Genomic DNA, 209,481 nt, shown 5'->3' on the forward strand with positions numbered 1-209,481 from the left:
ATAAATTTAACGACTTCCTACTGAGGTAACCCTCTATGGGAATAATTATGAAATCACAGCTAGAAAAAAAAGATTTTATATTTAAGATTAAAATCATTTTCCAAAATTAGTTTTCTACATCTGGAATTTGACCTTTTTTATGCCATCATTTATACATGACCTTTTCCTATTAGTTAAATTATTTTTGGTAAATTGTCTGAAACTTCACACACATTCAAATACATCTGAAAAGTGGTGAAAAGCCAATGTCTTAGTGTTTCAAAAAAGAAAAAAAAAAACTAAACATTAAAAAAGCTTTATTAACATTCCATTTCATCTTGTGCTATTGACTCACATGTCAAAAACTTGACACAAATTCAGATGCAACTTCGCTGCCTGTGAAACCACAGTGTAAGTGTTTAAAAAAAACATTGTTTCTTTCTTGGAATTCCAAATGATTGTAGCACAAGTGAAAATCAACAAGACTCTTCTTTTTCTGTGTAGCCCACACTTTCCACGCATAACTCGATTTTGACCAATAGGTAGTGGCATCTTTCCTGACCTCTGGTTGTAGTGTGAATCACATCTTCCAAACCGGCATAGTATGTACCAAAATGCCTGACGTCCACAACAATCTATGACTATTATTCTTTATCTCTGTCATCACCCTCACTGCTTCTATCCTCCTTGATCTTTAACTTCTTCCTTTATTACTACTCCATTTTTTGATGCACTGCCATCACTATCATAAGTACTTTCTGTAAAAAGTACAGCTTTTCCTCTCTGTCTTCTATAAACTTACTAACATCAACCTAAAACACATGCAAAAAGGCTATTATACTGACTGCCAGTGCTGAGCAATAGTGAAGCTACATAGAAACAAATTTATAACCTAAAAGGACTTTGTCATTTATTTTTTTATTTTTTTTGGTTTTTGAGTTATTGTTTTTACAAAATGTGCATTAAAAATGACACTTTTTTTTTTTTTTATTAGCTGAAGGGGGTCATATGATACTAATTTCTTTTTTCTTTTCTTTTTGGTTGAACATTATTATTGTATTTTAAATGCAATTTTCTTGGTTTCTTAGCTTAACTCCCCATTGAGGGTAAAAGTATCGATTTCTTTCAAATAAATCTTACTGACCCCAAATTTTGTGTGTTATATGCCACTTTTTCTTTGTAGATAGTGTAATAGGCTACATGCTAGGCCACTGCAATGACATCAATTACATGATGCAATGCAACTAGAGCAGACCTGCAACAGAGCACAGACTTATAAATGCAGGGGTGAGAAAATCTATCTGTCCAAGTCTATCAAGACTTGGAATCAATCCCACTCAACTACTGGTGGGGGGTACCAGACTCCATCAGTCCAGAGAATAGAATGACTACGGCAGTGCATAACAACATTAAAAACTCAAAGTGATGGGAGAACCCGTTGACTGAAATGGTCACGTCATTGTGCACAGATCTGAAGAATCCTCTCTCAATAATACAGCACACAGGAAACACATACAGTACTAATGAGCAAACAGAAATTTTATATCCAGCATGCACTCATGTATGTCAAACAGACATACTGTATATCTGGGGATATAAGGAGAGAGAGACATGAACAAATACAAGGTATCCCGTAGAGAGAGAGAAAGGGAGAAGACTTTCATGTCTGAACTTAGAAAAAAAAAAGAACTAAAATGCACGTTCAGTCTTAAGTCCTTAAATGCAGACCATCTAATAACACAGAGCTGATCTTATTAGATATGCGCTCTACTTGAAATCATTAGAGAAGAATTAGACCATTACCCCTGGGCTGGCATCATTTGCAGAAAGTAAACAGTCATTTATTTCATTGTCAGAATGTGGTGGTGGGGTTCATTCAGTTTGAGGGGAGCTGTTGTTGTTAATCTTCATGCAAACAGTGCAGCACAGCAGTCAGAGAGCTAGACTGAGAGACATCCATAGAATCCAGCTAATTAATCCAAGCTAACCCAAGGCAACAAAACATCATCTGGCTTACAAACGCATAACTGTGAAAAGCAGACCTTTTCTTTGAGCTTAAAATTAGGTTTTCTTAAATTAAAATATTTGGATTCCCACTGTAAAATTTGAAAGTAAGCTTTAGAAACACCTAAATGAAGGTGACTGAATGATTGTGTTCGGTCCATCTTTTGAAATTGACTCAACATATTAAAATAATATTACATTGAGGTGCCATTTGCATCCTTCTTGGTGTTATTCAAATATATTAATTACCAGAAGTTATGACTTCTATGACGTATGCCTATTTACTCAATACTGTGCTGTAGTGAGTTGCTAGCCCATCATGACATTTCTGCACAGCTGAAGCCTGTGTGTTTGTGGCAGGGCTGTTTTCCATTCAGAATTAATTTTTGAGAATGCCAGTTTTAAATTCCTGAATATAAATTCATGTTTTAATATAAAGAAGCACTTTTAATTTATTTGGCCAATTCAATTCAAAGTCCAACTTTTGAAGTGCAAGCAACCCGGTTTCATAACTATCATTGGCCTCATTGCAAAACACTTGAATAGTGTTTTGCCCCGCTCTTGATTATTCCATGAAAAATTGTAATATACAGGAACTAAAATGATACATAGGCATTTGCTACAATAACAGATGTGGACTTTTTCCAGGTGCTTAAATTCAGAATTTTGCTCAACCTTGGTTAATATCACAAAAAGCAAAGATTTACTAAAAGTTTTAAATTCTTGAAAATGTTGTTTAAGAGGATGTCTACAAGACATGACTCATTCAGCACTAATTACAGTAATTTTACAAACTAATGCTCTTGTCACTGGTCACATTCATTTTAGTGATCAGCCATGTGCATGCACAATATTCTTCCACTTAAACATTCATTTATGTTCATGAAATGTTCAGCATAAAACTTTCCGGTAACACTTTACAAAAAGGTTTTGTTCGTTAACATTAGTTAATGCATTAACTAACATGAATTAACAATGAGCAATATGTTGTTGTTGTTTTTGTTGTTGTTATTTTACAGAATGTCCGTTAATACTAATACAATTGTTCATTGTTTGTTTGTGTTAGTGCACAGTGCATTAACTAATGTTACCAGATAAAACGTATATAATATATAAAAGTATATTAATAAATGTTGAGATTAATATTATCTACACTAAAAAAATGCTGGGTTGTTTCAACCCATGTTTGGTCAAATATGGACAAACTCAACAGTTGGTTTAAATTAACCTATAGGTTTAAACTGTTTAATTTAAACCAATGGTTGGGTTTGTGTAAGATTAATAAATGCTATTGTTGGCTTGGCTCAGCTGCTGTAATTATCACACAAATTACTCTGAAAAAAAAGCAGTATTCAATATAAAAATCCATCTCAGGCAAGCTCAGGAGAAAATACAACCAACAAAAGACATTGTGGAACAAAGAACAGAATGAACTCAGGGCTTGTATACATAGATAATTAACGTAGAAACAGGACAGGTGTGATGAACTAATTAACTGCTTAGGGAACATGGGCAAACCAAAACTGAACAAAACACTGAATCTAATCAAAACAGAAGCATAACCCTGACAATTGTTCATAGTTAGTTCATGTTAACTAATACTGGAGGAACCATTGATATGCTTTAAGTTTCTTGCGAGAACATACTGGCTCAATTTTTCCATGAAGTTCTTTAGAGAACTGACATATTTAAAAAAAAAAAAAAAAAAAATGTCTCGAGTATCTTTTTATTTTTACAGAGAAATCTGACTCTGAAACTTGCCATAGAGGTTGAATTCCACGTCCTCACTTTAAAAGCAGTGTGTATTTATTTTTCTGTTAAAATACTGCTTCCTATCCAAGTCTGACATGCGAAGACCACTTTTCACACCTGTTCAAAAAGCTATAATTTTTCCATTTTGTGATGCTAGTGAACGAAATTACACAGTTCACCTCTAAATCTTATCCAAACAGACATGTTCCAGAGTGATCAAACAAAAAAACAAAAAAACAAAAAAACAAAAAAAAAAACAGCGTATATCATCTAGGGATATCTTCTAAAGGGGCAGACAGACTATGAATCACAATATGGTTTGGAAGTTATCAAGCATCACCAATAGATCAACAGCAGAAGGGAAATAGTGTTTTAATTGTTGTTTGTTTACCCTGAACACAAATAAGTCAATGATGATGATGAAATACTATTGTGAATATGGAGGAAAGTTCCTTGAAGATCACTCATGAGCAAAAAATCTCTCCAAACAGATTGGAGTTTCTCTTAAGAGTATGACAGCCTTCCCAAGGCATAAAACATTATGCCCTGAAAAGATTTAGAGCCCACCAAGATAAATAGTGAACTAACATTTCTCGTTTAATGTCCAGCAGCGATAGGCTCAGACATATCATTGTATGTTGTATTTTGAGGGTGGGTGGTTTCAGGTAAATTGCCCAGATTAGAACATTGACTTTGGAATTAGCATGACACTAATAAATGCAGTACAGCCAATAAAAGCCTTGGCCGTGGAATTATTTAACAACACATTCAGTCAATTTCACAACTTGTGAGGACTCCATAATTGCCCTCTCTATCTTGTTAAGCCTATAGTGTTTTTTTCTTTCCATAGACTGAATATTCACAGCGTGAGCAGAGCTCTGTAGTGCAGAGACATGGCGGGGTTTAAATACTCAAGAGAGGCCAGCTGTGGTTGAGTCAGATCATTAAAAAAGGAAGAAAAAAGGGAATGGAGACCAAACACTCCTCCACAAAGCTCAATCAACCCAATCACGAGGGCAACAAAACCTCTAGCGCTGCTTCATTTACAATTCACAAGTTAGTTTGTCAGTGTTATTACAGATGAATCATAATCCTTTAGTTGTGTTAATTGCTATTGCGTAAAAGTCATTGGCGAAGAAATTAGAAAATGCATTTTCAACAAATATTTTTAAAGTGGATGGCCTCTCATACAACAATGAAAGGCATACATCAGGAGAATAAAAAAGAAATTACATGAAGCCTCAAATATTGTGACTACTGTAGCTGTCTACTGTATGGTGTGAGTCTTATTTACCCTCCTTTGAAAATTCTTATTTTAGGTTTGACTGTAGTTTTCCAGGAAAATTGGGAAAAATATTAAGGTAGTTCATCTGGTCTGCATATTTATATGGTGATTAGGGTTACCATAGGAAAATAAGTGATAGTCTCAGTTTCTTAGAAAAGGGCCACACACTTTTTTTTACACCACATATTCAGTTTGGGTTTTAAGTATTCCACTGGTGGCAGGTGACAGTTGACCACATTTAAAATAAAACCAAAATGCTAAACAGTCATAGTGTATGTCAGCAGTTATATGCATATAAGAAAATATGTTCAAATGTATTTAAGATGCAATCACTTTGATTTTTGCACAAAAACATCCTTCTTTTGCACTAGTTCCTATTCTAATTCTATTCCTATTCTAAAGACCACAAGAACCAGACAAGTCCTCCACACAGACCTATGACCAGCTCCGTCTCCATACTAGCGTGATGAATCTGATCTCCAAACAAAAGGAACTTGATGAAATATTTGAATGCTTCCGATCCACAATCTTTGTTTGTTCGTTGGCCAGAGAAGAACTGGCTCCCCGACTGGACTTGGTTTCTGAGCCTGGACGTGTCAGGGTTCTGCCCTGACAGCCTTGTCTGTGTTGTCTTTGTTTCATGTTTCTATGTTTGTCTTGTGTTTGAGCACATTGTGTTTGAGTCTTGGTCTGTGTTTGCCATGTGCTCCTCATGTCCCGCCCTCTTGTTTAGTCCACGTCTTGTCCGGTTTCACTAATTGTGCTCACCTGATCCTCATGTGCTCTGGTCCCTTTATATTGTGTCTCTTTCCCTCATGTCTTTGCTGGTTCGTTTTATGTTTGTACTTTGTGGTGTTTTCCAGTTTGTGTTTTAGAAATTATCTTAGAGCATAATCTAGTTTTTTTTAATATATATATATATATATATATATATATATATATATATATATATATATATATATATATATCTTTCCCAGTATCAGAGTATTCCTGTTGCTATTGTATTTTGTTTTTCTCCACTTCTGTTTTGCTCAGCTTTTGCTCTCGTTCTTTATAATCTAGTTTGAGTCCTCTTTTGCTTTAGAATTTTAATTTTAGTTACTTTCTTCAGTTCTTATTTCCTTGTCTAGTGGAAGACTTGCTTTTCTTTTGCATTTCCAGTTGTTTTTTCTCATTAGTTTGCTTTTGATATATTTATTTCTCTACTTTAGTTTCTCTAGTCTAGGGGTTTGTAAGGGGCTTGCTTTTTCCAGTTGAAACAATTATATTGATAGAAGGTGATGTGAGTTAAGACATGAGTTAGTCATGATGATCTTTTTTGTTGTGTCTGTCTTTTATCCTATAAAACCTGATGTATTTTTCTTTTTGGGTGAGATTCTTTGAGAAACTGCTCGAGAACTCTCCTGGCCGTGATTAAAGCATTTAAAGGACATTTGCTGAAGTCTGTCTGTTAATTATTGCTGCGCAGCAAGTTAGGGTAAGGAACTCAAAGCCAGTTGTCGACTGTAGACGCAGAGCCAGAGTTAAGTGTCAACTGTAGATGCCCCAGGTAAATTTATTGAGTGTCGATCGGAGACACCACAGGTATAGGTTTAGGGAAAATCTACAACATCACCCATCCTGCGTGTCGCCTGCCCTGCCCTACTGTTTGAACTGTGGTTCACGCTTCACTCTCCCTGTTGTCTCAAGTCTTCAGTCATTTGCGTCTGGGTCCTATCTCTTGCAGAATTGTGACAGGACAATGGCATCACCGTTTTCTGCAGAACTGCTTTATACTTGAAATTAACTAATTTAATAATCTTTACAAAGGAACTGAATCAACACTGAACTGACTTCGGCTCAACATCAACAATGACACTATTTTCTTTTAGAGCTGCTGTACAGCTGCAACATTGAATCATTTATCACTGTAAAGCTACTTTGAAACAATCTGCTTTGTATAAAGCTCTATAGAAATAAAGGTGACTTGACTTCAGAGTTTTTTGTATTGATGCCTATTCAAAAATTATTCAAATGCATTCAATTCTGAATAGTTTCAGTCTATACGGGACTATGTGATATTATACTGTGCGATTTGGCAACCAAAAAGCACAAAGGCTGCATCTGTAAAAAGTCTGCATCTGTAAAAAATAAAATAATACTAAATTATCACACATATCAGTTTAGCTTCAACCACAGCAAATTACAACAAAAAAAGTACATAAATATTTATGGTAAGACTGTCACAAGTATATTTTCAGATATTTAATTAGGACAACAAATTCAGTGAAAAAAGTGCACCACTGCAAGGTTTTTGTCTTTGTATTTATATATCTGATATTATTTTATAAAATGATTTTATAGTAGCCTATATAATTGCCTGGTGCTGGTAGGTCACACGCATGAAAATACTTTAAATCGTTAAAAATACTTTAAAATACTAAATATACTAAAAAAATACTTAAAAAAAATGTCTTTAATAAACAAAACAAAGAGTCCACAGGAGAAAGCTAGTGTACAAACACAAGAAAAACAGGATAAACAGTTGTCACATAAGAAACATCTATCAAAACACTATACATTGACGAGAATCGACCAGGGACAACAGAAACTCAGTGCTGTATATATTTGAGTTTACGCCATGTCGTAATTACCGTAAATATTGTGTAGACTACTGTAAAAACCCTTCACATGCTTGTAGAACTTGTAATTACGTGTAAACTTGTAATTTTCTGAGAGCTACGACTGTACCACCTGACCACTGCTGTGCAGAGCGATCGGTGAACGACATCAAAATACCGCGAGAGCGATTCGAAAGCCGGTATGAGCTTTATTTACTGTAATTACGACATGGCGTTAATGCACCAATACACGAGAAAATCTAAACTAGACACAGGTGAAAAATCAGGCACACAATCAATATAAGAGGAAACACAGAGAACAAAGCAAACAGAACACAGGGACACAACATGATAAAATAAAAGTCCATGAAAACAGAACATAACCCTGACAATATCATCCATTATTACATTCTATAATAAAGTCTTTCCAAAAAAAGAAAAAAAGAAGACAGCCAACCAAACAAGGCCATACAACCAAAAGTTAACATTCAACCAAATAAAAGTGCAAATTGAATAAAAATGCCAAATATACCTCTCACAGCAATAAAAACATGTTAGTCTTAAGGTACAGTTTAGTAAAACTTACATCACGATGTATTGAAGACTTTGCAGGACATTTGTTCCATGATACACTCGATTTGTTTCTCATGATGGAGTGATGGAATTCTGAGGATGTATGTGACTATAGGCAGCATGAAGCCCTTCATCCTTTCAGCTCGTATAACAGCTGGCCTGCCTTGATCTTCCTTCCTTGGCACCAGTGTAACCTAGCAACTGCCAGTGTTCAATCTTATACAGCACATGCCAAAGATGTCCCATTCTTATTCCATTTATATGTTTATAGATTTTTAAGTGTGGCTTAAGAGTCCAAATGATTTTGACCCAGAATATTCACTGGCTCTGAAGGACTGAAGGCACTAGTGAAAATGCTGTTTTTGGCATTGTTACTATTCTATTACATATAATTATTATGATAAATCATCACCAAAGAAATAATAAATTTAAGTCATAAATTTCATTTTTTCCCTTTAAAAATAAAATAAAAAATACTACACTCCCAGGTTTAAAAACAAAACAAAAAAACATACAGTAACACTAGTGGTGTCTTTGTTACATTACATGAAATAACAGTAACTTATCCATAATTGCAAGCAACTAACACCAAAACAAACCCTTCTCAAAGCCCTTGAGTAGTTTTAGTTAGTTAAAATGACTCAGTACTTAATTATATTATTACACTGTAACAAGGACATCTTAAAATAAAGCGTAACAAAAAATATAATATTTTCAATGCTATATATATATATAGGCCTACTGGCGACAATGTCTTTTTTAGTCACATTTGTGATTATAAACCTAGTCCACCTCATGTAGATTAGGCCCTGTTTGCAGATGCACTCAAATACTGATTACATTTTTTTTTTTAGCATTCTATTAAAATGTATCTCCTATTTTGTGGTGTTAGCATCAAACACCTTGCCAAGTCTGTGAAAATGAACTGTATAGTCTCATGTGCAGCAATAATAATTCAAAAGCACTGCAGAGATCTCAACCTCACTCAGGCGTTGTGTTTGTCCACTTGGGAATCTTGATGACACCCATTGCATTTTAAGAAGGGTTAAACAGCTTTTAATATTCCTCACTGATTCAGGCTCAATTAAAGGGAAAGTAATATTACAAATCCCTTGCTTTTTACATCAAAATCCATGCCATGGCAACATCCACAGAACATTATGTATTCCCATTTAAGGCAAAAAAAACAAACAAAACAACAACAACAGAGGAATGGAAAGTCAGCAAATTGCTTTTGAAAAATACGCCATTGAAAGACTCCACTTGAAGCAAAGTCTGCTTAATGCTTTTTTTAAAAGAAACACCAACACTGCACTTCACAGCTCTCTGCACTTGATTTTGTGTCCAACCGTTTATTTTTTTATATTTATGAAGTACTCTCCTCAAAACCAGATCAATACAGTGCAATATGATGCCAGTTCTTCTCTATTCCTCTCTCTCTCTGTGCTTTACAGAGTAAAGGATATCTTTTAAAAGAAAAAGGCTCATGAAACATGTCTTGCTGGAATAAACAAGAGTTTTTAACAGCATAGCTTTCTTTTTGTAGTGGTAATGAGGATGTGCTCTTTTAAAAGGCTTCAATATTTATGATTCAGTGAGATTACACTATTATGCATCAAACATCTTAATGTGGCAGGCATAGCATCCATGCATAGTTGGCATATACTGTACAGAAAAAACAGGACTATTTTATTTAAATTAAATAATTAAACACATTACACCTCAGAAATGCTTTAAAAATGGTTAACCTCATAACGCGCAACTGAGAGTATGAAAGGTCACTTTGGAAAACTTTTCACGAATGACCCGTAATAATAATTTCTTGCCCCGAATGCACATTTGTCAGGTTTCCCGCAGCACTTTAGAGACACAGGTCGAGGCTCAGCACAATCAGAGGGATTTAAAGCCGTCATCGAAAAACACTCCATCCTTTTGATTCGCTCTCTTCCGCTGCCCACACATATAAACGCTCACCGGCACACTTAGAAATAGCCTTTTATCCAGGGTGTTCAAAGTGCGTACGTGTGTATTAAATGTGGAAAGTGAGGTGGAAGCAGTCATGCTGCTGCTGAACAGCTTAGGGAACATTAATGCTGTATGTATAGAAGTGTAGGTGGAAACATAACTTGCAGTCCTTACTTCAAGAGGCGTTCTTGATGTGGCCGTGTTGGTTGCCATCTCCTGTGCTAATTGATGGGAACCAACAGGAAGACACTATAACTATCAATGTATCTACACAAAATGCACTCACAGCTGCATCAACAGGGCAGTGTTTGCTGTGCATCTCTGTGCCTTACACTGTTTAGGACACTGAAATGAGCTTTTGAAGAGAGAACAATCCTATCTCAGAGGCTGTAGGGGAACAACGCAAACTCTTTATTGCTTAAAGAACTCTGTGTATCTGGTCTCTAGCACACACATCTAACTGTTTCCTGTGCAAGTAACTGTATATTGGAATCAATGATACTGATGTAGATGCACTTTGTTCGCCAGATGAGAATGTTCAACCTGCTTACTTGATAGTGAATATTATCTGGTTTTATTCAACGACCAAATTTGACAAAAAAGGACACAATGGACCATCAGGATCGCTGAGCGGATTGTTGGTGCCTCCTTAACCATAGTCCATGTTTTGTACACTTCTAAAGAGAGGTAAAAGAAAAGAACAACTGCTGTTTCATTGTCATCAAATAATTGAATGTGGGGTTAAAAGTACATTCTCCCAAAACACGTTGGCCACAATTATTGGCACCCCTAGAATTTTTTTGAGAGTAAAATTATATTACCATTAATGTTTACATTTTTTTAGCACACCAGGGTGACTACAGTAAGAACATGAATTTGTCCAGCTATGACTTCTTTGTTTCACATGAGCATAAATATGAGGAAACACTAAGGCCAAATTCCCTTAATCCTCCATCACAATAGGTAAAACCAAAGAATATACAACCCCAAATCAGAAAAAGTTGGGACACTGCACAAATTGTGAGTAAAAAAGGAATGGAATAATTTACAAATCTCATAAACTTATATTTTATTCACAATAGAATATAGATAACATATCAAATGTTGAAAGTGAGACATTTTGAAATATCATGCCAAATATTGGCTCATTTTGGATTTCATGAGAGCTACACATTCCAAAAAAGTTGGGACAGGTAGCAATAAGAGGCCGGAAAAGTTAAATGTACATATAAGGAACAGCTGGAGGACCAATTTGCAACTTATTAGGTCAATTGGCAACATGATTGGGTATAAAAAGAGCCTCTCAGAGTGGCAGTGTCTCTCAGAAGTCAAGATGGACAGAGGATCACCAATTCCCCCAATGCTGTGGCGAAAAATAGTGGAGCAATATCAGAAAGGAGTTTCTCAGAGAAAAATTGCAAAGAGTTTGAAGTTATCATCATCTACAGTGCATAATATCATCCAAAGATTCAGAGAATCTGGAACAATCTCTGTGCGTAAGGGTCAAGGCCGGAAAACCATACTGGATGCCCGTGATCTTCGGGCCCTTAGACGGCACTGCATCACATACAGGAATGCTACTGTAATGGAAATCACAACATGGGCTCAGGAATACTTCCAGAAAACATTGTCGGTGAACACAATCCACCGTGCCATTCGCCGTTGCCAGCTAAAACTCTATAGGTCAAAAAAGAAGCCATATCTAAACAGGATCTAGAAGCGCAGGCATTTTCTCTGGGCCAAGGCTCATTAAAAATGGACTGTGGCAAAGTGGAAAACTGTTCTGTGGTCAGACGAATCAAAATTTGAAGTTCTTTTTGGAAAACTGGGACGCCATGTCATCCAGACTAAAGAGGACAAGGACAACCCAAGTTGTTATCAGCGCTCAGTTCAGAAGCCTGCATCTCTGATGGTATGGGGTTGCATGAGTGCGTGTGGCATGGGCAGCTTACACATCTGGAAAGGCACCATCAATGCTGAAAGGTATATCCAAGTTCTAGAACAACATATGCTCCCATCCAGATGTCGTCTCTTTCAGGGAAGACCTTGCATTTTCCAACATGACAATGCCAGACCACATACTGCATCAATTACAATATCATGGCTGCGTAGAAGAAGGATCCGGGTACTGAAATGGCCAGCCTGCAGTCCAGATCTTTCACCCATAGAAAACATTTGGTGCATCATAAAGAGGAAGATGCAACAAAGAAGACCTAAGACAGTTGAGCAACTAGAAGCCTGTATTAGACAAGAATGGGACAACATTCCTATTCCTAAACTTGAGCAACTTGTCTCCTCAGTCCCCAGACGTTTGCAGACTGTTATAAAAAGAAGAGGGGATGCCACACAGTGGGAAACATGGCCTTGTCCCAACTATTTTGAGATGTGTTGATGCCATGAAATTTAAAATCAACTTATTTTACCCTTAAAATGATACATTTTCTCAGTTTAAACATTTGATATGTCATCTATGTTGTATTCTGAATAAAATATTGAAATTTGAAACTTCCACATCATTGCATTCTGTTTTTATTCACAATTTGTACAGTGTCCCAACTTTTTCTGATTTGGGGTTGTAGTTCTGATGTTCAGCAAAAGATTGTTGAGCTTCACAAAATAGAAAGTGGCTGTAAGAAAATAGCTAAAGCATTGAACATTCCCATTTTGACCATCAGGGCAATAATTAAGAAGTTCCAATCAACTAAAGATGTTACGAATCTGCCAGGAAGAGGACGTGTGTCTATATTGTCTTAATGCACAGTGAGGAGGAAAGTTTGAGTGGCCAAAGACTCTCCAATAATCACAGATGGAGAATTGCAGAGTTTAGTTGAATCTTGGGGTCAGAAAGCCTACAAAGTTTTATCAAACAGCACCTACATTGTTTGGAAGGGTTTCAAGAAAAATCCTCCTCGCTCATCCAAAAACAAACTGCAGCATATTTAGTAGTCAGACACGACTGGAACTTCAGAAGGGACCTGACTATGGACAGATGAAACAAACAACAACGAAAAAAGCTTTTTGGCAGCAAACCCACAAGATGGGTTTGGTGCAAACAGGGATAAAAAATACCCCATGCCCACGGTTAATATACTGCTGGATCTTTAATGTTGTGGGTCTATTTTTTTGCTGGAGGTCCTGGACATCTTATTCAGATACATGGTATCATGGATTCTAGCAAATACCAACAGATTTACTTTAGTATATTACAGATGTGGTGTCACATTTTTATTATTCAATAAAATAATTTTATTATTCATTTTTATTATTTTTATTATGATATTAATTTATATCATCTAATTTGACACTGCAAGAACTTGAGAAGTGTAGTGTCATTGCTAAGCATTTGCTAGTTTGTTAAAACATAAAATCACAAACATGAGTTCTGTACAGACATGGTAGTGCTTTATTAAGGTTTGTAACAGTGGGCGGAGTCATCTACTCTTCCACCAGTGGTGGTGGAGAAAGCTTTAACTGGAAGTTCTCGCTGTGATAAATACTTCCTGTTCCTGGAGGGGCAGGATTCGACAGACCGGCCCTCTCATTGCCATGAGAATGGGTGAGTTCTGTCAGAACGGCAAGCTGAAAAACAAAGAAAACGGAAATGAAAAGTGTGGCAGGGCAAAGGTAGAAAAACAATTAATAATAATTCAAATAATAGTTCAAATAGTAATTAATTACAATAACAACAAAAATCAACAACAATAATAATAATGATATTTTATATTTTAAATGTATACAATATTAATATATAGTAATTAATACAATAATATTAATATTAATTATTATTATTATCAAAACATTTTCCTTAATATTGAGTAAGACAGCACAGTCAGTGCATAGAAACATTTGGAGAAAAAAAAGACCTGAGCAAATCTTGCATTATGCTGCCATAGCCACATTGAAGCCATAAAAGCCACATGATCACATTTTAACAAATGAAGTGTGTTAAAAGCTTTTTACTGTGTCTCAATGTGCTTTCCCTTTTAGAGATAAACGAGTGAGAGTTATTCTGCGGCCCTCTAATAAAAACATTTATTTATTTATTTACTATTTTTTTAACACAATATATCTGCACACGACTGCTAAGGTTTGGTCATTTTTTGATTTTGTTTGCGGAGTACAAGGTCAACATCTTAAAATGTAGGGTTTATTGCCCCATTACACCCGGCATTCACCCAAAAAGGAACATTTTGTCACCTTCATGTCATTCCAAAGCTGTTTTAAATTCTTAGAATTTAATATTTCATTGTAAATGTTCACCAAATCAACATTCTTTAAAATATCTTCATGTTCCACAGAAGAAAGAAAGTCATACAGATTTGGAATGACATGAGGATGAGTAAATGCATTTTTGGTTGAAGTATCCCTTTACCACGAATTTCATACAGCACTTCATGCCAATTAACCTTTTATTTATCTATTGACAACTGAATCAATCTGTTGGTGTTGGTGATATGTTTAGTTGAAGTTATGAAGTAAAATGGGTTCCACCACACAGTGAGAAATACAGAACAGTGTAAAAGACCTAAATGCAGACTCCCACCACCAAACCCCCCACTCATTAGCAGTACAGGCCATGTGTATTTTCAGCAGGGACCTCGTTATGGCCAGAGCAATCAATGAGCATTTAACCAAACTGCATGAATCAAACGGCATAATCTATCCCTCTCTCTCCAGCTTCACTTTGAAGACCTCCTTTGCAACTTTACCTTCTCCTTCCCTCTCTGATCTCACTCATATTTCCCTTTCCTCACTCCCATCCACTCCCACTCGAATCATTCCTTTTCTTTTCATGTGGACAAACCAACTTTTCAGCCATAAACTAATTTCATTTCACTCTTTTACTGTCTTTCTTCTGCTGTTTATTAGCAGTCTTTAAAACAGACTACCATTTATAAGCCCTAGTTCTATTTCTTTTTTCTTTCGTTTCCCTATCTCAACCGGACACCTGCTAAGCGAAGGCCTCGGAGAGTGACAGGGATAAAAGCAAACACAGACACAGAAAGCATGTCAGTGGCTAATCACAACCCCCATACTGTTAGCAAACAGGCTAATCACAGAGTATGAAGTCTGGACACATCTAATTCCAGCAACAGTCTCTCTCTCTCGATCATACCTTACTATGAGCAATTTTCCACTCTGTGGAAGAGCCTAGCATTAGATACTTCATTTTCAGTTTTTACTACAGCTATCCACCTTATTCCTACGTCCCATGACGCTTTGCGTGAATTATGGGTGTAACTTCCGTTAAGCTGTAAACTATCAGTGAAAAGGCTCGCTCTATGAACGTAATATGTTAAAAAAGAGTCACAATGAGATGACATTAACTCACCCTTCAACCATTGAACATTAAAAGGAAATTTAAAAGTGTAAAAGCATCAACAAGGTATTTCAACAGACCAAATAACCCCAAAAGCGCGAGTCTTTCCACAGCAATAACGGACGGGTTAACTATCACTGTAGTAATATACTGTATATCTGGATTATGTAACTTATATTGCCTTAATCAAAAATGTTCATTAACTTTAGCATTACGTGATACTATTTGTCATTTTCTGTCATTTTGACAGAATATAAATTGCATTTACCTGTGAAAACAAACCTGGGAAGAGATGTGAGGATTTGAGGAGAATAACGAGAGATTCTTTGTGCATTCCAGTGAATTATTAATAAAAATAATAATTTATATTAATAATATATCATAAATTAAATTCGGGAGACCACAATGTGCAGTATATGTTGTCCTTTTTCATACTTTTACAGCGGATTGCAAAGGGAAAAAAGAAAATAATCACGAGGAAAAGAAAGCAGCGACTGAAAAGAGCTCTTGTCATATATATTCTTGTTATAACATGTCACGTAAAAATACCAAGTATAACGTTATTCTCATGATGTCTGAAAATGAATCATGAAGGAAAATTGACAGCTCATCCAGTCAAACTGACGGATCAGCTTTATTTGTAGGGCAACCTTATGATTTGAAATGATTCGTTTCAGCCTTTTTGAATAGAAGTTCCAAAAAACCGGAAGTGCCACCCATAATTCAAAACGCAGTAAGGTCGTCAGGAATAAGGTGGATAGGATAAACATATAGACATGTTTGTTTGTCTGTTTGTTTAAGGAGGAAATAGTTGCTTCTATAAGAAAGAGACACCACAACATATCTGTATGTGTATTCATGTGTTGTACTTCTGAATGCGCTAGCTTGTGATGGCGTTTCAGGTTGAGTCATATATGGAGGCGCTGTATGAAAAGTACGCCTTTGTGAGAAAACTATGGTGTATTATTTTATAACAGTGGTGGAGAGCTCTCAAAGTGTTGAATATGAAAAAGGACAAATACAATGCTGTGTGTGCCTACTGTAAATTCCATACATGGATAAGGGTGAAGTGTGACAAAGCAAGCAATTTTCCAGAACCGGCATTTCACATAGATATCGAGCTGTTGATATTACTGGAGGCCGAGTACAAAGGAAATAAAAAAAAAATAAAAAAACTTGCAAGGGGTCTGAAATATAGCAATTCATATTTCTTTGAAAATTCTTTGTTGTACAACATTTTCTAACAATAAATCTGTGACAGACAGACAGAGACAGGTGGACAAGACAGAAATAAATAAATAAAATAAATAATCAATCAATCAATCACACTTGTGAAGTATTCTAGAATTTTGTATTCTAGTGTGAGGGAGATCATTTGTAATCTTTGTGTGTTCATAATGATTATTATTATGCTGCAGGACAGGTAGACTTTCTCTCTCATCAAGTGTCTGGTTTGACGAGACATCATATTTGGCCCTGGGATGAAGGCATGAGAGAAAACAAAAAAACAAAATCACTATGCTCCCTCATGTGCCCTCACTTCTACAGAAATGTAAGGGTGATGCTTGATTTAGGGGGACCATGGGATGATTTTAAATGAGAAAATAACAACAGTTCAGATAATTCACTCAAAATTGAAAATCTGACATAATTTACATCAAATAGAAATTAAGATATTTTTAATGAAACCTGAGAAATTTCAGTTTCATTGAAAGTACATTCAACCAAAATGTTTGTAACGACTGAGACAAGTCAGACACAAGTATTTGTTATAGTTTAAAGGGATACTCCACCGTTTTTTCATATTAAACTATGTTATTCCCTTAACTAAGACGAGTTGATACATACCTCTCTCATCTCAGTGCGTGCACTTAATCGCTCTAGCGCGTGGTTATACGACCAAGTATGGTGACACAAAATAAAACGTGGCGGGATAACTATAATGTATGGCGGAATAGCACTTTTGGAAGTACTTCGACTCGGCGCAGTAAAAAGTCACGCCTGATCCTCTTCCTAGTGGGTTAGTAGTGGGAAGAAGATCAGGCGTGACTTTTTACTGCGCCGAGTCGAAGTACTTCCAAAAGTGCTATTCCGCCATACATTATAGTTATCCTTTTTAACCCGCTTAGAAAAGCGCCACGTTTTATTTTGTGTCATCATACTTGGTCGTATAACTACTCGTGTAACTGTTTTTAAATAGGGAAAACGTTGATGTGTTTGGTAACTTCTAAATTCATTGCTGCTAGATACCATTGAATATACTGGGGTAGGGGTGTGCAAAGCAGCCGGTATTTGTATCTGTATTTGTATTTGTTGAGGGGGGAAAAGTATTTGTATTTGTATTCGAGTAAAATTCTAAATAGGTGTAAAAATCCATTTTTTTGCGTTACACTTCTAATTTACGTTATAGTGTAAGTATTCTTTAATTATATCCATTATAATAATTATGGATATGCAATATTGGTTGATGTTTTTCCTTAAATCCAGCAATGAACATGTAACAAGGAACGTCATTGAAAAGAAAAAAAAAAACATAACAGCCATTACCTATGTTAACGTTACTCTGTCAACAGCCTTGTCTAAATTACCGAGCTAACAGAGCTACTAGTGTTGTCACGGTGCCAAAATTTCAGTATTCGGTACCAATAGCCTACCAGTGAAAATCCACGGTTCTCGGTACCAATTTCCGTACCAAAGCTTAATTTAGATTAAGTTTACATATATTAAAGTGTATATCACGGTTACAAAGATGGAAACTGTAGTATTAAAAACACTTTACAATAAGATTCCATTTGTTAGATAAAATGACCTAACAATAAACAGTAGTTATACTGTCGCAATTATTCTCCTTGGGGTTAATTTAAAAATACATTTTTAAAATCAAAAGTTAACATTATTTACGTTAACATTATTTAATGCACAATGAATGAAGTGAACAAACATGACCAATCAAGTGTTTGTATTAAATAACATTCACAAACATTAATTAATGTTGTAAAAATATATTGTTCACTCAATGTGTTGATGTTAGATGCGCATTAAGTAATGTTAATGCATGGTATCTTATTGTAGCGTTACCAAACTATACAGGAGATAAAACGTGTTTTATTTGAATTGACTGTACTTTTATTTAATCCAAAACTGCATTCATATTTAATTTTAAAAGGGCTTTTTAAACCTGCTAAGAGTTATCCAGCCAAGAATAAGCCTAGAACTGCTTTTCTGACGGACTGATATTAATAACATAATGACGGCTTTTTATTTCATTTCTCATCTCCATAAATATAAAGCTAATGCAAGGGCTAGAAATCAATAAATTCTTTGCTGATACTTCCTCGTCATCATGGAGAGCGCAGTTCGCACCGCTTTCCACAAGCGCTTGCTCTCTGGTGGCGTCTGTCGTTGCTATGCAATCGCGCCGCTCATTTGAAATCTGCATGCGCAAAACGCGCTATGTGAACGGCCCAAGCGTGCCGCACAAGCCCTGAAAAGTGAAGCCAAAACGTCTCGATCGCCCCCCGGTGACTGGTCCTAGTATAAGCCCCGCCTCCCTGTGTTATTCAATGGGACGTGAGACCAACTAAACAATTACATTACACTTCAAATATCTTTTTTTCCAAAGGTGGTTTCTTTAATTTGCTGTCGTTTTTATCACGCTGATGTAAGTTCAAGTGTCTGTTTCAAAAATAAGTTGTTTTTTAGTTAGTTACGTGATGCGGTGGTGTAACGTCATGATTGACAGCTGTGATTGACAGGTTCTCTGAGCGAAGTAGTCACTGAAGCACCAACGGACATTTTTTCGGGATCTTCGGAGGACTGAGGAGATTGTATTTACTTTATTTTAACAAGCCTCTTGTCGTACTGCAATCAATTTTTAAAAAAGTGTGCAGAATCCATTCTCTCTGAGTGCGTTCTGCGAGAGTGAGGGCGGAGCGTTGATTTCGCGGCTTTATTTCCTGCTCACTACTGCGCAGGTCTGGTCCCGAGATCGCTACTGCGCAGACTCAAGTTCCAATATGTCAGCGCCATATCGGGACACTGGCGGCTTCAGTTCTCATCAATGGAAGAGAGCGAAGGGGCGTCGTCCATCTTTTTTTACAGTCTATGGAACGGCCCCGTGTGACGTGACATTAGCCTAATCCAAAATATTTCCATTTGTGGCTCTTTCCTCCTTTCTTATCAACAAGTGGATTTACAGCCACCACATCAGCAGCACCGCCGGTCAGGAAACGCAGCTTTTTGAAATAAAGTTTTTCTTGTTCCCGAATACAAATATTTTTGAAGTATTTGTTCGAAATAAGTATTCGTAAAAAACACATTATTTGTGCCTTTCCGAATACCGTATTCGGGTTCGGCTCCACCCCTATACTGGGGTAAGTTAAGTGCTTTCAAAGTGTCACCGCGTGCTAGAGCGATTAAGTGCACGCACTGAGATGAGAGAGGTATGTATCAACTCGTCTTAGTTAAGGGAATAACAGTTTAATATGAAAAAACGGTGGAGTATCCCTTTAAAGCCTCTGTTATACTCCAGTTTGGACGCGTACACGACAGCTGCGCACAGCTCGGACGCGGACTACTTGTATTTATACTTTCTGCTGAGGTCCGCTCGGTGAACGCGTTCAACGCATGCGCAGTAGATCGGTCTGGACAGTATAATCGATAATATTTTTTATATTTATAGTTTATATTTGCATTTATGTCAAAACCTAGACACTTTAAAACATCAAAATGACATTTATTAATATGTATTCGTGTCAAAATTACATACAAACATCTTTTCCTATTCTATTTTGCCTGGAAACGCCTCCAACAGGCTTGCGTGAAAAAGGCATTGGTTCTATTTCTAGCATGCACGCGTTTTCCGTTTTTTCAAATTCGGCGTCCATGTTATTTCCATCTCTTTCCTAATGAACGCGCGCCCTTTTGTCCGCGCGGTCACAAAAAATGGGAGGCACGCGGCTGTCCGCAACGAGCCTCCGCGCGCACCCCTGATGACGATTTTTACGTCACGCGGACCCTCTCGCCCTCGCGGTCGCGGAAAGTATAACAGAGGCTTCACAAATGATATTTAAAACTCACTCTGGGATCTGTGGCCCCATCCCCCCAAACAGGGCAAGAAGGTCTTTGTTTTTATGACTTTTAGCAATGTGAACAGGGCCCCTGCCACAAGACATTAGAACAGACTCTCCTGCATTAATTTATCGATGAACTGATTAACATGAAATTAACATGCATTCCAGAACATTTTGTGAATGATTTACTGTCTTGTGTTGTGTCTTTTAATACTATTATCTGTTGATACTATTATCTCTTTGATACTATGTATTTTATTATAGAACCAACGGTCAATGTAACCTCACCTATACCATGTTTGGTCTCTATAAATTGGTGCTTTGAAGATCGGAATGATTGTGTACATGATATGCCGATAGCTGTGCAACATATTAGTATTACAATAATCTTTGACCACCGCCTGCTATCCTTTCACTCTCCCAAAGGAGTCAGACTGTCTTTTCTTCAATCCAACCAAGAAGAAAACTGTAACCTTACCATCACTCTTGCAACGATCAACTCTTGGCTTCTCATAACGTTCAGAGTGCCGTGCTGTCCAGCGTGGCCTCAGCAGGCCCCAGGGCTGCAGGCTTCGACTAACAACCAGGCATGTGCTCACTCAGGAGAGAGAGGACTCTCTCAACCACAACAGCATCAAGGACACCCTCAGGAGTTCAACGTCTTCATTCAATGCAGAAGAAGTCCATCGCAACTCCCATCATTTGCCCTGCGTGCTCTCTCCGGCCCAGGATCTGCACAATCTGCACTTCAGCTATGAGAACAGCGTCAAAATAACCATGCAAGTTCATCATATCTTCTCCATCCAGCGGAGAAGAAAACGATTGCAACTTGTACAGTAACATTTGACACTCACGGACCCATCAACGACTTCAATTTTCAACCGCTTCAAGAATTGTGTCCAATGCACAGACCATGCAAGTATCAATTTTAAAGGAGAACTCCTCATTTTTTTGTCAATTTGGAGTGCTGTCAATACAGAGAACAACGACAAAAATCGATGTTGCCTACACCGTGTTATCCTCTTTTTAAAATTTGCACCCTGTTGACTTCAATGGGGCAATAGTTAAACCTGCTTTTAGCCTCTTAACATCCTTGATGTGTCATTACAAGTGCACAGGTCATGTGAGTGATTCCTTCAGAGTGAACATGAGTGAATCTGACTGCAGTAGATGTGAAAGATATGTATAAAAATGATGTTATTTAAGCCAGCGCAAATACCTGTGTTTACATCCTGTTTTCGATTACCGAAAAGTAGTCGATTGCCGAGTTCTCGCGCATAGGTTTAGTTACCTATGATCACGCGCGTGAACTCGGCAATCGACTACTTTGGACTTCAACCGAAAACAGGATGTAAACAATGTTAAAATTGACCGGAGTTCTCCTTTAATGAAGTGCTCTGAAAATGATAAGCTGATGGTTCTTTTCATAGTTAAATGGATCTTTTCCATAGTTCCATTTCCTGCTTCCAGTTCCATTCTATCACTCAACATTTTACCTATGCATGTATGTATGTATGTTTGTTTAGTTTAGTTATGTTTGTGATTTAGTTAATAAAACTTGTGCACAATATGTATTTGGTTCTGATTCTCTGCTTGCAACAAAGTCCATTTTATTATCTTGATCTTGTTACATGCTCTAAGTGCTGTACATGCTAAGAAATAATTATTTTTCGGTGGCCATGAAAGATACGCTTTTCTTAGAATAAATGAATAATCAAAAGAGTTCGTTGGAACTGATTAATTGATTGTAATATTAATTTAGCTACATCAAATTAATCCAATTAACTGACCCAAATATTAATAATTAATCATAATTGATAATTATGAGTTATTATTAATATTTCCCCTTTGAGCTAATTTGTTACATGTTCAAGCTTCAAAAAGTTTTTAAAGACATAAATAATAAAAAATAATCCATATTAATCAGGTGGTTTAATCTAAGTCTTCTGCAGAAACATGATTGCTTTATATGATGAACAGATTTAATTTCAGCTACAAACACAACATAAAAATCTACTTGGAGGTTTAAAGGCCAAGATCAGATCTTGTAGGCCATGTAAAAAACATTTATTTTAACAAAGATGAAACATTTTCAAACATGTTTAAGTAGTCAAAAGTGCCCCTAAAACACACACCCATATAGTCTATCAAATGCCTTTCTCCATCCTCATTCTGTCCTTTCACCTCTCTTCAATCTTGTCCTCCTCATTCATTTACTCCGAACACCCTCCACCAATTCATTGCTTCTGATATTTCATTACCCTCCCATCCTTCCCTCTCAACACAATCCCTCTCCTTTAGCTGTATTTCTCTCTATCACACGCTTGTCTCATCCCTCTCCATACACCTCCTTTTCCAGCCTTCATCTGTCTTCTTCCTGGAACTGCTGCATTGAAGGAAAATGGACCGACTGGGACCTCAAAGAGAGCAATCAAAGCTCAGCCCTGACAAAGCATCAGAGACACCCTGACAACCTCCCACACATAGAGATTTCAGAGAGACTCTTAAACAAGGCACACACAAACATGAACATAAGGCATGCACATCTTTCATTACCTGGTCAAAATCAAATGTTCCAGTAAGCTTAATCAGCAGGTCCAGAATGTTCAGACAGCACTTCAAAAACCACACACACACACACACACACACACACACACACACACACACACACACACACACACACACACACACACACACACACACACACACACACACACACACACACACACACACACACACACACACACACACACACACACACACACACACACACACACACACACTCTCTCTCTCTCTCTCTCTCTCTCTCTCTCTCTCTCTCTCTCTCTCTCTACTGCTGACATAATCACAACTAGAGTTTTATTGCCAGCACCTGCCTGGCAGCCTTCTCATTAATGATATAAAGGAACACACAAACACACACACATTTGTATTCTCAGGAGTTGGGAGTGGCTCTTTAAAAACATCAACACTCTATCTGTTTTTCACTTCTCATTTTAATTAATCTCTCTCTCAAATACACACACACACATTCAATCTGTTCAGCTCAGTTTCTTAATGCAAATCCAAATTTCATAATCTCCACACAGACAATGGAACAACAGGAGACACTAACCACACATGCACAAACGCACACCTTGTCTGACGCTCTGGTCTTTTTTCCTATCCACTCATCCTCTGAAACCATTTACGGTTTAATTAAAGAGCTCAGAACGGGGCTGTGCAGTTCTGCTGTGTTAATTATGGGAAGTCTATTGGGAATGTGTATGTGTGTGTGCTGACCAAACAGTTCTAATAAAACTCTTGAGGACGCTTGTGTGAGTAACTGAGGGATTGGCACAAAAGACTGATGTGTTTACCCGACTCTCGGCCTCATGGGAGATGGCCATGTCAATTCATGTCCCACCCTAAAGCTCTGCAGGAAAAACATCCACTGTTCAAGTTTGTGGTCGGTAGGATTTTTTTGTTTTTTGAACTCTCTTATGTACGGAGCCCCTAAAGGGACGTGGTGGTGGAAAAAATTTTAGGTTGGGAGAATATATATTTTTTTCAAATCTTTTGCGTTCCCTCGGAAAACTTTTGCGTTCCCCCGAGAAACTTTGCGTTCCCTCGCAAAACTTTTGCGTTCCCTCGCAAAGATATTTGCGTTCTCTCGCAAATATATTTGTGTTCCCACGCAAAGTTTTGTGTTCCCTCGCAAAGATATTTGCGTTCCCACGCAAAACCTGTTTTGAGCTCGGACAGACACTTCCTGTTTAATGTCCCGCTGGCAGTGTTTCAGAGCTCCGTACGTTAATGGAGCGTTTCATAGTGTTTGAACTTGGACTCAGATATAAAGATGCGGTCAGTGCTTAACTCAAGGAGTTCAGTGAAGCTGGCAATATTCACATAGGCTATTCGAACGTCCCTATTCTTGAGCTAAACATTGTTAAAGCACAAACGACACCTATTTACAATCACAGTAACCTAGACAACGAGCTACAACCCAATTATCATCAAAACAAGCTTTTATAATATAGGCTAAATGGATCTCTATGAGCATGCGGCAGAGACAAGTTCAAAGGGACCGTCTGCAAAGTGCAATATAACCCCAAAACGACTACAGCATCAACTCATAGTCAAAAATAGTCATTGACTTCAATGTTACAAACTGTAGTGCCACCCAATTCAGTTTACATATCAATGGTGACCCACTGATCATACTACACTGCTTTTGCACATTTTATATTAGGAAAAATATTCAATAACTTCACTGTAACACACCAAATTTAGTTCACACATCACCGCTCTAATGTTGGTTATAGGCCTACAACACTTAGTTTGGGAAGTAATTGCACATAAAAAATAAGTAGGCCTATTCTTTACACAAATTATATTGGTACTGTATGGAGATTTTGCATTATATTTGCATACTGAATTTGATGGCATCACTGTATAACAGTGTGAAGTTATTTATAATATATTTTCTAAAAAGGGTGAAGTTATTGATTTTATTTCATAATAAATAATTATAAAAATTATGCATTATTTTTAATCAAACTATGTAATATAACCAGCAGGAGAGCAGTGATGTGTGAACTGAGTTTGGTGACAGTACAGTGTGGCATCACAGTGAAGCTATTGAATATGTTCAATAATATAAAATGTGCAGAAGGGTTGTGGGATTTGCACTTTACAGACGGCCCCTTATTTGGACTTGTCTCTCATTCGTCTGGTTAGAGACAAATTAATATTATAAAGCTCGTTTTAATGAGAATTGGGTTGTAGCTCGTTGTCTAGGTTACTGTGATTGTAAATAGGTGTCGTTTGTGCTTTAACAATGTTTAGCTCAAGAATAGGGACGTTCGAATAGCCTATGTGAATATTGCCAGCTTCACTGAACTCCTTGAGTTAAACACTGACCGCATCTTTATATCTGAGTCCAAGTTCAAACACTATGAATCGCTCCATTAACGTATGGAGCTCTGAAACACTGCCAGTGGGACATTAAAGTCAGTGGGAAATTGTGGGAAATTGTCTGTCCGAGCTCAAAACAGTTTTGCGTGGGAACGCAAATATCTTTGCGAAGGAACGCAAAACTTTGCGTGGGAACGCAAATATCTTTGCGAGGGAACGCAAAAGTTTTGCGTGGGAACGCAAAAGTTTTGCGAGGGAACGCAAATAACTTTGCGAGGGAACGCAAAAGATTTGAAAAAAAAATTTCTCCCAACCTAAAAAAAATTCCACCACCACGTCCCTTTAGGGGCTCCGTACTTATGCACATCAAGGCTGCATTTATATGGTCAAAAGTACAATAAATACTGTAATATTCTGAAATATTACTTCTGTATTTTAAAATATTTTAAATTGCAATTTATTCCTGTGATAGTAAAGCTGAATTTTCAACAGCCATTAGCAAGAACATTAGTCTTCAGTGTCATATGATCCTTCAGAAATTATCCTAATATGCCGATTTAGTGCTCAAGAAACATTTATTATATGATCTATGTTGAAAAAGTTGTGCTGCTTAAAATATAAGGTGGCCTATATTTTTCAGATATTTTTGGATGGAGTGAGATGGGGCGAGATGGGGCAGAGGGTGCTTGTGGAACACAGGGACAGTAAGGAGAAAGTCAAGCAGGTCAAACGTACACTACAAAAAGTCACATATTTAAAGGCAAATGTCTGGATTTTAATTACCAGAACTACAAGAGTCAAAGACAGTGAGGCAAACAGCTCAGTAGAGGAAGCTACAGTACATAGAGAAGACATTCAAACAGGAAAAACAAAACAAAATAAAAAAAACAATAAATTTAATCACAAAAATAAAAGGGTTGTGCTATGAAATATGACAAATTGTTCCTCAGTGTTTTGAGGAGGGATGCCTGAAGATCTAAAGTGGTCAGTTATTTGGGTTATTCCAAATCTGGCTCTTCAAACACATATTTTTCTTTATCTCACGTATTTTTCTTTATCTTTATCTCTTTATCTCACTATATTTAATTTATTCTTCCAGCTTTGATCAAACTCAGAGTCTATGATGGTTGGTGTTTGTTTAGACCTTCCAGCCTTTGTTTAGACTGGAAGGAAGCGTATATAAAATAAAGCATACATACATACATACATACATACATACATACACACACACACACACACACACACACACACACACACACACACACACACACACACACACACACACACACACATATATATACACATACATACATTTAAATGAAACTACTGAACTTAAATATACGAGCTTGATAAAAATAATCATTCTAGAAGAAAATTTCAGATGGCACTTAGAGGCTTTTGCATCTGAACTCTTCATATATATATATTGTATATACACATATAGACTTTGTTATAACAAGGGAGAATGGTCAAGTAAAACTATGATATACTGTATATGGGGGGCCAAACAGGAAATAATTCTATGTAAATCCGAATATATAGTTTAAACTCTGAATACATAATTGTAAATCCTGAATATATAAATGTAACCGTGAATATATAGTTATAACTCTGAATATATAAATGTAAATCTGAATATATAAATGTAAATCCCGAATATATAGTTATAACTCTGAATATATAAATGTAACTCTGAATATATAGTTATAACTCTGAATATATAAATGTAACTCTGAATATATAGTTATAACTCTGAATATATAAATGTAAATCCTGAATATATAGTTATAACTCTGAATATATAAATGTAAATCTGAATATATAAATGTAAATCCCGAATATATAGTTCAAACTCTGAATATATAAATGTAATTCTGAATATATAGTTATAACTCTGAATATATAAATGTAAATCCTGAATATATAGTTATAACTCTGAATATATAAATGTAAATCTGAATATATAAATGTAAATCCCGAATATATAGTTAAAACTCTGAATATATAAATGTAATTCTGTATAGTTATAACTCTGAATATATAAATGTAAATCCCGAATATATAGTTATAACTCTGAATATATAAATGTAACTCTGAATATATAGTTATAACTCTGAATATATAAATGTAAATCCTGAATATATAGTTATAACTCTGAAAGCATGTGAGCTCCGCTTAATATTCCGCTCTATGCCAATGCGCTCCACTCAATCGCTCACGGCCCAAGCGCTCAAATCCCGCTCCGACATGAAATCTCAGTGTAACGTAGGCTACTGTACTATAGCCTTTGTTGATTATTTTTAAGGCATTGTTGGGGGCATTTACCATTTTGCATAGGTGGCCTCAGCACATTGTTTGTGTGATAATAGGTCATTCTTTAAACTTTATTAGTTTCAGAAAGATTCTCGCGGATACAGAGACAGTTGAAACAAAGGCAGATCTTTATTTTACAAAAGCACAAGGTTTTGGTGTTATTGTGAATGTACACAAATAAAAGTAGACCCTATGTAGTTGTCTTACACACTAATCTGTATGGCCAAAAATTGACGGAGTTTCTTCCGCTGTCATTAAAGAAAAATCCATCAGAACGCGCTGGCGTGTTCGTTGTACAGGGTTAGAGAAAAGCTTATTTAGTTTCATATTTATGTTTAAATAATATGCTGGGCTGCATTTCCCGAAAACCTTCTTTACGCTATCATTCTTAAGTTATAACTCAGGCTTTACCTTAACGTTAATAAGTGTTTCCCTAAACGTTCTTAGTTAAGAATACCTTCTGTAAGTCATTCGTCTGTATGGTTGGTCTGGAGCACTCTTAGCTTTACCTCATCACTATTGACAGTTAATTACGATAGTGGCCACCACTGTTTCTTTACATCTCAGTCTATACAAATATAATTCTGCTAATTGAAGTGTTTTCATGCAAAGAACATTGTCATTACACTGATGTGATTTTATGTTGTTATTAATTATATTATCCAAAGTTTTATCAACTGGCAAACCGTTAGGCAGTAGATTAGCTATAGGAGTATGTTTAACCTCTTAAACTCTGAGACCATTTTGAGGGATTTCCGTCTGGATTTGGCCTACCCAAATTGAAAAGCTTCCCATACCCACATACAGTGGTCTAAATACACAATTTTGGTGTCATTTTAAAGAAAAACCCTTTGAAGTTTCATGAACCACTGCTAATAGTGATAAACATGCAAGCAGGGCCGGCGCGCGGCATGCCTATAGGCGAACTAGGCAGCCGCCTAGGGCGGCAAGAACATTTATACAGTGCCCTCCACAATTAATGGCACCCCTGGTAAATATGATCAAAACTGGCTGTAAAAAATAAATCTGCATCGTTTATCCTTTTGATCTTTCATTCAAAAAATATGCAAAATTCTAACCTTTCATTGAAGTAAAAGAATTGAAAGTGGGGGGGAAATCACATTATGAAATAAATGTTTTTCTCCAAAACACGTTGGCCACAATTATTGGCACCCCTAGAATTTTTACGAGTAAAATATCTCTGAAGTATATTCCCATTAATATTTACCTTTTTTAGTACACCAGGGTGACTAGGAACATGAAACTGTCCAGCTATGACTTTGTGTTTCACAGGAGTTTAAATATGAGGAAACACAAAGGCCAAATCCCCTTAATCATCCATCACAATGAGTAAAACCACAGAATATAGTTCTGATGCGTAGCAAAAGATTGTTGACCATCACAAAATAGAAAGTGGCTGTAAGGAAATAGCTAAAGAATTGAAAATCCCCATTTTGACCATCAGGGCAATAATTAAGAAGTTATAATCAACTAAAGATGTTATGAATCTGCCAGGAAGAGGACATGTGTCTATACTGTCTTAATGCACGGCGAGGATGAAAGTTTGAGTGGCCAAAGACTCTTCAAGGATCACAGATGGAGAATTGCAGAGATTAGTTGAGTCTTGGGGTCAGAAAGCCAAAAAAAAAAAAAAAAACTAAAAAAACCCTACATCCCCACATGTTGTTTGGGAGGGTTTCAAGAAAAATCCTCCTCGCTCCTCCAGAAACAAACTCCAGCAAATTTAATTGTCAGACATGACTGGAACTTCAAGCGGCACAGGGTTCTGTGGTCAGATGAGACTTAAAAAAGAGCTTTTTGGCAGCAAACACACTAGATGGGTTTGGTGAACACAAGGATAAAAAGTACCCTATGTGTACAATTTAATATACCTTTGGATCTTTAATGTTGTGGGCATATTTTTCTGCTGGAGGTCCTGGACTTCTTGTTCAGATACATGGCATCGTGGATTCTATCAAATATCAACAGATAAAAAATCAAAACCTGATGTCTTCTGCTAGAAATCTTATAATGGGCCATGGTTGGATCTTCCATCAGGACAACGATCCAAAACAAACATCAAAATCAACACAAAAATTTGTGCCGGACCACAAAATGAAGCTTCTGCCATGACCGTCCCAGTCCCCTGACCTGATGAGTGGAGTGAACTGAAGAGAAGAAGCACAAACATGGATCTGGGAATCTGAAGGATCTGGAGAGATTCTGTGTGGAGGAATGGTCTCTGATCTCTTGTCAGTTATTCTCCAAACTCATCAGGCATTATAGGAGAAGACTCAGAGCTGGTATCTTGTCAAAAGGAGATTGCAAAAAGTATTTAATAAAAGGGTGCCAATAATTGTGGCCAACGTGTTTTGGAGAAAAACATTTATTTTATAATGTGATTTCCCCCCCACATTCAATTCTTTTACTTAAATGAAAGGTTAGAATTTTGCAAATTTTTGGAATGAAAGATCAAAAGGATAAACGATGCAGATTTATTTTTTTACAGCCAGTTTTGATCATATTTACCAGGGGTGCCATTAATTGTGGAGGGCACTGTATATTCAGAGTTATAACTATATATTCAGGATTTACATTTATATACTGTATTCAGAGTAATAACTATATATTCAGGATTTACATTTATATATTCAGAGTTATAACTATATATTCAGAATTACATTTATATATTCAGAGTTTTAACTATATATTCGGGATTTACATTTATTTATACTACAGGGCTGTTGAATGCTTGAATCTGATTGGTTGAAGAACGTTCTAAGGTGTGCATTATTTTCAGGGAAACGCACAGCTAAAGTAGTTCCAGGCAGGTCTTGACCGCATTACAGTTCCATATCACTTCGCGTAGTTAACTGTAATAACGGAAAATAGGATACAATTCATAACAAGAAAAAACATGCAGCCCCATGCGCTTGATCTGCAGTTTTCAATGTCTAGCTTCACAATCAATGGAAACATGCAGTTTAATTTAAATAAATAAAGTATATAGTCCTAGGCTATCTATAATCAATAGAAAATTAAACTGAATATAGGCTAAATAAATGGATAGTCCAGCAGCACGGATTTTTATTGCAGATAATATATAACAAATAAATAATTATTGATAGGCCTACTTGTTAAAATGGCTTTGTGTTTCATTTATTTGGCTAGTCTACTGTCATCTGTCAATAATATAAAAAAGAATGAACAAATTAATTATAACGAATTGAATTAATAAATAAATAATAATATTGACGCACATGCTTTTCTGTCTCATTATTGCAACATCTCTCTATAATAACTGCATTAATAACTGCATAAAGCCGGGGACACACTTTAAGGCCGGTTATGAATGTAATTTGATACTTATGAGTTATGACTGATCATGCCCAAACGCGTGTTCGGCGCGTTCAGTCTGTGTTCAAAGTCGGTGTTTAAAATCTGCTGCGATGAAAACAGTCAGAGAATGTGTCAGCTAGTCGTGTGTCCCAGCATTAGTCTGCTATCAGTGGCTCAAACCTCCGTTACTAACTCTAAAATGACGTTTTGGAATTAGCAACGGAGGCATTGAACTAGATGCGTAAGAAATTAGTCCTACATACAAGAGCGTTTTAATGACAACAACTTTACAAACGTCTTGAAATACATAATCTGAACAATGTTTCGAGGTGTGGTAACTGTAGTATAAGCGGAATAATTGACTTCAGGCCGTTGAATTATTAGAAAAATAATATACATATATATATATACAGTGAGGAAAATAAGTATTTGAACACCCTGCTATTTTGCAAGTTCTTCCACTTGGAAATCATGGAGGGGTCTGAAATTGTCATCGTAGGTGCATGTCCACTGTGAGAGACATAATCTAAAAAAAAAAAAAAATCCCGAAATCACCATATATGATTTTTTAACTATTTATTTGTATGATACAGCTGCAAATAAGTATTTGAACACCTGTCTATCAGCTAGAATTCTGACCCTCAAAGACCTGTTAGTCTGCCTTTAAAATGTCCACCTCCACTCCATTTATTATCCTAAATTAGATGCACCTGTTTGAGATCGTTAGCTGCATAAAGACACCTGTCCACCCCATACAATCAGTAAGAATCCAACTACTAACATGGCCAAGACCAAAGAGCTGTCCAAAGACACTAGAGACAAAATTGTACACCTCCACAAGGCTGGAAAGGGCTATGGGGAAATTGCCAAGCAGCTTGGTGAAAAAAGGTCCACTGTTGGAGCAATCATTAGAAAATGGAAGAAGCTAAACATGACTGTCAATCTCCCTCGGACTGGGGCTCCATGCAAGATCTCACCTCGTGGGGTCTCAATGATCCTAAGAAAGGTGAGAAATCAGCCCAGAACTACACGGGAGGAGCTGGTCAATGACCTGAAAAGAGCTGGGACCACCGTTTCCAAGGTTACTGTTGGTAATACACTAAGACGTCATGGTTTGAAATCATGCATGGCACGGAAGGTTCCCCTGCTTAAACCAGCACATGTCAAGGCCCGTCTTAAGTTTGCCGATGACCATTTGAATGATCCAGAGGAGTCATGGGAGAAAGTCATGTGGTCAGATGAGACCAAAATAGAACTTTTTGGTCATAATTCCACTAAACGTGTTTGGAGGAAGAAGAATGATGAGTACCATCCCAAGAACACCATCCCTACTGTGAAGCATGGGGGTGGTAGCATCATGCTTTGGGGGTGTTTTTCTCCTTTTGCCAAGATAACTGCTCTGAGTCTTCTTCTATAATGCCTGATGAGTTTGGAGAACACCTGACCAGAGATCAGAGACTACCTCCATACAGAATCTCTCCAGATCCTTCAGATTCCCAGATCCATGTTGGTGCTGCTTCTCTTCAGTTCACTCCACTCATCAGGTCAGGGGACTGGGACGGTCATGGCAGAAGCTTCTTTTTGTGCTCATTAACACATTTTTGTGTTGATTTTGATGTTTGTTTTGGATCGTTGTCCTGATGGAAGATCCAACCATGGCCCATTATAAGATTTCTAGCAGAGGCCGTCAGGTTTTGATTTTTTATCTGTTGATATTTGATAGAATCCACGATGCCATGTATCTGAATAAGAAGTCCAGGACCTCCAGCAGAAAAATATGCCCACAACATTAAAGATCAAATGGTATATTAAATTGTACACATGGGGTACTTTTTATCCTTGTGTGCACCAAACCCATCTAGTGTGTTTGCTGCCAAAAAGCTATTTTTTTAGTTTCATCTGACCACAGAACCCTGTGCCGCTTGAAGTTCCAGTCGTGTCTGACAACTGAATATGCTGGAGTTTGTTTTTGGATGAGCGAGGAGCATTTTTCTTGAAAACCTCCCAAACAACATTTTTTAATAGGCTTTCTGACCCCAAGACTCAACTAATCTCTGCAATTCTCCATCTGTGATTATTGGAGAGTCTTTGGCCACTCAAACTTTCATCCTCGCCGTGCATTAAGACAGTATAGACACATGTCCTCTTCCTGGCAGATTCGTAACATCTTTAGTTGATTATAACTTCTTAATTATTGCCCTGATGGTCAAAATGGGGATTTTCAATTCTTTAGCTATTTTCTTACAGCCACTTTCTATTTTGTGATGCTCAACAATCTTTTGCTGCGCATCAGAACTATATTCTTTGGTTTTACTCATTGTGATGGATGATTCAGGGAATTTGGCCTTTGTGCTTCCTCATATTTAAACTCCTGTGAAACAAGAAGTCATAGCTGGACAATTTCATGTTCCTAGTCAGCCTGGTGTGCTAAAAAAGGTAAATATTAATGGGAATATACTTCAGAGATATTTTATTCCTAAAAAATTCTAGGGGTATGAATAATTGTAGCCAACGTGTTTTAGAGAAAAACATTTATTTCATAATGTGATTTCCCCCCCACTTCCAATTCTTTTACTTCAATGAAAGGTTAGATTTTTGCCAATTTTTTGAATGAAAGATCAAAAGGATAAATGATGCAGATATATTTTTTACAGACATTTTTGATCATATTTACCAGGGGTATGATTAATTCTGAGCACGACTGTATATATACCCTTTAACAGAGTCCTTTCAAACATTGAGTTACACTTTTATTTAGCACTATGCTTAGGGGAAACTTCTTGGACCTATAAAAAGTTGTAACCCCCTTTTGCCTTGTGCATTAGATCTAAAATGTCTTGAGGACTAAAATGTCTTGGTCTCATGACACCTTCCTCCAGATTGATGAATCTCTCATCACTGTGCGAAAAGTTGTGATGACACCCTTCTGTACAACCCAGATTGATGCACTGTGAATGTTTCCATCCACCGGTTTTAAATGGCAAGATGCGCATAAATTCTAAAAATGCTCATTAAACTTTATACTCATTTGAGTCAGATACATTTTTTATCTGATTAGAAAAAATGTGCATAAATAACGATGGAAACACATTTACGAATAAATTCCTCGATGTGCATCAAAAAAAAAGAAAAGAAAAATTGTGACTTTACACGAATTCGGGACAACATGAATGTACCAACCAGCAGATCTTTCTGCACAGCATCTGAAATGCTGTTTCTGACGTTTGTCGTCCGTGGTTCGGTATAATTAACTTCCAGAACTGTCTTACACGATTGCATTCCGAAATCTGCCTCCGAAAGCAAGATAATGAGTTTATTGTGTTTTGTGCACTCTAACTACTGTAATTATTATATATGGAGAAATTTTTATATACAGCGCCTTCTCCTACTTTTCTTAGTGATATTTAGTGCAAGCATATCAGGAAGTGACGATTTTGTTCTCTGTTTTGGAGGTCTCCTACAACAGCTTTAGATGCATCAAAGGTCAAAAAACACTTTCATTTTCTCATAACATACATTGCACATCACAACATTTTTCCACGATTCGTCCGAGGATTTGGTCTCTCCAAATCCCTACTTTCCGCGAGTCTACTCTGCTCTGATTGGCCAGATGGCTCAGTCTCTGTTGTGACTGGTCTACCGCTTACAGCGTGTTTGGGAAACAACAACTGAATTTCAGCTCCGGAGGCTTCCTAAAGCTCAAAGATTGTACACACCATTTTACCATATCAATTGAGAGCGAGTCCGATGATGAAAGAACTAGTTATTTAACCCGGACCTCCATCGCAAGGATGACTTGAACAGGACGTTTCTCAGTGATACACTACTCCGTTTGAGGTACATTATGAGACGTTGCAACTGTAATTCCTCACCATCAGCATTAACAAGTGTATGTCCATCAACAAACTGATGTGTATATTTATAATTTATTGCAGTGCACATGTGGGAACTGTATCAAAAACAGCACATACGTTACACGAGTACTAACGTGAATTACTGATGAAACATTAAAGTTTGTAAAACAAATCTAGCTCCATCCTTTATCATTACTCAAGGTAGTAAGAACAACAGACAATTTGCATTAATGGACACAATTTTAGGTTATAGTGGGCCCACAGCTGATTAGCAGTTAGCCGGAGAACTACACAATATAAAAACAAAACTGCATATTTTGATCACCCGGAAGAAATACAATAATTAATCATACTTGATTCTGATTCTGAGGAGCAAGTTGGTCCAAATAAAGTGGGTACCATCTTTAATGGATAAGCGTTTTATAAATCCCATTTGGACCTCACAGAGATTTGAGAAGCAACCATTAAAAGCTTATACTGCTTTTGTATCGCTGTGGTAATTTGAACCACTGACCCTTCACATCCTCATCCTTTGGAAGTGTTTACATAGAGAATTTGCTTTTGCAGAGCAGTGTACTTGACATGTACACAACACAAACCAGCAGCAGTGTTTGAGGGTGGGTCAAAGTAGACGTTGTTTGTGGGCAGCCAATGAAGACCATAGGTAGGCATTATGCAGATGTGCTACAGTATACGTATGCAGGTAACGTAATTGATACTGGAATTCATGACGACTCCTTTAGGCGTTCAGAGTCGATTCTTTCTTTTGGGTGACAATAACTTCGTGCACTTTCGAATTTACAACTTTGCAGACCATTCTGCAATTCACGGACAGCTATATCATACACTGCATGAAAGGGAATATTCGAAAAAGCATAATAGGGACACTAAAATATATAAAAATGGAAAACAGATATTAAATTGTACAAAATATTTCATAATATTACCGTTTTTTACTGTGTTTTTGATCAAATAAGTGCAGCCTTACTGAGCATAAAATATAATTATTTCAAATATATTGAAAATATCTGACTTCAAACTTCAAAGATATTGTAAATATTAAATGGAAAATATGGAACCACTATGAATAACCAGAGCTGGCAACCATTCATGGATGAGTAGCCATAGGAAGGGATGTGAGGGAGTTTTTAAGCGGTGTATACTGCAATAAACGCACCATCCACACATACACATGCTATGTGTGTATTCATACTCATACTTAGTGTGCACATGAGTTTGTTTGTTCATCTCGCTGAAGCTCACTTTGGCAGGAACATCAAGCCTAGTGTAGTTTGATTCTCAATAATGAGAGTGTGATACACAAACAGCACACACACAAACAGACTTCAGCATGTCACATACAGCTGACAAAGAGAAACAGCATGGACTAACGGATCTGACAACAAATGGTCTCTCGGCCTCTTTTTCAGGATGTCTATCTGCTTTGCTCTTAAGGCTGAGGACAGATGTTAAGATTGAGAGTGTGATACGGTGATACTGGATTACCACAGTGACTTCCTATTTCTTCAGAGGATTAGGGTTTTAGATTGCAACTGCAACATCACATGATCAAACTGATTGAATAGGTTTGGGCTGATTGGTAATATAATATTTAACTGGAAAAGAGCATCAACAGCAAGTGGAGTCTTCAGTAGGCCACAATGGTTTCCTTTACAGCTACAGATAAAGATCTGACTGCACTTACATGTGCAAAATGCAAACTGTCAAATAACACAAAAAGTTGCATAAATAAAAATAACTGAAGAATTTCCAAAACATGTAGTGGTGTTGCAATATCTGTTTTGAAAATAACAATGTTTAAAAAATGTAATATTGATGGGAAGACTAGACTACACAGTACACATATTATAAATAATACAGTTGGACACTCTGGTTGACACTCTAACACAGGGGTGCCCAATCCTGCTCCTGCCGATCGACTGTCCTGCACAGTTCATCTCCAACCCTAATCAAACACACCTGCCTTTAATTTTCAAGTGATCCTGAAGACCTTAATTGGTTGCTTCAGGTGTGTTTGATTAGGGTTGGAGATGAACTGTGCAGGAGCACCCCTGCTCTAACATAATAGGCAGAGGCAGTGTGTAGCTACTACACTTAATATTCAGGAATATTATAGTTTTGACTGCACAGACACTAGTGAACAAAACTTTAAGTGAATTGAGCTGGTCGATTAAAGCATTATTTTCTGCAGAGCTGCTGTATAGCTGATTCGACTTTGTTTCATAATTGATGAATTTGCATCATAGGCACTGTTACTGAACTGAATTGAATTAACATTGAACTGACTCAACTTGAATGATGGCACTATTGTCTTCTGTACAGCTGCTTACAGTTAAATTAAACTAATTTCATAATTGAACTTAAAGTTATTTAACTGAAACAAATTAAAGTCCCCATGAACCGGAAGTTGCAAACGACTTTTCTCCAGTGATGTGACGTATTTCCAAGTGAAACGGAATATTGAACAGAGGGCAGGGTTTTACTCTAGCGCTCCTCCTCTCCATCTCTGCTCTAGCAGACCAAAGGTTTGAGGGGAGTGGTTAAGCATTTTCAACCCAAGCCGTCAAACTGACGTCATCAGAAAAGGAACGCCATTCCAGACCGGAAGTAACTTTTCAGATTTTTATTAAAGATTACCACGGCAAACAATTTTTTTCTGTGTATCAACTTGCACGGGTTAACTAGTAATATGCGCTAACAAAGTAAATAGGGTCAATTTTGATTTCATGACGACTTCAACACTGAACTGAATTGAGCTGAACAATGGTACTATTATCTTTTTTTAGAGCTGCTTTATAGCAGCACTGAATTCAGTTTGCATCATTTATCATTATTTTCCTGTTTATCACTGTAAAGCTGCTTTGAAACAATCAATTTTGTATAAAGTTCTATATAAATAAAGGTGCCTTGACTCGACTTGCCACACAAAATCATGACGAAAGACATAAAAGCAAATAAGATGCTCAACCTGCACCCGAAAAAAGTCAGCTCGCTAGTGTGGGACAAGACTATTGTGACAGACTAGGGTAATCCAGAAAATAATATGAAAATAATTGGTAAATAATAATCCAGAAACATAATTTGGTAAATAACTGTACATTGTTGATTAAATCGAGTGAGCAAATTGCACAAGTGCAATGTCTGTCGTCTTTTTTAACACCATGTGAGCACAAGGAAAAGAAAATTCACAAAAGAATTTGCAACACAGTGCTTTGCAGCAGCCATATCACCATGTAGCCCAAGACTGGTTGCCCACTGAAGCTAAGCAGGGTTGAGCCTGGTCAGTACCTGGATGGGAGACCTCCTGGGAAAACTAGGTTGCTGCTGGAAGAGGTGTTAGTGAGGCCAGCAGGGGATGCTCACCCTGTGGTCTGTGTGGGTCCTAACGTCCCAGTGTAGTGACGGGGACACTATACTGTAACAAGCACCGTCTTTAGGATGAGATGTTAAACTGAGGTCCTGACTCTATGTGGTCATTAAAAATCCCAGGAAAAGATATCCTGATTGGCTTCATCACTCTGTCTCCTCTCCACCAGTAAGCTGGTGTGTGGTGGGCGTTCTGGCGCAATATGGCTGCCGTCGCATCATCCAGGTGGATACTGCACATTGGTTGAGGAGATTTCCCCCTTCCATATGTAAAGCGTTTTGAGTGCAGAAAAAAAGCACTATATTTCTTTCTTTCTTTCTTTTTATTTGTATAGCACAATTTAATACAACAGGTGTTGCAAAGTGCTTCACAATTACAAGATCAAACACTTAAGGCCCCAACAGTGTTGGGGGTAACGAGTTACAAAGTAATGGATTACAGTAACGATATTACTTTTTAGCGCAATTTTCCACCGGACAAATTGCGATTGTTAACTCATGATTTCTGTTCTGTGCGTCTGTGTGCACCAATCTTGCACTTCTATCTACTCCTCAACCAGACCACCTAGAGACTTCGGGTTTTCGGGAATTATGTTAAGGAAGGTCTAATCTCGGGAACGCACAAAAAAAAAGATGAGAAAGTGTAGAGCCTGCGGTAAGCAGAACTAACAGTTACTTTCAAAACACATAGCTAGGCTATGTCATGAGTGTAGGAACCCATTACCCAGTTACGCATTATTTCCACATCTGCATAGTTGACGATTACTGTAATGTACTATAAATTTAATGAGACGTGTTTGTAAACCATGTTTTCCGCCAAAATAAAAGCTCGATGCAGTTTCCGTCAAAATAAAAGAAAACTAGTTATGAAAGTTTCCTTTATTTTTCAGTGCATTTGTTTTACAATATATGTCTATTAGTGTGCTATTATTATTATGGCCAAAATGCCAGGGCCGATTTTTTTGTCCCAGTCCAGCCCTGATTATGTGTCTACCACCGCGGACATTTGTCCTTTATCCAGTTGTTTGTGGATTTTACAGTGAGGCATATTTGTGCAGACATGGATATTGTTCTTTCATATGGTTTTACATGCCATTTTGTATAGGCTACATTTATAAACACTATGCGGACAGGCTAAGTGATGATAGGGCTATGATGTTTGTCCATGTATCTACACGTAAATTAAGAAACGGGAAAGTAAAGTAATAAGTAGTGAAGTTACTTTTCAAATGCAGTAACTAGTAAAGTAATCTCATTACAATTTACAGAAGTAACTAGTAACTAATTACTTTTTTTGAGTAACTACCCCAACACTGGGCCCCAATATACTTCAAGCGAAATCGAAGAACGAACTGATGTGATGTAATTTCGAACAAAATCAGACCAAAACGAACTTAGTTTGGAGCTTTCCGGAAAAGTTCGCTCTGGCTGGTAAACACCTTTGTACTACCATTGGTCGGTAGCGATTATGAAATAGGTAGGTGTGCGCGGAGGCTCCGCCTTCTTTCCATTGAAATCTTTTCTGGTTCATTTCCTCTGTTGAGTCTGTAGAGGTCAGACGTCCGCAAGTGAAAACATGAACACACTGGAGATATGCCTTATAGTAGAAAATGAAGTTGTACTTCTGATGAAAGGAGACACTGACACGGTTTTTCATGTTTAATGCAGTAAAGCTGCTTGATTTTAAGCAATCTATTGCATAAAGTGCTATATAAATAAACATCCCGTGACTGTTGCAGAGTGCCGAATTGCAGATCTTGTGCAAACATATCCACATTGCTATGATCAGATGCATTTCTTATGCTTTATTAAAAAAATCTTGCTGTTTTCTCAATTTTGTTGTGTGTTTATTTTGTTATTGAGAAGATAGCGTGCAGCACATATTTACATCTTCATCTAAACGTTGCTCTCAGCAGTATGGGCGTCGGATGTTCACCAACAGTATATACAGTAACTGATCACGTATTTTGAACTTAGTTCATATTTTGAACTATTTTGAAGAATGAAAAAGAAATTTGGTTTGGTCGCAAACCTATTAGATATTCTATAATTAAATCAACTAATCAAATATTCAAAAATCGTGAATCATGCTTTTAATTAGGCCTATTATTTTCATATTCTTTACTGTGGTAAAGTAGAAAAAACGCTGTAGGACAGATAGCCTACATTTTTACTTGTACATCAAATTCTTTTTAACACAGTTTCTGCTTGTTATTAGACATATGGTAATTGGTAAGGCGTGTCAAGTTTATTTGTAAAGCGTGTGTTATTTGTTCACACGTGCGGGTGATTTTAGTTTGGCTTTTTCTGGCAGCCCAATATCAAACATAGCCTAAATGCCTTGCCCTTGTGGAAGATATAATTCGCTCTTCATACCTTTTACAACAAGTAGAAAACATGAAGATATCAGAAAAGAGATCGATGGTCTCTTTCCTGCTCGTGACCCACATCCCTCTCAAAGTGCAGAGCGGTAGGCTATATCACGCGTCTTTGTGTGGAAATATTAAACAAAAGTTTTTTGTTTTTTTTAAATAGATTCAACTTTATTGTATTATTTAAGTTACCAGTATTTACCGATATTTATTTCAATGCTTTACAGGCTTTAGTGTGTTGTTTCTTTGTTTTTTTTCATTTCAAAACAACCTCCCAACCACCGCCGGTAGTGCCAACTGCCACCGCACCGTCACAGCCCTATGCTCAGCCATCAAATTGCAGTAGTCCATTCACGTGAACCACTTTGATCCATCAAAGTGAAATAAACGATTATTTACAGATTAACCTTATTACATACATAACTGAAAGTAGATAGCGAAAATGTATTTATATAATTAAATGTGTCACAATCCTTGTCAGACCACCTCCAAATGCGTTTTCAGTGATCATATCACCGATGAATCCAATCATAATGAGTCTTGGATACATTTATGCCTTTAATGTGTTCAAGTGTTATCTGATCACAGTAAACAAATATTAATTACGGGTGTAAATCGGGGCAATGTGGCCTCTCTTAATAAAGGGCACATTTAACTTAAATGCTGTATGACACTAAGGAAACTTAGATTTAGCCACCGGCATTTAGATGACATAAACCTTCATTTGATTCTGCTGAGTGTATGTAGGTGTGTACATGTGGGTGAGAGTATATTTGAGTGCATCTGGGTGTATGTGATGGATAGAGAGCTATGAGTGGAAATAAAGGCAATATGAATATGGTTCAATCCTACAGCTCTCTAATCGGGAAAAAGTAAATATAAATATAGAGCTAAGGGGGAGGAGAATGGCCTTCCACACACACACACACACACACACACACACACACACACACACAAACACGCACGCACGCGCACGCACGCACACACACACACACACACACACACACACACACACACACACACACACACACACACACACACACACACACACACACACACACACACACACACACACACACACACACACACACACACACACACAGTATGTGCACAGCTGCCTTTAATACTGAGCAGCTAAAATGTGGAGTACATAGAGATGAGCAGTGTGTGTGTGTATGTGTATGTGTGTGTCACTGACAGTAAAACACTTACATGAAGTCATTCAGATTTTCTTTGTCTGATAAGTGCTGACCCATCAACAGTAAGACTCAATGACTCCAGTACACAAAGGCAACACATACACACACATTGCATTGCGTAACACTCTGCTCTTATGCAATAATCTTGTAAAACACTGACACATTTATTCTGAAAAAAAGACCAAGGCTACACTGAAAATCCCACAAAATCTGCAACATAGCTACAGCTCAAGAGTTTACATATCCCTTAGAGAATCTGTTAAGCACTGTTCAACATCAGCACAACAACTGGATCTTCATTTATTTATGCTGTACTTGATTTAATTTAATTCAATTCAACAAGACAATTAAATTAAATATAAATTAAATAATGAAAATAAAAGTCTTGGTTATTAGTATCATGTACTGCCTCCTTGATTATCAATGACTGCTTGCAGCTTTTTGCAATAGTGTACAAGTCCTTCAATTGTCCTGAAGCTGGATCTCAACATCATTGAGCCACTGTGGGGAGTAACCTGAACAGCATGCAAGAACTTAAAGTACCTGGGGGCTTTTATCCAAGAACAGCAGGCAACTTCAATGCTCAGGACAAACCAGGGCTGCAATCAGTCATTGATGCTCGAGGTGGCAACACTAGATGATAACCAAAGGTGTATGTATTCAATAGGACATTGTGTGTAAAGTTGTTATATTGCCTCGTGGAATATACTACCAAAAGTTCAAAAGTTTGGGGACAGTAAAGATGTCTTTTTGAAAGAATTTAATATTTTTATTTTGCAAGGATGCATTAAATCGATCCAAAGTGAGAGTAAAGACTTTTATTATGTTACATAAGATTTCTAATTCAAGTAAATGTCGTTGAACTTCTAGTCTAGATGGAAATAGGGGTCCACGCGCACCCCCTGGCTTTTTTTATGCCACCTGATTTTTTTAAATCTTTAAAGTGTCTATTTTCAGAATCTGCCAGGTACCAAGCTGAAATAATGTCCCAAAGGCTTCATTTTTAACCCTTTGCAGAACCCGACCGGAACCCGAAAAATAAAAAAATTATATAGAAAGTGGCTTAACATTTGAAGTAAACAACATACAGAGACAAATGAACACATTTTCCCATACAATTCTGACCCCAGGAATTTAATGGAATGGTTATTTTTAACATTTGATAACATATTGACCCTATTTCTGGACAAAAATAGCAAAAAATGGCCAAAAATGTGTAGAGGATCAACTATATTTTCATTTTCTGAAGCGCATAGGGTGATTTTTTTTTCACAAACTGTTATTTCTTTATCATTCAAGTGTCTGTTTTAAAATTAAATTGGGTACCAAGCTGAAATAATGTCCAAAATGCTTTATTTTTAACCCTTTGCACCAAACCCGAAAAATCGAATGTGATTTAAAGTGCCATAACTTTTGATGTAAACAACTCACAGAGACAAATGGACACATTTTTCCATACAATTCTGACCCAGGGAAATTGTTATTTGTTATATTTTACAACATCTTGAACATCTATGGTCAAAAACAGCAAAAAAAAAAGCTAATTTGACACCATTTTTATTATACTAATAGCAGGCTGAAATGGGGTTTATTTGTACCTTTTACTGCACCTATCCTGAACCTGAAGAAATTGAAAATAGCTTTACTTGTGAAGTAAACAAAACAAAACAAAGCAAATTAACTTAAAAAAAAAAAAAAAAAATCCAAAAAGGTCCAAAAAGTTGACTAACTGCCAGTTTGGGAATGTTGGGGCTTTGCAGTTGGCAGATGTGGCCGTTGGTTGGTACCTACAGATCGCCATCTCACACTGCTCTCTCTTTTGGAACAATTTCAGTACGTATTTGAAACTATAATTAAGATATACCTTTGTATATCTCATAACTAAGTCATAACTAAGTCATAAGTCATTTTTCAACAGTTTTTACTATAATCACAGGCTTTCGGAAAGCGAGAAGCTATCATATCTGCACAGTATCCGAGATATGAGACTCTGTTAAGCAGCCAGTTCACCATACCGCATGATGGATATTTGTGAACAGATTCCATTTACATTAGAGGACTTGCCTTTGGATACAATTGGCTATCACCGATACTGCTATAAAAGCTTTACAGGGAAAATAGATTGTTTACAAGTGTCAAAGGCTTCTACATCTGGTGAATCATCATTGAAAAAGGACTCTCCATGTCAAATCTCTGTAAATTCAATCTGAAGAAGCTCCAAGAAGGTGTTCCTTCTTGTTTCCCAATCAGTGACAAAGCAAAATCCAAGTTTTGTTATGTAATCCAAGCATATTATAATGATTTCTGAAGGATAATGTGAAACTGAAGTATGGAGTAATGATGCTGAAAATTGCCATCAAAAGAATACGTTTTAAAGTACGTTATAAAATATCTAAAAATAGAAAAGTTATTTTAAATTGGAAGAACATTTTCACACTATTATTGTTTTACTGTATTTTTTATCAAATAAATGCAAATTTTATGACAGTACTAAAATGCTATACAAAAACAGACAAATTCTGCAAGTGGTATGTAAACATTTGAGCACAGCTGTATATATAGAGCAAGAATGGAAAGAAAAGATGCGTTTGAGGTGAGCCATACCCTAGATGGTCCTCTGTAGATAGCGCGGAACTGATCCCAGGCCAGTGTCTGCTGGGTATCCAGAGTGGCTTCAGTCAACATCTGCAGAGAAAAACACACCAACACGACAGATCAACACACTCGCAGAACCATAACAGCTCTGACACTAGTAGTCACTACTTCTAGCTGAACCACTTTAGAATGGTCACAGATAATCCTAAAAGCAATTAAGGATAACATTGTGGTAAAAATAAATTAGCAACATATATAAAAACATCAGAATGTCAGTATGAAATATGAAGGGGCAAATGCTGTTGCCAGATATGGGCTTGATAAATAGAAAACTGCGCAACTTCTAAATAAACCCTTCAAGAATCAGAGGAGGAGTGCTAATCACATAAAATGTGACATTTTCATACACAAGCCTAAGATGTGCGCAAGACAAGTGATTAAAGCCTGATGGATGTGACATTTAAAAAAACGACATTTTAAAAGATAGCAATATCCAGCAGGAAGAAAACAAGTAGAAATACTGAAATACTTTGACGCTGAGTTTGCTTGCCAATGAATTGTTTATGTGGTCAAATACTGTAAGAATTTACATGGGAAATATACATTATTTAATCTATAATAATCAATTTTTAATCATAATTGGCCCATATTTACAGCAGCATACTGTGGTTAGGATGCTAAAATGATAGACAGGCACATCTTACATAGTGACACATTTACTTATTTAAAGACACGTTGCAATGTCCTTCACACCAATCAGATTCATTTCATCACTTGGTTTGGCTCAAATCAGCCTCAAGTGATCCAAAACCTCTCAGTCTCTGTCATCCTTCAATGACTTCTCTAGTCCCAAAGGCATGAAGGCAAGCACACACCCTAAAGATATGCCAAACTCCACCCAGAACTGAGAGTGTTTTCAACAGAATGTTCCAGAAAAAAAAGAAAAGAAAAAAAAATCACGTGTATCCTCACTTTACCTCACTGAGCCTCTATATATAATCAGAGTCTGTTTTGAGTGGCACAAAGGACAAATGCTACTGTCACTGCAGAAGAATAAATGCAATTATTGTGCCCACCCTTCAGCAGAAAGAAGGAGATGAACATTGTCACGCTGTTTCAGCTGTCTCTGTACGCGGGGCGCTGAGCTGTAGGACATCGATTTTGCGTGACAGAGTAGTGGAAAGGTAGGATAATTTGGTGGAGCGTTCATTAAATCCGCTATTTATGCATTACTTATTTAAATAAACCGATTACACAGTTTTTGACAGGCCAATGGCTTTTTTTTTTTTTTGCTTAAAGAAACCAACAGTAAAAAGCCAATTTTCTGCAACTTGAGACATCAAGAGGAGCCTTTGCAGCCAACAAGACAAGGGGCCCTATCATACACCCGGCGCAATGCAGCAAGTGTTTTTTTTGCTAGTTTCAGCCCGACGCAGTTATTATTTTCACGTCCTGCGCCATGTTGTTTAAATAGCAAATGCATTTGCGCCCAATTTGTGCACCCGTGGGCGTGCTAGTCTGAAAACGAGGTGTGTTCAGGCACATTGTTGGCGCATTGCTATTTTGAGGACTGAACTGAAATAGACTCTAAAGTCAATGGGGTAATATTTTGGCATTAATCTAAAGGGCACATTAATATTATGTGCCTATAGGCGGGTGCACAACACGCGTGCACTCTGCTTATTAAACACACAGGGACGAACACAAACATGCCAAAAATTTGAAATAAAAGGATTACAATGTAAAAAATTATTATTGTGTACATAAAGATATGATGGAATCCGGCTTGTCCCTTAGATGGTCTGCTTTCGAGACTTAACCTCGCGCTCGAGCAGATCCATTTCCTCTCTGGAGAAGCGTTCAGTCTTTCCCCTTGCAAATTTCGCAATGTAAATAGTGAATCCGCCATGGCGCGAGCGCAACTGGCTTTTTAAAGTGAATGGGAGATGAGTCTCTGAGTGGTTTATTGCACGTTACACCCAAAACACACCCATTACTCATTAAGTGAATATAGACAACCCTTTTATACCATGCGCACCAACCATTTTTCCCGTCGTTAAACTCTACAGTAAGTGCACTTACGCTGTGCGCTTTAGACCATGCGCTTAGATCATTAAAATAGGGCCCATTGTGTTCAAAATCATTTATAGAACGTCTAAACTATTTCTAAAGATCTGCCGTTTTCTCTTTCTTCTCATGGCACTTACACTCAGCTCATTCTAGACCTGAAGTAGTATGTGTTTTGTTTAGATTAAACAGAAAGTCTCTTGTAGCAAAGGAAGAGACCAAAAGAAAAACAAAACAAAACAGCAAGAGTACCATGACTGAGAGTTGAGTCCCCATCATGTTTCCATCAGTGACATAAACAAACACGCCTGCTTCTCATGTACAGGTACCTATGTCATACAACAAGTACCTATGTCATACAACAAAAGTAAGAAAACATTGTACTGTACCTCATTTAAGGGTCAGGGAAGCTGAGAATTCTTTGGTGGCAATACTAAATATAAATCAATTTTACTCATTAGTTTAGGAACATAGGCTCATTGGAAAAATGTGTCTCTACCTACATTTTTGAAAAGCTTCAAAAAATACAATAAACACACAATTCACTGCCGCTTCCAGCTGGAAAAAAAAAAATCACTGGCAGTAAAACACCAACAACTTTTATTTATTTTCGCACAAATTGATTACAGAGGCAGATTAACAGTTAATAAAGATTTATTTTTGTGCAGTTCCTTACACAATACTATAATATGGCCTTAAAACATTTGGTACATACTCATATGTACTCAAAATTAAAATGAAATCGTGCCTCAAAAACCTTACATCAATAATTATATCCTATTTTATCCTAATTATAATTATTCCTATTACAATAAAGGTTGAGCTTTAGGGTTAGGGTTTTGCCATCTTGTACAAATTATTATGACTTTTCATGAGACTGGGTTGGAATTAAAAAGCAGTATGAAGGAGCACAACAAACTGGAACAGAATACAGGTACTGAGACACGCTATTCAAAATTTGACTACTTTTAACTTTAGATAAAGTCTTAAAAATATGGTGCTAATGATTCAACAATTAAAAATGGGCAGTCTGCCTTGGAAAAATTGACAAACCAGGCTGAAAGCATTGCTGTGGGCTGCTTTTTATAATGACAGGCTTACAGTAGGTTAAATAATACATATATAAAACAAACAATATATATTGACTTCTAAAGGCACTGTTTTGTTTGCGTAAAAAAAAAACTTTGAATTATCTTTATTTGGGGGATATTTCTCAGCAAATTAATTGATTCAACTAATTAATTCATCTGCAAATCATGTAATTCATTTAATTATTATTTTTTATATATATATTTGTATGTTTGAAATTTTCATATGGGTAGGAGTAAATTCTTGCATTCAAATTTTTATCTATGCATTTAAAAAGCAATTTCTGCTGCAGTAGGACTGCATTCAAACATGAAAAGGAGAGAAAAAAAATGCAGTTACTATGTGTCTTCCTGTCAGCCTTGCTATCATTAGCATGCAGGAGCTCTGAAGCGCTATGTGTTAATTAAAGCGAAAGTCTCCACAGGTATAATTCCGTGCGTTAGAAGCTTCCTGAAACCTTAGAAGTGAAGAAAAGTGCTGAATTTTGCCTGTTACAGATAACAGAGTGCTTAGTGATGCTAATGACTGAGGGTTTATTGGAGGATGGAGATGACGAAGGGATGCTGGAGAAGGGGAATAGGTCAAAAGGTTCATGTCACTTCCTGTCTTGTCTTTAAGGCTCACAGTCACATTGCATAACATTCCAAGTCCCTTGACAGACAAACAATGAATGCTCAATGGGGAGAGAGAGAGAGAGAGAGAGAGAGAGAGAGAGAGAGAGAGAGAGAGAGACAGAGAGAGAGAGAGAGAGAGACAGAGAGAGAGAGAGAGAGAGACAGAGAGAGAGAGAGAGAGAGAGACAGAGAGAGAGAGAGAGAGAGAGAGAGAGAGAGAGACAGAAACAGAGACAGAAAGAAAGAAAAAGACAGACAGATAGCTGGGCAGGACTTCAGTTTCATCTCTCCATTCCCACCAGTAAACAAAAGCATGAAAGAAGGGAACGAGTTTAATGTAATCATAAGCAAGCTAATTTGCTTTGAACCAGCAGGGAAAAAGCCATTTACGTTTCATGGATGAATGAACACACAAAAGGCAGAGTGGAAGAGAGCTATGATTCTCCTTCTAGCTAAAGTAGAGCAAAGGTGCACTCTAAAAGTGCAGAATTTTGACAAGTTACAGAAAAACGAAAATGCATCACGACATTAAAACACGGTTTATTGTAAATGTGTAACACCAATTAACTCTTTCCCCGCCACTGACAGAATGTTCTGTCATTTATGACACAACGCTTCCATGTTCTCTTACGAGAGGTCTCTCGTACTGCGTAATATCTTACGCTAGGGGAAAATCTCTTTTCCGCAAGATATTGAAGCCAAAAATTATTCTTAATTTTGAAATAATGTAAAACGCGTTGCGGCAGCATGCAGACATAGGCAAGACGGCTCGCGCGCCTATTGGCTGCCCTGCGGCAACTGCAACAGCCTATTGAGAGAGGCCCTTCGTGACGTCAGATCCAATGAAGGCGCTTCGCGCCCACTGCGTCACGTCCCGCCGAAACGGGCGTGGCATGGGCCTATAAATACAGCTCGACAGGCTGATAGAATCTGATTTTTCAGATCCGCATCGCTGGATCCCGAGAGGAAGAAGCCGCACCGTCTGATAAAGCCTTCTGCGGGACGAGCCGATTTGCATCTGAAGCCGCTGGCCGACAACTCGCCGCCTTCAGTCGCTGTTCCTACTACGCCATCTGGCGTGTTATATCCTTTCTCTGCTAAGTGTGTGTTCGCCGCCGTGACTCACACTCTCTTTTCTAAAAGACCCCTTCTCAGCCAGAATGCGTACCTCTGCCTCAGCAGCATTCTCCGTGGTGGACGGTGCTAAGGACAGGGGTTACCATTCTCTTCCTCCTGTGGAAGAAGCCGTAGCGGCCCATCTTTGCCCGCCCTCCGCTGGACGGCGTGCCAAGATAGCGCTACCATCCAAAGCTTGCCGCACGACCTCAGCCATGCACAGCCACGCTTACACCGCCGCTGGACAGGCTGCGTCTGCGTTGCACTCAATGGCCATCCTGCAAATCTTCCAGGCCGACCTTCTCCGTAAACTGGATGAGGAAGGACCGGGAGCTATCAGCGTGCCGGACTTAAGAAGCGCCACGGACCTAGCTCTTCACGCCACTAAGTCCGCTGCAAAGGCCATAGGGCGGAGCATGGTATCTCTCACTGTAGCGGAGAGGCATTTATGGTTGACGCTCTCAGAGATGTCGGACTCAGAGCGCACCGCGTTCCTCGATGCCCCCATCTCTTCTGCCGGCCTCTTTGGATCATCCGTCAAGGATTTTGCGGATAGATTCGCTGAGGTGCAGAAAACATCACAGGCCATGAAACATTTTCTGCCTAAGCACTCCAGCTCCGCAGCAGAACACTCAAAACAGCCGTCTGCTCGAAGCTCCCAGCCGCAGCCGCAGCCTCCGCCCACCGCCGCTTCGCAGAAGCGTCGACAGGCCCGGGACCGAGACCACGCTCTTGCTCTGCCGGCCACCGCCCCCCTCCACGTGGGCCCCGGCCTAAGATCGAGATAAAGCCCGAGGCATCAAAGTCTTCCTAGCCCGCCTAGGAAAACGACGGTGTAAAAGTCCCGCTGCGGCCAGACTTCCACCAAAACTTCTCGCTCGTTCAGTTCCAGAAAATGTGACTGTTCCAGTGTATTTTGCAGAAAACAAGCCGGTACCACAGCCCGTTTGCCTGCACACAAACGCCGTTTTTACGGCGACCCAGATGAATCTCATAAAAATTGTAATTTCTGGTATTCCGGGCACGGCCGACGGTGTTATGAGTGTAGTAAAAATGCCCACGGCCCAGTGCTCATTCCTACACACAAGCACAGCCCGCCACACAGGGCTCGCACACATAAAATCGTCTCATGTCGATTGTGCATTAAATGTAGTGAATGTGCCCATGACCCAGTGCCCACAAACACTACACACTGCATGTCTCACGGTTTCTGTAAAAACGAAACCAACACACATACAGATGGTGGACAACCAGAATGCCAGCTGCCGCGGCGAAATCACCGCGGCGAAAATAAACCAGCCGCATTTCAAAGTCGTTCCCGAAATGACCGCCAGGTGGCGCAAAGGGACATTGTGCAAAACAGCAGCAACTGCCGTATTTTAACAACAGAATAGAACCAAAGATAGAATAAATTTTAGAACTGAAAAAATAGAATCAAAAGTTAAAAATAGAGACGATATTAGGAGCAATGACGCTGAATATTTTTACTATTCTATTGAGGAATTAGATAAATGAAGAGCTCTCGTGAGCGATACAATTGCATAGTAATTTATAGTGATTTCAAAAGCAGTCTTTAAAAAAAATATATATATACATGGAGTAGTGTGGCATAATTTTTGAGAGATTACGCGGAACGCGTTTTAGTTAAGATCCTGGTTTCAATGCCCTTAATGTATATATAGGCTACTGCTTTAAAAAAATGTCACAACGCGTTTTGAGATTGTTTTGAATTAAACATTGAAGTTTAAAATGTAGTGTTTTGGCACACCAGGCCGAGTGGCGTTATGCATTGTTCAAAAGTCAGGTTTTATTCTGGCATGTTGAATTGGCGTTAGAATTTTTTTTTAGATTTATTAGATTTAGATTTTAGATTTCGTTAGATTTATTTTTCTCATAACAGCTAAAATAACTTAATATATGCCTTGTCTTAATATGACCTACTTAATATAGGCAATAGGCATATAATAGCCTATATAATAAATTAGCAAAACTTGGCCACTAAATATTTAATTTTCAATTATTTTAATTATCACAATTAAAGTTTTAATTTTTATTAAATTAAACAAGCGCAACAATCAGCATTTTATCAAATATTCTAAAAGATGTATTATTAATAATAATGTTATTTCAACATAATATTTCGGTTTTTTCGACATAATATGTGTGCGTGCAACAAGCAAGATGTGTATTTGTAAATCCGGTGACGCGTGCATTGATTTTTATCAATAAACTAGTGTTTTCTGACAGTGTCGACTGCAAAGATGAAGTTGACGATCGCCATATTTGTAGTGAACGCACCTAGAGAGAAATGCACATAAAGACATAATCAGAGAGTAGCCTTTTTCTTTTCGTTTTGAATTATTTCGTTTGAAGACATTTCAAGCTTTGTGTATTTGATGTATTTATCATGTCTGTGTGAGGCATACGCTGAATTTCGTTAAGTTAGGAGGATGAGATGCGCTCCAGCTGACGTGCAATGCAAGTGACCGCGCGGGCGCCTCCATGATTAGTGTCTGTTATAACTACTGAAATTACATCCCTACAAATTTATTAGGCCCTACTGAAAATAAATGTATCGAATTTAAGCAAAGTAGCCTAAATGTTAAGACTGTAAGCCCTTTGCTTTGCGTAGCCTATAAAGGACTCTTATAGCCGACTTTGTGTTAATTTAATTTGTAGAGGATTTTTTTTAACTCAAACAGTAACACTGAAATAAATTAAACTAAATTATTGTAAATTTTTTGGCACACCACGACGAGTGGCGCTATGCATTGTTCTAAAGCCAGGTTTTATTCTGGCATGTTGAATTAGTGTTCGACAAACGCGGCGGCGCGTTCATTTGAATGAAGAGCGCTTCTCGCTCGTGCAAGCGAACACACACTGGAACGTTAGGCCATGTCGCAACGAGTGAATCGTGGCCGAGTGGTTGAACTTACGTTGCGATCATTTAGATGACACGGGTTCGAATCCCGAACTAACTTGGACTACTGATATTTTTATATTAGCCTATTAATGCATTTTATAGTCTATTGTTGATGCAGAGAGATTTGTCTAGTTCTAAAACATAGTTTTTTGCTTATAGCCTATTTACAAAATAAAATCACCATGCATTTCCATTTTACACTAAGGAACAAATATTATTGCAATGACTTTACTTCTGTAGCATATAATAATTCCAATCGTAATTTCAAAAGCAGTTCTGTTAAAAAAATGTGTGTATATATATATATATATATATATGACGTTTAAACGACAAACAATAAAATCAGAACCAGTATTCTGTTGCGTTCATGGTTCCAGTGGCAGTAATGCATCCACGGCTTTTCAAAATGTCACAAAGCGTTTTGAGATTGTTTTGAATGAAATATTGAAGTTTATAATTAAGTGTTTTGGCACACCACGACGAGTGGCAAACTCTTTGTTTTGTTTTGCAAACTCAGCTAGCCTGTGGGGGGTTTGGAGAAGGCAATAGTTGCTTTATCGTGGGGGTGCAGGACAGAGGTGTTAATGTTCCGTCTTTCATATGGAGAGTGTCGGAGCCAGCCTGATGAGCAGGCAAAGGCAAAATTATTTTAAGGATTAATCTCAAAATCTCCAAAAGTCCATAGCCTATGTACAGTAGGCCCAATATCTTATTAAATTATATATTGTAGTTTTATTGATTGTATTTAAAGGTTTTCCACACACAATTTCAATTTAGCAGATACAGAGCTCTTTAATTCGCGACCCACCTCGTTTTATTGTGAGGTGAATTCAGCAAGGCATGTTGTATCTTTGAAGGAACAAAAGCTATTTGTTACAGTTTTTTCTTTCGTGATTTGTGTGGATGACACAGCGACATATAGGCTACAGTATTATCAGCTGTATGGTGTTTTTTTTACGCTGAAATCATAGACTGTAAAAAAAGAATTTCGAGAAAGACCCGCCGCGCGCAGTGAGGGAGACCAAACTTACTAAAAAAATATCCAGCGCGAGAGAGGCAAAGAAAAACGCCTGTTCTTAATTTATGTTGCTTTGAACTTTTTTCGTTTTGTACCGTTTTAATTTTTTAATTTAGCTGCAATTTCTTTGACAATAGAAATTTAAAATGTTGCAAGAATAAGATTCTGTGTTTCTTATTTTGCATCACAAAGGGAATAAACTCTATCGATGCAACCCTGTTTAAATAAATAAACTGTCCCGACACTTTATTCATACCTTGAAATGTGCGATGGGTTTTCAAACTTAATTAATTTTCTTTTACATTTTCATTGTTTATTTTTTAATTGAAAGCAATAGGCCTACTGTATTGAAAGTATTTTTCTGATTTGTTCGATCTGTTTTGAAAAATGTCTTCCGTTGCTATGGCCGGGTATTACTGTCAGTCATCTCAATCTCACACACAAAAAATAATTTAGCAGATTAAAGACGAGCTTCATCATCTTCATTTTCTGGTGCGATCGACTTCATCAGATGTGTCGTCGCGCCAGCGGCTCAACTGGAATGTAGCAAATTTATGTTGTAATGCATATTTAAGCATCAAGAACGGAAAAACATAAACACTGTCGTCAGCTACACTGAGATTCGATCTCAGATTGTTTGAAGCTCCGAGAGGCTATTTTTAATGCATTGACCACAGAGCTATCGTCTGATTAGCCTACTATTTTCTCTGTTTTAAAAGTTTGTTATATTCTTTTTATTTTTTTAACATTGGCAATTAACTGTCTCGAAATTATGTGTCGAAAAAAAAAAAGAGTGTTTTTACAAGACCTTGTGCTGTTTATTTATTTATTTATTTATTATTATTATTATTATGCAGATGTTAATTCAGCCATTCTGTTGGATAAAAATTGTCCCTGATGTAAAATGGAAATGAATGGTAATTTTATTTTATAAATATAAAATATTTAATATAGGCTATAGGAGAAAAAAACAATATGGTGTAGCAATATTTTAGAACTATCAAATCTCTCTGCATTAATAATAAAAAAGTAGCCCATGTTTGTTCGGGATTTGAACCTGTGTCATCTGAATTATTGAAACGTAAGTTATAGCCTACCACTCGGCCACGAATTTGTTTTGTTTTATTTTGTTTGAAATGTATTTTTACATATTTTGCTTTCGTTAATGTTAACCAATTGTTGTAGCATAATAGGCCTATATTTTTTCCCTACAACTTTGTTTTATTCTCTGCTTTGTTTGTTTATATTTTTACATATTCAATCAGTCTCATTTTTGTTCAAATAATGAAAAAAAGTTTTATTTTTATTTTTATTTTTTTAAATAAACAGATAGGAAACTTACCTTTTAAAATGCCACAGTTGCTGCTGTTTTGCCCTGTCACTTGCGCCACCCCGTATAGCCTAGTCATTTCACGAACGACTTTGAAATTCGACTGGTTTATTTTTGCTGCGGCAGTAATAGGCATTGTGGTTGATTATTTATAAAAGAATTCAATTGATAATCATAACAACATGTAAGCCTATTTAATTCTGAATATAACAAAGAATGCTTAAACCGACTAACATCGGTTAGTAACTGCAAGTCCTGAAAATGTTTTAATTTTACGGTAAATTATTTTAATTTATTTCACTGTTATGTTTCAGTTAATAAATCTACAAACACATTAAAATAACACGAAATAAATGACAAGTAACCTATTGACATAGCCTTTCTAAATTATAGAAAAACTGGGCACACAATGTTAACGTGTGTCTACTTCGTTTAAATTTAATGAATTTGAATTCGTTTAACCACAATATTTATCTTGAATTTATCTGTGACCTCAGCTCAGATTACTGCCGCGGCAGATTACGTCATAAAGAGAATAAACTGACACTTTTCAAAGTCTGTGATTACAGCGCCACTCAGCGGTAAAAGGCAGCAAATACAAATCCCAATTTTGCCGCCGCGGGAACGGCGGCGGTAAAAGTCTCATTCTGGTTGTCCACCATCTGTACAGTCAGCTCAAGCCGACGGTGTTTTCAGTGTAAATGTGCCCGCTGTCCTGCGCCCACATTCACTCACAGACATGACAAGCCCCACGGGGCTCGCCCCGCTCGCTCTATCTCAGCAAGCCGCCATAAGAGAGCCGAGCGCGGGCAGGCTGCCTGCTGTGATCAGCGCGTCCCCCGCCTCGAACGCTGCAAGCACGGCGTCTATGTTACAGCATACCGGTGCTCTCCGGTCGCCACCATGTCGCGGCCAGAGCCCAGATCTCATTCAACCCCTAGCTATTCATGCAAGTGCATGGGCAAAGCTTCCCGGGGTATCAGAATGGGTGCTGAACATTAATAAAGAGAGGCTATTCGCTACAGGTCGCTCGATGTCCCCGCCGTTACACGGCGTGAATCGAAACTACGGTAGAAAAGGAAGTAGCACATCTACTTCGAGCCGAAATAGCGAAACTGTTGAACAAAGGGGCCATAGAGCCTTTATCTCAAGCTCAGTGCGAAGGGGGTCTATACAGCAGATATTTTCTGGTACCGAAAAAAGACGGGGGTCTCAGACCCATTCTAGATCTAAGACAGCTGAACAAAGTGCTTTCGAAACACCGGTTCAGAATGCTCACAACCAGGAAAATCCTCACGCAAATTCGCCAAGGGGACTGGTTTATGTCAATAGATCTGAAGGACGCGTATTTCCAAATACAAGTAGCGTCACGTCACAGGCGATTTTTGAGATTCGCCTTCGAGGGCCAGGCATATCAATACACAGTCGTGCCGTTCGGCTTGTCCCTAGCACCCCGTACATTCACGATGTGCATGGACACGGCGCTTGCACCCCTGAAACTTCGGGGCATGCGAGTTTTGAACTACTTGGACGATTGGCTGATTCTAGCTCGATCACACTCAGAGCTCATAGAACACATTACCATATTACTCGAACATCTCGAGAATCTAGGTCTCAAAGTCAATTGGGCGAAGAGTTCACTGTCTCCCAGTCAGAGAATATATTTTCTAGGCACAGAACTGGACTCATTGTCTATGACAGCACAACTATCGCCACAGCGCAGACTGAATATTCAGCGCATGACGAAATCCTTCCACTGCGGCACTATAGTCCCGCTCAGAAAGTTTCAGAGAATGCTGGGTCTCATGGCCTCAGCATCATCAGTACTCCAGTTGGGTCTGCTTTGCATGCGCCCACTCCAGTTCTGGCTAAAAGCGCGAGTACCGCGTCGAGCGTGGACCTCCGGTCTTTTTCGCCTCAAGGTCGATCAGAAGTGCGTCTCAGCTCTGAAACCTTGGAGAGCAACCGACTGGTACCGGTCAGGTGTAAGCCTGGGGACTTCCTTGAGTGTGAAGATGGTGTCCACGGACGCCTCCACCTCGGGATGGGGAGCGCTGCTCGAGGGCAGACCGTTCTTCCGCCAGTGGTCAGAACGGGAAAAGCTCCTACACATAAACTGCCTGGAGATGTTGGCAGTCGACAACGCGCTGAAGCGTTTTTGTCCCCAGATAAAAGGACACCACGTCTTGGTCCGTTCGGACAACATGTCAGTGGTGGCCTATATAAATCGCCAAGGAGGTATCAGGTCCCGAAACCTATACAGGCTGACGGAGCACCTCCTGGTCTGGGCTCAGCACAATCTGCGCTCGCTGAGAGCAGTGCACGTGCCAGGCCACCTGAATGTGGGACCAGACAGACTGTCCAGAAACAATGTTCCGTCAGGAGAATGGTCTCTACACCCGCACCTGTTTGCGTCTCAGGAAAACGCTCACTGTCCGGAGTTTTTCTCCAAGAGCAGGGATGCACTGGCCCACGTCTGGCCCCGCTGCCCGCTCTATGCTTTTCCCCCCGTCACACTCCTGCCTCAGGTATTAGAGAGAATCAGGGAAAATGGATGCTCAGTGCTACTTGTGGCTCCGTTCTGGAAGAACCAGGCTTGGTTCCCAGTTCTGATGCAGCTGACAAGCACTGCCCCATGGCTGATACCAGTGAGGAGGGACCTCCTCTCTCAGGCCAAGGACTCGATCTGGCATCCTCGCCCAGAGCTTTGGTCCCTACATGCGTGGGCCATCAACGGGTACCCGCTAACCTCCCGGTGGGAGTGTTAAACACGATCACGCAGGCTAGGGCTCCGTCTACTAGACGGCTCTATTCCTCGAAGTGGTTTGTGTTCTCTAGCTGGTGCACAGCCTGTGGCATATCACCCTCAAACTGTGGGGTGACGGAGGTTCTCTCCTTCCTGCAAGAGCTACTGGATAAGGGCAGAACCCCATCCACGCTCAAGGTTTACGTGGCGGCCATAGCAGCGTTTACTAAACCGGAGCTTCAGTCCCCATGTGGGACCTTTCTACGGTTTTGGAAGCCATGAAAGGTGCCCCATTCGAGCCAATCCAATCAATAAATATCAAACATTTGTCTTTCAAGACAGTGTTTCTTCTGGCTCTCGCTTTGGTAAAGCGTGTAGGGGACTTGCAAGCGCTCTCAGTGAGCGCGACGTGTATGGAATTTGGGCCAAATGACTCGAGAGTCATACTCAAACCAAGGCATGGGTACGTTCCTAAATCCCTCAACACACCGTTTAGGGCACAGGTGATTTCCCTGTCGGCTCTGCCGGTCTCTAATGAGGAAGAAGACGCGGGCTTCCTTTGCCCGGTCAGGGCATTAAGGGCTTATGTGTCTCACTCATCTGTCTTCAGACAGACAGAGCAGCTCTTTGTTTCGTTCAGAGGACGTTCTAAGGGACTAGCTGCGTCGAAACAAAGTCTATCCAGGTGGATAGTTGATGCTATAGCGCTGGCTTACACTTCTAAGGGCCTGCAGTGCCCGTTAGGTGTCAGAGCGCATTCCACAAGAGGCATGGCCTCGTCGTGGGCTTGGTCCAGTGGGATTGCCTTGCAAGATATCTGTATGGCGGCATGCTGGGCCTCCCCGTCTACATTTATAAGGTTTTATAACCTAGAGGTTCCCGCTTTGCAGGCTAAGCTGCTTTCGGTCTAATAAATCAGTATTGTCTGCCCTCATGCTATCGGCTCAGAATACTGAAACTGCTTGAGCGCCGCTCGCTGATCATTTAAATAACTCTATGGGCAGTGTGTAAGACCCATAATATTCATTGTCAGGCCGAGTTTTTTCGCCCTGAATGTGTGGAACACTATTGATATAATTTGCTCCTTATAGGACGCTACTTATTACGGGAATGACGCTGTTCTAGCCCCTCTTTCCCGGACTCTCTACGAGTCCCTGGTGATCATGCACTATATGAGCCCCGGGCACCTGCCCTTGGGACTTTGGTGTTGGATCTCAGCACGCACAGCGTTTTACACTGTGTTCCCCTAGCGTAAGATATTACGCAGTACGAGAGACCTCTCGTAAGAGAACGTACTCGGTTACTAACGTAACCTCGGTTCTCTCTAGAAGAGGGAACGAGTACTGCGTATCTTTGCCGTGCCTGCAACACGCTCTGGTTCGCTTTGGCGATGAAAAACCAGATTCTATCAGCCTGTCGAGCTGTATTTATAGGCCCCAAGCCACGCCCGTTTCGGCGGGACGTGACGCAGTGGGCGCGAAGCGCCTTCATTGGATCTGACGTCACGAAGGGCCTCTCTCGATAGGCTGCTGCAGTTGCCGCAGGGCAGCCAATAGGCGCGCGAGCCGTCTTGCCTATGTCTGCATGCTGCCGCAACGCGTTTTACATTATTTCAAAATTAAGGATAATTTTTGGCTTCAATATCTCGCGGAAAAGAGATTTTCCCCTAGCGTAAGATATTACACAGTACTCGTTCCTTCTTCTAGAGAGAACCGAGGTTACATTAGTAACCGAGTACGTTTTCAATGTTTCATTGTAGGGAGTGCTATTATGCATCTTCTGAATTAGTACAGAATCTCCGGATCCAAATACAAATGAAGAAGCAGAAACAAGCTTACTTACATGTGAGCTAATGCAATCATCAAACATTAAACAGCATATATTATAAATCAAAACTGCCTAACGTTACCGCATGAAATGCTAAACCCACGAAGTGGTAAAGACTGTGTAAGCTTTGAGGCTGTTGATGGACTCGATCTACTCCATCTACTGTATGTTTCGATGATCGTTCGGAATCCAATCTGTGCATAGTCTTTGACAAAAACGCAATTTTCGTAGCTTTTTTTTTAATTTTATACGTGCATTTTATGAAACTTACCCACATTCATGTGTAGATAAAAAAGAATATGCATGGAGTTAAAATAACATGTTTTTTATTTTTGTTTAAAACAAGAGGCTCTGTTCTTTCTTTTGATATATTATATGTTCAGATATTCATTATTCATATAACAAAATATTCTGGGGGCCATGAACGTTTTGTGAAAATGATAAAAAATGCTGGAGCTGGCAGGCAACAAAAAAAAAAAAAAAAAAAAAAAACAATGGCAGGGAAAGAGTTGTAGATCTGTAGAAAAATGTAGATCTACATCTAAAATCTAAATTCAATTAAACTGAAATTAAGTTTGTGGCTAAATGAGTTGACAATACAAATATAAAACATTTAAAGTAGCACATTTCTTTCACCTCACATAAGATTAAATCATCATTAATCAAATCTATTCTAGTTGTAGAAAGTAATTCCACTCACTAACCTTTCTCCCATGAGTCTCTGCCACATTCCCACGATGAGCAGATGTCACTTTGTTCTGAAACACACAAGGTAACAGTTGAAATGGGTTTGACAAAATATGACCCTTTCATGAGGGTCTGCAGGGGTCTTCTCTATGATAAAATGTGCTAAACATTATTTTTTTTTTTGCCCTCATGTGTCTGCAATGTTGGTCGCACACCATATGACTTTGATTTTCCAGACAAACATTTTTCAAATATTAAAGGGTTAGTTCACCCAAAAATTGTGTCAGTAATTACTCACCCTCATGTTGTTCCAACCCCGTAAGACCTTCGTTCATCTTCGGAACACAAATTAAGATATTTTTGATTAAATCTGAGAGCTGGATCACTCCTCCATAGGCTTTTAAGTGTTTGAAACTTGCTGGCCCAGAAAAGTTATTATACACATCGTTAATATAGTCCAAGTGACTACTGTGGCTCAATCTTAAGTTTATAAAGCGACGAGAATACTTTTTGTGCGCAAAAACCCCTAAAAATAACGGCTTTATTCCACTATGCATTTCCTTCTCTCTGGGCCTCGAGTCTTTTCACGTAGTATAACTACGCAGCGCATCTGTGTTGTACGTCACACGTAGGCTCACTATTGGCCGACGCTGGTCATGTGTGTGATGCGTGTGACGTACAACACAGAAGTACGTCATTTATTGTTGATTAAATACAGATTTAATCAAAAATATCTCAATTTGTGTTCCGAAGATGAACAAAAGTCTTACGGGGTTGGAACAACATGAGGGTGAGTAATTACTGACAGAATTTTCATTTTTGGGTGAACTAACCCTTTAACCAGCAGTGAATCAGCTTTTGTTAAAACTATATATTATTCTAACACCGGGTCTACACCGGATGCAACAATTGTCGTGTCGCACAGCAACAGCTTGAGGCTGTCAAAGCGATTGTTGCAAATCCATTTGTTCTTTGTGTCAGAAGTAGCACGAGCACTTGAAGTACGTCAGAAATAGAAAAGGCATTGGTTTGCTGTCAGAAATATATGGCACTGCGCCACATCCAGTGTAGACAGCATCACTGATTATAATGGCTTCTAAATGCTTTTGTTGCGTCTGGGGTAGATTATACCACAATAAACTACTCTTTTCAAAAATTTTATTATTTTCATCTCTTAATTGTGATATTAAGACAATATCATCCTGATTTTTTTACATTCTTCTGAATATAATAATAATCATAATAACGGTTTTAACAGAAATTAAAACAATATGCTCATTCAGTCATTGTATGTCTGAATTACATTGTTAATTAATTATTGAATAAATTACTGTTATGTTATCGTGTCATTGACCAAGTAATCTTGCACTTTTAGCTTACATTCACCTTTATGCTTTCATTTAAGTTACAGAAGTATAACAGTTCTCTGTTGAGGTGCAGTGCAGAATCAATCAACATGTGTCCAGGGTAAAGGAAGCCTTGTTGTTGCAGTTGCGCTAATACTCTAATCACGGTTGGGCATATTTTTTTGTCTTCCAAAAGAATCTCCGTGGCAACACCTCTGTGATTAGGGATACTAACATAGCTCTCTTTTGTGCCTGCAGCCGTCAGCCTCCTGTGGTTACGACTAATACAGCCGCATGCTGAGAAACCCATTTGCATGCCATTTACATACACCACAGCCACACAAGAGAGTTCCAATTAACGTGGATAATACATACACCCGGTACGCATATAAAAGTACTAAAAAAACATATCACCTTGGATGTGAACTCACTGTAGTCCCAAAGAGTGTATGACAGAAAGATACAATGGTGAATAGAAACATGATTGAAAGACCCATCTTCAAACTTAAAGGAGGTTGTTCTATGCTGATATTATTATGATGGGCTCATGATAGATTGAGAGATACATTGACAGATAAAAAGAGACATGAACAAACTGTTCAAATGAACAAACAGATCAAATGAAGTGTAGAAAAAATTGTTCACCTAAACCAATTTTTAATATAGTATGGATTCAGACAAAATTTGTATGGAGTACTTTCTTCCAACTTAATGGTGGTTTTCCATAGAAACAATGGCATTGGAAGGACATGAGGGTGAGTAAAATATGACAGAAGTTTTATATTTGGGTGAAGACTGACTGTGACTGACCTGTGCCAGAGAAGCGGAGCGTGATCGGGAGCTCTCTGCGCTGGGTCTGTCGGCTGGCCTCGAGCCCTGGCTGGATGTGCATTTGTAGCAGCTCCATGAGTACTGCCTCTCGCTCAAAACACCAGCCTCTTTACGCTGAAGACACTGGCAGTGGTACAGATGCCCACAGCTACACATGAAACAAGAGTTCAGGATGACAGTACTCCAGGTCTGTTTATATTGTATGTTTGGGCAGAGTGCAACAACAGCTTGCTTAGGCTAGAAATATAAGGAAATAAATTAGAAATAAATAAGGCATTAGCGCATATCACAGCAAATATCTTTACTATAGTTTCTTTACTATTGATTTTGAAACAATCTACTGTCAAATGCTCCAAACAAACATAATCATCTGATGCAATCCAGGACGCCATTAAAATCATGCTTTAAATCATCCACTTTTTTCCAACGATGGTATCCTTCTGAAGTCTGTACAGAGATGCAAATGAGCTGTGTAAACTAGACATGTTCTAATTTATATGTAATTAATAATTACAGTATTTAAAATTTTATCAAAATGACTGAATTAACATTTGTTTTATAAAAACAATAAAGCAAAACAGCAAAAAATAAAGTGTGTAAAATGTTTTGTTTTGTTATACCAAAAGGCATTGTACTGACTTCCCGCAGAGTGCAGATGATATGTGTGTGTGTACCTGAAGATGATGATCTCTTCCTCGCTCTCCTGACGTCTTTTGTACTGCTGTAAGCAGATGTTGCAGTGGTCCTGTCTTGGGTGGAGCCCTCTACTGACTGCCTTACGCAGATGTGACAGAGACCAGTGAAGATCAGAGTTCAACAGATTGGTGGTTGTCTCCAACAACGTCTGATGGAAACAAAGGAAAAAGTAAACCATTGAAAAGGTCTTCAAAAAATGTCATGGAGCAGAGGTCAGCACACGTGCTCCAGACACATTGAGCGGTCCTGCACATTCAGATGATGCAGGTTTGAGTCCAGTCTGTGATGGAATTAGAAGAATGGAAAACAGAATCAGAGAATATACATAAGGGGAAAAGAGAAAAGTGACAGCATAAATGCGTAGCACACTGTACACTGCAATGAATGTCACATGCTTTATTTCACCTAAAATATTAACATTTTTCTAATTATAGTACAATCATTGCATATTATAGATCCATTTGAATCAAGCCGTTTAACCCAAGTTTTCTGAAGAGACAATTATTTTGTATGATGAACAGATTTCTTTTAGGCTTTTATTCACAAATGTTGGTAAACAAACACGCATACATCAAGCCATTGCACATCAGATATGACAGACACGGTAATCTTATGAGTTTGAAATAACAAGAGAGTAAGGGAATGAGGACAAAAATTTAACTTTTAGGTAAACTATCCCTTTATTAACTTAAGTAAACACAAAAGCTAGAGTACCTACATATAAGCACACTCAGACCTTTGCAGAATCTTTAGTATATTTCTGCAGAATTGGAACATGTATCAAAGTTCTACACATCCCTCACACTTTTTCGTATTTGTTTATTAAATATTTTGCCATATTGGTTATGCTTTCAGCTTCTGATACTGATAAGTCTCTAATATTAAAAAATATCAATTTAACACATTAAAGTTCAAGTATTGTTCAAGTTATGTGTCAACCACCCTGTTTCAGTATATTGAGAGGAGGGAACCCATTTCATCTCATAACCACAGGCAATGGAAGAATTTTCCCATAATGTATGAAGTTATTGCCACTGAAACCAATGGGGTATGTACAACGACTCAGAATATAAAGGGAAGCAAATGCCTTTTCAACTCTGTTAAATATTTATTTTCTATCACAACCAAATAACATGAAATTTGTGCAATGGATTAACATTTGAGCTTGTGCTGACATTAAAATTGGTTCAGTTTATTTCTAAGAGAGGAAGAATTTCCTCTAATTTACACAGTCTCTTTACCAGAGGCAATATGTTTTAGCAAAGTCATATAAAAGACTAAGAAGTGGGAGAGAAGGGGGGGGGGGGGTTTGATGTATGTTATTTCATTTTGATGTTAGAGCACCATTTTGATGAGAGTATTACGTGCACACACACCAACAGAAAATATACTAGCCTGCAAATACAGTACACACATAAGGAAGCACATTTAACCCCCACAGACATTTCTGAGGATTGGAGAACACACATTTCAAAATATTTCATCAGCTATGTGGGCAATTCACAAAGTGAGCATATTGAAATGTATGCCAGGACAAGCATTCCTAAGGGATTGTTGAATGAGTGCATTTATGTGTGTAATTTATGTCTCAATTTTGTGAGGGGAAAAGGGGAAAATTTGTGTGTGAGGGGGGAATCAGGTGTTATTCTCACCCCTTCCTCGCTTTTTCCTTTGAATGACAAGCTGTAAACTCCCATTGGTCATGGAAGGGAGAGTGCAAACACATGCTGACACAGTTACTTTCACAGACAAACTGAAAGACCACATAACCATATACCATATCTAGTGACAGTTTAAACAGACAGAGAAAGTAAAATAAAGAGAGAAAATTACACAAAATGCCTTAAATTTGTAACATAACGTAAATTAGTTGATTGGAAGTAAAACTAAGTTTTGCTGGTGTAATTTAAACTATTTGCTTAATATCAAATGACAATTGTGCATTCTGTGCAAGCCATTTGACACTGACGTCATCAAGGTTTGGTTTCATTTTTCAAATACAGTTGACATATATTTGTATATGATATATTAAAGTTGAAGTTAACTGACAAACACGTGTTTTATCGAATATTTGTTTTATTTTTAAAGGCAGCTCGGAGACATCAGGACCTGATGGATAAAGTCATTAATGGATGCCTTACTTTTAAAATTTGTAGTCTTTCAAATACTTTCAAATACTAAATATTTATATAAATATTACAATAAAGACTTTGTTCATGTTGTAAATCGTTGCAACAAGATAGAGTGTCAATGGACATTTTGAAATATTGTTTATATTGCAGCATGTACTGTAAATATATCTACGCACCGTTCAGTGGGTGGATTGCTTAAAGTTGTTGACACGTTAGAGTGATGAAGTATGGATGCATGGAAAAAATAAAGAGCGGGATGTGCTTAAAGGACAAGTTCGGTATTTTACACTTAAAGTCCTGTTTACAGATCGTTTCTGATGAAATAGAACGGTTAAGATTAAATTTTGGACAAATGCTGCTGTCCCGAGAATTTTAGGTTTCTTTCGCTTTCCCCCCCACCAGTAGACTGGTTGTATAGGTGCACTGGAACAATCCTTCATAAAACGCATTAAACTTTCGTTTACAAAGACGTGAAACTCACCGAGTGGTCAGGGGTGTTCACTGATATGCTCACACAAAAATCGCTGCAAAAGATGCTTTCCAACAGGTGTTTTACCATTCGTTGTAAAACTGTGGATCTATTTTTCCAAACGTCTCACACCCGTAGATTCTTCCGTTGAGAGCTTGAATAATAGACACTCCAGCCCAGTTGGTGGCGATAATGCACCTTTGCAAGCAAACCACTGGCATTTCATTGTTTGCGATCCGCCGTAAAAAAAAAACACGAAGAAGAAGAAGAAAACAACCCCACTTCAGTTTCCGGCGGCAGAGTAATACCGTACCTCACAGCACATCCAATGCAAGTCAATGGAGTTGGACAAAAACTACGATAAAACCTGTTGGAAAGCATCTTTTGCAGTGATTTTTGTGTGAGCATATCAGTGAACACCCCTGACCACTCGGTGAGTTTCACGTCTTTGTAAACGAAAGTTTAATGCGTTTTAGGAAGGACTGTTCCAGTGCACCCTATACAACCAGTCTACTGGTGGGGGGGAAAGCGAAAGAAACCTAAAATTCTCGGGACAGCAGCATTTGTCCAAATTTTAATCTTAACCGTTCTATTTCATCAGAAACGATCTGTAAACAGGGCTTTAAGTGTAAAATACCGAACTTGTCCTTTAATACTTCTGAACACAGTAAAATGAAAATTGAAAATACCCATCTTGCCAAGTATTCGCATAAACATGTTGGAGAAAATCAGACGTGTATCAGTATATTAGATCTGTGCATTAGGCCTTAAAGTGACAGCAGCCTAATAATGAATACTTACAACTGTCTGTGCCCTTAATCAAACAAAAGAAAAATTGAAAATCACTCACTGCTCTTGATTTTATAACATTTGTAGCGAGTCAGCACATGCTTAAATCAAAGTAAAGAGATTTATTTTTACATTTGATGAGTTTAATTTCTGTACTATTTCTCACAACTCTTAGACCCATTTGTTTCTTTGTTCTATTTCCTATTTATTGGTCCTGTTGTCTGCTTGCTTTGTTTTTATTATTATTATTGACTGTTTACTTGTCTATGCATTTATTTTCCTTTAATCCAGTTTGTAATAGCTATGACTGTCTTTTTTTTTTTAGAAAAGAGATTTCAATAAAAAAATTTTTTAAAAAACGTTGACGTTTTGACAAGTCCATTGTAGGCAGCCTGTTGCACTGCACTGCCATGTAAACAGTTGCACATCCTGTATAGACACCTTCCAGCAAATTGTGCGACAAACTAAAACACTTAAAAGCCTGAGGTAGGGAATTAACTGCTGAAAATAAATACTCAATGACTCATGGACACTATGCCCACAGAAAATACCATGAGAAATTGCACTCCAGATTCCACTTATAAAGTTCAGGTCTCAAAAGTAGCAAGATTTAGCATTTATGCTGTCAAAAATAGAATAGAAAGGAATAAAAGGGAATGTATTGAAGTCTGATGCATTTTTATGGATGCTATTATCCTACAAGTGACCTCAAGTGAGAAGTGAGTACTGAAAGACAACTAGCTAAGGTGAAGAAAGCAACTCCACACAAAATCTATCAAATAAATTAGTATTGCAAAAAGATTAGTAAAGTTTAGTAAAGGCAAGTTTAGTAAAATTTCAGACAACACATTCTAGCAAAGCCTTTTTCAATTAAGCCAAAACCAGGGAGGAATTTAAACCAGTTCTTTAGGATTGGTTTGGAGATGGCCATGGTTTGCAGAAAACCACAAAGTAACGCCAAGGATTGTTTGATCCCCAAGATAGAGACTTAAAATAGACCTTCTTCCTTCATCATGCTTTATGATAGAACCAACAGTTAATGTAACCTCACCTATACCATGTTTAGTGTCTACAAATGTGTATTTTGATGATCTAAATGATTGTGTTTATTGTATGTCGATATGTATACAACATATTAGTATTGCAAGAATCTTTAATAGTTTCTGCATCAACACTTAATCCACTTACATATGCAAATTACCATGCTCGAAGACAAAAAAATCCTACATTTTCCCTCCGAAAGCTTAAGTTACCATTGGCTCACTGACCCCTGGGAGGAGAGACCATCCTCAGAGGTTAAAGAGCACAGATTCCACTGCCTCTTCTCTGTGTCTTCTGATTGCTGTTCTGGTGGTGGTTGAGGAGAGATCCCCTGATATGATTGTAAAAGCGCTTTGGGTGTACAGTAGTACATATGAAAGCACTATATAAATGCCTCATTCTATTCTATTCTATTCTATTCTATTCTATTCTATTCTATTCTATTCTATTCTATTCTATTCTATTCTATTCTATTCTATTCTATTCTATTCTGTGTAGCCTCACCCGGCCTTAGGGACGGCCGGCGCTGTCGCTTCGACAGGCCTCGACTACAGACAGCTATGTTTAAACAGAGTCAGACTAACCTGGCAAGTTCATCAGAATTTCTTCATTCAACACAGAAGAAATCGATTGTAACTTCAACATCATGGACTTACGGAACCATCAAGACTTTCTTCTGAGACTGCATCTGGATGCTCTTTCAACAGCTAAGTCAATGCAAGTATCGTACATTTGAACGTTAAACAGCGTTTTAGTATAAGCGGCAGACCCCTTGCTAACAAGGTGTTTAAAACTAAGAAACTGGTTTTGTTCAGGTGGTTAAATTACTCAGTTCCCTGTTTCTGTGTCCGGTTCCATTTAGTTTCACATTTTCTATTTTACCCATGTAAGAGTGATTGTGTGTATGTGGGTGTTTAGTAGGGGTGGGGGAAAAAATCGATACAGCATAGTATCGCGATATTTTCTGTGGCAATACTGTATCGATACACGGGCGCCAAGTATCGATGTTTTATTATTTAAATTACACATGAGAATTTAACTTTGGTAGTAGAATGCTACAAATGAATGTGGCGGTGCGCCACAGAATCAACACCGGCCGTCACATATTGTGTTTTGTTATAAAACCTTTTTTTACGCAATTTAAAACACGCAGCGTATTCATTCAGCTGCATTTCCTTTCCCTGCTCTCCCTCCGTCTCTCTGTCACTCACGCGTCTCTCTCACAAGCAATTTTTTGTCTCGCCAAAGCCTTATTTGATCGGTGAGTGATGTACATGACTGCTGCGCTTGCGATAGGTGCATATTACTGATTACTTATTATTGAAGTCAACAGGGTGCATTACTGAAAGAACGAGCAGAGAGAGAGAGCCGCGATCGCGCGCGCACCCTCGCCGTCTTCTGTCTTGCTCTCTCTCGCTCCCTCGCGCATATTAATCAAAATCAATTGAGAATTGACACGATGGTAAAAGATCGGAAGACCGAAGTTTCACGTGCAGCATTCGGGTATTTTTTTCCTGAATTACTGCTGGGTGTTATCTTCTCTGAAAAGCGTTCCGCACATTCAGCTGACATGAAAAACACTTTCAATAAACAAAACAAAATCCAATGATGAAATGTTTTCTGTGTTGACAAATCTTGTGCGATGTCCACTGCCGGGATAATCACACGCGTTGTACAAGTCCGCTAATGACACGTCCGATTCGCGAACTAATGACTCCTTTGAACCGATTCAACCAAAACAATATTTTAGTTTAGACTGTTTGGGTAAATGCAGTTGGGTTGTCGAGGTCAAAACTCTAAATAAGATGTGAATCAAATAAACTTACTATAAATAATGTTATGTCATTTTTTTACTCTTACACTGAATGTTTGGATTTTGTGAAGGTGTGAATCTTGATGAATATTTAATATAATAAGTTCTGTGTAACAGATTATTAATGCAGATTATTAACGGAGATTATTAAAATTGATGTGACATGAACAAACAGATGTTGACAGTTTTCCTTTGCGGACATAATTTGAAGTTGGAAAAAGGTAATAAATTGCAATATATTGCAGAATATCGCAATATGTTTAAAATCGCAATAATATCGTATCGTGACCTAAGTATCGGGATAATATCGTATCGTGGTGCCTCTGGTGATTCCCACCCCTAGTGTTTAGATTAGTTGTGTTCATGATTTGGTAAAATAAAGCTTTTGAGCACATTCGTGCGAGTTGATTTTGATTTGCTTGTAAAACAACGTCAATTTAACGATTGTGATCACAGCTACATGCTAAGAAAGAGTTATTTTTCTGTGGCCACGAAAAATATCTTTTCTGAGAGTTAATTGACAATCAATACTGAGTGTTTGCTGGACACACAGATTAATTGATTGTAATAATAATTCAGCTACAACAAGTTAATTTTATTAACTGATCCAAATATTTATAATTAATTATAACGAGTTATAATTATTCTTTTGAGCTAATTTGCTACACTGTTAAACAGAAATGAAATCTTTAAAAACCACAGAGACTGCCTTTTACATATCAAAATGCATCAGATCATTCTAAAACAATGCTAGACGGACTTATAATCAAACATCGTTCAACTGCATAATTCTACATCATGTTTACAACTTATATATGTGACTAATAATATGCTTAGAGATACCACATAATTTGTGTAATTGTTATAACTATTGAATGGTTTAATGGATGTATGGAGTGTTTGATATTAGCGTGAATGTCTTCTCTCCTTAATTTTTGTGTGAATTAAATCTGTGTAAAATGTATCATATTATTATTATAGAAATTATGTCTTAATTGTACTCCACTAAGAGCGGGAAATGGGACTTATCAGATAACATGTAATTTATGGTGAGAGGAGGAGAAACATTTACACCCTGAACTAAAGACAGTGTCTAATTGGTCAGAACCCCTCCGGGAGTCTGTACAAACGTTACAGTTTAAAAACTCAAGACAGAGAGACAACGACATATTTGGGAGATGAAAATGGGATAAGTCCGAGCAGCTTTATTCAAGTCATCCAATCTCATCTCATTTACTTTTCTTTTCTTTCTTTTACTTAGTTTCTTGTCTTTTACATTGAGAGTCTCAAGTTCTAAGTTAAGTTTTGCAGCAAATCCCGCCTCAAACTTTAAACTTCAGCCATGGGAGAGACTCCGATTCAATTCATCCGCCAACACACCAGAATGTGATTGGCTTCCCAAGACATCACTCCAGACATGAATCAATGAACCTGGGAAATCCCCTTTCCAGCAATGAAGGGAATCCCGACAAATGCAAGTAGCGCCTCCAGATTCTAGCTGAACTGGTGCATTGATATAAAACTTAATAACCCTGCCTAAGAAACGATAGAAGGGTTAAATTAATGATTGATGTTTTGTTCAGGTCAGGTCTTATAAAGTGAATATACTGCTAGAAACTTGGGATTTCGTCATTTCACTCTCTTAAAAATCATTCTTTCCTCACTTTCTTTTATTCTGCAACTTGTGTGAATGTGTGTGTGTTTGTGTTAGATATTAGTTTTATGTGTTAGAATAATTTATAATGTCTTGATTGCATTTAAAGAGAAGTGTCTTGTGTTATGTGCTTACAAATGCAATGTCTTAAACTGCTGATCGGACGATTCATTTGTTCGGCTGTAAAATAAGTGAATCTTTCAAAAATTCCCAATACATTATTTAATAATTCCATTTGAGCTAAATTGACCTGTTTCCCTAACACAATAATTGTTTTTCTCCAATACACATTAGCCACAATTAATGGCACCCTTTTATTCAATACTTATTACAACCTCATTTTGCCAAGATAACAGCTCTGAGTTTTCTCCTATAAAGCCTGATGAGTTTGGAGAACACGAACACCTGACAAGAGATTAGACACCATTCCTCCATACAGATTCTGTCCAGATCCTTCAACTCCTAAGTCGAAAACTGATACACTCTCCTCATCAGTTTTCTGTATAGGTTTCAGGTCAGGGGACTGGAATGGCCATGACAGAACCTTAATTTTGTGCTCAGTGACCTATTTTTGTGTTGATTTTGATGTTTGTTCTGGATCATTGTCCTGATGGAAAATCCATTATAAGATTTCTAGCATGGGATTTCTTAGAATCTATGATGCCATATATCTGAACAAGATCTCCAGGACCTCCAGCAGAAAAATAGGACCACAACATTAAAGATCCAGCAGTATATTTAATCCTACACATGGGGTACTTGTTTTATAAGCTATTTAGCTATTTTTTCAGTTCTGAAAAATGTATTTTATCTATTTTTTAATCTGACCAAAGAACTGCATCCTGTTGAAGTTCCAGTCGTGTCTGGCAACTGAATATGCTGGAGTTTGTTTTTTGGGTAGGAGCAAAGGATTTTTCTTGAAACCTCTTCAAACTATCCTCTTGGATGTACATTAAAACGTTTCGGTTACTAACGTAACCTCTGTTCTCTCTAGAAGAGGGAACGAGTATTGCGTAGTTACTACGCTACGGGAAAGCCTTTCTTTCTCGAGATACTGAAGCCAAAAATTATCCTTAATTTTTATAATCTTGTCAACGCAGTGCGGCAGCCTGCAGACCTAGGGCAGGCTTACTAGCGTGCCCATTGGCTGCCCTGCGGCAACTGCAGCAGCCTACCGCTGAGCCCTTGGCGTGACGTCACGACCAATGAGCGCGCTTGGCGCGCTTAATGCGTCACAGCCCGCGAAAAGGGGTGTGGCTTAGCGTATAAAAGCGGGGCTCGGAGGCTGCTTCTCTGGTTTCTGTCGCATGAAGCGAATGAGCTCGTGGCGCGAGCACGGCGGGCTACGCAATACTCGTTCCCTCTTCTAGAGAGAACAGAGGTTACGTTAGTAACCGAAACGTTCTCTTACGAGAGGTTCTCTCGTATTGCGTAGTTACTACGCTACGGGAACACCCTTGTCAACGCCGTGCGCGCCCAGCATCCACTGAATGAGTCCCAGGGAGAGCCCGGGGAACGTGATAGCAGAGAGCCGGGCGGCCCACAGAGGGCTAGCGCCGTACATAAGCACACACTAGGGGGTTAGGAGCGGCACGGCCGGTCCGAACTGACAATTCCCTGTATAGTGCAGCTCAACCAGTAGAGCTAAATCACACAACGTAGCCCGCGCACAGATAGTGGGCTGGCATACGCGAGACTTAGACTGATAACACTTTCGCCTGCAAGGCGGGAACATCCAGGTTGTAAAACCTAACAAATGTGGAGGGGGAGGCCCAGCCTGCCGCTGCACAAATGTCATGAATGGGAATCCCGCTGGACCACGCCCACGACGAGGCCATGCCTCTGGTGGAGTGAGCTTGAATGCCCAATGGGCACTGCAGGTCTTTAGACGCATAAGCAGCAGCAATAGCGTCCACTATCCATCTGGACAGGCTGTGTTTCGAGGCGGCGAGACCCTTGGTGCGCCCGCCAAACGAAACAAAGAGCTGTTCCACCACTCGTTTGACTGAAGACAGTGCTATCAGAAAAACGGTTTTGAGCGTGAGGTATTTCATATCCACAGTTTCCAAGGGTTCGAAGGGATGCGCTTTCAGGGCCTCCAAGACCAGTGAAAGATCCCACATAGGAACCGAGGGGGGTCGCGGGGGGTTCATCCTCCTGGCTCCTCTAAGGAAGCGGATGACGAACTCGTTCCTTCCTAATGCGCGGCCCAGCTCTGAACAGAGAGCGCTGAAATGGCCGTGACATAGACTTTGAGCGTGGAGGGGGACCTGCCCGCGTCCAGTAACTCTTGAAGGAAACACAGTACTCGCGATACCCCACATGTCTGTGGATCGAGCCCCTTAGCAGTGCACCATCTGTTAAACACTGACCATTTCGACATGTAGAGCCGCCTCGTAGAGGGGGCTCTAGATTGTATGATCGTGTTCATGACCCCGTCTGGCAGATCAGCGTGTAATCGTTGAGGCTCCACGCATGCAGAGACAGCGCTCTGGATGGGGATGCCATATCGAGCCGCGGGCTTGAGAGAGAAGGTCTCTCTTCACCGGTATCGGCCAGGGGGCTGAGTCTGCCAGCTGTATTAGATCCGGGAACCAAGCTTGGTTCTCCCAGTATGGGGCTAAGAGGAGCACTGTGTGGCGCGCTTCCCTGATTCTCTTGATGACCTGAGGCAGCAGAGAGACCGGGGGAAAAGCATACAGCGGGCCGCTGGGCCAGGTCTGGGCCAGCGCGTCCTCGTTCTTCGAGAAGAACTCTGGGCAATGAGCGTTGTCTTTTGACGCAAAAAGGTCGACTTTCGCTTTGCCGAAACGGCGCCACAGTGACTGGACTGTTTGGGGGTGTAGAGACCACTCCCCAGGGGGAACGTTGTCCCTGGACAGTCTGTCGGGGCCCTCGTTCAGGTGGCCAGGCACATGCGCGGCTCTCAGCGAGCGCAGAGTGCTGAGCCCACACGAGGAGGCGTTCCGCCAGGGTGCAGAGCGTCTTTGATCTGACACCGCCCTGGCGATTCACATAGGCCACTACCGATGTATTGTCCGTGCGGACTAGAACATGGTGACCGTGGAGGAATGGGAGGAAGTGTTTGAGCGCTTTCTCGACCGCGAGCATCTCTAGACAGTTTATGTGTAGGAGATTCTCCTGGTCTGACCAGCGGCCATAGACCGGTCTGCCTTCGAAGAGCGCTCCCCAACCTAGGTTGGAAGCGTCTGTCGAGACAACTTTCCGGTGTGAAATCACTCCCATAGACACTCCTGTGTGATACCATACGGCTGCCAGCCAGGGCTGCAGGGCTGAAATGCAGCTCTGATTCACTTTGACTCGCAAGCCGCCGGCCGCCCAGGCTCGGTGGGGCACGCGCGCTTTCAGCCAGCGTTGAAGCGGGCGCATGCGCAGTAAGCCCAGCTGGAGCGCTGCTGCAGCTGAGGCAATATGCCCCAGGATACGCTGGAATGTCCTCAGCGGAACCCGGCTGCCTATTTGGAGGGATGCGGCGAGGAGGCGGATGCGGCGCGCGCGCTGCTCCGACAGTCTGGCCGTCATAGCCACCGAGTCCAGTTCTATTCCAAGAAGGAAATTGACTGACGGGGCGATAGCGAGCTCTTGGTCCAGTGACCGAGAGACCCAGATCCTCCAGATGGCTGAGAAGCGCTGTTCTGTGAGACACAAGTTCCGTCTCTGACAGCGCTAGAATAAGCCAATCATCCAGATAATTCAGTATTCGCATTCCCTGTTTTCTCAGGGGAGCGAGAGCCGTGTCCATGCATTTCGTAATGTACGGGGTGCCAAAGACAGGCCGAAGGGCAGGATTGTGTACTGATATACTCAACCGTTGAAGGCGAATCTCAAGAATGGCCTGTGACGGGGAGTTATCTGGATCTGAAAATATGCGTCTTTTAGATCGAGAGAGATAAACCAGTCTCCTGGGCGAATCTGCGCGAGGATTTTTCTGGTTGTGATCATTTTGAACGGCCGTCTCATGAGGGCTTTGTTCAGATGTCTCAGATCTAAAATAGGTCTTAACGCTCCGTCCTTCTTGGGTACGAGGAAGTAGCGGCTGTAAAAGCTCGACTCGCTCAGAGAAGGATGAACCTGTTCTATAGCCCTTTTGCGCAGCAGCTTCGCTATTTCAGCTTGAAGCAGGTGCGCAGCTTCTGAACTCACTTTCGTCTCCGTCTGTGCTTGAAAGCGCGGAGGGCGACGAGCGAATTGAAGCGAATAGCCGTGTTTTATAGTACTCAGCACCCATTCTGACGCGCCCTGAATAGCTTCCCATGCTTCCGCATGCATAGCTAGGGGTCGAATGGTCTCTGGGTTCAGATCGCCGCGCTGCGCGGGATTGGGGAACCTGTATCAGAGAGGATGGAGCGGCGTGCGCGCCGCTGGTGCTCGAACACGGGGGCTGGTAAACAGTATTGGCCGGCTGTACAGCGTTCGGTAGCTCGGTCCCAGAGGATGGAGCGCGATTTGCTGACAAACACCCCTGGCGCGAAAGCGGCGTGGGGATTGTAATGTCTAAAAGTGAGTGCGCGTGCACGTGAGCGGGCGCAGAGTTTACACTTATGACACGGCCAGTGTTTGGGAGCTTAGAGGGTGTGCGACCCGAGGTAACTGAATGGCAGAGCGAGCAGCGGGTAGGTGTGAGCACAAAGTTGTGGGCACATTTACTACACTTAGTACTCGAGCGGCTTGTGTCCGCTTTATGAGAGAGCGCTCTATGCGCGTTACCATGGGGACCATGTTTGTGTGAAGCAGTGAGCACATGGGAGTGGGCACATTTTCTACATTTATGACACCTTCGGCCAGAGCCGGAATGTTTGTGAGCTTTAGAGGATCTGCAACCCGGGTAACTGTGTGATAGAGCGGGCAGCAGCTAGGTGTGAGCACAGAGTTGTGGGCACATTTACTACACTTAGTACTCAAGCGGCATGTGTCCGCTTTATGAGAGTGCGCTCTGTGAGCGTTACCGGGGAGACCGTGTTTTGTGTGTAGCAGTGAGCACATGGGAGTGGGCACATTTTCTACACTTGTAACACCATCGGCGTTATAGAGCAAATGCTTTGATGGCTCATATGTTTAGACGCTCATAAATACTCAAGCACCATCCTGTGAGATGCGGGTTCGCTTTCTGAATGTAAGAAAGCTGGCCGCGAGCTCGGAGAAGCCAGCAGAAAAAAATATTTTTCTGCCGCCAGAGCCGGATTTGAACACGGTTCTCCAGTGCAGAAGCGTAATATTCTGCCACTGAGCCACAGGGGCACACATGAGCTTCCAGTTGGTGCGAGCATATGACCGAGCGTCGTGTTTCGGCGTTTGTTTGCAGGCGCGCGTGTATTAAAACAGGCCCGTTTACTGCAGCATTAGTATTTCCAGCCGCCTGAACTTAGAGGGGACTGAGAAATATTTAACCCGTGAGACGCGGGTTTGCTTTCTGTATGTAAGAAAGCTGGCCGCGAGCTCGGAGAAGCAAGCAGAAAAAAAGTTTTTCTGCTGCCAGAGCCGGATTCGAACACGGATCTCTGGTGCGGAAGCCTAATGTTCTGCCACTGAGCCACAGGGGCACACATGAGCTTCCAGTCAGTGCGAGCATATGACCGAGCGTTTGTTTGCAGGCGCGCGTGTATTAAAACAGGCTCGTTTACTGCAGTATTAGTATTTCCAGCCGCCTGAGCTTAGAGGGGACTGAGAAATATATATCCCGTGAGATGCGGGTTTGCTTTCTGTATGTAAGAAAGCTGGCCGCGAACTCGGAGAAGCAAGCAGAAAAAAGTTTTTCTGCTGCCAGAGCCGGATTCGAACACGGATCTCTGGTGCGGAAGCCTAATGTTCTGCCACTGAGCCACAGGGGCACACATGAGCTTCCAGTCAGTGCGAGCATATGACCGAGCGTTTGTTTGCAGGCGCGCGTGTATTAAAACAGGCTCGTTTACTGCAGTATTAGTATTTCCAGCCGCCTGAACTTAGAGGGGACTGAGAAATATGCGAGGATTGGAGGAAGTCCGGCCTAAGCGGGACGAAATCACTCTCTCTTCCTCCTTTCGCCGGTGCTCGTGACGTCCGCTCTGATATCCCTTGAGAACGGCGCAGTTGCGCGGCTCGAACAAAGGGAGAGAGAGCGGGAAGATGTCATTATGTGCTGTGACATCGTTTGTTTGCAGGCGTGCGTGTATAACAACAGGCTCGTTTACTGCAATATAGATATTTCTAGTCGCCTGAGCTAGGAGGGGACTGAGAAATGTGTGAGAAACGGAGGTGGCCGGAGAGTGACGCGCGCGACCGAGACGCGGGGTAGCTTTCTTATAACGTAAAGGAAGCCAGCCCGTGACCGTCTACTTCTGACATCCCTTGTGAGCGGCGCCTTGCGCGGCTCGAACAGAGGGGGAGAGGGCGTGCGTCATCCGGGGGGGGGGTAGCTTCCTTGTAACGTAAAGGAAGCTATAGCCCGTGACCGTCCGTTCTGACATCCCTTGTGAGCGGCGCCGTTTGCGCGGCTTGACAGAGGGGAGTAACCAGCTGGTCTGCTTCACCCCCTGATGCGACGGCAGTGCGGGCAGAGGCCGGCCGCTGCGCGTCGGTGAAGGGCGGGGGAGAAGGAGAGAGCGAGGCTCGCGGGAGGGGCTCCGGCGAGCGCTCAGCTATAACCACCGGCTCGGAAGGTCTTTGAGAGCGGCGTTTTTTCTTACGCGGCCCGGAAGAGGCAGCCGGAGAAGGTGGAGGATCGTGAAACATGGCGAGTCGAGCCCGCAGGGTCGACATCGGCAAGTCCTCACACTGTTCGCAGCCGCCCGTGAAGGGCGCGGGCTGCGTGGTCGAAACCCAGGCAGAGAGCGCAGATCACGTGGCGGTCTCCGTCGCTGAGCGCGGCTCTGCACGAGCCACAGGATGAGCGAGGCATTTGCAACAACGCCTCGCGCTCTTTTAGATGCAAAGTGTGTCGCGGGGCGAACACACAAACACATACAACACAGAGCAGTAAAAGGATATATTCGCCGGATAGCGAAGCAGGCAGGGAAAGCTGAAGGCGGCGAAGGCGGCCGGCGTCCTCAGGCTGAGATCCTCGGCGTGCTGGTCGCTTGTTTCGACGGCGGCTTCCTCAGAGAGCAGCGATGCGTAGAGCTTCGCTGAAAAGACAGAAATCAGAGAAGCAGCCTCCGAGCCCCGCTTTTATACGCTAAGCCACACCCCTTTTCGCGGGCTGTGACGCATTAAGCGCGCCAAGCGCGCTCATTGGTCGTGACGTCACGCCAAGGGCTCAGCGGTAGGCTGCTGCAGTTGCCGCAGGGCAGCCAATGGGCACGCTAGTAAGCCTGCCCTAGGTCTGCAGGCTGCCGCACTGCGTTGACAAGATTATAAAAATTAAGGATAATTTTTGGCTTCAGTATCTCGAGAAAGAAAGGCTTTCCCGTAGCGTAGTAACTACGCAATACGAGAGAACCTCTCGTAAGAGAACAATATAGACACATGTCATCTTCTATGCAGATTCGTAACATTTTTAGTTGGTTGGAACTTCTTAATTATTGCCCTGATGGGAGGAAATGGGAATTTTCAATCGTTTAGCTATTTTCTTACAGCCACTTTCTATTTTGTGAAGCTCAACAATCTTTTGCTGCACATCAGAAATGTATTCTTTGTTTTTACTCATTGTGATGGATGATTAAGGGAATTTGGCCTTCATGTTACCTCATATTTATACTCCTAAGAAACAGGAAGTCATGGCTTGACAATTTTATGTTCCTAGTCACCCTGGTGTGCAAAAAAATAAAAATTTGAAGGGAAATATACTTCAGAGATATTTTACTCAAAAGAATTCCAAAGGGTACCAATAACTGTGGCCAACGTGTATTGGAGAAAAATATTTATTTCATAATGTGATTTCATTATTGTGACATTCATTCGTTTTACTTCAATGCAAGGTTAGATTTGTGTGATTTTAATGAAAGATCAAAAGGATTAAAAATGCAGATTTATTTTCACAGCATTCTTTGAGCATATTTACCAGGGGTGCCAATAATTCTGACCACGACTGTATGTGTGCGTGCCACTGATAACCATAATGGGACCTGAGAAATCCAGGGAGCCTCTTCAATTGTGCACTTGTTAATTAATGAAGAAACAGCCATTAATGAGTTCTCATAACACTCTACCCTTAACTGACCCGATTAAAGCAGCTGTGAGGATAAGATGGAATTCGTTAAGTTTGATAGTTCTTCTGAAGCACGTCACTCTCTAAAACTTAATTACGAGGGATTGAGAAAGTATTTAGGTATGCGTGTGCGACGGATCAATGTGTTGTTTTTATAAATATTGCTAAAACATTTCCTGGTCCCTATTTTCTTATTAATTGTGTGTAGAGATGCACAGATTAAGTAGGTACATTTATTGCTATTGTATCAGCTTTTTTTGTGATACCAACCCAATTTATTGAAATTTGCCCCACTGTCATAACTTGCAATATTATCAGCATTTCGGATTACGACCATCTTATTTTTTCTATTTTTTTAACTGACGTAAGTGATGAGAATAATTCAAACGAAAGGTAAAGTAAATAAAGGGAAATTTTGATACTAAAAGAACTTCTGTCTGCTTTTAAAGAGGTAGAACATAAATAATTTTGCACATAGGACAAAATATATATTTTGAAATAATATAATCCCAATTTTAGTGTCATTAAATATTCTCTACACTTGCTATTGGCAGGTGTGGTGTGAAGGTTTTCACTTTTTTAAGGATCTCACCTCACATTTCATTTCCAATTATCACATAAAACACTGTGAATTTAGCTGCAGTGGTTTGAGCCGTGTGAGCAGCACTAAAATAACTTATAATTTAACAGAGGTAAATGACATATCTGTTGACTGAAACCAGCAAGAGTGCAATTAATAGGAGAGCAAGACATCAATGATGCACTATGGGTAGCTCTACTGTATGAACACATTTAATAATTTATCTAAGTCATATCTAATAATTAATAATAAGTCAGGCTGTGTAACAACACCTCACAAAGCCTGCACTACACCTTAACAAAAAACAAAAAAATTAAAATAATAAAATAAAATGTTGTGATACCATGGTACAGAAAAATGATCTGACTGAATCTGAAATAACATGAAGTGTTTGTTTACAGATGGTGTTGTAGAAATGTGCTATTCACAGCAGACAATGATTGATTTATTGCAAGTGTCCAATTACAGAGCAGTTACTGAGAGAAATCGAGTGGTATTCAGCTGGCCATCACGATCTTGATGATCATGACATGGCAGCCCCCCATGATGCGACCCGCTATATCTAAAATTAAACGGCTTCAACTTATATAAGTCTACGTGATTTTAATAATATATGTCAAAATATCATTATAAAATAAATGAATACTTTTATTCAGCAAGGATGCATTTAATTGATTAAAAGTGATAGTAAACATTTTCACTCTGTTACAAAAAGCTGTTCTTTTGAACTTTCTATTCATTAAAGAATCCTGAAAAAAATATATTTCCGTTTCAAGTGTTTTCAACATTAATAATGATAAGAAACATAAATTGAGCACAAAATCAGCATATTAGAATGATTTCTGAAGGATCATGTGACACTGAAGACTGTGTCATCACAGGAATAAATTACATTTTAAAATATAATTAAATAGAAAACAGTTAGTTTAAATTAAAATAATAAATATTGTCAACACATTCAGCACACACATTACCTGTTCGTAGTTAAAGGTCTCTAGCATCCCTAAAATTAGCCCCTGGATCTCAGCCAGCTTTCCTTTCCCATATACAGGGTCCTAGAAGAGAGAACACATACACAGAGATAAATGAATTTATTATAGCTTTGATCATACTAGTAGAAACCTGTGTCTGTCTGCAGGTTTCTACCAGTGAGAAACGATTCTAGAAATGAATTGCAGCAAACTGCAGTCAACACAAATCAGGGAGTAAACACAGTGCGTTCTGTCAGACTGCATTCACAATGACAGCTGATAACTCTCATATGATGAAGGAGTGCGGCCTCAGTAACATCACACACACTCGCCATCACTAGCTGTTATCACAGGACTGCACACACATGGGTAATTCTGGGGTTCAAACTGAAGCAGTAACAAAGATCAAGACCTGGAAGATTCTCTCTCTCTCTCTCTCTCTCTCTCTCTCTCTCTCTCACACACACACACACAAAATAAATTTTCATTCTGAGGGGTGGAAAGGTACAGAAATACTGTTGTCATGCAGGTCACACAATGGCAAACAACACTCTATTTCTCTCTTATTAGCAGACAAACACTTGTTTGTTCATTTCATTATAACCATAACACACTCATATCCTTAAATGGTAACTCTCACCAAAATGCAACCTAGGGTCTTCAATCTTTCCATCTTTACTCTCCTCCCTGTTACGTTGCATTCGGAGATTGACTATTTTTGACTGTCAAAATGCCGGGGGACACAGCCACAGTGAGTTGTTCAAAATCTTTCTTTTTAGTAAACTCTGTGTACACAAACGATGTTCTCAATGCTCGAGTTCATGTGTAGAGCCCCTGGTGATACTTCGAGCAAAGTTTCATGTTGTGTCGAGCCTTCTTAGTGTTTTAAAAATAGCGATTTTTGATGCTATCATAGTAGTGCCCAAAGCACTCCCATTCAAAAGGCAATTTGACTGAAAACGAAAATACGGTCAAACTTAAAAGTGGAGTTTCCATTCTAATTATGCTTTTAAACAAAAGTTTGCCTCGGGTAGATTAACAAAAAGACCATAGGTTGCATTTTGGCGTGAGAATTAATTTCAATTAATTATGTAATATTTTAAAATATGTGACGTGGATTTTTAATTGAATCGACACACAACCTTTAATTACTGAAAAAAAAAAAAGTTAAAAAATTGTTTTGTTTTTTTCCTGCCGTCGAGCCATATACAGTACTTCCTGAAAGAACCATATTTGGCTCGAGACCATTGGTTCCCGAGCAGGCTGTGGGATGGCTACATTTACACTAATGCGCATTTTCATTTTACAACATAACTTTTACTACGGTTATGCCTGCCGTCCACACACTACTCCGGTGTTTTAGGCCCTCGAAAACGGAGACTGACCCCGTCAGTCAAGACCGAAGCAAGCGAGACACACACAATTTGACGCAACCCATAGCAACACGTTATAGCAACAACACCTCAGACTGACAGAAACATAAAAATAAATGTGAATTTAGGCTACTTTAGTTTTGTACACATTGTCATGTTAATTATAATCAAATGCATTTTGTTTTATTGACCACAATATTATCATTGATATTTGTTTGAGAAGGGCACTTTTGATTAATTTTGAAATAGGGCAGGGGCTCGAGCACCCAAAGGCTATGAATATTTTGATCAAAGACTTGAAGATAGTTAACTCCACATCAGCAACATAAATTCATCAACTAACCATGCAGAAATGTCCTCTTGCATTCTACATGTTGTCGCTTCTTCTTGAGTCTCTCCATCATTGTCCGACTCCAGTTTAAACATAAAAGGCAGAACAGTTTCTGACATTTTAGTGCTTGTCTGCAAGAGGTAATCAGAGCTGCTAACACACAAGCTCTTAAAGCTCCGCCCTCTGTGCCGGGAGCAGCAGCTCATTTGCATTTTATAATAATAATAATAATAATAATAATTTGTTACATTTATATAGTGCTTTTCTGGGTCCTCAAAGCGCTTCACATATGGAAGGGGGAATCTCCTCACCCACCACCAATGTGCAGCATCCACCTGGATGATGCGACGGCAGCCATATTGCGCCAGAACGCCCACCACACACCAGCTTACTGGTGGAGAAGAGACAGTGATGAAGCCAATCAGTATATGAGGATGATTAGGAGGCCATGATGGACAGGGGCCAATGGGGAAATTTGGCCAGGATGCCGGGGTTACACCCCTACTCTTTTTCGAAGGACATCCTGGGATTTTTAATGACCACAGAGAGTCAGGACCTCGGTTTGACATCTCATCTGAAGGACGGTGCTCTTTTGACAGTATAGTGTCCCCGTCAGTGCACTGGGGCGTTAGGACCCACAAAGACAACAGGGTGAGTACCCCCTGCTGGCCTCACTAACACCTCTTTAAAGGGACACACACGAAATGACGCGTTTTTACTGACCCTCAAAAAGGGACAATTTTAACATGCCGTAAAAATGCAAATGCTGATTTGTTTGTATGTTCTTTGTGTTACAGCAAGATACTTGATTGATCTCGATAAGGTACTATATTGATCTTGTATGGAGAGAATGAGGAACAAAACTTTGTAATGTAAACATTAAACTTTGTAGTTATATTCTACTTTCTCCACATGCAAAAAGATAAATGCAGCACACTGCCCAAGGCCAAAACTGCTCTCCTTCAGGAGAGATCATCACTCACACAAACATCTGGAATATCAGATCCCTGGAGCTCAGGTCTCTCCCAAGCCTAAATCAAACACATGTTTTAGTGGAAGAATGAAAACACAACTCAATAAACTTCACTCTTTACTATATAACACAAACACTTAAATTAGCTATCACTGCTGCTATAGAACTACCACCTGCGTATATGGTGCATCTCTCTAATCGGTATATGGTACTATGAGCCAGCCGCGGCGCTACCATTGGGCCCGGGTGGGCCTGGGCCCACCCATTTTAGGTCCGGGCCCACCCATTTTCTACTATGGTTTTGTACGTTTCTTCATTCGGATCTATTTGCGATCCATTCCATTCTAAACAAACAACGCAGTTTAGCCTACATGCTTCGTCCTTGTTACATTATTCATTAAGATAATAATTAATAAATGCACGCATAATTATCAGTGGACTTGATAAATGTTGCAGATATGTTTTACTATGCATGCACAAACAAATGCCTTTTAACTTATGTGTGCAAAATTCAGAATAAAATTAATGTGCAGCAATTTGTACAAATAGAGAGTCTGTAGGCCTACTATATGTGTTGTAGCCATCAAGCTCATTTAGTTTCATATTTGTTCAAATATTATAATGTTATTTTTTCATCTAAGTTGATTATGAAAAGTGAACCGCACGAGTAAGATAGGATATACAATATCGAGAGACATGGAGCGGGTCAGACATGATTTTGACCACTTAATTAAGTTAGAAAGCCCTTTTTTAAGTGAATTTCGTTTTGTATAAATTGTATCTTAATTTTAATTTTTTTTTTTTATCAACCAATTGCCTGTATTTAATGAAGCAAATAGGAGACAATATAAGAGGCGCGCCCGCGCGGTCACTTGCATTGCTCGTGAACAGGAGCGCATCTCATCCTAACTTAACGAAACTCAGCATATGCCTCACAGACATGAAATCTATCTTAAAGCTTGAAATGTCTTTTTAACAATTTAAAACGAAAAGAAAAAGGCTAGGCCTACTCTCTGATTATGCAATCCATGATGTGCATTTCTCTCTATAGGCGCGTTCACGGAGTTGACGATCGACAACTTCATCTTTACAGCTGTTGCTGCTGTTAATAAACTAAAAATAATAGGCCTATAATTTTATTAAACAATACATTAAATGAAATTGTAATTTTTTTTTTTAAAAGCAACAAAAAATTCCTGTTTAAGTTTTTCTTTTCTTTTTTACCTGTGCTAATTACGCATTAAATTCAGGTAATGAGTCGCTGTCCTCAGTGCCGCAGAAAAGCGCTGAAACGGAGATGAAGGGAAACCCGTTTTTTTTTTTTTTTTTTTTTTTGGCTTATTTTAACTGGCCCATCCAGTTTTCTGGAGGCCCACCTACAATCAAAATCCTGGCGCCGCTAGTGCTATGAGCTACTATTTATAGTTATATATACTATTTTTTATTGTTAAATCTAGTGCAACATTACTCTGCATAGACAGTGCATAAAAAAGTATACCATGAGTTTAGACTTTTTAACGCTGTACAGAGCAGTCTAAATGCATTTTCATTTAGTTTCATTCATGCAGTCTCTTAAAACACAATTTTTACACTCACTAGTTTATTGAATTTGTCAAGGTATATACATAAGGTAAGGTATATTTAGTGCTGTCAATCGATTAATGTCCAAAATAATGTAGAAACATCAAAAAATAAATAAATATTTGTTTAATGGCATCTTTTTACTAAGCACTATGAATGAAGGCCAGTATCACTGATACCAGTACTGATACTGATGTCTCTTTTACATGCGTTTTCTTTTTTTGCGTCTTATCGCGCTTTAATGGTTTAATAGCACTTAGCTCTAAAGCACTAAAGAATAATAGCGTGATCGTATACTTTATTACATGGCTCTGTGGAATACTTGATTCTGATTGATCAATCGCGCCATCCAGCTGTATGTTATCCCTCGAAAACAACCGCTAAAAACTAATAACACGGGCTTATCTGGGTTACTGAAGTTTAAAGAGCTAATAAAATAGCTCTTTTAAATTTTCGACTCAGAATAATATTTCATGTCTAATTATTTACTTATGTGGCAAGTAGCTGTGTAATAAGCGGGATAGTGTACATCCAGCCGGTTGTTATCGCAGAATAAACCCCTTCAGGCTGATGCAAGACCCCGACGCAACTGATCACCCTGTCGGGTTTTATTTTGTGATAACAGCTGGCTGGATGTACATTATCCCTTACTTATTACACGGATCTGTGGAATACTTGATTCTGATTTGCCAATCACACCATCCAGCAGTATGTTATTCCTCAATAACAACCGCTGAAAACATATAACACAGGCTCATTTGGGTAACTGAAGTCAGCAGTGCTATACTCTTGCTATAAACGTTTTTTTTACTTGGAAGTTTTGCGTTTGGTGAGCTAATAAAATATTAAAACTCAGTCAAATCAATATTTTGTGTACAGTTATTTACTTATGCCATCCAGTATCGTGGACTCGCTCTCTCTCATTTCATACAAACGAAGCTGATGCCATTTTGCAACTATTGTTTTGTACACTGTTGGATTATAAGATATAAAAGATTTTAAAACATATCAAATCAACATTTCATATCAAACCAATATCTTTTAACCCCATAATTATTTATGTGGTGAAATGCTGTGTAATAAGTGGCAAGTGGTAAGACTTTACCGTATCCCTTAAATGTACTTCTATTTTGAACTTGTCGTGCTAGCAACTGCTCTCTCCGCAGAGGCCTTGCGTTTAAGGACATAATAAAATATTTCGACTCAGATCAATATTTTGTGTCTAATTATTTACTTATGTGGCAAGTAGCTGTGTAATAAGCGGGATAATCTACATCCAGCCGGATGTTATCTCAGAATAAACCCCTTAAGCCTGATCACCCTGTCAGTGTTTATTCTGAGAGAACAACCGGCTGGATGTACATTATCCCTTACGTAACGCAGCCAAAGGATGACAGAAAAAAAAACAGATGCTGCGTTAATTGCGTTTAATATTTTTAACGAGTTAAAATGAAAAAAATTAATTGCATGCGTTAACGTGTTAATTTTGACAAGACTAGAAGTTACACATAATAATAAACATTCTCTTCACATGACATGTTTCAAACTTTATCCTAAGCATGCTCTTCACTGAAAAAAAAAAAAAACTTTATATTTTAAAATGTACCTTATTCCTGTGATAAAATGTTTTGAATTTTCAGTGGTACAAATTCCTTCAGAAACAGTTATCATCATCACAGTTGAAACCATTTTTTGCTGCTTATTACTGCAGCATAACGACCACTTCTCGTCCTCTCACTGGGGCAACATTTATTGCTGCAATCTCCCTATTTCTTTATAGGTCCGGTATTCTGAAACATTTTGGATTGAATGACGATGAAGGATCAAAAGATCAAATTGTAATGTATTCATCAAACTCAGATAAAGCACAAAGACAAACAATACCGGACAATGAGTGAAACAAACTGAGGGACTTAAATACACAATGATAATGAACTAAATGTAGACAAGCTGGGCTCGTTAAATGAATCTCCATGAAAACATTAGTGAACATTACTAGAACAAAATAAAAGTCCATGAAAATGAAAACAAACAGAGAATAATGGACAACAGTATTGTGTGCTAACAAAGAAAATATGGTCAATTTTGATTTCATGTGGACTTTAATTTAATCTCAGAAGTTTTTACTCCACCTCCTGCTTGACATCATTAATGGCGGTTCTATATTGCTGAACCAATGTTGTTTGAACACTGGATGAGCAACTAAGTTACTACAGTTTCGGGAAACAGTGGAAAAATTAAAAGCCAATATTTATGAGTTACCATAACTCATTGGGTCTACTCAGTTTTATTTGTCATGGTACCATGGTTATTTTTTTTTAACTTACATTAACATAATTTCATAAGGTATAATTAATTGATTTCAATGTACTCATTCTTAAGTGTAAAAATGTTTCATGAAAAGAATTTAGTACATCATTGTTGACATTTTTAGAGTGTAGTTAACAACTTAAACCAGCCTGGACTAGCTGATGATCAGCTTTGAGCAGACTGGAACTGTGACATGTCACACGTGTCCTGTATAGACCACCACCCCATGACCCCCTTTCTTGTATTTCTATTGTGGAGTGCAAACAAATTGGAAATCAAATGTACGCCATGAACTACATCATAATGAAAACAATAATACATCAATAAGCAAGCGTTCACAGCATGCACAGTGCATACAGCTGCATGTGCCCAGATGTAAGTGCACATTCAAGACAACACCTGTTGATTATGTAATATATTGATTGCGATCATCTGTTAGTATAACTTGATAGGGTTCCTTATAACCTTTCCTGTTCCCTGTCAGAGTTGCATTTGCATTCACAGCAGTGTACTAATGATTACACACTGTGAGCAAATGCCATCAAATGTCACCATCAGCAGCCAGGCTGAACCAGAGCTTCTCAGATAGATGCTGAGGCAGGGAGATTAATGAATCAACATGGGCCACAAAAAGAGACTATCCCTGAATCAAAATGAACATGAACATGTCCTGTATAATAACAAAAAACTGTAGTGACAGCAAATATTTATTTTCAGTAAATGTGTGTTTCTCTGTGATGTACAGTACCATTCAAAAGTTTAGGGTCAGTAAGTTTCTTACTGTTCTTACTGTACTGATAGTTCACCCAAAAATGAAAATTCTGTCATTAATTACTCACCTTCATGTCATTCCAAATCCGTAAGACCATCGTTCATCTTCGGAACACAGATTAAGATATTTTTGATGAAATCTGATGGCTCAGGGGGGGCTCCATTGACAGCTATTTAATTAACACTTTGAAGGCCCAGAAAGGTAGAAAAGAAATCGTTAAAATAGTCCATGTGACTACAGTGGTTCAACCTTAATTGTATGAAGCGACAATAATACTTTTTGTGCGCCAAAAAAACCCTGACTTTATTCAATTTCTTCTCTTCCGTATCAGTCGTGAGCACCATGACGCATGTGCGTGTGGTGATGATGCAGGAGCTGGCGTTCAGACATATGTCCTGGAAACTGTGTTTACAAGCAGAGGAAGACGCACGCTCAACATAAAACAGTTCATAACTATGTCTGCAGATTTCGACACAGAACATGAATTGCATTTTTTGCACAACCTTACTTATTCGAACCAGAATATACAGAGAACAAACTAAAAGAGATAGAAGAGGCTGCAACACAACCACAAGCTTCTGAAAGACAGAGAGCAATGGAGAGCTGGTAGTGTAGATGTCATCATTGCCAAGTGATGCCTACTGAACAGGAGAGTGTGTGCTGCATCGATTGTGATATTGTCATGCCACATCTTGAAAGTTTGGATAATTCAGACGATGAGACGACACGACACATGTATCTCGCTGTATAACAGAGGATCCCGTCTTTCCACACGCATGCGTTGTGGTGTTCTTGTGAACGCACGTTGTTGAATAAAGTCGTTATTTTAGTTGTTTTGGCGCACAAAAAGTATTCTCGTTGCTTAATAAAATTAAGGTTGAACTACTGTAGTCACATGGACTATTTTAACAATGTCTTTCCTACCTTTCTGGGCCTTCAAAGTGTTAATTAAATTGCTGTCAATGGAGCCCCTCCTGAGCCATCGGATTTCATCAAAAATATCTTAATTTGTGTTCCGAAGATGAACGAAGGTCTTACGGATTTGGAATGACATGAGGGTGAGTAATTAATGACATCATTTTCATTTTTAGGTGAACTATCCCTTTAAGTGTTAATCAAGAAGTCTCTTATGCTCACCAAGACTGCATTTATTTGAACAAAACAGTAATACAGTCAAATATTAATACAATTTAAATTAACAGTTCTATTTTTATTTATTTTAAAATATATATTTTTTCATGTAATGATGGGATTTTTTCTGCAGCCATTACTACAGTCTTCAGTCTTATATAATTTAAAAAATCAATCAATAATCTGATTTGGTGCTCCAAAAATATTTCTTATTATTATCAATTTTGTGCCGTCTAATATTTTTGTGGAAACCATGACACATTTTGAGGATTATTTGATGAATAGAAACTTATGTTAGTATCACAGGCGATACGTCCACGATAATTAATGCGATATGGCTCAGCTTGTCCGTTAACGACGGCTCTGTGTTGTAAATGCCGCTCCATCTGAAAGCAGGTGATGGCGATTTACTACTAATCAAGGACCCGGCTTTACTGACGAGATGCGCCTAACAATGTCATGCGATATATCGCCCAGCCCTACTTGAAAGGTTCTGCAAAGAAGAATGGGAGAAATTCCCCAAAAATAGGTGTGTACCATTATGGGGTATAGTTTGTAGAATTTTGAGGAACATAATGAATTGAATCCATTTTGGAATAAGGCTGTAACATAACAAAATGTGGAAAAAGTGAAACGCTGTGAATACTTTCCGGATTATATTAAGGATCATATAGGACCAATACACGGTCCCAGTAGGGTAAGGATGGGCATTTAAAAAAAATATTATAAATATGAATATTTGGGCTCATAAAAAAATAATATTAAAATATTTGTTTATTTAACTGAAGTTTAACGAAAAAGACTTTTTTTATTTTTTTATTATGCTTGTCACCATTTCTGTACAAGCTTATGATTTGGCAATACACACAACAAGCTTACATTATATCTTAAAGGAACACTCCACTGTTTTTTGAAATAGGGCTTATTCACATTCTTTCCTACATTTAGATAGGTGGGTAAATGCATTTTTGTCTCAGTGCATGCATTGTTTTAGTTTGACAGGGTCAGCGCTAGCTTAGCTTAGCACAATGAATGGAATCCTTTGTTGCCAGCTAGCATGTCCTGATTAAAGGTGATAAAAATAAAAAAAATAAAAAAACACGTAATTACTTCTTGCGGCCTGCGTATTCACAACGAGTACAAATAGCGATGCAGATTAACACTAGGTGATTTCCTAGGCAGATATTGACTTGGGACTATATTAGGGGGAAGCACAGGCGAAGCACAGCTACTTAGGCGAAGCACTGCTACTTGGGCGCAAAGATATCACGCAACACATGAAATCCCACGACTTCCGTCAACATACCAGCGTGAATAGTAGCTGCATGGCTATTTTGGCTATTGTGGGAATATGCCGACTGAAATAGAGTGTCCGTGCTGTGGCGAGTGGGACAAGTTGCTTCCATCGATGACCAGGCTCAACGCGTCAGATCAAGATGAGCGTGCCCGCGGTTGTGTAACAGCTACAGAACTGGAAAAAATGCCCCATGCCAAATGGACCAAATGGACAGCTGTCCACAGAGTAAGTGATTATTTTAAACATGACACATGTATAGTAAACTGCTTGTAGCCTTCTCCTCTCTAGTAGTTACTGTATACTAAAACTCCTGAGTCAAAAGAACCAGGCTAACTCGGTGAGAGAAATATAGATAACTTAGCCCTCAGTCATTTCATTTTACAGGTAACGATAACAGTGATTTTTATTTTAGTTTGGTTGTTCATGCTAAACAGGTTGAATTCAACAAGAGGTTATACTAGAGGAGGCTAACGTTATTTGAACCGTAGTCTATACAGCTCAGCATCTATCTTACAACCGAATAAGGACACAGATTAACATAAGGAAGAGTAATAAAAGACAACTTACATGTGCACTTGTTCTGCCTGTGCTTTGAAAATAGATGGGATGGGACGGCCGTATGTTTCAGACGTAGTACCGTCTTTCTGGACCCATATTCCATTTTTTCAAAGTAACTTAGTCCTCCGGTGCAAAATGCTCTTCGCAAACACGAAACTGTTTGATTTTGTAGAGAGGCGTTGAAGTATAGATCTCCAGAGCAGCTAGCCATTTATTTCTCAGTTCCACATTCGATGGAATTCTGTGAAACACTACATTCGTGTATGTCCTTTGCTTGTTCTCGCAACCTTTTGCTACGCAGGTAATTACCATGTTTGCTGTAACTGTAGCTGTAACTTCTCAAAATAAACAATCCAAAAGCGAAGACACTCGGTGCAGGTCACGCTTGTTGTTGTTCTTCTTCTGTGGTTTGACTCGTTGCACGCCGGTATGTTGACGGAAGTCGTGGGATTTCATGTGTTGCGTGATATCTTTGCGCCCAAGTAGCAGTGCTTCGCCTAAGTAGCTGTGCTTCGCCTGTGCTTCCCCCTAATATAGTCCCAAGTCAATATCTGCCCAGGAAATCACCTAGTGTTAATCTGCATCGCTATTTGTACTCGTTGTGAATACGCAGGCCACAAGAAGTAATTACGTAGGTTTTTTTTCTTTTTTTGGATCACTTTTACTCAGGACATGCTAGCTGGCAACAAAGGATTCCATTCATTGTGTTATGCTAAGCTAGCGCCGACCCTGTCAAACTAAAACAATGCATGCACTGAGACAAAAATGCATTTACCCACCAATCTAAATGTATGAAAGAATGTGAATAAGCCCTATTTCAAAAAACGGTGGAGTGTTCCTTTAAAGGGGTCATATAATGCCATTTTTGTACAAGCTAATATGATTCTTTAGGGTCTAAATTAAAAGTTTGTAATATACTTTAATTAAAAATTCTCATTAGTATTGTAAGAAAACACTCATTTTACCTGGTCAAAAACAGCTCTGTTTTCAGCACGCCGTTTAAGTGCATGTGTCTTTAAATGATAATGAGCTTTGCTCACCCCGCCCCTCTGTTCTGTGCATACACCGTTTGTAACACAATAAGGGGCCGATCACACCTGACGCATTTTTTGCAGAGAGAGGCACCTATTTTCAATTGGTTTCCTATGGCAGCGAGTGTTCTGCACGCTGCTTATGCGCCTGCTGCGCCTCGCGTTTTTGAAGTTGAAAAAAAAGCAACTCCGAGCGGAAAAAGCGCCCAACGTCATCGCGTTTTTTTTCCACTGTCCAATCGAATGAATGGAGAGGTGGGCCTTCCGTTTTAGTGATGAAAGCTACAGTTGCTTGAACGCCCGGAGAGTGCGATGATGGAGGATAAACTTGTGGTGCTCTCTCGCGGGTTACCAGGAGCTTAACGACTTCACGAACCGTAACTACTAAAATGTTAACAGAAAGTAAATAAAGTTAATAAAAGGCTGATTTGACGTTTACTTGACTGACAGGACAGCTGTTTCAGTGGTTACCTAGCAACATAAAAAACGCAACGCACTGCTCGTTCTGTGTGCACCTCGCGTTTTCGAACCTTCTCATTAGTATTGCAAGAAAACACTCATTTTACCTGGTCAAAAACAGCTCTGTTTTCAGCACGCCATGCATGTTTTGTCGTCTCTCTCTCAGTGAAGTCCATTCTGAAACGCATCTGAAAATGAACTGTAACTCAGCTAATAAAGACATGAGAGATATGTCTTTAGAAAAGCTTGAAGTGTCTACTTTTAAATGAAGTAATTTATATCAAAAACTAATATTCTCTGTTTATGTAATCTGTATGAAACCTAAACAAGGTTCAGTTTCTCAAGTCTTGCTCATTATCTCTAACGTAACCACACCCATGCACTACGCAGCCTGTTGTTTTTTTTACAGGGACCAGATGCCACTGATCAGTCCTGCTGACTTAAACATTTACACGAGTCTCTTCAAACTGTTTTTCTTTGAGAGCGCTGTACCAGCATCAGCAAGCATCTACATGAACATAGTAAAATGAAAAAGCAAACACCTTGGAAATGACAGGTATGTTGAACAGGAACTGTTTTCAGGAATGGCACAAAGGTGTGTGACTTTTCATGTCTCTGTTTAGATCAGTGTGCTCAATAATGTGTCTTTTTGTCCTTCATTATGTATATTTGGATTGTATTGTGTTGTAAATAATATCCAAACAATCAAAAAGCCATTATTTTATTCTCCTTACATTCTTTGTTCTAGTCCCCTCAGTCTCATTCAGCTGATAGGGCCATTAAGGGTCTTTGTCTTCCAGGTATGAAATACATCAATATTCATGATCGTTCACGCCCTCCCTGCATAAGCCTTCCTGACACAAAACGTGACTTACAAATTTTAAATTAATATACTTTTTATGTGAATGAGTGGGCATGATGTTTTTCCACGTTTTGAAGCAAAAATTCAAGTCTAGTGAACAAATAGTCAGTATGGGTTTTATGGTCTTATTTCAGTGACCTACTTTTTTCTTTTTCACAAACCAGGCATAAACAATTTTCTGAAAACTACAAACTTTTACATACATGCTGCTCACATATTATTCTAGCAGAGTTTGTGCTGAATAAATACGGTGTAATCAGACTTTAGCCATGAATGTTACAAGTAACAGAAATAAGCACAAATTTCAGGGCATGTCAAAACACCTCCAGTGCACAGAAAACACCTCAGACCCCAGAGGGTTAATGATGTATAGTTTATCAAGTTGATTAAATTTTTTTTTTACATTAAAACTAAGAATAACTTAACTAGTGTAAACAAAGAAAACTTCATTGTGCCAGCGTCCTCCTGCTGGTTAACAGGTTAAATCTCTGATGACTCATTAAGAGCAATTCACCTTTAATCCTCAAGCTGGCAATTGTCTGATGTCTGACAAAAAATGATGATGCGATGTTTCACTCATAATTACCACAGCCATAAAACAAACAAATACATAAGAATCATCAGCAACACTTGAAATGTCTTAGCGATTTACTGTAGAGCAAATACTGCAAATAAAATATTAGTGTCACTGTCACTTGATGGTAGATCTGGAGAAGAAGCTGTCAGCGATCAAAATATTAATTTTAAACATATTAAAAATTATGTTTGAGAATATGGTTGAGATTGCAAATTTGAGCCAGATGTTAAATGTCCTTGGGAAATTAGCTTTGACGATGATAGGCAATGATGATAAAAAAAAAACATTTGCTTAAATGGAACTCTTCCAAGTTCAAAAAAGTAATGAAATATGCTTTAGCCTTTTTCATTTTTTTTTAATTGTTATAAAAAAAATAAAAAAAAAATCAAGAAAGTTTTATACTATAGCAGCAATTAGAGAGCCATCCGTGTTCGATATAGATCCGGGTTGCAAAAGACCCGAATATGTAATAACGACTGTCGAAACATTCATGCATTTAAGGGTTAAAACACTTAATTGTTGGCAATTTAGTATTTACCATGACCTATCTAGAGTTTAATCGTAATAACAAATCCTTTATTACCGGTAAGTAATAAGGAGTTAATTAAGCAAAAATAATTTGTCAATTAAGGTGGAAAATGAATGAAGAACTCACTATTTGTATATCACGCAATAGTTAATAGTTTGAAAATGAATAAGTGCTTTCTTACTGTTTATCAAGTGTTACTACCTATTATCAAGTGATACCAAAAATCCTTACTGACCCCAAAACGTTGAACTGAACAGTATCTTTGCAAACCACTAAATAATAAATACAAAATAATAATAAGCACGGGTTCAAAAGAAATCCTAGAAGTTCTAAAGACAGCAGTTTGAAGCAGAACAGCAGAGTGCTGATGTAATCGCACTGATAAGGAGAGGGGAGACCAGAAGATCGATGGGGGAAAGCTGACAGGACTGAATATGTGCAGATGAAAACAGATAAAGGTCTTCCACTGCCCAAAGCCTCAACCTATTCTTGAGCTGTGGCATCGAACTCATGGAAAGAAAAATGTGTGTGTGTGTGTGTGTGTGTGTGTGTGTCAGATATGCTCACAAGTCTCTGAGCTAGAGTCCAAGTCAAGTCTCAAGTCTTTGAGCTAGAGTCCAAGTCAAGTCTCAAGTCTTTGAGCTAGAGTCCAAGTCAAGTCTCAAGTCTCTGAGCTAGAGTCCAAGTCAAGTCTCAAGTCTTTGAGCTAGAGTCCAAGTCAAGTCTCAAGTCTCTGAGCTAGAGTCCAAGTCAAGTCTCATGTCTCTGAGCTAGAGTCCAAGTCAAGTCTCAAGTCTTTGAGCTAGAGTCCAAGTCAAGTCTCAAGTCTTTGAGCTAGAGTCCAAGTCAAGTCTCTGAGCTAGAGTCCAAGTCAAGTCTCAAGTCTTTGAGCTAGAGTCCAAGTCAAGTCTCAGAGCTAGAGTCCAAGTCAAGTCTCATGTCTCTGAGCTAGAGTCCAAGTCAAGTCTCAAGTCTTTGAGCTAGAGTCCAAGTCAAGTCTCAAGTCTCTGAGCTAGAGTCCAAGTCAAGTCTCAAGTCTCTGAGCTAGAGTCCAAGTCAAGTCTCAAGTCTCTGAGCTAGAGTCCAAGTCAAGTCTCAAGTCTTTGAGCTAGAGTCCAAGTTAAGTCTCAAGTCTTTGAGCTAGAGTCCAAGTCAAGTCTCAAGTCTCTGAGCTAGAGTCCAAGTCAAGTCTCAAGTCTTTGAGCTAGAGTCCAAGTCAAGTCTCAAGTCTCTGAGCTAGAGTCCAAGTCAAGTCTCAAGTCTTTGAGCTAGAGTCCACGTCAAGTCTCAAGTCTCTGAGCTAGAGTCCAAGTCAAGTCTCAAGTCTCTGAGCTAGAGTCCAAGTCAAGTCTCAAGTCTTTGAGCTAGAGTCCAAGTCAAGTCTCAAGTCTCTGAGCTAGAGTCCAAGTCAAGTCTCAAGTCTCTGATCTAGAGTCCAAGTCAAGTCTCAAGTCTTTGAGCTAGAGTCCAAGTCAAGTCTCAAGTCTCTGAGCTAGAGTCCAAGTCAAGTCTCAAGTCTCTTGTGGTTATAATAAGTGTTGCATCATGTACAGCGACCCATCCAGGCTGCTTAGAACACTGCATAGCTATATATAAGAAATTCAAAGCATGTAATATGTTATTATGACTCCTTTATCTATCAGCATACAGTATCAGCTTTGATTTTGGTATATAATCAGTGTAAACAGGCTATTGCAACATGACAAAAACACCAAGAATGCTTTACCTTTAAGTTAATATCTGTATTTTGTATATCTGTATTCTTGTAGCATGAACATACAGTACAGTACAGACCAAAAATTGAGGTTCTGAAGAAAAAGGACTCCCTTGTCTGTCGCTGAATTATAATGAAAGGCCTTGGCTCCTATTGTACTGGCTCTGTGGGGCCATAAGACCAAATATAGAAAATGTTATACCTTACAGTACTAAAATTGACATACTCCTATTTAGTGCAAAACTGCAAAACATCACATTGTAGCTAAATGCAAAACACTATTGCAACTAACCAAATTATGTGAAATATACGATCCACAAAAATGTATATTTCATAAGGAAGACAGTCGGAGTTAACCTCCCGTAACGTTAGGTCGTAGCTAAAGCAAGAAGCAAGCTAACGGTAGATGGTCAATGCTGAGCTAAACATGTTTACTGACCTATAGGGTGCGTTTTCAGATGCCTGATAAAATTAGATGTGGTTGAGCCAGAATCTTTTATCTTGATACTGCTTATTTTGCATTGAGCGCTTCTTTGTTTGGGCCGTCTTGTTTGAAGTTTTTAAACCCAAAGCTTACGATGAATGGCACAGCAGCGGCCGGTGCAGTCGACATGTTTGTTGTCCTCTCATGTGTGGCCGCACGCAGCAGATACGTAGTACGTCATGTGTTACGTAGGCAGCTTATAGGTAACGGAGGGAGGGGAATAACAGCGAGCTCATCAGACGTTTCCTAAAAATAAACATTGTTCACGAGTCCTGCAGCTCGAGTCCGAGTCGAGTCTGAAGTCTTTCGAGGACGAGTCTCAAGTCGAGTCTAAAGTCACTGTGTGTGTGTGTGTGTGTGTGTGTTTGAAACAGCTACACAAGACTCTGAGCTGGAAGAGCCATTGGAAAGCAAATTTGCTGTTCAGCTTCTGCAGTTTTTCCATCAATCTAAATATAAGGATCAAGAGTGGATTGTGTGAAAGTGCATGACAAAAACTAATTTTAAAACATTCCAAGATGACTGATCTGTTGATATATCTGGATCAGTCGAATGCAGAGTCTGTGCAAATGTTTTTGCACAAATAAGAACCATGGGATTTTGAGCTTGAGCCTGCAATCCTATTGTCAAGTCAGAAGGTTTCAAGTCTTTCCAAACAAATCCCACATACCCAACAGAACAATAATATCTCAATCTCATACATGCCACAATTACTGGAACACAGTGATGCATGCCTGAATGTGCACACAATGGCTGCCATTTAGTAACAGGCACACATTAAACAGCCCAGTTGTATCTGCTTACCTGTAGGATGCGCTGAATGATGGCAGGTGGAGCAATAAAACTGGACATGCTGTTTAAGACTTTCATAGTAAGCTCTTTTAGTGCTGAGGAAAGAAAGAAACAATTGGGATTGACTGAGCCCTTTTAATTTATTTTCTCTTTTTATCACTTATAAATGCACAGTTTGCAAATACATCTAGGATTTGGAATTTACTACTAGTAAATACGAATTCACTTGGTAATTTATGTGCTTGGAAATTGTAAACGCAATATATCCGACTCAACTTGACGGCCGGCTGCATAAATCTTATTTAATCTATAGACAACTATAGTTTCTTAAAAATTCTTTGGGGCCTTGGAGTTACAGAGGTTGAGGACCACTTGTGTGTTTGTGTCTCACCGTCTGAAGTGTGTTTGGCATCAGCACCTTTGAGTAGTTTCTGTGGTGACATCATCGCCTCGAGGAGAGGAAACCACAGAGCCTGAGAGTGACAGGAGATTGATGTACACACACACAAAGCGAGAGAGAGACATGTAAAACCGTGAATAAGAAGATCAATGCATCCTGTTCATGAAAAACAACACAGGTTGTTGGGACTGCACACACACCTCTCTCTGCTGTTGGTTGAGACCGTGCGAGCTCCTCTGACACAAAGCAATGATGTCATGCAGAGCTTCATCCACTATTTGTAACAGACTCTGCACTTCATTGCCTGTCTCCTTCTCCTCATCGTCGTCGGGCTTGTCTGCCTCTGAGCCTTTTAGGGCAAGTTTGTGCAGTTTGCCCTTCAGGGTCTGAGAAGCAGAGATCAACAGATCAATAGTGCATTTCCAACTGCCCTTTCTGTCTCACCAGGGATATTTAAGACACTGTTCTCTGAAACAACATCTAAATGAACTTTATGAGTAAATCCATTCTGCAGACTTCCAGATTTTGTTGCAAAATCTAAATCAGTGCTTAAAAAAAAGGATTCATGCCGATTCTGCCATGGCTAGCATTACATTAGTACAGTAACAATATTCCAAACATTTTCAGTTAAACTGAAAGCTGATATCATACTTTTAAGGTGTTGTCACATTTACTGTTGTTCTGCCCTTTTTACAGGCGAAATCCAGTCATATCAATAGGAATCTGCATAATCTGGAATTTCGTGTGAGGGCAAAAATCTTCCCAGGATTCCCAGCAAGCAGATTTTGCAGGATTCACCACATAGCTACTTGGTTTGATAAATAATTTTTGTGTGAGCTAGGATTCATACATCATTACACTATTGACAATAGACAATGGACCTTTTATGCTTGTGAAATTTTACCAAAATTTGCAAATGTGACCGCACCTTAACGCTATGAATCCAACAGAAGATGAAACAACTTTCATTTACATTTACTTAAGACAAACTGTTTACTTCAATACCTCGCCAAGACGGGCATTTTGAACAAGAAGAGCATTTGATTGTTTTATCTTGTGAACACATTACCACGAAGCGAGAGAACTCGTCGCAGAGTGTGCATGCACATACACACTGCGTTCAAAAGCAGTTGGCGAAGTAGTGGTACTTTAGACATTAGTCTATGGTCGTACATTATTATGGTGATTCCCAATGGATACATTGAGACTGGTGACTACATGATGGTGACATCTGTTACAAAGTATTTTACTGTAATTAGATGCTCTGATAGCATTTTCCAGTAGCAGCAGTGAAATTATGCAACACAACATAATTAAGGATAGTCTTGGTCTTCATTAAACATCTATTTGTAAACATCCTGTCCTTAATGTTTAAGGTCCAGTAATAAGATCTACTGACTGCACCACTCTCTTGAGTACTTTATACTTCGGGGCAGTGCAGTTCCCACACTATGTTCTGATATGCCTCAGGATACTTATAATAGTGCACTTGCAGATGCTGACCAGGATGTGATGGCATGCCAAACAACTCTAATCTGTGGAGAAAATCCGCTGACATGCTTTTTATTCTTATTTTTTTACCTCAGTGTTGGTGTGACAAGATCAGACTAACTTCTCTGTGATAGTTATTCTCAGAAACTGCTGACCCTCTTTCCATCGTTTCCACCGATGCAAAGGTGTATGGTCACCACTCTGAAGCAGTGGTGGATGAAGTACACAAATCAAGTACTTGAGTAAAAGTACAGATACTCAATTCAAAATTTTACTCCAGTAAAAGTATTAAGTACACCTTTTTAATTTAAAGTAAAAGTAAAAAAAAAAAAACAGCTCCTAAAATCTGTGGAAAGTTAGGGGTAGTCACACCAAATCATAAACAATCCTAAAATGGCTGTTGCAGGCAATCCGCCCAAAGACACTGCACACCATTTAGGGCATTAGGTGATAATATAGATCTTCATAATATAGATATTTTAATTTACAGATTTTAATCTGCGATGACATAACATAAAGTTATGTTATATAAGTGCCTCATTAATTAATTAATTGATCAATTCATAAAGGTTAGCTTATGTATAGGCAAAATGTATTGAATGATGGAGAATAAAACATCAAGTTGAAAATAATGTCCTGTCGTCTGCGCTGATAGCCTTGCAATCTATGGAGGGACAGAAAGCTCTCGGATTTCATCAAAAATATCGTCATTTGTGTTCCGAAGATGAACGAAGGTCCTACGGGTTTGAAACAACATGATGAGGGTGAGTAATTAATGACAGAAATTTCATTTTTTGGGTGAACTAACCCTTTAACGGAGTTCACGTCAACAAAAGCAACAGATATGAGCTGCATTTTATTTATCATCAGCTAATTTCAAGATGAAATGCCGCAAAGAGAGAGAGGCGGCATAAGCACTGGTTAGATCATTTAGTCTCATTACTTTTAATGAAGATGATTGTGTTTTAAGCATCTGCGACTTCTTAGTTTCATTTGCGTCAGTTTGCACGTTGGCTTGCTGAAGAGATACTCAGCAGCTCATCTGCGGCGAAGCGTGTTGCAGTAGCGCTGTTATATCTGGCTTTAATGTCATATAGCCTATAACACGCTCTCGCACGTTTATTTTTTTTACATTGTGGGAGGAGTAAAATCTACATTTGTGGTTTCAACAATCAGGTGCATTACCACTAGTTTAGTCTGAAATACAAGGTTACTCCCATTGTTTACATGTAAATAAATTTAATCTGTTCATCTTATAAAGAAATAATATCTCTTCACAAGACCATTAAACCGCTCAACTCATATGAATTAGTTTTACGATGCCTTAACCATAACCTTTTTTGGATCTTTTAAGTTTTAGTGACCTGGATATTAAATGGAGGTCTAATTAAAAATATATTCTGTTTTGAAAAGTCTTAAGGGGTTGGAACGACATGTGGGTGAGTAAATGATGACAGAATTTACATTTTTTGAGGGTCACACATCTCTTTGAGGGTTAAATGCAGGAATGCATCATATGTAAAAGACCTGTTCAATGTAATCCTGATAAAATGTGGTGCATTTGTCAGACACAGAGTCCCAGAGGATGCGCTGACTGCCTGTGCTCACAGTGTTATAGCAAATTTCCAAGTAAAAATAATTTACATGGATTTATAATAATATAATTGTAAAATTATAATCATCATCATCATCCATATTCTAAAAAAATATTTAAAGCAGAAAATTGCTGGTCTTAACAAATCAATTAAATAATATATTTTGGAAAATGTTACTGAAAGACAATGAGTTTGCAGCTTTGCAGGCAAAATAATTACTGCTATTTACTCCATTATGATTAAAATGTGAAAAACAACAACAACAACAACAACAAAAAACATCTAGTTGTTAAAAATTCAAATGTATTTTATGTGTTATTGTATTTCAGTCATAATGGAGCAAATGCCATTCAAAGCAGCCAATAAGCATTTTAAGCTAACATGGATCCACTTGCTGCAGGCTTGTGTGGTGTGAGGAACTCAAACCTGTAGCAGCACTTCAAAAGCTCCCTGTACATCTCCCTTCCTCTCCAGCAGGAAGGCTGTGGCCTCATGCAGGTTGTGTTTCTCTGTGATCTGTGATTAGACAAGACAGAGATAAGACAGTCAATTGTGTTGCAGTCAAATTGTCAAGATTATCAAGACAAATGATCCACTCCGAGGCGCCCACATGACGAACAGACTCGGATTGAGAAAGTGTGTTTAGGTGAGACTGCTTGTTACCGAAAACAATGAAACATTCAAAAACATTTTGGAACCAAAGGGGGTTATGCAGAAGGCAGAGAAACACAACAACAGGAATCCATGAATACGAAAACAGGGCAGGTATGAGAGTGCACAGAGAAAAACGACAATACAGACTGACAGAAACACAGTAGCAAGCAGATGGGTCTAGATATGGAGACATATACAAAGAGCAGAGAAACAAGTATAAGGCGAGATGGCAGGATTTTAGAGATGCTTTATATGTATGCGCGTGTGCAAAATGTCTGTTCAAATATTTAGCAGGTGCCACTCAGCCTCTGTAACGGTATTGATTCTTTCTTCTGCCTCTGTCTGTCTGTGTGTCTCAGCGCTTAAGCACGGCAGATATCTTCCCTCCCTCCATTATTCATTCATTCGTTCCTCCAGGCATCTTTCTGCCTGAGCCTGTCAGCTGGCACCCTAATTACATCAGATTGGCAAGCAACCTTTGCACACTGTATCAGTGGTTTCATGTTGATTGATTAGATAGTGTGTGGTCTACTAATCCCAACCTGCCCTGGCAAACCTGTAATTTGAGCTGTGAATTCAGTAATCATCTGTATTTCTGTGCAAAAACGGTCTTATTTACTAATCACTCGTAATCCAGTTTAAACAGCCGCTAAATGTGGTAAACTCACACTGAAGTCACTCTCAAATTTTTCTGCGTAAACATGCTTTCTTTTTATGTAAATTTGGCTCATTATAGATTGTGCCTTGTTCACAAACTACCTACCTGCTGGCAATTAGCATCACACTACTTAAATTGCAAACTCTCACTCTTTTTGACTAAAGAACTTTATTGCATGGACAAAAATAGCTGAAATATTTTGCAAATGTCTTCTTTTGGTTAAAGAGATTTGAATTGACTTTCTGAGACTTGCAAAGAATAACCAGGATTTACATTCATTATAAAAAAGATTTTGTAAACATTTTTATTGCTCATTGCAGTTGTTCATGTTATGACTGGACATATATTCAGATTCCTGCAGTAGTCAAACATATTTTGCACGATTTTACTGAGCCAATCCAGGAGTCTGGATCACAGGAGTGCAGTACAATCAGAGTAATGTATGCCAGATTGCAGTAGCCTGTTACATCCTCGATAGCCTGGTACTCAGAAGAAGTGTTCAAAATGTGTTCAACATAGATTTGCTGGCCGCATTTGAGTCATTATTTGAATTCCTTTAGCGAATTGGGTTGTCTAAATAATCAAATAAATGGTCAGGAAGCACAATATGTCAGCATCTGTATGCAAAATATACTTTTCAATATGTGCTGACAAAACTCATGTGAGCTTCTCTAAAACACAACATTTGTGAGTCCTCATATTAGCTGCATTCAAAAAATGTGCAAAGCTGCCCCTGGAGAGTACTGAAAAGTATTGATGGAAAAATACCACACCTATTTTATCCAATGAATGTGTGTGCTATGTATCATTTGTGCTTATCAACTTGGCCTTTAGCTTATCATGAGCTTTAGCTAATGTAGAGCTTGTTTTGTATTTAACTAAAGGATAAAAATAGAGAAAGGGGGTAGGACCTGAAAAGTTTGTTATGAACTTCTTCCTACTCCTTTTTGAAAATGGGAATTTCTAATTTGAATTACTTACAATAATTTTGGAAGATTGTGCTGAGAAGTACTCACTTTATTTAGCTGCTATTTTAATTTTATTTTATATATGCATGCATGTCTGTATATATATATTTTTATTTACATGTTCAAAATAAACTACTAAACAAAAAAAATCAATAAGTTAAAATTCTGGGAATCAACTCTCTAAAGTCTCACTTCACTTGAGGATTGCTAATTGTGTGGGGCACGTGTGTGTCTGGTTATTAATAGAGTGCTGCCCATAAAGAGCATTTCAAATCTGTCACTATCTGTAGAACCATATGCTATTTACTGAATTTGTCTGATTTTAGTGGAGAATGTTACATTGGGGTGAAAGTACTTTTTGGTAGCTGAAAGCATTAACAAATTACCCCAAATATATAATAAACAAGTACAAGTGGTTTGGAAAATGAATGGATGAAAACATTCAAGGTAAAGGGGAATTGTAGAGCTTTGAGAATTATGGGCTTTCGAATTCTCTGGAAATATGCAGCCTCTGCATACTACAACCTCATTTCCAGAAAAGCTGGGACATTTTGTTAAATGCAATATAATCAAGAATCAGTGATTTGTTAATTCTCTTTAACTGACAAAAGTACAAATAAAAGATTTCCAATGTTTTCACTGACCAACTAGATTGTATTTTGTGAATATTAATACATTTCGATTTTGATGGTAGAAAAACACTCCAAAAAAGTTGAGACAGAGGAAAAATAAAAGTGACAAGATTATAGAATATCCAAGTTAAACTGTTCTGAAATTCACAAAGCAAGATTGCAAATAATTTAGGTCTTTCGCCACCTACCATACATAATATTGTGAAAAGATTTGTGCTACACCCATCAAAATCTAATTTGTTAATGTTTACGAAATACAATTAAGTTGGTCAGTGAAAACATTGAAAAACATTCTTTTGTCAGTTAAATAAAGTTTAAACGGAATTAATAAATGTAATCACAGATTCTGCTTTTCTGTAAATGGGGTTGTACTTATGAAGCTGCTTTACATTTAGGATGCTGACTTAAAATATAGCTGCATACATTAGGGCAGGAGACTACTAGGCAGCTCACCAGTCTTTGTAACAGTCCATTTTGTATGTATGAGATTGATGTATTTATACCTGGATGGCCTCCTCCAGTCTGTAGTCCTGAGAGGTCTTAAGGAAGGCGATGACATGCTGAGGACTGAACTGGCACAGTAGATCCACTAAGAGCTCGTGAAGATCTGAGCCCAATCTTAGAACAGTCTGAAGATTCAGACCCTCTCTGGAGCTGTTACAGAAAAAGAAAATCACATATTCACCTGAAAAGAACCAATATTAGAGGAAACCATCACAAAACACTATGAGAAAAAAAGGGATTTTTAATTATCATATGTTGCAAAATGGTCATTTATTTGATTTAACAGACTACAGTTGTGAGCATACACAGCATTTAAGAGCAGTCTACTCAAGGCAATGGCTCTCATAAAAACCTTCAACAGTCCTTCAAAGCCAACTTCTGGTTATTGATGTTCAAGTCTAATGGCTTAAATGTGCCGAGAACAAGATCAACAGCCAGACCAAACCAAGGACAAACAGACCTTAAATAAGACTAGAGCATGAACATACCAACTACAGTATCCTCAATAGTTTTATGATAGCACCAGTGTAATTACCTAACTCAGTAACAGAGAAAAGATTTTCTGTTGTTGTTTATGAAATAAAAAGTGTTGATTGTGCATTTAACACTTAAAATCTGCTCACGTTGTGAGCGATTCAGCGATTCTCTGACCCAGTTGCCTTGCCATTACAATTTGGCCCTTGTCTCAAATCTTTATTCCTGTCACATCCAACACATTGATTAGGAGAACTGATTGTTTTCTTACTATCTAATCTACCCAGACCTTCAAATGTGGCATTATTAGGAGATGATCAAAGATATTCGCATTGTTAAGAGAAAAGAAGCCCAAAAGTAAATCATGCGTCCTTTGTGCATCTCCTTCTTGCTCCCTCCCTCCCTCCATTTCTCCTTCTCTCCCAATCAAGTTATCATGTAGTGTGGGTTTTCTCAGAGCTCAATCATAGAAAAGCTCTCAAATCAAAGCTCAATCAGCCACCATCAGCTCCTGCTGTATGAGGCATGTGACAGAACACATCCTCATCACATGTGAGATGTACTGTTCTACTCTGGTATGGCCCTGTCTTAAAACTTAAAAAGGCATGTGAGAATGAAGGATGATGTTTTTGAAGTGTATGAAGCAGTAAAAATCACAAAGAACATAAAAATAACGGATTCTGAAAGTACACTGAATCATTACATAACATTTCTGGCAGGTGTTTTCTTATCAAAGTGATAATAGATGCAGTTTGTTTTTTGTAAATAATAGAGCACTTATCTGTAGTATACATTAAATAGATAGTTCACCAAAAAATATAATAATAAATTCTGTAATTGTTCAATCATCCTCATGTTGTTCCAAATATGCACAACTTTCTTTGTACTGTGGAACATAACAGAAGTTATTTTTAAAAATGTTTGCGCCCATATAGTACAAGTTAATGGGGTCCAACACAACATTAGATCCCACTGACTTTCATTGTAAGGACAAAAAACACTAAGCAAATTTTTTCAAATTATCAAATTAAATTTTTTATCAAATTACATTTTTTTTTTTGTAGTTGTTGCATGCCAACGTAAATTAATTGTACATGGCCAATAAAATATTTTTCTCCATGTATAATAATACATAAGCTAATTTTGGTAAATTGCCAATGAATAAAACTGACATGAAATATTAAATAATTTTTTTAACCATTTTAAAATGTCAATCATTTACATATTGCCCTATATTTAACAACCATTTCTGAGAAGTCATATTTCTAAGGTTGTATGTTATAGATGCTTTCTTCAAAATACAATTGGTAGATTACGGTATTCGTTATATCTCAATTTAATTTTGCCTTGCCAAGTGGAAGTAAAAAATGGCACAGCTTATGCCGTTCTCCTGGTAGTGTTACATTTAAAGTTTCTGTATGGGATGGGATAGGGCTATGGGATTTTTCTACACATTTTATCATCCACCAGGTGAAAAATACAAGTCTGATGACTGAAATTATCTCTTCAAATTAAAAATAACGTATTAATCCGATTTTTCCACCTTTCATCCAATCAGAAAATCTCATAGCAGAATACATACCACCATTATCTGCCTGTAAATGACAGTTCAGCAGTGAAAAGACTACTGTAGTGTGCCCTTATCATTCATGTGACTGATTTCATCACTACAAGTGTCCCTGAGTGCCTACATCAGGAAAGGAGGTCTTTATTTATTCAAACTACCCTGAATGAACTCAGCTCTGTTGTCCAAGATGAGACTCTGTGACAAATTGAGATGGGAGGTTTCTAAGGACGGGAAGATCGTGAGGAGAAACATGCTTTGAGGCCTGGCCTGAGAGGAGACAGTTAACTCAGATTTTTTATCACAGATGAGTTTTGTCCCCGAGGTGCCATATGTCCTTTAAAGGTCATTGTGGGTCAGCTACAGCAAAAACAGAGTTGTAGTTCTGAGGGTCTGCCATGATGCAGAAATGAGCAAGCATTGATTTGTGGCAGTGTCTGAAACTAAAGCAGCTGTAAATTGGAGCAAATGTGAATGTGTAACAATACAAATCTAGATTTATACATTTTCAGCAATAACACGCAAAACACAACTGGTGCTGTTAGGGTGTTAAGGTTAATATTAGATGCAATTGAGGCTGGTGTTCATGGGGTTCTGGGTGATTGCTAGCAGTGCTTCCCACACATAGACCTGGATGGGCAAAATACAAATACAAATACTAATTCATATATTTATACACACACACACACACATACATATACACACACATATATATATACACATATATATATATATATATATATATATATATATATATGGGGTGAAAAAGGGCTTAGTCAATCCCAATTGTTTCTTTCTTTCTGCGTAGTGAATTACTCCAACTCTGAGTGAGCTCTCTGCTCCTCACCACAGGGCTTCTCTGGTGCTGTGAGTAAATCACTCCGCCCAAGTAGCAGTGCTTCGCTTCAGAGAATATAGTTCCCAGTATGTATACGGTTAGAAGATGGCTGTGTCTCATGTGACCTTGTTGTTTTTACACGCTGTGACTATACAAATCACAACATGTAAATAGGAAAATGTTGGTGTTATTTTTTCACTTATTGGGAGCAGTATGCTAGCCGGAGCCGTTTACCTCCAGTCTTTGTGCTAAATTTGGCTAGCGTTGGGTGCGTCAGACAGAGTTACGGCATGCACGGAGATGAAAAGGGTATGTATGGACTTATCTAACTCTGGGGGATACAGTGAATAAGCTAAAGTCCCAAAAAGTTGGCGTGTTCCTTTAAGGTGGACTGTGATGCTATTTTATTCTGGAAACAAACTTTGTTACATTATTTTCCTGTTATCTCTGTAAAGCTGCTTTGAAACGATCTGCATTGTAAAAAGCGCTATACAAATAAATGTGACTTGACTTAGATGCGATTAATTGATTTGACAGCACTAGTACCAATAAAGTAAATGGTGTCAATTTTGATTTCATGATGACTTTAAGAGGACCAAGTGATAGTAGAAGTCTGGCATTTGTCACCAGAGAGAAGTCTGTTGTTTCACCGGAAGATTGAATAACGAAAAAAAAAAAAATTGAAATAAACCAAAAAATATATAAAGAAATTGAAATCAAATAAATAATTTGTATTATTATAATAATAAAAAATTAAACATGCTTGGATGAATCCTTCACAATAAGGTCAATAACATGCATTTAGACGCTTGATTGGCTCCCTATTAAACATCGCATAAATTTTAAAATATTGCTGATCACTTACAAAGCACTAAATGGTTTAGCTCCGCAGTACTTGAGCGAGCTCTTAACGCTTTATAGTCCTTCACGTCTATTGCGATCTCAAAATTCCGGCCAGTTAATAATACCTAGAATATCAAAATCGACTGCTGGCGGTAGATCCTTTTCCTATTTAGCACCAAAACTTTGGAACAGTCTTCCTACCATTGTCCGGGAAGCAGACACACTCTGTCAATTCAAAGCCAGATTAAAGACACATCTCTTTGACATAGCATTCACATAATACATTATAGACTTCTATAATTCAATGTTAGGCTGCATAGATTAGGTCAGCCCGAACCGGGAACACTTCCCATAAATCCTGATGTACTCGTTACATCATGAGAAGAACGGCATCTACGCTAATTTTAGTGTCTGTGTTTATCCCGAGGTTTTCCCACAGCCTGCCGGATCCAGGCCGTATCCAGATCTGACGAAGGACCTTCGCCTGGACCCGATAACAACGCAGTGCTGAAGTGCCAACTAGTCTCTCCCTATGGAGGATCCCTTTACCACTCTACAGATAAAGCGTTGTCGGGAAAATTCATTTCGCGTTCCTACCCCGAAGTGATAAAATAAAATAAAATTCTGTATCAAAATTTATAAGGAAAGACCAGTACATTGTTTAGGCTTGGTTTGTAGGGAATTACAAACCTGTGCACATATATTCAAACGCACATAACTATAGAACCAATTCTTAATGCGCATGTGAACGCCATCAGCGTTTATCACATTTAAAGTCTGTGTAGAGAGAATGGTGTCGTCTTAGCGGCCCCTAATTTAATAACAAATGATCGTTGCGACGGAAGCGAATCAATCAAAACTAACTTTAGCTGGAAAATAACTTTATTAAAGAACCGCTATAAAGCCAAAACAATCTCTGTTACCTTAAATTATACGTTTATCTCTGTAAAGCTCCTTTGAAACAATCTACATTGTTAAAAGCGCTATATAAATGAAGATGACTTGACTTGACTTAAAAATATAAAGGCTGAAATTTTATTTCATGCTGACTTAAACTTAAACCATCTTCCAGTATCATACTCGGTAGGGATGAACTGTTACAATTGGTCATTGTTTTCATGTTATATAACCTGTTATAATCTATAAAGTAAAAACATTACAATAACATGTTATTTAAAATAATAAAAAAATACATTCAGTTGCTTACAACGCTACAAATAAATTTAGGCATAGTACAGTTTAAAAAAAAATATATTCAGCAAAATCTACAAAATATGGGACATGAGCATGTATAATTAACTCCCTAATATTGGTCGCTTTGGTACTGATATATTGTGCGTAAGGATATATCTTTAATATTGTGGTTTCCATGTACAGTATGGGATAGGGCTATGGGATTTTTCTACACATTTTATCGTCCACCAGGTGAAAATTACAAGTCTGATGACTGAAATTATCTCTTCAAATTAAAACGTATTAATCCAATTTTTCCACCTTTCATCCAATCAGAAAATCTCATAGCAGAATACATACCACCATTATCTGCCTGTAAATGACAGTTCAGCAGTGAAAGACTACTGTAGTGTCAGTTTGTCCTCCACTCTGTTTTTTAACTACAGGCTGTCAACAGCAGCATGTACAAAACTCACTACAGATAACAATCTTAATCCTTGAGTCCTGTTTGTCACAGGCAGAAGAAGAACGACACAAGCTAAAATGTGGGGGCCGAGCGTAACGGACTCCAGGACAATAAAAAGGGTGAAAAAGTAAATGAAATACTAGGTCAAGATAAATGGATGTGTGGCAGAGGTCATTTGAGAGAAGAGATGAAGGAACGATGTTTGAGACGGAGACAGATGATGACAGAGATGGCTGTTAATTTTTACAGAGACTCCAGCTAAAAGATCTGCAGCTGTTCACCAATAAATGGATTTACTTGTGCAATAGCGTAGTCGGATAATAGGCAGTCGAGGTTTATTAATCTATTTTTTTTTTACACTGCAAGGACTTATGTACCGATCCTATATTTTGAATCGTTATTGCAGGGCACATGCAGTATTTTTGACATCCCTAGTGCTCTGAAAATTTGTGGAAAGAGGTATTTTCAGTAAGTATGTTTAAACGCAACACAGAGAGCAGGTATGTAAAAATGAAACAAAACTGTTGGGGAGGGTACTGCTATTATTACCTGGGGTCCAGGAGGCACTTCAGAAACTGGAACACCAAATAGCCATCCTGCAGACACAGAGAGCTCAACATCAAAATATGATTCACTTTCAAACAGATTGCAGTCATGTAGAAGTACAACGCTGGGATATTTTATCAATATTCTGCCAATATTGGTTATTTGCTTCAAATACTACACAAGAGGGGTTAATAGAGTATAGCCAGATGAAGCCAGATATGTGTCTAACAGATGAAATGTTTGAAATGAGATATCATGTACATCAGACATTTTATGCACTACAAGAATCCAGAATGTGACCTTTGATATTTTAGCCTTCAAGACAGTGCGTCTTTGTTCCAGACATTGTTGTCGTGTGGGCACTTGTAAGACTCTAGTTACAGTGGGCACTTGTAAGATTAGTTATAAGTTGCATAAACCCGGGCAGACCTAGTCTGATCAACTTGCAGTTAGTCAATAGGTATCTAGTAGAGGTCGACTGATTGATCAGTTTTGCAGATTAATCGCGACCAAATAACCGATTGCTAGAACAATTGGTTATCGGCAAAAGTCTATACCGATAGTTTTTCTGGGTTGCGTCCATTGCTGGAGTGGCTGAGAAGGGTCGGCTGTCATTATACAGTACGAGAGCGTCCTCTAGAGGTGAAATAAAAACTAAAATAAAAACATGACGCCTCATGGAGTTTGTTTTGACACATGAGACTCATGAGTGCATCACTGCATGATCGACAAGCTGTGAGGATAATTAAAGATTAGAGGGGTTATCTTACTCATTGTAAATGTTTAAAAAACATTTAGGTCTATTTAAGCAATAAGCTTATGTTTTACAGTGGATTTAGAACAGCTAAGGGGCGTTGTTAGGCACGACGCGGAGCCGAGCCCATATCATGTCCCATACTTTTATAAAACGGTTACTCCATAAAAATATTCATTTTAATAGAGATGCACCAATTGATCGGCTGGTGACCGGAATTGGCCGATTTTCACGTGATCGTCCATGACCGGCGACCGGCCAGTTAGTCTGACATATGTCGATTTTATGCCGGTCAAATGAACCCGGGCACCGCATGATTAACATCGCGCAACATCAGCATCACACATGCAAACGGAACGCAATAGGAAACGTGAATTACGTGAACCATGTTGAATTTCAGACCACAAAAATGCAAGCCCTAAAAATACTATGTATTAAAATGCAAGCATGGTTAATGCAATGACTATTTTTTTCAAGTAGTGCAATTCAACAGGCTTTTTTGTTTCAAAAAACGTTTGGCATTATTTTACTTCAATAGTGGTCCAAACTTATCGTTATCTGTAAAATCCAATATCAACCGACCTCTAATACTGTATCTAGACTTACTTTTCAGACTAAAATTAGTCCAATCTATCTTTCTCATGTAGCTGTCTTAAATTATGATCTAAGCAGTTAATGCAACTGGCCACAGATTCCAGATTTAAATCGATTTAAAAGTGGTTTCCAAACTAAAAGAAAGAAAGAAAGAAAGAAAGAAAGAAAGAAAGAAAGAAAGAAAGAAAGAAAGAAAGAAAGAAAGAAAGAAAGAAAGAAAGAAAGAAATGGTGTTAAAACAACCACCAATCCTTTCTTTATGTACTTTGATGACAAGAACAAACTCTCACATTGCTATGTGAAGGGTTGTCACGATAACAAAATTCCAGTAGTTGGTACCAATACAAAAAACTTTTGGAACTATTTTATTGAACCATTTGAAAATAAAAATATTAATTAAAATAAATTAGTTTATTATTTAAGATGATAATAATTATAAGTAAACATTGTTTATAAAAAAGAGTGGAAGTGGGAGGGGGGGAAATAAAAATAAAGTAAAGGGCAAAGAAACTTTCAGACATTACATAGAACAAGTGGCAGGTCTATTAGTTTGCATTTACTTAATTCACATCTATTTTGATATTCATTATCAGATTGTTTTGTACCTTTATGCTTACGCTATGACTATATCACCATCAATCATTGCAGTTTTGGATTCAATCACACAATTAAATACATTTGTAAATCCAGAAACTTTGCAGTGTAGTGAGCAGCATGGAAAACAAAACTTTTATTCAAATTATATGGTTATATAGAAAAGCGAGCAAAGAGCGCTCCCTTTATAAACATTGAAGCTATCAATTCAGCGCCTGCTTACTGAGATCTACACTCCTGCAAATAATAATAATAAAAAAAGATATAAAATGGTTAACCCTGAGCATGTCATGGGTCTGGCCTATGAGAGTAAAAATCTGCTCAGTTTGATCATTATTATTCTTGTCCTCATCATTTTCATCACTTTATAAAATGCTCCATACTTTAATGAACTACAAATCATTTAAACAGCATTAATGTTATTCTCACACCAGTCTTTGACTGTGAAAAAAACCCTTAAAACTTGTTATTTTCCCCTCATTCCCCTTGTATCTTCTTATCGGCACATATGTTTGCACAAGCAGGCTTTTCAATTAGCACCTTCCTGACAGTGTGCGAAAGATAACGCAAACCCAATTACACACAGCACTGCAGATAGAGCCTAATCCATTTACTGACACACACACGTGGGCCTCAGGGGGGCCTCTTCCCTCTCACAGACATTCACTGACACTATCTTAAGATGAGTGAATAGGAGAAGAGACAATGCACAAACACATTAACACACACCAAAGGGGAATCAAATACACAATACAACACTGACAGGCTCCTTCAGAAGTGCTTTTCTTAACAGTCCAGCCTGTCGAAAGATAAAACTGTGTGTGTGCGCAACAGAGTGCATTAAATTGAAGTCTCTCTGTATTTTTCAGCGAAGGTAATAATTGTTCTGATGTCATGTAACTGAATGTAATGTAGAATGCCATCAGAAAACAGTATAGGGAGGATTTGAACCTTCATTTCAACGTGTCTGGAACATGTGCTAATGGGATAGCAGAGCTTTTTAACACTCCCATGAAGCCAACGTCAAGTCATAAAGTTAACAATGTTGCATACCTGCAGAGATGTGATGATAGACTGCACCTCATCTGCAAAGTGCACCGCCACCAGCTCAGCTGTCTTAGCCGAGTTTAAGACGACCAAATCCTACAACAGAAAAACAATGAGAAGAACTGATGAGATTTGAAAAAAATCAGGAAATTTGAAACTGATTAAAAAATCAGTTTCAAATACATGCATTTTTTATAAACTCTTTTTTTTTTTTATTACAAATGTCATTGGCATAATCATTTCTTATTTGTATTTTTGTTGTTGCTTTAACCCTGCAAAGCCTGACATATGAAATAATTGTCCAAAATATTTTATTGAACATTTAGTTTACTGAACATTGACAAACTAAAAATAAAAAGTAAAATAAAAAAAGTTTGTATGTTTGTTTTTGTTGAGTTTTGATACACCCAAATTTTAAGGCTCATATAGTATGATATAGTAGAATATGGAGCTCATACTTGGAAAAAAAATAATATTTTTTTTATGCCCAAACTGAGCAAAAATATGCAATTTGGTGCAGTTGCTAATATTTATATGGCCAAAAAGTAAGATGAAATTCTGCTAGCTTGAAATGTAAATCAATGAGATCTTTCTAACAGTGAAGCAGAAAATGCATTTAAAGGGGTCATATAATGGTACATGCACTTTTACAAGTTGGTTGTACTGAAATGTGTGTTGGCAGTGCCTGTACACAACTATCATAAAATGATAAAAATCCATCCAGTGTTTTTTTTTTTAATCTCCTTATATATATTTTCCCCCATCTCAAATCAACCCGTTCGACCTTGTGACGTCACACGGTCGGACGCCCCTCCCATGATTGTTGATTGACAGCAGCGTTTCAACACAGACCCGTGAGCGAGCTGTCAATCATAGTCCGCATTGTTGATACGCTGGAGCACTGTCTATGAGCAGAATGGCGTCTAAGCGATTGTGGTGTTCTGTTCTTGGGTGTAATAAGGAACACAGCAGTCATTTTGATGTTCCTAAATCCGAACCGCTGAAGACGCAGTGGCTGAGTTTTGTTTTCAAAGGGAATATTCCCCATGATCAACGTCAATGCTTTCATGTTTGCGCGAATCATTTCACCAGACTGCTTAATAAACGAGAACATTGAAAAAGGTATTAGCTCCTGTCTGAGTATGTGTTGTTTATGTGCCTAATGACTGTCATAGTCTCACAGACTGCTTATTTTTTAAACAGATCAGTAAATTTTAGTGCTTCAGCCCTGACAGTACCTAACACTGCATAGATAACGTTACGCATCACGGACAAGCCTACATTTACCGAAAAAAAGTTTTTCATGACCATTAGCTGTAACATCAATCTGTCAATGAACTAACGTAAGTTATACATCAGTAAACACATAGCGTTCGTATCTCACTACTCTACCCAGCCAGTACACACAAAGATAGATCAAAGTGACATTACGTTTACCAACCATTCAGAAACGTCCTGTTTTCCGACTCCGGTTCAAATTGATTCGGTTGCACAGATGTGTCCTCAGAGACTCCCGCTGCCATTCTTCAAAATATACACTCTGTTATCAAGGCAACACTCCACGTGTGTTGTTGTGGCAAAACGCCCCACAGAAGCACAGAGGGGCGGGGTGAGCAAAGCTCATTATCATTTAAAGACACATGCACTTAAACGGCGTGCTGAAAACAGAGCTGTTTTTGACCAGGTAAAATGAGTGTTTTCTTACAATACTAATGAGAATTTTTAATTAAAGTATATTACAAACTTTTAATTTAGACCCTAAAGAATCATATTAGCTTGTACAAAAATGGCATTATATGACCCCTTTAAATATCAGTTGTCAGTTGTCACTCCATCTCTTCATAATGTGTGTTAGAAATTATATTAAAATACTTAATTCAATGATCAAAGCTTGGTAGTTTTTATTGTGGGGGTAAAAAAATACAATGCAGTGCAATACTGAAAGTTCCGATCCAATTTCTGAATGTTCCGATCCAATCTGACTTCTGACCTGTAACGTTGCCTGAATCATAATCATACACTGTTCGTTCGTTGGCCAGAGGAGAACTAGTTCCCCGACTGAGCCTGGTTTCTCCCAAGGTTTTTTTGTTTCCTCCATTCTGTCACCTGATGGAGTTTGGGTTCCTTGCCACTGTCGCCTTTGTCGCCTTTAGCTTTTGGCTTGCTTAGTTGGGGACACTTAATATTCAACAATATTATTGATCTGCCTGCATTGACACCATTATATGAGAACTGAACTGAGCTGGACGATGACATCACTGTTTTCTCCAGAGCTGGACTATGACTATTTTCTTCTAGACACAAACTTTGTTGCATTATTTTCCTGTTATTACTGTAAAGCTGCTTTGAAACAATCTGTATTGTAAAATAATATTTCCTCAAAAGCCTGTTGTATCATATTTGATTCTCACATTTTAACATGATTTTTCTAAAACATGATGTATGGATCATTAAGTGAACCTAATTTGCTTCAGTCCAGTGTTCATCTTGAAATATATTACTAACAATATAAAATCTATTCTTTCAGTTTACGAATTATACTAAAAGGCCTTTTACTTACTAAAAAAGTATAAATTATCAATCAGAAGGCATGCTGAAATTTGTGTACCGCAGGTCTCTCAGCAAAGTTTTGATCATGTACGTAATATACAGGCCTGTATCAAATATGTTACAGTAGGCTCGAACTGACAAGGACTCCACAAGTTTGATCAAAATGATGATCATTGTAGTTCAGCATGTTCAAAGAGCATCTTTTGTACTTCAACTGAAGCAACAACATATTTTGTGCAAAATAGCTGACATGTTCAGTCACAATTTTGCTAATCATCATTTTCATTTATCCTTTATTTTATGTTTCATGTTTCTATTTCTAAAAAAAAAAAAAATTTCAAAGTTGAAACCCTGATTTTCGATGTGGACTCAACCAAAAGACAGTCAAACGATGCGGTGGCATCAACTGATTTTAGTGTTCTCAATTTGAACAATCAGAATCAGAGGAAGTCATTTGCACAAAGACCATTGACTGAACAAGATGAGAGAGAGTGGGGCCTGATGAGAATAGGGCTTAAAATTAGCTTTCTGAAGCCTGAGCTCTCTCTACCTGGAGTGTACTAGAGGAACAATTATTTGAAGCCTTGTTAGACTCACCTTGATGTGTTGAAGGGCTTTGACCCACACCAAATGTTTCTCCTCTGAGCTGTAGCCCGGCATGGACAGAATGTTATGGATGTAGTTGAAGAGCTCCTCCTGGAGTTAGAGATAAAGATTAAGTAAAGGAATAACAGGAATGACAGGAAAGTAAAGAGTGAAAAGGGAGGGATTGAGGTTGAGTACCTTTCTCAAAGGGTCTTTCAGGTAGCAGTCCACTATTTTGTCGTAAAGGTGTTTTTTTTCATACATGAACTCACAGATTTGATAACTGAAAGAGAGAGAACAAAAAGAGAGACAACAATAGAAAGGTTTGATCTTCAGTATAAATATCACAATTTCAATGTCTTCACCTTGAGGAAATCAATATGATACATTCAACTGCATTCATTAGATTTATTATGATTTAACGGCAACCTTGTGGCTTTTGAAATCTAGCTTAGAGTGGATCACATACGCTTACTGTAACTATTTTTCCAGGTAGTAATTTCCATGCGACTACTTTTAGGGCAATTGCTGTAACTTTTTTTATTTTTGCATTGAGACATTTCAACACAATTAAGCACATTTTCCCCCTCATTATCCTTAAAGGTGATTATCATTACATTCTCATTACTGTAATGCAAGAACAAATACTGAAAAACAAAGTTAGTTTACTTTAAATCAGCATAAAGTCAGTGCAACAAATACTATCATGATATACTTGAACTACTGTTCAAAAGTTTAGGATTAGTAAGATATTTTCACGTTTAAAAAAAAAAAGAAATAGTATTCATTTGGTCAGAAATACAGTAAAACAGTAATATTGTGAATTATTACAATTTAAAAATCAGTTTCTTATTGTTAGCAATTAATTGGTTATACTTTTTTCAGGATTCTATGATGAATACATTAAGCTAAAAAGAACAGCATTTATTTGAATTGATTTTGTTTTTGTAACCAATGTAATATGCTTAAATAGTCTTTTAATTAATGCTTAAAATATTTTTTTTTCCTAAAATATAATATAATTTCTCATTTCTTTCTTTTGATTTCAGGGTGAAATATGATCTGGACATAGTCTTGTCTCACCCATGTGTACTTAAGTTATTCTGGCAAGAAAATATATAACTAACATTTATGTATCTGTAACAGAAATGTTCTATTACACAGTCCCTCCAGGATTTCACTATTTTTTGTGTGATTTTTGCGATCAAAATGACTGATTTTGTGGTGGTAATTTCCAGAAATTTGTGAAAAAATTTGCGATTTTTATATTTTATAATTAGGACATCACATTTACCATACAAGTATTATGTCAGATGCACAATAGTCATACATGACACAAATCACAAACAAAATGCATAAAGCTTGTTTATTTTGGTCTAATCAAATTCTCATCAAATTAACTTTTAAAACAACCTATGGGCACAACCAGGAACATCCAAGAAATGATTTAAATAATCAAGTAAACACTCAGTAATGAAATAAGAACAAAGGAACAAATAACAAAAAGAAACAAGACAGGACAAATAAATACAAGGATACAGTTACAAACAGTGGATAATTTACGTTTTTTTAAAAATTGTGCTGTAGCTATTGTTGTTGCTTGATTAACATTAACAACACTGACAACAGCAGGTAAATTAGGTTACTGTCACTTTAAGACCTACTACAGTAATGACAAACGTCCCAATCAGTTATTACTGATAGTTTTACGTAAATACTCGCCAAGATTAATATTTTGAAGTAATTGTTGCTATGTGTATTTGTTCAAGCGCTATAAAGAGAATTTACGCTGACAGGCGGTGACACGCAGTCAGTCACACACACGCACACGCACGCACACACACACACACACACACACACTGCAGTCAGGCAGTCACTCGGTCAAAACAAAACAATTTACCCCCACTCTCGTGCAATATATCAGAATATTGCTTAGCCCGCTCCTTGGCGCTTATGTGAGAGGGCAGGTGAGACTAATTTTCTTTCGCCATGTTTCTGACAGACCGCTCACAGACATAACGTTGCGTGCGCAACATCTGTATCCACATAAAATGCATTGAAACTTTAATTAAACTAGAGATATTTCAATTGGGTGATTATAATTTAATGTTTTGTGAGGTCTTTTTCATTTTTGTGATTATTTTGCGGTTAAATTAGGAATTATGCAGGATCGCAAAAAAATGCGACAATTTGTTGATTTTGCGTTGTATTCAGCGATCGCGGAATCGCGAAAAACTGGAGGGACTGATTACAGTAACCTAATTAAGGTGCATATTAGTGAGCTGATTCTATGAGGTAAATTTAATTAAATCAACCACATTTCCATAGAATATGGAAATATGTGTCACCTTGAATCATATGCCGGACCCTTAAAAATGATGATTCGTTTTGATTCAGATTCATTTTATTTAAACAGGGACAATGCACAATTTAACATTAACCTTGTATCAAAACAAGGAGAGATGCATTGTGCCAGGTTGAAGCACAAGTGCTATTTTCCGCCCGATCTACGAATGGCTTATGTTGTACTGTAGTAGATGGATGATCTCATCATTCAAAAAAAAAAGGGGGGCAAACTCATTTTGACTATGAAGTCGAAACACTTCAGCTGTTTATTTGTTTGGTGGATGAAGCTAAACTGTTCTGCTTTCTGATTGGAAGATTTCTTACAACTCTGCCTTCTCTGCGAGCTCAAGGAGACGGCACTCATCAAACTGGACCACACCACCGACCTGCAGCAGCTCCAGCAGAACCTGACACAACCAAAATCAACACATCATGTGAAGATCAATCAATCTTTTAACTAATCTTGAGTCAAATTAAGCAGCGTTTTAAGATGGGTGTTGTGTTTATACCTGCTGTCTTTCAGTATGTCTAGAGTCATCATCTGGACTGCATAGAAACTCTAAAACCTGCAAAAGACAATGAGCAACAGATAAAAGACACTTCAACAAAACATCTTCCCATGTAGGAAAGGTAGAATAATACTGAAATCACAAGTGTCAACTTTCCTGACAATTTTAAACTGATGCGATCTAATTTAGATCAGGCCCCAGTGCAGGGTGCAAAATCATGAAATATTTAACATGCAGAAAAACAAGCATAACGCTTCTAATGCGGGTGAGCTATTTTTACAGAAGCTGCTAATTGTCTTTACCAAAACTAACACCTTCTTAGAAATCTTTTGCCGTTACCATTACAGCTATGATAAAACATTTAAAAAAGCCAGAATACTGTAGATGGAAAAGGTGAGACACTAAAAAAAAATGGACTGTGAAAAAAGCATAGAGACACTTCACCTGGTCAAACAGCTTCCGGTTAACAAAGAGGGTATTATCTGGTTTGGCAAGTTGTCGTGCCAAGAAGGTGAAAAGACAGCCGACCTGAGATGGGGTGAAGTCGGAATTGTCCACCATAACCTGGAAAGTGTGCACACACACAGAATTTGTTAATGTGTGTATAGACACTGTAAACATGTTTTTTCTGAAGTTGTAAATAAAACAAAGATTAGAGTATATTTAGCAAGAAAATACTATTGCAGTTGTTCAATTTCAGAGTCATATTTAATTCAATGTGTCTTGTCCAATGGAAGTTTTTCTTTGCATTTCAAGTTGTTTCATTGCATTTCAGAAGATTTCACTCAAGGAAGGAGATTAAACCACGGTAAGTGGTACAATTTTAAACTATTAAGCCATTTAGAAACATCTAAGTTTTTAACTTTGCAGTCATGGTGCAGAATCTTTTTACTGAGTTATTGATAATGTTGGTGTGCACGGTCTCCTGAATGTTAACAGGATTTTGGATAACGTCTGTAATTTTAGTTCTGTTTTATTATGCACATGGATAACCAAGTTAACATGTTGCCGAGTTAAACAATTAATACAGCTAACCAAGTTGAGTTTACATCCTAACAATGAATGAACAAATGATTACAGATGGGGAGAGAGAGAGAGAGAGAGAGAGAGAGAGAGAGAGATATGATTGATGATGATCTGAGTTGCTGAGGACTCTTGAATGAGCTGTGATGAGGAAAGGGAGGAAGACTGCAGGACTGAGCCGGTTATCCAGCAGATAAAATAATCCATTCACATGATTTGCATTCCAATGACTAAAGCTTTTTACACAAATAGAGGGAAAGTGTGTGTGTGTGTGTGTGTGTGACAAAGGGGGGCAAAAAAGAGTGTGAAATATGTTTAAGTCACCTTGAGTAAAATGTCCACAATCCTTTGCTGATACTCCAAAGCCTGTTTGTCATTTTTGAAGTCCTCAAATGTCTGTGAAGCAAGGATATATTAACATTCAGATCTGAAAGGGCAAATTAACTACAGTACACCCTGACTAGAACATATAACACAATACTAGAGCACTCAGGCATTGAGTAATACTTATTGAGTTATGGATTAACTGATGCACACCAGCGCCAGGACATTGAGGAACTCTCGAGTGTCGAAGTGCAGGAGAGTTCGGATGTAGGGATACACTTCCTCTTCCTGTGCAGCCTCCACCGAGTGCAGACGAATGAGGAACTCAAACACCTGGAATGGATTCAGAACACTGCTTTTTAATGAATCCTGTAAGTACTGTATAAATTGATAATAAAGATATTTTTTAACTATAATTAAGGATGAATGATATGTCACTATCATGTTGCTTATAGGCAGATATTGGAGGGTTTTTTTAACTAAGAGGTAGAGTATTGGTCGATACTGGATATTTAATTGTGCATACTGCTGTTTTTTTTTAGTTTTTTTTTTACATTTAGATTACCTTTGCTGTAATCTACCACTTAAAGTTAATCTTTAAAAACACTAATTAAACACTGCTGAATGTAATTTTAAGCAAATCTCAAAATGAATATCCATTTTTATACTTAATATTATAATGTTGTGATGCATAAATTAATTTATTCACTGTTCAAAATGTTGGGGATAGTAAGATTTGGAAGAAGTCTCCACAAAGGCTGCATTTATTAAAAAAGAACAAAAAATTGTAAACCAGTAATATTGTGAGATATCACTACGATTTAAAATAGCTTACAATATTAATATGTTTTAGTGTAATTAATTCCTGTGATGTCAAAGCTGAATTTTCAGCATCATTACTCCAGTCTTGAGTGTCACATGATCTTTCAGAAATCAGTCTAATATGATGATTTGGTGCTAAAGAAATATTTCTTATTATAATCACAGAGAGTTGACAGTAGCGCTGCTTAATATTTTTGTGGAAACAGTGATACTTTTTTCAGTATTCTTTAAGAAATATATATTAACAGGAAAAAAAAAAATCTACCAATGTAAAAGCCTTTAATGCCTTGCCTTGCCTTGCCTTGCCTATTATACCCCCAGTTTCACAGACAAGGCTTAAGCCTAGTCCCGGACTAAAATGCATGTTTGAGCTGTTTTAACGGAAAGCAACTTGCACTGACATATCTTAAAATATATTTGTGCCATTGTTTTGTCTCAAGATGCACATCAGTAATGTTTTTTTCAAAGGTACGTTTATAAAAGCCACTTAAATGCCCTAATTGAACTAAGGCCTAATCCTGGCTTAATCTAAACCCTGTCTGTGAAACCGGGCCAAAACGTATTAACTAGAGGTGGGCATAGATTAATTTTTTTAATCTAGATTAATCTAGATTAATTTTGAAATTAATCTAGATTAATCTAGATTAAAATGGCTCATTTGAATTCTGCCGAAGGCATTCAGAATATGTGTGCTACCCAAATAATGACTATAAAAGAACGGGTTTCTCAAGCCAGGTGGCGCATTACACCAGGGGCTCATCTCCTGTTTCCAAAATGCATCACAAACTGCTTGAGAAAGCTGTTCTACTCATAGACTGTAAAAGGTTACTACTGTACTGTTACCGTCCGTAGGCAACATTAGGTAGGCCTATGTTATCATCAACTACTATAGGCTATCAATTAGGGATGGGCGATATGGCCTAAAATCTATATTGTGATATACATTGCAGCCTCTTGCGATAACGATATACAGTATATTATAATAAAACCATTTCAGAACAGGTTACACAGACCCTGCTAAACAACTGCTAAATGTATTTTTTTTAAGGGTATATGTAGTTTTGAGAACATATATTGTGCAAAACTGTGAGTATACAACATAATTTTGCAGATAAATAAAATTTAAGTACACTAGCTGCAGAGACTTAAGTAGGTCTAATGTTTATTATAGCTTTGAGCTTATGAAACCCCAAATTTAAAGTGATAATATTGTCTAACTGATGTCTTTTCAGTTAAAAAGAAACACAACAACGATTCTTAAAATCGGGCGTAGACAGAGATTATGTGTTGACGTTACACCACTAAGATATATTGGAATGAGAATAATACGCGCGCGCTGGTATTCAGTGATATCATGTTTCGTTTTGAATTTGAGGTGGTAGAACGGATTAGTCGTGTGTTAACTTACCGAATCGTTACCCCACACACTCTGTCTATAGTTTGCTGCTGTTTGTCGGACGGCTTAAATCCGAACCAAGTCCAAATAATGGATGTTGCAGCTTTCACTTTCAGCCGTGTTTACTTAAGATGACGACGAATATGCGTTGCAGCCGGGTTTACCTCGCGGCCGCGGGTAGATTGCGTCATCATCTCCCAACCCAATTTGGGGAATAGATTAACGGCGATATTTTTTTTATCGCGCGATAAGAGTCTCGCGTTAACGCAGCGCGTTAACGCCGATAACGGCCCACCACTAGTATTAACTGAGGTTGTAATTATTGCTTGAAGACTAAAAATGTACTGTTTAATGTTATTTTTTAGTATTATTTTTCTTTAATCATTTTCATAATAATTTCAAATTTCATAAAAATAAATTCATAATAAATTTTGTGTCAGAGTATGAGTATGTTGAGTATGTCATGTGTATGTGTACATGTGTGCTGATGAGCTATATTTTGCTTAGAGGCATGTGTGCAATGTAACGTTCACTGAGCAGAGATGTTCCATAATGACGATACTTCAGTTGGCATGTTCTTTACAAGGATAGGAATGTTACAACTGATGCAAATGTACCACAAATGTATACACCGAGGAATAGTTTCTTAATATGGAAAGTGGATTGTACCATGTGCAAGCATGAGGTATACGTTCCATTTTCAAACATAAGCAACATGTTTTTCTACCTTACAAATTAGTTGTAAGTCCCAGAGTGGTGTATCTAAGCTCAATCCTTACTGTACTGACTCACAGAAACATAAAGGCAAGACGGGGTGAGAGGAAGGAGAAATAGAGGCATGAGGGGGAGGAGAAACACCTATAAACCATTTACAGCTGGCATGATGGGGTGAGGGAATAGAGAAATGGGGAACAGAGAAATCTGGAATGAAGACCTCCTCACCTGTAAGCCTTATTCTGCTATGCCTGTTTCTCTCTGTCTGACACATGTATACAAATAATAATCTGGTATCCAAAATATCTGGTGTGGCTTCTGTGATTCAACAATAAACAACACTGTAATATTCAAATCTCTCTCATTTGTTCTGCATATATACTCGGGGGCCAATCCCTCTACACAATAACTAAATTGAAATTCAACCCATTCTCATCGGAGTACAGTACAGGGCTGACTAGTTGCCATGGTGACCAGGTGGTACAGTTTCCCAATAGTGTGTGTGTTTGTGTGAGAGCAGCACGTACCAAAAGGTTAGTCATTATCTCCCATTCACACACACATAAAAAGATGTAATTGGGCATCATTTGGAGGTGCTCATCTTTGAGACGCCAATGTTGTGTTTTACAGCAGGGAGGAGGGTGGGCTCAAGGACATGGACCTGCAGATATGACACTGTGTGTGTGTGTGTGTGTGTGTGTGTGTGTGTGTGTGTGTGTGTGTGTGTGTGTGTGTGTGTGTGTGTGTGTGTGTGTGTGTGTGAGAGAGAGAGAGAGAGAGAGAGAGAGAGAGAGAGAGAGAGAGAGAGAGAGAGAGAGAGACTGACTGTAGGGGAATGTGTGCATGCGTGTCAGTGTGTTGAAGGATCAAAGAGGATCAGGAGTCTCTCTGGGCACATGTGTCTCTTTGAACATGATCCCTTAGGGCCCAAAAGATGATATGCCAAATTCACACACAAGGTCACAAATCCCTCTCTCATTTTAATACTGGCATTACATATATTGTATTGTACTTTGTACACTACTGTGTTTTACATGTATTATATACTGTAAATACACACACACACACACACATATATACATATATGTATAATGATATAATATAATATAATATAATATAATAATATATCATATTATATCATATACATATATACATACATACATACATACATACATACATATACATACATACATACACACATATATTATATATATATATATATGAGGGGCCGTATAAGCCAAAATCCATTCTTCTACTCTCACACACATACATTCTCCTTTCACATACATACATTTCTGCTCTCACACACATTCTCCTTTCATATATATATACATATATATATATATATATATATATATATATATATATATATATATATATATATATATATATATATATATATATATATATATATATACACTCTCAGACCCGGAAATACATATGCAAGACTTGCTCAGCTCTTCATCGCAACTTTACAATGATGCTAATGCTATTCAAAGTAATCCAGTGTTTTCTTTTCAGTTACAGTTTTTACTTTTTGGAGTAAGTAGCAATGAACATAAAATCAGACATTTTTTAATAATGTGCTGACCTTTTTACAGTCTATGGTGCTGACCAATGTATTGACCAAATGCAAAGAGAAACAGATTATTTTGTGCATGATAGGCTGCATTGAGATCTCTGTGATCACATTCAAACCCTATGTGGATTTCTGTCAGTCTCAAGATTTGAGGATTCAAGAAATAGAGCAGCAGTAAATACATTAGAGTCATTATATGGATGTCTAAATGTAGTGCGGACTGCTTATGAATCCAGACAAAGAATCAGGTCTGAGAACAGTTATGTCCTGATGCACACACAGAAGAGGCTGCTTTTCTGGTGGCACATATAGCCTATAATTTTTTATTTCTGTCACACACTGTACAATCTGCAAATTCAACAAAGACAACAATAAATTCGTTTTTGTTTCACAGCGTTGAAATAGCTGGCAGTGTGACTTCTTGTCAAAAAGTGAAACGCTCTTTCAGTAAACTCACATTACACATTTATCTGAACTGTAACGTTATGGTCACAGAAAATGAAACCGTATTTCAGCAAATAAAACAATACTGACATTAACATTTCAGTAATCAGATAAAGCCCAATTAACATACACCAACTCTATACAAGCACTTAACGTAGCTATTTAACTTTATAACTGTAAACTCTCTTTGCAAAAACATTGAGTGCACTTAAAATTAATCTCTTTTAAACATTGTCAAGTCGCGATCTCCCGCACGACATCCGACAGCGCGGCCGCGGACATCCGCCTGTGAGTAGCTAACGTAGTCGGATGAAAAAAAAAGTTATCTTGCTGCAGTTCCTGAATTTACCGTAATCATAGTAAAGCCGCCTTTCCACTGCACAAGACGCTCGCATATGATCGGAACTCCACGCAGCTCCCGTACGACTCTCCATTGGAAATGAATGACTTCCGGTCAGAGGGCTATCGTTTGTCGTGTGCAGTGGAAAGGCGGCTTAATAGGCCCACACCCATTTTTTGGCGGCTGGCTTGACCGTGTATTTTCAAACCGCGGCTCGCTTGACCATAGTCCGGTGACCCCGATCGCGCCAGACCTGCCTTCCGTTTCCACTATACTTTCTCTCACACATACATACATTATTCTCTTACATACACACATTTTTTTCAGACATACATTATTTTCTTCTTACATACATTTATTATTTGTAATAATAAATGCATACTTTGAATACATTTGCATAAGAGTAAAATGTATATATGTGAAAGGAGAATGTTTGTGTGTGAGAGTAGAAATGTATGTATGTGAAAGGAGAATGTATGTGTGTGTGTGTGAAAGGAGAATGTATGTGTGTGTGTGTGAAAGGAGAATGTATGTGTGAGAGTAGAAGAATGGATTTTGGCTTGTACGGCCCCTCATACATATATATATATATATATATATATATATATATATATATATATATATATATATATATATATATATATATATATATATACACACACATACATATATAATATAATATAATATAATATATATAATTAGGGCTGTCAAAAGATTAATCGCGATTAATCGCATCCAAAATAAAAGTTTGTGTTTACATAATATATGTGTGTGTACTGTGTATAATTATTTTGTATATATAAATACACACACATGCATGTATATATTTAAGAAATATTTGCATACATATACTGTATATATATTTATATAGTTTATATTATATATAAATATAATTTTTTATATATATAAAAAACACATTTTTCTTAAATATATACATGCAAGTGTGTGTATTTATATATACAAATTTAATTATACACAGTACACACACATATATTATTAAAAACAAACTTTTATTTTGGATGCGATTAATCGCGATTAATCTTTTGACAGCCCTAAATATAATATAATATAATATAATATAATATAATATAATATAATATAATATAATATATCAATCATATATATATATCAATCATATATACAGTACCAGTCAAAAGTTTGGAAACATTACTATTTTTAATGTTTTTGAAAGAAGTCTCTTATGCTCATCAAGCCTGCAGTTTAAAAAAAAAAAAAAAAAAAAAAAACCCAGTAATATTATGAAATATTATTACAATTTAAAATAATGGTTCTCTTTTTTAATATACTTTAAAATGTAATTTATTTTTGTGATGCAAAGCTGAATTTTCATCAGCAAGTACTCCAGTCTTTGGTGTCTTATGATCCTTCAGAAATCATTCTAATATGCTGATTTATGATCAATGTTGGAAACAGTTGTGCTGCTTAATATTTTTTTTTATAACCTGAGATACTTTTTTCAGGATTATTTGATGAATAAAAAGTTAAAAAGAACTGTATTTATTTAGAATAGAAATCTTTTGTAACAATATACACTACCGTTCAAAAGTTTGGGAACAATAACTATTTTTTTTTTAAAGAAATTAGTACTTTAATTCAACAAGGATGCGTTAAATTGATAAAAGGTGATGGTAACGATTTATATTGTTAGAAATGTTTTTATTTTGAATAAATGCTGTTTTTATGAATAAATGCTGTTAACGTTTTACTCATCAATGAATCCTGAAAAAAGTATTCCAAAAAAATATATTAAACAGCACAACTGTTTCCATCATTGATGATAACTGAGTATCAAATCATCATATTAGAATGATTTCTGAAGGATCATAAGACACCAAAGACTGGAGTACTTGCTGATGAAAATTCAGCTTTGCATCACAAAAATAAATTACATTTTAAAATATATTAAAAAAGAGAACCATTATTTTAAATTATAATAATATTTCATAATATTACTGGGTTTTTTTTGTTTTTTGTTTTTTTAACTGCAGGCTTGATGAGCATAAGAGACTTCTTTCAAAAACATAAAAAATAGTAATGTTTCCAAACTTTTGACTGGTACTGTATATATATATATATATATATATATATATATATATATGATATGCTGCACTCTAAGAAAAGCCTGTAAAAATGGGACCCAATGTACTGTAACTATTTTACATAATAATTTTACATAATTATTTTTACAAGTGTGTGTTTACTAGGGATGTTCTGATACCACTTTTTCACTTCCGATACGATACCGATGCCGCAGCTTTGGCTATTTGCCGATACCGATATCAATCCGATATTTTTATTTTATTCTTGAACTAATACTAATAATAATAAAATATATGGAAGCACTTTGCTCAATTAGCCACATAAAAACATCTCATTCAAATGGAGAACAAATACTTCTCCAGTATATAGTCCACAACAACAGCTGATAATGAAAGACTGCCAGCCTTTATTCAAAAGACCTTGAGATATGTTTGGTAATTGTACCTGAATGAATATAAAATTAATTTGCTATATTTCAGATCAATATATTTGTTTCCTTAAAATTTTAATTAACTTTAACTTTATTCTCATCGGAATTATAAATATTTTATTTCTGTATAAAATAATACTACCATTAAAAACACATTTGATTTTCTTTTTTAATCAATGTAGAATGTGTAACTTAAAAATAAACAGATTAGTGTTCTGTTTTAGGACAAGAAATGAAAACCAATGCAATATAATGAATGTCCAAAAGATGAGATAATTTTTGCTTCTAAACAGCGTGTGTGTGTGATTTTGGTTGGGTGACAGTTACAGTTTGACAAAAGCACAATGTTGTGTTTTACACAAATATAAGTAGGCTAAACACTTTGCAGTTTTAATGATGTCCTGTATGAACAAAATGACGGAGTATGTTTTTATGTTTTCACAGTTTGATCGTGCCCGTGCCTCTCTCTCTCTCTGACACACACACACATACACACACACACACACACATTCCAGCACTGCAATCTTGACATCGCAGCCTGTTCATTATACTACCTTCACACCAAACGCGAATAGAGCGTCAAATTCGCATCTATTGCATCTAGTTCGACGCTTGAACATTTTGAATCCATTCGCGCGTCCAAAGCGAATAGGACGCGCGTATAAAGCGAGCGTTTGAAGCGAAATAGACGCGCGTACAGAGCTAAGGCGGGGCTACAGATTAGGTGTCCCTAAAGAACCTGCATATGTCTATGAGCGTATCTAACGGTAGTTCCGCATTACATTAAAGCAGCACTATGCAGTTTTTTTAGCTTAATTTGAACAGCTTCGGAGTCATTGGAATGGTTATATGACATTTTTCGGGTTGAATGGTGGTCGTCTCGCACCCCCTGAGCGCCTGTGAGCCGAAAAACCACACTTGCAACTTTGGGCCGGCGGGTCGCGATGTAACGAATTGCTTTACGGCACTGCACACATACACTATCTAAACATTTATTTGCTAGCCTTCTGTGTATCATACATACCTCAGTGGACATGGCTCCGTGCGTTCACCGGGGTCTTTGAAAACAAATGCACATGACCAGCGGGAGAAGATGGGAGGGGGGAGAGTCGCCAACGAGTTTTGACGACAGTGTTGTCAAATATCTATTCCGAAACTGTAGGGGGAGCTCTATAGAGAAATCCGCGAGCAAAAAGCGAGAAAACAGCGAAGAAATCGGCAAAGCTGCATAGTGCTGCTTTAATTAATGTGCACGCGAGTTTTATTTATTTTTATACCGTGCATTCTCTGTGTAAATCCATGCACCGACCCGTGACGCACGTACCGTTTCGGTTCAATACGAATACATGTACTGTTCCACCCCTAATAGGTATCGGATCATATTTTTTTCTCCCCTCCGATCTCCGATCTAGCGTTCTGGGCCAGTATCGGCACAATACCGATGACGTGGATCGGATCGGGACATCCCTAGTGTTTACATAAGTGTTTTGGGTTTAGGGTTTTAAATGTCTGTAAACTTAACCGATAATGTCCTGAAAGAAAATTTCTATAAATAATTTTTCTTACAGTGTGTATCCTGCAGCCCATCTTGAAACCCAAAGCTTTTTTCCCAGAACATTCAGTCTTGTCTGAGTACAGATCATTTCTACACATCATCGAGGTAAACAACCCAGTCTGTCACGCTTTTCACTCAAACCTACAGAGTTTGACAGCACTCTATGTGTCTGTATGAGTGAGAGAGAGAGAGAGAGAGAGAGAGAGAGAGAGAGAGAGAGAGACTAGCTTTAGGTTGAGATCCATGTCTGTATTTAAGTTCCTTTGGAGGTCGTCCATCCCAGAACGAATCGCTTGAGCACTTTGGATGGGCAACAAAGAGGAAAAAGCCCTGCTGAGAGCAAACTGCTGAGAATACTGAACACGCACGCGCTTGTGTTTTCTATGAGATCTGTGCTGTATATAACTGAGGCAGAAAAAGTGGTGTGACTCATACAAACCCCATACAAACAGAACAGACATGAGTGTTGTGGTGTTCAACTGTATGAAACATGAGTGTGTGACTGCAGAAATGAGCAGTACACTTGCTAACCAAACAATACACTTTCGCTCAATGCTATCTGGGTTTAATCAAACTACTTACCTGGTTTTTCACCTGAGGCACCAGATCTTCAGGAATGTCACCTAACGGATAGGCACGTCCAGCCAAACAACAGCTGGCAGAGGAGAAAGAGCAGATGTGTTATGGCCTGCAACTGTGCATTATTGCAGTACTTGCGTACAAAGTCACCTCACCTGATGTACACCAGCAGTTTATTTCCCATCACAACATGTTCATCTGTGACAGGAAACAAATGGAAAATGTGATTATGTACACTGCAGTTTAGCATTAGCTGACCAGATTTCAGAAATATATATATATTTTTTACTTTGTTATTACACTGTTATTACACTTTTAATCATCTATTAACATCAGTGTTCTTGGCAGATTTTGTACATTTTGACCATAGTACGTGATACTTTTACAGCATTTATTAATCTTGGTTAATGTTACATAAATATTTATATAAAAATAATGTACAGTGAGGAAAATAAGTATTTGAACACCCTGCTATTTTGCAAGTTCTCCCACTTGGAAATCATGGAGGGGTCTGAAATTGTCATCGTAGGTGCATGTCCACTGTGAGAGACATAATCTAAAAAAAAAAAAAAATCCAGAAATCACAATATATGATTTTTTAACTATTTATTTGTATGATACAGCTGCAAATAAGCATTTGAACACCTGTCTATCAGCTAGAATTCTGACCTTCAAAGACCTGTTAGTCTGCCTTTAAAATGTCCACCTCCACTCCATTTATTATCCTAAATTAGATGCACCTGTTTGAGGTCGTTAGCTGCATAAAGACACCTGTCCACCCCATACAATCAGTAAGAATCCAACTACTAACATGGCCAAGACCAAAGAGCTGTCCAAAGACACTAGAGACAAAATTGTACACCTCCACAAGGCTGGAAAGGGCTACGGGGAAATTACCAAGCAGCTTGGTGAAAAAAGGTCCACTGTTGGAGCAATCATTAGAAAATGGAAGAAGCTAAACATGACTGTCAATCTCCCTCGGACTGGGGCTCCATGCAAGATCTCACCTCGTGGGGTCTCAATGATCCTAAGAAAGGGGAGAAATCAGCCCAGAACTACACGGGAGGAGCTGGTCAATGACCTGAAAAGAGCTGGGACCACCGTTTCCAAGGTTACTGTTGGTAATACACTAAGACGTCATGGTTTGAAATCATGCATGGCACGGAAGGTTCCCCTGCTTAAACCAGCACATGTCAAGGCCCGTCTTAAGTTTGCCAATGACCATTTGGATGATCCAGAGGAGTCATGGGAGAAAGTCATGTGGTCAGATGAGACCAAAATAGAACTTTTTGGTCATAATTCCACTAAAAGTGTTTGGAGGAAGAAGAATGATGAGTACCATCCCAAGAACACCATCCCTACTGTGAAGCATGGGGGTAGTAGCATCATGCTTTGGGGGTGTTTTTCTGCACATGGGACAGGGCGACTGCACTGTATTAAGGAGAGGATGAACGGGGCCATGTATTGCGAGATTTTTGGGAACAACCTCCTTCCCTCAGTTAGAGCATTGAAGATGGGTCGAGGCTGGGTCTTCCAACATGACAATGACCCGAAGCACACAGCCAGGATAACCAAGGAGTGGCTCTGTAAGAAGCATATCAAGGTTCTGGCGTGGCCTAGCCAGTCTCCAGACCTAAACCCAATAGAGAATCTTTGGAGGGAGCTCAAACTCCGTGTTTCTCAGCGACAGCCCAGAAACCTGACTGATCTAGAGAAGATCTGTGTGGAGGAGTGGGCCAAAATCCCTCCTGCAGTGTGTGCAAACCTGGTGAAAAACTACAGGAAACGTTTGACCTCTGTAATTGCAAACAAAGGCTACTGTACCAAATATTAACATTGATTTTCTCAGGTGTTCAAATACTTATTTGCAGCTGTATCATACAAATAAATAGTTAAAAAATCATACATTGTGATTTCTGGAATTTTTTTTTTAGATTATGTCTCTCACAGTGGACATGCACCTACGATGACAATTTCAGACCCCTCCATGATTTCTAAGTGGGAGAACTTGCAAAATAGCAGGGTGTTCAAATACTTATTTTCCTCACTGTATAAATAAAAATAAAAATAAAAATACAAATGTTTTTGCTTAAATTAACTAATTCAATTATTGTGCAAGTAAGTAAATAAATAAACAAACAAACAAACAGTGTTCACATTGTCTTGCCTTATTCCAACTCACTATGGTAAGATATAAATTTTGAGCTGTCGGGTCAGATTTCACAGGAATTTATGTCATCTGCTTTTGCATATTTATGCAAGATGGTTGGCACATGTTGCCAACATTTGCTGTTCTTAAATGCATGTTAATGCAACCCAGACTCAGAGATGGAGTTTGTGTGGAGCAGCATTTACTGTGAACTGAGACGCTGCACACACTGTGCAAAATCATATCGTGCAAGAACACATTGGCGAGCTTCACTCTGGAACACACAGTGCTTATATTTATTTAATTAAATCACAGCCTTTGTGATTTGATAATCGCAAGCCATATGGCGGTTTTGGTTTTATTTTTACTAATAGTTCAGCACTACAACGATCATTACTATATTTATAAATGAACATTAACCTAAACTAATAAATGCTTTAAAAAATTGTTAGTTAATGATACCTAATCCAACTACTCTACCAAATCAAACAAAATCACTTTTTCAATGCACAGTAAAAAAAAAAAAACAGGGACATTTTCTGGGATAGCTCCAGCCATAAAAAATGGGGACTTGTCACCCTAGTTTAGCAGGTGTCTTGATGTATGTGGGATGTGTTTTGTATGTTTGCAGGAGTAGTTCAGTTCTCTGTTCTACCTGTGAGAGGCTTTCCTTCTTGCAGATGAGGACCAATTGCCTGAAAGAGTTTCTGGAAAGCAGGAAAAAGAAAAGAAAAATAATTTATTTTAACATAATATTTGTTACAAGTCAACATGATACAGCATTCATAACCCATATTATTTAAAATTTATGAAAAAAAAAAAAAAAAAATGTTTCAATGGCTCCATAGCTGCTTAGCTACTGCCTAACAATAATCAGCTATTAAATTAACTTTAACTACAAAGGATAGTCACTTCAGAGATGAAGCAAGCTGTCACAATTTGATTTTATCTGAGAAGATTGTGTATGATACAACCAGAAAGAAAGAAAAAAAATTGGGAAATGGGGTCCCTTTTGATTACATTCTTTAACTCTTAAAGGGGTCATGAACTGCATTGTTTTATTGTTTTATAATGTTTCTTATATTGCACTTATATTGTTAGTGTGATTTTTACATCAAAAATGGTCCTAATTAAGAAATAAAAGGCATTTGTCCTACCCTGTTTTTAGCCCTCTGATTTGGATGCTCTGTTTTAAGGGGCGTGTCTGCTGTGAAACTTCAGTGTAAACACCCACTGCTCTGATTGGCTAACATCTTTGCATATGAAATAGCTAAGAATTAGTACATGTGGAACTCTCGCTCGGAAACTTTTAGCACGTTTACAGCTATAACTATTACAGCTCTCAAGGTTAACTATTCGTGGAAAGTGTTGATTATAGAATTATATTTAGATCTATGGCATTGTATTTAGATCGTGGCATGAAAGGTTGCAGTGATGAGCATTGTAGCCGATCACAGACATGTTGAGTGCATGAATGCAGTGATCTCATCATTACAACTCGATCTCTGCACACTCATGAATGCTTTCATCATAACTAACAGTGCAAACACAATGTAATTAAGAGATTCATCTATTATAATGGGAGTTTTGGCAAGAGTACAGAACTAAGGCACTGATAAACTCGAGCTGTTTGATTGACACCTCCAGCGATTGTGAAGGGAGCATTCTTTGATCGCTTTCTATATATAATTTAATCACAGATTAGATAACAGAATCTAGGGATGTTAACCCTAGGGATGTTAACAATTAATCGATGACCGATTAATTGTCGATAGTACATTTAATCGATAAAACTTATCGATCGTCGATTAAGCAGGTTCATGCGCGTGCGTGCTGCGAGTTATGTTTGGGACCATTTTACACCTTCATCATGACTATAAGTTTGCATGTGCTTTCGTAGCCTTTTGTTTTGTGCAAATTTAAGTTGTAATATTGTGTTTAATTTGTGTAGGCCTATCTATATATGATTCATCACATATAGGATGCATTTGGTTAAGAATTAACGCTGTAGTAAAGCGTGCGGTGATCATCTTCAGCTTCAGCGTGTGCTGCTCAAATAGCAATGCACATTGCTGACATAATGACGATTGGGACTGTCATATTACATAACATTATAAAGAGAACAATATTGTAATAAAACATTGTGAATTATTCGGGTTTAGTTTCCGTGCTCCAGGAAGAGCGCTTCCACAACAGTCATTCTGAATGGCACGTAACTTAGTTCAAGTTCACTTGTGCATTCCCGTCATTTTGTGCAGATATAATTTCTAATATTATGTTTATTTTGTATACATCTGATTAATCTCATATAGGATGCGTTTCTTTGAGTTAAATAACCCGCTAGCAAAGTGCTCCAGTTTACCGGTGTTCATTTAACGCACAGCTCAAACGGCAATGCACGACAAATAATAACTATGATTGGGACTGTCATATTACATAAAATGAGAACACTATTTTATTAAATCGTTGTGAATTCATTGGGTTTAAGTTGCCGTTTTCAAAGCGTTGTTCCAGAAAGAGAGTACACATTCTGACAAGCACGCATCTGAGGCGGCGTTGGTGACACGTTGTATTAGTCATTTTGAGCAACATTTGCAGACCCTGTCATGCTGTTGGCCATATGCCACTGCAGTAGACGCATATTGCAGTATTAAGGCTAACAATTAATTGATCGTTAATTTAAACGACGATTGTTCATGGGAATTTGTGAAAATTAACATCCCTAACTGAAACCAGTGAACATCTGACAAAGGACATCTGACTGTACATGAATATGAATACATATCAGAAATCAATGGTCACAGATCAGGCATTAGAATTAACACATTGACTTATGTTGTGGCATTACTGTCGAGTCCAGATCTTAAAAGCCAGTTTGCAAAACCTGCGTGAATCCACAATGAAATGAACTGAGCCATTCACATTGTTCAAAATAAATAACCACATTCCAAGCATTAGGATCCTTTGGAAGGTAATGTTATTTTTAGTAGGCCTACAATGTTCCTGTATCGCTCTCTCCTCCTCATCTCACTAACACACCAGTGGCGCGGCCAAAGTTGCAATGATGAAGTGGCCGTTGATTTTCTTCAGCAGAACCGGTCTTTAACCTATCTATTACATAGGCACATTCCACAACGAGTCTTTCGCTGGGCTTGGTTACAATAAAAGCTGTTTTTGGACTAATAAGGAAGTTTTCAGTTCTGAAACTTACAGGATATTCTTATAGTATGATGATATTAATAGATTTCTCAGGTTATGACCTCTTTAAAACATATCGTGTTGAATATAAAAATGTATACAACACTGTAGTCTATTCTCCAAGACATGGTCACATAATCCAGCATAACACACACGAGTGTTTGGTCAGTGTGTATGTGTGTGACATTTTGGCCATGAAACAAATGAATCCCTTTCTCGGTCGCCTTTCATCTAGGGTTCAGAAGATTCCTCTGACAACACACCTTTCATCTTCTTTTCTAGCCTAATGGTTAGAAACACACACAAAAAACCCACACTCTATGGGCAAAAACTCACATGTACACATCAGAAATGTGCACACACACCCTTGAGGTGTCCCCAACGGCTTACCAGGTTTCTGCTTTGTGTGGCAATTAGACCATCAGAGTGTGAATAAAAAAAAGAAATTAAAAAAAAAACTGGAATGCATGACATTTGCCCAGTTTTTGGCCCCAATTTGCAGTCTGGACGAGTTCATGCTAGTTGTCGTAAGTCAGAGCCAGTCTGCAGATTTTGGCCATTACAGTTGGTAGACAGATTTCAAAGTGTTTGATGCCCTCAGATTCTGATTATTTTTAGCTTCAGACTATGATTCCATCCAGTTGGAGGATATCAAACATGTTTGATATTTTGAGCTGTTTTAGAAGAAATCGTAGTGACATACTGTATCAGCCACTTTACTTAAAAGGTTAGCCATACTAATTTGTCATGCTGACCACGTCAACCCTGTAACAGACAAGCCTGTTACAAAGTCTTTTATCTGCAGTCTTTCTTCCTCACCGCTAGGGGTGCTATGGTGCCTAAATGTGCTCCTTAAGTAAAGGTGGGTTGGTAGAGGAAGTTAGCAGAACAGCAGCAGTAGAAAGCATGGCTTACCTGCATTTGAACTATGTCCTGGGGCCTGTACCATGAAGGTAGCAGAACAAATTCGGGGTTACAGGATTAGTTTTGAGTTGACAAAACCAAACCGATGCAATCAGGCTTTATTGGTACCATGATGCAGCTCATCAACTTTCTCTGTCAACTCAGGCTTTGATCCTCAAGCTATGATTACTCCACGCGCGCATGCACATAAAAGAGTGACGTCGACACTGAACAACCAATCGCGGGTAGAGCGAGAGCGATATATTTTTCCACGGAGGAGCAAGAGATAATCATTCAGAATTACGATGAATTTAATGTGTTAATGTATTTCAAGCTCGAAACAATACGGTCTCTGCTGCCAAAGCAAGAGAAGACTGTTGGAGAAAGATTGCTGATTGTTAATGTGTAAGTTAAACAAATACGTTCTATATTTATGTAAAATTATGTATGTATATATGTATGTGTAGCCTATATGTGTAATATAGCCTATTTTTATAATATATAAAAAATGTGCATGTATGTACTAAGAAAGATTAATATTCATTGATTTTTAGATGCAACCCCAACTCAAAATGTTCTTGGCAGCAGATAAAGACAAAATATAAAAATATAATTCAAAGTGGTGAGTATTTACCATAACGTTTTATTACTTTTGTGAACATTTTATCACAAACACTTGTTTGCAGCAAACAGAAATAAAGAGTTAAATTCAGAAAACCAGAATACACTGTGGCGGAGGAGTTGGCTCTGAGTAGGCAATAAGGGACGGCCGATTATGGATGGGATTACAGGTGCTGTACAATCTGACCCTGGTGCTGGCTCCTCTAAGCAAGTAACACTGGGTACGTGTGCAATACATTACTACTTTTTTTACGTTTTAAATATGGCTGACTGTATGTTCTGCAGTAGAGGGAAATACAGTGTCCCTGTTGAAGCCAGCACACACACACACAGTCTCCCACACAGAGGTCAGTATGCAGCAGACAGAACCTGCTTTACAACAGTTATGCTTTACATTGGCCTATTTTTATTTATTAGGGTGGAGGAAATGGAGACACTCTGTCTGTGTGTTCTCAGACAGCTGCTGATGTGAATGCACTGGGCTTTTTATTATGGCAAACATTTGAATGTGTGGCATAAATAAGGGACTGGCCCTTACACATCTCTTTTATTGTAGGATTTTTCACAACCTGCCCCAGAAACTGAGGCCTCTACCTCAATGGGCTTCAGAAGAAATGTGAACAAGGTAATGCTTTAAACCCTTGACATAAATTACAGTCAGTCCTGTGTTTGTAGGAAGTCAAGGAACATTTTGTGATTTGATGAGCCTCCAGAAAACTTGTAATGATCATGTTTGTGGTGGAATTATGTTTCAGGTGGAAACAGACTCAGTCAGGGCCCTGTACAAAAGGAGTCTCGAACTAGACTGTTCACTAAAGGAGTCTCGAACTAGACTGTTCACTAAAGGAGTCTCGAACTAGACTGCACACTAAAGGAGTCTCGAACTAGACTGTTCACTAAAGGAGTCTCGAACTAGACTGCACACTAAAGGAGTCTCGAACTAGACTGTTCACTAAAGGAGTCTTGAACTAGACTGTTCACTAAAGGAGTCTCGAACTAGACTGTTCACTAAAGGAGACTGGAACTAGACAGCACACTAAAGGAGACTTGAACTAGACTGTTCACTAAAGGAGTCTCGAACTAGACTGTTCACTAAAGGAGTCTCGAACTAGACTGTTCACTAAAGGAGTCTCGAACTAGACTGTTCACTAAAGGAGACTGGAACTAGACTGTTCACTAAAGGAGTCTTGAACTAGACTGTTCACTAAAGGAGTCTCGAACTAGACTGTTCACTAAAGGAGTCTCGAACTAGACTGTTCACTAAAGGAGACTGGAACTAGACTGTTCACTAAAGGAGACTTGAACTAGACTGTTCACTAAAGGAGTCTTGAACTAGACTGTTCACTAAAGGAGTCTCGAACTAGAGTCTCGAACTAGACTGTTCACTAAAGGAGTCTCGAACTAGACTGTTCACTAAAGGAGACTTGAACTAGACTGTTCACTAAAGGAGCTGCTGGACTGTGAGCTGAGGAGGCTCCAAAAAAAAAATTGGAGATCAAACAGCTGGATAAAACTGATCTCAGTATGTGAACTTATTTAACCAAGTAACACTTTAGTATGAATATTTATTAATGCAACTTTCTCTTGCTCTCTTTCTCCCTCCCATCCCACAAAACCAATAAAACAGTTTGAGATCTGCAAGTTTCAATGTGCTTTTATTAAGTGTAATATTGTATGGTGATTGCATCTACATCTGCACCAGCTGGGTGGTCAAGTGTAATCGGGTCAGTTTCATCGGGGAGAAGCTGGTTTTGTGGTGTTTCTCGCTCCTTTCTACTGGTGGCTGTCTATATTGTGCAGAATGGCACATGCAGCCACTATCTGTGCCCGCTCTGGTGACTCTTAAGGGCCGAACACAGTTGAAATGTGCCTTTAGGATGCTAAAGGTCATCTCTATCTTCCCTCTGGTTTGAGGGCCACATTGAAGCGGTGCTGTGGCCCTGTCTGAGGGTCATGATAGGGGGTTATTGTGTAGGTTTTTCTATCTCAGTTCAAATTAACAGTGTTTTGTGCTGACACAACACAGACTCACGGAAAATTTGTGAGACAAGCACTGGAGCCAGGCCATTTGGCATACAAACTTGATCATACGTTCATGACCACAAGTCGTCTGCAGATGAAATGTTTAGTAGATCATTGTTATATCTGTTAATGTTACTATTAATTTAAAGATTCATCTCACAGAAAATAATCATCTCACATATTCACATCATCTCTACCTGAGCATTAAGGCTGTGATAGGACTTCCTATTAACATAATCTGCCTCATATTCCCCTAGAGCAGTGGAGATTGGAGCAATAGACTGCATACATGTTGCAATGACTCTAGGGAATCCTATCATAAGATTAACAGAATAATAATACAGATTTAAAATAATTCTTAACATGTATTATATTGTATAGTACATTTGTGAAATTTGCTTTAAAAAAAAATACAAAAAAAAAAACAAGTGTTCATGTGATGTCACCCTATCAATATATCTTAACGGCAATTTTATAAAAGCCCTCTTTTATGGACATGGTCGATAAATGTCCGGGGAACACTATTAATGAAACTATTCATGTACTCCTGCAGAGCGAGGACCACCTTGCAAATGGTTCGACAAACATATGTTTTCCCCTAGCTTCTGTGCGTCACCCACCGTGCAAGTATGTACCACTTGCAAAAAAACACAACGCAATACCATTTGCGGTACAGTAAGTGCATGAATTCGACGTGTTAAATTCTTTATGTGCGGCTCAAGAAGTTCGCAAAGGATTCCTTCCGCGGAAAATCTGAATCTTTAATACAAGTAACTATCAGGAAAGGCAAGGGGATTTTGTCTGGCTAAAAACTCTTTCTCTACGAAGTGCTCGTCAAACAATTTGCGCTGAGATGTCCACCGGATTTGGAAGAAAAGGTGAAGTCATTGTAACAGACACTGGGAATAAGTTACGTCACCTATATGTTTCTTTGCTCTCAGCTGATTGGTCAAACTTCAGTCTGAGATCTTGAATCCAAAACATAACCTGCCCCGGAGCAGGTTAGCCGTGCAGCATAAGATACCATGGCAACGAACACCGATTAAAGCCAAGCTACTTTCATAGTACCTAAAACCCAGGGTTGGCGGAAACTAAACTGAAACATAGCTGGCTAGCCACCTAAACCGGCTTCATGGTATAGGCCCCTGGTTGGGAAATGTTCCTTTTCAAGCTCAACTTAAAGTAAGGATTTGTTTTCTTTCCTGTTATTTAAGAGTATGCCTTGATGATGATGTTTGTTGCTAAGAAGTTTGAGACCGTTTATTTGTATGTATTTTAGAAGGACTCTTTATCTGTGACTTTAACACACATTGTTTAATGAACTATACCATCAGATAAGACTTACACACATCAATTTCCACTTTATTGAATTGTGCAACCTAATGACCAATTCCTGTAAAGCACCTATCCGTTACATTGTTTTGTTTGTTGTAGTTGCTTTTCTTTTTCTTGTATTTGCTTTTTTGGGTGTTGACAATTATTTTTGTTTGCATAGGAATATAAAAAAAAGAATATAGTGTTTATTCATTGGGGGATCATCTTTCCTTCTTGAACAGCTATTAGGCAAACTGAATCCCCCATTATTGTGTTGTATAACTTTGTTTTGCATTAAAAATATGAGACGGTTATAACTCAACCAAGACCGAATCCAAACGCGATTGGCTTGATTTCTTCGCGATTCATAAACACAAAGTCGCTACAGCAACTACTGCAGTCAGCTCTGGTACATACGTGTTTGTTTTCATCTGTCATGTGTCTCCTATATGAGGTGCTTGTTTCTGAATGAGTGTTGCATTCAGAGTGCCATGATAATGCCCAATTCTTCTCAATAACCATTTACAAATTTGGCAAGTGTACAATGCCTAGTGTTTTAAAATCTGTTCAGATTTTAAAAGTCGTGTAGTGTATTCCAGCCTTAAAACACCTTTTAGCACAAAGCACATTGAACACAAACAATCATACCTCCATGGGGCTGATGTAGTCGTTCATGCCACTGTTGAAGACGTAGATCATGGCGTCATACAGCTGGTTATCCCAGCACATCTGCACCACCTACAAGCATCCATGTTTTTAGGTAGATTTATGTTGACTAAAGTAATACAGATGATAAAGTGCTGCAGCTATGAAAAATACGCACATACACACCTGTTGTATGTCCAGGTTGGTGATGTCCATGTGGACCAGGCATCCCTCCACACTATCCATCATGCCGTTCTCCTGGAAGTAGCTGAGGAGGTCTCTCATGACAGGTGCAGTCAGACAGCCAATCCGCTCGCTCAGAATGTAGGGCTCCAGACTCTCCAGAAACACACCCCTGGCCACTGAGTTTTCCACCAACCGAGGGTAGATTTGGTTAAACAGAAGGTCCCTGAGCAGAAATGAGATCATTTTTTTAAGAATGAGATCATTGGGAATTGAAGTAATGTGATTAAAAAGCAAGACTTGTTTATAAAACCAAAAAGCAGAATAGACAAAAGTAGAAAATAAACGCAGAATCTTATAGTACATGTAAAATCATACAATTAATCATCAGAATATATAAATGTGTTGGTGAAGATTGCTTCAGTAGATCAAAAGACTGCTCAATGATTGTTTTGATACCACTCCATCACGAGCATCAACAGGTTTTGAACACTAAACCTCCTCTCTCACCAGTGAGATGATATTCTAAAAATAGCTATTATATTATGTTTACACCCCATTCCCTTTATAGTTACTGATCATAAAAACGTAATTATTTATGTTAATATAGCATTTCAAGCCTACTGTACATTCCACATCAAGCATACTTAACATAGTAAAATGTACAATATATTACAATATTCTATGGAGAAGTACAGATTTGTGAACAATATTTGAGAGAAATAGGCCTTTTGTGTACATAGAAAAAGTCTTTGATCTTTGAGTTCAGCTCATGAAAAATGGGGGCAAAAACAAAAGTGTTGTGTTTATAATTTTGTTCAGTGTATATGCTTTAGCGCATGCAGAACAGCAAAAATAGACGGTACGTGAACAATCGCTGCACTGACTGAACACATTGTCGGACCGCATCCGTTGCCGTGTGAACGCTCTAACCTGTTAACAAGGGCAGCGGAAAAAAATATACGCCGCATACGCACTGCAGACGGAGTATGTGTGAACCTGCCGTAAAGGCCCGTTCACGACGATAACTATAAACTATAACTGATAACTATAACTTTGTCGCCATCTCTGTTCGAAATCTGCAATTGCAGTTATTCGTGGAATTATCAACTTTAAAGGGACACTCCACCCATTTGCATTAAGCTTTGCATTGTTAGAAACCCAGTCATACTATTGAATGGTCGTGCAACACTCTCTCATTTTCCCCTGAGACGGGAGAAATCCGTTATTTACCTCTTACACTTCCTCCTACAATGACGCAAAAATCGTTATTTTGCGTCATTGTAGGAGGAAGTGTAAGTGGGGGGGGTTTCTGTTGAGACTACAAGCACTAGTTCCTCATCTTTCCCAGGGGGCGGGACCCGCTCACGCTACAGACCTATTACAGATCAGTGGGTGGGACTTTACTCTCTGAAACTGAAAGCAATATCCTCCATCTTGTTTGAAGCTAAGCTAACAGGCGCTGTGGAGACAGATGTAAAGTAATGACAATAGCGGAGGAGAGTGCTCAATATGATATAGAGGAAGATGATTTCGGAAGTCTGATGCTTGAATCAGGTGTTTGTGGCTACCTTTACAAGCCGCATTATAGCGAAGAGCAGCCGAGGCAGAAGACCTGCCTGCCGCGGACGAGGAGCCCGGACTGGCTCGAGTTAGGGCGGACTGGTGGTGATCTCACTATGCAACTACGAACACAGAGATAGAGTCCGTCTGCGGCAAAGAATTTCAACGATGACAATTTCTCCTGGACGAAATCTCTGAATCAGACGAGGTCACGGACGTTTGTGTTGAGAACTATCCTAGTTTCGCACCGCATATGTTCTGACTGAACATCCAGGTACCATGCAATAATTCACCTTTTCAAAAGAAATACAAACGAGGAGTAATGCACTAATGAGTTTGCCAACTAACTAGACATTTTGTGTGAATGTGAAATGAATTTCAAGCTCTGGTGGTAGCTAGCCTTGTAGACGGAAGAGTGATTTCTCTTATAGGCAGATATGCGCTTTCTGGATTAGTGGGAGTGGCTTGCGGAGCTGTGCAATGTGGTGCATTGTGGGAGTTGTTGTCTTTCATACAAATGCGTCCTGAAGTTATTTTTTGTCTTTCCTCGGTCACGAAGGCACCAAATTCAAAATTGATTTTACATTTCGACTACATATATGACCCACTTTAAATAAAAAACAATGTTCAAATGGGTGGAATGCCCCTTTAAGTGCGTTGTGCCTCAGCACGGCAAAGCGCGGATGAACACAATGTTTTGAGGAGAATGTACGGCTGTCAATCTCCGCGCTGGTGGTGTGGATACGGTCATTCGCAATCACAGATTCTACTTTTTGGAAGAATGACCAACATAAGAATTTGCACCGGAAAATGTCATCTGAACAAGTAAGTAACATCCACTTTTGTTCTGACCAACTAAGGGGAAAAAAGCATTGCAGTAAATCGCGCCGATTAAATCTAACGATCGCTTATCATATCACATCAAACCGTGCAAATTATACTTTGTTCTCAAATTGTTAATGTTAACAACATCAGCATTGCGTGACTTCATTTAATGCCCTTCCGATATTTGTCCTTGTTTTCGCATGGGCCCGGTTGCAGTCTCTTTTTTTCTCCCAAGTCCGAAGTCTTTCGCGTTTTACAACAGGTGAATCTCCAGTTGTAACTCCAACACCCTCACACGCAATATAGCCTACTAGCCGAGACACCTTCTTTATGTGTACAGATGTGACGTAATGACGCAAAGACATGCTCGAATTTCCCGCGGAAATCCACCAGTTCCACTGGAATTACATTATTACAAGCTTACCATTTTGAATCGAGCTACGGCAAGCAGATAGTTTTGAACACTGGCTGGTTATGTACTTGCTCAAAAAAATATTTTGGATAATTTTTAACCCAAAAAAGCTACGGACTGCAGCTTTAAAGTGACAAACAAGCACGCGCTTAGAATAAACAGAAAGATATCGTCCACTTGTATGAATGCTAATATAGTTATCTTTATAGTTATTGATCTTGCTGCGAACAGGCCTTAAGGGTTTGTTTTAAGCTATTAAGCATTGTCATGTTTAGGACAATTCGGGTCATGCACTTTCCGCATTCCTCCACAATTTTTCAGAGGCATTTTGTCCAAAGAAATGTGTTATTCACTACTGTAAAGTAAAGTGACTGGCATATGTTTTTAGAGCACAGCTCATTATTATTTTCGTTATCAATTAGTTGTTATGGCCCTAACTTATATACTTGAATACATTCGAATACTTTGCTATAAACTTTCAGATTTTCAAAGATTTTGGGTTGCAATTAAAGGTTGTATTGTTGTGATTCAGGCCAGGGTGCACGAATGTATGGGAAATACATGTTGACAGGCAGGTAGGACATCCTATTCGGTCTGAATGCAATGATTGGACAACCATTTTTTGGTCCTGAGACTTCCACAGAAGAGATATGTACTTCTGTTATTGATTGCTATCAGGATGTGAAGAGTTTCAACCAGAATAACAAAAACTGTTTATGAAAACCTTCACCTACCCTGCCTTTAAGTACAAAACACAATGGAAGGCACATGACCTAAAGCTATAAATGCAAAGAAATGTGAAAATCATACAAGGTTGTCATCAACCTAATACCAAATATGATCTGTTTATAATGATCATGCAAGGCATAATTTCACTGGCAATAGGCAAATATTATAGGCAACTGGTCTCTCTAGTTCAGAGGTCTGTCACATGCTATAGAAGAGCTCCTTGATCAAAGTACAAACACTGAACACAGTGTACAAAGCCTTAAAATGAGCATATAAACTACAGCTACAAACTATATGCATCCTTCAGTATAATTCATTAATGACAGATTTAAATTCTGAAATTTAAAGTATTCAACTGATTAACTGGAAATGCATTTAAAAACAAACCTACTGTGATAAGGGCTTATCAGTTACTGAGGCGACAGTGTCAGAAGCACCTGAAAAGTGAGATAGTAACAGAACTCTACACCAGAAAACAGGAAGTGATCTCAGGGGTTAAAGTCTCTGTGGAGACAATATGATAGGTAGTGGGAGTGTAAAACTTGTGTAGCTCATGGATCAGCTAAAGCCTGTAATACACCTATATTGTGAAAATTAAGAGGTCCCCAATTTTATAAAAAAACATTAAAAAATATTTACACATGAAATTATAGTATCAACATAAAGTAAGTATTTTAAATATATATTATATTTTTCTTTAATGGAATCTTCTGATACCAACTGATACAAACACAACAATGCTGTGTGAATACAGTGAACTAACATTATATTTGAAACCCATTTTAAACATTAAATAGTCCTAAACTGCAATTTATCAAACTTATTTGTTGTTAATTTATTAAAACAATTACAGAATATAAGCAATATTGATCATGATCAATCAAACTTATCACATTACAATAAAGGTCACATTTAGCTTTGCTAGCTGAAACCGACACTATGCTCCGACAGAACAACATAAATCAGCTTGTTTTAGAAAAAAACCCACGCTTCTACCTCCACCTGGAGCCTGTTATTTGTTTTGCAAAAATCCACCGCTCCTGGTTTTTCTGGTCCAATCAGCGCAGGGTTGTGTGAGATCTGACTGTCAATCACAGTTTGTGCATCCGTCATCGTGATCCCCCCTCCCACCCCGCACATACAATATCACATGCACACACCTGAAGTTCGCAGGTGTGTTGGATTGTACGAAGCGTGATGGCGGAGAGAAAATCTACTAACAAGCTTCCAATTTCTCGGTTAACAACCAGAGCTAGGAGGTCCAAAACAACCAAGGAAAAGAAAATTATGCTTCGATGCTGAAGAGACAGGTGCGTTCACAGAAAATCTGGTGCACACGCACTGACAAGCACAAACTCAATGGGAGGGTGCTTGGTGGTAGTGGGGGAGGGGCATGAAAGGTTTTGTCTAAGTTTTGTCTAAGTCCCCTCAATCTGCCAGACTTGCCGACTACAGCTTTAAATAAAGACGTAAATAAAAGTGCTGGATCTATTTCCATGCAGTTTTTAAAATCAAAATAAACATATGGTACAAACTTGTCAGGTTCTAAGAAACAAAAACATGATAAACAGAACAACCACAGTAATAATGACAAGATCTGACAAAGAATAACTGAAAATTAAGGCTTTAGATATACAGGGAAACACTAGGGACCAAACGAGGTAATAAACTAGACACAGGTGTGACACATGAGAGCAAATCAAAAACCATGGCAACAAATGAACGTTTATACCTTTTCAACTAAAAATGCAAATCTTTTAATGCATTTTGGCCATTCATTTAAACAACAAGGGCATTTTGGGGGCCTGAAAACAGGTTTCAAAGAACAAGGTTTTGAAAAACGATACCATTATTGTCTCTGTGTAAACTACAAAATTGCAAATTTGTAAAAATGGTGACGTCATGCACATACGTATTACATGTTCAGTCCATAGGTGTGTAGTTTTTCTTCACAAAGTTACCTCGCCATCTACTGGCCTGGCATGCATTATACAGCATTTTTATGGATCTGTGTGAACGGGGATCGTTTTGGCGCCTGTACGTGAAAAAACAAAACATCGTTGTCGTGTAAACGTCAAGTCAAGTCACCTTCATTTATATAGCTCTTTTAACAATATAGATTGTTTCAAAGCAGCTTTACAGTGATAATAGGAAATTAAAGTAACAGAGATTGTTTTGGCTTTACAGCAGCTCTAAAATAAAGTTATTGTCCAGCTAAAGTTAGTTTTGATTGATTCACTTCCGTCGCAACGATCATTAGTTATTAATTTAGGGGCCGCTAACACGACACCGTTCTAACAGAAAACTCTTAAGTTCTCTCTGCGCAAACTTTAAAAACGCGAACCTGTGAGAACACTGATGGCGTGCGCATGTGTATTACATGTTTAGTCTATAGGTATGCGCATTTGAATATAGGCTATGTGCGCAGGCGTGTAGTCCTTCCCTCCAAACCAACCCTAAACAAACTACTTGTCTGGCCTTAACATTTATATTAGGTTTTTATTAGTGGTGGGCATAGATTAATTTTTTTAATCTAGATTAATCTCACTGTAATCTTTGAATTAATTTAGATTAATCTAGATTAAAATGGCTCATTTGAATTCTGCCGAAGGCATTCAGAATATGTTTGCTACCCAAATAATGACTAAAGGGCACGTGTTTCTTAAATACAAAGTAACATTTAAAAGAACTTGTGAAGAAATGCCAGAGATTTTTTTATTATTATTATTAAAACTAACATAATAAAGTATGATTTTTTTTTTTTTTTTACTTTGAGCAATGATGGAGCTATAATAGACTCTTCTTATGAGCATATAAAACAAAACAGCTCCTTGGAAAAAATGAAATGTAGCCTAATATTGTAGTAGATACAAACAAAGGTCTATTTTTAGCTCAGGTTAACATTTGAGGGCAGCAATTTTATTCATAATGTCAAAATAAAACCAACGTAATGTTACTTGAAAGCATTATAGCCTACTATTCCTGCCAAACTTCCATGGTTGCAGTTAGTGTTACTACAGTAAATCCATGGTAAATGTTGCTGATCTGTGGACACCGGATAGTTCATTCATGGCACAATGTTTCTTCCTGGCTTCCACGCACTGTTTGATCCGTTAATAACGGAGAAATGTGAATGTTTCTCACTAGATATCTCAGCAATGTTATTACTTCTGTAGCGCTGTGTAGTAACAGTGTCGCATGATCACGATCGGCTCGCGCTGCTTTGGTCCAAACTGATAAACAACGGTCCGTCAACCACACAATAACGAGTAGCTCAGTTTCGTTCCGCTTACATTACGTTTGCCATTTGATGTCGGACAATGTTGTGGTCGCTCCAGTGCTTGCCACGCGCGACCCGCCTACATTTTGAAATAATGAAATTTTGGTCGGCAGGAAAAATTATCCAACGAACCGTTCGTTCGGTTTGAAAATGCGTACTGAACCGAATTCGGCTAGGTATACATCCGCGCTAAAATATCAAGGTGAAAGTCATCATAGCTTGCGTAGCATAGACCCAGCTCCCAACCCAACTTTGAGAATAGATATTTTTTTTATCGCCCGATAAGAGTCTCACGTTAACGCAGCACGTTAACGCCGATAACGGCCCAGCCACCACTAGTTTTTATTCAAACTTATATAACGTTAGGTTATAGGAACTATGAAATGATCCTCTGGAGCGAAAGCCCCTTGTTAAGCCCATCCTTCTGAAAAGCACACTGTGCTCTGATTGGTCGGCTGGATCAGTGTGTTGTGATTGGTCAAGCTCTTTGATTGTGTTTGGGAAATGTCTCGCCCCTTACCATAACCGCCAGTTTAACACACTACTACCTAACTCAACCAGGCCCCGCCCCTTTATTCTGCGTATTAATTATTTAAATGAGGAATATTGTGACGTGTTCGTTTAGAAACACTGACACTGATATAGAGAATAACTCATGCTGGAGAAAGCCCTAATTCGACCCCTTTAATGAAATGCATTTGATAAGAATTAAATAATAGACTTTTTCTATCATTAAAATTATAGACTGTTCCTCTTATCTTAAATTTTGGGAAATTGTCAGCCAACCAAACAGAAGATGTGGTCAAACCCAAAATCTATTTGGTATCTTATTATTCACAAAAATTAATGTACCCTACAGACGATTAAAATGATTTTCTGGGTTCCAGGAGGAGGACGGACTGTGCATGTGGAAGCATTGCATGAGGATTCTTATCTAAATGTTTAGAGGTCATTTCAAGTGTTGATGCATCATCGGTTTACATCAGTTTGAAATGATTGGTCTGGAAGTATAAACAGGTTTAATGCGGTATTAGTTTGAGCCACCTGCAGTCATGCTTCACTGCTTTACTGGTCCTGATGTGTGTGTTGGATCTAACTTAAAGGGATAGTTCTTCCTCCAAAAATGAAACTTATTATTTGATGGTTATTCATACTGTAAAGATCCAAAAAGAACAAAAAAGTATCTTAAAAGTTGTCAATACAGCTAATTGGTTTCGTCATTTATCATTTTCTGTCACTGACATGGAGGAATCAATGATCTCAAACCTGCTTTGATTCATCCATGGCATGATTTTTTTTTATTTTATTTTTTTTATTGTACAGTTGTGAATAAGATTTATGAAGTCTTGCAGACTTGAAGATTCAACCTCGTTTTGTGTGTCAAGGAAGAAAAAAAAATAAGAGGTTGGAATGACATGAGAGTGAGTAAATGAATGAAAACCTGGAAGTAAAAATGGAAATTTTACACTTATAATTTTCATGTATGGATTTTTTTTGTTGAATGTACATTTTTATAGTAATGCTCAGATTTAAAATATTTTGTTGCTGAGAAATTGGTCTTTGGTTAAAGATGTTGGAAAATATATGATGTTATCAGCTGTCATTCAAAAGTTTGGGGATGGGATTTTTAAAAAGCTCACCAAGGCTGCATTTATTTGATGACAAATACAGTAAAGACAGTAATATTGTGAAATATTATTATCTTTTAAAATAACTCGTAATAAATTGTAAAGTGTAATTTATTCCTGTTCATTACTCCAGTCTTCAGTGTCACATGATCCTTCAGAAATCATTCTAATATGAAGGTTTGATGCTCAAGAAACATTTCTGATTATTATCTTTGTTCAAAACAGTTATGCTGCTTTATATTTTAGTGGAATCTGTGATTATTCATTTTTGTAGAATTCTTTGATGAACACAAAGTTCAAAAGAACAGCATTTATTTGAAACCAAAATCTTTTGTAACATTATAACTGTTTTTTTCGTTTTGCTTCACTTCCAGGCTTGTGTGAGGTTGAGAGAGAAGGAGATGACTGCTAAATTAATAACAGCTTCCTTTGAAGGACCGGCTCTACCGATGAATCAACATTTTGCACAGGGTCTACGTTGAGTTCCTTGGTTTTATAATAAAACTACTTCAACTATTTTGGTATAAGTTCCATTAGGTGCAAATCAAGGATTCATTTCATCAGAGGATGCTAACAAAGAAAAAAAAAGAAAAGAAAAAAACACAAATGAAATGGAAAGAAAAAGAAAAGTTTTATTTTAATAAGGAAACTGATTCTTTTTTACCAAGGACAAATGTACCCTAAGACAACAGGAAACTGAACTGGAAACAGTGCAAATCAAACAAGATCACAACTAAACAAAACTCAAACCCAGAACAGACTTGACAGCTTGATCCACAAGAAATTTATATATGTCTAAAAGAGATTTCTATGTCAAATAATCTGTTAAATATAAGAACAAACGCTACGGAAACCTTTTAATCAGACTAGTTTTAGACAAAAATTCCTTGTGATGTCAAAATAAGAAACACGTCAATTACAGATCATGTAATTGGGGTTGCCACTTTCAATGTGACAAAATAAGGCACAGCATTCCCCCTTCCCTAACACTTTCCGTTCTGAACCCTATGCTCCATCACTAGGGAAAAAAAAAACATTGACGTACGACAAACACAGGACAAATTGAGTTCTGTTTTGATTCGATACAAGACGCTTCAATTATTTTTGAATTCTGATGAAAGTGTTTTTACATGTGCACGTTATCAGCCCATATTTAGAGTGCATATAATTCTGAAGCTGAATGAAATTTATTTGAAATGACGAAATTCTGCGCATGGCTACTGATGCCTATATGGTGATTAGACACTTGGCCCACCCAGTTACAGTGAGGTATTGAGAAGAAAACAGGATAAATGCTATTACTCCTAATCGCCAAACTAGATTTAACCCTGGGTTTGTGTCTTTGTGGGTGTGGGTGTGTTCTGCTGGTTTGTGGAAAACAGGATTGATAGCATTGTGGAAATCAAAGCCAACATTATTATTCATGTCATTCTTTTCCTCAACCCATTTCTTTCACAGAGAAAGAGAAAGAGCCCAACAGAGTGAATGTCAAAAAAATTATGTAAAATAAAAACAAAGAGAGAGAACAGAGTGCCAAGGACAACAGTGGGAGACTCAATTACCTGGGGCATGATTACGAGGTTGAGAATTAAAGGGTCATGAAACACTAAACTACATTTTATGAGATTGTTTGTGTGTTGCACGCTAGCATCTGTTAGTTTTAATTGTAGGATAAAACTGGTTAATTGTAAGCCTTTTTGAACTATTTACAAATTTAAAATATGTGGATGTGGTTTTCTTGCAACTTCTGCAACATCTTCAAACTGATGACTAATCGGTGTCTCATAATTATTTATAAGACTGCATGTCCTTATTTTATGAGAAGACGCTTCTCTTAACTATTTAAGACAGCACGTGATGATTTCCTTTGACAGATCTGTAAAAAATGTTCTGACAGTAACAACGTTTTCTATTAAAACAGTAACATACTGTAGAAAAAAAGCATTCTGGCCAATCATTTGCATGGTAAGCAACTGTTAATTTACAGCCCATTTTCAACACTAATTCTATACTAATAATACTATTATACGGTTTTGTACTGTAGTATGCAATGCTTTGTTGGCTAGTGCTTTTGAAGAAATATCACAAATGGTGCTGAACGGGTGTTTCACAGTGACTATAGGAAACAAACTTGTTCATAATTCGCTGCACTTTTGACATTTCAAATCCCTTAAGACAGAACTTTGAAACTGGATGCAGTGAGAAACGCAGTTCTTTTAAAACTGGAGGTTTTTGTCGGAGTGTTTTTTTGAACATCCAAATCACTCGAACGGTGACTGAACTGGAACTGAACAAGCTGGAATAGCGCTCGAGAGTGTTTATAAGTGAATGCTTAGGCTATCATTTTTATATTTTTTTCTATAATACTAGGCTATCATTTTTTATATTTATATATTCTTTCTATAATACTACTATATAATACAGTGTTTTGCTCAAGAGTCGCAGGATCTCACAGTTTGTACCAATATGACAGAACACATTTCCCTGAAGGGGACGGGTCTTTGAAAGCCCCAAAATACACACACACATCAATGTCAACACACACAGACACATTCACACAATTATGTTGAGAGACTCTGGCATTCTGTGAACAGCAGGGCTCTTTAAACAGGACAACATCAGGGAATGCATCAACCCATTGTAACAACTGACACACAGTGTCACAGCTGTCAGTATATTTCATATCTAGAGACAGCACCATTAATCTCATCTCTACCTCAAACATGAGTCAACAGTGTATATGAGGACAAAAGCAGAAACCATCAAACATGCACAATCAGTAAATGAGACATTTCCTTGCATAACCTTTCCCTCTATGTGTGCATCAATGACAATAATTATGTCCAAGATATGTTTAAAAATCTAGTTTAAAAACAACATCTAACATGTGAATATAAGCCAAGTTCTTAAATATAATAGTTGTATTCAGTTTGGTTTCATACATTTTTAGGAGGAAATTTAAATTTAAATTTTCAACAAATCTTCCATATGTGACTGACATGAACATGAGTGACATGTCTTTTCATAAATAGGTCAAAATTGACCTTGACATACATAATTATTGTCACCCCTGGTAAATATCATCAAAGATGGCTGTAAAAATAAATCTGCATTCTTTATCTTTTGTTCTTTCATTCAAAAAATGCGCAAAAATCTAACCTTTCATTGAAGTAATAGTATTTAAAGTGTGTGTGTGGGGGGGGGGGGATTTACATTTAGAGAAAAAATAAATGTTTTCTCTAAAGCACGTTCGACACAATTATTCATATATTCAGTAGTCGGACACGACTAGAACTTCAAACAGGACCTGGTTCTATGGTCAGATGAAACTAAAAAAGAAGAGCCTTTTGGCAGCAAACCCACAGGATGGGTTTGGTGCAAACAGGGATAAAAAAATACCCCATGCCCACGGTTAATATACTGCTGGATCTTTAATGTTGTGGGTCTATTTTTTTTGCTGGAGGTCCTGGACTTCTTGTTCAGATACATGGTATCATGGATTCTAGCAAATATCGACAGTTCAAAAATTCAAATAAAATATTATTATTTAAAAACTAAACTACACGCTACACTGATTATTTAAAATACATTATAATACAGATTATGCCAGACTACTTATGCCAACATTTATTTTTTCAAGTATGTCCTTTTAATTTAACATTTAATTTTTTTTTTACAAACTCTAATTTACTTTGACACATTTTGCAAAATGTTTACATTTACAAAAAATTGCATTCAGAAATAAAATTACAAAACACTTTGTATAGAAACAGCTATGACATAAATTACCTGTTCACCTGTCCACATTGTATATCACTGCACACAACCTTAGGTAAGTATATTTGAAAGTTGGGGAGGGACTAAACCATGCAGCTGAAGGATGACACCTAACAGCTCTACAAAATAAAGTGCAACCAAGTGTTAATAAAAATCTACTGAAATTTTGTTACATTAAAAAAAAATTTGTTCACCAAGCAAGCAAGAGCCAAACACAACCTATTGTTGTTCAGGTTAAGGTTAAAATCCAATTTCATCATTACCTGGATTCCTATTGAAGGTGTGTGACTAATGAAGTTTAATGTAATTACTGGATGGACAGAATGTATAGTTGCAAGTTAAATATACATTGTTCAAAATGTTGGACATGGATGGCCTTGAGGTCAAAAAGACTGAGAACAGCAGAAGTAGATGAAAGTTAACCATCCAAAATACTCAAGCTCTATCAGTTTTATTCAACTTTAAATTTCCTATACCTGATGGATAACGCCAACTGCTGCTTACACCTATATTTGCTTATATATCATTTTCAGATGGATTACCATGGAGTGTCTGGTCATGTACAACACAATAACAAGGAATGACAGGAGTGTATGATGATAAGAGAGGAGAGGCAGAGAGGAGTAGAGCGCGAGCCAGGTCTGATAAAGGCAGCTGATGTCCTTTACTGGCACCGATAATGCTAGAAACAAAATTACACAGGGTGGGAAATTGGCCTGTGACAGCAGAAAATTACGATCTGATAATATGAGAAAGACAACACAGAGCATTGTCATTGTCTTCCGCACAACATCTGATGAACTGAAAGAACACAACCAATGGCAGTAATACAACATTCCCCTAATTGTACAGCTTCTTTACACAATCTAATTTGATTGTTATAAATATATTTGAAGAACGGTTGTCATCTGCGTTGTATTAAAGGTTGTACCACAGCTAATCTGGGAACAGGTGGTTTGGGCAATGTGGAATGGAGTCACATGTTTGCCTGAACATTAACGTTACAGCAGAATAGAATACGCTAAACAACTTTTGCCCAGAATTTCAGTCAGGAGGAGTTGAAACTAGTTGCTGTAAGTCAGAGTCAGTCGACAGTTTTTGGGCAGTCAGAGTTGACAGATTTCACGGAAAATCAGTGTATGCTGGGCTGACTAGCTTCAGACTGTTCTCATTTGTCACATCTACTAGAAACTAGGCGTATGCTTCTGCGTGAGTTTGTTGTGTTAGTACATCAATGATGTGTAAACGTACCCTTAGTTCCTACAGCAAATACTTCTCCATAACCTCCATCTTTGAAAAGAAGGGACGGGACGAAATTCTTCGTGTTAATTACCATTTTGTCACGAATGCTGTCAAGTGAGCTTAACTCAATTCTTTCCCCGCCCTTGATAAGATTTCCATGATTTATGACCCAACTCTTCCCTGCCATTGACTAGTTTTTCTTTCTTTTGACATTGACTGTCTACATATTCACACAACAAAATATTGTAGGGGCCATTTCATGATACAAAAAGCAGGTGCTGACTGGCAAATAAAAAATGGGCATGGAAAGTGTTAACAATAATTAACTACTGACCAAATGAGTTAGGAGAAAGTGAGAAATAGAAAACCTGGATTGAATTTGGAGTTGAGACTTTCAACGTAGAGGGAAAACTGCTGTTGCTGCACTCCACTAACATACATTGGGGAAAAGCTTTAGGACACTGGTCCTGGATCAGAGGGGAGATGAGGTTATCTGCTGACACTGGCTAACACTGACACACTTCTAGAGAGAGAACAGATGGAGATGATAATCAGCACAAGAAAAAGAGAAAGAGAAAGAGATGTGCAGGGCAGTAATGAGATGTCAGAGTTTGGCCTAAGGATATTGTGATGCCAGTTTTTCTTTGTGTGTTTATGTATGTGCATGCATGCGCTTGTGTGTGTATTATTCCAAGGTCTTCACAAGCCACAGGCAATGAAAACAATAAGATTGTGAGAGAGAGAGAGAGAGAGAGAGAGAGAGTCTTCTATTTAAGTTGCAGTTTTCTCATTTGAGGATGTTTATCATTCATCATTATTTTCTAATAGTGTGTGTGCATTTTAATGTTTATTCAGATCGTTTATCCAACCAAGAAAATCCAACCAAGAAATGCAGGGCATTTAAAAGAACAAACAAGAACAATTCACCAATAAAACCATGTTTATTTGAATAAGGACCATGGTAATTTCCTGGTATACTTTAAAGTTCCTTGAAATACAACATACTAAATACCATGGTCTATGAATATGTTCATCCTTCAATACGCTCAACTTTGTATTTTCAATATTAACTATGGATTACCAAAATGGCCACTGTATTTAAGTCCCCATGAAATCAAAATTAATTTTTTTGGCTTTTAGTATGAATATGTATGCCGCGCCACGCCACGTCTAGGACAACTCTCACTGGAAAATCCGATAACATCAACAATTTTCTGATTTCTGTAAATAAATATAAAACTAAATGTATATTGCCGCACAGGGTGAAGTCCGTATATACATTAACTACGATTTGAGAGACATAAATGTAAATTTAATATAAAACTATGTAAATGGCGCTCTGTGGCGCGGCAGGATTTTGAACACGGTCCTAAGCCATTGCTGGGCGCCGCGGACAGACGCCGCCAGTGTGTGTACTCTCATAGAGAATAATGTGTTCGAATTTAAAAGACGGGGCGCTGCGCGCGACCCCCTTTACTGTTATCTATAAGCTAGTGTGCTCCTAAACAATGACAAAATTTGCATTTAGAAGATATAAGCATTCAAAAAGTACAGTCTCTCACTTCCACCAATATGGAACAACGATTTTGATGACATCATTATGCTTTAGCTTCTCATCAGATTTTCTGTCCAATCAAATGCTCTCTCTTGCGGTACAACGCAAAGCAGGGCGGGTGGTCACCCTAGCTGTGTCCAAAAGCTGAAAAATGTATTTCAAGGTAGGAAGACATCAAAGCAAGTCTGAATCCAATGTTAGCTTCACTTCCTGTCTCCTGAGATACCTTCATCTGATCGATATTTGAAGGCAGCATAGACGTATCCTTCACTGCCTTTGATATTGTAGCAACTAAATATTCGCTTGGTTATTGCTCTATTTTGTTGCTCTATTAGATCATTAAACCGTTACGCTGCCTCAGAAGTCATGCTGCCAAAATCAGTTTTGTGAGCCACCTTCGTTCACAAACGCTACCTGCAATGTAACTGTCTGAAAAGGCAGTGAGGCAACAAGTCAACTGAGTTGAGATCTGCTCTTCATCACACTTCTTCCTCAAGTTAACAAGCTCCGCTCTGCTGGGATATATGTGTGAGTGTAAACACAAAGACAAACAAACTATGCCTTCACACTATGCAACACATTGTTACAAGACTTAAGATATTCTCCCACCTTTTAATCAGTAAACACAAACAAGCACATACATGATGCACATACATCCACTCACCCTATTCAGATTCTCATTAGCACTCCCGCACACGCACACACAAAGCAGATTATATCTGACAGTGACAGAACAGAAGAGGTAGAAGACAACATAGGAAACACAGTAACAATCATTCACATCACTTCCTGTAGTAGGAACTCTACACATTAAAATATATATTTATATATATATATATATATATATATATATATATATATATATATATATATATATATATATATTTATTTATTTATAATATGTATATTTATAATATATATTTTTCAGAAAGTTAAAGATTCCGGAATCAATTTAAGGTCTACAGCGTCTGTTGTTTACCAGAGAAAAAAAAAAAATCAGTTAAAAGAAAAAAAAGAAAAGAAAAAAGAAATAAAGAACAACTGTTTAAAGTATGTTCAATACTTATTTCAAAATTTGTTGTTTCAAAAAGGAACAGTAAAAACTTACATTACAGAAAAAAACTATTTTAAATAAATATAATATGCTGTTAATATAATATAATATAATATAAGCTATAAATGCTGTTCATTTGAATTTATCAAAATGTATCAAAGAATCACAAAAAATATGGTTTCAGGAAATATATTAAGCAGAAAAACTGATTTAAAACTGAAAATAATCAAAAAAGTTACTATAGCTATATACTATAGCAAAAGTTAAAAGTAGCTTTGACATCACAGGAATTAATTACACTTTATAATTTATTAAAACAGAAAACAGTCATTTGAAATTGTAATATTTCCCAATATTAATTTTTTACTGTATTTTTGATCAAATAAATGTGGCCTTAGTGAATATGAGCCTTTAAAAAAATCTTACCATGCCTACATTTTTAAACGGTAGTATTATTTATGCATTCATTTTTAATTTATATATACACATACATATACATATATATATACATCTTTAAAAAAAAAATATATTATTTTTTTTACTGGAATGAACTTCAGTGGTAATTGATGTCATGCCAGTTGTTGTCCACAAAGCTTAGGTTGTATTGAAACCAGAACATTTAATTAATACTTCAGACGTGTTTGGCAAACTCATGCTTCCCAGAAAATAAACAAGCTCAGAGTCTACTGTGTCCCGAGTGCACACATATAACACCAATCTATACAAGTGTTTGTACTGTATGTGTGTGAGAAAAAAGGTGTCTATACACTCACGTCCTCTGTAGAAGGAGACAATAATCCACCATAACAGGAACCATGTCCTGCAGAGGAGATAAAAGAAAGAACAAGCAGGAGCAAGAAAAGATGGAGTGATAGGGTTTGAAGGAAAAGAAGAAGAAAAGAGAGAGAGAGATAATTCATGAATTCAGATGCATACCGTAACACAGGGTTGCCAAAGTGAACTAGAGAATGAGAAAAGAAATATGTGTGTAAATTAATCTAATCTAACATGGAACTAGGGCTGGGTGTTATGACACTATATATATATATATATATATATATAGATAGATATATCTTAAGTGAACGCAAACAACTGGATGTGTGTCAGTAAGATCCGTGCATTCGGTCTTAAAGTGACAGCAGCCTATGCCTGCGACTGCCTGTCCTTCAGGTAACAAAAGACAATAAGTAAAACTCTCACTGCTCTTGACTAAATAACTTTTGTATCTTTAATAAGAATCAATTTATATTTAATTCATACAGTGAATATTATGTGTTTTAGTGTTTTATTTTTACATTAGATTATTAAATTTATGTGGTGCTCAGTGCAGAGCCAAATGATTTTGATAATGATATTGTTATGGTAGGGATATGGTGTGGTTGGACCGTCTATTATTAGTCCAGGCAAAGCAACTCATTTTGGAGCCAAAAATAGAACTAATTGTAAAATATTTTTTTTTAGCATAGATCATTTCTATGAGGTGTCCAGAACAACATACTAAAAGTCCTAAGAAATCCTAGTTAAGGAAATATGTTAAATTCTCATCAATCCGAGATGTGTGCCAATAAGGCCAGGCAACAATACACCCCAATGGGGCTATTTTTTGCCTTTACTCCTATCAAAATGAAACTTTACACAATGAAAGTACCCATGAAAAGTAAACATTTTTGTATTACAAGTTTCTTTGAAAATGAATTTGAATATGCAAATGAGCTATACACTAATCGAATATAGGCTACCCAAAATATACCCAAATAGGCTTAATTTCTTCCTTTACTCCTACCACAATAAAACTTTACACAATGAAAGTCTACAAGAAAAGTAAAACATTTTGTATTAGAATTTTCTTTGAAAATGAATTTGAATATGCAAATGAGCAATATACTAATCGAACATGCCCAAAATACACCCTAATGCAGTGGTTCTCAAAGTGGGGTCTAGGGGTCCGTGGAAAGTTTGCAATAAAATATAAACATACCCGGAGAAAGTGCAGGGCCCATCGTCATTCATTACTCCCGCGTGTGTAACGTTAGACCAATGAACATTCGGCTTTTACATTACGTCAATTTACCAAAACATTTCCCTCAGGCTTTAACTTCACATCTCACAGCTAATGAATGAATAAATGAAAGCCAATTAAACAGGCGCATTGTGTTCAGCACTCCCCCCGCTTTAACTTTGGGCCAATAAAAAATAACTGTTTTTACATTACGTCAATCTGTCAAAGTCGTTATTTCGACATAATATCTCGTAATTTCGACATAATAAGGGGACATTCTAATCTGCATTAAACCACATTAAGCATTATTATAATGGTTTTCTATGGGAGGAAAATGCTTAACGTGCAATTAAATGTTGCGTTCATATTCTGGGCTCATCTGATTTTTTGTACATAGCATAGCCTACTTTGTTATGATTTTAGTATCATAATGATTAATAAATGCACGCACAATTATCCGTGAACTTGATTTGAACAAATGCCTTTCAACTTGTTTGTGCAAAATTCAGAATTAAATGAATGTGCAGCAATTTGTAGAGTCTGTAGGCCTACTATACTGTTGTAGCCATTAAATAAGCGCATTTAGTTTCATATTTGTTAAAATATTATGATGTTATTTTGTTTCCATTTATGTTGATTTATGAAAAGTGAACAGCATGAGTAAGATAGGATGCGCAATATATCGAGCGATATGGAGCGGGTCAGACATGATTTTGACCACTTCATTAAGTTTTGTTTTTTTAGAAAGCCTTTCTTTAAAGTGAATTTCGTTTTGTATAAATTCTATCTTAAAGGGTCATGAAACCCTAAACCAAATTTTCTGAGATTTTAACAGAGGTATGTGTGTTGAACACCATTGAAGACAATGTTAGCATGTGTTAGATTTAATAGTAGGGGGAAAATGGTTAAATTTTAGTTTTTTTCCGCTATTTTCGTCTTCCGGGTTTAAAATCTTCATCGTGTCCACGTCACAGGCAGTGACGTGGCAGAGCACTATAGTACTTTGATGACTCATCGGTGTCTCATAATTATTCATGTACTGAGTTTTCTTATCCAATGAGAAGACACTTTCTCTTAATTATTCATGACACCACGTGGAACTTTCCAATGACAGACATATCAAACTGTGATATCGCGTAGTAGATGAGAGAGGCAATGATGGGACGCGCGTTTGTTTTCATGGTGCAAAAGTTCCAGTGCATCTTTCCCCGCGATTCTGCCAGGGCTAGACTCTGGCTGCGGGCGGTTGGTTGCCCATCAACCACGGACACATCTATGTGTGTGTAGCAACCATTCAACTGGAGAATGGTGGACTTGTACACCAATGCAGGTTTCGTCTTGCGAGTGATGCGGTCGCGAGGACTTTTCTATCGCTTCAGAGGTGTGTGTGTGTGTGTGTGTGTGTCTAAAATGTAACCCTGACCGTTTTACTTGCCTTTTGTTAAATAATCACTCGTTATTAAAATATATTTCGATAATACCTCAACTGTATGGAACGTATGCTTAATGTGTGCAAACTTCTATGTCACTGTCTATCTTTATTATGTGGGTTCAGGGGGCGCGTAGATCTAGGCTATATACGGAACGTTTTTTTTTTTTTAAGCGGAAAATTTATTACTTTCAAATATATGCATAGTGTGTATATAAACAAATATATATTTTATAATGACATAATTATACATATACATGTACATTTATATGTTTAAATACAATTATGATTTCTGTAGTAGGCTAATATGTAGCAGGGCATTCAGTCACTTTTGAAAGGACAAAAACAAGGTGTCCGTGTATTTCATTAGACTTTAACTTTGCCAGATATTAAGAAAATCTAGCATTTCCTCATGTTTTACCACTGATTTTTAGTGACAGTCGATATGCATGGGCCACTGGCGATGACAGTTTCCCCCCTCCCCTCTCCCCTGCCGTGCCATACCACACCCACTCCCCTCCCTCCTTCTCACAGCCACCACGCCCATTTAAGTTGCATTTTTCAAAAAGATTGTGAGCTAGACTTGAGCTGAAAGAGGGGGGTTTCATGACCCTTTAATTTCAATAAATTTTTCATCAAACAATTACCTGGATTTAATAAATAAGAAGCAAATCTAAAAGAATATAATCATGGAGGCGCCCGCGCGGCCACTTGCATTGCACGTTAACTGGAGCGCATCTCATCATAACTTAACGAAACTCAGTGTATGCCTCACACAGACATGAGAAATACATTAAATACACAAAGCTTGAAATGCCTTTAAACAAAATAATTCAAAACGAAAAGAAAAAGGCTACTCTCTGATTATGTAACCCATGATGTGCATTTCTCTCTATAGGCGCGTTCACTACGAATATGGCGATCGTCAACTTCATCTTTGCAGCCGACACTGTAATAAAAATCAATGCGCGCGTCACCGGATTTACAAACGCACATCTTGCTTGTTGCACGCACACATATTATGTAACATTATTATTAATTAATACATCTTTTAGAATATTTGATTGAATGCTGAATGTTGCGCTTGTTCAATTTAATAAAATTAAAACTTTAATTGTGATCATTAAAATAATTGAATATTAAATATTTAGTGGCCAAGTTTTGCTCATTTATTAATAGTGTATATATATATATATATATATATATATATATATATATATATATATATATATATATATAATTGCGCAGCTCCCCGTCAATGGTCTAGCACCCCCTCAGCACATGCGTTAACGATTTTGCCGGGGCTTCAGCCCCGAATGTTTTGAGTGTAGCCCCGAATGTTTTTTGAAAAGTTGACTGACAAAAATGAAACTGGACAATAGCCTATGTAAACCCCCGAAATCAATTTCATTGTGCTTTGGCTTTGCTGCTGTCTCTGACTAGTGATTGTTGAAATCGGTCTCTGCAGACGCACCACGTGAGTGATTTCAGCCTATCCTAGAATATCTCCAGGATTTGCGCAAAAGCAAACAATCTCACAGCAATAAAAAAAAAAAAAAAAAAAAAAAATAACGCAGTCAGCACCGCCGCACAGTCCTCTGTCAGACCAGATGTTGTCAGGCTATATGTCAGTAAAACTTTCCTGTCGTATCAGCCGTGTGCTCGCAGTGCGCACTCTTCAATACCAAGCGCAAATGCAGCGCGCCCTGTATCACGCAAAAGAAACTACGAGCATGTACGTCGTGTTCTGTCGTCAATTAAGTATTGAAATAACCAAAAGGGAGATTAAAACTGCGTAATTTTTCATTATTAATATTCTAACATTTTATCAATATTGCAAAGCCATCAAAACTGACTCGTGTCATAAAAAAAATATTTTGTGACCAAAAATGTGAAAAATACATCTAGCCTAAATGATCGTTCTTGACATTCTTTTAACTATAAGCAACCCAATTTGTCTAGATCTGTAATATTATTTCCTTTGTATAATGAGCTTGTCTTTGTTTTAAATTATATTAAATTTTAATGTGAGTGTGAACTGCTGCACAGTCGTGTGATTTAGTCAGCTTGATTAACATTATTACAATGTATTCCTATTTAACACAGATGTTCTTCGCTAATTACAGAAACTATAAGCAAAATATAAGTAGCCTATAAATATATATTTATAAAATAAACAAACAAAAGATTGCACTGGTGTTTGATTGAAATGTAACATCTATATGCAAAATAATGCAAAATAATCCTTAAAAGATTTATCATTTAAGGCCATTCCTGTTTGGAATATGTGATAGTGTCAACAATAAGCAGAAACATTCTGCATTTCCATTTTGTACTGTGGATCATTCATTTCAACATTTATCCTCATTCTCATGTTTAAGAATCTGTTATCTGCTTGACAAATAATTTATGCTACTGCCCACTGACATGCTTTTAAAGCTATTGTTATCCAATTTTTTTGGCCTTCAAACACCTTAAAATGCACATATGTAGGTCAGAGAAATCAAAATTTTCTCGGGGGAGCATGCCCCGAACCCCCCTACCTCACATTTGAATGAGCGTGTCTGTGGGATAATGTGGGCTGGTGTGGCTGCCCCCTTCATATAGACCTACAATATACATTATTCTCTGTATCGAATCATGTTATCTTGTAACCCACCCCCAGCCCCTGATGTTTCGGGCTCTGCCCCTGATGTTTTTAAAATCTAGAAACGCCCCTGGCACCGCCCCTGCCCCTTTCCCATCTTTCTCTCTCTCACACAAACAATTTAGCTATTACATTTGTGTTGCGGTTATGAGGGGGTCCTTGGAATTTTTTCTGCCCTATGAGGGGTCCCTATCTCCAAATAGTTTGAGAACCCCTGCCCTAATGGACATATTTTTTCCTTTACTCCTATCACAATCAAACCTCACACAGTGAAAGCATACATGAAAAGTAACATTTTTGTTTTACAAGTTTCTTTGAAAAATCTATTTTAAATATGCAAATGAGCTCAACACTAGGCCTAATTGACTTATGGCCAAGAAACCATAAAAAGTCACAAGTAGAAAAAACAGGGGCCAAATAACTAACACATTCATGTCCATTCAGTAAGTTAACCTATGCATAAACACAATAAATTTGAAGTCACTTGTCACACTTATCTGGGTCAAAAAGACTTATATTGACCTTAAAGGGATAGTTCACCCAAAAATGAAAATTCTGTCAGTAATTACTCACCCTTATGTTGTTCCAACCCCGTAAGACCTTCGTTCATCTTCGGAACACAAATTAAGATATTTTTGATTAAATCTGAGAGCTGGATCACTCCTCCATAGGCTTCTAAGTGTTTGAAACTTGCTGGCCCAGAAAAGTTATTATACACATCGTTAATATAGTCCAAGTGACTACAGTGGCTCAATCTTAGTTTTTGTGCGCAAAAAAAAACAAAAAAAGCCCCACTTTATTCCACTATTCATTTCCTTCTCTCTGGGCCTCGAGTTAGTTCACGTAGTGTAACAGCGTAGCGCTTCTGGGTTGTACGTCACACGCATCACACACATGACCAGCGTCAGCCAATAGTGAGTCATTAATATGCTAAATCTGAATACGTTTTCATGACGTATTTTAGGCCTAAATATTTTGTGATTTGTGCTCTCAACTCGCCTGTAATTAGTCAGTGACTTTTAAAAAACTACCCTAATTATAGTACTAGCCTACTACTAGCCTACTAGTACTAGCCTACTGTTCAAAAGTTTGGGGTCTGTAAGATTTTTAATTCTCTTCTGCATTTATTTGATCAAAAATACAGTAAAAACTGTAATATTACAATTTAACATAGGCTATCTGTTTTCTATTCCATAGTAAACTGTAATTTATTCATGTGATCAAAGCTGAATTTTCAGCATCATTACTCCAGTCATGATGATAATTCATTTTAAAATGCTGATTTGCTGCTCAGGAAATATTTCTTATTATTATCAATGTTGAAAACAGTTTCATATTTTTGTGGAAACCATGATACATTTTATGCAGAATTATTTGATGAACAAAGTTGAAAGAACAGCATTTATATGAAGTAGATTTTTTTTAACAGTGTAAAACCCTTGACTGTCACTTTTGATCAATTTAATGCATTGATCCTTGTTGAATAAAAATATTAATTTCATTAAAAAAAATGTACTGACGTCAACATTTTGAACCATTATGTACACTTTTGGTTTGTTTATTGCGAAATAACTCCCGATTGTTTCTCTGTCATCTAAGCAAGGCTTCGTTTCCCAAACGCACTGGGCCTGTGAGCTCAGCGAAGCACCAGCATCGAACGCTCTCTGTGATTTATTGGTTTCGTCTTGTATCCAGATGACTAGGAGAAAAAGTTCTATCCTACACAATTATCCGTTAACATTCGCTTATTTTTTCCACTTAGAAGCTTATTTTACGCACTGAATTACGTGCTAAATTAATAAAAAATTACTGGTAAAAAAACACACATTTGGATTGATATTTTTATGTGAGGATTGATCCTTTTCGATACCACGTCAGTATCGAAAGTATCGATACTTCAGGATCGATCCGCCCATCCCTAGAAGAAAGTCAGAATAGCCATCTTAGACATTAGTAACGTGGTGAGATTAAATTTTGGGCTGGTAGATTTACAAATGATTGGTATTGTTGGTAAGATTACGAGATTACAGGCAGAAGTCATTCTTACCAACTAAACGATTCACTCTGACACAGAAGACAGATGAAAAACCAGATAGACACACTTTCCAGACATTCCAGCTCTTTAAAATAATTTTGCCAGACACCAAAACTGCTTCTCTTTTTGTAGTTAGCAAGTATTTCAGACCAGGCGGGCCACACATCAGACTTCCACCATTTGTAAAGTAGCTTTGCAGTGTTATGAGAAGCTAGCAAAAGCAATATCTAGGTTAGTTAAAGAAAGAAAAAAAAAAAAAACTAAAATAAAATAAAAAACACCAAAAAGAAACCTCCCCTGTTGTTGCTACATGGTGGGGAGGCTTGTTTGCCTCCGTGACCCTGAAGACTATACCGGCGGGGGTTATACCCCTGGCAGGTACTACCAAGCCAGGCAGTTTTCAGGTTAGAGGCCAGTCTAAAAGCAGCATTGCCATCACCCATTGGCAATAGGATGATTGGATGAAGATTGGGCCGATGTATTTGTCATACATATGAACTCCACCTATAGCTGGTGTGTGGTGAGCGCACTGGCGCCGTTGTACTGTGGCTGCCGTCGCATCATCCAAGTGGATGGTGCACACTGGTGGTGGTTGAGGAGAGATCTCCTGATATAATTGTAAAGCGCTTTGGGTGTACAGTAGTACATATGAAAGCGCTATATAAATGCCTCATTCATTCATTCATTCAATGGTGTTTCTGCCTATGCAAATTAGGACATATTCAATAAGTGTGGCGCTCATGTGCAAGTTCATATTCAAATTCATTTCAAAAGAAACTTGTAATACAAAAAAAGTTACTTTTCATGTATACTTTTACTATGTAAAAGTTTTATTGTGGTAGGAGTAAAGGAAAAAATTAAGCCTATTTGGGTGTATTTTGGGCATATTCGATTAGTGTATAGCTCATTTGCATATTAAAATTCATTTTCAAAGAAACTTGTAATACAAAAATGTTTACTTTTCATGGGTACTTTCATTGTGTAAAGTTTCATTTTGATAGGAGTAAAGGCAAAAAATAGCCCCATTGGGGTGTATTGTTGCCTGGCCTTATTGGCACACATCTCGGATTGATGAGAATTTAACATATTTCCTCAACTAGGATTTCTTAGGACTTTTAGTATGTTGTTCTGGAGACCTCATAGAAATGATCTAAGCTGCAAAACATTTTTTTACAATTAGTCTGTCGTAAAACGCTACTTTGCCTGGACTATATGTCCAACGATGGGGAGCTGGATGTTAAGCTCCACCCATTGGCTCTGCAGTGAGCAGCCTCTCAATTTTAATAAAAGTATTTCTTACTACATTAAACAAACCTACAAAACCTAAAAAACTGAAAAGTTCTTTTGAATTTGCCATATTGTTTGTCATTTGCTTCTTTGTTCTTATTTTTAATAACAAAAATAAAAACAAAACAACATCTGTATCGTGATATATATTGTTATCATAAAAGTTCTTGTATTGTGAATTAAGATTATAGTCATATTGCCCACCCCTATCTGAAACACCTGCTTTCCCTATCCAATTAATTGCTAAAGGGTCAAATTTGGTCGGGTCCTGCATTTTAACTTGTTGAGTGTACCAGAAATGTCACATTACAGAACTAAAATGGGAACAGGGTTTCATAACATAAATATTGTATGTTTGAACACAGCTGACTCATTTACCTAATTTGACTGACTAAGACTGGTCTTAATTGTCTATCAAATAAAATAAATCAGTCAATGTTTATTTATAGAGCACATTTAAACAGAACCAATGTTGACCAAAGTGCTTTACAGTGAATAAAAGAATCACAATGAATTAAAAGGGAGCAAGATAGAGAAATAAAAACAAAATAAACTAACAATAGGCAATAAACAATATACAAGAGAGACCCAAAATAACATACTTAAGGAAAGTTAAAAGTCATGGAGAATAAATATGTCTTAAGATATGATTTAAAAACAGTGATAGATTGGGCATGCCTAATATAATGAGGAAGGCTATTCCAAAGTTTCAGTCCAGCGGTAGAGAAAGCGCTCTTAACTCAAGGGACAGTGAGTAGGTGGTCACAAGATCTTAAAGGGGTGGTTGATTATGATTTCACTTTTTTAACTTTAGTTAGTGTGTAATGTTGCTGTTTGAGCATAAACAACATCTGCAAAGTTACAATGATCAAAGTTCAAAGCAAAGGGAGATATTTGCTTTTAAAGAAATCGCTTTTTAAGGACTACAACAAACTTCTGGTTGGGACTACACGAGCTTGCTCCCGGGTTAGTGACATCACCAACCCTAAAATTTACATAAACCCCACCCCCGGAACACGATTTATAGATTATCATGACAGAATATGCTAATCAATTCATCAACTAACCATTCAGAAATGTCCTGTAGCTTCTACATGTTGTCACTTCTTGAGTCTCTCCATCATTGTCTGAATCTGGTTTTAACATAAAAGGCTAAAAGTTTTTGAAATTTTCAGCGCAAGTCTGTGTGAGTGCAAGCTGTTGAAGCTCCGCCCTCTGTGTCGGGAGCAGCAGCTCATTTGCATTTAAAGGAACAGACACAAAACGGTGCGTTTTTGCTCACCCTCAAAAATTGACAATTTTAACATGCTATATAAAAATATCTGTGAGGTATTTTGAGCTAAAACTTCACATACACACTCTGGGGACATCAAAGACTTATTTTACATCTTGTGAAAAGGGCATTATACCACCCCTTTAGGGTTCAAAGAAATTAAATGTGGTCATATTTGCGCTTCCCTTTGAGCAGTGTAGCAGCTGTGTTTTGTACCAGCTGCAGATAAGAAATGGAATTTTGAGAAGCGCCATAATACAGTGAATTACAGTAGTCAAGCCGAAATGGTACAAAAGCATGGATTGCTGTTTTGCGACATTGCCCGTGGATAAAAAGGGCTCAAATTTACTAAGGCAGCGAAGTTGATAAAAACATGACAACTTGACAACAGTAGCAATCTGTTTGTCAAACTTTAAACTGCAGTCAAATTGGATGCCCAAATTCCTTGCACACTGTGTATTATATAGGGTGAGAAAGCAGAAGTCAAAATCAAAAGCACCGTTTTCCTTAGTGCCAAATATAATGATTTTAGATTTATTTTAGTTTTTTTTTTTTTTAAATAGCTTGAAAGCCATTACTTAAGTTCATTCAAGCAATCTAACAATCTAATATCCTAATTACTAAAGAATCATAGTCCAATGAACATGGGTGAAGTAATTAAATGTGCATATTCCTTTTGTGGTAAAAAAGTGTGTCTGACAGACAGGCAGTTAGACATTCCACATAACATTCCACATTGCCCTAGATATACAGAGCTAAATCTGCCATTTGGCTATGGTGAGTGCCTTATTTTTGTGATGACAGAGTGCTTCTTAATGGCAAAAAGAAATCTGAGAGCGAGCGAGACCAAGAGGCAGAGGAGAGATGACATTAGTGAGCCATTATTGTATGTGGTTTCCGCCTTATGATGAGATGCAGTTTAAAAATGGATGCCGCAGGCCAAAAATCTGACATAAAGGAGACTGCATCGCTCTCTGAGTCTGCTCTCCTCTCTCTCACCTCTCTAAAAAGATTATATTACGCTGAAAAAAACTCTTCAGCTCAGTCTAACTCTCTCATTAAATAATATCAAAATTGTTAAATAACAATATGGAAAAAGATTTCACTTCTTGAGCTCTGTCTAAACCTAATGATTCCCTAAAATAACACCATTTGAGAGTGCTTCTCTGGGTGACCCATTACCTGGAAGTGCTGCTCCATCACTTGGATTTTCCCTTGCTCTGGACACTTTTTCAGAGAGCGATCCACATACTGTAACAGCATTTCTACCATCTGTGAAGAGAGAAAAGCAGCAGAGGAATTTGACTTTTTTTTTGCTCAAAAAATAAATGGTGAATAGTTTTTATATACCTATAAGAAGTTAATTTAGCCATCATAACTATCATCTACAGCACTACAGATAGATAACTTGATTCTGAAACTGAGTCTCAAAAGAAAAAGAAAAAAAGTTATTATTATAATAGAGGCAGGATTTCGATTAGATCATTAGTTGAGTTAGAGTTAATTATTGGATTTATGGATAAGTTTAAAGTTACATATTATACAAGAGAGTCCGTACCATACTGTAGTAGGTAAGTATTAGGTATTAGATATGTTTATTTGTATGAACCTTTATAGTGCTAAAAACTTTCACATATGTGTAAATTAAAAGGCGTGATTTAAGGTACAACATGACAATTAGCACTTCGGCTAATGCCAGATAAATAAACGAAATAAATACGCATAATTCTGAACTGAAATAAGTTTATTACCCATTTTAGGTTTTACCCATTAGCAAACTAAAGTAAACCAGAGGGTGCTGCAAAATGTCTTTTGGCTAAGTATGCCGACACTTGATACAGCAACAGAGCCCCAGACTACCACGCTTCCCCCTCCATGCATGATGTCACACAGTGAGGACTTATTTTACTTGGGGCCTAAAAACCCCCGCATGATGAACAGAAGACTGGCCATAACTGCTAACCTCCCAACTGTCTTCAGAACACCTCTAGTGGTACTTTATGGCCTCTTTTTCTTATTCAGGCCCTGTTTATACTAGTGTGTAGGGCTGGGACAATAAATCGATGCATCGTGAATCGAGAAATTATTCTGGATCATTTCTGAGATTTTCCGAATGCATCACGATTCTCTCTCGAATCAATTCTGAGCATAGATTTTAACAGCAGATGGCCCTGCGTGCTTTAGATACAGCCATACTCTGCTTGCTTCCAGTGCCTTATGCATACCACTTGAACCTTTTATAAAATAATCATTCATAAAGTTCAAACAGGTTGAAGCGAATTACAAGGGTGTTTGCAGTGGGCGGTTTACATTAATCTCACGTCATAAAAGCATTCTGAGGTGCAAGTACATTCTCAGACTCAGTCGTGAGCATTTGAGCATGCGGTTAAAACTATCCTAGAACGCCATCTGCGGTTATAAACTAAGCTCAGAATCGATTCAGAAGAGAATGGTGATGCATTCGAAAATATTGGAATCGATCCACGAATCGCGATGCATCGATTTATTGTCCCAGCCAGCTATACTGGTAGTGCGTTTTTGTTTTAAAACGCATTACTTGTGCTATGGATACGCCTGGAGTCTACACACTACTCCGGGGTTTTTCGACCCTCAACAACGGAGACTTTTGGAAACGCTGCTGACCCTGTTTTAGTATGAAAACTCAGGGGTTGCGTTTCATTGTAAACAGACCAAAACGGAGACTTTAGAAAATGAAGGCATGGCAGCCCACATTACACTACCAGAATACTCTGGTCTGTTACGGTGTGTGTCCACTGGCGCAGAGCAGAGTGAGCGTTTTCAATGAACTCCTATGGAAGTTGAGCTTCACACTCGCGAGCTTCCATAGGAATTTATTGAAAACGCTCGCTCTGCTCCGCTCCAGTGGACACGCACCGTAACAGACCAGAGCCATCTCTCAACAGCTCTGTACCAGTCCAGCCTCAATGACCATGTAAACAATAACATGGAGACGGAACTGCAAGCTTTGCTGACTTTTCTTGTCCTTTTTAGCAGTCATTGTGCAGTTAAACTCTAAAAACAGTTTATAGGCTAATACTGCAGCTGCCTACATGCGCAAGAGGCAAGCTACTATTAGAGCAATCGACAACAGTCTGCAATTGTTAACACTACGCGCATGCCCAGTGTGCAGGAGTGGTCGTGTGACATGAGTTTTTGGTTGTGTAGTGTTGACGGAGATCTTTTCTGAAACGCAGTGTAGTATGAATACATACTAGTATACTAGTGCTAGTATGAATGAGGATCGGTTTCATTTTCAGTTTTTAGCACATTGTTGTTTGGGTAAACGTACCAGTGTCATTGTTTTTTTGTTTTTTAAAACACCATTCCAGCTTCTATGGCTAAGTTCATGGTAAGACCCAGATTTCAGATGTCTTTGTATTAACTCCAAGAGTCTTACCTTGTCCGCAACCAGACCTTTTCTCTTAGCAGGGTCTGCAAATAGACCTGTAACAAACACATCACATTAGGTATTAATTCCTATGAGTATATAATTGGAGCATTCAAATCTGTTTTAACCCTAATTCTAATCAAACAGCATTCTTTTTCTTTTCTTTTTTTTGGTGGGAGACGTTTTTTATTTTTATCTTTTATGGTCTTGGAAAATGAAAGACTGAGAGGGCAATCATTTTCACAGAAATAAATAATAAAAAATTATTGATTTTTTTTTTTTTTTAGAGTGGATGTGTACAGAAGGACTGACCTAACACAGCTTTGGCGGTGCCCTCGTGGAAGGACCAGGCCAGAGACAGAGCCTCCATGAACTTCTCCTGCTTCAACAGATGGTCCACACGCTGCAAGACATCAGAACGACTCCCATCACTATCAGAGTCACTAATGCTAATCTGATATCAGTGAAGTGTTATAAAATAATGCCTTACCTCTCGCCAGTTCCTCAGGGTCATGATATGCACAGACTATTAAAAAAAAAACAGTGATTAATAAACAAATCTAATACAGGGCTCAACAGTAAGAGTAGCCTAATGACCTGTGGCAGTGTAAGAGTTTTAAGCCAAATGATAGAACTGTCATTTTACGAATTGGATTTTTATATCTTGCAAACTTAAACATTTGTTTTTCTGTATTAAATTAAACATTGTTATTTCAAATTGTGCTGATATAAATACATCCAATTTCTATAGGGTTGATATAGGAATGGTGGAATTTTAGACGAGTGATGCTTTTTGAGGGAGAAAACAGAAAAGAAATCTTCTAAAATAATAAATATATACTGCTGTGGCAAGCAGTGCGGGGCCGAGATCCATGAGAACGGAGCGCGAGTGTTAACCAGACACCAGCGTGCCACACTGGTCTCGAGTCCCACGGAGGAGCTCTGGAAGGATAAAAGGAGGAGTGACGACAGTGCAAGATGAGAGAGGACCAGGCCCGGACTTTATGTTGTTGTTTTGTTTTAGTTTATGAGCTGCCGCTTTACTTTTGTTTTGTTGTTGTGTTTATTTTGTGATTAAAATGGTGTTAAAATGTGCCGGTTGCCGCCTCCTTCCCTTATCAATGAACTTTGTTAAAACTGCCAGTCAGTAAGATTTCTTTCTTAAGAAATTATCTTTTATTCAGCAAGGATGCATTAACTTAATGCGTTAATTTCTGAAGGATCATGTGACAATGAAGACTGGAGTAATGATGCTGAAAATTCAGCTTGACAGGAGTAAACTACATTTTCAATTTATTAAAATTCTTTTAAATGGTATTTGAACATATCACAAATTTACTGTATCTTTGACCAAATAATTGCAGCCTTGGTGAGCATAAGAGACTTTTTCAAAAACATAAAAAATCTTGACTCCAAACTTTTGATTGGTAGAATGAGAATAATACTAACAATAAATTAAAACACTAGAATATTATACTTTTATTCACATATGCTGCTAAAATATTTATTATATTTATGAATGGACCAGTGAAAATGTTGGCAATGCAAGTAAAAACCAGAACAAGCAGGGGGAAAAATGTCTGAGCCCAGTGAGGTACATATTTTTGCCATTAAATATATTGGCAGAGCATAAAATTAGACTCATTCATAAAACTGAGGTGTTTATTCAACCACTGGCTGAACTATTAAATAAGCAGCACTTGGGTGAAGTGATGCAGGGCACAAGAATTAATGTGACCTCCCAAAGCTGGCCCACTACCATGTCTAATGGATAACCCACGGGCAATTTTGATGCAATCCTTCTTCCTCATTCTGCCTCCAGCTGCCCCTCTCTCCTTACATTTCTCTTCTCTTCCCTTCCCTCGCTCTGGCTGCAGGTAACCGGAAGTTCAGCAAGGACATTGCGGAGAGCAGACCTCGATGAATATTCAGGGTATGCATGATGTGTGATTAGCATAATAGCACTTGAGTGTGCCAGAGCTCAGTCAGAGGGGCACTGGAGGACTCAGCCAAACTTCCAGCCGAACACAAGCCGCACAGCATGTGCTACCAGTCTCAGAGTTTACAAGATACCCTTGCAAATCTCATGTATCAATTACACAACTTTTACAAATGTAAAACAAACAAAATAAGATTATTTGTTGGATAGTTCTGATATAGACCTAAAAAAGTAATACAATAAAGCTAAATATTCATAACCAATATCTATAAATGACAAGTTCCAGTGTCTTTGGCAAGGCAAATCTTGAGGATCAAGCCAAGCAGGGACAACACATGGAGTGACATGGCGACTGGCATAATCCCTCATAATCTAGTTCAGATCAAAACATTTAATTAGTTTAATATGTACATCAAATCAGCTTTTTAAAGACGTTTTTTTTAATTTCCACTAGCCAGTTTTTCAAATGATTTGCCCAACACTTTTCTCAGCCAGTTTTTCACACCGTGTTCTTTTCACATGCGGAAAAACATCCCACACACTGTTAAAAATTGTCTTCTCACTGGCTAAACGTTTTGTCCATCAAAAATGTATCACAAAGGCTGGTGATATACAAAGAAAATGAGCTCAAGACATCACACTGCTTATTATACACTGTATATTATGAGATAAACTATCGCCTTGGTTTTATACAGAAACTTTGGAGGCGGGCTAACTTTGTTTGTAATAGTCTAATTTATATCATCATATTCACAGTTAAACAGAGTGCGGATTGCATCATTCTTGGAGAAAAATGACAGGATAAATCTTTCAAGGACAATTTTCCAAAGTTCTGTGGATTGGATTCATATGGGTGTTATGGATTTCATTTCATTTGTGCTCTCAACATAAATAGCTATATTACTGTTGCTGAAGCATCTATATCATAAAACAAAGACTGGATATCAACGTTAACATCTCAGATCTTTCAAAAGATTTACATTTTGGAAACTTTAATAACATTTTTGGATAGCAGTCTATGTACTGTAGTAAATGTAAACTAAAGTAGATCAACTGAATTAAATTAACTGACATAACCGGGAATTGGAAAGAAGTCACCTCTCTTCCATTCTTAATCGAGGAGGGTCACAGACCTCAGACAAATCAAGGAGAGGCCAAACCAGAGCATTATATTTTTAAATGGTAACCAGTTAATAATAAAATTACATTGATCATTTTTGATGAAACCAAAGAACAAAACATACTCCAAATTTCAGACGATTTACTGTGACTGTGCCAGATTCAGCATTATTATTCTTGCAGTTTTGTCAAATTAGATACAGATTCAGAGCTAAGTGTGCTAAGCTAAACACAGCATAGTGTACTCTTTAAAAAAACATTAACAAGCTTTTCATTTGGTTATAAGTGGTTTCTATTTGGAAAGGAGGACACAGAACACTGTAGCTAAAACATTGAAAAATATATAGTTCTGCTCAGAAACTTATCAAAACAACAAGCATTTATTTCAATTGCATCAATGAGGGATTGTAAATTAATTTAACCAAATATTTCAGAAATATTGATTTACAATATATCTAATTGTATTGGTGGAGACAATGGACTCTAGTTCCTTCTGCATTCAGCCTCAATAGCCACCGCAACATCCATTGCAATGCAGTGTATCGAAATTTTGAGAAATTTCAGAACAAAATTAAACTCAACAGGATAAAACAATACAGACACAATCCACCTTTATGGTAAAGACATTTAAAGTTTCTGGAAAGCATACTAAAACGCTATGTTTTAAAACAGTGCTTAAATGTTTTGTTTTTCTATAATTCTATATTTAGTTGTGATTGCTAGTTATTAGCAATATGACAGAGAGAGTTTGCTAGTACCACATTTCCTATGGGAAAATACTAGAAGTGAAATTTTAGCAGAAATACAGTACATAGGCAGTAGGCCATTCTTATGTGCTTGTGTTCAGTGTTATCATGAGTGGCTTTACCTTTGTTCCCAGATACATAATCTGCCCTGCATAGCTGCAAACAGACTGGTAACATGTCTTCTCTCCAACTAGTGCCTGAAGAAGTACAGAGGAATAGTGATTTAATGTCTTCACCACCATATACAAACAACAAAAACTCATTTGTCTCTATATGCCTAACACAGAAAATGTAGAGAAACTATAGAAAGAAGCTTCACATCTCATGAATTGGGTTCTTAATGCGATTCTGAACCTAATGACCCACGAATCTTGAATCTCTGCTCTCACAAACTGATCTCAGCCTAAAGCATATTTTGTATCAGATGTAAATTGTATAATGCTGGGCTCAAATTAACCTTCATGTCTACATGAATAGTTCAAGGCCAGAATAAAGCAGTAGGATTCTGGAAGTAAAAAAAATCCATTCATTTCCTCCTTAGAAATATATGAGGGTCTAAAGAGAAATCTTCCTTGATCCAACAATTAAAGTTGTTACCATGGAAATGAGAAATGCAGCAAAGAGTGCACTGACATGCAACTTCCATGAAGCAACGTGAATGACATAGTAGAATTATGATTGAAATTTCAAAATAAACCTAAACAATTTTAGATTTTTTACTTGACTACAACATGCACCAGACCAAATGGTGAAAACTTTGGCATGTCATCATCCTGGTCCTTACCAGTGCTTGGCTGACATTTCCACCGGTAGCGAGGGATTTAAAATGGCTGCTGTTGTAAACCAGCTGCAGCTCAGCCATGTCCACTGTTTCCAGCTCCTCCTGACTGGGCCGATCCACCACTCGCAGCTTCTCTGTGCTGTCCATTAACACAAGCGTTCGGGGGTTTATCCACTGCCAATAGACAAGAGGAAACATGAAACTGCACATTGCCATAAAAGTAATCAAACTCAAATGAATGTTAGTGAGGGTCTGACTCACGCTCAGATTGATGAGGTCACAGTTGAGTTGGAGCTGTCTCTGTTTGATGACATGGATGGTGCCAGACTCATCTTTTTTAACCTGTGCACCAAAACAATAGATTGGGTTGATTATTGTATGACCTTTATTAAAGGTGAAGTATGCCACTCGTTTGCCACGGTTCGGACCAAGGGGTCAAGGTTTGATTGGTTAGCACGTTCCAGTTAGTCCATGCTGTAAGATGTTGTAGCTACACCATCTGGTTCCAGAAAGCATTGTTCGCCATTGACGCCCAAGTATGCATATATTGGGCTTTTTCTGTTAGTTGGTTAGTTGTTTTTACTTATTTTATATTCAGTAGCATTTATTTATTAATCCATTGTATTTAGCTATTTTGTTTTTCATTTTATTTTATTTTATTTAATGGCTATTGCTAGATAGTGCTAAAACTCAAAAGTTTTTGCAAGCAACATAATTATGTATTACTGATTTTAATATATTTTAGCAGATGTTAAACTAGTGCCCAGATTTTCTGTGGCTCCAGAGTGATTAGCCACGTGGCATTAGCAGTAGGGCTGCACAATTAGAGGAAAAAAAATCGAATTGCAATTTTTCTGACAAAAATTGGGATTGCTATTTAAAATTAAATTTCAACAAATAGGCTACAAGTTTGCTATGCTTGTTTTCAGGATTGCACAATTTGGCCAAAAATGTCTGAGCACACCCTACTCCGAGACACACCAGATCATAAGCTGCTTACATGTAAAATAATATAGTGCCTCTCTCCACACTGAAACACAGAGCGCATATATTTATTTAATTACATCACAGCTTTTGCAGTTTGATAATCTCACCAAGCCATATTGTGATTTCAGTTTTAATTTGATTAATCGTGCACCCCTAATTTAAGGCTCAGGTAATTTGGTCCTAAAAATCCTTGTGTGCCAATCAGCAAATATTTCTCTGTATATATACACTGATGAGCCAAAACATTATGACCAGTCACAGGTGAAGCGAATACCATTGATCATCTCCTAACAAAGCCACATATTAGGGTCGGAGTAGTTTAGATGGTAAAGAAACAATCAGTTCTCCTAATCAACGTGTTGGATGCAGGAGAAATGGGCAGGAATAAAGATCTGCAACTTTGACAAGAGCCAAATTGTTATGGCAAGACGATTGGGTCAGAGAATCTTTGAAACGTGAAGGCTCGTGGGTTGCTCCTGGTCAGCAGTGGTGAGAATTTACCAAGAGTGGTCTGAAAAGGGACAAACCAGCGACAGGGTGTTGGACGCCCAAGGCCCACCGATGCACGAGGGCAACAAAGGCTATCGCGTCTGGTCCGATCCAACAGAAGGTCCTACTGTAGTACAAGTCAGATGAAATTTTAATGGAGGAAGGTGTCACAACACACAGTGAATCACACTCTGCTGCATATGGGGCTGCGTAGTCAGAGTGCCTATGATGACCCCTGTCTAATGTCTAATGGGAGCATTGGAACTGGACCTTGGAGCAGTGGAAGAAGGTCTTCTGGTCTGATGAGTCCCATTTTCTTTGACATCATGTGGACAGATGTGTACATGTGTGCCATTTACCAGGGGAAGTGATGGCACCAGGATGCACTGCATGTGGACGATGACAAGCCGGTGGTGAGAATGTGATGTTCTGGGCAATGTTCTGCTGGGAAACACTGGGTCCAGCCATTTATGTGGACATGCATTTGACATGCCACCTACCTAAACATTGGTTCAAACCAGGAACACCCCTTCATGACAATGGTGTTTCCCTGGTGGAAGTGGCCTCTTTTAGCAGGATAATGCACCCTGCCACACTGCACACATTGTTCAGGAATAGTTTGAGGAACATGATGAAGAGTTCAAGGTGTTGCCCTGGCCTCCACATCTGTGGGATGTGCTGGACCAACAAGTTTGATCCACGGTGGCTCCACCTCGCAACCTACAGGACTCGAAGGATCTGCTGCTAAGGTCTTGATGCCAGATACCACAGGACACCTTCAGAGGTCTTGTAGAGTCCATGCCTCAGCAGATCGGCGCAGTTTTGGCAGCACACAGAGGAACAACAGCATATTAGGCAGGTGGTCATGATGTTTTGGCTCATCATTGTGTAGTTTTCTCCTTAAATCATATATGTCCTTGTTTTGGACAAACAGGTACAGTTGTCCCTCCCCAAACCATTAGTATGTCCGACCACTTGAGATGTTCGAACAGAATAAAACTGACACAGTTCACCTTAAGTCAAGACTCCATTTATCACTTTTAAAAGAGTATTGCTCAAACAGACCAGCAGGAAGTGGATGGTGTCTCCTCTACAGAAGGCCAGAACAGGGTTGATTGCTTTCTGTACTGCCACAAACTGCCACGCCAACAAGGGAACGCTCGTAGGATCCGTCTGCATACAAAAACGTAAAAATGTATGAGATGGTTAGAACTGCAATGATTAAAGTCCAGACCAAAAACACATTTATCCTGCCACTTCATTGTTAGCACTATGTTCATACTGCCACACTTGCTGGTGCTTTTTAGACTTTGCACTTAATTGGCATCTTTTCCTACCAGCAGAAATAATCATCACTCCTCACTATACTGACTTTTCCTCTGTGAAAAGGATACAAAGAAAATGTTTGCAGGAACCTCAAAACTCCATCATAACCCAAATCAATCATGTGAAGGCAAAATTGAGAGATATTTGCATGCTAATAGGCAGCTGGTCCATGTGCTCTGTAGTAAATGAATCCAATTTAGCTAAATTTAATTGAAGAGAACAACCTCCACACAGGCATAAAGGAGACGATAGACCAGATGAATCCAGTTAAACAGTCACTTAAAAGACCCATGTGGAATTTAAATGTAACTTCCAATAAAAAGTTTTACAGTTATTGTACATAAAAAAGTGATTATCTAAATGATGTGGCAGAAATCATGCACTGACATGTCTAAATTTAGTCGGAATAATCAATTTGCAGATAATTTGCTCTAAAGCGTGAAATGAAAGTTAAGACCAACTTTACTTCCGTATTTTGAAGTATTTCAATGAATTCAGTGAAATGAATTATCTGGGGGAAAATGTGCAAATGTATGTGCATTGGTGAATCATTTACAGTAACAGCAGTAACATAAAATAAACATGATTTGTCTATAATTTATTTGCATTATTATTTCACGCCAACTTTAAAATCGAAAACTCACTCTCATGTCGGTCTAAATTCAACAAAACTGATTTTTTTCATAAGCATGCTGATCACTGGCTGTCAAATACAATTGCAATTCTGAAGTTGAACAAAAGTCTAATGGGTTTGGAATGAAATGACTGAGTAAATGATAGAATTTAAATTTTTGGGTGAACTAACTCTTTAAAGGCCAATTCACACCACACAGACAAACGCCAACAAACACCAACAAACAAGTCTGCCGTTGGATTTAGAATTGTATGAAAAATAACTGTCATGTTCACACTGCCCCAACAGACACCAACAAGCTGATTGAACATGTTCAGTCGGGTGAAAACAAACCCCGACTAACGCCAACAGGGTTCACATACTGATCCGACAAAACCCAACAGACGTGTTTGCTGGCGTTTGTCTGGATGGAACTAACCTTAAATTATGCATGATTACACTGAGATCAGGGCTGTGTAAAGTTAGGTACTGCAGGATATATAAAATGTATCAACTTGTACATTGTATTTTCAGTTGTTGAGAAGAGGAAAAACACTAGAGATGCAGTCGATCAAATGTACGTGCTGTGAAAACAAATACTAACATAAATCTTAAATACATTACAGAGGGTATAAGTTTATGATTTAGATACCGTGTCAATAGCTGCTGGAAAAACAGAAACAGGCATGAACACATTCTGAGAATGAAAGTGTGTACTGCACCTTGCCGTAGGGAAAAGTCATCCACACTTTGAGTGAAGGCTTCAGTCCTATCAGCAGAATCTGTCAAAATAAAGAGTTCCGAGGCTGAATAAAACTGCACTCAGACAGAGAGGATCTGATTGTGTTTGGATGTTAGTGGCTGACTGGTGCCTCAAACAAAGAATTAATTCATCTGACAATACTGATATCAATTACTTTCAAGCTAAATAAAATGTAAAAAAAAAAAAAAAAAAAAAGGCAAAAAAGCCTACAACTCAGCACAAGATATTATAGATTTCACCCAAATAAAAGAAAAATGTAAGCCCTTTGACAACACAAATTTCACCCAATTTAATGCAGTGATACAGTGACAAGTTTAGGGTTGGTAGTTTTTTTCTTTTCTTTTTTGCATAAGACAAACAAAAAAACATTAAAAATTACCAGTGTCACATGACCCGAAATCATTCTAATATGTTAATTTGATGCTCAAGAAACATTTCTTATAATCAGTGTATAGAACTGCCGCATAATATTTTTGTAGAAACAGTGATACATTTTGTTTAGTTTATTTGGATGAATAGAAGGTTCAAAAGAACAGCATTTATTTGAAACAGAAATCTTCTGTAACATTATAAATGTCTTTATTGTCACTTTTGATCAATTTAACGCATCCTTTCTGAATTATTCATTATTATTATTCTTAAGTATTCATTTCTTAATTTCTGACCCCAAACTATTGAACAGTATTGTATGTTATGGGAGTAATCAAGATGTATTCAAATATATTCCTTATTTTCATTCATTCTTATAATATATAAAAATAATGATGAAAAAAATTGTTTATCAAAATTAAGCAAAAACCAAAGACAGCAATGTATCAATACTGATTTTCATCAATACAGTAAGTCAGGCTGAACAGGAAAATTGACAATTTAGGAAAAGTACAAAGAGTAGCAGAGATGATATTTGATAGCCGAACACATGAAACAAACACTGGGCCAAAAAAATAAAAAATAAATAAAATAAATAGATAAATTCTTCCGTTTCAAGAGATTTCAGGTGGCACAAACCATGTTTATTCTCGATGTAAATGAACCAGGGCTCCAAACTGTAACCAAGTGGTTCAATTTTGCTAATTTTCCTGCAGGTGCAACTGCATTTTAGATCGCATTGGTGTGATTACAAAACTGTATTTGATTATGTGCTGCCATATTATGGGAAATACCTAAAGCCAAAAAAATCCAAGAATGGGATGAAACAATGCTAACCGATTGAACCGAATGAATTATCTGAATAAGCCAATGGACAGTGCAGCATGACCAACTGCATAGCATTGAGACTGAGTTTCAACTATGCATCCCAGCACAAATATGAACAGCACTGCACACTTTAATAATGATTAAAAATATTGTTAAATAATATTTCTTATAGGGGAATGAGGGGATATAATCATTTTTATTACAATAACATTAGTATGTAAAGTTTCTAAAATTCCATTGTTTAGTAGGGCTGGGAGAAAAAAAATCGATTCACCTGGCCATCGCGTTTTTTTTTGTTTTTTTCTTCATGATTCCAAAATCGACTGTTTTATTCCAGAATCGATATTAATTCAAATTCAATTGCTTTATTTTTTTCCTTGCTTGTAGATGAGGTTGACAGAAGTTAGCCACTTTCGTTCCAACAGAGGATGAAATGTGTCGTTATCGAGTGACGTAATATCCCAAGTGGACGCGTGGAAGAGACGTGAGACTGAAAGCACTGAAAAGCCCTCGCGCTACTCATTTGCTGAGAGAGAGATAAGACAATAGAGCTGCACGATTCATCTTTAAAAGACTGTGATCTCGATTCAAACACCCACGCAATCTTTCAATTCGTCTGTCTATTAAACTTTGACAAAATCATATCGCAATATTCAAAGCTGTGTTGGCGCTGCCGCTGACCCGGAGAGAGTTGTCATGAAACAGTTTCACAACCAGTTTTTTTAACCTCGTAGTATAATTATTTCTGTGATGCAATAGTTAAAATTATCATAGAAGTACTTGGATAAAAGTTTAAAGTTCAAATATGAACACTGATGTCTACGTTAGCGATCAAAATCAGCTTTTGATAGAAACTTGGTGCTTAAAATAACGCCACTAAGTGTGTATTTTCCACTAAAAAAATGTATTTGTTATTTAAGCATTGATTCAAGAGAATGTAGTATTGAATGATGCTTCTGAAATAAAAGTCAGAAAGATGTGATGATTTGTTTTTGTAAATATGACTCATCTTATACATCATGTACAGTCTGTATAAGTGTATGATTTAACTTTTCCCGATGGTCTAGTGTAAAAAAAATTGCAATACCGAATTGCAATACTTGTAGAATCGCAATTCTTAATGTTTTTTATTTATTTAAAAAAAAAAAAATTTGTATGTATATATATATATATATATATATATATATATATATATATATATATATATATATATATATATATATATATATATATATATATATAAAACAAAAACAAATCGCAATACACATATCGGAACCCAAGTATCGTGATAGTATCAAATTGGGAGATAGTTGTATCATCCCAGCCCTATTGTTTAGTCTACTATTTTTTATACCAAATACTAGAACTGCTCAATTAATCATTAAAAGATCGTAATCTTGATTCAGCCACACACACCATCTTATTCCTGAATGACAATGATTCGGCTATGTCTATTAAGCCTTTGACAAGTATGATCACGACCCAGAGAGAGCAGCTGTCATGTATAAAACTTCACAATCAGTCTTTTCAGCCACACAGTACCATCATTTCTGTGTTAAAATAATTCAAATTATTACAGGTTATAGTTCAGATATAAACACCGATGATGTATACGGTAGTGAATAGAGTAAACCACATTTTAAAAGTAACTTGGTGCCTCAAATAAAGATTGTATCGTTACACCAGATGGTGACAAGTGACAACTTCATATGTCACTGAATCATTTCTTCAAGAGATTCATTCAAAAATTCAGATTAATCTAGTATTGAAACAAGTGAAGTCTTTGAGTGAGTCGTTGAATCATTCATTCAAAACGATTGTTTTAATTAAATCACATTAATGAAATATATTTAAATAGATTGCAGACATTCATGTTTTGTCAGAACCTCTGGTAAATTAAATGTTATTGTTTAGTTGCTCATTCACGATCGTGGGAGAGTCGTGATCTCTACTTAAAAAAAAAAAAAAAGGGATTCTCATTTTATCTGGAATCGTGCAGCTCTACCAAATACAGTAATTTGCTTTGTAGAAACCACAGCTGCCATTGTATTATTATAATACCACATTTAAATGAAAGATACAATACTATGGTCAGTATTGGGGATTTTTTTTTTAAATCTAAAGAGTTCTTGAAATCAGCAGTTGAAATCATTTCAGAAAATTCTGAAATAGAAGTCATAACGACACATCCACACAATAATTGAGATATCGCAATAATACTTAACATCGTTATACATTTTGCTGATATAGTACTGTGAGACACAAATGAAGGTATTGTGACAAACCTAGTGAGTAGACAGTACTGTATGAGCATACCTTAGTGAGTGATGCCATGGCCAGAAGGGAGTACTGGGTAATGGGATGATCTTTCAGTTCAGGTCCAGCATGTAGAGGCTCAACACAGCAAACCTCACCTTTAGAACCACTGAATAAACACCTGGATTCACACGTCCTCATTCCCATTACCCTCCTAGAGAAAGAGAGAGAGAGAGAAAGAGATTATGAACCACTGATAATAGAGTGCCAGCATTATAGCAGTGAATGATAAGATGCCTTGACAGGTTATAAAGATGTTTTTCTTTTCACTAAACAAAGGCATTCTGTGGGTGGAGAATGAAGGAAAATTTCCTTCTCCAATAAGGCATGAAAGACAACAGAGATAACAGCATTCATCATTTGATATGGATTCAGATAATTCGATTTCTGTTGGCATCTATTGGACTTTGAATGATTAAGTCGAGGGGTGTGACAGAGCTCTATTCTAAGTCATTGGCAGGGAAAGCAATAAAAAATGAAAAGAAAATAAATTAGAAATATAATACTAACAATTTCAGTTAGTGCTTATAATAAAATATAAAAATGAAATAAAATTGCAGCTTTAAAAAAAAAGAAAATATATTTTTCTATTTTTAATGTAATATTGAAACAACAAACTTCATGTAACAAACAAATAGAAACTTTTACGGTAAAAAAAAAAAAAAAAATTTAAATGTGAAAACCCTTTTAAATGAGGCATGGTATTCTGTTTGGCATTAACCAATCACATTCAAACTCTTAATGAAAAGTAATTATAATCCTCCAGTCATCAAAGTGATTCTGATTAGTGCTGAATAAATTTCAGATGCTTCTGTAGGACATTCTTAGTATTTTCTTGGCTGTATTTTATTGCGAAAGCCTGGCTTGCAAAGAGCTTACAAAGTATGAGTTGGGATCTCTCTGTGGATCAGGAGAAGGGTACAAAAGTATTTCCAAAACATTAGATGTGCCATGGAACACCATGAAGTCAAGTGATGAAAATGTTGTTTTAGGTTTTTAGTGTTAGTTTAGTATCGACCTATGGGTCATTGTCAGACAGACAGTGGATGAAGCTCTACTGCCCCCTGCCCAACAGTTATCTGTACTACAATGTTGCAATGCCACTTGTGTTTATCAAATTAGATTCAAGTTATTACATGTAATATAAACCGAATCAATGTACTTCAATTCAATCATATCTTGAGTTTTATAAAGCACATCTCACCTGAATGACAGCTCAAACACTGATCCACCACTGTCATTACATATAGCTAGTGCCGGGTGGTCAGTGAACTGCAGAAAGAGAGAGAGAAAAGTACTTTATTCAATGTCAATGAACAACAAAGTGTGTGAAGTACATACATAAGTGCTGTGCAGAACCTTCACATGTAGTATGGCAGTGCCGGGTGGATGGGCGTCTGTGATAGTGCGGAGCAGCTTCCCATTGGCCAGATCCCACATGGTGATCTGCATTAGAAATAAATGGACACTTCTCATTAAATATGTACATAAACATTTTATCTGACCAGATCATTATGAAAGTTATTCGCAATCGAGATTGTTTGTCAGTTTAAGGGTTTGTTGACGCTCACCTGTCCTTTGGCAAAACCACACAGAAGTCGTGTGCAGTCGTGATTAATACTGAGAGCTGACACCGCACCGTACTCCGCTCCTGTCGCTGTGGTGCCCAGGCAGAGACGCAGAGCCTGGTTCTGATCTGAAATCATAATTTACAAATTAGGAAAAGGAAAGTCCAAGCAAAGAATTTACGCAAGTAGTAATTTTGTAATAATACTTGCAAACGCAGCCACAAGCAAAACACAAACAAACAAAAAGCGTGCAAACAGCCATGGCAAACTTCTCAAACCATATTATTCTACTACAAAAAAGACGCTTTAGCTGGTTTAACATGCTCTTATGTCATTTCACACTAGACATGCAAGCAGCATGTATTTTTTGGTGCCCATGTTAACAGGTTAGAGCATTCACACTGCACAAAGTGCACAAGAATTTTTGCTGTGCTTTACATGTTGAATTAAAGTGACAGTGCACTGTTCCTGGCCAATAAGCAACTTCACTATAAAAACATATACAAGGATCAGCCACAACATTAAGACCACTGACAGGTGAAGTGAATAACACTGATTATTGTGGCAAGACGGACAGCGCGAAGAGCCGTGGAAATGGAGCACAAGCTCGAGTCCCACGGAGGAGCTCCAGAAGTATAAATGTAAAGTGACGACAGTGCAAGATGAGAGAGGACCAGGCCTGGACTTTATGTTGTTGTTTTGTTTATAATTTAAGCTGCAGTCATCCATGAGGGGCTGTCGCTTTACTTTTGTTTTGTTTAGAGATGCACCGATTGGCCAGGGATCAGAAGCAGCCAATTTTCCACAATCGGCCCGGAACGGTAACCGGCCAGTCAGTCTCACGTCTTTCTGATTCCGATCCGGTCCGTTTTGTTACAAGCGGCACAGACATTAACAATAGCTGTGTGTTCTCACTCTCTTCTCTAAGATGGCGAAGTGACTCACTCTCACGTCTCATTCGCTCCGATTAATAAGGGCTTGTATTGTGCATAATTTAAAGGAGTCATAACCTAGTATTACCTTGGATACCTACTGCTGTATTATAGTCTTTCAGGCCCTTCTAAAAAAGAAAAGTGGAAAAAAAATAAACACAGAGCTCCTCAGACCCTTATTTCTGAAGGCATTATTGTCTCGCGAGATCTGATGCGATATTTTGGCTGTCGTGGAAGGTCATTTTAATAATGCAAATGAGGGGCGCGTTGATTGGTGGCAGGAAGGAGGGGGGTTGACAACGCAGGTAACGCTTTAGCATATCATTCCAAAATGACATCATGGCGCAAGTTATGAATGAACCCGACCAGGGGTGCGTTTCCCGAAAGCATCGTTGGCCAACTATAGTCGCAAGTTCCGTCGTTACCAATAGAGTTCAATGGACATTGCGATGAACTTGCGACCATAGTTGGCCAACGATGCTTTCGGGAAACGCACCCCTGGCCGCGACCGGCAATATACAATAGCCGAATTCATGATGATCTCAGTCATTTGTTGTTTGCAAAGTAACGTTAGCAGCCATTCCCCATGTTTACCTCGAAGCTAATACTCCCGCTAGCATACATTAGCCGCATTAGCAGTTAGCTGCTGTTTGTTACACACAGTAGAGCAATAAAAACTCAGTCTTACCGTTTCAATTTCAGGCAAGTCTCTGATGGTTGGAATTGCACCTTTTTCCAAACAGAGCTTCGAGGCCAACTTCGCCTGATATTGCCCCAAATTTGTGTATGATTCCTGTGTGAAATGTTTAGCGCAGACTCCTAACGATAAGCCAGTTGAAAGGGTTGTTGGGACAGCGTCATTAAAAATGAATTTCATCCACTGGTCCCTGATAGTTTGGTCCATTTTTGGTAGAGAAAACACATTTACATGTTGTTTGTGGCAGTCAACCACAGAGCAACTCAGGTGTGTACTCGTTTCTCCATCTTTCTCGACTGAACTGAATATGAGGGGGAGAGGGGCGGGCTTCCCGCGGCATAGGTTTGCGGTGTCCATATATGGTATATCCTGCCCCGTCATGACGTCAAGACGGGGCTGAAATCAAAATCTCGTATTTGAGTGCGCGTGCACGCGCTGGTTTATTTACCCTGAGGTAAACAAACGCTTCACTTTTAAATATCGGCTTCCCGGCCAGTGTATAATCGTTAGGCAATCATAACATGCATTGATTCTCGTGGAAAAGTGAAAATTGCAGGTTATGACTCCTTTAACTAATTCCCACAGGTTTCGCACTCACACCAAAAGCGTGCACACCAATGATCTATATAAGTGGAGCGCACAAGCCGCCTCTCAGTCTCAAGCAGCTTGTGAGTTGAAAGTTAGTGATAGTAAAAATTAAGCTTTACAAAGCTTTGAATTAATTGAACCAATTGCTTCGCAAAATCATTCACTCTTTCGAAGGGTTCGAAGTGGCACACGCTGGTGACCCCTGCTGGTCAGATCAAGTGTCTGTATAATATGTGTCCTTTTATACATTTTCAGGGCTTGTTTTGTTTGTTCCATGGATGGCTCACCTAAACAGGCCAATAAGAGACTAGTTACTACTATTATTCCTTTTAATTAAAGTAATGTCTAATTAAAACGTCAATAAATGTATAAAACTGATCAGAGATCAAGTAAAATCCATAGACACTTCATCAATGATCTCAGTAAATACACGATTCATGGGTTCACAGAGATAATCGCTGCCCAGCGGTGAACAATTGAAATTTAGACACTTATGACGTAACGAAGACTTGTTTACGGAAATCACGTGATTTTGGCAGTTTGATACATTGGCTTGTCTCTGTCTCTCCTCATCCTTCAGTCTCCTTTTGTCTCGCCTTGTCTGTCCTTACCTGTTCAGTCTTCAGTCACCCCACTGCGAGGGGTAATGGGGGTATGTGGCAAGCAGGGCGGGGCCGAGAGCTGTGGAAATGGAGCGAGGCCAGTGGCGCGAGTGCTAATGAGCCAACGGAGGTGCTCCGGAAAGATAAAAGGAGGAGTGACGACAGGGCTAGACGAGAAAGGACCAGGCCTGGATTTTATGTTGGTGTTTTGTTTTAATTTAAGTGGCAGTCGCCTGTGAGAGGCTTCCGCTTTACGTTCGGTTTGTTGTTTGTTTATTTTATGATTAAAGTTACGTTGATCATTTGCCGGTTCCCGCCTCCTCCTTCCCTGAGCCTTTAAACCTTGTTACAATTATATTGTTACAATGGCACCTGTCAAGGTTTGGGATATATTAGGCAATCACTTCTTGAATTGAATGTGTTGGAAGGAGGAAAAATGGGCAAGTGAAAAGATCTGTGTGACTGATTTTGAAGGACCAAATAGTGATGACTTGATGACTGGGTCAGAGCATCACCAAATGGCTTGTCTTTTGGGTTGTTCCTGGTATGCAGTGGTTAGTACCAACCAAAAGTGGTGCAAGGAAGGACAACTGGTAAACCAGCGTCAGGGTCATTGTGCCCAAGGCTCATTGATGCATGTGGGAAACGAAGGCAAGCCTGTCTGGTCCAATCACACAGGAGAGCTACGGTAGCTCAAATTGCTGGAAGAGTTAATGCTGCCCATGATAGAAACGTGTCAAAACACATAGTGCTTCACAGTTTGCTGCGTATGAAGCTGCGTAGCCGCAGACTGGTCAGTGTCCATGATGACCCCTGTCCACCATCAAAGTGCCTACAATGAGCACATGAGAGTCAGAACTGGACCATGGAGCAATCCGATCCATGGAGGCTCCACCTCCCAACTTGCAGGACTTAATGGATCTGCTACTTCTGTCTTGGTGCCAGATACCACAGGACACCTTCAGAGGTCTTGTTGAGTCCATGTCTTGATATATCAGAGCTGTTTTGGCAGGTGGTTTTAATGTTGTGGCAGATCAGCGTATGTCTACTGCAGTGGTTCTCAACCAAGGGTCCTGGGTCCACTAGGGGGCCTCAGCAAACTTCCCAGGCCTTAAGATAACTTAAAATAATATTTAAAAAAATAAATAAATAAAAAAACACTTTAAAATAACATTTTACTAGCCTTATTTTATGTGTGATTTCTATACCTGGTCACGTAATGTAAAACAATAACATTTTGTAGGTATGTCAAGATCTAAAATGTGTTATTTTGTAGAAAATTCTTAATCAAGGATCATTTGCAATGCATTTGCCCGTGTGATGTTTTAGATCCCGTAATATCAAAATGAGACATTTTTGGAGCTTGATTAAATAAATGCTTTGTTTATAATGAGGACAACGTTTTAATCTATGAAACTTGCAGGATGTTTTAATGGCAAATTTGATTGACCCCTTTAAAACTTATGGACTCCTGAAATGTAGTTCTTTTAATTGCATTATTTTAGTTATTTTAATCCATACTGTTTTCACACTTACAGAAACAGTAACTATTTTTGTAAATTAAATGAAAAATGTAAAAATAATCAAATTTAAAATTAATAATAAAACTATATTGTATCATCATTTAAATTATTTAAACTAGAAGTATATGTTACGTTGAAGACTAATTTTTACCATACTGTATAAACTACACTACACAGAATGCTACAGTATATGGCTTAACATCACATATGGTGTGTGTGTGTGTGTGTGTGTGTGTGTGTGTGTGTGTGTGTGTGTGTGGAGGAGGGACATAATCGCATCACACAAGAGTATGGTGGTGATCTTAAAAAAGAGTGACAGGCTGACGATGATCAGATGACTACACATTAATCTGCGGCTCAGTGGTGCACAAGAAACGCCCAGTATGAAAGCACAACAGACACATGCAGCTTTTTGTGCTGCTTCAGCTCAAGCATCCGGTGTGAAACGGCCATTACTGTATTGCAATGCTAAACATGATGGAATGTAAAAAAAAATCTAATTGTGATATAAAAAAAAAAATACAATATTAATACATTACCTTTTCCTGAAAAATCCACCCCAGACAAGCCAAGGCAGTGAGATAGTAAGTTTAAAACACTCAAAACACATACTATTATAGTAGTACATTTAAAGAGTTCTAAAACTGCATTTTGATATTAAGAATCAGTGATAAGCACAGTGATAAAGCACTGTGATAAAGTGCAAAAGATTAATAGATTAAAAATATCCCCTGTGGTGAAAATCAAGTTTTTAATGTTGTCTGTATGTCTATGTGGTGTTTTTTATATGCTTTAAGACAAACCATGTGCAAATTCATAAGTCAACACCATTGGCAAGTATTTTCTTCTTAAAACTGCAGTGAAAAAAAGAGTCTCAAAATCGCGGTGTTTCTTACGTCATAAACTACCTTGTAACTAATCACGTCAACGTGCCGGCAGGCTTTAGCATTTCATTAACAGCGAACTAGCAGGGGAGTCTCGAGAGATGCCAGGTTATTTTTTGTTGATATAAAAAAACAGGTAGAATTAGCAATATAGCAGGTGTATGATGTATATTACAATGTTATAATGAACTATATGCCTTTCTCCACTGACGTTCTGAGTTGTTCAAAGCGTTTCTGATGATTGTTAGAAGGCAGTCTAAGATGGCGAATGGGAACATAGTTTGTGTAACATGAGCAACACATTATTAGCTGTTTGATAACGTAGTCAAGCAAAAGGCTAATCATATTAATTACCGTTATGTGTCTAACATTGTAAAGAGCATTTTACATTGTAAAGACCATTCTGCAGCATTTACCTCAGTAAGTTGGCCGAGTGAATCTGTGAGCTGGCGTGAGAGAGTGGAGGCGGGGCTAATTTGCATATATTCATAGTTCCGTGTATACTTAATGAAGTTGCATTCAAGCTATTTTAAGGCATGAAGGATTTTTTTCACAGGAAAAAAACATTTAAATATGTAATTTTGGTGATCAAAGATGAGCTTTAAGGGATAAAATTTTTGACTACAGGGGGACTTTACATAAATTCCACTGTAGTGTCCTTTATCAACTTTAACACAACAGGACAGAAATGAATGATGTGCTTACCAAATACTAAGGCCAGACCATGTGATGTCCCTACAGCAATCACATTTGAAACAGTCTGCAAACACAAAAGCATTTCAGACATGAAGGAAAAAAAAATGAAAAAAAAAATTAGAAAACACAAGTAAGTCAAATACTCACTATTGCAGTTGGCAAGCCAGCATCAACTTTATCCTAAAGAGAGTTGGAAAGAGTAAAAGCACAGAATTAGAGTTAGGAGAGAAACAATTTCACAGGCATAGAGGAAATTTCTTTTGAAAGAGCCTCTGGTTTACAGCTCTAAATTATATTTTTAAAAAAGGATTGTGCACTATTCAGAAATGAATTGACAATGCCTGACTTTGAACTAAGGTATGCAATGGAATAAAAAAAAATAATAATAATTTTTATATATATATATATATATACACAGGTGCTGGTCATATAATTAGAATATCATCAAAAAGTTGATTTATTTCAGTTATTCCATTCAAAAAGTGAAACTTGTATATTATATAGACTCATTACATGCAAAGTGAGATATTTTAAGCCTTTATTTGTTATAATTTTGATGATTATGGCTTACAGCTTATGAAACCCACAAAATCAAAATCCCAGAAAATTAGAATATTACATGAAATCACACAGTAATTACACAGTGATACCATGGTCATTGAACCAGGTTTTGGTTCTTTTGGCAGTGTGGGCAGGTGCAAATCCTGCTGGAAAAAGAAGGAAGCATTTCCATAAAGCTTGTCTGCTGAAGGAAGCATGAAGTGCTCTGGAAATGTCCTGGTAGACGGCTGCGTTGAGTGGACAGCACAGTGGACCAACACCAGCCGATGACATGGCTCCCCAAACCAACACAGACTGTGGAAACTTCACACTGGACTTCAAGCATCTTGGATTGTGTGCCTCTCCATTCTTCCTCCAGACTCTGGGACCTTGGTTTCCAAATGAGATGCAAAAATTGCTCTCATCAGAAAAGAGGACTTTGGTCCACTGTGCTTTATTAAATCCAGAGTCAACGCAGCTGTCTACCAGGACATTTTCAGAGCACTTCATGCTTCCTTCATTTTCCAGCAGGATTTGCACCTGCCCACACTGCCAAAAGAACCAAAACCTGGTTCAATGACCATGGGATTACTGTGTAATTACTGTGTGATTTCATGTAATATTCTAATTTTCTGAGATTTTGATTTTGTGGTTTTCACAAGCTGTAAGCCATAATCATCAAAATTATAACAAATAAAGGCTTGAGATATCTCACTTTGCATGTAATGAGTCTATATAATATACAAGTTTCACTTTTTTAACAGAATTACTGAAATAAATCAACTTTTTGATGATATTCTAATTATATGACCAGCACCTGTATATATGCACACTCACACACATATATATACATACAGTCGTGCTCAGAATTAATCATACCCCTGGTAAATATGATCAAAAATGGCTCTAAAAAATAAATCTGCATCGTTTATCCTTTTGATCTTTCATTCAAAAAATTGGCAATATCCTAACCTTTCATTGAAGTAAAAGAATTGAAAGTGGGGGGGAAATCACATTATAAAATAAATGTTTTTCTCCAAAACACATTGGCCATAATTATTTATACCCTTTTATTAAATACCTTTTTGCAATCTCCTTATGCCAAGATAACTGCTCTGAGTCTTCTCCTATAATGGCTGATGAGTTTGGAGAACACCTGACCAGAGATCAGAGACCATACCTCCATACAGAATCTCTCCAGATCCTTCAGATTCCCAGATCCATGTTTGTGCTTCTTCTCTTCAGTTCACTCCACTCATCAGGTCAGGGGACTGGGACGGTCATGGCAGAAGCTTCTTTTTGTGCTCATTAACACATTTTTGTGTTGATTTTGATGTTTGTTTTGGATCGTTGTCCTGATGGAAGATCCAACCACGGCCCATTATAAGATTTCTAGCAGAGGCCGTCAGGTTTTGATTTTTTATCTGTTGATATTTGATAGAATCCACGATGCCATGTATCTGAATAAGAAGTCCAGGACCTCCAGCAGAAAAATATGCCCACAACATTAAAGATCAAATGGTATATTAAATTGTACACATGGAGTACTTTTTATCCTTGTGTGCACCAAACCCATCTAGTGTGTTTGCTGCCAAAAAGCTCTTTTTTTAGTTTCATCTGACCACAGAACCCTGTGCCGCTTGAAGTTCCAGTCGTGTCTGACAACTGAATATGCTGGAGTTTGTTTTTGGATGAGCGAGGAGCATTTTTCTTGAAAACCTCCCAAACAACATTTTTTAATAGGCTTTCTGACCCCAAGACTCAACTAATCTCTGCAATTCTCCATCTGTGATTATTGGAGAGTCTTTGGCCACTCAAACTTTCATCCTCACCGTGCATTAAGACAATATAGACACACGTCCTCTTCCTGGCAGATTCGTAACATCTTTAGTTGATTATAACTTCTTAATTATTGCCCTGATGGTCAAAATGGGGATTTTCAATTCTTTAGCTATTTCCTTACAGCCACTTTCTATTTAAAACAACCTTTTGCTGCACATCAGAACTATATTCTGTGGTTTTACTCATTGTGATGGATTATTCAGGGAATTTGGCCTTTGTGCTTCCTCATATTTAAACTCCTGTGAAACAAGAAGTCATAGCTGGACAGTTTCATGTTCCTAGTCATCCTGGTGTGCTAAAAAAGGTAAATATTAATGGGAATATACTTCAGAGATATTTTATTCATAAAAAATTCTAGGGGTATGAATAATTGTGGCCAACGTGTTTTAGAGAAAAACATTTATTTCATAATGTGATTTCCCCCCCACTTCCAATTCTTTTACTTCAATGAAAGGTTAGAATTTTACCAATTTTTTTAATAAAAGATCAAAAGGATAAACGATGCAGATTTATTCTTTTACAGCCATTTTTGACCATATTTACCCTGGGTATGATTAATTCTGAGCATGACTGTGTGTATATATATATATATATATATATATATATATATATATATAGTAGGGCTGTCAAACGATTAATCGCATCCAAAATAAAAGTTTGTGTTTACATAATATATGTGTGTGTACGGTGTATAATTATTTTCTATATATAAATACACACACATGCATGTATATATTTAAGAAATATTTGCATGTATATACTGTTTATATATATTTATATTATATATAATTAATATTATATATAAATATTTTATATATAAATAACACATTTTTCTTAAATATATATGCATGTGTGTGTATTTATATATAGAAAATAATTATACTCCATACACACACATATATTATGTAAACACAAACTTTTATTTTGGATGCGATTAATCGTTTGACAGCCCTAATATATATATATATATATATATATATATATATATATATATATATATATATATAGTATTCATTTATTAAATATATATTGTTATCATACATACAACGTACTGTATTTACGCACAGCATATATAGTATAGTATAGTATAGTATAGTATAGTATAGTATAGTATAGTATAGTATAGTATTGCATAGCATACACCAATGAGCCAAAACATCATGACCACCTGCCTAATATGCTGTTGTTCCTCTGTGTGCTGCCAAAACTGCGCCGATCTGCTGAGGCATGGACTCTACAAGACCTCTGAAGGTGTCCTGTGGTATCTGGCATCAAGACCTTAGCAGCAGATCCTTCGAGTCCTGTAGGTTGCGAGGTGGAGCCACCGTGGATCAAACTTGTTGGTCCAGCACATCCCACAGATGTGGAGGCCAGGGCAACACCTTGAACTCTTCATCATGTTCCTCAAACTATTCCTGAACAATGTGTGCAGTGTGGCAGGGTGCATTATCCTGCTAAAAGAGGCCACTTCCACCAGGGAAACACCATTGTCATGAAGGGGTGTTCCTGGTTTGAACCAATGTTTAGGTAGGTGGCATGTCAAATGCATGTCCACATAAATGGCTGGACCCAGTGTTTCCCAGCAGAACATTGCCCAGAACATCACATTCCCACCAACGGCTTGTCATCTTCCACATGCAGTGCATCCTGGTGGAACATCACTTCCATAGGTAAACAGCGCACTGCTGACCAAGAGCATCCCACAAGCCTTTCTCGTTTCAAAGATTGTCTGACCCAGTCGCCCTGCCATAACATTTTGACCCTTGTCAAAGTTGCTCAGATCTTTATTCCTTCCCATTTCTCCTGCATCCAACACGTTGATTAGGAGAACTGATTGTTTCTTTACCATCTAAACTACTCAGACCCTAATTTGTGGCTTTGTTAGGAGATGATAAAAGGTATTTGCTTCACCTGGCTGTGACTGGTCATAGTGTTTTGCTCATCAGTGTATAAGCAGTGGATGAAGTTTTATTACTCTTACCGCAGCAGATACTATCTGGGCTGAGATGCCTTTCAGCACACTGCGTCTAAGAACAGATCCATGTACTGTAGTGTTAGTTTCCACTGCTTTCCTCCTCCTGAAATGAACAAACACAGACTAATTACTAAAAGGAAAAATACTATATTCAATCACAAACATGCATCACAACATCAATATAGAGCATGTGCTGTCAATGTGTTGCCAGGTAAAGAAAGTGTCCGTTCCTTTTTAAGTGTGTGCGGTCTCCACTGTCAGAGCTGGCCAGAGAAGAGGTCTCACAGGAGTGGGCATCAATGTTCTCTGTGTTCAAAAGACACGTATCCTCTAGAATAAATGGCTCGTCTTCATCTTCAGGCTAAAAAAAGAAAAAGTTTTGACAATTGAAATTTTAAGCATGTTAAAACAAAAACACTAATACAAAACAAAGACTATAAATCTTACTATTAAACCAAATGGTTTTGTTTTGGTTTGTGAAATACAGATATAATGAGAAAAAAAGCATACCCACTTTACCAGTGAAAAGTTTGGATGGATATAGTTGATGATCATGGCCTAAATGCTTATTCTTGCAGTTAGGTTAATATATTGCCATTAAAAAGTTTGGGGACAGGAAAGATGCTTTAAATTAAATTAAAATTAAATAAATCGAATAAAACAATATAGACATTTACAATGTTACAAAATATTTAGATTTCAAATAAATGCTGTTTGTTAAAGTATCACAGTTTCCACAATAATATTAAGCAGCACAACAGACCGTTTTCAGCATTTATAGTAATAAGATGTCTCGCATCAAATCAGCATGTACTAGAATGATTTCTGTAGGCTAATGTGACACTGAAGACTGGAGTTAAAGGCTGATGAAAATGCAACATCCAAGGAATACATTACATTTTAAAATATATTAAAATAGAAAACAAGCAGTTATTTAAAACTGTAATAATATTTCACAACATTACTGTTGTTATTGTATTATTAATCAAATAAATGCAGCAGGGGTGAGCTTTAGAGAACTCCTTCAAAACCATTAGAAAAATCTTACCAGCCCCAAACTTTCCAACGGAAGTATATTAATTGTGTCTACGGTATCAACTTCTTTATGAACCATTTTAATTATAATTTTAATGGACAATATTAGTGGATAACATTTTGATCACCCTGGCCCATAATTCGCATTTCCATTAAATCTGAAGTGTGTAAAATACTCATGTTAAAGAGTGAGTAGGTGTGCTGCCCAAAATTTGACTGGCATATCCGCATATCTAAAAGGGTGCTACGGCTGTAGGGTGACTATAAAGGTAAAAGATAACCTGACATACTGACCTCATTCAGAATGCTCTCCAGGGTCGGAGGAGTGTCCACTTGAGGGATGTCAAACTCTTTATCATCAATCTAAGAGGTAAATAATGCTTAATATTAATCTACTTAATAGTAATACATACATGTCTCAAAGTAGCAAGATGCCTGCAATGACTGTGAATACTTTAGGCTTCTTCCCACACATACTGTACATGATAGCAGCTTAACATTTGAAAACAACATTAACATTTACAAAAACATATGACACAAATCACGAAGAAAAACAAAAACACATTAAACGCAGGACAACGCGAAGCTTGTTATAATAATTAACCAAATGAAACACAACCATACAGACAAACACTGAAGCAGCTCAGTCTTACCGCCTCTATTTCCATTAAATTGAGCTGTGAGGACGCAGAAACAAGACTGCGACTGTCTGGAGATTCAGCCATTGTACAGTCTTAGATCAGCTGTCGGGTGTAATATAATTTATATGATATGTTTATCAGTTGTAGTCATAATGCTCTGCACCAGCAGTCTACATCCTTGAAAGTGTCGGAAGAGGTGGGACTTAACGGCATACGTAACCATTCCACTTCCTGTTTAGAAATATTTGTAATTTACAATACAATGTTCCTTTTAATTTAAATCGTACAATATCAGTGTCTATAATTATTGTTATATTATTATTTTGTATGCATTTTTATGTTTTGTTTTGCGTTTAGTTTATTTATTTATTTATTTATTTTTACTTTTCTTTTCACTTCTTTGTTCAGCCCCAATTTCACTTCAGTTTTACACATCGACTGTAAAAAAAATAGTAAAATGGTAAAATGGTTTTTATAGTGAAACAAAACAACATGGACATTAAAAGTTGCATTATGTTCGGACCCTGCCAAATAGCAATAATAATAATAATGACAATTCAAATTAATTCATATTTTTGACTTAGTAAGAAGTTATTTATTTACAATTAGCCTACATATCATGACTAGACTCACTATAAACCACACAGACTGCTTTAAAACAAATAGTTCGTATTAATTATTACAATGTTAGCTTCTCCACTGGATAATATATTTGCAAGCTATATTTGACCAGTCGTCTCATTGCAGAGGTTTGCTGCCCCCATGCGTTTATGATTATAGGCATTTCTAAAATAAGAAATATAAGTATTTCTAAAATTATTCAATTTGTTGATATTACTTTACACATAATTTCTTAAAAAATGTTTGCCCAATTTGGAAACGTGTGACACTGTGTAATAGTTTGTATTGTCTTTTGTGACAATTAAAAAAATGCATATAGCATATAGTGTATAATTAGGTCTCATTCCCGTTTACACATAACTCCATACAATTTCATTATAGCCCAACAACTATTCCTCACAACAGGCCATGGTAATGCTTTCACACTTCTTTTTCACACAGTGCACTCCATTTAAATAATGGTTATTATTGATAAATTCAGATTAGATTTACTGTCACATCGGTCTGAATTGGAGTGACAGTTCTATTGAAAAACTGCTTATGAAACTGTAGAGTAATTATACCATAGTGTATAATGCATGAGATAGATATGGTACACTAACCCATCCTTTGTTAATGAGAGACCTTTTCCTCTTTTCATCTGCTGGCAGAGATACACCAGAGACAGCAGGCAAATGTCAACCTCGTCATTTCATTGCTCTAAAAAAAAGGACACTGGTTCTGTTGCGCTATGTAATGACAGACCTCACATACTGTTCCATTCAGTTCTCTCTGATATGCAGAAGAGGTGCGACAATAAAATTCCAAAAGTACAGCCAGTTACTGTTTATGATTAATGCTAAACAATCAGCAGAGTGCATTTGTTGTCTGGAGTAGTAGAGTTAGTGAGATACCACTTTCTCTCATTTAGAGATATATTTCAGTTCTCGTGGTTCCAGGAGAAGTATTTGACTGCTAGCCAGAGATGGATGATCGCACACCGCTCTCTGTTTGGCTGAAGGAAGATCTGGAGAGGAATACAGAGACGGGGTGGTGTTTCTGGCTCTGGTTCAGGGTCACCCTCATTTAGAACCAGCATCTCAAAATAGACTACTTTTCACAACGAAAAGACCATACAGACTGGTCCAAGAACACCATAAGACCAAATTTCTGTTTATGCAATTGAATAGGCTACTGTATTGCAGTATTGGTTTATTTATTCAAATGAACTGCAACCAAACCTGCTAAGTGAAAACCAAAATTTGACTTTAAATCCATGTATTCCTACTACTTTTCAAAAATGTGGGGTTTGTATGATTTAAGCTCATTAATGCTGCATTTATTGGATCAAGTTAAAATATAAATTTAATATATTTCAAAAAGTAATTTATTCCTAAAAATAGTAATCTTTAACAGTGTAAAATGTCGTTTTCCTTGCTGAAGAAAAGTATTATTTTCTATAAAATAAAATAAAAACATATAGGCTACTGACCTATCGTCTCGGCCAGTCCTTCGGGAATTTGCAGCTGGCTTTTATGTAGATAGATAGTGTTCAAGTTTAAAAATGAGATATAATTAATTTGGGGTATCATCAATCGGGCAAACTTTGGTCTTATCAATCTATTACTTGTAGGCTATTATTTCACTTAAATCATGTACTAGAGTGCTGCTTGTACGTTTGACTGAATTGTTTGCTTGTTTATTTCCTATTGTCTTGTTGTTAATTTAAATGTTGTTGTTCAATATTATTTTATAGAAATAATATATAGGCTATGCCATGTTTGGTATAGCGAAATCCGTTGGTGATCGTGATGTGGACTTCAGTGAAAGTTACATTATTACGCCATTAGATGGCGGCAAATACCGTCTTTATGAGTGAGTCAGAACCTATTTTTTTACAGTCTATGGTCAGAACAAGGAAGGAAGTTGTTTTAGCGCTGTCATGGGAAGGACAACAACAACAACGAACTATCGCTTTCCTCAGCGGACATTCAAACTGTTTTTTTGTATATAATATTATGGATATCGTCATATCGACCTGAAGAATGAATGCTATATCAGATGCAGGTAATAGCCAACACTCGATTCGTTTTGCAGATCTTTCTCTCATAATAACATGACACTCTAGTAACTTTAGACACATAACAGTTAATACAACAAGCTTCAATGAAGCGACTCACTCAACGTTCCTTCGTTACTAGTTCTAAAGTAACGGAGGCTTGGGCTCAACTGTCAAACTGTTAACTTGAGTTGAGATTTCCATGGCGGAAAGAAGTAACTTAGTTCTGCACAAAATAAAACCTTAACCCTCTGCCTAAAACCCCTTAGTTGTTCTAAATTCACTGTAAAACACGGCTTCAATGGGCTTATATAATTAAATATTAATTTTAATATTTATTTTATTCATTAAAAAAAACACCAGCAACAAAAAATAGAAAGTTATAACACATGTATTCCTCCGCCAAGCAATGTAGTTCCAAAGTGGTTGCCAAGCAACATATGCAGCACCAAAGAATCACTAAAGGCAGTTGCGCAGTAATTCTAATGCGGTCACTTCGAACGTGGCTCAACCAATCAGAATCAAGGACCGGAACTATCCGTTTAATAAGAGGGGTTTTAAACATAGATATCATGTCTATGGTTTTAAAGACACTCCATTTACTCACGTGTGCCGTCGAATTGTTGTATAAACGCAATATCACACTCATAGCAGTGCGATCATTTTTAAATAGATATATAGGCTATATACAGCCATACTGAGTGTGATATTGCTCATATTGCCTATAGGCTTATATATATATATATATATATATATATATATATATATATATATATATATATATATATATATATATATAGTAGGGCTGTCAAACGATTAATCGCGATTAATCGCATCCAAAATAAAAGTTTGTTTTTACATAATATGTGTGTGTACGGTGTATAATTATTTTCTATATATAAATACACACACACATGCATTAAGAAATATTTGCATGTATATACTGTGTATATATATTTATATTATATATAATTTATATTATATATAAATATTTTATATATAAATAACACATTTTTCTTAAATATATATGCATGTGTGTGTATTTATATATAGAAAATAATTATACTCCATACACACACATATTATGTAAACACAAACTTTTATTTTGGATGCGATTAATCGCGATTAATCGTTTGACAGCCCTAATGTATATATATATATATATTATACTGTATTTTAAACGTGTACAAAGAATATAAATAGCACATCAAGTATAGAATTCCTCTTTCAGAAAAATGGTTAAAAATATTAATGATTAATTAGTCCAATGCTAGAATGTTACTAACATAATGCTACATTGGGAAGTTTCAACATACGAGTTCAGATATTGATTTATAATTATTACATTATGCCTACAAGACGATTTTGGTAATAGACAAATTTAATATTTCTCTCTTTCTCTTATCCTCTTACTCTCAGAGTCAGCAATCTGCATAATATTTACAGCATGAATTAGATGAATTGTCTTCAAATATGTACTAACTAGAGAATGTAAGCAGTGTGAGTTTACTTTCAAATGCATGATTTTTGAAGCCACCCACATCAACCACAAGGCAATTATTTCATTTGAAAAGCTCTCATTTTAACATAATTGTAATTATGAGGAGGCAGGGTTATGGTTAGGGTTTATTAAGAACATCATCAACCTCTTCAGAAATCCAGCTGCATATAATTAAAGAGAGCCAAAGAAAAGTGTTTCAGTCCAACATCCATTGAAAGCACTGTTAAATATGACTCTGCGCACCACATGCACCTGAGTAAACTCAAGGTGATTTTTTCCACATTAGACACTCATAGAGATGACCAGGCTTGAGATGTAGCCAGCATTGCAAGAGTAAGAGAAGGTGAATCTGTCAATGGTACATCGGAAATTGGGAATGTCTCCATGGTGACACAACTATTCTGGCCATGATTCACAATTCACTTCCAAGGTTATTCTCACTGGCTGTCTAGATAAAGCCAGCTGAGTCAATCTATTATTCATGATTCAGTTCAGAGTCTTCACAGAATTCGCCAAAACCTGTAGATGACAGAACAGGTTCTCTTTGCAAGAACTTCTGTTCATCGTGGTGAAAGAAAGTCGCTCTTTAGCTCGGCTGCTGTATAATAAGGGGATGACTGGCCATGCAAGGTGTAGTCTGAAAAGCCCAAAATGAGCCTGAGATCTTAAAGTGAGAACAGCATTAAAGAGAGTAGAGAGATGAGTGAGGTAGAAACACTGATCAGAGGATCATGGACTGATAAAAAAGGAGGCGAGTAGACGGGACTGTGGGAGAAAGACATAAAGGAAAACTTGCAAAAAATTAAAAACAAAGAAAAACTAAGCAAGTTTGTGACACCAATCATGTTACTAGATTACAAAAGATTTCCTTGCTTACACTGAAGCACACCAAGATCCTTGTTGGACTTGGAACATTCCCCCAAAAAGGAAATCTACATAAATATTTAAAAATCCATTATTGTCTCAGTCTTTCATATGACTTCATATTTCATATTTCACATGTCTTATAGCATGGCATGTTTCAACATCATCTCAATTCACTGCAACACAAAATGGCATTTAGGAGAGGGGGCGGAAACATACATTTCTAATCGAAACTCATCAAGACAGAATAACTCACTAAATGTTATGTAGAACGGAGAAACACCCGAGGGAATCAGATATCATTTCATCTGGCTGAACAAAGAGAGCTGGAAAAATCACGGAGAATTCTCTGGTAGACAGTTAATTGAGCAGGGCCAGTTTTAACACAGGACCTGAGATACTTGCAGCACTAATTGGCCTTCCTATGTCCCTAGAGGAACAGAAGGAATGAGTGTGTGTGTGTGTGTGTGTGTGTGTGTGTGTGTGTGTGTGTGTGTGTGTGTGTGTGTGTGTGTGTGTGTGTGTGTGTGTGTGTGTGTGTGTGTGTGTGTGTGTGTGTTCATAAGTGAGTGTGAGTCAGTGAGAAAGCAACAGAGGGAAAGATAGACAGAAAGAAAGAGCAAATGCATTATAATTTCAAACAGGGACTGAAGCAGGCAAACCAACTGTTCCTTCAAAAGGGAGACATGCTTTCTCAAAAAACTGGTTGAAGGTTCTTCACAAGTTCATAGGATATTGATGTTTGTGCAATATACTTCTTTATATGATGCAATGCTTAATAGATGGGATTATAAAAGAAAATGTTAATGTAATGGTACAGTCAGGCTTCATCAGCAAGATGTCAGACATCAGTATATATCCACATCAGGGTTCAAATAATTGTATTTTTCTGAAGCATTCCTTTTGTTATTTATTAATTTATTTTTTATTTTGTAAAATGCAGTCATCACATCATAATCATGATGATATTACATTGTTGTGTTTAAATGAACAAAATTTATACTAAAATTAATTGGAATTCATATTCCGTAAAGCATGTAAACATGCTAACCCAACTGTCATAACTCAGTTAAGCCAAATGGTCGCGTTTCTAAAAATCTGAATTATAGCTGTCATAATCATTTAGAGTCATGTACATACCTTATGTAGAAAATAAATGCACTGTAACTGAACATAAAGTCACTGCAACTGAACATCTGTGTATAAAGGAAATTCTGTGTGGTGTTATATACAGAAAATTGTGAAAAGTTGAACTTAAATACATTTTAGTAGCAAGAAGGAGACTGGATTTCTCAGACAGTCATATTACAAACCATTAAAAGCAATTCAAAAGAAAATGAAAAGAAACATTCTGGCCTTCACTTTTCAATTAATGTCAGTCTTGTATATGTCAAGGACGTGAATGAGAATTCACAGAGTTGATTAAATGACTGCGCAGAATTAAATGCAGCATAATAAATGGCATAAGCGAGCATCTCCAGTCTTTCTCAAAGAGAATAGCACACTGAATTTCTTTTTAATTTCTTCTTTCTTTTTTTTTCTTTTTTTTTTTTTTACATATTTTCCAGTTTAGAGGACCTTTTGAGTCACAAATAAAGAATTTGAATTACTTGAAATTACATAACACCCATGTTAGACCAACAAAATGGCCCCAAATGTTGACTCAACTATTGTATGAACAAAGAATTTCAAATTTAACAATACTGATAAAATGTCTAGGTGTGAGTCAGGAACTTAAACCTGAATTGGAGACCTAAATTGAGGTCCCCATGGGTACACAAGCTTATAGGCTAAATACAGAAGGAGTTAGTGTAAGGGGACAGAATATACAGTTTGGACAATATAAAAACCATTACGTCTATGGAGAGTCCCCACAAAGATGGCGAACCAGACTGTGTGTGTGTGTGTATGTGTGTGTGTGTGTGTGTTGTGATGTTTTTTGAAAATGTAAAACTGCAGAAAGTTTTTTTTTTTTTTTTTTTTTTTTTGTGATGGATGGGTAGGGTTAGGGGATAGAATATAATATTTGTACAGTATAAAAATCATTATGTCTAAGTCCCCATAAAACATGGAAAAACAAAATATGGACTTGATTTGCATGTAAACATGGTCATTTTTTTTCCATCATGCATTTTGTTATTTAAGCAAAACAGTCTAAAAATAAAACCAGTCGTTTTAAAGGGATACTTCACTTTGAAATTAAAATTTGGTATGTTTTAGCTTACCTCAAGGGCATCCAAGATGTAGGTGTCTTTGTTTCCGCAGTAGTTTCAATTTTGATATTTTTAGGTCAAACCGTTCTTGTCTGTCAGTCATATAATGCAGGTCTATGGTCACTATCTGAAAGAGCATGCACAGAGAAGTCCAAATTAAACAATTCCCCATCGTAACTACACATTGATGGCCTAAGACACGAAACGAGCGGTTTGTGTGAGAAAACGAACAGTATTTATGTCGTTTTTACCTCTTGTACACAACCACATCCAAGTGATCTGAGGGCGCACGCGCTTCCGGCGCTTTCTTCTTCTTGTTTTTTTACGGCGGATCGCAAACAAATATGTGCATTACCGCCACCTATCTCAGAAATGGACCATTGACACTTTCCTATACTTCTTTAACCTATCAACCGACATAAATTCCCCTTCAAAGTGAACTATCCCTTTAATAGTACACCATGATACTGAGCGTGCCTCTGCTCTGATTCTATAAAGATACTGTGAGACATCCAGATTCATTTGTCACTTCTTAGAGAAGTGGGTTTCGTTAAGCTGAAAGAGACCACCATTTCTATAGAAATATAAGAATCTGTCAGTCACATAACTGGACTTAAGCCTTTTCCTATAAGACTTTAGAGGGGGGAAAAACATCATCAACCAACTGTTCCATAAAACACAGACCATTTAATACAGAGATCTGACCGCTTTTGTACTCCTGAGAATGAGTGTATTTGTGTGTACATATGCTGGTGTGTACATGTTTTGTAGACATGTATGCGTGTAGAGCAGCTCCTCGGTTAGATTTGAGATAATCCTCCTTAAAAATACCTTTTCCAGCTGAATGCTTGTCAAAGCTCAGCTTGTCAAAGAAACCGGTCTGCACATCAGTGCACACAGCTGGGTACCACTTTAGCAGGGATACTCTCCCAAGCTGCAATGACAAAGGAATATACACTATCCACCTTATTCCTGACGACCTTACTGCGTTTTGAATTATGGGTGGCACTTCCGGTTTGGGGAACTTCTATTCAAAAAGCCGGAAACGAATAATTTCAAATCATAAGGTTGCCCTACAAATAAAGCTGATCCATCAGTTTGACTGGATGAGCTGTCAATTTTCCTTCATGATTTATTTTCAGACATCATGAGAATAACGTTATACTTGGTATTTTTACTTGACATGTTATAACAAGAACATATATGACAAGAGCTCTTTTCAGTCGCTGCTTTCTTTTCCTCGTGATTATTTTCTTTTTTCCCTTTGCAATCCGCTGTAAAAGTATGAAAAAGGACAACATATACTGCACATTGTGGTCTGTTATCCCGAATTTAATTTACAATATATTCCATTAATAATTCACTGGAATGCACGAAGAATCTCTCGTTATTCTCCTCAAATCCTTACATCTCTTCCCAGGTTTGTTTTCACAGGTAAATGCAATTTATATTCTGTCAAAATGACGGAAATCACTTTGAAATAGTATCACGTAATGCTAAAGTTAATGAACATTTTTGATTAAGGCAACATTAGTTACATAATCCAGATATACAGTATATTACTACAGTGATAGTTAACCCATCCGTTATTCCTGTGGAAAGACTCGCGCTTTTGGGGTTATTTGGTCTGTTGAAATACCTTGTTGATGCTTTTACACTTCTAAATTTCCTTTTAATGTTCGATGGTTGAAGGGTGAGTTAATGTCATCTCATTGTGACACTTTTTAACGTATTGCATTCAGAGAGCGAGCCTTTTCACTGATTGTTTACAGCTAAACAGAAGTTACACCCATAATTCATGCAAAGCGTCATGGGGCATATAGGAATAAGGTGGATATTGCCAAAAGTATTGGGACACCCCTCCAAATCATTGAATTCAAGTGTTCCAATCACTTCCATGGCCAGAGTTGTATAACATCAAACACCTAGGCATGCAGACTTCTTCTACAAACATTTGTGAAAGAATGGAGCTCTCAGGAGCTCAGTGAATTCAAGTGTGGTACCGTGATTGGTTGCCACCTGTCCAATAAGTCCATGAAATTTCCTCACTACTAAATATTCCACGGTCAACAGTTAGTGGTATTATAACAAAGTGGAAGCAACAGCAACTCAGCCACGAAGTGGTAGGCCACGTAAAAATCACAAAGCAGGGTCAGCGCATACTGAGGCGCACAGTGCCCAGAAGTCGCCAACTTTCTGCTAAGTCAATAGCTTCAAACTTCGTGTGGCCTTCAGATTAGCTCAATAACAGTGCATAGAGAGCTTCATAGAATGGGTTTCCATGGCCATCACCAAGTGCAATGCAAAGTGTCGGATGCGGTGGTGTAAAGCATGCCGCCACTGGAGCAGTGGAGATGTGTTCTCTGGAGTGACGAATCACGCTTCTCTGTCTTGCAATCCGATGGACGAGTCTGGGTTTGGCGGTTGCCAGGAGAGCGGTACTTGCCTGACTGCATTGTGCCAAGTTTAAAGTTTAGTGGAGGGGGGATCACGGTGTGGGGTTGTTTTTCAGGGGTTGGGCTTGGCCCCTTAGTTCCAGTGAAAGGAACTCTTAATGCTTCAGTATACTAAGACATTTTGGACAATTTCATGCTCCCAACTTTGTGGGAACAGTTTGGGGATTGCCCCTTCCTGTTCCAACATGACTGCGCACCAGTGCACAAAGCAAGGTCCATAAAGACATGGATGAGCGATTTTGGTTTGGAGAAACTTGACTGGCCTGCACAGAGTCCTGACCTCAACCCGATAGAACCCCTTTGAGATGAATTAGAGTGAAGACTTCGAGTCAGGCCTTCTCGTCCAACGTCAGTGCCTGACCTCACAAATACGCTTCTGGAAGAATGGTCAAAAATTCCCATAAACACACTCCTAAACACACTCCTAAACCTTGTGGAAAGCCTTCCCAGAAGAGTTGAAGCTGTTATAGCTGCAAAGGGTGGGCCAACTCCATATCAAACCCTATGGATTAAGAATGGGATGCCATTCATGTGCATGCAACAAAACTTTTGGCAATATGTTCAGTCACATTTTTCTCAATAATGATTAGCGAAGAAAATGTCTATAAGTGTTTGCAATTGCTTGCAGACATTTATTGAAAAGACGCTTTAACAACACAACACAACATTCCATGTGCTAAATGTCAGAAAGTTTTCGAGGTCATTAATTTACAACAAAAGTAAATGTAGTAAGTAAAAGTAGCTTATTATTTTCATCTGGAAGTATTTTAGAACTTAGGGGTACTTATTCTACTATTACGATAGACAACAATCTTACCTAATCTGACAAGTCTGAATAAAATGGTTACAGATACAGTTATCTTGTCCTGGCTTTTCATGCAAAAGGTGGTGTAAAAAGATATAAGGCTGGGCTCGGGTTGAGATGATGCATCAGCAGTTTGCAAATTGCATTAGAGGAAAGTATCTTCTAAATGACTTCTTACATTCAAAATATTAACATCATGTTGATTATAAACTCTTCTCTGTTCAGTCATAAAATGCTCTCACTGTCAATGAATCAGTTGTAAACTTCTCACTCTGCTATCAACAGCCAGTCAGACAGGGGCATCGGTTCACACATGACTGGCTCTCTTAGCTTTGGTTTGGTCTTTGCATGACTCTTTATCCATGGTTTACCTTCTTCTGTCTCCATGGCTTATCTTCACAGGAGTGTGGAAGAGGCTGTAAGCCACCACAACTCCTCCCAGAACATGCACAAAGACATTCATTACGATGGCTTTACCCATCACTCCAGTGAAATCTGCTAAAGCTGTAGTATCCCAAAGCACAAAAAAAGCCAGTTAGCTCAGGAATCTCAAGGGATATTTAACGAAGCATGAATTTATTTAAAACTCCCGTGCTTTTTGTTAAGATAAATAAGCAATGAATTTCCTGAGACCCAAGGGATAATTCCCACAAATGTTTAAATAACAAAGGTAGGTTTTGTCTCTTTGAGCATAATAAGTAATAGGAACTTCTCTGAAATGCTGAAATCTTCCAAGTTGAATTTCTCCTCCACATCATGGGGGAAATGGCTTACAGCCAGTGAAAGATACAGGCCAGTCTGCCATGGATGGTTAGTGTTTCAGCTAGACAAATGTCTCAATCTATTCTGTGTATTTCCCTCAATTCTCTCAGCTTCACTTGTAGAGGATTTTTATACTCCCATCGCTGGGCAGTTTTTTTCCCAACAGGACAAATCTATATTTTTGCTTTCTTGATAAGTAGAATTTACCTGTATTTAACAGAGAGTTTATTTTGTCATTTGGTCAGTATAATATACAGATTTTCTGCCAGTGACCCTAGCAATAATATAACAAGCAATTGTTACCAGAACTATTTCTTATTTTACCCTTAAAATTACTTTTGCTGGTGTAACCTAATGTATTCAGGTTGTTTTAGTGCTATTAAATCATATTTTTTTTGTATTGGAATAAAACTAGTTCATTTACCGCATTTTACCTCGTGAATTACACTTTACGGACTCTGACAAAAGTTTTTCAGTGGAGTGTAAAACATTTTAGTAGGCTACTTTTAATGGAAAAATAACTTTAAAACGGTTTAAAATGATATGTTCTTTAAAAGACAGTATATTAAATTTTACAGCAAAATATTGTTACAAATTTTCTCATTTTAAATCTGGATGGTGTGTGTGTGTGTGTGTGTGTGTGTGTGTGTGTGTGTGTGTGTGTGTGTGAGTGTGTGTGTGTGTGTGTGTGTGTGTGTGTGTGTGTGTGTGTGTGTGTGTGTGTGTGTGTGTGTGTGTGTGTGTGTGTGTGTGTGTTGTCGTCCTCCTTGTGGGTACATTTTTTGGTCCACATGAGGAAAACAGCTTATAAATTGAGGTTTTGTGGAAATGTAAAAATGCAGAAAGTTTTCTGTGATGGGTAGGGTTAGGGGATATAATATACCATTTGTACAGTATTAAAAACCATTATGTCATGGAAAGTCCCAATAAAACATGAACACAACGTGTGTGTGTTGTTCTGTCTTTATGTTATTATTACAGTTGCTGGAAAGATGCATCATGTGGCCATCTGTTACACCACCTGCATTAT

At 37.8% G+C, this 209,481-nt stretch overlaps 1 protein-coding gene across 2 annotated transcripts; it reads right to left on the reverse strand.

Annotated features, from left to right (window-relative positions):
* Positions 1–13,513: 13,513 nt before the first annotated feature.
* vps8 (VPS8 subunit of CORVET complex) lies at positions 13,514–197,382 on the reverse strand. Of its 2 annotated transcripts, XM_079851756.1 has the most exons (45): positions 197,204–197,382; positions 196,845–196,913; positions 195,744–195,876; positions 195,522–195,616; positions 191,306–191,338; positions 191,168–191,222; positions 185,240–185,364; positions 185,028–185,114; positions 184,873–184,940; positions 183,669–183,822; positions 180,115–180,174; positions 178,519–178,626; positions 176,239–176,319; positions 175,981–176,151; positions 175,319–175,393; positions 171,883–171,918; positions 171,705–171,795; positions 171,402–171,448; positions 169,166–169,255; positions 158,087–158,133; positions 141,252–141,474; positions 141,069–141,158; positions 133,018–133,069; positions 130,369–130,411; positions 130,217–130,289; positions 120,507–120,626; positions 120,294–120,365; positions 119,391–119,510; positions 118,947–119,003; positions 118,762–118,844; positions 116,290–116,374; positions 116,104–116,202; positions 112,963–113,052; positions 109,971–110,017; positions 104,063–104,213; positions 101,074–101,163; positions 97,762–97,947; positions 97,553–97,634; positions 97,174–97,256; positions 80,391–80,471; positions 62,774–62,943; positions 62,079–62,247; positions 59,940–59,993; positions 44,515–44,595; positions 13,514–13,737 (listed from the first exon to the last, which is right to left on the reverse strand). In XM_079851756.1, exons 1-45 carry the CDS (start codon positions 197,273–197,275, stop codon positions 13,594–13,596), a joined length of 4,242 nt encoding a protein of 1,413 aa, XP_079707882.1. In that variant the 5' UTR covers positions 197,276–197,382; the 3' UTR covers positions 13,514–13,593. The 2 variants fall into 2 exon arrangements, with proteins under 2 accessions (XP_079707882.1, XP_079707883.1); XM_079851757.1 differs by lacking the exons at positions 191,168–191,222; positions 191,306–191,338; positions 195,522–195,616; ... (1 more) ...; positions 196,845–196,913; positions 197,204–197,382 and adding an exon at positions 190,879–190,922 and having other exon boundaries at positions 13,519–13,737.
* Between the last annotated feature and the right edge of the window lie 12,099 nt (positions 197,383–209,481).

Source organism: Squalius cephalus (genome assembly GCF_949319135.1).
Source record: "Squalius cephalus genome assembly, chromosome: 2".
NCBI lineage: Eukaryota > Metazoa > Chordata > Actinopteri > Cypriniformes > Leuciscidae > Squalius > Squalius cephalus.

What these genes read in the sequence shown, in the direction of transcription:
- vps8 (XM_079851756.1), bottom strand. Translation starts at nt 197,275, where the DNA reads ATGGCTGAATCTCCAGACAGTCGCAGTCTTGTTTCTGCGTCCTCACAG. An exon ending in TTGTGGACATTTTACTCAAG is followed by an intron (nt 119,511 to 120,293) that starts GTGACTTAAACA and finishes CACACTTTCCAG; the next exon opens with GTTATGGTGGACAATTCCGA. An exon ending in TCAACCAACAGCAGAGAGAG is followed by an intron (nt 97,635 to 97,761) that starts GTGTGTGTGCAG and finishes TGTCACTCTCAG; the next exon opens with GCTCTGTGGTTTCCTCTCCT.